This window comes from Canis lupus, chromosome 34, assembly GCF_011100685.1.
Source record: "Canis lupus familiaris isolate Mischka breed German Shepherd chromosome 34, alternate assembly UU_Cfam_GSD_1.0, whole genome shotgun sequence".
In the NCBI taxonomy this organism is placed as follows: domain Eukaryota; kingdom Metazoa; phylum Chordata; class Mammalia; order Carnivora; family Canidae; genus Canis; species Canis lupus.
The window spans coordinates 22,669,036-22,950,985 of record NC_049255.1 but is presented as its reverse complement, the minus strand read 5'-3'; the positions used below and the strand labels follow the sequence as shown (position 1 = coordinate 22,950,985).

At 37.3% G+C, this 281,950-nt stretch overlaps 1 protein-coding gene and 1 long non-coding RNA gene across 8 annotated transcripts; one reads left to right on the top strand and one right to left on the bottom strand.

Annotated features, from left to right (window-relative positions):
* Positions 1–138,077: 138,077 nt before the first annotated feature.
* On the bottom strand, positions 138,078–266,039 carry IL1RAP (interleukin 1 receptor accessory protein). 6 transcript variants are annotated; one of them, XR_005383906.1, is made up of 14 exons: positions 265,943–266,035; positions 219,011–219,075; positions 184,306–184,591; positions 180,694–180,880; positions 169,011–169,176; positions 167,297–167,368; positions 165,035–165,161; positions 162,292–162,440; positions 154,523–154,666; positions 153,077–153,220; positions 143,530–144,108; positions 143,162–143,244; positions 140,681–140,753; positions 138,078–138,393 (listed from the first exon to the last, which is right to left on the bottom strand). XR_005383906.1 is itself a non-coding variant. In XM_038583694.1 (11 exons), exons 2-11 carry the CDS (start codon positions 219,072–219,074, stop codon positions 143,390–143,392), a joined length of 2,058 nt encoding a protein of 685 aa, XP_038439622.1. In that variant the 5' UTR covers position 219,075; positions 265,943–266,039; the 3' UTR covers positions 143,284–143,389. The 6 variants fall into 6 exon arrangements, 3 of the variants coding, with proteins under 3 accessions (XP_038439622.1, XP_038439623.1, XP_038439624.1); XR_005383905.1 differs by having other exon boundaries at positions 138,078–138,318; XR_005383907.1 differs by lacking the exon at positions 140,681–140,753 and having other exon boundaries at positions 138,078–138,318.
* LOC102151704 lies at positions 237,497–262,975 on the top strand. 2 transcript variants are annotated; one of them, XR_005383908.1, is made up of 3 exons: positions 237,497–237,759; positions 254,058–254,223; positions 262,640–262,975. It is a non-coding gene; the product is annotated as an uncharacterized LOC102151704 (long non-coding RNA). The 2 variants fall into 2 exon arrangements; XR_005383909.1 differs by lacking the exon at positions 262,640–262,975 and adding an exon at positions 255,465–255,632.
* Positions 266,040–281,950: the final 15,911 nt, after the last annotated feature.

Here is a 281,950-nt window from a genome sequence, read left to right as displayed (position 1 = left end):
CTTCCCTAAACCTATCTGTTAAACACTATGGTGAAAACATGGAAAAAAAGAATTCCATTTCTGAATTGCATCTTGGGTGATGTTACTTTTGAAGAAAAAATTTCTTTTAATGTTGAATGATTTTATTCTTTATTATGCAAAAATGCTGCTAAAGTGTGAATACAGATTAAATGAAAAATGTGACATTGAAACATACTTAGAAAGTTAAATAAAGTAATATATTCAGAGCTGTGTATGAGTTTTATATGCATTAAGTATAAAATATAAAATTACTTGCAAATTTTGAGGACTAGAAGATTTTACTCAAAAGTTTAAACAATGGTTTTCATATCTCTTTTCCAAGGAAGTTGCAAGTAATTCTTAGTCTTTGTACACTTATTTTTTTTGCAAGTACTTATTCATTTATCTTGAGAAAAATGAGATAAAATTATCATGCAGTAGCTTTTTCTTTTTTCATGCAGTAGCTTTAAAATTTATTTGGTGAGTTATGAAAGACCGTCTTCTGCTTGGGGGTTGTTTCTATAAAATAATTAACAGTATATTTGACTAAATGTTTGCATGAAAATTAAATGTACAGAAACTAAGAAATATCATAAGTCACTTTTGCTAAAGTGTTTGTTGAATAATACAGCATTTATTCAGTAATTTGCACTGCTTCTTTTTCATATGTTGCATTTGTATTTGTTCTTTATGTACCCTTTATGATTATTTTCATCTATTTCTACAAATCTAAGCTTTTACTTGGTGTGATTTCTCTTCATCCTGAAGAACTTTTTAAATTTAAAAAAAAATTTTAATTTTTTTTTACTTTTTAAAATTTTTGTGTGAATCTTAATGCAGCATATTCTCTAAGTTTTATGTGAGATGTTTATGTCTTTTATTTTTGAAAAGCATTTTTGCTGCACCTAAAGTTCTATTTTGATAGTTTCTTTTTCTTTCATCATTTTAAAGACTTTTTCACTGTCTTCTGACTTCCATTGTATCTGACGAGAACTTCTCATTCTCATGTTCCACTGTAGGAAAATCTTTTTTTTCTCTCGTTGCTTTTAAATGTTGCTTTTTAGCAGTTGATATGTGAAATACTGAGGTGTAGCTTTTTATGTTATAATAATGTACTCATTGTCCTGGGAGTTTTTGGAGCTTCCAAATCTGAAGATTGCTTGCTTGATTACATTTGAAAACTTTTATCCATTATTTCTTCAAATATTGTTCTATCTCAAGTTCTCTGCCCTCTTCTTATGGCATTCTATTAATACATATGCTTGAATCTTTATAGTTTCTAAAAGGTCATTTAGTCTTTGTCCATTTTCTTCTATAATTTGCATACTTCAGATTGGATGATTTCTATTGATTCATCTTTAAGTTCATTGTTACTTTCTTCCATTGGGTCCAATCTGCTTTAAGTCGTAATCAGTTATTTTTCAAAAAAAAATCACAAATATTGTATTTATCATTTCTAGATTTTCCATTTGTTTCTTTTGTACTGTTCTCAAATCTCTCCTGAAAGACTTCATTCATTTCTTCATTCACCCTACCTATATTTTCCTGTAGATTCTTCAATATATTTATCAGGTTATTTCAAAGCTCTTATCTAATAATTCCAACATATGGATTGTCTGCTATTCTCTTTTAATTTCCTGACCATTCTCATGTTATGGATCATATTCTCCTGTTTATTCACAACTTTTGTGACTTCTATGTTGATATTGTGTGCAAAAGAAAAGACAGGTGTAGAATATACATATCTCTCCAAAAGGTAGTGAACTTTCCTCTCTTAGGTAGTTAGACTAAGACTGATCAGTTTATTATTTAAAGCAGAAGCTGAACTGTTTATGAGAGTACTGTGACTTTAATCCCTCTACCAGGACTTGGAATTAGATCTCCAGACATTAAGGAAGTTCCCTCTTTTCAGCCCAGCCCTCAACTCCTTATGTCACAAAAAGGCCAATATTTTTTATGCTATTAGAAATTTCCTTAGTTGTAACTTTAGTTCGATTCATTTCAACTTTGTCTTTCGTTGCTTTAAAATTTTGCTTTCTTCTGTTGTGAACAATCTGTTTTTAATCATATTCAATGAATTATTTGAAAATTTGCTCAGGACTGTGAATAAATACTGCAAGATGGTAAGTTTCAAAAATGAAAGACCTTGAGAGTATGAAACTATACAAACGCTAGAGTTTCAGAATTCAATGCCTTGATGAGAATTTGGAAATTGCAAGACAGCAGCACTAGAAAGTAAAAGATATGAAAACCCTTCACTGTCACTGAAAGAGCATGAAATCTCCAGATAAATAAGAACAAAAATGTTCTTTAAATTCATTGAAAAGCAATGGACTCAAATATTTCAAAAATATAACAATAAATTCAAGAGGGATGATCTCAAGAAATAGAAGAGTGCTTTCATACCTGGTGTCAGGCTGGAGCTAAGAGGTTAGGCAAAGAAGCTAATTTGCCACAGAATAGTGTTGTAGATGAAGGGAAATCAGCCAAACTTTTGATTTGGCTATTCTCTGATATGCCAGAATTTATTCTGGAATAAATTTATTTATTTATTTATTTATTTATTTATTTATTTATTATTTTATTTATTTATTTATAAATAAATTTATTTATTTATAAATAAATTTATAGAATTTATTCTGGAAGAGCCCCCAGAGCAAAGATAACCCTTTCTTCTAAATTCTTCTCTTACATAGGGAATTTGTTAAGGAAACAGGCTAAAGGTGGAATGGGAAAGAAAGCATCATGCAATCTTTCAATCTTGTTGCAAAATCCTGGAGTCTTGAAAACTTGCAATCTCAAGGCCCTGTAGATTCTTTCAGTCTCCAGTCTCAGTGTCCTATTCTTATAGATTTGCAGTTTTGAGGTCTCACAATCTCAAGTTTTAGAATTATTAAGGTCTAGGGCAGCCCAGGTGGCTCAGTGGTTAAGCACTGCCTTCAGCCCAGGGTGTGATCCTGGAGACCCGGGATTGAGTCCCATGTGGGGCTCCCTGCATGAAGCCTCCTTCTCCCTCTGCCTGTGTCTCTGCCTCTCTCTCTCTCTCTCTCTCTCTCTCTCTCTTTCTCTCTGTCATGAATAAGTAAATAAAATCTTTAAAAAAAAAGAAATATTAAGGTCTAAAGTTCTCAAAGCCTTACAATTTTGAGATCTTGCAGTCTTGTTTTACCATAGATCCTACTGGGGGAAGAGTCCTGGAGTCATCTCAAATTGAACTCATCTCAAATAATTTTATTTCATTGCATAGAGAATATACCCCCCCCCAAATTTCTGATATGATAATTTACTAAGTTATGCCTTGTGACCAACCATCTAACTATTCAAAACCTATATCTAGAATGTGAACTGGTGCAGCCACTCTGGAAAACTGTGTGGAGGTTCCTCAAAGAGTTAAAAATAGACCTGCCCTACGACCCAGCAATTGCACTGTTGGGGATTTACCCCAAAGATTCAGATGCAATGAAACGCCGGAACACCTGCACCCCGATGTTTCTAGCAGCAATGTCCACAATAGCCAAACTGTGGAAGGAGCCTCGGTGTCCATCGAAAGATGAATGGGTAAAGAAGATGTGGTTTATGTATACAATGGAATATTCCTCAGCCATCAGAAACGACAAATACCCACCATTTGCTTCAACGTGGATGGAACTGGAGGGTATTATGCTGAGTGAAGTAAGTCAATCGGAGAAGGACAAACAGCGTATGTTCTCATTCATTTGGGGAATATAAATAATAGTGAAAGGGAATATAAGGGAAGGGAGAAGAAATATGTGGGAAATCTCAGAAAGGGAGACAGAACATAAAGACTCCTAACTCTGGGAAACGAACTAGGGGTGGTGGAAGGGGAGGAGGGCGGGGGGTGGGGGTGAGTGGGTGACGGGCACTGAGGGAGACACTTGACGGGATGAGCACTGGGTGTTATTCTGTATGTTGGTAAATTGAACACCAATAAAAAATTATTTTATTAAAAAAAAACCTATATCTTTCTACACACATACTCACAAATGTGATATGTCTGTATCTTAAGTTTAAAACAATATAACTCTTAAATCAATATTAATAATTATATTCCTCTATATCCTCATCCACACATCCTTTAGTATATGTCATTCTACATATTCTCACTTGTGATATAATCCACTTCCATGTTTTTATTTATCAAACATATATATATAAAGATTTCATGTATTTATTCATGAGAAACACAGACAGGCAGGGACACAGGCAGAGGGAGAAGCAGACTCCCTGCAGGGAGCCTAATGTGAGACTCAATCCCAGGACCCCGGGATCAGGACCTGAGCCAAAGGCAGGTGGTCAACCACTGAACCACCCAGGCATATCCCAAACACATATCTTTAAACCACATCCCTTTCTTAAGCTTCATACTTACTTGTTTACTTAATCTGTCTACTTGAGTGTCACAAATACTTCAGATATTAAAAATGCAAAACTGAATTCTTCTACTATCTCCCCATTCCACCTAAAACTCACCCTTTTTTCTTTCTCATCATAGAGAATGGAATCATCCAGTTTCCCAGGACTAAATCCTGGACATTATCATAATTGACTCTTTTATCTCTCTTATCCTTACATCCAAATAATTACAGGGAACTATGATTTTTTTACCCTGTAAAGATACTTTGATGCCATCTACTTCTCTTTAATCTTTCTACCGCTAATAAGTCTCAGTGGAACATTGAGGGACTCTTGATGGAGGCTAATTATTTGTTGTACATCCAGACAGATATTCTTTATATATTTGTTCAATAATTATGTGGAAAAGTGGAGAGTAGAGAAATAGGACCACTGGAGCTAGAGCTTTGCCTTTCTTTTGTTTTCTTAAACTATCATCTCTGACTACAAACTCACATACAGGTCAGCAAAACAAAATCTTAGCAGATAATAAGATTTGCCACCTAAAATGGCACATTGTCTTTCATCCATAGTCACTTGAATTTGCTGCTTTAGGATCTCTATCATCGTCGTAATTTTACCTAAAACATACTACTTTCTCCCAGAGAGAGGCTTTGATAATTATAAATTTCTATATTTTCTCAAATTTCCAAAAATGTTTTGTTACCCTGGTGATACTTTATTTGCCTCTTTAGGTTGGCACCCCCTCCCCCCAAAAAGCTTTCTTGTTGGCCCAGCCCTTTATCCCTGTCTCCCCATGATCCTGGCAGCAGCTACAGCATTTCACATGAAGTTTCACAACAGCTCCCTAACTGGTCTCTCTTCCAGTATGGCATCATGCTTCTTTCTACCACCTAGCACACCTACACAAACACAGTTTAGTTTCCATACTTCAGCCAGTATGACTGGGAAACACACATTTGATTATATCACTCTCATGCGTAATTTTTATAATGATTTTCTTTTTCTCAAACAAAAACAAAAGACCTACCAGATCCTAAATTTCCAACCTTATCTTTTAACATTCTCCATTGCACTATTTTCCAGGCAAAATGAACTTTTTTCTAAGTTACTAATATAACCAATCACTCATATATACTATATTATCTGGCCTTTTTCAAATGTGGTTTTCTTGTCCTGGAACATTCCTAAGAAATAGCAATTCTTTACTCATCATTCAGATACAAAATGAGACTTCATCTTTTTTGAGAAGTTTCTCTTAACTTCTAAAACCATCTCCCAACCCAATCTTCCCACTATCGTATACTTACCACATCATATATTAATCAGTTAACTGCCTCTTATTTCTTGTTGTAGATCATCAGCTCTGTGACCAAGATCCTAACAGGTACTCAATAAATATATTTTTCAAAAACATGAGTGAACATGTGTATAGAAAACTCTATCCCTAGGCCATGGCATGGTTCACTGATCAATTATTTTAAAACATTAAATAAACATTTATTGAACAATAACCAAGTGCTAGAAATGCTGAGATAAAACAGAGTCCTTTGAGCTATCACTGCTGTCAGAGGTAATTCCAAGAAAATCTGAGGTAGATCTGGTTCTTGAATAATAGAAATACAGGTTTTCTAAGGAGGAACAGAATATAGGAATGGGGAAGAATAAGAGGAAGAGAACACAGTTCTCATATTAGGAAATAATTGGACATTTATTTAACATTTCAAGAGCTAGGTTGATGTCAACGGCTTGCAAACATTGTCCGGTGTTAGTGAACAACTATCCAATGGGGTGAATAGAATTTCTGTTTGACTTGACACACAGCACTATTCTAATAGATAAAAGCTAAATAGGAGTTGTTTCAAATGACTTATATGAAGGTTAACTTACATTTTTGTGCCCCTTTTTCTATATCACAGTAATGACTGTGCCTCTTTGCTGTATTAGCTATTCAACATTTTCCCCAGACAGTACTTTTCTCATTCATCTTTTCCCCCTTGAGTTCCCAAGCAGGATGTTTGCTAATGCACAGCGCCATCTTCTGGCAGTAATTTGGAACCAACAGCAGATTTGCACAAAGATTGAGTCTTGTTTCCTGTGGAAAGACTTGTTTAGCCCTTGGTATGGGTAGATTTTTGCTGACTTAATGATATTAGGAAAAGCAAGCAAAACCCACTGTGGAAAAACCATCCCTTTTATTAGAGATGTAACTGTATGACTTGGATTATAGAGAAGGTGATGCCTTTGCTTTTGTGTATGCCATTACAAAATACATAATGAGTTATAATATATGCATTTGCAATATATGGTCAACAAATACTGAATGTTGATAGTACTCCTACTCTGACATCAGGAATAATATAAAATGTACTTGAGTCTGAGGAAAAAGCACTCACATGGAGTCAAAAAAATCTGTATTTCAGCTGTGTGAATTTGAACAAGTGCTTTCTTTTTTTGTGAGTCTCTGGTTCCTTATTCAATTTCTTCCAACTGTCTTAGGGTACTGTTCTGGGAATATAGTGTGATTGAAATTGATGTGAAAAATGTTAGTTAAAAGATAAACACATGAAGTGACATATTTAATAGTCATGGTTAGTTATTGACATTGGATTACAGCTTCAGGACACAATTCAGTCTGAGCTTTGATACCATTTCAAACAGAGATCACAGCTATAAAATCTTATGGAATAGAGAAAAATGGAGCATAAAGATTATTAATAAGTTTCCTTGTGGTTTGATGAAAAACAGACAATCCATCTCTCCAAGGATAATATTCTCATTCCCTTGACTGCTACATTCAACAAGGATGGGTGGCGATTCAGTTAAGGAGCCTATCCTCTCCTGGAAAAAGATGGCTTCATCACAGAGTAGTCAAAAATCCTATGTGAGGGTCCACACATGGTCAGTACAGCTTTATCTTCTGCCTTTACCCTATGTCCATACAGATAGGACCCACAGGATACACTAGGGACAGCTCTTCATTTCATCCCTAGGCCACAACTGCACACACTGTTTTTAAGAATTACCTGTTAATGCACATTTTGTCCTTTTAAAAATGAAGGTTTGGGCAGGATTTATGCTTAGGGCTCTAGAGAATAATGAGTCTAGGTATTTTCTTTTACAGATGAGAAAACTGATAACCACAGTAGAAACAACAAAAAGTTCCTCCTGACACCACAAAGATGCTGGATAGGTAGGTACCCAGATACATTAAACTACCAAACGGTATTTTCTTTGTTTTGGTTTTAGAAGTACCAGGTATTGTCCTAGCTTTGTAGATCGTTTTATATATACTCCAAAAATGATTTTGATTATTGACTGTTAACATTATAAAATGATAGCATCTGATGACCAAATACCTACCTCTTGGCTTACAAACACAGAGCACAAACATGGATCAGAAGTTCTGTCAGTGGTGCAATATCCAGTGAAGTACTTGGATATCCATGGGAAAGAGGCAGCAGAGAAAGGTAAGCTGAGCTACATGAAATAAAGAAAGGCCAGTAAGGCTGAAAATGGAGTCTAGAGACAGGCGAATGAATGTTGGCCACCCACATAGATGTTTGCTATCATGAAAGTCAAGGAAGAGATAATCCAGTTAATGACCAAGTGTGTCAGCAGGCAGTGGCCAGGGGTCTGGGCCCAGGAATGCAATGGAACTCTTAGTTGTTAGGCAGCAAAACCAGAACCATGATGGCAGAAGTCAAAACAAACAACCCGGGACGCCTGGGTGGCTCAGCAGTTGAGCGTCTGCCTTCAACTCAGGGCACGATCTTGGACGCCGGGATGGAGTCTCGCATCGGGCTCCCTGCATGGAGCCTGCTTCTCCCTCTTCCTATGTCTCTGCCTCTCTCTCTCTCTCTCTGTCTCTCATGAATAAATAAATAAAATCTTCTCCATGAAGGACCGGGGATCTTGGCTGCTTATCAGAGGTGGAGTCATCTCCTCTTAATCTCTGCAAACTACCCCCACACAGTCTGCAGGACCCCTGAATTTGATTCTGAACTAGGAGCAACTCTTACAATCTCTGGCTCCAGACAGTGATGATCACAGTGGTTGCTAACCCTGACATACTTGACCTATTTGAGGGCAGAGCTGGAATTTTATTGATCAAGATCTAGAAGAAAGCTAGGGTCCTCAGGGATCAGGGGCAGAGAAGACCTTTATAGGTTCAGCAGCAGCCTTCTTCACTCAGGGCTCAACCCTCAATGGGCCAAACCATCATTGGACTGATTCCAGCTGGGGAAACAGATTGTGGTACTTTGGGGAATGATCTCATATGTCTCTGGAAGTTCTTCTTTTCTCCTTCCCTTTCCCCTTCCCCTTCCCCTTCCCCTTCCCCTTCCCCTTCCCCTTCTTCTTCTTCTTCTTCTTCTTCTTCTTCTTCTTCTTCTTCTTCTTCTTCTTCTTCTTCTTCTTCTTCTTCTTCTTTCTTCTTCAATTCTCTGTAATCATCTCTGTTTCTGAGTCTAAAGGCTGTAGAAGCCAAGCAGCAGACCAAGAAACAAGCTAGTAACTTACACATGCATTCAGGTTTGAGCATCCTGAATGCCACAATTCCACAATGTGCAATGTGCAAATTCTGGAAAAGAAACCTCTTTCTTTCAGGTGTTCTTAATCTTATTCAACTTAGAAAAGGTATTCAATGGAGGCATCTAAATTTCACCTACAGGAAATAAGGAAAGCACATGATTGCTAGACACAGAAGAGCCCACTGCAAAGCATGAGCTTGAGCAGAGCCAAACACAGGGAGTCCTGGTCCTTCCTATCCTAGACAAAATGAAGACAATTACTTTTAAAGGTCAGTATGAGTGACACTCAGTCTGCATGGTTAGTTATTAACATTGGCAGCACGCTCAGGGCCCCACAGAGCATAGTGGATTTCTACTGTTGTTTAAATTACAACCTTGGGCCCTGTGTCAGACGGCAAGCCAAGGAGGATGGGGGCATCATAATAAGTAAAAGGAGGCTTGAAGCATGGCACAAAATTCCTCTGTTTCAGCTACTCATTTTGGAGACTTTGTTTAATGTTTAATGGGTATGGGTATAACTGATCATGTTAAGTCTTTATTTGCACAGATTTTAAAAGTGATGACTCAGCTGCCTGTCTGTTGACCCTGCTGGGGTAAATATTCCTGGTCAGTGACCTGGGAGCAGACTAACTCACTCACAATAGAAACTTTCTTCTTTAGATTGTTAAATGGCTTCTTAGGAAAACATGAAAATTTGAGCCTGATCTGGAATCACTCACTGTTATTAAGGATAATGTTGGGCTTGAAGTCAGGCAAGCATCCCAAGAAGAATCTAGGAGGAAACCTACTACTTTTTTTTTAGAATAACCTTTGGGCACTGTTAATTTTAAATTCTATTATACTCAAAAGACATTTATAAGAACCTATTCTCAAGATAAGCTGTAAGAATTAAACAACAAAACTGATGCGAGGAGTGCCTAGCAAAGCACTCAGAATACTGTGGCTAATATATATGTTAAAATACATATCTTTAAGGTAACACCTTTTTAAGTAGAAATTTTAGAAAATTCAAGTAGCATCACAGATAATAAAATCACCACCAATCTCATGTCACAAAGATAATCCCTCTTAACATTCTCAGCCATTTTTCCTCACGTAGTTATTATCATGAGAGAGATATAAATTATATTTTCCAATTGCTTCTTGGATGCTTCTCCAGCTATCCCTGAGAGACTTGGTGAAAAGACTACTGAATCAAAGTTGGAAGACTCAGATTTTAGTCTAATTCTGCAGTGAACTAGCTTCTGACCTTGAGGGATTCTCTGAAGACCCCATAGTCTTCATCTTCACCTCTATAAATGTGCAGCTAGAGCAAGACAATCATTCATGGCCCTCTCCACTAAAAATGAACATTAGAAATAAAGTCTTATTTTCCTCTTTTTCTCTGTTTCAATATTTTCACCCTGGCATGCACAGATATAGAAAGGATTAAAACAGCTAACGTCAGAATTATGATTTCAAAAAACAAGAAGTAAAATTAATCTCATACACTTACATTTTTGATTAATGATCATGGATATATAGTTGTAAATATAGGTACACACGCACACACACACACACACACACATTCTTGATAGTACTAGTCACCATTAGGTTAAAAAGATACTCAAATACAGACCTGACAATGTTTCAGCAATTAGTGAAGCTAAATCTAATTGGTCTCTTAAATTGTCTGTGAAAAATTGATGAGTTGTGCCTGCTTGGGCTCTGGGCTAAGGTCTAAATATCCTTGAGGAGACAGGAAAAAAAGAATAAGTGATTTACAGATAAGACCGGTAGGTTGGCACCAGGAGCTTTTGTTTTCTTAGGTCCAGTCCCTGGGAGAGGAGTGTGCCTCAGCAGGCACAAAGTGCTCCCCAAACAATGTTAGACACACGCCAAGTTGAAGCCCAGCCAGATTCCAGCTACCTCACTGAATTCCTGCTAGCCACCCATGGGCACACACAAAAGGCAGGTCCAGGTTACCACAGCCTCTCAGGTAAGGACCAAAGCTGCTATTTGTCATCATTAAATGAATGGGCCATTCTTCTTCCTCCTGTCCTCGAATCAATGGCAGTGAAACTTGCCTGGAAAAAAAGCGGGACAAAGAACAGCTCAAAATTAAGAGTGAACTCCCTTATCTCAACTGCTTCTACATCAGGAAACATGGCCAGGTTCTACTGCTTATTCTCTATGTCATCTTGAGTTATGTATTTTTCTAAATAGCTATACAAATATTAATGTCTGAATATGAAAGTAATGGTTATCTTTGTAGATAGTTTAGAAAAGCTAAAGTGTCTAAGAAAGAAATTAAGAAGCTTTCATAATCCATAACCCGGCCAAGACCATGATATCATTTTGGTGTATATTATTCTGATCATTTTTATGTGTGTGATGTAAGTATATGTAGCTTGAACACCAAGTGAGGTGTGGAGAATCACTGTTTCCATAATTTGTAACACACTTCACATTGTATTTCATAATTTTTTTCATTCAATAATACATCTATAGTCACTCAGAAATTGTAAAATTAAAAAATAATATCTTTCAGAGTTGGTATAAGTATTAAATAAATAAATGTGGAAGTTTCTACAATGGTACTTGACAAAGATAATCATTAATATTATGCTAATTTCTAATAATTAGAATCTAATCAACATGAAATTGTTTTTCCGTTTAAAATTTTCAAATCTATATCTGCAAAGAGGAGGAGGGAGAAGAGTTTTGCTGAGGATCAAAGGACTAAAACTCAGTGGCCTTAGAGTGGTTGATATTTTCTCTGATCCAGTCCTCAAGAGTAGGCCAGATTATAGCTGAGCAGAGTCCATTGGCAGAGAAATCATTAAATACTAACACAGCATGGGATGCCTGGGTGGCTCAGCGGTTGAGCATCTGCCTTCGGCCCAGGGCGTGATCTTGGGGTCCCGGGATTGAGTGCCACATCGGGCTCCCTGCATGGAGCCTGCTTCTCCCTCTGCCTATGTCTCTGCCTCTCTCTCTCTCCTTGTGTCTCTCATGAATAAATAAATAAAATCTTTTTTAAAAAATACTAACACAGCTCGTTCTGTTGTCTGGAAGCTTTAGTCATTAGGAAATTCTAATGTCAGGATCAAATTGTATCCTTATTTCAGCCCAGTGATCCTAGATCAGAGTATTTAACAATATTTTTAAAAATCTAATTTTCTTTGTTCAAGACTGTGCAGAAAATGTAGGACAGTAAGGCTCAGAACTGAAGTTATAGTCCTCTGTGTTCTGTCTAATAGAAAGGACTCTTATGCTCTGAATACTTTGCTTATATTTATGCAGCCTGATAGCTGAAAATTGTTGACTCAAATTAGATTTCTTGTTAATTAGAAGGTTAGAGTCTTCTGAAAACGACATCAACCTTGTGAACAATACTGTGTAAAGTGTTAAGTAACATGATTAGGTCCATGGTAGCAGAGGAAGAAAGAACATCTTGCAAAAGCCCACGATTAGTATAAGGTATCAGGCTACATAGATGTGTGAGCCTCTACATCACATGAAAGTTGTTCTAACAGGCTCAGAGTTGAGCATGTTACTCATTACTCTATTACTCAGTAATTATTTTCTATGTGTACTAAGCACTGTAACTAGAGCTTTTAATATATGCAATGCTATTTAATTACTTTCATTTAATTATCATAGTAATCATGCATTTTAAAGATGAGGTAAAATGAGACAATTGATATCCGTGTACTTAAACTTTAAATAACTTTGCCAAGACTACATAGCTAAAAAGCAGGAGCGCGGAGTCTTCAAAGTTCAGAGGTAATTATACTGTATCATAGCTGTAATTCTTCCATTTAAATTTAAATTTAATTCTTCCATTTAAATTTAAAGCCAATGTTGCATATATGCTATCATCCTTTCTATTTACACACACAGATAACTCTTTAGGATATACACAAAACATCAAAATGACAGGTATTTTCTCATCCTGACGATTGCCTTGACTTTGTAGGTCATTTCCTTGCCTGCAATAGCTCCTTTAAATGCATCCAATACACTCTGACAAGACTGATCTTTCCAAATCACAGGTCTGATCATAACTATTTTCTGTTTAAACAAACAAACAAATAAACTCATTGGATCCTTTTTACTTTTAGAAAAAAAATCTAGGGACACTTGAGTGGCTCAGTGGTTGAGCATCAGCCTTTGGCTCAGGTCGTGATCCCAGGGTCCTGGCTCCCCAGCAGAGAGCCTGGTTCTCCCTCTGCCTATGTCTCTGCCTCTCTTTCTCCCTGAATGAATAAATAATAAAATCATAAAAAAGAAAGAAAGAAAAGAGAAAAAAATATTCCATTGATTAGAATTCGACTCTGTAGTTCTTTAGTCCGGCCCTACTAGGCTTGCATTGTCCATCATGGACAGTCCTCAGTCCCCACTTATGTCACTACATCTCTCCCTTCTGTCTATGTGTGTGTGTGTTACAGGGGGCAATGGTCCTTTTTGTATGTAATGGGATTATTTCTAATTTTTATTCATATATACTGTTTCACTATTGCTACCTTATCCAATTTCCTCTATTTTTTGCCTTCTCTGAAATGATTAAATATTGAAAAATATTTTTCCTCTATTTTTGTTTGTCAATTACATCTCTTTTTTTTGTCAATTACATCTTGTACACTTCCTGTTTTGAAGTTTTCCCTAGAGAGTACAGCATACATTCTTAACGAAGTCTAATATTGATAGATTATTTTAACTTCTTCTGCCTTATAACCAGGACCTTCAAGCCCCTTTTTTCTATTTCTCCCAACTGCATTGTATACTATTATTTTAATTCTCCATTTATTTAAGTCTAACCAGATATTACATTTGCTGTTTTATATAGTCACTATTATGTTTGCTGTTTTATTTTATTTTATTTGTTTGCTGTTTTAAATAGCTAAATATTATCATGTTTACAGTAAATTTTGTTTTTACTGATTTAAACACTTTTTAGAATTATTTTAGGTGGGCTCAAATGAGAAAATCTGACAATACTAGACCAGCAATCCTCTGTGGAAACCATTCCCTAGAATAGAGTTAATTTTAAACCTTTAAGAAAGAACACGCCTCCAGTGGACCCAGTTACAACATTTTATTGGGTAAGTAGTTGAGGCTATAGCTCCTAATGTAACCACATGGAGCAAAATCATGACCAGTATCTCAATAGTTTGATATACCCTTCAATGTAAGATATGCCTTTAGCAAAGGGAGCTGTTGTAGAAGACGATATTCTCACCTGAACACATAGTCACAGGAAGGTTATGTTCCCTCACTCTTTCTCCAACCTGGCATCTGCTGGCCCACGGGCCCCTTCAGTAACTTTCTATTCTCTCACCAGACCATGAGGAACCTTGCAGGTGCTATTCTGTGAACCCCTATGTTCCTACCCTAGGTTCATCTACTTGTCCTCTCCCTTCCTAATACTGATCTCTTCACATTATTCTTCTTACTGTGGGCCAACAGGTTTTAGATTATCTGATACTTTTCTATATACTTTTGAATTCTTCCTATCTAGCTGCAAGGGAAGTAGTGTGGGAAGGCAATGATCCTGACATTTGGCCTCCTCCATCTAGCTCTGTCTCCATTTTTTTCATATCCCATGAGGGCAGAAATGTCAAGCTATATATGTCTTTCTTTTGACATATTTTTTTTTTATTTCTGTATATCTTTTTTCTTCCTAGGACACCAAGTCTCCAGGTTCAACATTAATAGTAAAATGGGTATCCTATTTACTGTTGAGATCTATAAGTATCTCTGAGTCCGGAAATAGGCTTATATGGGACAAAACCATTGCTTTAGGAGATCAAAAGAACGTGCCTCAATTATAGTGCTTGCATTTAAATTATTCGAAAGACACAAAATGAACTGAAACTTCATGTATGTATCCTGGTCAATAATACTATAAAAAATGATAGAGAAGATGAGTCCTGTATTATTATATAGTTCACTAGAATCAAAGTTCACTTTCAAAATCTCTTGAAGATTTTCAGAATTATTGGCATTTCAATACCTAAATTTGTTTTCAATTCCAGGTTGAAGTTAAATACCTTAGAAATGTTTTAAAAAATCATGATGTGTTAAAAATGACATTAACTATTGGGTACCTTCCCTATTTACCACTTTCCCTTTCATATAATCTATTCAGCTATTGGCTGCTAGCATACAATGAGCGCTTGATAGTGTTTATTTCAAATTCTTTAAAAGGATATTTATCTAGCAAAATAATAAATGTCCCATAAAATATTGGGCATCAAACTTAATATATAAGCACTGCCTTAAATTCCCTTCATGGTGTCATCTAATGTCCAAAGAGTGAATTAAACATGCAAGTATATTTATAAAATTTGGTGTGCTCATAACATTTTAGTTATAAATTATTGAATTTGGCTACAAAATTCTGACAACTATCAGTAGTTTCTAAATTTATTAGTTATCTCAAAGCTAGCACTGCCAACTCCAGTTGTAGATTAAATGTTCATTAAGACAAGTTTCCATCAATATCTTCTATATCAGGAGTCTGACCAATACGATAGAGAGGAAGGATGGGGCAGGCTGCATGATTGAGTATGATGTTGTTCATACAACATTCTAGTAAGTACTCCAAAAATTACCCCCCCAAAGATATTGTTTTTACTACACTATTAGGAGGAATCAACATGATTTTACATGATGATATAAGATACAATCACAAGACACAAGACCTTTATATAAAGGTGAAATTTATTTTATTTTTTTAATAAATTTATTTTTTATTGGTGTACAATTTACCAACATACAAAATTACACCCAGTGCTCATCCCATCAAGTGCCCCTCTCAGTGCCTGTCACCCATTCACCCCCACCCCCCGCCCTCCTCCCCTTCCACCACCCCTAGAAATCTCACAGAGGAAGACATAGACATGGCCAACAAGCACATGAGAAAATGCTCTGCATCACTTGCCATCAGGGAAATACAAATCAAAACCACAATGAGATACCACCTCACACCAGTGAGAATGGGGAAAATTAACAAGGCAGGAAACCACAAATGTTGGAGAGGATGCGGAGAAAAGGGAACCCTCTTACACTGTTGGTGGGAATGTGAACTGGTGCAGCCACTCTGGAAAACTGTGTGGAGGTTCCTCAAAGAGTTAAAAATAGACCTGCCCTACGACCCAGCAATTGCACTGCTGGGGATTTACCCCAAAGATTCAGATGCAGTGAAACGCCGGGACACCTGCACCCCGATGTTTCTAGCAGCAATGTCCACAATAGCCAAACTGTGGAAGGAGCCTCGGTGTTCAATGAAAGATGAATGGAGAAAGAAGCTGTGGTCTATGTATACAATGGAATATTCCTCAGCTATTAGAAACAACAAATACCCACGATTTGCTTCAACGTGGATGGAACTGGAGGGTATTATGCTGAGTGAAATAAGTCAATCGGAGAAGGACAAACATTATATGTTCTCATTCAATTGGGGAATATAAATAATAGTGAAAGGGAATATAAGGGAAGGGAGAAGAAATGTGTGGGAAATATCAGAAAGGGAGACAGAACATAAAGACTCCTAACTCTAGGTGAAATTTATTTTAGTGTTAAATCTAGATGTTTTATACCCGACAAAAGAAGCATAACATTTTGTAGCTTCTTCCTTTACTGCACCAAAGCAGCTAACTTATAGACTCTTAGCAGATTTAGAGGCAAATAGGTTCTTATAGCATTTAGTGGAATAATATTTTAAAACACTAAGATTTTGAAATTTCCTGTTGATTTGCACTCAAAAGCCATTCATTCATGGTCCCCTTTTCAATTGTTTTCCTCTATTTTAAAATCTATAAAATAAAAAAAATCCATTTCCTTTGCTTCTTTGAAGTTAAGCATGACCATGTAACACTCTTGGACAAAGACGCAAGAAGTTGTTTCTGGACTAGTTTCTAAGAAAGGTGTTTTTATAATTTTTTGTTTTATGTTTTAAATTCATACAAAATTGTTAGGATGTTTGTGTCAGTCCACCTCTCAGCTTTTCTGCCTTTTTTTTCCCTAGATAGTAGGTGTGATGCTGGGAATGTCACAACCATACTGTGATCATGAAATGAAGGCCATAGACTACTGATGGTGGATCAGGACAGTCTAGATCCCTGATGATAACTTGAGCAGCTGTTTCAGTGATGAATCCTTTCTTCTGAAATTCTTGATCCTTGAAAAAAAAATCTTCTATTATAGCCATTGCTACTTATTGTTGTTGTCATTTTCTTCTAATATAATTGTGACTGATCTACTGACGCCACCATTCAGGTATCAGTAACAACTGTCTTCCTCTTCATAGTGAGACATATCAAAGGTTCTCAAACATTTTTTGTTCACAGAACTTATTGATGTGTTTGTGACTTCTTCATAATGCCCTAGACAAAGAAATATCTAGAACCCCCACCTATTGAAGTAGTTAGAGCCAAACAATTTAACAATTGTAATTCATGTGGTATCTACATTTCCCTCAAATATGTAAAATGAATCTATATGCCCCTGTGAATGGGCAGCAGTGTCCCAGAACACACAGGTACATGATTTGGGAACCATGTTCTGTTTTGCCTTGCTAAAGCAGGAAAGTGAACTTGGACCTTTTAAGCCCCATTGGCTAGAGTGGGGATTGGGTGCAATAGGGAACAAAGAAACATTTTAGGATAAGAAATGGATCTATATCTTCACTATAGTGTTACTTATTCAAGTTTTTAGAGATAATAAAATTCATAATATTGTACACATAGATTACTGAATATATTACATGAAAATATACTAATGATGGTAGCTAGGACTGATTGTCAAAGGAGGTGATAGTACCCAAAATGTCAATGCATACCAATCTGCAATGTGCTCCAAGTACAATCAGTAAATATGAAAGTAAGAATATGCACCAGAGCCAAAGACCTCACCAGCAAGAGGTCCTGAAGGTCCAAGTGAGTGCTTAGATTGTGTATAAGGGCTATGTGGATGTTTTGTCTCTTGATTCAGGTACTACTAATGTATGCACAGTACACCTTGGAGCCATGGAATCTGTGATGAGTCTTGATTTATATTCTGTTGACCACATCAGCATATTCTTGATATGTAACCAAACCCAGTGGTGACTCTCTGGGGATTTCAACAAGAACAGGCAAAAATTATTAACCTACTGTTACTGATTAAACAATGCTGATAAACTGGTACAAACCATCCTTAAACTTCTTGGACATCTGGTTATAAAATGATGGTATTAATTCATATATTCCATGCCTTGATCACAATTCAGTGTTATACAAGTACTTCACTAACACAGCTCAGGCCAATTCTGGGTCTGCTGGAATTGACTCTTACAACAACTGAATTAACCAAAAATAAACAAACAAAAAAACAAAGAAAAGACTGTGAACTGTAAATAACTATACAAACACAATGAGTTATAAAAGGTAATTCTTGTTTTGCACTGTTCCATGGTAATGGAGGACAATGACACCATACTGATATTCACAAGTTTCAGTTAATGTAGCATCAAGCAAAGACTACCTATAGTATGATTATAAAATCATTAAAATTATTTCTATAAGCCATGCAACAAAATCAATTACATTAATTGACTATATATTATAGTAATGTGAAAGGGTTAGTTAAAATTACCATGTTCAGTTATAGCTTGATCTTTGACTTAATTATAAATTGATTCCTTTTGTAGAGCAGGGAACATACAGAGTAAGTTGATCAATTACTCTTAAATATTAATTTCATCCTCTGTAACATATTTGCTATCTACAAGATAACAATCTTATCATGACTGAGAAAGAAAATGCATGTAGAGCACTGGGCGTATGGAGGCATTCAATAAATATTCATTACAAGGATGGCTTCACAAACACACAAACTATGCAGTCACATAGGGCCCAAAGCTCAATGTGGTCCAATATTTGATTTATTGTTCTGTAATCACTATCTTGAAAATCTAAATAATCTATGAACTTTGAATTTGTATCTTGTAAGTGATGTCCTAAGGCAACAATGAACTATAAAGAATACACATGCACTCTTTTCCATTGACAGGGGGTGTTGGTGATGCTGTGTGAGCACAGAATTCTGGTGGACTCAAGATACATGGGAATTTAGCAAGGCCAAAGTATGTACAAGATAAATGTGCTATGTCTTCAAATGAGTAAAAGTGATACTGACAACCCCCCAAAATCTTGCTTTGTAATCAAACCAAAACTTGATTTGAATGAATAAAGAAGTTAAGACAGGTTGTTGTGTTTTAAGACACATAGATGACCAAGAACCCCACCATATTTTTCTTACTTATGTTACTACCCTGTACTAGCCAATTGCCCTAAAAATAATGAAATAAAAGGAAAAAGAAACATTGTTAACACATAGTTCTTTTCAGTTTCAGTCCTTCCCTACTCAACAGTAAGCTAGAAGTAGAGTGTGTTGACAGGATGTGCAAGAACCAAGAAGCTATATAAAAGTACTTGAGTTAGTTTTGTGCAGCATTTCATTGTCCTAGCAAGAAAGAAATATTTGCACATGCACAAACTACAAATTACAAATTGTGTAATTTCAATGAATTCTACATACAATTCTAAATGATTATATATTGGCATTAAAATTGAAATTGTAGGGATCCCTGGGTGGCGCAGCGGTTTAGCGCCTGCCTTTGGCCTGGGGCGCGATCCTGGAGACCCGGGATCGAATCCCACGTCAGGCTCCCGGTGCATGGAGCCTGCTTCTCCCTCTGCCTGTGTCTCTGCCTCTCTCTCTCACTGTGTGCCTATCATAAATAATTAAAAATTTCAAAAAAATTGAAATTGTATGTACAGTAAAATACATACTAAAAATATAAAATTTTAATTTTCTTTACTTAGAATGACATAATATCAAAATTTTTTTAATTTTATTTATTTATTCATGAGATACACACACAGATTGAGGCAGAGACATAGGCAGAGGAAGAAGCAGGCTCCATGCAGGGAGCCTAATGTTGGACTCGATCCTGGGACTCCAGGATCATGCCCTGGGCCAAAGGCAGGCACTAAACCGCTGAGCCACCCAGGCATCCCAATATCAAATTTTTTAAAATATATATGACAAGTCAAGAAAAAAGCTGTGGAAGAAAGGAAAAATGTCAGTACTTTTGATAACACTTTCTCCCTGCTTTTTGAAAACACATTTTCATTTTGCACTCAGCACTATAAATTATGTAGCAGCCCCTGGGTAACTAATATTATTGCAGCAAGTATTCATGATAAAATACCTACCTCATGATGTGGGTGACAAATACTTGGATTCTTATAAATATACAGATCAAAAGGGCATCATTCATTCAATCCACATATCTTTTATTTATTTCTTAAAGGGAATCAAAAAATAGAATATAGAAAGAAATAGTGAATATCAACCCAACTAAAAATCTGAAAGAGAAGATTGCATTAGTAATTGTCAATAGCTTATTTTGTAACAAACCTGAAAAGTGGGTACTGGCTTGCAAGTACATTCTGGGAAATGGAAAGATTGGTGATTTCAGGTTTCCTTGGTGATAGGTCTTTCTTTTCAGATACATTGTCTTTGTAAAGGCAGAGTTGAAAGGTTTGAGTGCTATTTCCTCATTCTGTTGGCTTCAACTTTTTCATGGTACTAATATTTTGGAGGTCAGATGTGAAATGATAGTAAGGCAACATTCCAGAGAGTCTGAAAAAAACAGTGAAAACATGATTGAAGATATCACTTAACATATGTCCAGTATACAGACAGGTAAGAATTAAAATATCATATTTTTTGCTCAGTCTTTTTTTAGGAAAAAAAGAATATTCTGAGTATGAGTTTTTTTTTTATCTTTATAAAACACAAATTAATCCAGTGTGGATAAGTTTTTCTTTTCTTTACATGGCAAAAATCTTAATTATTGTATTCTCTTCAATGCAGGTATTAGAATCATTAATTTTTCTAATAGAAAATTAAGTTTTTCTTGGGAGGCCTGGGTGGCTCAGCGGTTGAGCATCTGCCTCTGGCCCAGGGCATGATCCTGGAGTCCCGGGATCAGACCCTGGGTTGACGGCGGCGCTAAACCTGGGATCGAGTCCCATGTCAGGCTCCCTGCGTGGAGCCTGCTTTTCTCTCTGCCTGTGTTTCTGCCTCTCTCTCTGTCTGTGTCTCTCATAAATATAAATAAAAATCTTAAAAAAAGAAAAAAAACACAAAAGAAAATTAAGTTTTTCTCTTTTAATGAGTCACTGAAGCTTAATTTCTATGTCACTTTTTGTCATATGTAGGTATATATGAGTACAGGTATATATACATATATACATGTCTGTATTTATGTATATATGCAGACATAGCTGAGCATTTGGGCCAGAAAACAGAAAACATAGACATAGTCTGGGAAAATGTTACTGTCAACATTGTGGCCTTGGAATGACCATCTAAGACCTTGAAACAGGAGGATAAGTTCAGAGAAGGAGATAGCCTAATACAATATGTGACTGCCAAATGAATGGAACTCTTAAAAGGTGTTCATATGAAGATACAGAATATACAGGCTTTTAAGAACTAGCTGAAATGATCAGTCAAAAGCAAAAGTGACTCAACTTCCAAGAAACCTAATTACTTAACACCTAAGAAGAAATTTAATATGAATTCTTACCAGTCTGAACTCATTTTTTAATGTCATGAAATTCTTTTATCAATAGCACTGATTTTTCTTTCAACCACAAAGCTAGAATCCTCTAAAAAGATGAGGAAAAATTAGCACTATTCCACTTTCCTAGTTTTATAGATGTATTTTCAGACAAAAACTACTTAAAGTCAATTGTGTCTTCTTTAAGTATTGTCTAAAGCAATGGTATGATTTTCCAATTTACACCATTTGAGCAAAAACACCTAATGGCATAACTAAGAGTGTGTTGACATCACATATTTTTTTTTTCTTCCTTCCTCTCTTCCTTTCATCCTTCCTTCCTCCTCCTCTCCTTTTCTTCTAGCCTTCTTTCTTCCTTTATTTGAACATGGGGGTGCAGATAGTGATTTCATTTCGTTAAGATATATATCCAGAAGTGGAATTGTGGGATCATATGGTAGTTCTATTTTTAAGTTCTTCTGGCGGACAATATATAATTTTTTTTTTTTTGCTGCAATTTGAGAGCTGCCACCACCTACTTCCACCAATTGCACCACCGTTTGCTATCACATAGAATTGGGTGCCAGCTATTATCTATAGAACCCATCTGGGGTACCACCAGAGGCACTGAATACTATATCAACTCCATCCAAATGCTTGGGACATTGTCATCATCAGCTAATACATAAGCATAGAAGCATAGAAGGCACTTTCCATTCCATTCAGGAAATGGGAGAATTCCTTTTACATCCCCCCCTCCCCATTTTTTTAAACTCTAAATCAAATAAAGAGACAGAAAAAAAAAAGACACACAGAAAGACAGACACAAAAGGAAAGCCATGGAAGATGAACATAGAGATTGGAGTGATGCATCTACAAGGCAAGGAACACCAAGGATTGTTGAAGTTATGACAAGTGAGGCAAGAGGCATGGAACAGATTTTCCCCTAGAGGCTCCAGAAGGAACCAATCCTGCCAGCACCTTGATTTTGGACTTCTGAACTCCATAATTATAAGAGAATAAGTATCTGTTGTTTTAAGCCATGAAGTTTGTGGTAATTAGTTATGGCAGCCTAGAAAACTAATACATTTGGTATGTTACACTTGCTAAGCTTTTTCTTCCTTTTTTTTTTTTTTTAAGATTTTGCTTATTTATTCATGAGAGACACAGAGAGAGGCAAAGACATAGGCAGAGGGAGAAGCAGGCTCCCTGCAGGGATGTGAGACTCAATCCCAGGACCCTGGGATCACGACCTGAGCCAAAGACAGATGCTCTACCACTGCACCACCCAAGTGTCCTGCTAAGCTTTTTCAAGACAATTATTTTCATTGACTCACAAGAGTGACTTAAGTACACTGTTGTCTTGATGTTACAAGTAAAAAAAAAAAAAAAAAAAAGAGCCGAATCCAGTGGTGTGTTGACATTCCTAAAATAGGATAGTCATAATTTGGAGACCTAATCCATTGCAGTTTCCTAGGTATCCATGATCATTCATTCACTCAGCAAATATTTCCAACTCCATCTTTTGTTCCAGATATTGGGCTTTGACTGGGAAGAGATAAGGCTAATGAGGATAGACTCCTTGCTGTCAACTTGCTTGCAGTCCACATCATGACATACAGAAAATAATGTAAGCTTTGTAGAGCAGTGTAAAGTCATGAAGAAGATATTTACCAGTTAGTATGGAGCAGCAGTGGGGGGTGAGACAGGGTAGCAATGTGAGCTGTGGCCTCAGGATACCAGGATTAAGTCAAAGAAATAGAAAGAAAAAAAAAAAAACCTGAACTAATTTAGGTTTAACAATGATTATTATTTGTAAAATGCTTTTAAGTCTTTAAAATACTTTCACACAATGATCTTATATTAAGTAAGTGTCAGTGTAAATAAGTGACTTACTCAAAGATAAGGAGGCTGGGATGTAGTAAATTGGCAGAGCTATAAATTGAGCTTTGTCCATTTCCTTATATTACCATATCGTATCAAACATATTTTCTTTCCCATATTAATATCATTAGAACATTCATCTCACACTCTTCCATATTAGCACTAATGGTAATTATACATAAATAGTTATGTACTTTATTTCTGCAGTAGGATCTAATTCATAAGCACATTATTACATTTGGTTATCATGTTTCTTTAGTTTTTCTTTATATAGTATAATTCCTCGGTCTTCCTTTTTTCTTTTCTTTCATTGGCTTGACATATTTTTAAGTATGTATTTTGTAGAGTGTCTTCAATTTGGGCTTGTCTGATATTTACTCATGAACATGATTAGATTCATGTGCATTTTGGCAAAGATACTATAAATGCAATACTTTATACATCTCAGTGCATCCTATCAGGAAACACCTCATAATCAGCACACCTAGTATCACCTAGATATTGGTTCCTAAAAACTATTCTCCACTAAAATGAACCAGGTCTCCTTGGAGATATGCCTAATTTCAGCGCTGCGTCTGGAAATATTCAGAATAACTCTGGAACAATTTGTTACGCCAGAAGGTAAGGAAGTTCTTCAATAACCATGATTACAAGCCAAAAGAACACAAAATCCAGTTTTAACAAGCTTTTAATGGACAAATCTATGAAAATTAGAGGATTTAAGCAATAATAATAATGAACTATTGATTAAAATAAGAATCCATGAGTCCATTACAAATAAATAAATGAAACAAATGTTTTTTTAAAAATGATACATACAGAAAAAACTTTTTAAATAAAATTTACAAAGCCTAATAATCTGTCAGGTTTATTTGCGACTTTTACATAGCAACTACTGCAGAGACTAGCACACAGTAAGTACTCACAACATAACTATTCACTATATAAATGATTGAATGAATAAATGTATGAACAGATAAGCAGTAGATTCTTGCTGTGATTTTATTTTTGGAAAACAGCGTGACCTTCACCAAAATACCTTGTATTTTTTTTTTTAAGATTTTATTCATTTATTCATGAGAGACACACAGAGAGAGAAGCAGAGACAGACGCAGAGGGAGAAGCAGGCTCCATGCAGGGAGCCCAATGTGAGACTCGATCCCGGGACTCCAGGATCATGCCCTGAGCCAAAGGCAGACTCTCAACTGCTGAACCACTCAGGCCGCCCAATATCTTGCATTTTTAAGGTCAAAGTTGTCCATGTATAAAATAATGGCTGATGATAATCTTAACATTTGAAAAGAGGATTCCTTCTGGATTTTTGAATGTATAAACCAGTATGAGTTTCTCCTGAAGGTACTTCCTGGTATGCCAAAGGGTTCCCTGGGACTTTCTGTTATTACAGTAAGATATTCAAGACACAAAGTAACATTGAGCAGTACTTCCTGCAATGTTTATTTAGGCATAATAGAGGTACACCTGTTTCTGTGATTCATTATTACACTTTTTGTTACATGGAAAATCTGCTTGTACTTACATATTTTACACTGATTGTTACAATTCTGAATTTGTGTAAGTTTGACCAAACGTCATATTTCATTACTTTCTTCATGCAAAAAGCTGGACTATAATTAAAGTCAATTATAATTACAGGTATTGTACAAGTGGGGACATTGAATGGCTTATAAAATATATTCATCTGAGGAAGTTTTCTGCTCACTTTCTAATTATGCAACATGCTACACTGAAAGTCATTTTTAAAAACTCAACATATTTTGTAAAAATTCTATCTCTCTTTATATCTCATCCAATATCAGAGAGTGGAAGGGTGAACCATAATATGGGTCATTACAACAGGGAAAACTAGTAAGTTATGTTTCCAAGGAAACCAACAACAACAAAAAAAATCATGGTTGGAGAGATGATACATATCACTAGTAAGGAATCTTTGGGTAGCAAAGGCCAAAAACCAAATTTAATCAAACTTAAACCAAAATAAAAGTTTATTGTAAGAGTAGTGAGGTGTCTCATAGAATTCACTGAATAGAATGCAGCTGGTATCTGAGTCTTAGAAAGAGTCAAATCCAAGGAATTGAGTATTATAAATATTTTGCACCTTGAGAATTCTGACTGTGCCTCTTTCTCTGTCTTCTACTTGTCTCTGGTATTTAAAATAGGAAACATGATTGCTGCATGCAATTTCTGAACTTTAAATCTTACAACCACCAGGTGTCTACCCCTCTGGCAGAATGTGACTTGGGGAACATAGACATACATATAAAATGCTAACTTTCTGTAACCACTTGGATGGAGGAGAAGAGTAGGGAACTGTCCAAAAAAATGTGCTCAGTATACTAGCAATTATTGAGGGCACATAATTCCAGGTGCTTGATGTCCCAGTTATTATCCGCATTATCAGATGAAGAAATAAAAGCTTTGAGAAAGGTTATTAACTGCTCATGGAACTTAGTGAGCGGTTGGAACCATCACTTGAATTCATATTTATTTGACTGTAAACAAATCTTTATGTCTTTCTTCAAGTTAAATAAAAATCAGTCATGTTTTTGGGATACCTGGGTAGCTCAGTCAGTTAAGTGTCTGACTCTTGATTTCAGCTAAGGTCTTGATCTTCAGGTCATGATTTCGAGCCCCAGAGTCATATCAGATCCATGCTCAGCAGGAAGTGTGCTTGAGATTCTCTCTCTCCCTCTCCACCAGCCACTCCCTATCCAATGAATAAATAAATCTTTTTTTAAAAATCAGTCATATTTTCATTAATAGACAAGTTAATAAAGGACTAATAAACATTTAGAAAATAGATAAATAAGAGATTATAAAGAGCATGGAAATTGAGTTGTTTTCTGTTTAAATACTTATATTGGACTTCAAGCTCTGGCCATAGTAAAATAACAGGGACTAGATTTAACTGTCACACTGAAAAAGAAAAAAAGAAAGAAAAAAATAAAACTTGGTAAAAATATATAAAATACAATTTTTAAACATTAGACAACAGACACCACAGAATTATGGTCTTTGAGAAAAAGGAAACAAATAAAAGTCAGCAGTATGTCAACAGACTTCCAGATCATAGAGCAGGGATAGAGTATTAGAATTCTCCAGAGGAGGGATGGATGTCTGGGTGGCTCAGTGGTTGAGCATATGCCTTTGACTCAGGGCGTCACCCCAGGGTCCTGGAATCAAGTCTTGCATCAGGGTCCTTACAGGGAGCCTGCTTCTCCTTCTGCCTGTGTCTCTCCCTTTCTCTGTGTCTCCCATGAATAAATATAAAATCTTTTTTTTTTTAAGAAAAAAAGGAATTTTCCAGAGGAATGGAACCAACAGTATGTTCATTGCCAGGGGTTGGCAGGGGGAAGGTAAATAAGCAGAGTACAGAATCTAACCTCTAGCAATGAGTAATCTTTCCACTGCATCCATAGTTTTGCCAGAATATCATATAGTATGAACCTTTCAGATTGGCTTCTTCCACCTAACAATACGCATTTGTGGTTCTTCCATTTCTTTTCATGGCTTATAATGGTGGATACATGTCATTTTACATTTGCTCAGACCTGTAGCATGTGAACCACCAAAATGAGCCCTAAGGAAAACTATGAACTTGGAGTGATTGTATGTGTCAATGAGGGCTCATCAATTGTAACAATTACACTACTCTGATAAGTGATGTTGATAATGAAGAAGGCTATGTATGTATGGGAGCAAGGAGCATGCAGAAAATTTCTGCAGCTTCTATTCAATTTTGCTATGAACCTTAATTCTTTATATAATTCTTATTAATTCTTTATATATATAATGTCTATGAAAAATAATATTTTTAAAAGTTAATCTTACCCAAAAACACCCTCACGGAAACATCCAGAGAAATATTTCATCACATATCTGGGTACTAACCCAGCCATGTTGACACATAAAATTAACCATCACAAAAGGAAGTACCAGGAAAGGTATCACTGATTTGAGAAGACACCCATTAGAATTGAGAAGTTCGGATTAACTGGAATTTGCAGGGCAGAATTATAAATAAAAAAGGATTTACTCAGAAAAAGCTCTAGAAATCTAATTAGGTTCCCTGTGATTCTTACAGTGATATGCATGTCTTGGGTGAATCTCCACAATGCTGAAAAACAGAGGTTGGAGAAGCTGTGAGCAGATATTTCCAAGAGCCTTCACAGGACAGAAATTGTCCAGATTTCCACCATCCAGATTGAAGCATCTTGTTGATCACTTGGGACATTCATTAAGGACCCTATAGGGTTGGTCCTTCTGAATTATTAGAGCAGTATCGCTGAATTTTTCTCTTTTTTTTTTCTTAAAAGATTTTATTTATTTATTCATGAGAGACAGAGAGAGAGGGGCAGAGACATAGGCAAAGGGAAAAGCAGGATCCCTGTGGGGAGCCTGGGGACTTGATCCCAGGACACTGAGATCAGGACCTGAACCAAAGGCAGACGCCCAACCACTGAGCCACGCAGGTGCCCCAGCTGAATTTTTCTTATAGCAAAGGTTACTCTATAACGGTCATGACAAAATTTAAGATCAAATCTATTAAATTTAATATCAAGATCCTATGAAAACCAATCCATTCCTTTTTTAAGAAAACAGCAAAATCCAGACTTCTTTCTATTTCTAAAGATGGTTCCAGGGGCAAGGGGAAGGGGAGGAAGAGCTTAATGGGCCGGTAGTTTTATTTTAGGGAGATTAAAATAGTTTGGAACTACATGGAGGTGGTAGTTGCACAGCATTGAAATGTACTAAGGGCCACTGAATTGTATACATTAAAATGATTAGTTTTACATTATGTGAATTCAGCATCAAAAAAAAAAAAAAAGTAAAGTGGAAGAAGGAGGAAGAGAAGGAAGCTAGACTGACCACATTATTATCAGATAAAGTGGACTTTGGACCAGAGAAAATTACAGTGAATAAAGATGGTCATTTTGTAGTGATAAATGAATTAATTTATCAAGAAGAAATAATTAAAACTGTTATCAGAACGAAAATAAGATATGCTGTTTCACTCTGGAAAACAAACCCAAGATCAATGGATGTTACAGGAAGGCAGATTAATGTGAAGAAGAACATTAACAGTAAATAGTTTCAACCAATGATTTAAAGGTAATATGGCTATAAGAAAGACTGGCCTCAGGCCTGAGTTCCAATCCCAGTTCTCCTAATCAGTAGTAATTTACTTAACTGCTCTAATCATCAGTTTCTTACCAGTAAAATAGTAATCATAAAACTTTCTTCCCATTGATATAAGAATTACATGAAATCGTGTATGTAAAGGAGTACAGAACCTAGAGTAGATGTTAAATAAATATAATAATAAAGAAGTACTGGAAGGTACTGGTATAAGTGAGAAAGTACAATACATTTCACTAGGGGAATAACAATTAAAAGGGAGGGAGAACACAAGCAATGGTGTGGTTTTATACCAAAAGCACTGTTGGAGCTGAATCTTGCAGATTGTCAGGAGTTTCCTTCTTTTGCAATAATAGTGTATAATATGTCCCATAGTATCTTATACTAAATGAAGCTAGCATATTTGAAACCCAAATTAAAAAATCAAAACTAAAAAAGTTTAATTTGAGAATTTTTGTTTTCTGGTGATATATTTGCTATGTCCCAAATACTGTTAGAATATTTAAGAAACTACTCTTTAACTGTAAATGTTTTTATTGAAGGAGTAAGAGGAACTGGAATTAATTAATATAGACTGAGTAAAATACAATTTTTAGTTTTTTCCTGTGCAGTTGCTCTTCAGTTTTGGGATAACAGTTTTGGGGTAACTTTGACTCTCTCTATATTTAGGAATATCCTTATATAGAGGGACTATCTTTATAGGATATGGAAATACAGAGTATTGAGGCCAGGAAACAGGTTGTAGTCAAATACGGTAACAGAGAATATCTCATTGAGAAGATGATATTTAAGCAACAACTTGAAGGAAAAGAGAAAGTTACAGCTTTATATAACTTGGAGAAGAGGGTTTCAAGGAGAGAGAGAGCTAAAGCAGAGGGTCTAAGTCAGTAGCATACCTGGAACATTAAAGTGCAGCAAGAAGGCTTTTGAGGCTCCACAGTGAACAAGGAGGAAGAGTAGTAACAGATGAGGTCAGAGGGAAAAATATGGAAAAATATTCAGATTTTATGTGGTTATTTAGGCAATCAAAGAACATTGGCCTTTATTTTGAGTGAAATTGAAATAGGGGACCCACTGCAGGAAGCAGGCCAGTGATAATTCCCGAGAACATTTTATAATGATCACTCTGGCTGCTATGTTGAAAATGGACTGTATTTTAACAAACATAGATGTGGAGAAAATAGTTAATGGTTATTGCAATAATCTAGGCAAAAGATTATGTTCACTAGGATCAGCTTGATAGTAGGACAAGTGGAAAGAAGTGGTCAGCTACCAACACATGTTGAATGTAGAGGCAATGGGATCTCCTTACAGAATGAGTATAGGATATGAGACAAAGATAAGAATCAACAACATCTCCAAAGTTTTCTGCTCGACCAAATGAAGAGATGGAGTTGTTGTCAATTAAGGTAGGAAAAGACGAAGCTAGAGCACATTTAGGACATAGGATGAATCACCTGAATATGTCAAGCATGAAATACTATTACCCAAGAGGAGATGTTAAAGACAGTTGCATACACAAAGTTGAGCTTGGGAAACGCCCGTGGTGATCATCAGCACTAAGATAGTATTCGAATCTGTGAAACAAGATGAGATCATCAAGGGAGTTAGTGAAGATAGAGAAGAGGACCAAGGACTACACCTTCAGTTTCTTCCACATTAGTTAATATGGAAAAGAGTAAACATCAGCTGATGAGACTGAGAAAGAATCACCTATGAGTTAGGAGAAGAACCGAGATATTGAGATGTGAACATTATCAGGGAATGTATAGTTAACATTCTCTTTGGGAACTTTAACATACCCTCTTGCCATTTCAGGAAGATTTTCATTATTAGCAGAGAGCTGTGGTTTGTTTTACAAAAAAGAGCAAGAACTACGAAGGCCAAAGACCTGGCTTAAAATAAAAGAAATTCACCTCTAACCAACTATATAAGGCTGGTCAAGTTATTTATAAATCTTTAACCTTCCATTTTACATCTGCAAAATATAATAAACATGTAAAATGTGTGCAAATAATAAATTTTATTTTTATCAATTGACTAAAATCACCTATCTTTTTCCGTTCTCCTGCCTACAGTAAATAATTCTAATAATTTATCATATTTCAGTGTGTTTGCAATAGTAGAAAACATCATATGGTTATTATGCTCTTTAATTTGTCACTACATGTTTAACTTCTAGAGCAACTATGTTTTCTCTTTTTTATTTATCAGAAGAAATATTTTTTAAAAGATTTTATTTATTTATTTGAGAGAAAGAGCAAGAGAGCATAAGAGGGTAAGGGAGAAGAGGCTCCTCGCTGAGCAGGGAGCCCAATATGGATGGGGCTCAATCCCAGGACCCTGGGATCATGACCTGATCTTAAGGCAGACACTTAACTGAATAAGCCATGCAGGTGTCCTATATCTTGCTTTTTAACCCAAAGACTTACATTTTGAGTTCTTACCTGTTCTGGCATCTTATAGTTTATATAGTTAGTAACAGGCCTTTCTCTTTTGTTTCAAGTGAAAATTAACTTATTGTTGTGAAACAATCACAAGACGTAGATTTCTAAATACCCCAAAGTATCCTGTAAATCACTGATTTTTAATAGTCTTAGAAGAGAACTTCCCAAGGAGTAAAAACAAAACACCAGTGGAATGAGATCTTCCTTTTATATCCTGCAGTGTTTTGGTGTGGTCTTGTTTAACATACAATTAGTGGAATTCTGTATCTTAAAAATGTAGTAGTCAAACTAACTCCTTCCCTTCTTCTCTCTCTCAGCCTCCAGGTACCATATAAACAAAGTCAAGATATCTGTCCTTCAAATCTCACATGTTGGAGCTTTACCATTCTTTAATGACTGACAGACTCTACTCTTTCTATTAAAAAATTTCTCAACTCCATTAATTGGAAATCCCTGATTCTCATCATTTTGTAATTACTCTTGTACATTGATTTTCTTGAAAAATTTATTAGCTACCAAGAATAGATACCAAGTTCTATGCATATACATTTACCTCAAATCATTTAGACTTGTCAGTTACTCAAAAACATGCATTGACTCAACAATAGCAGAGTTTTAAGTTCCGTGGAATATTCACCAAAAAAGAATATATTCTGGACCATAAAACAAACCTTGACAAATTTCAGATACTGGTAAGTTTTAGAGTATGTTCTCTGAACATAATAGAATCACACTAGAAATAAGTAACAGAAAGACCACTGGAAAATCTTTACACTTAGAAATGCTTAATAATCCATGGGTCAAGGAAGAAGTCTCAAAGGAAATAAAAAATATAGAGAAAGGAATAAAATGAAAATACAACATATCAAATATATGACATGCAACTAAAGCCTCAAATCATTGATCTGTTTCTACTTCAAAAAAAGAAAATAAACACCCAAAGTGAAAAAGGAAGAAAATTATAAAGATGCAAACAGAAATCAATAGAATTGAAAACAGAAAACCAGTAAAGAAAACCAATGGAACAAGCCACTGGTTCCTTGGGAGAGGGGCGAGAATACAATAAAATTGATAAAGCTATACTCAGACTGGCAAAGAAAAAAAAATCAAGCAAAGACATAAATTATCAATATCAAGAATGAGACCAAAAAAAGCAAAAAACAAAAACAAAAAACAAATACAACAAAAAAAGAATGAGGCAGGGCACTTGGGTGGCTCAGTCAGTTATGTGACTGCCTTCAGCTCAGGTCATGATCCCAGGGTTCTGGGATGGATCCCCCATTAGGCTCTTTACTCAGTGGATAACCTGATTCTCCCTCTCTTCCCTATTCATACTCTCTCTGTTTCTCATAAATAAATAAATAAATAAATAAATAAATAAATAAATAAATAAATAAATAAAATCTTAATAAAAAGAATGAGGCAAGAGACGTCACTATAGGTCTTGTAGCATTAGAAAGATAATAAGAAAACACTACATACAGTTCTGCATTCATAAATTCAATTTAGAAAAAATGAATAAGTTTATCAAAAACCACAAACTACTAATGCCCAATAAAGATGAAATGGTCAACTTACATAGTCCCTTTACCTTCACCAAAGTTGAATGTGTAATTTACACATTTCAAGAAACAAAAAAGACAGAACTAGATGTTTTACTGAAGAATTCTACCAAATATAAAATATTACATCAATTTTACACAATCTTTTTCAGAATATAAAAGAGGAGAGAACGTTTTTCAACACATTGTATGAGGCTCAGATTACCAAGGCACCCAAAACAGGCAAGAATAGTACAAAATAAAAAGGAAAGAAAGAAGTAAAAAGTAAAACAAAACAAAAACAAAGTACACACCAATAACTCTCATGAGGTCAGGCCTAAAAATTGTCAGCAAAATATCAGAAAATTGAATCCAGCAATGTATAAAAAGAATCATCCATCATTACCAAATAGAATGTATTCCAGGTATGGAAGACTGGTGAAGCATTTGAAAAATCAATCAATTTAAAACACCATATCAACAAAACAAAACAAAAACCTGATGACTATATTAATTGACACAGAAAAAAACTTTTTAAAATATTCAACATTAATTCATAATAAAAAGTATAAGCACGTTCGTAATACAGTGGAATTGCCTCAACCTGAAAAAGAGTATCTACCAAAACTTCCGTTATCATCATACCTAAGGGTGAAAGACTGAATATTTGACCTTTAAGTTTGGGAATAAGAGCTGCCCTGGGTGGCTCAGTCTGGTTAAACATTGGACTCTTGGATTCAGCTTAGGTCCTGATCTCATGGCTCCTGAGATGGAGCCCTATGTTGGGCTCTGCACTCAGTGGGTTTGCTTGGGTATCTTCTCTCTCTCTGCCCCTTCCCCCGACCCCTCTCTCAAATAAATAAATCTTTAAAAAAAAGATTGAAAAGAAGGCAGAGATGCTTGCTCTCACTACTTTTATGAAACTGGAAGTTCTAATCAGTGCAATAGGGTGAGAAAAAGAAAAGGCAAACATATTGGAAATGAAGAAATAAAACTGTCCCTGTTTACATATGTTACTAATGCATTGAAAATCTGAAAGGCTACTATATATATAATTTTAAAAACCCACATGGAAATCAAAATTTAAAACACTATACCATTTACAATTACTCCAAGATGAAATTCTTAGGTATCATGTGATAAAACATATAGAGGACTGTATCCTAAAAATTATGAAATATTGATGAAAGAAATCAAATAAAAACTTCATGGATTCATGATTCGTTGACTCGCATTCATAGATTGAAACAGTCACCATTGTAAAGATGTCGGTTCTCTCTAAATTGTTTACAGGTTTAATGAAATCCTGTTAAAATGTGTGTGTGTGTGTGTGTGTGTGTGTGTGTGTGTGTGTGTGTGTGAAGACATACTTGATGATTAGGCACTTTATATATTGTACCTGTACACAGAGATTGACATTTTATATGTATTTAAAGACATAAATTTCCACAATTTAATTCTGTTAATGTCATTAAATTTCCCCCATTACTATGTCTTAAAAATTATTTAATTAACTTTTTGCTAGGTTGAAAATGTTAATGAAATATCATTTGGGATTAAGAAGCCTGTAGATTTTGACTGATTTCCAATTTACTTACTGTATTTTAAAAAAATGTTATATGACAATATTTTAAATGCATAGATTTTGAGATTCAACTTTTTATTTAGCAATAGTTTAATAAATGAAATGGTAGACAGTGGTGAACCTTGAGCAAATCTCCGATTTTATTCCCAACTTCTGATTGTAAATATTGAGGTCATCTTCAAGTGTTTTTTTTTTTTTTTTTCCATGAATGGTAAAACCATTTGTTTTTAAGTGTTTGGAATTACATCTTTCTCTTTTGATTTTCAAACCTCACAGTGATTAAGGAATTTGGATCTTTAAGATAAAGTCCAAAAATCTGCCAGGTGCATTAAATAAAATCTAAATCTGATTTTCTTTGGACTACATCTTTCTACTCAAGTAAGGATTTACTTTATTTATTGTTTTCTCTTTACCTGTGTTTGGTGGAATTGAAACTATTATCAGCTTCTTGGCTTGATAGAAGGAATGGCTCACATTTATCTAATTCAAATTATTTTTTGTAAATGGTCTCAAAGTGAGGTTATCAGACACTGAAGCAACATAGAAAAGCTACTATCATAATAAATTTATGTGCATTCCTTATCCTCTTTAAAGATCTGTGAGGTGCTTGCCTTACCTATGAGACATAGTTTTCAGACTCATATTCTATTCTACGTGTCAGTATCAGGGGATACTCTCACATTCAAACCAGTTCAAGCAAAAAAAAAAAAAAAATTAACTTATTTCACATAACTGAAAAGTCCAAGGACCAGCTTAGGGTCTTAGGAAGATTGAATCAAAAATTGAATCAGAAATACAAGAATTCTATTTCTGCCCCTTAATTCTGTTCTCTTGTGAGGCTTCCACCACAAAGCAGCTCCTTAAAGCCTCATACATACATTCTATACACTGTAAGCCTAATGGAAAGAGTGCACCTCCCTCCAATAAATCCAGTTAGATTTCATAAACTGATGATAAACCTGGTGTGAGTCAATTATTGATTCTTAGTTCGTTTACCACAGGTGGGATACATGGTGTTTGATTGGATGTCTACCTAAATTTACCGGAGTGTGTGGCATTGGATTTTTTTCTTAATGGAAATTGAGACTCTATTACTAGAAAATAGGAAATACATACTGGGCTGGCATAAATGAGATATCCATTGCAGCTTTGCAAACAATACATACCCAACATAAAGACCTTACATGGAATGATCAAAGCAGGGAGGCCTGGGTGGCTCAGTGGTTGAGTGTCTGCCTTGGGCTGAGGGTGTGATCCCGGGTCCTAGGATCGAGTCCCACATCCGGCTCCCTACAGAGACCCGGCTTCTCCCTCTGCCTAAATCTCTGCCTCTCTCTGTGTGTCTCTCATGAATAAATAAATAATCTTACAAAAGAAATAATCAAAACAATTAAATAATAAAAGTACAGAATGAACAAATAATGCCGTGGAGTTGGAGTTATGGTTCTGCCACTTTCAAACCCTGTGGACTTGAGTAAATGACATGAGCTCTGCGAAACTTTCTGAAGGAATAAACAAAATGCTTATAATTCACTAAAGGGATAAAAGAGAAAAATCCAAAAGCATTTTAAAGATAAAATTAATAAAACTGCTCAGCAGGTGTGTTGGAACTTGACCAATATAATAAAATTAACCATAATTTAATATTTTACAAACAATTCAAGACTGAACTTAAAAAAACACATACCATCTAAAATACTATCAAAATTATAAAGCATTTTAAAAAATTATAAAGCATTTAAGAATAATGCCCCATAAAATATGTATAAGATCTCCATATGAAAGAAATATAAAACATTTAAATTATAACTTAATTTATATAGCATAAGATTACCATTTTTCTGAGTATAGTTCTATAACTTCTAACAAATGCACATAGTCACGCAACCCCTAACACAATCAAGATAGCATTTGCATTATTCCCTCAAATTCCCACATGCTCTTTCATTACCCATTTACTTTCCCCACATCCAGTCCCTGGCTACCACCATTTTTTGTTTGTTTAGAAGATTTTTTAAAAATTTTTAAAGATTTTATTTATTCATAAAGACACAGAGAGAGAGGCAGAGACACAGGCAGGGGGAGAAGCAGGCTCCATGTAGGGAGCCCTACATGGGACTCGACCCTGGGTCTTCAGGATCACACCCTGAGCTGATGGTGGCGCTAAACGGCTGATCCACCCGGGCTGACCATGTTTGTTTGTTTTTAATATCTTTATAGTCTTGGATTTTCCAGAACATGATATCAATAGAATAATATAATTTGTAGGATTTTTTTTTATCAGCCTCTTCTACTTAGCATCATGTATTTGCATTCATCCCTGATGTTGCATGCATCAAATCCCTTGATCTTATTGCTGAATAAAATCCCATTCCATAGTGTTCCAGTTAGTTTTTCCATTACTTTTCCATTTACTTGATTGACAGTTGATTGACAGTTGATTGACATTTGAGTTGTTTCTAGTTTTGGGCAATTACCAATAACACTGCAATAAACTTTCCCACACACAATTTTGTTGTTGTTGTTTTGTAAACATATATTTCATTTCTTTTGGGTAAATATCTTGGGTCAAATCAGAAGTGTTTAATTTTATAAGAAATTACCAAACCAATTTCTGAAATATTTGTACCATTTTGAATTCCCACTATTAATGTCTAAACATTCCAACTCCTTCACATTCTTGCCAGTATTTGGTATTCTCAATTGTTTCTATTTTTTTAGTTTTATAATTTTTAATATTTATAATTTTTTAAAAGTTTATAATTTTAAGTTTGATATTTATGTTCATCACTCACTTCAAATTAAACTTTGCATGGTACAAGGTGAAACTGAGAGGCGTTGCATAAGAATGTCCAAGAGTTTCAGCCCTATTTGCTTAAATGACTATCCTTTCCTCATTGAACTGTGTTGGTGTTCCTAATGAAATTCAGTTAAACATATATGTGTTAAGTCCATCTCTGGGTTCTTTTTTTTTAAGATTTTATTTATTTATTCATGTGAATCAGAGAGAGAGAGAGAGAGAGAGAGAGGCAGAGACACAGGAAGAGGGAGAAGCACGCTCCATGCAGGGAGCCTGATGTGGGACTCGATCCTGGGACTCTAGGATCACGCCCTGGGTCAAAGGCAGGTGCTAAACCACCTAGCCACCCAAGGATCCCCTCTGGGTTCATTATTATTTTATGGGTCTATCTGTAAGCCAATATCACACTGTGGTAGATTTAAAAAGATAAAGATAGTAATGATATAAAAATATGTCTACAACAATTATAATTATACAAACATTTATATTATTTTATTTAATATTTATATAGTTTATAATGTTCATATAATTATACATATCATACATATGCCAAGAATAATATTTTTGGCATATGTATGATACATGGAGGATTTATAATTGTATTTTTACCGGGCCACAAAGAAATTCTTTTAATAACTTTCAAACCCTTGATAGCAGACAAAGATATTCTATGATCAGTTTTCAAAAATAAGAAAAATTGAAACTTAGAGGGCTAAAAATTTGAATTAGGAACAAAACCAACATAGATTAAGCCTAAAATACATAGATGAAAAAACATAGTAAAGATAAAATCATAAATTAATAAAATATAATTATATAATATTTCTTAGACTAAGTATTGCAAAGAATCAAAAAAAAATGTGTGCAGCTAATTTTATGAGGCTGATAAAACCATAATATCATATTCTATAAAGATGTAATAAAAATGCAATGACATTGGATGGAAGAATTTCAAATATAGTAAATTTATCATGGTGGTTACTCTGGGAGAGACAAGAGGGGTAAACAATACTGGGCTGGAAGACAAAAGAGATTTTGAATTTATCTGTAGTGATCTCTTACTTTACTTTAAAAATATGTGTGTGTTTGTGTGTGCATGAAACACTGATATTTATAATATCATTCTAAGCATTTTCTGTGATTTTAAATATTTTGAAATAAAACAGTAATTTCCTGTTTTTTTACGATCAAAATAAGCCAGTAAGTGCAAAATGTGTCATAACATTGTAAAGCACTAAGTACTAGTAAGACATATAACCCTTATTTAAACAGTTTTAGGCAAGATCATATACCCATTTCCCATGAAGTATTGAGAAATAAATGCACTTCCAAAACTTTTTGATGTTTTCGCTATTTATCATGTAATTGATAATTGTTAAATGAATAACCAGTGACCAACTTACAAGTGCCCAGAAAATATGACAATAACAAAGTAAGGGACCAGACGGAGGTGGGAGTGGGAATGTGGAGGTATGCATGCTTTGCCAATGTTCCACTCCAGGCTTAGCTCGCTGTCGACACTCAGTAAATGTTAAACAACAACAATAATAACGGGTACCATCTGCATGCCAAATTTAGAGTGGTAGAAACATCCAGGATTGACAGCCCTAAAGGCCAGACTTCCCTTACTGATTATTCCCAACATGTACAGCATTTTCTTAGCTCAGTTAATAGCATAAATAGTCTCTCACTTGTGAAAAAGACACAGTTATCTTTAACTCTACCCTCTCCATCATCACTAAGGAACTCTTCCAGAAACGTACCTGTCTCCAGTCTGTCTCTTCTAACCCATACTAACGACTTCTTATCAGTTGTTTACATTTTTTAAAAAGTCTAGTTAAATTAATTACTTGCTTAAAAAACCTCTGATCATGCTTTATTGCCTAAGAGAAGAAAATTTTAATATTTTAATTTGTATATAAGACTTCTTAATGTATTGCTTCAACACATATTTCCAATGAAATAAAATGATACACCACTTGAAAACCTCCTGCAGCCTGTGTGGAACACACATGAAGCTAATTGACATTTCCCAAATAAAATTTCCTAGCCTTTGTAAGTGCTCACATTTTCCTCATCATGAAATGATCTTCTCCTTATCTCTCTGCTGTTGGATTCCTACTCATTCTTTAAAGCTCAGTTTAAAGTCTCCTCTGTGAAGACATCACTGATCCGACCAGGAGAATCTAATTTTTCTCTTTCATATCTTTTTTAACACATCATTTGTGTCTTTTACATTGTATTATAGTCTATGTTACCTTAACAATTTTAATTAAAATTTATTAAACACTAGGCATCAGGCATTCTTTTAAGTCATTTTTGTTATCACATTAATGTTACTATAATATTATATATAAACTCATATAATCTTCACTACAACCCCAGGAAGAGTATTATTAGCCATTCTATATGAGAGAACTAAGGTATAGAGAAATCAACTAATTTGACCAGAGCTAGTGACATAGCTGGGATTTGAACCTGAGTACCTGCTCCTAACCACTGGACTAGTGCTGAGCTACCAGTCTTGCTACCAGATTCTGAGTTACTTGAGAGCAAGTGATTGCCTGTCATCAGTTCACCAATTTCTACCTTGATCCTATTCCCCACCCCACATAAACATCCGATTCCTCGTAGCACCTCACAGAGCTTCATAGAGCCAGTAAATAAGCTAAGGTGTGGAAAGTAAAAAGAAAAAAGAAGCTTCAACTATCATTTGAAGACAATATTATTATTATTATTATTATTATTATTATTATTATTATTATTATTATTGTAGTAGTCCCCCCTTACTCAAAGGGGTTATGTTCTATGGCCCCCAATGGATGCCTTGAAACTATAGATAGTATCAAACTCAATATACACTGTTTTTTTTAACATATACACTATGTTAAAGTTTAGTTCATAAATTAGGCACAGTAGGAGATTAACAATAGTAACTAATGATAAAACAATTATAACAATATACCAAGATAAAAATTATGTGAATGTGGCCTTTCTCTCTCTCAAAATAACTTAATGTACTGTACCTACACTTCTCCTTGTGATGATGTGAGATGATACAATGCCTATGTGATGACAGGAAGTGAGGTGAGTGACAAGTACTGTGATGTAGCATTAGGCTACTATTGACCTTTTGATGATACTTCCAGACCGCAGTTGACCATGGATAACTAACGCAGTAGAAAGTAAATCTGTGGATAAGAAGAAACTACTGTGTCCCATTAATGTTATCTCAACAACAACAAAAAATTAAAACATCTCTCATGTCTTCTATCCTTTCCCCTCCAAGGAATGGAGACCAAATAGGCTGTGAAGTTCCTTAGTTCTAGGTTATCTTCCCCTCTAGGAGTAATTAATAACTATTTTGTGTTTCATGCCCTCAAACTGGAGGTGTATCTCTGAAAACATTTTCAACATACATAAGCAGTGTTTTGGAAGGCTTAGGCCTTTGAGGGGATTAGATAAAACCATCCACCAGGAAACCCTAGACTGTACAAAAGGAAAAGGTCATAGACTGAATGTTTGTGTCCAACCCTCCAAAATACATTAAAGTCCTAACCTCCAATGTGATGGTGTCAGCCTTTGGGAGGTAATTAGGACATAAAGGTGGAGACCTCATGAATGTGATTATTGCGCACAGGAGAGGGGTTCCTGAGTGGCTCAGTCAGTTAAGCATCTGCCTGCAGCTCAGGTCATGGTCTTGGGGTCCTGGGACTGGACTGAGCCTTGATTTGGGTTCCTTGCTTGTTGGGGTACCTGCTTCTCCCTCTCTCCTCCCTGCTTGTGCTCTCTAATTCGCTATCTCTCTGTGTGCCAAATAAATAAATAAAATCTTTTAAAAATCTTAAAAATAAAAGAAGAGACAGAAGACTTCATTCCCTCTCTCTTGCGCTGCACCATATGGAGAGATGGCCATCTGCAAACCCGGAAGCGAGCCCTCACCAGACACTGGATCTGCCAGCACCTTGATCTTGGACTTCCCAGCTCCAGAACTGTGAGAAATAAATGTTTATTTTTCAAACTACCCAGTCCATGGTGATTTGCTATAGAAGTTGGAATTAACTAAAAAAGATGGTAACCCTGGAATCTGGCAAGGTATGTTCTCCTTGGAAATAGATGGAAAATAGCCATATGGGTTCCTTCAAAGTCTATGCTCAAAGGACTTCAGCACTGGGAAAGTTGAGAACCTCACTATTCTCTGAAGACATCAACCATCAAGGTCTTCCACAACACAGTGACTGAGAAACCAAAGAAAACAATACTGATGGAAACAACCAGATTCTTAAGACTTCTCTGCATAAACACACTTGTTAGGACCATGTAAGTTCCAAAGGGGATATCAAAAATTGATAATCAAGTTATTGCCAATCTTAACAAGTTGGGAGTATATATGAAATTATCATTTGATTTACAAAAATAAGGAAATGTTGAACATTTAAAACCCATTAGAGTTAATGAGTCAATTGATTAATCAAAACACAGTTTGGAAGCCATTTATAAATTACTTAAAGGTTTATAGAGAATAGAAAACATTTTTGTCTTATTTGGGGTTTTTTGTTTTTTTTTATTAATCTGGAAATCTATTGGTAGAGAAATAACAATGACCATATGGTTGAAATCCATCAAAACACTGATGAAATTACATAATTTTATATAATAAGAAATTATAAAAAATAAATTGAATATCTTTTCTAAAAGAGTCAACCAAATGCAAAAAATGAAGGATTTACAACTTATTTTTAAATATCTGTACTTGACTAAATCCTAATCTTATTAATTCTTCCTACAGGAATAACATCACAGGAGTAAAAAGCTATATATTGAAAGATGTCTAGCATAGCATTATTTATAAAGTAAGTCAAAAAGTTGGTAACCAAAATTATATAATTCATTCAAATCAGGACATGATTTAGAGAGAAAAGTGGCACTAAAAATAAATAAGTATTTATTGATCTGTAACAGTCATGTGTTAGGATTATCCCTAGAAAACTAGAAACTATGGTTAGAGAAACAATTAATTTAGTTAGGTAAATTATATTCTACTTATTTGAAGCAATGGCTATGGAGACTATGCTTAAAATTCATATTCAATTCAACTCAGTAAAATCAATTTTACGTAGTGAATATATAGCAGTGAAAAAGACAAATACTATTCTTTTCCTTAGGGAGCTAAAATTATATTGGCTTATAAAACTATATCTATAGTGTGATTTCACCATGTAAACATTGCTCGCATATGTACTAATGATTAAAGATTTAAAAAGGAAAAGAAGACCTGGTGTCTGACTTTTAAGGTAGTGAGTAAAATTTTAGGTGACTTTTTTCACTTTTTATTTGTGTTAGTTCTACAATATTGTTTAGGCAATATCATTTAGAAAAAAATAAATGATGACTAACGATTATTCAAACCATTGGCATTAAGTTTTTTGAGCTCTATTATGTAACAGGTATCATGGTAAATGCTTTACTAATAGTTCCTTCTATAATACTTACAATAACTGCATATGATATGAGATTTAGAGAAATTAAATCATTTGTCTAAGATCAAATATACAATAAATGTCTAAATCCAGTGTCAAGTGCCTGATTTCAAAAGCTCTGCTCTTAGTCATATTGCTCACCCACTGGAGAAGGCACCATCTTCCTGTGGATGTTCTACACCTAACTTAATATCCTGTTGGTTCCATGCTAACATTAAATACTCAAAATAACAACCCTAAATCTGGCTATGACCCAATGCAAAGTCTCCCAGGAGACTGCTGGCCCCGTATCAGAGATCCCAGATGGGAAATCCATACAACCCTCCTTCCTAGGCCTACTTTGGCAGCATGTATTTCAATCCCATATGGAAATGACAAGTGAACAAAACCAAACTGAACAACTCATATAGGCAGGATTGATTCAAGTTATGTCATTTTAAATTAAATTTTTACAAAGTTAAAATCAGGAGATAGATAATTGATTAGATCTTTTCGTATTGTCTCTTAACTATAAAATGTAGCCCTCTAAATCATAGTGACTAACTGGAAAAATAAATACAATTTTGCAATACATTTTATCCCTTTGATGAGCCTCTTTTATGGGTTTTCTCTTAGGGCTTTCTGTCTTCCTCATGTTTTCTACTCCTATTTCACCTAACCATATTTTATACACTAGGCACTCATCATTTAATAAGAGAGCAAAGGTTTCTTGCCTCTCAATAATGGAGTAAACCCAAATGTCAACACAGATAAGATCTTCTACTTATAACTTAACCTTAGCTGAAGAGGGTAGGTTCACTCTTGCCCAGTCCTGCTGCCCATACTGTAAGATTCCCAAGGATGCAGTAATAATATCAGTGCTAAGTAAATGCTCTGTCTTCTACAAATGAAAACGACATACTTTTTAGAGTAGAAGTATTCTAGGCTAAATCATTATTCCATCAGTCAGCTAGCTGTGTAAGTTTGGACAATTCCTATAATCTCTCTGACTTATAATGTCAGTGAGTAAGGGAACTAAAGGTAAAGACAGTTTAGTGGTTAAAGGTCAGTTTATAAATGAATTTGTCTCTTAAACGTCAATATCTCAGATTTTATACTGCAGGATAAATAATATTTCTGTGGGAGGCTTTGTTTTTCTCCTACAAGCCTTGACATTAATGGCTATGTCTAAGTGATATGCTGTGTCTCTGAAGACGATGAGAAAGTTTTTATTTTACTACCATGAGCTTTTTCTGCCTGTGTCTGTGGTATATATTCTTTTTTGTTGATTGCTCATTTTGAAACTGAATGATCCTTCTCTGCTTCAAAGAAGTCTCAGTTTGGAGTTCAAATTTTATCAAAAGAAAAATATATGACGGTTGAACAGAAACTTAAATATATAATATAAACTGAAATTAAAAATCTCTTCACCTCATTAGGCTTCATCCAAAATGCAGGATGTCCCACTAGTCTTAGTGCAGTTCCATGCAATCATTTCATGTACATATAACAGGTCATGTGTGAGTGCATACTGAGAATGGAAGCCAAAAATGACTAAGTAGAAAATGAAAGAGGTTATCATTCACATTTTCAGAGAATTCCTGCAAGGCGACCTTTAAGAGAAATTTCTAAATGTATGTAAAAGTTGTACTATTGTTTTAAAAAATAATTTAAAGTAATCCTTCCTCCCTTGTACCCCATATTGTTACAGAAAAGGTTAGAAGCATCTTATAATAAAGGATACATTACACAGTGAAGCTAAATATTAAAATAATTTGGAGAAAGGGGCTGCTGAGGCTAGGGAAAGAATACAGGTATGGAAAAAATTAACAATAGTTACTATAATTAAGCATTAAATTGAACTCATAAACATTTTTATGGGGAAGACAGAATTACATTGGTGTCAGAATTTCCATTGAAATGATAATGTCAGACTCTTTCTTTTTGCTTCAGGAAAATTAATGACTTTCTCTGGGTTGTAATTGTTGAAGAAAAATCCCTATCCTGCTCTGTGAGGAAGAAATTCAGCTGATTTCACTAAAGGGGAAGGGAGGAAAGAGACATGTATTTGGGCAGTGAGAGACAGAGACAGCCAGACGTGGAGGAAGAGTTGGGTGTCCCAAGCAGAGTTATGGAAGTGTCAGAGCACTTACAGGTAACAGGAGCTTGTGGAGAGAACTGGCTGGATAACTGGGGGAAGGTAGGCCAACCCACTTGCAGGATGCCTTTTCAATACCACTCCTTCAGAGTTCCAATAATTGTTCCTCTGGGCTTAGCTTTGGAGGGGGGATAAAAACCTCCACCAAAGATTAGCATTCACAGTAGCATTTTATAGGGCAAGAAGCACACCATAGCGACAGCAGTAGCAAAAGGACTATACAGTTTCTCATTATCTTGACACCAAGTAAGTTTGAGAGGCACCATAGTAAGTAATACTGGATATTCTCCTTGGTTGGGAGATAGGGTCTCATGCTAGGATTAAGTTAACCTAGGGGAAAAAAAATGTAAATGTGATTCTCACACACAAGTTTTGTAGAATAAATTCATACATACTACATGTAAAACAAGTTATATCATCACAAGATTTTCCTACTGAAAAAGCCGCATATGTCATCTACCAAAATGTTAAATCTCTGCCATCTGCAGATCTGTTTAAATACTTTTAAAACAAGCTGCTTTAAAAAATTTACAAAGTAAAAGCTTTAAGTAGAAATCTTATTTTCAAAGATAAAGTATTTTCTGTTTGAATATTCAGCAAAAGTATGTGATGTCTTGTAGGGAAAAGATTGAGGAGAATATAGACATTAATGTAAATATCAACAGCTTTTTCAGGTGGTATAAGGATAATCTTTGCTGCATGGAAAGGTATTTGCATAACCACCTACCCACCCAACTATGGGGATAAATCCCATCTTACTTTCAGTTAAACAAATTCTCAGATCACTTTTCTTCAAATTTTATGCAGATGCCAAGACTGTTTGGTGCTAGACATCTAAATGGAAAAGATATGAATTCCAAAATCTTTCAGCTAGTACTTTTGTATAATTTATCATAAATATTAATTATATCTGTTCAGCAGGGAAAGTGGAAGTAAAAAGATTAATGATTAATTTTTGCACAAACCTAATAATTCCAGATTTTGGCCAATAGTGAGGAGATGTAAATATTTAAGAAAACACGTGTGCTACATGTGATATATTCACCTAAACATTATTTACACATTTTTATTATATAATTAGGAACAAATCCCACAATCAATAGTTGTACTTTTGAGACCTGTAAAAGATTACTCTTTTTTTTTTTTTTTTTTTTAAGATAACTCTTTATGTACTTCTTCACAGTTTCTTGGCCTCATTTGTCTTTTGTTTATATTGTCTGCTGTGGGTACCAGCTTTGCATGAATTATGAATTATGTTCCATCTCTCTATGTCATACATCTCTTGTTTCCTGTCCTATGATTCTCCTGTTGCCTGAAAGGCTTGGGAAGCGATGGTACCCAACTAAGCATCCATGAAATACAACTGTGGATTACCCATTCTTGGGTGAAATACTGACGAATGGGAAACAGGAACTAGGGGATTCCTGGGTGGCTCAGAGGTTTAGCACCTGCCTTTGGCCCGGGGCGTAATCCTGGAGTCCAGGGATCCAGTCCCACATCGGGCTCTCTGCATGGAGCCTGCTTCTCCCTCTGCCTGTGTCTCTGCCTCTCTCTCTCTCTCTCTCTCTGTGTGTGTGTCTCTTATGAATAAATGAATAAAATCTGAAAAAAAAAAAAGAGGAAACAGGAACTAGTGAGTAATTCTCCTCCCCCACCATCCCTAAGATAGGCTGTCTAGGGATAAAGTTTATACAGCCTACTGGTGGCTGGGATGTCAGCAGTCAGTTGCACTTGGCATCAGCCAAATCAATAACATGTCCTGGTAACTGGCATTTTCTTCTTTCTGCTTCATTCACCTTTCCCCTCACACCTGCTCTCTGGTATTGCACTTCCCCATAACACAGTCTCAAATAAACACTTTAGTTCAGTCTCTGCTTTCTATGGAACCCAGGCTACAAGACTTTTTATATATTTCTCTGTCAATTTAGTATTCGATTTTTTGTTTTACTAAAATATAAAATGTATTTTAAATTTATCCTTAATTTTTTAAAAAAAGCTGCATAGTCACATTACATTGTAAATTAAATGATAAATTATAATTTAGAAGAAATGCATAATCTCTTTTTATTGTCATCATATTCATATATAATTATGATGTGGATTTCTAAAAAATGAGGATTGTTTTAAAAAGTGTGTATGTTTTATAAAAGCATTCAGTGCAAAAAAAAAAAAAAACCAGCAAAACCTAAGATAAAAGGAAAAATGAGTAGACAGGTGAGTACTTGTATTAGGTGTTTTGGGGAGACCCAGTCCAAAATGGTGCAAAAGGAGGCTCCTGAACTAACCTCCAGCCCTGGACACATGAAATCTATAATTGCATATGGAGCAATTCCCTTTGAAAGAAATCCAGAAACTAGCAAAATGACTTCTATATATCCATCAAACAGGAAACTACTCAAAACAAAATAAAAAGGAAAGCCTGAGACACATTGTATCCATAGACCCCTCTCATACCATGGCAACATACAATCAGGAGAGAATACATAATTCCCAGCTTCTCTCTGAGGGCAAAAGATTTGGAGCCAACATCAAGTATCCCAAATTTTAAGACTTCTGTCTTGGATTTGGGCCCCCCAAACACTAGCTTTGAACATTAATAGGGCTTTCATACACAAGACCCACAAGACTATATAGCAAAGAAAGACTTCTTAGTCGCATGAAGACTCACTATGGCTATCTCCCCAGTGCTCAGTGCAGATGTTGCAGAAAGAAACTCCAGCTCCCACTCTTTTCCTGAAAGAGGCTTCATTTGAACACTTTAAAAGCCACTGCCAAAAATAAATAAATAAATAAATAAAAGCCACTGCCTGAGGATCAGGCTTCTAATTTAGCACATATCTAGGGGTTGACTGGGATCCTTCCTGGAAACCAGCAAAGGCAGCAGGCACCATCTCCATGTTATTCCTTTGGCCTGTTCCAGGTCACTGGTGTCACCCAGGAAGAAGCTCATGCATATGACTAACACTCTGGCTTATGGGGCTGCTACCCGGAGCATATATATGTTGAATACCTGGCCGTGGTGGTCAGTAGAATTTGTGTTTGTGGGTCCCACAAGGCAGTGGAAGCAAGAAGGAAAAAATGAAAAATAGTAAAAATATCTTAGGAGGCTTATGGAACACTATCAAATCAACAAATATTTGCCTTATTGGGGTCCAAGAAGGAGAAGAGACAGCAAGGGACAGAAAGCTTATTCAAAGAAATAATGGCTGAAAATTTCCTTACCCTAAAAGAAGAAACAGATGTCCAAATTCAGGAAGCCCAGAGAGATCCAAGTAAAGTGAATCTAAGGAGACCCACACCATGGCACATTATAATTAAATTGTCAAAAGTTAAAAAACAAAGAGAGAATCTTAAAACCAAAAGAAAAACAACTTGTTACATGCAAGTGAATAGAATGGCTATTCTTGTCTAAAAAGACAAGAAATAACAAGTGTTGGCAAGGAAATGGAGAAAAGAGAACCTTCATGTGGCATTAGTAAGAGTGTGAAATGGTGCAGCCACTATGGAAAACACTATGGTGTTTTCTGAAAAATTAAAAATAGAACTACCATACAATCCATCAATTCTATTTCTCAGTATATATCCACAGGAAATGAAAATAGTATATCAAAGAGATATTTGTACTCCCATATTCATTGCAGCATTATTCATAATAGCCAAGACATGGAAACTACATATTATTCATCAACAGACGAATAGATAAAGAAGATATGGTGTGTATACACACATACACATATGATGGTACAATGGTATACACATAATGTGTGTATGTATTAGATTATTATTCAGCCATGAGAAATAAGGAAATTTGGCCATTTGAAACAACATGGATGGAACTTGAAGGCATTATGCTAAGTGAAATAAGACAGAGAAAGACAAATACTGCATGGTGCCATTCGTATATATACTTTAAATCATATGCCTGTGTGTAGGGTTTTGTTGTTACTGTTGTTTGGTGCAGCTTGGTGTTCTCTGAGCTTTCCTGATTTGTGGTCTGACACCAATCTTGGGGAAATTCTTATTCATTATTATTTCAGATATTTCTTCTTTTCTTTTTTTTTTCCTTACGGTATTCCTATGTTTGTTATACCTTTTGCAGTTGTCCCATAGTCCTTGAATATTCCATCAAGTCTTTGTTCTTTAATTTTTTTGTTTGTTTGTTTGCTTTTTTCAGGATGCTAATAATATATTTTCTAACTCAGAGATTCCTTCCTCAGCTGGGTCTAGTCTGCTAATAAGCCAAAGACATTCTTCATTTCTGATTCAGTATGTTTTAACTCTGGTATTACTTATTTTTTGATGTTTTCTTAGGATTTCCATCCCTCAGCTTACATTTCCCATATGTTGTCTCATGCTATCTTCTTTATCCATTGGAGTCCTCAGCATATTCATCATTGTTATGTTAAATTCCCGTTCTGATAATTTCAACATCCCTGCCATTTCAGTTCTGATGTTTGCCGTCTCTCCAAATGATGTTGTTTTTACATTCTAATATACCTTGTAAGTTTTTCTCGACAGCCAGATATGACGTACTTAAGAAAAGGAACTGTTGTAAATAGGCCTTCAGTAATAACGGTGGGAAGGTCTGAGGAGAGGGAAAAAGTTTTATTGCCTTATTATTAAATCTCAGTCCTGTAGTAAGCCTTCCGCACTGTGAAGTTCACAAATGTTTCTGTTTTTCCCTCCTTTGGGTAGGCCATAATAGCTAGAATGGACTGAGTGGTATTTCCCTTTCACAGTCAGATTCTGATAGTACACCAATTAACCAGTTTAGTCTCTGGTTAACTGGTTTCCTCTGCTGGCAGGTCTTGTTAAGTAGAATGAATTTTTTTTTTTTTTTTTTTTTGTTTGAGAGAGAGAGAACAAGCAGGAGGGAAGAGTAAACAGATACTCCACTAAGCAGGGAGGCTGATGTGGGACTCGATCCCAGGTTGTTGGCATCATGACCTAAGCCCAAGGCAGACACTTAAGTGACTGAGCCACCCAAGTACCCAGTGGAAGAGGTGTTCTGATATGTTTCAGAATGGTTCCTTTCCCCTACTCCCTGCTGAAAACCCAAAAGAGATTTTTCTACCATATTTACTGTGGTAATGTGATCAAGCTCCTGGAGATAAATCTCACAATACTTTGAGAAGTTCCCTATAACACAACCCCCACGCCCCCTGAATTACCTGAATTACCCCTCCCCCCCAATTCAGAATTGTCAGTAATGAGCCTCCAGAAATTTGGCAATTATAGTGCAGGTTTCCCCACCCTGGCACTGGTTCCCAAAGTGCTTTCCTCTTGAAAGTCTGTTCCAGTATGATTCTCTGTATTCTCAGGTGGGTATCTCCAATTTTATGGGCAGCAGTATGCCCTGTGTCCTCCATTTTCTTATGGTTTCAAGAAATATCATTGATTTTTTAGTCCATTCAGCTTTTTATTTGCTGAAATAGAATGATAACTTCCAAGGTCCTCACATGTGGAAGCAGAGACCAGAAGTCTAGCTTTGCAGTTTCTTACAAAACTAAACATACTCTTACGGTATAATCCAGCAGTTGGGCTCTTTGGTATTTAACTGGTTCAAGATCTATGTCCACACAAAAAACTACACACAGATGTTTACAGAAGATTTATTCATAATTGCCAAAACTTGCAACCAAGATGTCCTTCAGTAGGTAAATGGATGAACTGTGGAACATCCAAACAATTGGACTGTTATTCAGTATTTTAAAAAGACAAGAGCTAGCAATCCATGAAAAGACACAGAGAAGTTTAAAATGCATATTACTAAGCCAAATAAACCAATCTGAAAAGGCTGTTTGATTTCAACTATAAGACATTCTGGAAAAGGCAAAACTATGGAGACAGCAGAAAGATCTGCAGTGGCCAGAGATTAGGAGGAAAGGAGAGATGAATAGGTGGTGGATAAAGGATTTTTAGGGCTGTGGAATTACTCCGAATAATGCTATAATGGCGAGTATTTGTCATTATGTGTTTGTGAGAACCCGTAGAATGCACAATACCAACAGTAAAATCTAAATAAAATATGGACTTTTAATGATAATAATGTGTCAATTACATTAATTGATTGTAATTAATGGACCACTCCAGTAAGAGCAGGTTGATGGTGGCAAGGCTATGCATATGTTGGGAGTAGTAAATATATAGGAATTCACTGTACTTCCTACTGAATTTTACTGTGAAACTAAAACTGCTCTTTTTAGAAAGTCTATTTTTTAAAAAAGAAAGAGAAGGATGACTCCGAAGGTGAAGCCAGAAACCACAGGATATTATTTCCAGGATTTGCGACCTCATGGAGTTGATATGATTTGCTTTCAAAATTTCTTAGGAGCCATCATTTCTTCTTCCTTTCATTTTCTTCCTCTTAGAATGGGAAAATCTGTGACTGTTGTCCTATGCTCGTGCCACTAATGTATTTTGAGAGCAGATAACTTGTTTTCTAGTTTCACATATCCACAAATGGAAAGAAATGTTGTACACATAAATCATATACAGAATCTCAACGATACCTGACTTAGAATATCTTTTGTGTGTGGGATGTGCACAAATATTCAGGGGCCATGTGGAAGACTATGATGCCCTGAATAAGATTCCACTAAGCCCACACTCTAATCACCAGGACCCATGAATATTATTTTATATGACAAAGAGACTTTCCAGATATAATGTAATTAATGATCTTGAGATAAAGAAAATATCCTGGATTATCTCTATGGGCCCTATATAATAGCAAGGATCCTTATGAGAAAGATACAGGAGGAATCTGAACCACAGAGGAGATCATATGATAATGGAAGTAGAAATTGGAGTAATGAATTTTGAAGATGAAAGAAGGGGAACACCTGGGTGGATCAGCAGTTAAGCATGTCTGCTTTGGCTCAGGGCGTAATCCTGGAGTACCAGGATTGAGTCCCACAAGGGGCTCCCTGCATGGATCCTGCTTCTCTCTCTGCCTATGTCTCTGCCTCTCTCTTTTTGTGTCTCTCATGAATAAATAAGCAAGATCTTTAAAAAAAAAAATGAAGATGGGAAAAGGGAACTGTGATGGAAAATTTTATATGTCACCTTGGCTAGGCTACTGTGCCCAGATGAGTGGTCACATACCAGTCCAGATGTTGCTGGAAAGGTATTCCTTAGATGTGATTAAGATTTATATCAGTTAGACTTTGAGTAAAGCAGATCACCTTCCATAATTGAGGTAGGCCTCATCCAATCAGTTGAAGGTCTAAGAAACAAGCCCAAGACCTGAAAGGGAGAAGGAATTATGCCTCTAGATGGCCTTCAAACATAACATGACATCATTACATTGGGGTTTCAGCCTGGGATTTCAGCCTTCCAACCTGCTCTGAAAGTTTCAAGTTTGTCAGCCATCAGAATTCCATGAGCCAATTCTTTAGAATAAATCTCCTTTTATGTCTCTCCAAATATAGATATAGATAGATAAGGTAGATATAGATCTCTAGATCTTCCTTGACTTATGATGGGGTTATATCCCAATAAACATATAATAAGCTGAAAATATTGTAAGTTGAAAATATATTTAATACATCTAGCTTATTGAATAGCATAGCTTAGCCTAGTCTATTTTAAATGTGCTCAGAACACTCACATGAGACTACAGTCAGGCAAAATCATCTAATGCAAAGCCTATTTAATAATAAAATGTTGAATATTTCATGTAATTTATTGAATACTATACTGTAAGTAAAATACAAAATGGTTATAAGTGTCATAGTTGTTTATGATCAAGTGGCTGAATGGGAGCTGTAGCTTGATGCTGTAGCCCAGCAACACAAGGAAATGTTGTGCTTCATATGGCTAGCCCAGGAAAAGATCAAGATTCAAAATCTAAAGTATGGTTTCTACTGAATGCATATCACACACCACTATAGAGTTGAAAAATCATAAGTCAAATCATCGTTAGTCAGAGACCAATGATGTACATGTATGATATATACATACACACTGAATTTGTTTCTCTGTAGAACTATAATAAAGAGACATAAACCAAAAATATAGGTGGCCTCTAGAAGCTGGAAAAGACAAAGAAACATGTTCTCCTCTAAAGCTTCTGGAAGAAAGTGGAGTTGGCTGTGTTGATACACTGAATCTAGCCACAGTGAATCTAATTTTGTATTTCTGGTCACCAGAGCTGTAAAAGAATACATTTGTGTTATTATAAGCCACCAGTTTTGTAATTTGTTATAGCAGCCATGGGAAACTAATACTTATCTCCAAAGTAAAATACTCTTATTCTAACACATGTTCTTTTAGATAATACCTCCTCCCTTGTTTACATGACAAGTGTAACTGACTCACTTACATCTGACTTCACATTTTTTCAGCCCTACTTTTTACTCATTTTTATAGTGTCAAACTACCGTGTGCAAGTGTTATCCACCACAGCTCACATCAGCTATATGGAATAGCTTCACTTTTCTTCTTGATCTTCTCTATCACTGCAGTGTGGGAGAATGGCCAGAAAATTGTCAGCGATTCTGACATGGAGAAAATCTCAAATTCTGAGAGGGTTAAATCTTTTGTGGCTACTTGTAGCCAATGAGCAATGGGAGCCAGAGGATACTTCCTTTTTCTGAAATTCAGGGGTAATACACCAACACTTTCTACATGGTTCCTCCAAGGTATCTCATAAGACTGATATCTAGTTTCCCTCTGTGGTGATTGGTTTGACAATTTACTCTTAGACTGGCCTTTCTCCCCTTTTATACCCTACCCACTCCCCTTCCTATTTCATGGGATCATTTTCAAAAATAAATTATCTGCATGGAGACCTATATCTCACACTTGCTTTTTCAGCAAACTGGCTTAAGTTGGTTTGTAACAGAAAAGACCCTGGAGATCACACCTTCAGAACAGTTTTGTAAAGCTCGAACACTCACCAGTAAGCTAGCTGTAAGGATTGTGCTGTGGGTGGGAAGTGAGCCAGTGATAACCCTTGCTTATACTCACTAAAGATTTCACCAACAATAGATTGTAATAGGGTGCAGGTAGAAGGTGAATCTTCAACTTCTGAGGTACTTTTAAAAGTTCACCTTTAAATTATATAGGACAAAAGTAATTCTAAAGATGGCAACTTTGCCGACTCTTATTTACAGCTTCAAAAGCTTTAAAAACTAAAATGAAAGATTCAGGTAATTGTAGTTTGAAAATAAGAAAGCCTCCATGGCAACATTTAAAAAGACCCTAATCTCCTGCAGCTATAAGGCAGAGGTCCAAGATTTAATTATAAAGGTAGCACAATTATGACTAATTCTATAAACTTGATAGGTCTTTTATGCCAAAGACAAGGTGCTAATAGAAAAAAAAATGAGATCTGAGGTCTGCAATGGGGACATTTAATTGAATGAGCTGAGGACCTTGAACTTCAAGATTCTTCTGAGTTCTCAGGCCCACCAGAAACAGTCTCCTTCTCCCTTAAAACAGAAAAGATGTTTCATCCCCTGGAGTTTCTGCAAGGACACCAGAGGTAGTTGCCACATAAGACCTTGGGTTTGTCCTTTTGTTTTTTAAATCAGAAACGTCCATGTCCCTCTTTGTCGCTTTCATAATACTAAAGTCAATCTGAGCCAGAGAATAAAGCCCTCATTTCAGGAGGAGAGAGACAAGGGAGAGAAAGAGACAGAGACAGAATCATCAAGCAAATAAGATAAAATGCTAATTGATGAATCTGAGTAAAGTTTATATGCATGTTCTTTGTAATGTTTTAATTTTTGGAACTCTCAAGTTTGAAATTTTTTCAAAAAAAAATTTAAATAATATATTTTCCAAACTGCACTCAAAAGAAATGAGTAAAAATACGGCTTTTCCTCAAGAAACCCCTAAATGCTGTATCTCTAAGGAAAGCAACATTTCAACAAATATTCTTTGATTTCAAAATGTTATGGGAGTTCAAAATCTTTTTAAGTTCATACTCAACATCCCCCATTACATTTCAGGAATAAGTCTTAGATGATTAGTTGGATGAGTAGCTTTTTTATATCTAATAAAACCACTTTCATTAGACATGTGCCAGAGCAGGAGATTGTGAAATTGGTATGAGCTGGTTCAAAAGTAATCCTAGCCCTTGCTTGCATTCCAAACAAGCAACATCAAAAATTAAACCTAAGGAGCAAGTTGTTCCTTAAGTCTTTGACTTCTTTGACCCTCAGAAATAGCTGAATTATATGGGAACAAAATAGTACCCATAAATTTAATTTTCTAAAACTTTAAAATGTAAGATGCTTTTAAATGTCCAAAATGAATCACCTTCCTAACTTTAGCTAAAAAATACTAAGAATGTATCTTGCTTTTCTTTTTTGGTTTATGCTATATGACAAGGAAAGCAATTTTTAAAAATCTGAGATTGTTTTAACTGAGGAAATATTTTCAACCCTCTTCTATAATTATATTCCAAGTTACAAATGGTAAAATACTTCAACTAGTATATAATATCATCTTAATTGAACCATATATGGCTCTTTGTTTCTCTTATCTGACCACTGTTTGTCTACTTCTTCACTGTAAAATCAGCATTCTACTTCCACTGTGAAAGAAAAAATGGTATTTTAAGCCTCTTTTTGTGGGAGAAATCTACATACTGTTGCATGAGAGGTGAAGACATATTTCCTTTGGAGACATGTTAATTCCTAGAGCTCTTTCTCCTTTCTTTTACTTTTCAGAGGCAGCAACTTAAAACCTAAATGCTTAATCAAATCAGGTTCCATATTAGGTGAGCAATACCAGCAAATTAAGACTTCTAAGATGTGCTAAAAATATCAGGTGATTCCATACCCCAATTACATTAGTCCTTTAGATCATATTTTCAATCCCTAAGTTTTATTTTAACCCACTAACTTACATGGAAATAAATTGTGGCCAAGGCAGGGGAAGAAACTTGTCCAAAGCAGAGTTAGAATTAGCATCCAGGTATCCTGTCTTGATCTAATATTATATGCATCACATCTAGAAAACTGTTTTTGTTTATTCTGAATTTGCCCTCCTCATGACTTCAGGCTGAATGGAAGTAGCTCTGATTCCTTGGGCTGATGATGACACTGGATAATCGTTTATGTATTAGTTTTAACGAGAAACAGGATTGTTCCCATGTGAAATCTAACTGGATCTGCACAGTTCAGATTAGTTATAACTTTCTGGTGGTTGATGTTTGACCTAAACTCAAAATTTTAATAAATATTGTTTTCACTATTAAAAATGGATGTTTTGGTATTTCAAGAATGAAATAAACCATTTTCTCCCATCAGGGAAATACAAATCAAAACCACAATAAGATACCACCTCACACCAGTGAGAATGGGGAAAATTAACAAGGCAGGAAACCACAAATGTTGGAGAGGATGCGGAGAAAGGGGAACCCTCTTACACTGTTGGTGGGAATGTGAACTGGTGCAGCCACTCTGGAAAACTATGTGGAGGTTCCTCAAAGAGTTAAAAATAGACCTGCCCTACGACCCAGCAATTGCACTGTTGGGAATTTACCCCAAAGATACAGATGCAATGAAACGCAGGGACACCCGCACCCCGATGTTTATAGCAGCAATGGCCACAATAGCCAAACTGTGGAAGGAGCCTCAGTGTCCATTGAAAGATGAGTGGATAAAGAAGATGTGGTTTATGTATACAATGGAATATTACTCAGCTATTAGAAATGACAAATACCCACCATTTGCTTCAACGTGGATGGAACTGGAGGGTATTATGCTGAGTGAAGTAAGTCAGTCGGAGAAGGACAAACGTTATATGGTCTCATTCATGTGGGGAATATAAATAATAGTGAAAGGGAATATAAGGGAAGGGAGAAGAAATGTGTGGGAAATATCAGAAAGGGAGACAGAACCTAAAGACTTCTAACTCTGGGAAACGAACTAGGGGTGGTGGAAGGGGAGGAGGGCGGGGGGTGGGAGTGAATGGGTGACGGGCACTGGGGGTTATTCTGTATGTTGGTAAATTGAACACCAATAAAAAATAAATTAAAAAAACATTTTCTAAATTATTACTATTATCAATCTATTTGGTAGCTGAAAGTTGAATGCTTCTACCTCCATAGAACCCAGCTTTGGGTTGAATCCAACACAAAAAAATGGCACCAGAGAATGAATGTAGAGCAAGATGGAAGAAAAAATTTTCAGCACTCACCTCTAACACAGAAACATTGATTTGGATAACAACCAAGAGAATGATTTTATGGAAGCTGGGAAGTCCAGTGGAGAGGCCCCAGCACCCTATTAAAGTCAATAATATCTAAAAATAGATGCATTGAAGAGAATAAGACAAGTTTCACTTTACCTGTGTCATTCTTCCCCCAAAGCAGCAGGTACCAAGAAAGACTTTTTTTTTAGCCAATGATTTTTCTCATGGAGGAAAGTAGAGAACATAGGGAGTGAGTACCTGGCTTCTCTAGCTATGTGGGAGACTGCTCAAGGAACCATTCCTGTATTGCTTCACCCAGAACACTTAAGGCATCAGCATACCTGAAGAGTCTGAGGGTCGTTAGGAACAGAGAAAGGGGACAAGGACTCCCAACAGCCAGGGTAAACTCAACAGAGGCAGATGGTTTCTACTAACTGCCTGGCAGGCTCTACCAAGATAGCTACCACAACCTCATAGGATGCATTACCTGTGGACCCCCAAACTAGTCCACATGCAATCCCAGGACTCTGAGCACCCTCTTGCTGTTGCATGCTCCTATAGATGACACAGAGAAGCCTCTGTAGATTATACATGAGCATAAACAGTGGGCTCAATTCTACTGAATTGGGAGAAGGTGTGTTACTCCAAACATTTTGGAGCTCTGCCCTAGAGAAAATAAATGGGAAGCGGTCATAACCAGTCTGGCTTGGTAGAGTTGAAAAAATACTTCCTTCCCAAAGGGGAAAACAGTAGAGTAGGCGCATTTATAGAAAAGAGCTAAGACTACAAAATCTCTACCTGTGGTGAAGATCTTCCCCTCCTGAAGGCAGTCAGTATAAGACTGGGGGAAGTGGCTATTTCTTCAAAGGCTACAAAATATCAAAGTCAACAACCTGAGACTTCAAGGAACATGGAATAAGAAACAAGGAAAGAGGACACCATCAAAAGAACACAGAGTTACAAGTAACCAACCCCAAAGAAGTGGAGATCTATGTATTGCCTCATAACGAACCAAAGCAATAGTTTTAGGTTAGCTCAGAAAACTACAAAGAACACAGATAAACAACACAACAAAATCAGAAAAACAATACATGAACAAAGAAGTTCAACAAAAAGAAATCATAAAAAAGAACCAAACAAATTGTGGAACTGAAGAATACAACGAATGAGAAAAAAATTGCTATAGTGTCAATAACAGTCTCTATCAAGGAAAAAAATGGTGAACAGTGAGCATTTTTTTTTACAGTGTGCATTTTTAAGAGGGAAGTTTATCATGAGAAATGCCTACACTAAGAAAAAAAGATCTCAAATAAACAGCCTAACTGTATACCTCAAGGAACAATGAAAAGAAGAAACTAAGCCCAAAGTTAGCAGAAAGAAGGAACTAAAAAAAAAATGTGAGCCAGAAACAAATGAAATAAAGATTAGAGAAACAATAGAAAATAACTAAGTTGGGGTTTTTTTGTTTGTTTGTTTGTTTGTTTGTTTTGGAAAAGATAAAGGAAATTGACAACTCTAGCTAGCTGAACTGAGGAAAAGAGAGAAAAATTCAAATAAAAGTATTAATGAAAATGGAGACATTACATCTGATAGCACAGAAATTCAAAGAATTATATAAACTACTGTAAATAATCATACAAATCAAACAAATTGGATAATCTAGAAGAAATGGATAAATTTCTAGAAACCTACAACCTATTAAGACCGAATGATAAAAAAAACAGAAAATCTTAACCAATAACAAGAAGACTGAATCAGTGATCTAAACCTAGCAGCAAAGGGCCCAGGACCAGGTCTTCACTTGTGAATTGTATCAAACGTTGAAAAAAAGAATTAACACTAATTTGTCTTAAGCTCTTCCAAAAAATTGAAAGGAGAGAACACTTTTAGATTGAAACGTCATGCTCTGATTTTGTATTCTTCCAAAGAGGATTTATGTTTGCTTCATGCCAGGTGACTCAGAATTTTCAACCTGGGATCCTTTATAATAAAAATCTGAGCTTAAGTTTTGTTGGTCCATATATGTGTGCAATTCTTAGTCACATAACCATGTGAGAGCCAACTTATGTTTGTGAATTTTTCAGATTTTTTTTCTCAAAATTCAAGATCCACAAAAGCAAGTTTTTTTCCCCTCTTTCTTTAAAGCTATGATCATTTGTAGTCCTAACCTTATACTGATGTACCCTATTTGAGTGTCAACCTAAGCAGCCTTTAGAATTCATGTCATGTCTCCATCACTCCATGAAATCCTCAAAATGGTAGATGAAGTATCTCTGGATCAAAATTATCTCCTGAGATTTCTTACCTCTTTTGATTCTTGCCTTTGGTTTGGGCTTTTGATAATGTCTTACCTTATTGCAAGACTACTTAAAATTTGTATTTTAAAAACCATTGTTTATTTTATTTTATTGGGAGGATAATTAAGTGTATATCTATTAAGTCCTAACTAAAAGAACAAATTGTTCTAACCCCAGATTAACTGAAAGTTAAACTATTCACTGATTTAACAAAGATTTATTGGCTTTTCACATCCTACCACATACTGTTCAAGGTAACAGCAATTCAGAAGTGAATAAAAACAAGTACCAAACTTCATGACTCTTAGAGACTAATGGAAGAGAAATGGACTGTAAGTAAATAAATATGTAAGTAGGCGTGGAAGTTTACCTTTCTGGGTAATTTATATCTTGGTCTAATGCAAATTTTGTATGGATCCTGATAGAAGAAGAGACAGTAAAATGGTGAGGGAGCCAAGTGTGGTAGCTTTCTTAAAAAAGAAAAAATAAATAAAAGGTGAGTTGAAGTTAGTGGCAGAGGGAAGTTATAACTTTTATTTACCTGAATGATAACTTCAATTTACAAAATTCCATCTCCTTGTTTTACAAATACAAAAAAATATCCAAAAGTTGACATGATTTGTTCTAATTTTCTTTTCTAATTCAGCTGCCAAAAATTGCTGTTAACTTTCAGGAAATAAAGACTTTTGTTCTCCACCAACTGAATCTTATGTTTCTACAATACACCAGCACTTGACAGATAGTGAGTCTTTTCAAAATTATGAAAATATCAACAGCCCTTATTGATCATATTCTTAAATTATTCATAACATTTTCTACATGAGTTTTGATGGATGAAATTCATTTCTTAAAGCTATTTTAACTTTCTGTCTACTGCTTCCTTATCCAAATACCTTAACTTAATTTCCTGCTTTTTAAAAAAAGATAAAAAAAAAAAAAAAAAAGATATAATACAGTTATATATATATTACTCTCCAAATGTCTATTTAAATTTATCTGTATTTTCAGTAAGATATTTTATAAAGTATAACTTAATCGCATTTGTTAACTCTAACTTAAGGTATAAATGGAAATAAAATTTGTATTTAAAATCTATATTTATTTAGTTTTAAATGCTGTTAAGTCAGAGTAGCCACCAAAGAGCTGGTTTTACTTTTTATATAAAATTTAAAAGATTAAAAAACCTCACATTCACTTGCTTTATTGATTCAATATTTAATTACTGAGCTAGTACTAGAAAATCAGACAATGTGTCTTGTTTCAAGCAGCTTACATGCTAATGCAGGTGATAGATAATCATGATGTAATTAATAATACAAGTACCATAATAGTAACATATAAAATCATTTAGTGAGGATGAGGTCAACTCAGTGGGTGGTGGGTTGTATGAATAGTTTCATGATGCTTCATAGTGTATGTGACCATTGCACTGAGACTTTAAAACAATAAGTAATAAAGATTTTCTAAGTATTTGGAAAATAATATCACACTGATGAGTCAGAAGAGACAATCATTGTAGAGAGCTTTGAATGCCACACTAAGGACTTTTAGTTTATTCTGTGTAGAAAGGGTGGTGAGATTTAATGATATGTCAGACAGAATAGATACCATGTGCAAAATGAGGAAGTTACAAATGTTTACAAATTTGTAGACACCAAGTTCTACATGAATAGACACTGAGGTAATTAGAGAGTAGATTTCTATGTGTGTGAGTCTTGAAAAATAAACACAAGTTAATTTAAAGAGGGAATTGTATGACTCTAAGAGTATGGAGTTTGTCCTGCAGAAATTGTGAGTCAAACAAAGTGGGATTGACATAATAGTCATTACTTTTAGCTGAATGCATGTGATGTGCCAAGATACCCTCCCTCTGCTCATTTGATTTCAGTATGACTGTGATTGAATAATTTATGTTACTTCCTACACTCCTGATCACGAATATGTCTCAAATACTCCCTGCTCTGTCATGTTCAGACCCAACCTTAAAGTACAGGGGAATTTGTTGAGGGAAACCATTATCAAATAGATCATAGGAATGGGTAAATCAATGCCCCCAGGATTTTTATCCACATTAAGGGCAATTCTGAAGTACATTCAGCATAGGCTCTTATTTGGGCCCAGAAGAATTTTTTTTTTTTAAGATTTATTTATTTATTCATGAGAGACACAGATTGAGAGAGAGAGGCAGAGACACAGGCAGGGGAAGAAGCAGGCTCCTCACAGGGCACCTGATGCAGGACTTGATTCCAAATCCTGGGATCATGACCTGAGCCGAAGGCAGGCACCCAACTGCTGAGCCACCCAGGTGTCCCTAGGCTCAGAAGAATTAAGCCCTGATTCCGCACAATGGTAACCAACTTTCCCCTTCCTTTGTCTCACTTTTCCCACTCCATTTCTGAACCTGGGATTTAAGATGCTTGCTTTGATGTTTGCCTGGAGATTATATGAAGATCTTATCTGAGGTGGATATCGTGCAAGATGCTGCTTTTCCTTCTTAAAATCTGTCCCAGTCTTTCCTAATTGCCTGTAGACCAATAACTAGGATCAGATTTCAGCATAGACTGAGCAGGAAATATATTCTCTGCTTGGAAAGTGGATAGCTTTATTTCAAAACTGTTTTTAAGTTCTAGCTAATCTGTATGAGAGGGAACTAAGACAACATATGAGGCCCCTGAGAATGGTGGGCCAGGAGGGAAGGGTTGCATATAAGGCAGCATGAGAGAATATTTATTAATATAGAACATTCCCATGACTCAAGATTTAACGTCACAGCAAGGACATTCAGAGGTGGTTCTTTGCTGGAATGGTTCTTTAGATCTTGGACACAATAAACATGACAATTAGTACTTGAACAAGAACTGTTTTATCAGAATGTTGTAAAAGGGATCAGAAGGTCTGGCAAGATGGACAAGTTAGATTGGATTTAATTTGTGAGACTAGAGAACCAACCACTTCCTTGTGTAACTTGAGAAGACCCAGATGACACTGTCTACACTAAGACAGTAAGGGATGCCTATGTGCGGGGACTCCTGGCGAGAATGTCAGTGCTGATTGTTCTCATTAAACCAGTGTTGACATTAGGAGATGGTGATGGACATGGGATCTTTAGTTTCAATAGGGATGATTGGATGTGGGAATATAGGAAAGGCCAGAGGATGGCATTTAATCATCAGAGGCAACCTGTAAATACATATAAGGTTGGCATGACAATAAGGCTATCTAGAATATTAGGGATCTGAGATGATGACCAGTGACTATAGTGATTCCAAGGATGAGACATGGGCTATAACTGTATAACCAGAAAAAGTTCAATGGTGAGCAGAAAGCTTATGTCAGCAATTGCAAAAGAAAATAGTAATCCTTTATCCAGTTTCTTTATATTAGACAATTCTTAGACCCAGAATCTATCCATTGAAAAAGAGGTAGAATCTTGTGGAGAAAGAACTCTACAATCCTACCCCATGTATATAATATCAATACCTTCTTCATTTTTGTCCAAAGAAACCAATAGTCATTTACAAAAATAAAACAATTCATTCAAAAAAAGGGAATACCCAGATCTTTCTATAACAATTTCAGAAGCCAAACTGATCTAAACCATGGATTCTTGGGACTCCGGGGTGGCTCAGTGGTTGAGCGTCTGCCTTTGGCTCAGAGTGTGATCCCAGGGTCCCAGGATCGAGTCCCACATCAGGCTCCCTGCAAGGAGCTTGCTTCTCCCTCCGCCTGTGTCTCTGCCTCTCTCCCTCTTTCTCTGTGTCTCTCATTAATAAATAAAATCTTTAAAAAATAAAAATAAATAAATCATGGGTTCTGAAATGCACTCTGCCTCCACCCCCTTATTAGGATAGACATATGGAAGACAGGTGATAAATGGAATTATGATCCAAATACATCTCATTATGGGTGTAAAAAGACACAGAGAGTATGGACACGTTTTTTGGTCATTTCCCTAATCTCAGTGCATAATTGAGATGAATATATTTAGTAGACAAAACCCTCATATTGATTATCTTGAATGTGGAATAAATATCATGCCATATTTAAAAAATATGGTAAATCATCATTCTCATGACTGCATTATTTCAGTTCCTAGTTTCCTAGGCATTTTTTTGGCAGATGTTAAATTGTAACTATAATGTAAGTTATCCTTTGGGGATGCAGCCTTTATTTAAATAAAGGGCTCATTTTAAAGTTAATAGTTTCAGTTGATGTTTTGGATTTGCTTCATGTTGTTAAATGCTTTAGTATAAGTTGGAAAAGCCAACTTTACATTCTTTTGCTTGTGAGCAGAATAAATTCTCCAAGAAGGATGACTGACCTAACTCCGCTTTTGTGCCTTTATTTGTCGAGGAAGTTTAAAGTGCTGTGAGATTGATTAAATCAAATAAATAGGTTGGGGTTGACACTTTGGGTAATTTGTTCATTTCTCTTTGTTTAGTCCCTTTTCTAAGTACTGCCAATCCTGTTGCCATGCAGACAAACCTGACCGTTCGCTGGTAAATTATCACTTTTTGGAAACTGAGCTAACACTAGTTCCTTATTTTAAAAAAATGAAAGTTAAATCTAATGTAAATACCTAACAGCCCACTCCTATTTGTGTTTCGGTTGGGTGGTTTAAATGGCTTATGAATTTTGTTTTCCTCACATACAAAATCAGCTTATTTTCTTGGCTTCCAACTGAAAACTAAAAACTATTCTTTTGAACACAAATAGAACAATTTTAAGTCTCTTGCCACAGATTTTAGGAAAACACTCATTTTTATAATTACCATTAACCCATACATTTTCAAGCATTTCTGTGCATGGCACAGCGAGTAAAACAAAACTCGTATCAGCTTTCTTCAGCACAATTTAGGCATCTGTTGAACTCCTACTAGACTCCAGGACCTATGCTGGGAAAGAGGGATACACCTCTTTATCTAGGGAAAGAGAATAAACCTAGTTTCTTCCATGAAATTGCTTACAAAGTAAGGGAGAAAAGAAAGAAGCATAATTTATTACCGCTCAAAACAAAAGCTAGGTGTCACAAGAAAGAGATTAAGTGCCATAAAGTTTCCTGCATTAGAATGAGCAGCTTTTATTAAGGAAGATTTTGTGAGCTCACTTGAACAAGTTTGAATGAAGAAAAAAACAAATGAGGAAGAGGAATTGAGGCCCAATAATAGATAAGTAATCTTCTTTCTAAGTGAATCAAATGCAGTAATGAATTTTAAAAGGCATATGTTTTAGTCTACTGTAAGGTGAATATTACCCTTTACAGCAATTATTTTTATAACTAAATTAGGTCATCCATAAAGGTTTGATTTTTCAGGGACACTGGAAGCATATATCACTGTAAAATCTCCAGGGAAGCTTGACCTGATACTGCATATAATTGAGACATTCCTGCTTCCTTCAGGGAGTAAATCGGTTGATTTTCAACTATTTTATTCACCTCTAATTTAAGTGTCCTCTTTCTAAATGGTAATTTGACCCAGAACATCTCTGAAATGTCTGAGACATTTAGCAATTCCTCTAGGGGCCGTTACACCTGTGAGTCATGATGAATTCAGAAGGTAGAGCAAGTTAATGACTTTTAGAAGAAAAAAAAAAATGTATTTGATGTGGTAAGATTCACTTCCAGGAAATCACTTAGCATAAAATCTAAAGGTCGGGAGGATGGAAGGTAGCAACCTGATTACCCACCACCGTTTCCTTTAGTGTTAAATAAAGGAACATTTTTGAATGCTTATCAAAAGAGACACTCTGACAAACTAACATCATAAAGGCAGCACGATACTGTTGGAAGGGGCCTGAGGTAGGAAGTAGGAGACCTGGCACTCTCTACAGCTCTGCCTTACCACACATTCGACCCTCTCATACTTTCAAAAGTGAGAATTAAGATGCAGCCCAGGTCAGAGTTTATAGGCTTGGAAAGTTTGGAAGCTACTCTATAGTTGTGAACTGGGCAAAGCCAGATCACAAATTGAATTGCATTAGCAGTGAAGCTAAGAAAATCAGAGTAGATCACTTGGCCACAAACCAGTGTCCAAGAATGTAGTGTTAAAAGGAACAGAGTGTATTAATAAGTAACACAGTTTTAGGCTTTGCATTGAATTTGAGGCTCTGCTTGAACTACCCACTGTGTTTGCAAAGTCATAGACCTACAGACTACTGGGAATTTAAGTGAATGAGACTATAAAGTTTTTAAAATCTAGAATGACTGTTGTGATTCTAATGATACCAGGTTGATTATATTTAAATAGAAGCCTAGAAAATTGATTCAGAAAGGGGAAATATTAGTGTTGAATAAAGATTTTAAAAACATCTGGTTGACACATTTGTCTTATACAGGGAGAAACTGAGGCCCTACAGACATTTGTCTAAGGGTGTATGGAGAGAGAAAGAGAGAAAGAGAGAAAGAGAGAGAGGTTGCATTTTCAAAATATATCACAGGGAATTAAGAGTTAAGAATAAGAATTGAGAATTAAAGTAGATCATCCTCTGCAGGAAAATAAGGCTTAGTCATGCCATGTGGCATAGCTGTCCCAGGGAATTATAACTGAACTGTCTAGAACAGACTGTCTTCCCCACAAATTCCTTGGACAGGTATCATCCTCCACTTTCCCTTCTAATGGTTGGTTGGCCTTACCTCTGTAGTAAATATTCTCTGAGTTTTCAATCAAACTTCAATGAGAATTTTATAAATTTCAGCTACAAAGAAGTATCAAAGATATGAAAATATTCAAAGTACACTCTTCATGACAAACACAGGCCGTGTCATCTGCATGTGTACCTTTTGATAATAATTTAAAAAGACAGTAAAGATAACAATCAGAATAATGTTTAGCCTTAGATAATGGAAATTATTTCATATCTATATTATTTCTTCCTTTAAAAATTAACTGCATATTATAAATTTAGTCTGAAAGTACAGTGTTCTACAAGTATCGTGTGTGTGTGCGTGTGCACATGTGTGTGTGCATGTATTGAAAAAATAAAGAGCTCAGAGTGTTTCTGAGAAAAGCAACTGTTCTCAGCATTGGATTCCATGAGGTCCTCTGCTACCCTCAGCTGAGCCTCTCTTCAGGAGACTCAGTCTGTTCAGTAGCCAGAATAGCAGAAATTACTAGAAGAAGACTTAACCAGTGATACATACACCTGACAAATTCAAAAGGTCTAGAAAAACATTTAGCTGCAGAAAAAAAAAAAAACAAAAAAAACAAAAAAAAAAAAACAAAGGCTAGCTCTCTGGTTTGAATATTATTGAGTAGAAATATTTGTCTTCCTGGTTTGAAATTGAATATGTAAATTTATTGTAAATTGTGAAGTGTTAGGTAAATTCCAGGGATGGTTAATGTATTAGCTTTTCCAAAGTTATCCGTGTTTTAGAAAGAATTCCCATAGTTGTAATGGCCTCACTTTAAAGATTCACAAATATTAGGTCCAGAGGCAAGACTAGTGGAGCAAAATTCTTAGAACTGGACTCCAAGTAGTAGTCTGAAAAGTGAACTTCACCATATAGACCAAAAAGATACTAATTTTATTTTTTTTAAGATTTTGTTTATTTATTTGAGAGAGAGAAAGCATGAGAGAGAGCTCACAAGCAGGAGGGGAGGGGTAGAGAAAGAAACAGGCTCCCTGCTGAGCAGGATGTGAGACTGGATTCCAAGACCCTGGGATCATGACCTGAGCTGGAGGAAAATAGTTAATGGACTGAGGCCCCCGAAAAATACTAACTTTAGAAGGGTAATTCAAGAAAGCTTCATAAACATGGTGTGAAGATTGATTTGCAGCCTGATTAGGATTTTATCAGGCATATCAATAAGGGAGGACCTCTCAAAAGAAAATAAGAACATGTGGCAAGATGAAGGTTGTTTGAAGAGATGTCCTATATACTTGAGGTAGATTTGGGAGCATCGTTGCAGATAGTCCTGAAGATAGAAGTTGAGGCAAAAAGAAGTAATAAGCTCATTTGCTGATATGTTTGGATTCTATCTTATAAGCATTGGGATGCCAAAAGAGGTTGTTGAGCACAGGAAAAAGAGACCAAATCTGCTCTTTAGGAAGATAGCTTTGGTGAAAGAGCAGAAGACAGAGAGGGGAAAACGTATTTCATTCAATGTAATGTTCTTTTCAGAGGTCCTGAAATGATCTTTTTTTTTTCTAAGCAAATTGATCAAAGTGAAAATATAATATAATCGCTCAGTTTCTGTGCTCTTTGGTACAAGTCTTTTTGGATTTGGATGTGAAGACTGTGAAGAGCAAGCAAATGACCTTGAATTTTATAGTTTGGAAACAAGTGGTTTCCACAACATTATTCAAGACTGAGACAACTTGACTGATGATTTTCAACAAGCAAATTTGTACTACTCCATTTTCTGGGTTTTTAAAATCAATTATTTATTTATTTTTATTTATTTATTTATTCCTGTTAAATTCTAAGTACCAACAGACATGTAGGACTATAGGTATTTCTCTACCCTTAGCTGACTTTTAACCCACTTACAATGATGTATGTAGATACAGTGACACAAGAAAAATGCAATGAGATTATGGGGTCAGGATAAAGTACAATGTAGCCCAAGGAGAAAGGCATTGATTTTCACTACTTATACACTGGGTCGGTGTCTCTGCAGTTAAACTGTGAGTGGCTTGTAGTCAGGAACTGGGTGTTATTCAGCTTCCAATTATTTTTGTATATTTTTTTTATTGTTCGATTTGTCAACATATAGTATAACACCCAGTGCTCATCCTGTCAAGTAACCTTCCAATTTTTGAACCTAGCCCAGTGTCTGACCTCTAGCTGCCATCCAGACAATGTTTATTGATTAGAATTATTTGCAAATAGATTAACAGAAAAGCTTGTTGTACACAAAACTTCAGTTCAGAATACTTGTTGATCCCAATTGATTTTCTTATAGTCTAATAGAGAAGTAGGGGAGTGAAAACTAATTGTTTTGAAAGAATATTGGTAATTAAAATTAATATCTGGTCAAGAATAATTCAGAAGAAATGTATTTTTTAAGATTTTATTTATTTGACAGAGAGAGAGAGCACAAGTAGGTGGAGAGGCAGGCAGAGGGAGAGAGAGAGGCAGGCTCCCCATTGAGCAGGGAGCCTGACATGTGGGGCTCAATCCCAGGACCCCAGGATCATGACCTGAGCTGAAGGCAGACGCTTAACTGACTGAGCCACCAAGGTTCCCAGAAGAAATGTATTTTTACATAGATATATCTTCTGTGAAAGGAAGAGTTGGCTTTACTAGGCACAATTCTAGGGCCTTTTCAAATGTTTGAATCCTAGTTTTGTGGAGCAGAGCCTTGCCTACCATTTGTTTTTGCTTCACAGGTGATCCTAATATATGTTTTACCCAGTTGAAAACTAATATTCAATGTAATAAGTTGCTAGGTGAGACAAAATCATTTTCCCATTAAAACAAACAAACAAAATGCAAAGATAAGACTCACTGTCTACCTATCTGGCCAATTATTATCTAGGACATGTCTCTTTAAATTCTGATGATTCTTCCCCTTGTTCCCCGCATGTTCACGTTAGATAAGTAATCACATAGAGTTTTTCATATAAAGGCAAACTCCCTACCTCATCATGCCATCTGTAATTTTTAAAGATTTAATTAGCTCATATGAAAAATACTCCAAAGAACTTGATGAGATTAAAACATTTTATTTTTTGAAATGAGATCCTCAGTAAAATGAGATAATTTTGTTTACCAGTCAGTAGCTGGATTTTTTTCTTTTATATCTTTTACTTCTCTGTAAATTTTCCTCTGCCCCTATTTTTTTGCAGTGAATCATAGCTCATAAATACACACCACAGACCCCAGGGTGTGTACCTGTCAGCATTGCTTACTCCTGTTAATGCACCTTACTGGTTCTAACCACAAACCCTAGAGTAGCCACATACCAATGGCTATTTCTCAGGTTAACTCCAAAAGAAAATTGGAAATAATTAGTTCTTCCTTAATGAATATCTTCAATATCCCTAGTTATTTTTGAATGCTTTGCTTCTCAAAGGACTTGAAAATGAAGTCACACATTTCAGTTGTGAAGGTTGCTCATGAAGACAGGCTGCTGCCAAATCCCTATATTATGATGATGTGACTGTTGGGCTTTCCAGATAGGCAATAGACTCATGCTCTCTGGTTGTACATGGTTCAGAAGTATTGGGATTTGAACAAGCTGGGCTATGAAAATACCAATCCTGGAGTATTTTTTTTTTGTAAAGATTTTATTTATTTATTCATGAGAAACACAGAGAGAGAGGGGCAGAGACATAGGCAGAGAGACACAGGCTCCATGCAGGGAGCCTGACGCGGAACTCAATCCCAGGACTCCAGGATCACGCCCAGGGCTAAAGGGAGACACTTAACCACTGAGCCACCCAGATGTCCCTAGTACTGGGGTTCTATTGCTCAACTTTAATTCTTGAAATTGTGGAATTTCTGAGCAGGTATGGAAACATCTAGTATAACACTTCAGATTCTGAGCTAAGCTCCTGTTTAAAACCATGAGCTAGATTCTCCTTTTGGAGGGAAAACAGTTTTCCATTCAAACTAAAAAGGGAACTCTCTTCCCATATGTACCAATATTTCTTCTCTATTTTTCCCATCCCAATAAGTATGTATTTGATCTGAATTATTCTTAATGTCCTTTGCATGGAAAAAGGAACTGCTCTACCTAGACCACATCACAACATCCTCAAGAAAAGATGGAGGTAAAAAAAAAAAAAAATTTTCCCACAATGTAGTAAGCCAGACTCTTAGAAAAAAATGATTTCATCAGTTTATAAAAATTAGAGTTTGATCATTCTGGAAATATGATATCAACATTATCAAAATTACTATTATCATTATAATGATAGTGGGAGCAGTTACAACAGTATTAATAATTTTTTACAGAGCAAATAAGCTGTTTTCAGGTGAATGATTCCTTTCAGGTGAATGATTTCAGGTGAATATTAAGGCAAATCTTAGTTGAAGGTTCAAGTTTAAGAATAAGCTCATACAGTTTTAAAGCTACTTTAGTTTCAGAACTGCTGGTATTTTACTTAGAACACTATGTATCTATTTAAGGACAAACATCTAAAGGAGTAACTGCATCTCCCTCAAATCTTTAGTTCATTCTCTGCAAAGTGTCATCATTATCATCCCTCAAATTTGAAAATAATTATTAACATGGGACATCTGGGTGGCTCAGCAGTTGAGCATCTGTCTTTGGCTCAGGGCATGATCCTGGTCCGGGGATCCATTCTGCACTGGGCTCCCTGCAAGGAGCCTGATTCTCTCTTGGTCTATGTTTCTGTAGAAACAAAAACATTCTTTTTCTCTCTGTCTCGAATGAATGAATGAATGAATGAATGAATGAATGAATATTTAGTAAGGTGTAAGTATTTTAGATAAATGTTCATTTAACATTTATGATGATTCTATTAGGTGGGTATTATGACCCTTATTTTATACATGGGGAGCTTATGTTCAAAGATAACATGTCACTTACCCATCATAACACAGAATTAAGCAGTAGAGATGGGAGTAAGGCACCCAATTTCTGATTTGAGTGACTTTATTAAGAATAACTTATCCAAAGTAAATAAAATTGTACAACAGGAAAATAGGTAAATAGCATCAATCCAAATCACCCATTTTGACCTGGTTAACTGTCTGACACCCAAGCTGCCAAGACCATTTATTGTACAGTCAACTAGATATCTCCTGAGACTCTAGAGCTCTTTACAACACAAAAGGCTATTTCACCTTTAGATTGTTTTCTTTTCAAACTTGAAGTTTTGATTCCAGGGAGAGGAACTCTTAGATAGCAAGGTAATATCCTAGAATGAAAGAAAAGTAACAGACTTGGGACCAAAAGTAGAAGCAAGAATGTAAAATTTTGTTTTCAGGAATCAGAGTATGCTATTGTTGGGAGACTGTTATATAGATATTTTTTACTCAAGGTCACACAGAAAGCTGTTAAGAGAGTTCAGGACTTCTTTTTTTTTTTTTTTTTTTTTTTTTTTTTTTTTTTTTTTTTTAGAGTTCAGGACTTCTAATCAGATATTCTGACTCAATAGTGTTGCTTCCACCATCCTATTATATAAATGCAATCTCCATATTACACCGACCCATAGCCTCCTAACTCTAAGAACTAGATTTAAAATGCCCTTGTTGGGCAGCCCAGGTGGCTCAGTGGTTTAGCGCTGCCTTCAGCCCAGGGTGTGATCCTGGAGACCCAGGATCAAGTCCCACATTGGGCTCCCTGCATGGAGCCTGCTTCTCCCTCTGCCTGTGTCTCTGCCTCTCTGTGTGTGTGTGTCTCTCATGAATAAATAAATAAAATCTTCAAAAAAAAAAAAATAAAGTGCCCTTGTTCAGTTCAAACTAAGATGAGAAAATAAACCCTCCTAGGAAAATCACTACTGAAATTACAATTATTTTTGGTCATTTGCGTTTACAAGAGTGAACTTATATCTTCTGTTTTTATGAGAAGTCATCCTAAAATTACTAGCTCTTTCACCACATGATTACTAGTGCAAATACATCATTTATTCAAAATGCCAATGCTTAAAAGCCATCTTTAAGAGAAAGGACTACATGTGATCTTGCAAATGATAAACTGTGTTAGCTGACAATCACTTTAGTAATTGTGTCCATCATCATATTTGCATTTTTCTAATTAGTTTCAGTTGTTTTCATGAAGTTATATCTCTAGTTTAATGCATCATTATTATCAGTCAGTAAATACTAAGCTTGTATTCCACTATATGTTTAGAACGCATTAATTTTAAAAGAATAGCTTTCTACTGGAGCACTAATCTCAGTCCTTTAACTATTACCAAACTCACACATTTGGCAAGGAGGAGGCATTGTGAGGAGTTTGGAATAGGGACTGTGAAAAGTTGGAATTCATAGATCTCCCCCTCAAATAGCTTAAAATGGTGTTGAATAAAGTGACATAATAATAAAGAGCCCCACATATAGTAGTAAATGGCAATACATGTCATCATAACATATGGCAGTACAGATGAGTGGTATGAACTGTAGGAGTCCATAAAAGGAAGAGGTTGCTGTTAACCAAAGAGAGAAAGACTGAGAATATGCCAATTCCTTTAGTAAAAACAAAGTCTCTACATTTAGCAATATTTTATCTGTAATACTGAATTTAAGATTTAAGTGAGGGCTTGAACTTGGGCAGCAGACTGCTAGTTCAGTCTCATTTCGAGTAACATCTAAAGTCTTATTAGCCGTAAATTTAGCAAAACTTTTAAGATCTTATTTTCTTAAAAAAATCTACTCTCCTATCTACTTTTCTCTCAATATTATTTTGTGTCTTCAGAAAGGAATAACATTTCCTTCACTACAGTGCATCTTGTTTATAGAGAATATGTGAGGACCATGAAGTATATGAATTGAAGCTTAGATTTATTATCATTCATTCCTTCATGTCACACCATCACTTTCTCACCTACAAAAGCAAAGAGCTGAGTTCTTTAAAATTGGCATCACTCTCCAAAGAGGTTTGTTCTCTCCACTGTCCAGCCATCAGTTCAGCCATTTGTGTCTTCTTCTTTGAGAGGGGGAAACATTCAGCAATAGTTTACCTAATGATAATGGTTCTTTAAGAAACTCAAGGAATGTATTGAATGACAGACCCCTTGTCTCATTCCATAGTCAAAGTTACAGAAGCCATAGTGGAGAGATCTTTAATGACTCCGGAAAGATCCTGGGAGAAGTTATTCTGGTATTAGTTGGGTTAGTACATTCCTTAACTAAAATATAAGCAGTTTCACTCCCCCAAAAGTAAAATTTCAGGGACAAAGATTATCTCTGTATACTCCCCTCCTATATGCATATGCAACTAAAGCAATGGGGCATTGTTGCACTAAGCATAACGGCTGTGTATTTATTAAACGAGAGAAAGTAGAATAAAATACAGCAGTGAAGAACATAGACTTTGTAAACAAGGCCCATTACTGCCACTAACAGTCATTACCCACTGAGAATTAACTGTTAGAGAGGCAGAGGTGTGCAATGCAGCAGTAAGAGGATGGCTTGAGAACCTGAAAACAGCATTTCATCCCCAGTTCTACCTTTTATTAGCTGAGATTTTGAGTGATTACTTAACCTTTCTATGCTTCTATTTCATCCAAAAGTTTGAGCTAATAATAATATCTATTTGGGGGGTTAATGAGATTAACAAGTTAACAAGTTAATGAGATTGTGCTCTTAAAACTAGGGTCTAATAAATAATAAACATTGGATAAGAGTTTGTTAGGATTATTATTATTATCCTGATTAGTTTATGTAAACCCTCCATTTTTCTCATTTATAAAATAGAAAGATAAATAATACACCTACCTCATAAGATTGATATTATCATTAAAGAAAATTTTGTAGGTAGAATATTTAATGTTGTGCCAACATATAGTATATACACATATTTTATCTATTAGTATTAGTATTGTTATTATATAGAGAGTTGATTTTATCAAAATATGCTATTTCACAATCTGACTGGTTGCCTGATGCTTATGTCTGGTTAAAGACTATGCACACCAATCAGCTTGTGATTCGCTAAATATCATTAGCTTCTTTCTGTAACTAAATCTGGGTTGTGGTCATTAGAGCTCCTTCTGGTGATTCTCTCTTCTGAGTTGGAACATCTGAGATGTCTTTTCAGGAGATTAAGCGTTCTTTAATAGCATAACTGGGAAGAAAAAAATTACATTAGTCTCAAAAGATTGTCCTCACAAGTGTCACCTCTCCTTTTGAAGAAATGATTCCCTTGGGTGACAAATTCACCAAGAAAAGTTTAATGAAACCATTGTTTTATAGTGGAAATAGGAATAGAAATAATCTAGCAGGAAGGAAAATGTAACAACTTGATTCCTATGAAATGCTGTTTGGGTAAATGCACAGGGAAAATTCTATTTTCCCTTCATATAGTCTTTTGGCCCTGGGAAAAGATATTTCTGGCAGTAGTCTTTTGATGACTGCTACTGTTTCAGCCATCAACCTTTAGCAGCAGACTTGGTCTGTGCACAAACAAAATGGGACAGGAAGCAAAATACAATCTTAGGAGCCATTTTTTTTTAATAATAAATTTATTTTTTATTGGTGTTCAATTTGTCAACATACAGAATAACACCTAGTGCTCATCCCGTCAAGTGTCCACCTCAGTGCCCACCACCCAGTCACCCCCACCCCCTACCCACCTCCCCTTCCACCACCCCTAGTTCGTTTCTCAGAGTTAGGAGTCTTTCATGTTCTGTCTCCCTTTCTGATATTTCCCACTCATTTTTTCTCCTTTCCCCTTTATTCCCTTTCACTATTTTTTTATATTCCCCAAATGAATGAGACCATATAATGTTTGTCCTTCTCCGATTGACTTATTTCACTCAACATAATATAGGGGTCATTTTCTGATGCGAAGGCCAAAGGGCATTCTTGGTAGTGGTAAGAGCCATATCCAGCCTTAGGTAGAAAATATTCAAATTCAGTTTAACAGAAGAAAGAGCTAATAGTACAAATTTGTCCATCTTGTCTGAAGACATGACTCTTGTGTATACAACAAATAGCAAGAACAAGAAGGAAGCAATATATTTGTTCTGAAAGGATTTTTGCCACTTCATTGGAGCTTCTGATGGATGCTTCATCAAAGCTTTCTGATTGATGAGGTCAGAAAAAGACACATAAGGAGTGAGTTTAGAATGTTCTAATGGATGTTATTACATGGTTAAATGTATGCTTAATTCATTCAGAGATTCTTAAACAACAATAAGTCATCAGAGATCCTCTGCTTTTCAAGTCTATGTAAATGTATTAATTGCTCTAATAGTATCTATTGACTGAAAAAGTCTGTAAAGCATTCTATTAAGAATATAGATTAGGCTTTGACTCTTCATAGAAACACTTCCTCATATGTTCCATTGACACTTAATAAAGTTTTAAACTAAAATGTAACCATTTCTCCAACCTAAGAGAAATGTGCTGATATTTTCAGCAATTTGGCTCTAGGTTAACTAGAAACATATGTAAATATCAAATATGGCTTTTCCAGGTAATAAATTCATACCAGTACAGTGACTAGTAGTGGCTTAACAGGTGGAAAATTTGTCTGCATAGAGTTAATAACAGATTGAGATTGACCAAAGCGTTGAGCTTCATGTAACACACTTTGTTAGGTTGAATAAAACAAATACTAATCTTTTATATTAATTTACCTGGGACTACGAATTCAGTTAGTTACTAAAGCATACTTAGATCCAATTTCCTTTCCACTTCATGGTAGAAATCAGGACACCAGCTTTTAATTATTTTTATTTTTAATGATTTTATTGACTTATTTGAGAGAGAACAAGAGCAATCACAGAGGGAAAATAAGAGGGAAAGCAACTCACTACTGAGCAGGGAGCCTGGTGTGGGACTTCATCCCAAGACCCTGGGATCATGATCCGAGCCAAAGGTAGACATTTAACCATCTGAGCCACCTAGGTACTCCTGCAGGAGACCAGATTTTTATCTTATTCTTTTAAAAAGATTTTATTTATTTATTTGAGAGAGAGCACATGAGAGAGAGAGAGAGAAAGAGAACACAAGCAGAGGGAAGGGGAAGAGGTAAAGGGAGAAGCAGACACTTAGCTGATTGAGCCAAGATTAACTTTTTAAATGCTGGAGTCAAATTGTGATATTATTGCAGCAATCTTTAGAGGATTTTCTTAGGAAGTTGAGCATATTCTAGCATCAAACCCTCAGGTGGAAGAATTAAGTAGATTCAACCCCAGAATTTTAATACGCATCATAAGCAGAATGAAAATTTACCTTTTTCTTTCCTTGAGGCAACTCTGGGAAATTAAGGCAACTAAATACTAATCTTAAACTGCTACTGCCAACCTCATACACAGAGCTTCCCCATGTGTTCCAATATGACACATTAAAAGATGAACTATTGCGCAGCCCGGGTAGCTCAGCGGTTTAGCGCGGCCTTCAGCCCAGGGCCTGATCCTGAAGACCTGGGATGGAGTCCCACTTCAGGCTCCCTGCATGGAACCTGCTTCTCCCTCTGCCTGTGTCTCTGCCTCTCTCTCTCTCATGAATAAATAAATAAATAAAAATTTTTAAAAATAAAAATAAATAAAAGATGAACTATTTGCTCTTTTTAAATTGTCTTCTCTTGGTAATATAGCTAATACTGAGTATTCAAATGATTATTTCAAAATAATATTGCATGTTGACCATAGAGACCTCAGTCTTTTCCCCCTACTTTCTAACATATGGCATGGAAGAAAATTTGAATTAATACCGCAGCAATGTTTACCATATTTCACAACAAAAGGACTCAGATGGCCAAACATTATAAGGAATGCCTTAGCTCCCCCAAAGAATGTTCTTCCAACCACAAAGATGTATACAAATACAGAGTTGTATCTCATGATAGAGCAATAAATAAATCTGAGATCAAGGAATTATTTGTATAATTCTCTAAGTATTCAGGCAAAAAGTCATAAATCTGTAGCATGCTAAGTTTCTTTACTGTAAATGCTCACTTACCTCCTTATTAACTCCATTTAAAAATCTCAGGGATCGACAATCACAGGCTGAGGAAGACCATCCAACTGAATGTCAAGCATTATTCATCACTATAGAGCTGAGGAGAAACCACCGTTTGAATGTCTTTGGAGAAGAAAATACTGATGTTCTATCTTTCTAGCAGTGTAAATGATAAGAGAAACAAAACATAGGGATGTCCCCAAAGAGAAACAAAACATAGGGAGGCACATTTCAGATGACTGACGCTTCTTAGATAAAATGGAATGAATTAGATGTGAAGCCTATTTTAACTATAAAATGTCATAAGTTAAAAATCAAAAAGATTACTTAGTTATTGCTATTGAACCAGCCCATTTCTTACCGGGAACTCCTTAAAAATTTTTTTTGAGGGAAGGAATAATTACACAGTTATGTTGAATTTCCATAACATTGTAGGAGGCCTTGGTGCACAGTTAGGGTTGGTAAATATTTGAGATTAAACAATGCTGTTTGTCTCCATGATCTATCCTTTAATACATTAAGTGACCATAATAGGTACCTAATTACTTAGGTGTGTGTGTGTGTGTGTGTGTGTGTGAATAAATAATGATAAAATAAATCACTACTGCCTTTCCATTCCATGTGCATCTGTATACATTCTGTGCCATGCACTGTGGTTGTCTCGGGTACTCAGAAGATAAAACTAATCCCCAAGATAGATCTTCCTTAGTTGTCAAAGGCTGCTGCAAGTACTTTGTCCTTCATACATAACTGTTGTAGGCTTACCCTTTCTAGTCATTGAAATATGACAAAACCCCTGCTTGGTCTTCATCATAAGAGGGCCTGAGCCTTTTTAGGAGGGATGGGGGTTGGGGATCCAGTAAATACTGAAGAGTAAGTAGTTCTACCATTCCCTCTATATGCAGGTTGGGTTAAAGAAATGCAAAACGATATAAGAGGACCAAGCGTCCACAAGCACTCTGAGGTAAGTGAAACATCACGCTTCATTTACTCTGGGAGGAGAGCAAACACCGGAGCTCATGCTTGACTTCTCAGGTATGACAGAGTGTTCTTTCATGGATTTGTTGACTTTCTCGTTGGAGAGTGTAAAAGAGCAGAAGCTTCAGATGACAAGATGACCTCTCCCCTACAGGCCCCTTCAGGAAAGCCCTCTTCACTGGGGGAGGCCAAGAGGACAGTCTTGGGAAAGACGTTGTTATGCATTTTTACCTTTGTCCAATAGGATGTGTCAGCTTTGAAATGTTTCATTGAGAAAAGATCAAAATACTTCACTGAGACATATTCATAAAAATAATGTATCTTTATTGGCCTAATATGTAATAAACATATACTGTGCATCTATTATGTATGTGGCATGATGCTTTTAATTGCATATAATCACTATCTTAACAACAATCCCATTGATTGATTAGGATACAGGATGAAGAAAATGAGGCTTAGGGAGAAGAAATAACTTGTCCTACATTACATATCTAGGAAGTGATAGATATGCTTTCCATTAAATAGCTATTGAAGTAGTCTTTCGTAGATGGTGACCCTGCCCACTTCTTACTCCAGTCCTTTCTAGTATACACACACACACACACACACGAGCGCTCTTTGTTCATTACTACTAGAATGAGCATATTAAGCCAAGATGTGGCTATGCCCTTATAACTGTTAAAAACAAAGCATGTTTAGTGACGCACACTGCCACTCTCCTGTTAAATGACCATCAAAACTTCCTCCTGCTCAGATAGAAAGTATTCTGTTTAACGGTTACGGTGATTCGTAATCTAGCTCCAACCCCAAACCTCTCATTTTCATGTATTTCATCCCTCCACCAAACCCATTCCCCCAAGATATCTTCAGTAGTTTCTCCTTAAGAATTTCCTCACATGGTTTTCTCATTTTGAAGTACTTTTCACTCAACTCTACAACTGGCCTACAAAACATTTATCTTTTAGGACTCAATTCACATTTGCCTTCTTTTAAGACATTAGAGGACTGAGGAAAGATTCAAATACCTATTCAAATATCTTCCTTACATGCTAACAGACAAAGATAAAACTGTGAAATGAACACTATAAAGTCAGTGGTGATGATCACAGTAGACAAAACGAACAAAAACACTAAGATATATCTGTGTACAGAAAGTAAAAGAAATGAACAAATAAATTCTGATTTGAAATGGTTTTCTATCCATGTAAAAAATGTATGTTGTCTACCTAATCATATATATATATGTATATGTATGTGTATGATATACATATATCATAATAGTGTTTAAATAAAGTGTGTTCTTTTCAAAGTTCCATCACTAAAAAAAAAAAAAGTTCCATCACTGCAGATCTTTTAGTGATTACTTCTCTTTATTTCTCCTCCTCAAAAGTTAATCTATAGTTCACTAAAGGCTGAAATATCAGAGTATTTAGAGCTCATCTTTTCTCTCACATCAACTAGTTAAGGCACTCTGACCACTCACTAAAACTCTTTCTAAATAAGTGAAATTGGGGGCACCTGGGTGGCTCAGTGGTTGGGCATCTGCCTTAGGCTCAGGTTGTGATCCCAGGATCCTGGGATCAAGTGTCGCATTGGGCTCATGGCAGGGAGCCTGCTTCTCCCTCCACCTATGTCCTGCCTCTCTCTCTGCATCCCTCATAAATAAATAAATAATCTTTAAAAAATAAAAATAAATAGGTGAAATTGTATAACTTGTGTATATGTCTCACAAAGATTTTCATGGGAATCAAATTGTTTAATTTATTCAACATGCTTTTACAGCATAGTTACATGTGCCAAGCATTGTGCTTAGAAGAAAAAAATATGATTGAGATATTTTGTACAATATTTAAGCTCTCACAATACAAATAACAGTAGATGTGAAAGTCTTTTGAAAACTTTAAGATGCTTTACATGTATAAGGAATTATCGTCACTAAAGGTGTTTAAGGAATATTATAGTACCAAAATTAACCTTTGAGATTAATGTCATAACAACTTCCATACACTTGTCAACAACCTGTCCTTTAGGGAGGCTTCTGTAAAAAAGACCATTGCTATTGGTCTCATTTGGCATGGCTTTCTAAGTTTTTATATTTACTTAGTCCTGGTTTCAATAGTGAGATTTCTCCGAAAGGTATAATCAGTAACATATTACTAGTGGTCAAGGTCAAGGCCATTTAGTTTTATAAAATATTAAAATCAGTATTATCGTTTTTTATACTTTCCCAAAGTACTCTGGAGAAATAGTTAAAATGTGATGAATCTAGTCCACCACGATTCTCCTTGAGGATAACTTCCCACGTTTGGTACTGGGAGAAGACGATACTAGACCAGAATGAGGAAACACTACCCTCTGACTGTCCATAAATTTGTCAGTCACTATACATTGAAACTTGAACTTTCTTCACTAGTGCTTTTATCCAGACTTCAGTGTTGGCATCATCGCTGAGGCAACAAGCTAATCAATAATAGTGTTTCCGTCCTAGTCATTACTTGAATATTGGTTTATGGTTACCTAGGAGTCTACCCCTATGCACATTTACGGGCAGTTGCATATTTAGAAAATACTTTTTTTCTTTCCACTCTTTTGAGGATGCTTCAGTTTTAGGCCTCTTCACAGTAATCATTATAAGACTCATCCCTTGGACATTTAATTACTATATCTCCATTTTCTGTATTTTTGTTTTCTGTGGTACTTCTAGAACACCACTTCTCTCACAGCAACTGGTATATACTCAGTAAACCTAGTTTAACTTTAATGTAGATTTAAAATCAAACATAATTTTTTAGAAGATTGCATTTATTTATTTTAGAGAGAGAGAGACAGAAAGAGAGAGAGAGAGTGCAGGGGGAGGAACAGGAGAAGGGACAAGCAAACTCTGCAGAGCCCAACATGGGGGTTCAATCCCATGACCCTGAGATCATGACCTGAGCTGAAATCAAGAGTTAGACACTTAACTGACTGAGCCACTCAGGTGCCCCAATGTAAAAAAACAAAAAACAAAAAACAAAAAACTTATAAAAGTAAATCTGACCTATTCAAGGATGTTATCTTGCTAAAATTAAAAATTATATGTCTTAGGATTTAAATTTTTGAAAACTTTTACAGAGATTTTTAGCAATATTTGAAAATCATTTGATGCCCAAGTGTTAGAACAGAGTGTCATAGAATATTGAGCCACAAGTTTCTACAGGAGTTGCTCCAGTTCACATTATTCATCTCAGAGATAGGGGAAGCACAGAGAGACAATCTCATTTGAGTGAGGTGACCAATCAACTTGGTGACAAAGCCCAAGCCTTCTGATGCTCACTGTCCCAATTCACTTCACTCTCTCACACCAACTGGGCTGTTTAAATCTCACTTTGTAAATTCATAAGAGCACCCTCCCATCTGATAATATGCTTCTGACATTTGTAGTTGGAATAAGAAGCAAATACATGCAATGAAAGTTGTGACTGTTCAGATTCTCTAGATTTTTCTCCTGATCGTCTAGATGTTACGTGCAGAAAGCCTGAAACATTACAAGAAACATAAAGGGCCTAACTAACATGGGGCATATACCAGACCTCTTGAAGACCTGATTTAGGATGCATGCTGAATGAGAATTATGTGATAACCACTTGTTGGCAGCAATAGGAAGAGCATTTAGGGCAGAGAACAGCATAAGCAAAACCCCAAAGCAGGAAGTCTCTAGGTACGTTCAAGGATTTGAAATGAAACCATAACAGCTAGAGCATACTGAGTGAAATAAAAACAAAGGTTGGAGAAATAAATAGTGATAAGCCCCTTCAGGTCTTGTAGACCACGTTAAGGATTCATTTTTTAGGTTGTTATGGAACATTTTTTAAACGTTTTAAGCAGAAAAGGCCATGACACAAGTTTTAGGAAATATCTTTTTTAGGTTCAATATATATTATGTGTTAAAAACAGACAAGAATGCATGCGAGGTGATAAGGTAAACAGATACTATGATAATCCAGGAAAATATGAGAGATTTTTGACAAAAAGGTGGCAGTAGAGTTGGAGATAAATGCATCAATTGGAGTTTAGCTGGAATGTAGAACTAACATATGGGGAACACACATCTCTGCTTAAAAGGATTAAAAATGTCCAAAGTTATGTAACCAACTAATAATGTTTTTCACTTCAAACTGCCTTTTGTATTGATTCCTTCTTCATCTGTATATATATATATATATATATATATATATATATATATATATATATGTCAGATCCTCATAAGGTAGCAGAGAAGCTGTTTTCTAAGCTTGCACTGCTCTCTGGTCCACACATCTTTAGTATAATGTCTATGAAATCAGTCTCCTTTGTGTTTGAATCTTGACTTATCCATTCAACAGTTCTGAGAACATGGACAATTCACAAAACCCCTGTTAAGTTCACTTCCAAGGGGATAAGATTAATACTTTCCACTTACCTCCCCTGTCTTAGTTTGCTTGAGGCCTAATAAGATGATGAGACATACTGTTTAAAAGCATTTTGATCACACCTGCTCGCCTCCCCTCAAAATGAAAATACACCAAAAATAAGTTTTAAGGCATTAAAGACACAATGACACTATTGAAGAAGTCTTCCCTTCCAAATTGACCAGAGTAAGGAGCGAGACTAACATCATGCCAAGAGTCCAGGTAAATCACCTTGCAGGTAATAAGCCCCATCCAAACACTCAGGGAATCCAATCCACTTTGGGATTCCCGTTTTCAAACATGAACACACAACCACCAGGGATAAGCATATATCTGAGGAAGATCTCTAACAAAAGAAACAAGAACAAACAAACAAAAAACTTGAAAGGAATAGAGCCTATGTGAAGAGAAGTAACTTTAGGAAAAACTTTAATTTTCATGGTCAGAGGTATCATAAAAAAAGCAGAAATTAAAAACATGAAATAGCAGAAATGAGGAGCTCAAGAGAAAAGTTAAACAGATTTAGGAAAATAGAGAAGAAACCATTTAAAAATGATACAATGAGTTCAGGATGTCCAACATATAAGTGAGAGGGGTTCCAGGAAGAAGGAAAAGGAAGGAGAGAGGAGCAGATAGTGCTTATAAGATAAGTTGGGAAATTTGTCCAGAAATAAGGACTATGAATTGATATAAAATGGAAGAAAATAAATCCATTTTAAAGAAATTGGAGAAATATAAGAACTCAGGATACAAAAAGAAAAATTTTACAAGCTTCCAGAGAAGAGAAAAATGAAGCTTCATATTATGCATAAAATTGGGATTCAGAATGGCTTGGGACTTCTCAACAAACAACACTGGCAGCAAGAAGAAAATTGGACAATGTCTTTACATTCTTAGTTAAGTAATGAAAAAATCTAAATTTTCAATCCAGCCTAATTAAATATTAAATCTGAAGATAATATAGAAACATTTTAGTTCCCCCCCCCCAAAAAAAAAATCCCGCGAACCATTCTCAGAAAGCTTCTGACTTGGTCTTCCACTTCAATATAGGACTCAAGTGATCCAACGCAGAAGGCAGATACATGCAATTGTATCTTCTCAGGAAGACAATTTCACAAAAGACATAAAAAACAACCAGCCCTGATTTAAGCAACATGGCCTGGGGAACAGACACATTAACGGCTGTCATCACAAGATTCCTTCTGCTCTGGTGAACCTCTATCAGATTCTTATCAACGTGGACCATGTGTTGATGCACTGTCTATTCTCACTTCCAGGCACTGACGGCAACTGAGGACATTCACCCTAATTCCTGAGAACTGGAAGTTGGCCATGACAAGCTCAGAAAAAAAGATCAAACATCTCACTTCCCACCATATCCAGTATCCAGCTTATTTTACAGAGCTGCCAGATGCCAGACTATGGAATTTATCTCTATTTCCCCAAGGTTCATGCATTGTCTTTTCCAATGAATTCACCAAAAGAAACTTTTATGATCTCAAGAGAAAGCTCAAAACCAAACTATGATCGAGACTCCACTCAAGCTATCTTCTGCTGGGATTATCATTCTTATGACAATATAGCTCTTTTTATAAATGTTGTGCTTCTTAATTTCGACATGTGGACACTTTCATATTTATATGAAAACAATTTAAAAACAGGGAAAAATCACTGAGAAAAGGAGGTGAGATATGAAGTATTCAACATAAGCTCTTAATAAATCATGAGTACAATTGCTATAATTTTATGTAGTCCTTCCATCCCCTGGTATCAGGTTTTTTTGTTTTGTTTTGTTTTGTTTTTTTGTTTTTTTCTGAAATTCAGTTCGGGGGAAAAACTTCTCAAATAGTCATATAATGACCTCATTGTTTAGCATTTGTACAGAAAATGTCCTTTTCTTACTACTAAGGGACACGATGCAAACTTCCGTAAAATGTTAACAATGACAAAAAAAATCTCAGTCATATTAATGTTCATAAATAAATTTTAGATTGATTCTAATAAAAATATTTAATGAATAACTTACATAAAGATTTTAGTCCACATTCAAATAATTATGTTCATTTAGGATATACATAGATATCAATTAGACAAAAGATGGGTACCTGGATGGCTAGGTGGGGTAAGCATCCAACTCTTGATTTCAGCTCAGGCCATGATCTCAAGGTGGGAAGATCAAGTCCCACATTGGATTCAGCATGCAGTCTGCTTGAAATTCTCTCCCTCTTCCTTTCTGTTTATGCTCTCTCTAAATAAACAAATAAATACTATCTTGAAGAAAAAAAAAAAAAAACTAGGCAAAAGATGTAGTACAAAAGCTATCCCAGCAGTCAAGAGATTTTGAATCTCATTCTGAATCTGTCACTACCTAAGTCATCAAGCTTGGTAAGGTCACTTCCCTCAGGGCAGCAGATTTCTTGTCTGTAAGATTAGAACATTGGATGTCTTGTTGGATTGTACCTTGACTAAGGCTGGGAATGACATTTCCCCAGAATCTCTTTCTCTTTATAGTTTAAGGCTAGAGTAGACAGGAGGGACTTGCTTGAGATTTGGAAGGTCAGAGTGTAGCAGGTGTCATTACATTTAGAAGGTCATCTCGATCTGGCATGGTCCTGAGCAGATGCAGAAGTGTCCAGTAGGCCTCGGCCTCCACTCTGCTTACACCTCACCTTCCCCACTTGGCAACCCCGTATCCCATGCCCACTGGTATGGATTTGGCTGCGGTCTTACAGAGCCCTAACTTCGTGAGAGGTGAAGATTTCCATTTAACCCCTTAAAAGCTTCCCCAAATTGTGATCCTAATTCACAGACTAGAAGTGTTTGATATCCTGAATTTCTAAGAAAGCTTATGTTTGTCCACAGAAGCTTTTTCAAGTAATACTTAGAGTAGCACTGGTTCCCTGAGAAATGTGCTGATGAGTTCTACGGCCCCTTCCAAATCTGATTTTCTAGGGTTCTCAGTATGATATTCTATGATCTATGTATATCTCAGTAAATATTAGGAGCAGATTCAAATCTCCTTCTCTATTTGTAGCAGACAACAGGGAAGTTAAGCTCTGTTGTAAATTTGTATGTGACTTCCCAGAACACCTACAGAGTATTGAGTTCTCAGATTTCAAATATATAAGCAATAAAAGGACTTACAGTGACTGCATATGGATTAGGTAGACACACAGGCTCACCTCCACATAATAGTATATATTTAGAGCATAAGTGCTTAAAAAAGAAATTAAATAAGAAATAACAAATGCTCCTATTCATGCTTCTTAAGTATACAAAGATAAAACAGAGACAAAAGATTTGTTCAATGACCAAGACCACAGCTGAGTCCTACCCCCAGCCCCTTCCCGTTAGCCCTCAATTGTTGCAAAAGTATTTCACTTGTATGTAAAGAACAATATCTCAGAAACTATTCTAAGACAATAAATCATGAGAGCTGGTTTGTTCACATTTTTTTCTTTTCTTTTCATTCTTGAGGTAAACCTCCCACAGAGAAAGTTATACCAAGCAAGAGATTCAGCAAAATGAATGAAAGTATATTTATGTCACTCATGGATTACTTTTCTGTGGCACAGTTCCAATCAATAGCCCTGAAGGAAAAACAAAAAACAAAAAAACAAAAAACAAAAAGCAAAAAAAGTGTGTGTGTGTGTGTGTATTTGTGTAGTGTATGGTTCCTTAACTTCATAATTGCAGCTGTTCAAACATTTATCATTTTATGTTACAAAATAAGGAATTTACTGAAGCACAGAGAAGCAGTATAGTTTTCCATCAGTTTAGCATTGGTCTCGGGATTTAAGCAAAATAAATTAAGAATGCACATGGCTTTCACATAAACTAGTTTGGCGTCTTAAAATCAATTCCAAAATTATTCTACCTTTGCTCCCTCCTGCTGAAAGCATTACCAATTCATCTTTGCTTCCCACATTAATTATAAAAGTTAATATTGGCATATTATGTTACAGTTTAGAAAATGCTTTTGTGTACACAAAATAGATCATCCAGGTGTAATAGGAAAATACTCTGGCTTTGGAGTCCAAGGATCCTTACTATCTGTGCAGCTGAGTGGATGGGACAGAGGTGGGGACTCACTGCTGTTTTGTAAAGCTTAGATAAGATCATGGATGTGAAGGTGATTTGTGAAAGATCTGGAATGAAATAAATAAAGAGAATTAAATCAATTTACATTACATAGATGAGGAACAGCTACTAAACGATTCACCCAGAATTATATAGAGGTGTATGAGGACCAGAAATCCAAAGTCTACACTACTAATATAATATTCTTTCCACTCCATTTCACTGCCTCTCATTTGTTAGTTTTGTTTAAAAACAAAAATTGTTCTTGTTTGTTTGTTTTAGTAGGGACTACATCATTTCATGTAGAAATTTAACAGGAAGCAACATATTTTAAAGATTCAAATGGAGATTGCTATCCAAACATTTTTTAAAAAGATTTCATTTATTTATTTAACACAGAGAGAGAGCACACCTAGCAAAGGGAACAGAAGGCAGAGGGAGAGGGAGAAGCAGGATCCCCCCACTGAGAAGGGAACCTGATGTGGGGCTCAATCCCAGGACCCTGGTATCATGACCCTGAGCCAAAGGCAGACAGTTAACCGACTGGGTCACCCAGGTGTCCCACAATCCAAACTTTCTGAGTTTAAATCTGAGCTCTTTCACTACCTTTGTGCCTGAGTACACTAATTAACCTCTCTGTGCCTCAATGTCGTCATCCTCAGAAACAGGATAAAATTAGCATCAATATCATAGGACTGTTTTAAAGATTCTAAGATTTAGCTCTTGTAGAGCCCTGAGAATAGTGCTTAGTACATAAGAAGCATACAGTAAATGTTAGCAATTTTTCTGCAAACAATCCTGTAGATGTACTATGTTGATGCAATCTATTATACCAGACTAATCATCAATAGTCACAGCAATATGACTGGTATCCTGGTATCCTGAAGAGCACTGGGGATGAGGGAAGGAAAACACATGCAGGATGATGCTGACTTCATTATCAGAGCCAGAGAAGAATTTCTAAGATGTTCTAGTTTCAAAATGAGCAACACCATTCATTGCCAGAAAATCCAGAATTCATGGAACAACCATAACTGAATAAAAGTATGCATTACTAAAAAAAAAAAAAAAGTATGCATTACTTATTTGCTATTTTTTCAGCAAAGTAGTAGGATTCTTGAAAGAGCTAGCAATGACTAGAAATTGTAAAGATAAATAATACTGAGAGTTATTTACCAGCTCAAATAGGAGTCCATTGATAGTAAATGCTGTATACCAGAAGCACAAATCCTGGAATATTAGGGTGGGAAGTGAATTTAGGCTTGCGTTGCTCAAACCAACCCTCATCCCATCTAATAAATACATTTCTTTTCCAGTATCACCTATAAGTAATCTTCCAGGCGCCATTTAACATTTCAAAGGACAGGAAAATTCTCACCTTTCAAGGAAACTGTCTTACTACCTGATACTAACAGATTTTTAGAAAATTTCTCTTTGAACATAATTTTGTTTCATACTAACTTTTATCAACAGAAATTCATTCTGGTCCAAAGAGTATAATAATATTTTATAAACAAGAAGACTGCATATTTTATAAACAGACTACAAAACTTAGGTTATTATTAGTAAGCATTCTAAAATAAGTTGTATTGGGGTGTCATAAGATGGTCCTGACCATTGTGGCCCTAAATATAGTAATCTGAAGCTTCTTATCATCGTCTTGTGCTTTTCCCAGTAGACATGACGCATATTTGCCCATATTTTTGATCAAATATCACATGTCCAATTTACAGCTTTCATAAATGAATATAGTTTGAATAGACATTTATTTCCTCCTGATCAAATTCATTTGTTGATTACATATTTGTTCCTGTTTTATCTCATTCTGATTTGCATTTCCAGTACTGTTGGAGGGGATTATCAAGATGACATGACCAGTAGTTGACCCATCAGCTGGACCCAGCAATCAGAGGCTCCTTACCCTCTCTCCTATCCTTGGAATGTATACTCTGCCCATTGTTTCCATAACTGGAGCCATTTCAAGGGTGGAACCTCGAGAGAATAATGTATTGTTGAGACTATCTGGACTGCATATGACTGAACCATGTTAAAGCTTCTATATAAACTTTTAAGATTCTAGCAGGTTGGTGCAGAGACTTATTTGTCTTGTGACCACCCAAGACAAGCCTTATATGTAAGTGTTCTCGCTTATTAAAACTGCCACTTACTAGTCTAGAGTGGTCTTCCTTTTCCTTTGGTTTCTCCTTGCCCTCAGTGGATGGGGGCCAGTTTTAGATTTCACCCAGGGAGCTTCTAAAGTTGCAAGTCATTCAGGAGACCTTAGAAATAGGTCTTGGGAAAGAGGCATCTATAGGGGAAACTCCAGGTTGGACACTAACAGCTGTGTGGGGAAGAATGGCTTGTATGTCAGATGCTTGGGGTTGTTGTATGAATATGAGACACCCCCCCAAATGCTGGCTGGTCTAATGTATTTGACTGAGGAATTGTTCATAGCAGTAAAGAAGGGAAACACATGGCTGCCACAGTAGGATGGCCTCTAAAGTAGGCCGCATGATTGGCTACTGATGTCCAACTAGAGATGGAAGCTTGAGTTAGAAAGTTGGAAGATGAGCTGAGGTTATAGAAGGAAGTGTCTACCATTTTGCTAGCTTCCAGGCTGGCAGACAAGGTAGGTGGTTGAAGAGCAGGATGATATGTAGGAGACTTTAGCATGACAATTTTCATGGCTAGGAGTGGGTGAACCGCCAAGGATTAAGACTTGGGGACTTGTGACAAAACCTGATTGGGATACTAAAGGGTGGAATCCTTGGGAAAGTGGGGAGAGCCAAAAGGAGTGTGTTGTGGTGGTTGACAGTGAAAGAGACAAAGCTTCCTGTGCCTATGCCATCTGACCTGTTACGCTAAGGAAAAATTTAAATAGTAATTACCCAAGGCTTCTGATAATAGAGAAATATACCCCAAAAGTCTTAGGAGAAAATCTTGCATTCTTTCTCTGTCCCTTGAAAATGTAAATCATAGCATGTCTTTGAAATGCAAATAACCCAGGAGATAACTAAAACCCTACCCACAGAGACCAAGGAAAATAAAAGGGGGAAAGAGGCTTCTAGAATACTGGCAGCTTAGAAGCTCCCTTGCCCAAAATGTAGTCTACAGCCTCCAGAAACTACTTGTCAAGGACAAATACAAATGTTAAAAGTCTTCTCCACAAAACTTAAAAAAAGTTTTACCCATGAGAGCCGGTAACTTTAACTTGACATAATTTGGATTCAATAGGTGTTTATAAACTAGTGAGTTTTGCATTGCTGTGCATGATTCATGAATAAAACTTTGGAATGGAAGATATAAGATCTCTGTGTCTGTTCCTATGTTTAAGTATGTCTATGGACGTATGTTACATATGTGTAATTCTACCACCAGTAGTATTGCCAAAATTTGTAAAAGAGGTCTACTTAATTAGTTTAAAATAAGTGTTCCTAAAACTCTCAGAAATATAGAAAGTAAAGCAAATGCTTTTCAAAGTCAACTAGTTTAAGTTTGTTGGCATAATTAAAATAGGTAAGTCTTCAAATTATCGGCATTAGAATTAATGCAGGCATACAACTTTTATTCTATCTGGGTTTACCAGTCAAATAAATTCATGTTATCTCTGCTACAAAATATACCAGCAAGAAAAGTAAGTTAAGTTGATGGCTACCTCTTTAATGTCTCATGAAATTTTCATGAGTAATCTAAACATAATTGTTAAGACCAAGTAAATCAAATAGATGTAAATGGATACAGAAAGTTGGGGAGAAAGAAAATTCTTACCTTGCGTGATGAAGCTGTCTTAAAAGTGGATGAATTTGTGATAGGATTTTTTGAAAAAATAATATTTAATATCAATTGTGTACTTATGTAAAACTGAAACTTAATTTTCCTTCAACTGCTAGAAGAACAAGTTTTCTTAGAGTATTGATCACTGCTGCTAAGAGATTACAAAAGAGGTTTTTTGTTTGTTTGTTTGTCTGTTTGTTCAATTTTTAAGTAATCTGCCTAGAAAACAAAGTTTGTGTTTTATCAAAATAATTTCCCGTGACTCATGCTGTTTTTACTAGGTCTTTGGTTACTTTAGAAAATTGAATCTTCTTAATTTTAAGAGCTAAGTTTTGTTGGTAACTATGAAATCTTTTGTATTTTCCTTAAAATCTTTTATTGTTATTTTAGTTAGAGAATTAAGTGTTGCTTCATAAAGATCTGTGATTCTATTTAGCCAACTTTTTGACAAATTCTCCAAAAATCAAGTTCTCAATGAAATATTTTTGCCTTTCTTCAAGTGTGATTTGTTCCTCTTTTTGTAAAGTTGAAAGCATAGTTGATTTATCTCAGATGATTCTTATTTCCTAATTGAGATATTTATGGAAAATATTTACCATCTAAATACTGTTTTGACCTCTTCCGTCCTATTTCCATATATAGTGCCATCATACACTCAGCAAATCATCAGTAGGTCTCAGAGAGATCACCAGCATGACTGTTGTGCAATGTAATTAGCTGCGGTATCAGTTTCCAATTCCTTTTTAAACATACTTTCTCTTTTTAGTTGCATTTAAAAAAATACTTTCCAAGTAGATGGTCTCATTTTGCTGTTAATTTTTACTATTATCACATTATGGTCAATTTTATTCTTCACGTTTTTGGAATTCACTGAAAGTTTTTAAATACTTTTAGCGGGTCACAGAAACTCTGCATTCCTTTTGTTGGCTGTCTTCTAAGCTTAGAAGTTCAGTCATGAGCTATGTGGATTCTGTGATTTTGCCCCACCGGTTTCTTGCTTCTGTTATTTTCAAAAAAGCCCATTCATTTCTCTGAATGTAGTATCCTCCAAAATTTCTACGAGGGCATTAATTATACCTCGCATTCTTCTGGTTCCTAAATTAAGAATTGGAGTTTGATTATTTGATTTTTTGATGTACGTGTTGAAAAGCCTGCTTGACAAATTTGGGGGGCAGATGAAGGTTGTCTCACTCCACTGGAAACCTTCATTGCCATGAATGTAAAGGCAGATCTGAGATCTGAGAGGAGGTGGCATTCTCTCCTTCCATTGCCCTGTCTGTACTTGCAAACTGGAGGCACTGCAGCTATCTGGCATCCAACAGGGGGAGAAGCCATGGAGACAAAGGCAATGATGTCAAAATGAAAAGATGAAAGGGCTTTAGTCCTTGATATTATTGTTGAGGCAATGAGTAAGCAACGCTGAAGATGTCCTACCTATGGACTTCTCATGGTATGAGTTAACATATTTTTTGAATTTGGTATCCACCATGAGTTAGGCACTCTATAATTATAGCCAACATTATCCAAATCCATATACCACCTCCTATAATTAATTTTCCAAAAATTAATCAGAGCAGTCTTTATTTATTTAATATTTTATTTATTTAAGATTTTATTTATTTATTCACAAGAGACAGAGAGAGAGGGAGACAGAGACATAGACTGAGGGAGAAGCAGGGAACCCAATGTGGGACTGGATTCTGTGTCTCCAGGATCACACCCTCAGCCGCTGAGCCACCCAGGCGTCCCCAAACAATCTTTTAACATCACCTATCACATTGCGCTACTTCACTGCCTATGTCTCTCCAACAGCTCCTCACCTCACCCTATTTAGAATAACACCCAAACTCCAGTCTGCCTTCAAAACCTTAAGTGATCTGACTTCTGTTTCCCTCTATAGCCTACTTTCTTACCTTCAATCCTCTTGCCTTCTTTTGGATCCTCAAATATGGTAGGATTATTCCTGTCTTGGGGCCTCTGCATGAGCTCTTCTCTCTCCCAGGAATGTTTCACCCTGATCTTTAAACAGCTGGTTCCTTCTTGTTCAGCTCTCAACTGAAATACCAGCTTTTCAAAGAGCTCTTTCATAATTACCCAAATGAGAGCAGCCAACTCAGTAATTTTTCTATCACATTAACTTCTCTTAATTATTTGCATTGCACTTATTGCAATCTGATAAATTTCTTCTTTTAAAAAAATTGCCTGATTTGCCTTTCAATAGTGTAAGCTTTTTGAGAACAAGGACATTTAACATCATGTTCACTGCATTGTTTCCATTACCCAGAAGAGTATATAGCACTTAATACGTCCTCAGTAAATAGTTGTTGAAAAAGTGAATGAATCTACTCTCCAGAAATTCTTCACTGCTCTGATCACTGGTGATACTTTTTCCAGTTATACAAAATGCTATGCATGTATTTTTCTCTCTGTTACATTATTTAAACAGGATTTGGGAGGGAGAGTTAGATAAATACATATACTCAGCAGCATTTTATTTATTTATTTTATTAAAGATTTTATTTATTCATGAGAGATACACACAGAGAGAGAGAGGCAGAGACACAGGCAGAGGGAGAAGCAGGCTCCATGCAGGGAGCTGGTTGTGGGACTCATCCAGGATCAGGCCCTGGACTGAAGGTGGTGCCAAACCACTGAGCCACCCAGGCTGCCCCTCAGCAGCATTTTATAGAAATCAGACAAATTCCCTGAATGTGATCATAATTGCCTTTGAATGTTTTAATGATATGAACACCGTTAATCCTAAAGTAATATGAATTTTTTATATTTCCCAAATTATTATAATCTCAATTTCTGAATAGAAGCAGAGACCAGAAAGGAGCTTCATACATGAGGCATACATATAGAATGCGTCTGTTTCATCCTTACTATTTTAGAGATATTAATTTGCATTGAATAAATATAAAAATAAGCAGACTCTAAAACCCAAGTATAAACTAGAAGAAAAATATCTTAGTAAGAATGCAACCTGCTCCCCACATCTTGTGACCTGAGACATGAGAATATGTTCAGTGATTTCCAGACTCTGTATATTATAGATCATAATATTTTTCAAATAGGAATTTTTTTTATTTTGCCTTATTAAGGTATGTGTGAATACTATCACTATTATTATAAAATAGAGGACATTATGACATCCAATATTACAAAGGATATATCTCAGAAAAAAGCACACTTCTTTAAATGAATACCTTAAGCTGTGTGACCACTTACTTTGGTGTTCTTATTACTCTCATTTTACAATGGACCAGTGGAAAACTTAGTGTTCGACACTAGTTCTAAGACTAGCAAGACTTTCCTGGGACTTCATCTGAAGATGTGAACTTAAGGTTCAAGTCCACACTGTGTGACCATGAATAAATTATTTAGTCTACTAGAGACCCAGTTTCTTTATCTTTTTTTAAAGATATTTATTTATTTATTTTTATTTTTTTATTCATGAGATATACAGAGAGAGAGGCAGAGACACAGGCAGAGGGAGAAGCGGGCTCCATGCAAGGAGCCCCATGTGGGACTTGATCACGCCCTGGGCCAAAGGTGGTGCTAAACCGCTGAGCCACCCAGGCTACCCTCTTTATCTTTTTCTATTTATCTAGGGTGGAGAAGTTTAAGGCCCAATTGAAATAATCATCCTTGAAAATATTTTGTAAGCTATAAAAGTTTTTATAACTTATAGATTTGATGTAAGTGGAGATATAGAGGGGCATGGGGACTCCAATCTTTTTCACCTGAGGAGCTGGAAGTTGCTCTAAACTTGGACAGGAATGAAATTTTGGAGGAAAGATCAGCAGTTTAGTTTTGGACATAAGTTCGAGGTATTTATTAGCCACTCAAGTGAACATGTCAAGTTGGCATTTGGATATAAGAAATTGGAGTATATGAGAGAAGAATAGCCTAGAGATATAAATTTGATAGTTGCTAGCCTATAGGTGGTTTTATTTATTTTATTTTATATTTTATTTATTCTTTTATTTTTAAGATTCCACTTATTTATTCATGACAGACACAAAGAGAGAGACAGAGATATAGAAAGAGGGAGAAGCAGGCTCCCCATGAGGAACTTGAAGCAGGACTCGATCCCAGGACCCCGGGATCATGACCCAAGCCAAAGGCAGACACTCAACCACTGAGCCACCCAGGTGTCCTTATAGGTGGTTTTAAAAGTCATAAGCTGACGGAGAACATCAAGGGAATGAGGCAGACACAGAAGGAAATAAGTCCCATGTCTATCCCCCGGGGCATGCTACAGTTCTGACATCAGGGAGAAAGGGAAAGTAAAAGCCACGGAGGACGAACAGTCTTGGATGTGAGAGACAATACAAGGGAGCAAAGTGCTGAGACTCAACTGGACATTTCTGCAGATACGTTAGGTCAGAACACCTGCTTGATGCCCTTTGCAATTCAGGAAAATGATCTCAATACTCATTCAGCCAAACCAAATGTGAAACCAGTACTTGCCACTGAGTTGCCAAGAATAGAGGTTAAAATGCGAAGTTGCTTATGTAGACAGTCCACACATATGCACATTAACATGCATTCAAAAAAGTGCCCCCTGCAGTCCTGAACTCTGAGCATTCCAACTCGGGTCATGAGAGGGCAGACTTGCAGTTTAACAAAGTGCAGGCAATCACAGAGGTACAGCTTCAAGGTGCTCAGAGGAAGCATCAGTGGCCCATGAGCAGAATCAGTGGATGCGCTAAATGACTACTTAGGGATTTGGAAATTGAATTCATGCTTTGCCAGTGGTCTAATTGGATAGTATGTAGGTCTAATGAATCAAGCCTCAAGTAGCTTAGCAATGTGTCACACTTTAAATCAACTTAATAAGGACTTTGCAGATGTGTTCAAATGTTACGAGGTAATATTTTGCCTTCCTAAAAGAACTTTTCCTATTTGAAAAAGATCTGCATGTGCCATCTTTTAATAGTGAAACCACCCATCATCATTAAAACAGATTCTGAATTTCAGAAACTCCGTTTATGCCAAAATGTTGGGTAACACAGTGATGATATAATTTAAGGCACATGCAGCCATAAAGCTGCAAGTCAATTACAACATCTATGTTAAGAGTGAATGGGTGGAGAATAAAATCTAGGGCAAACACCCACCACATTTTAAGAACTTTTTTTTTTTAGACTTCATTCTTGGTTCCAACAAAATCTTACCTTGAGACAGTGAGTTGCATCTTAGTTTGCCCTCGTGCTGTCTGACCCTACTGACCTATCTCACCTCAGTCCTTTCCCCAAACTAAGGACTTACTGTTTACCTCCCTCATGACTGACGGGCAATGCCCTCCAGTGGCCATTGTGGAAAAAGAGCCTGAAAAGAATGCCCCAATTCTACAAAGGCCGGTGAGAATAGGAAGCACTGCCGGCTAGTGACTCAGAAACTGTTGCCAGTGTGTTTCAGCTGGAGCCAGTTTTCTTTTCTTTCTTTCTTTCTTTCTTTCTTTCTTTATTTTATTTATTTTTTTTTTTTGTCTAGTTTGGCAGTCTATCTCCCTGGATATTCTTTCCAAACACTCTTTGTTCCTGGCTATTATTTCTAAACATATACACGTGTGTCTTCTATCAACATGATCTTGATACAGATTATATATTTAGGAAGAATTTATGGCATAAGGGGCAAGTGAAGGCAGACAGTGTGAGTGCTATTTTAAGCTCATATAGATCTTAGAGCAAAGCAGAAGATTATTTGAAGAATTTGTTATTCCTGGAGAATAAAGGCAAAAACAGTATTCACAACATTCTTTTCCTAAAATATGTTGCCTAGTGACCAAATGGAATCAATTGTCAATTGATCTGGTGGGAATCTCAATAGATGGTCTGTTTGACTACCCTTTATGAGGAAGAATAACGATGAGTTTGTGAAGCTCTATCTACCAGGGGGAAAGGAGTCTGTGGCAAGAAGAAATCGAGACGGGGGTGTGTGTGTGGGGGGGGTTTCTTTCCAAAGATGGGAAAGAATTATGTTAGAGAGAATAAGAAAGTAATAAAAAGGTTTGATTTAGTTTTTTTAAAACGATGATAATTTCCTTTGAAAGAAAGGAATAAGATAGAAACTTCATAATCATAATAAAAATGCATGTATGTCCAAACATTTTATACTATAATTACTATATAGTAATGTGTTTAATCCTCCCAATAAATCCTATGAGGAAACAAGTATTAATATTGTTACCCTTTTACATCTGAAAAAAAAAATGAATCAAAAAAAGTTAAGAAATTTGACCAGAGTAAAAGATAGTACTGATCTAGAATCCATTCTCTTAAGAAAGGATATTATGAAAAAATATAATAGGAAAGAGAATGTAAAAGTTTGGAAATAAGCAATAAGGACATTTTTTAAAAAAAATTGATGTACCCATATATCTTAATCCTCTCAGGCTGCCATAACAAAATACTGTGAAACCAAGTGGCTTAAACAACAGAAATATATTTTCTCACAGTTCTGGAAGCTTGCAGTCCCAGATTAAGGTGATGACTGACTGCATTTCTGGTGAGAGCTCTCTTCCCAGTTTGTAGACTGCCACTTTATCACTGTGGACTCACATGACCTTTCTTCTGTGAGCATGTGGAAAGAGAAAGGGGGAGGGCGAGAGGAGAGGCTGCAGAAAAGAGTGTTTTGTCCTCTTCTTACAAGAATATCAGTTCTCTGGGATTAGGACCTCATCCTATGGCCTCATTTAGTCTTAATTACCCCCTAATGGCTCCATCACTAAATACAGTCACACTGGGGATTAAGCCTTCAATACATAAACTTGGGGGGACACAATTCAGCCCATAGTACCATATTTTATCCTATTTAAATGAAATGAGAAGTTAAAAAAGATAACAAAAATATTCTTTTGGGGAGAAAATGTACAAAAATGTTTATTGTAGCATCAGTCATAGTGGTGAAATAAAATAAATCAAAACTGAAAAACAAAGAGGATGCTCCCAGGGCAATAAGTGAACAAATGTGGTGCACCCATACTGTGGACTATTAGGTAGCCGTTAAAAAGGATGAATTAGAGCTAGTTGATGTAAAGGGTCAAAGTTGAATAAACAAGAAGAAGATATGTGTACATAAAATAGTCATAGTTTTTTTTTTTTAATTTTTATTTATTTGTGATAGTCACAGAGAGAGAGAGAGAATGAGGCAGAGACACAGGCAGAGGGAGAAGCAGGCTCCATGCACCGGGAGCCCGATGTGGGATTCAATCCCGGGTCTCCAGGATCGCGCCCTGGGCCAAAGGCAGGCGCCAAACCGCTGCGCCACCCAGGGATCCCACTGTTTTATATAAAACAGTGACAAAAATAATCCTATGTATATCCCAATAGGTTTTTAAATTGGGCTGTAATTGAGCATATAGTATTACATTCCTTTCAGATATACAGCATAATTCAATAATTATTGCTAAATGATCATCCCAATAAGTCTAGTGAATATCTACTCATTAAAGAAAATATTTTTAATGCAATTTGGACAATATATTTAAATTTTCCCCAGCCTAAGTGGCATAATCCCAGATTCATGGTGATACAAATCCAACATTCAATAGAAGAGCAGATTAGATTCCTAAGAGTAATTAGCAAAGAAAAAATGACCAAGCCTTAGATCACATCTTCAGAAACTAGGCTTTTGGAAACAGGTCTGTTGAATAATTCCTAAGAAGGTCCCAAGATGCTAAATTAAACTAGAACTTAATCTGAGAAGAATATCTTAGATTTACTTTCCCCAAATTTAAATTCCTCCTTTCCATCTCTTCATAAATCACTTTCCAGTGAAAGCTGTCCTTTGTGTTTCCTCCACAAACAGATACTGAGCCTGATAGTTAAGTTATCCCAGGAAGCACAGAAGTGTGTGGAAGTAGGAGATGAAATAATGTCAACTAAAGGCACATGGGAAAGCCAGTTACCCCTGGGTAAGTAGAGTGAAAACCTGCCAAGAAACTCTAGAACTCGAGGAGGAGGAGCTCATGAGCGTGGCTGGGAGAGAAAGGAAATGGGAGTATTATGTCTGGTGCTCACATGTTATTGGTTGAGAGATGTTTTGGGGATGGGAACTATGGCATTTCCACTCTTCCCTAAATATAGATCCAGTATGCTCTCACAGCAGGAAAAAAAAAAATCTACAGGCAAGCAGTAGCATGTGTTCACAATAAATTTGAGGAAAAACCTTCTCTAAATTATTGTTCATCACCACATGATATATCCAATTTATTTCTAAGTCTTGTTCCTTTGGTGTCCTTAAAATCTCTTGAATCTAGCCATGTCTTAACCTTCACACTCCTACCTGACCATCTCTCTCCCGGACTGTGGCCCATGTTTCCAACAGGCTTCCTTTCCTTCAGTTTATTCTACACATGACAGCTTGACTGATATTTACAAAATATAAATATGGCCATGACATTTTCTTGCTTAAAACACTGTGATGCTTCTGTAATGCCATTTGAATGTAAAGTTTGAGGTTGTTAGCATACTTTGGACTTCTTAACATGATCCACAAGGTGTATTTCAAGTGCCTACTCTCTACACACATACAGACACACTCACTCCACTTCATATTATTGCCCCTGAGTGTCCATGATGTTTAACAGACCTATTCTTAGCCTAGGAAGTGAATCTCTGTAATCCATCTCATGCTTCTCATCACTCAGGAAAATCCAAAAGAGATGGAGAACACAAATATATTATTCCTCTAAATGATCTTACCTTAAAGTGATATAAACAATCTCAGCATCCCAATCCCTTTGCATAGTACCATTATTTCTCATGACACTAGGAATCTGTCCCACAATTTCTCTGTTGCTTTGGACTCCAGCGCAAGGATGACTTTACAATTCATTTATTCCTTTATGTGATTCTATTTTGCAGAATCTTTTCAGGCAAGCTTACGGGGGGGTTGTTATATTTTGAGAGGCAGTCCCTGGTTTGGAAAAATATTTAAAATTAATTTACAGAAAAAACTACGAGCTGGAATTGAGAAGGTGGTAGATTAGTTACTTCTCAAACACAAAATGCCAGCCTCTGACTCTCTTTCTTGTTTAGACCTACAATGCCTCTTAAAGACTGTATGCAGGGGGGCCTTATATATGGCTGAAGCATAGAACAGTCCTGTTGTAACAAAAAGATTTCCTTCTAACAGGAGCAAATTTCTGAGATTGAGGCTTTTGGCTTGGGCAAGCACCAAAAGGTAAAAATTGACCCACATGTACCAACAAAAGGGACACTAATTAAGTGAAAAGACCCAAATCTAACTCCGTAACAGTAAGATAGGGATTAGTAGTAGAGGAATGCCCTTTCTCCTGTACCAACTCTGAAAAATGCATATTTTACATGATCTAGTTCCTGTTTATTTCTGAAAATTCATCTCTTACTATGCCCCTTTCTCCCAACCTACTTTTTTTCTCTCTCTCTTTTTTTAATGTTTCAGGCACACTGATGGACTCCTAATTCTCTAGAACTTTCCACTGGCTTCTCTGTTGCCTGGTGAGATGTTTCCTCCTCCATCAGGATTGTTTACTCATTCTCTATGTTTTACTTTAGATATTATCATTTTCAGGGAGGTTTCCTGAACTTTCTAAGTCTGGGCTTTGCCTTCTCCTTTGTCCTCTCATGACTCCTTGAAAAACCTTTAACTTTATTTAAAAAATATCTATTAATTATGATTTTAGAATTGCCTGCTTACTTACCTATTTCAACCACCAGATAGAAAAATTCCTGATAATGAGGATTCTCTTTTCTTTTCATTTAAATCTGAAGTGCCTAGCAAAATGCCTGGCACAGAAGTTGTTATACTATGAACTATAAAGCTAGAAATAAGTTAAGATATTATATTATATAAGCAAAGTAGAGTTGATATGGCTATTTTCCTTTACCTTCACCACCTTCTTTGTCTTCCCTAATTTCACATCAGGCACCAGCCGTGGTTTTATAGTCTGTCCTCAATTAACAGTTTAAGTCAATCTAAATGGTTTGGTTTCTCAGGTTAAATAATTCAGCAGACTCATGCATGCATCTCACCTTCTCTCACTCTGATCCAGATTAGATACGGATTTTACTTGGTCTTCAAGGAAGAAAGACATAGGTAAGTACAACTGCAGGAGGGCAGTAACATGGTCTGAAGTTCAGTGGACAATTCTGTAGGCTCAAGGACATGAAGTTTGCACCCTCCACTACTGCCACTCTGCTGGTTACAGTGACTCAATGGCCAAACCTCATGAACCGTATTCCAAAAATGTCACCAGAATCTGAGCTCTTTCCACTTTACTGCTACTGCCCCAGTTGAAGTCATTTTCTTATCATCTTTTACCGACAAGCCTTTGGTCACAGATTCCCTCTGTCATCCAGTCCCTCTGTCCTCCCTGTTCCCCATTCCTCATTTCCCATATCTCAGATTTATCAATTAGAAGCTAACATCATCACTTCATTTCAAAATTTGTGTTAGATCATTTTTGCTTACTGAAAATAAAGATATAGAAGACATTTCACAATTTGCTTCAAGAACAAATAAATGTTAATTAATTAATAACATTTATTGTTTCTAATTATTTCTGTACTGACTGCTCCTCAGGCACCAAAAATTCTTGGAATTCCTAGCTAGTGTCATGAAAATTAATTTTTGAAACTGCCTTTTTCTGTAATGTATTTTGCTGTTACACCAAAAACCGGTGTATTTTTCTAGGAGTAATCAGGTTGCAGAAAGTTATCATTCAATTTCAGAATTAATTTTTATTTAGGATGTGCAAGTAGGTCCACACCTATGTGAAAAAGATGTTGCCTCAAGAACTATTATGTAGTCTTACATTTCAGGCATTCACCACCAGGAGGAGCTAGAGAAAACAATTTTCCTCTGTTTTCTACACACAACCTGTATCAGAAATATGATGTGTTTTTTCTGTTTTGAATCCTTCATTTTGACTGTCCCTTGGTAATTACAGTAGATTCATCTCAGTAAAGATGGTAACCTGTCAGATTTGGGGGATTCCTTCAATTTTCTCAGTTTTCCACAAGTCCTCCTCCTACAACTCTGGAAGGCTACAATTTGAAACTATTTATGTCAGAAATTTAAGCTAAGGCTTTCTTCCCTGTTATGATAAGACAAAAAACCCACAAATATTCAAGGAGTGATAACTGCTTTGTCAAAGACTTTAATCTAAATTTTCTCTACTGGTGGTTAGGGCCAGCCCCGTCCATAACTTACCCATGCAAATTAGTGGTTTTGACTGGGAAAAAGCTAGCATGGATTTATTTCTTGGCCAGGCTGGTATCCAGGACCAGAGCAAATAAAAGGGAAGTCTAAGCCTAAGTGGTGGGAGAATTCTGGGACGTGAAATTCATGATGCCTCATATAATTTCCACGTAAGAAAGCTGAAGTAGGCCATACACAGCCTTTCAGAAGGAGAAACTGGAGTGTAAGTGGAATAGGAAGGACAGTGCATGAAGGTGATCCTGGGAAATGGGGAAATTTGCCACTAAATTACTTATTCCACAGATTATAAGCCTGATCAGCTAAAAGATATAGGGGTCAGGAGGATGGTAGTCTCATATTCATGCATACCAAAAATGTAAGTGATCTTAGAAATCAGGTGATGCAGTGATTTTAAAATAGGCTATGAGATTATGACTTCACAGAGTTTGCTAAAGAGGTCAAGGTAGTGGAGAGAGGATTGAGTGCCTGGGGCTCTGGTACTTTGTCCAATTCAAACTAAGTTGATTTTATTTGTTTAATTTGTTTCCATTAAAGATTTCCTTTTGAGGGGAAAAGCATTATATACATAATATTTGTTACATATTATGTATAATTATCATTATATATACATATAATTATCATTACATATATATGTGATATATATATTATATCAATAGTGTATATATATATATCTATACTATTGATGATTTTTGAAAGAAGAGTTTGCAGAAGGAAAAAGACCAGAGGAAGCGTTCCAAACTTCAGCGTTGGCCCACTCTTACCAAGGATACCTTGCTAATGCCCAATTTATATTTTTACAATGTTGTAGTTGTTAAAAATATTTTATTTATTTATTTATTTGAGAAGGAGAGAGAGAGAGAGAGAGAGAGGGAGGGAGGGAGAGAGAGAGAGAGCACACAAGCAGGGGAGGGGAAGAGGAAGAGGGAGAAGCAGACTCCGCCCAACACTTGGGATTTGATCCCAGGATCCTGGAATCATGACCTTGAGCCCAAGGCAGACACTTAACTGACTGAGCCACCCAGGTGCCCCAGGACTCCAGAGTACTTTAAAAAGATTTCACATTCACTATCTTATTTAAAACCCATAACTCTTTGTTGGTATGTATCCTAATTTACCTACTCTTTTTTTCGAGTTTGTTAAAGTATGATTGACAAACAACAATTATACATACTAGAGATGTACATTGTGTTTTGATATGTGTATATATTGTGAAATGATCACTATAATCAGACTAACATACCCATCACTTCACATAGTTACTCTTTGCATGTGTGTGTGGTGAGAACACTTGATTTACTGTGTTAGCAAATTTCGAGCAGAAGGCATACTATTATTATAGTCATTGTGCTATATATCAGATCTTCATAATTTACTTACTTTACAACTAAACTTTGTACCCTTTGATCAACATTTGATATGAATTATCTTTTTATATATCTATTGGCCATTTGCATGTATTCTTTGGAAAAAGAATTTTTCTTGTATTTAGGTTATTTGCTCATTTTTCAATTGTTTTTTTTTGGGGGGGGGGGGGTTGTTTGTTTTTATTTTTTTGTTACTGAATTGTTTGAGTTCCTTATATAATTTGGATATTGGCCGCCTTTCAGATGTATACGTTGGAAATATTTTCTAATATTCCATAGTTTACCTTTTCATTTGGTGATTACTTCTTTTGCTGTCCAGAACCTTTATGTCTGATATAGGCTAACTTGTTTGTTTTTCCTTCAGTTGCCTGGGCTCTTGGTATCAGATCAAAAAAAGTTATTGCCAAGACCTATATCAAGGAGGTTTTCCCCCTTTGTTTTCTACTAGGAGTTTTATCCAAATAGGATCAATTTTATGTATGATATAAGGATCCAATTTCACTCTTTAACATATGGATTTTTCACAAAACCTTCTATTGAAAAGACTAACTTTCCCTCATTATGAATTCTTAGCTCCGTTGTCGAATATTATTTGATAGTGTATGCATCGATTTATTTCTAGGCTCTCTATTATATTCCATTGGTCTATGTACATATCTGGGGTGTTTTTTTTACACCTGTATCATACTATTTTGATTACTATAACTATGTAAATAATTTGAAATTAGGAAGAGTGATGCCTGTCTGCTTTACTCCACCTACTCAAAATTGCCTTTTCTATTGAAAATCTTTTGTGTTTCCATATGGTTCTTAGGATTTTTTTTAAACTTGTTTCAGTGAAAAATGGCATTGGAATTTTGATAGGGATTGCACTGAATCTGTAAAGTGCTTTTTAACACTTTACATTTTAACAATATTAACTCTTCTAGTCTATATTCCGGGAATATTTTTCCATTTACTTGTATTGTCTTCTGTTTTTTCCCCATCAATGTCTCATAGTTTTTAGTGTACAGATCTTTTCACCTCCTTGGTTAAATGTGTTCCTGAGTATTTTACTCTTTTTAATGATATTGTAAATGGGATTGTTTTTTGGGCAGTCCATTGCTAGTGTGTAGAAAGGCAATTGATTTTTTCATGTTGATTTTCTATCCTACATTTTTTCTGAATTTATTTATTAACCTTAACAGTTTATTGATGGATTCCTTAGGGTTTTATTTATACAAGATCATATTATTTACAAACAGAGGCAAGTATACATTGTTCTGTTTTGGAAGTCTTTTATTTTCTTGCCTTTTCTTGCCTCATTGCTCTGGTCAGGACTTCCAGTACTATGCTGAATAAAAGTGGTGAGAGTGGGCACCTTTGTCTTATTCTTGATCTTAGAGAAAAAGATTTTAGCTTCTCACAAATGAATAAAATGTTAGCTTTGGGCTTGTTATATGTGGCCTTTATTATGTTTGAATACATTCCTTTATACCTAATTTTTGAGAGTGTTTCCTATAAAAGCATATTGAATCTTGTCAAACACTTCTGTCCCTACTGAAATGATCATATGATTTATAACACTTCATTTTTAATACATGTGTGTCACACTTACTGATTCAGTCTCATTACTCATTATTGGTCTGTTCAGATTTTGTGTTTTTTTCATGATTCAGTCCTGGTTGGTTGTATGTTTCTAGGAATTTATCCATTTATTCTAAGTTACCAATTTGTTGGTGTATAATTTTTTATAGTAATCTCTTATGATTCTTTGTATTTCTGTAATATCAGCTGCAATGTCTCTTATTTACTTTATTATTCTCTCATTTTTTCCCCCTGGTTAGTCTAGCTAACAGTTTATAAACTTTATCTTTTCAAGGAACCAATTCTTAGTTTCATCAATCTTTTCTGTTGTTATTCCATCTCTATTGCATTTATTTTGAATCTGGTCTGTGTTATTTTTTTTTCTGCTACTAATTTTAGGCTTAGTTTGCTCCTCTTTTTCTAGTTCCATAAAGTATGATTTTAGGTTGTTTGCTTCTTTTTCTTAAAGTAGGAGTTTATTGCTATAAAATTCCTTTTTAACACTGCTATTGCTGTGTATCATAAATTTTAGTAGGCTTTGTTTCAACTTTCATTTGTTTATTTCTTCTTTGACTAATTGGTTGTTTTGGGGTTGTGTTGGTGATTTCCACATATTTGTGCAATTTTCATTTTTTATTTCTATTGTTGATTTCTAGATTCATAACACTGTGGTCAGAAAAGATGCTTACATGGTTTCAAGATTTTTTAATCTATCCAATCTTGTTTGGTGGTTCAATATGATCTATCCTGGAGAATGTACTGTGTGCACTTGAGAAGAATATATATTCTGCTGTTGTTGGATGGAAAGTCCTGTATATGTTCCTTAGGTCCATTTGGTCCAAAGTGTAGGTCTAAAATGTCAAATCCGGGAGAGCCCAGGTGGCTCAGTGGTTTAGCGCTGCCTTCAGCCCAGGGCATGATCCTGGAGACCTGGGATTGAGTCCCACTACAGGCTCCCTGCATTAGAGCCTGCTTCTCCCTCTGCCTGTGCCTCTGCCTCTCTCTCTCTGTGTCTCTCATAAATAAATAAATAAATAAATAAATAAATAAATAAATAAATAAATAAATAAAATCTTTAAAAAAATAACAAATAAAATGTCAAACCCAGTGTTTCCTTGTTAATTTTCCATATGTATGATTTATCCATTATTGAAATTGTGGTATTGAACTCCCCTACTATCGTACTACTATTTTCCCTTCAGTTCTATTAATATTTGCTTTATATATTTAGGTGCTCTGATGTTCGGGGCATATATATTTACAATTGTTATATTCCTTTAATGAATTGATCCCTTTATAATTATATAATTACCTTCTTTGTCTTATCTTCCTTGTCTCTCATGACAGTTTTCGCACTAAAGTTGTGTCTGGTATAATTATATCCACTACTGCTCTCTTTTGGGTAGGATTTCCATGGAACATCTTTTCCCTATGTGCGTCCTTAAAGTTTAAGTGAGTTTCCTGTAGTTAGTATATAATTGAGTCTTGCTATGTTACCCATTTAACCACTTCCTGACTTTTGATTAGAAAGTTTAACCCATTTACATCTTAGGGACACCTGGGTGGCTCAATCGGTTAAGCTCTGCCTTAGGCTCAGGTTATGATCCCAGGACCCTGGAATCAAGCCTGGCATGGGCATCGGGTCTCCCTGCTCTGCGGGGAGCCTGCTTCTCCCTCTCCCACTGCTCCTCCCCCTGCTTGTGCTCTCTCTTGTTCATGTTCTCTCTCAAATGAATAAACAAAATATATTTTTTAAAATGATTATTGGTAGGTAAGGACTTCCTATTGTTATTCTGTTGTTTACTGGCTGTTTTGTGGTTCTTTTGTTTCCTTTTGCTTCTCTTGCTATTTTCTTTTGTGATTTGATCATTTCTCTAATGTTATGTTTTATTACTTTCTCTTTATCTTATGTGTACTTACTATAATTTTTTGCTTTGTGATTACCATGAGGCATAATAATATATCTTATAATTGTCTGTGTTAAGCTGATAACAACTTAACTTTCATTGCATACAAAAATTTATCCTTTTACTCCACCATTTTATGTTTTTTGTCACAGTTTACATATTTTTATCTTATGCATCCATTAACAAATTATTAGCTACAGTTTTTCTTAATACATTGTCACTATTCTTTGTACCAGAGTTAAATGATTTTTTAAAAGATTTTATTTATTTATTCATGACAGACCGGGAAAAAGAGAGAGAGGCAGAGACATAGGCAGTGGAAGAAGCAGGCTCCATGCAAGGAGCTTCACTTGGGACTTGATCCCGGGACTCCAGGATCATGCCCTGAGCCAAAGGTAGATGTTCAACCTCTGAGCCACCCAGGTGTCCCCAGAGTTAAGTGATTGACACACCACAATTTTAGTATTAGAGTATTCTAAATTTGACTATATACTAACCTTTATCAGTGAGTTTTTTTACTTTCATATTTACATGTTATTAATTAGTTTCTTTTTGTTTCAATTTGAAAAGCTCCCTTTAGCATTTTGTATAAGGCAAGTCTAGTGGTGATGAGTTCTTTCAGATTTGTCTGGGAATGCCTTTGTCTCTCCTTCACATCTGAAGGACAGCTTTATTGGGTATACTATTCTTGAGTGGGTTACAGTGTTGTTTTGTGGTTGTGTTGTTTCGTTGTTGTTTTGTTGTTTGAATACATCATTCATTCTCTCTCTTGGCTTGTATGGTTTCTGTCGATGAATTTGCTGATAGTCTTATTGGGGGTTCCCTAGCATGTGTTGATTCTTTTGCTCCTTTCAAAATTCTTTCTTTGTCTTTGATTTTTGACAGCTAAATTATAATGTGACTTGGTGACGTTTTCTTTGGGTTGAACCTGACTGGGGACCCTTAGGCTCCTTAGGCCTGGATATCTATGTCTCTCCCCAGTTTGGGAAGTTTTTAGCCACCATTTCTTAAATCTGCTCCTCTTTTTCTTTCTTTTCTTTTTGGCATTCCTCTGGTGTGCATTTCATCTTGATGGTGTTCTATAACTACTACATTACTAGAGGTGAACCAGAAATTCAAGGCTAATTCTCTATCATTAAATTGTACTTTTTCTTCCATTATTTCATAGAAAAAAAAAAAAACTACTACATTACTACTGTAGTGGTGGCTCTCACGTCCCAGGTGTACACACTCATGGAACAGCTATGAAGTCAACATCTAGAGCATGAATTGTGCAGAGTGAGTGTAATTTAATTCCAGAGCCAGGATCTGGACTATGGGTATGCATGGAGTGACCATAGCTCTGGAGTCCAGGAAGTATTGGGGTTGGGGTTAAGGGCATCCCAGTCCCATGGTAGGCAACAGTGACTTCTTTTTGGGGCCACAATAGCATCCCCTTCTTGGGGTTGGGGTATGGAGTCTGTGGCTATTGCTTATCTCCATTGTGAAGGCTTCAAGGAGTCCATGCTGTTAAAGGAGCAGTTGAGGTACTCTATGGCAAAGACAGCTGGGTCCCCACAGAGGAGACTTTCTGCTGCCTTCTTTGTTCCTAGCCATCTCTGGATGTCTTAGTTATGCTGATCTCCGCAGCAATCCTTTCTTTGTGGTTACTCTTTGTTTCTTGTCTTGTTCTGTTTGCTTCACTATGTTCTACAGGTTTTTAATTGGACCTCCCAAGGCTATCTGCACTTGTAAGTAGGTGTCTATGGTTTTGTTTTGTTTTTTTTTCTTGTGGGTAGACAAATACTGGTATCACCTACTCCACTGTCTTGCTATCATCACTGCTATCTTATTTTCCTCTATCTTATTTTTTGTAATTATTAGACTTGCCCTATCACTCTTACTAGTTTTTAAGTCCTTCATTAATTTATATATTTTCTGCTTATTCCTAGCACAGTTCCTTGCTCGTAGACCTCATGAACATTTGTAGAATATGAAATGTGCTGGGCCTATAGTAGGCACTCAAAAAATGTTTGCATATAATTGGTTTAGATGAAGCATTATGATGTACAGCAAAGCATGTCCTTTAGCCTTCAGCAGCAAGAGTCATTTCTTTTAATCTCCTAAAGCTGGCTTAGCTAATATACCTGCTCTAAATGTTCACTTGCATATTGGAATAGGGAGTCTATTCCTGGAACAAACTAAATTCATAGGCTCCGTGAGGGCAATAGCTTTGCCTAGAGCACCTCACTGACATTTATTCACAGAAGGAAACCACCCTAGCATCAGAATGAGCTGAGCAAACTGTAGGTGTTGCAAATTAGGACTCCAGTTGGGAAACCCACACATCACACACCAACAAAAAACCCTTCAGCTAGTCTTAAGCTAAATGCACAGATGTGTGGGGGGGATTCCTTAAATAGCAGGGGTGGGTTGTAAGTTTAGACTATGATATCTCAACTGTGTGCTATGGGGGTGTGGAGAGGAAAAGAAAATTAAAGCAGAATTGCTGGACATCTTAAGTTAGAGTATGATAGTAGAAATAACTAGATACTGAATATTTCGAAAATATTATACTTCCCATGATTTAACTTTTATTTAGATAGGTAGATAGATATGTGCGCACGCGCGCACACACACACACACACCCTATATTACAACATTTATTTATGAAATAAATACACACTAGATTTATTTGGATTTCCAATGCAAAAGAAAGGAGCCACAAAAGTACAAGCAATTGGAAGTTAAAACAGTGTTGCTTTTTTTTTCTTTAAAAGGATTTAAATTTAAATTTAAAAGGAAAACTTGATGTATAATACTTTTTTTTTTCTTTAAAAGGATTTAAACTTAAATTTAAAAGGAAAACTTGATGTATAATACTTTATCTGGGACTCAAGACATATATGAAGAAAGCAAAATCCTCCCTTCTCTCTGTTTCTCCCTGTACCCCAAATGCATAATTGGTCCTGCTTGTCACTGCACTCTAAGGCATTGCAAAATTAGACTCCTTGGTTCTCAGGGGAGTAAATACTAACTAGGGCAATAGTAAGGATTCTCATGACTTCAAACTGCATCTACTGCTTCTTTTGGCTCCTTTTGTCAGTGAATCAATAGGTAAAGTAAAAAAAAAAAAATGATGTAATAGGGATGCAATAATCCAAGATTATGAGAAGTAATGGTTCCTGTCACCTAATGTAAGCAGGAAGTTGTATATTTGGAACCACCTTTTTCCTTCTATAACCCAGTAATAATTACGGCATGACAGCAGCAACCACAGCCAAAGAAGGAAAGTAAGGGCTCAGGCTAGGCAAGTAACTCAGACTAGCCAACATGCTAGCCAAGGATAAGGAAACCCTAGAATGAATAGTTGGAGAGGAGGAAACCGGTGATGCATATTAATTACAACTTCACTATTATATCAGGGACTGGAGTATATGTTTCAGTAAGTATCTTGCCTTAAATATTATCAACTAAGTGGCATTAAGTAGAGCTTAGAAGTTACCACTCTACCCCAATAACAAGGAAAAGGATGGACAGATTGAAAAATCAACAATTCTTCTTAGATCCAAAAGAGAGGCAAAGACACAGGGAAACCTACTGCCCTAAATAATGGAGAGATTGACAGGTGTATACAGGGAATTGCAGCTCAGCAGAGCAGAGGCTGATAAATGCAGACGGCCCACAGAACCAATGCCATCATGGGAGACTTGAACTGTAATTGATGAGTTGCTGAAGGCTCTGACAGCCCTGAGTTGTCTCAGTACAGACTACCCATGAGAGTGAAGAACTCCAGGGGGCCACAGTTAGGGGGTCAACACAATATTGTGAGATTTACCTGCAGGAGTTTGATCTGGTTCTCATAGTATATATAGGAGAAACCCCTCTGGCGCTTCCAGCAGGGGGGAAGAGGAAAAGGAACCATTTTGAAATATGCCAGAGCACTCTGTTCTTCTTAAGATGACCTGCATTTGGGGGGAATTAGTAAAACAGAGCTTAACCTGCTGGAGTATTATCAGAATCTAACTGACCTGGGAAGAGAAATGACTAACTCAAGTCCACTCTAGCCTGTGTTCCATTTAAGGGAAAGGAGAAAATGAAGAAACACTTGTAGAGTCACACTTATAACCAGGTAGCTAAACGAATGAGACCTCATCATAAGACTGTCCAACACTTTCACTCCTCCTACACTTAACCATCAGTTTACTAAGTTCCTTTTGCTTAGTACATCATGTTAGTCTATTAAGAAAAAAGTTGCAAGGCATGACTAAAGGCAAAAGAAACAATTTAAAGAGACAAAGCAAACATCAGAAGCAGACATGGAAAGGATGTTGGAATTCTTAGACCAGGAATTTTTAATGACTGTTTAATATGCGAAGGGCTCTAATGGACAAAATAGGCAGTATGCAAAAACAGATCTAAGGTGTCAGCAGAAATGGAAATCCAAAGAAATAAATAAAAATAAATGCTAGAGATTAAGAAAAAATCATGAATAGAAATGAAGAATGCCTTTGATGGAGCTATTAGTGGACTGGACATGGCTAAAGAAAGAATCTCTGAGCAGAAAGATATATCAATAAATAAACCTAAAACTGTCCTCAAAAAATAAAGTTTTTAAAAAGGTATCGTATGTGTGTGTTTGATCTATATCCATGTTTCCTTTCTGGAAAATAAACTGCTATGAGGTACAGAAAAATTGAAGAAAGAGGTGCATGCAAGTGTCACCTTTGCTGACAATAGCTTCCATATAACCAAACCCTGTAGATATTTTGCAGTCTTTAATTTACTTGCTTCTGAGGAGAAAACTTTTGGGCAGAAATATTGTCCATTGGCCTTTGGAATACCACATTCGTTAGTTGTTTTGGTTTTGTTTTTGTTTTCCTACCTTTATGACCCTTTCATCTTACTCTTCCTTGTTCTTTCTTTCTTTACTCAATATGTAAAAGGTATATTTAAATACAACTTAGACTGAAGTAGTCTTTCTTTTTTTTTTCCAACTCCAAACTTACATTTTAAGTGATCTAATTTTTACCCATGGATTCAGTTATCACTGAATAAGATGATTCATAGTACATTAACCCAGAGCTTTCTTCTGTACTCCAGAATCTCAATCTAGCTGCCAACTTGGTATTTCTACTTGGATATATCAAAGCTATCCCAAGCTCATCATCTCTAACATTGAACTAATGATTCTTTCTACCAAGTTAAAACAAAACCACAATAACTCAAAGCAAACAAACAAAAAATCCCAAGCCCTCTTTTACCAATGTTTAAGAGTGTTACTTATCTTGAAGAAATGTAATGGTGCTCATTCAGTTATGTAAAATAAATAAAGTTCATCCTTACATTAATTAATTTTCTTCTTGTGTGCCAGACATAGTTTCAAAGAATTACATCATTAAATAAAAACAGATACAGATTCCTGTTCATATGAAGGGAGATACTTTTCTCCTTTCTACATCCATATCTATTAGGTCCTAACCCTTTACCACCTAATCATTCTTTAAATCTGTGTTCTTTGTTTCAATATAAGTACTAGACAGTTTAAGCTACCATCAATTCTCATTTGTACCATTACTAAAATAGCCATGACTGGTCTCCTTCCTCTATTTTTATTCCTTTCCCTAAGCACTCTCCTTCTTGTGGCCAGAATAAACTACACAAAATAGTAATCTCATCATCTCTTTTCTTTGTTCAAAAATTCTTTCACAGTTCTCCATTACACTCAAGCTGAAAATCAAAATACTTAACACAGTTTATAATGTTCTGCATCATCTGGCCACTATTATTATCTGCAATCAGGGATGCCTGGGTGGCTCAGTGGTTAAGCATCTGCCTTTGGCTCAGAGTGTGATCCCAGAGCCCCAGGAGTCTCACATCAGGTTCCCTGAAGGGAGCCTGCTTCTCCCTCTGCCTATGTCTCTGTCTCTCTCTGTGAGTCTCTCATGAATAAATAAATAAAATCTTTTTAAAAATAATATCTGCAGCCAAAATATTTCTTTACTTTTTATGCTCTTGCCACACTGGCATTTTCTTATGTATCCTTGAAAACGACATTCCTTTCCACCAAGGCTTTTTCATGTTCCATTCCTCCTGTTGGGAAAGCAGGTCAACTCCATTCCCATCCCTCTTCTACAAGTTAACTCATCGTAATTCATAACTGAAGTTAATTGCAGCAAGGTTAAGAAAGTGGTCTCTGAATTCCTATACTAGTAATATTTAATTTCATAAGAATATGAAAGTACTCTTTCCTCTTATGAAGTACTTGAAGCAATTATAATCATATTATATCTTAACAAATCAAAATAAGAATAAAGGGAAATCCACTTTCAGTACTGATAGAGTAGATTGTATCAATCTGTCCCCCTAACAGAAAACGATTATAAACATGGGACAAAATAAGAAAAAAAAATAGCATCGATGAATGACAAAAAATAGGCAAACTGGAGGGGAGCTTAAAAGAAGGGTGAACTTTGCACTAATGAATCTTTTTGTCTGAGGAAATTCTCCAGTTTGCACACCATACTGCAGTTGGAAATGGAGCATAAAGCCACTATTTGAAGAGAAAGGGAAGAGAGATTGATGCTCTGTCCTGGCTGAAAAGGGGAATTGGAGAGTCCTAGGAAAGAAGGATCCAGAGAGGGATAACTACAAAATCCACATATACTCCAGCCAAGTCCTTGACTGACCCTTGAGTTACATTCAGGACAGAATCCAGACAGCCAAAATGAAAGCAATAGTCAAAAGGATGAAAGAACTAAGCAGAGATCTCAAAGACAGGAGAAAAGAGTTTGAATTTTGACACAAGAACTTGTACTTTTGATGCTAGAACAAAAATCATCATGTTTCATTGAAATATAAGAGCATTCAGTGTCACTACAACATATTAAAAATATTCAATATAACATAAAAAGTAACGAGACATGAAGAAACAAAAAATGTGATCACTAGTTTAAAAAAACAATACAGACTACAAGATGATCCAGTGTCAGAATTAATAAACAAGACTTTCAAGATATTATAAATATGTTCAAGTATTTAAAGGAAAATACAGCTGTAATGAATGAACAAATGGTGAATATTGGCAGAGAAATGGAAACTTAAAAGAAAAACTAAATGGAAATTCTAGACCTAACATTTACAGTATCTGAAATGAAAATTCACTCTTGAATTTTTGAACTCAAGAGCAGATTGGAGGTGGCAAGTAAGTAAACATGAAGATGAATCAATTAAAAAATTCCTAGTTTGAAGAACAAAGAGAAAAAAATAATAGAAAAAAAGGAACAGAATTTCAGTGATCTGTAAGACAATTATCAAAAATAGTGTAACAAACATGGAATTGGAATCTCATAAAGAATAATTGAATAGAAAATATTGTGAAATAATTATAACAGAAAATTCCTAGGTTTGATTAAAAATATAAGTCCAAGATAAATCATTTAATCAACTCAAAAGAAGTTAGCAAACCTCAATGATGATAGAAACAAAGAAAACACACATAGTTATCTCATAGTCGAACTACTATAAATCACAGATAAGGAGAGAACTTTGAATGTAGACAAGGAAAAAAACAAAAACAAAAAAACAAAAAGAAAGAAAGAATAAATGAAATAAAGAATAACAACCTACTGCATACAGCAGAACAAAGCAAATATAGCTGACTTCTTATCAAAAACATTGGAAATTGGAAGAGAAAACTTTCTGGAATGATGGAGACATTCTAAGTCTTGATAATGGGGGTGATTTTACAAGTATATAAATATATAGGGTGCCTGGGTGACTGAGTTGGTGAGGTATCAGACTCTTGGTTTCAGCTCAGGTCATAATCTCAGGGCCCTGGGATCAAGTCCCACATTGGGCTTCACTCTCAGTGTAGAGTCTGCTTGCCTTTCTCTCACCCTCTCTTCTGCTCCCCCTACTCACACACACTCTTTCTCAAATATGTAAGTAAAATATTTTTTAAAAGAACATATATGTGTGTATATATGTGTATATATAAAAAATTTCAGTGTATTACGAAGTAAATTTTAATTTATGTAGATTATGTTAAAATAAACTTATTAAAATATATAAAAACATATTCCACAGAGAATAACAGGAGTAGAAATGACTGCTGACTTCTCATCTGAAGTCTTTAAAGTGTTACATTTGAACAAGACAAAATTATTTTTGTTGGATTCTATAATCAGTAAAAATATCTCTCAAAATAAAAACATTTTCAGACAAACAAAATCAGAGAGAATTTGTTTCCAGCTGACCTGCACTATAAAAACTTTTCAAAATGCTAACAAATTATTCAGGCTTAAAAAAAAAAAACAGATGGAACTCTTTATCAGCAGGAGGAAATGAAGAACATGAGAATAGATAAATATCTGGGTAAATATAAAAAGACTTTTTTAAAAAGTATCCTCTTTTCACAGGTAGTTTTAAATTTGAAATACTGTTAACTATAATAAATAATATATTATTATTACAAAGAAGTAATATGATATATATAATATGTAGAAGTAATATATGAAACAACCACAAATACAATCTTCAAACAAACAAAAAGCCCACCAAAGATGACATTTTAGAGTCTTCCTTTTGAATACTTTAACTAAACCAGTCACAGATGTATGTATCTTGAATCAGACAGAGATACATTATTAAACCCCTATTTGGTCTTCAAATCACCACTCTGATATACTTACTTCTGAATAAACCCCTCTTACCATGTCCAGTAGGAATTAACTATTTTTCCCATGCACCTACTTCATCTTCTATCCTTTTATCTGTTACTCTGTATTGTAATTCCCTTTTTTCCCATTTATCAATTTAACCAATTAATATGTTAGTTGAAAGTAATGTTCATGCTTTATACATCTTCAAATTCACCATAGCAGGTTTAGTGTCTGCTGGAATGAACATTTATTAAATAAGTTGAATCAAATGAGAGGAAGCAAAATTAAATAAAATTCATATATTGTACCAATATTGATCTTTTCTCAAATCTACTATTCGGATTTCTTAGACCTATACATATATGTGTATATTTAAATTTTTAATTTTTTTAAAGTTTCTATTTAAATTCCAGTTAGTTAACATACAATATAATATTAGTTTCAGATATAGAATTTAGTGATTCAACACTTACATACAACACCCAGTGCTCATCACAAGTACCCTCCTAAAGCCCCATCATTTATTTAACTCATTCCCTCACCTGCCTCCCCTCTGGTAACTATCAATTTGTTCTCTATAGTTAAGAGTCTGTTCTTGATTTTCTTCTCTTCCCCACCTCCCATGTTCATTTGTTTTGTTTTTTAAATCCCATATATGAGTGAAATCATATGGTATTCAATTCTCTGACTTATTTCACTTAGCCTGACACTCTCTAGCTCCATCCACATTGTTGCAAATGGAAAGATTTCATTTTGTTTTATGGCTAAGTAAGATAGATAGATGATAGATAGATAGATAGATAGATAGATAGATAGATAGATAGATAGATAGATTCATCACTCAATGGACATTTGAGCTTCTTCCATAATTTTCCTATTGTTAATAATGCTACTAATGAACATCAAGGTGCATGTATCCCTTCGGATGTTTTATGCCCTTTGGGTAAATACCTAGTAGTACAACTACTGGATCATAATGTAGTTCTATTTTTAACTTTTGGTGGAACCTCCATTTTCTACGGTGGCTGCACCAGTTTGCATTCCCACCAACAGTATTTCCCCTTTCTCCTCATCCTCACCAATACCTGTTGTTTCCTGTGTCATTAATTTTAGACATTCTGGCTGGTGTGAGGTGATATCTCATTGTTGTTTTGATTTGTACCTCCCTAGTGATGAGTGATGTGAGCATCTTTTCACGTGTCAGCCATCTGTATGTCTTCTTTGGGAAAAAAAAGTCTATTCATGTCTTCTGCCCATTCTTAAACTGGATGATGATGATTATTATGATGATGATGATTTTATGTTGAGTTTGGTAAGTTCTTTACATATTTTGGATACTAACCCATTATCAGATATGTCATTTGCAAATATCTTCTCACATTCTGTAGGTTGTCTTTTAGTTTTGTTGATTGTTTTTTTCACTGTGCGGAGAAGCTTTTTTATTTTTATGAAGTCCCAAAAGTTCATTTTTGCTTTTGTTTCCCTTGCTTTCAGAGGCATATCTAGCAAGAGTTGCCTTGGCCAAAGTCAAAGAGATTGCTGCCTGCATTTTCCTGTAGGATTTTAAGGGTTTCCTATCTCACATTTAGGTCTGTCATCCATTTTGAGTTTATCTTTGTGTATGATTTAAGAAAGTGGTCCGGTTTTATTCTTTTTTGTGTTGCTGTCCAGTTTTCCCAACACCATTTGTTGAAGACATTGTCTTTTTCCCATTGGATATTCTTTCCTGCTTTGTTGAGTATTAATTGACCATAGAGTTGCAAGCTTACTCCTGGGTTTTCTATTCTCCTCTATTGATCTATTTGTGTATTTTTTGTGCCAATACAATACTGTCCTGATCACTACAGCTTTGTAATACAACTTGAAGTCTGGAATTGTGATGCCCCAAGCTTTGCTTTGCTTTTTCAAGATTGCTTTGGCTATTCAGTCTTTTGTGGTTCCATACAAATTTTAGGATTGTTTGTTCTAAATCTGTGAAAAATGATGTCAGTATTTTGATAAGGATTGCATTAAATATGTAGATTGCTTTGGGTAACATGCACATTTTAATGATCTTTATTCTTCTAATCCATGGAGCATGGAATGTTTTTCCATTTCTTTGTGTCATCTTCAATTTCTTATATCAGTGATTTTTTTTTATTTATTTATTTATTTATTTATTTATTTATTTATTTATTTATTTATTTATTTATAAATTTGCTTAAAAAAATTTTTTGTTGGAGTTCAATTTGCCAAGATATAGCATAACACCCAGTGCTCATCCCACCAAGTGCCCCCCTCATTGCCCATCACCTAGTCACCCCAAACCCCTGCCCACTTCCCCTTCCACTACCCTTTGTTCATTTCCCAGTTAGGTGTCTCTCATGTTTTGTCACCCTCACTGATATTTTCACTCATTTTCTCTCCTTTCCCTTTATTCTCTTGCACTAATTTTTATATTCCCCAAATTATATCAGTGTTTTAGTTTCCAGAAAATAGATATTTCACTTTGGTTTGGGTTTATTCCTATACACAGTTCTTGGTGCAATTGTAAATGGGATTCATTGATTTCTCTTTCTGCTGCTTCATCCTTGGTGTATAGAAATGCAACAGATTTCTGTATGTTGATTTTGTGTTCTATGATTTTACTGAATTCATGTATCAAGCTCTAGCAATTTTTTGGTGAAGGCTTTTGAGTTTTCCATATAGAGTATCAAATCATCTGCAAATAGTGAAAGTTTGGCTTCTTGCTGATTTGGATGAATTTTATTTCTTTGTGTTGTCTGATATGGGAGATAGGATTTTCAGTACTATGTTAAATAACAGTAGTGAGAGTGGACATTCCTGTCTTGTTCCTGACCCATAGAGGAAAAGCTCTCAGTTTTTCCCCATTGAGAATATTAGCTGCAGGTTTTTTTGTATAATGACCTTTATTTTGTTGATGTGTGTTCACTCTATTCCTACTTTGTTGAGGGTTTTTATCATGAATGGATGTTGTACTTTGTTGAATGCTTTGTATGCATCTATTGAAATAATCATAAGGTTCTTATCATTTCTTTATTAATATGGTGTATCATGTTGATTGATTTGGAAATATTGAACCACTCTTACAGCCCAGAAATAAATCCCACTTGATAATGGTGAATGATTCTTTTAATGTACTGTTGGATTTGATTTGCTAGTATTTTATTGACAATTTTTGCATCCATGATGATCAGGCATATTGGCCTTCAGTTCTGTTTTTTAATTTGGTTTTGGTATCAGGGTCATTCTGGCCTCATAAAATGAATTTGGAAGTTTTCCCTGCATTTCTATTTTTTGGAACAGTTTGAGAAAAAGAAGTATTGACTCTTCTTTAAATATTTGGTAGAATTTGCCTATGAAAACATCTGGTCCTGGACTTTTGTTTATTAGAAGTTGTTTTTTTTTATTACTGATTTAATTTCTTTGCTGGTTATCAGTTTGTTCAAATTTTCTATTCCTCCTCTTTTAGTTTTCATAATTAATTTGTTTCTAGGAATTTATCCATTCTTTTATGTTGTCTAATTTGTTGATCTAAAGTTTTTCATTATATTGTTTTATGTTGTTTGCATTTCTGTGTGTTGATTGCTATTTTACCTCTCTTCTTTGTGATTTAATTATTTGAATCCTTTCTTTTTCTTGATAAGTCTAGCTGGAGGTTTATGAATTTTATTGACTTTTTTTCAAAAACTGGGCTCTGGTTTTCATTAATCTGTTTAATGTTGTTTGTCTGATTGTTTAGTTTCTATATCACATATTTCAGCTCTAACCTTTATTATTTCTTATTTCCCTTTTCCTGCTGGCTTTAGGCTTAGTTTGTTGTTCTTTTTCTATTTCCTTTAAGGGTAAGTTTAGGTTGTTCATTTGAGATTTTCTTGCTTGTAGAGATAGGCTTGTATTGCTCTATAATTCCCTCTTAGGATTGCTTTTGCTGCATCCCAACAGTTTTGGACCATCATATTTTCATTTGTTTCTGTGTATTTTTTTAATTTCTTCTTTGACTTCCACATTGACCCATTCATTATTTAGTAGCATGTTTTTTTTAACCTCCATGTACTTGTGGTCTTTCCAGATTTTTTCTTGTGGTCAGCTTCAAGTTTCATAGCATTGTGGTCAGAAAATATGCATGGTATGATCTCAATCTTTTTGTATTTGTTGAGGCCTGGTTTTGTATCCAGGATGTGATCTATTCTGGAGAATGTAGCATTTGTTCATTTGAAAGAATGTATTCTGCTGTTTTAGGATGAAATGTCCTGAATATATCAGTTAAGTCTACCTGGTTCAGTGTGTCATTCAAAGCCATTGTTTCCTTAATGACTTTCTGCTTAGATGATCTCTTCATTGTTATAAGTGGGTTGTTAAAGTCTCTACTGTTATTTTATTATTCTCAGTTTCTTTATGTTTGTTATCAATTATTTTTCAAAAAACTAGCTCCTGGTTTCACTGAAATTTGAGTGCTCCCATATTAGGGGTATAAATATTTATAATTGGATAGATTTTTTATTATGATATATAATGCCCTTCTTCATCTCTTGTTATGGTCTTGATTTAAAATCTAATTTGTCTGATGTAAATATTGCTATTCCAGTTTTCTTTTCATGTCCACTTGCTTAATAAATGTTTCTCCATCCCCTCATTTTCAATCTGCAGGTATCTTTAGGTTTAAAATGTCTCTTGCAGCAGCTGGGTGGCTAAGTTGGTTAGGTGTCTGACTCTTGATTTCAGTTCAGGTCATGATCTCAGGATCATGAGATTGAGCCTTTTTCAGACTCTGAATTGGGCATGGAACCTGCTTAAGATTCTCTCTCTCAGGGCACCTGGGTCGCACAGTTGGCCAGGCATCCAATTTTTGGTTTCAGCTCAGGTTGTGTTCTCATGGGTTGTGAGATTAAACTCTGTGTCAGGCTCTATGCTCGGCATGGAGTTGGCTTGGATTTCTCTCTCCCTCTCCCTCTGCTTCTCTCCCCTACTCTCTCTCTAAAAAAAAGAAAGAAAGAAAGAAAGAAAGAAAGAAAGATAGAAAGAAAGAAAATGAAAAAGTAAACAAATAAAATGAGTTTAAAATGAGTCTTATATTCCCCATATGAGTGAAACTATAAAATGATTGTCCTCCGATTGACTTACTTCACTCAGCGTAATACCCTACAGTTCCATCCACATCAAAGCAAATGGTGGGTATTTGTCCTTTCTGATGGTTGAGTAATATTCCGTTGTATACATAGACCACAGCTTCTTCATCCATTCATCTGTCGATGGACATCGAGGCTCCTTCCACAGTTTGGCTATTGTGGACATTGCTGCTATGAACGTTAGGGTGCAGGTGTCCCGGCGTTTCACTGCATCTCTATCTTTGGGGTAAATACCTAGCAGTGCAATTGCTGGGTCATAGGGTAGGTCTATTTTTAACTTTGTCACTTTTGGTCTTTCCTTTCCACTCAAAGAGTCCCCTTTCATATTTCTTACAGGGTTGCTTTAGTGATCATGAACTCCTTAAGTTTTGTCTGGAAAACTTTTTATCTCTCCTTTTATTCTGAATGACAGCCTTGTTGGATAGAGTATTCTTGGCTGCAGATTTTTCCTATTCAACATGTTGAATATATCATGCCACTCTCTTCTGGCTTAACAAATTTTTGTTGAAAGATCTGCAGCTAGACTTACAGGTCCTTCCTGGTAAGTTAGGGACTTCTTTTTGTCTTGCTGCTTTTAGGATTTTCTCTTTATCAGTATATTTTGCAAATTTGATGGCAATATGTTTTTGTATTGGCCTGGATTTGTTGATTTTAATGGAATTCTCTGTGTCTCCTAATCTAGATGTCTGTTTCCTTCCCTAGATTAGGGAGGTTTTCAGCTATTAGTTCCTCAAATAAATTTTCTGTCCCCCTTTATCTCTTCTTATTCTGGAACTCCTATAATACAAATGCTATTATGTCTGATGAAGTCAGTGAGTTCCCTAAATCTACTCTCATGTTCTGTAATTCTTCTTTCTGTCCTTTGTCCATTTTCCATTATTTATTTTTTGTTTCATTTTTTCATTCCCCTGCTTTTCCCATCCTTGTGTTCATTGCATCCAGTCTATTTCAAATCTCACTTATTGTATTTTTCACTTCTGACTGTTTTTTTTTTAACTCTTTTATCTCTGTGGTAAGGGCTTCCCTGAAGTCTTTCATTCTTTTCTCAAGCCCAGCAAATATCGTTGTAATTGTTGCTTTAAATTCTCCATCAGGCATATTACTTTTATCTGTTTTGATTCGATCTCTGGCCATTTCATCTGGGATGAATTTCCCCATCGTGACATTTTGTCTAAGTCTCTGTCATCTTCTCTGTGTTAGAAGAGCCTGTTCTGCTCCCTGCTCTTGAAGAGTAATGGCTTTATGAAGAAGCAGTCATATAGTGTCCAGTACCTGGCCCATCGGGGTGTGTGTCTAGCTGTGCTGAGTGTGCTCTGCTGCTCTATCCTTCAGCGGTCTGCAGAGACCTCCTTGCCCGCGGTGAGGAGTGTTTGGACCTTGGTCAGAGGGTGGCAGGTTTTAACTAGGTATGTCTTGGTCTGCTTGTTAAAAGAGACTTGATACTACTTCAAATGAAGCCTTGCAGAACTCTCTGGTTGGGAGACATGGTACAGGGCAGGGGCTTTGCTTGGTCTTCTGGGGAAGGAGCCCGCCATGCTGGCACTGAGGCCAACTTAACCTAGAAGGGCAGGACCTGCAGAGCGCAGGAGTGTGGGACCCTGTGTAGGCATGTCTGGGAGTCTGTGTGGGTGCTGTGCTCCTTAGGGCATGGAGGTAGCTCTGAGTTTATGCTGAAGGGCAAGGAAGGAAAGGGCCCCAGCCAGCTCCTTTGTCCCACAGAGGGGTCTCTGTGCTTGCAGCTCCTTGGGAAGCACTCTGAGAAGAGCCAACAACCTCCTGCTGTGTGTCCCAGGCATTTTTCAGACCCCTGTTTTCCTGCTCTCCTCCTCAGGGTTGCCTGCCACCTTCTCTCCAGGAGCAGCGCAGTGTCCTCTGGGCTCTATCCCAGCCAAGCCTGCTGACTTTTAAAACTCCAGGCTTTAAGGATGCGGTGTTGGCAAGGGCCTGTGCTGACAGGGGCCCAAGGGTCTCACCACACAGGGACTAAGGCAGGCCAGAGCATAGGGGTGTGGGACCTGCAGCAGCAGGCTACCAGCCATTGTGGGGGAGCTGCGCTCAGCAGGCGTCTCTGAGCCTGCGCTGGGGGGTGGCAGAGGGAAATGGCACTCACCATGTCCTTCTCCCCAGAGAGGCATCTCTGTGAATGCACCTCTCAGTGTCACACCCCAGGAGAAGTGAACAGTCTCCCCATTGTGCACCCCATGCGTTCTTCAGATCTCTGCCTCTACACCATCTGCCATCTGCCCCTGGATTGTTTGTCTGTCTTCTCTCACCCGGGAGCACAGTGCCCTCAGGGCTCTATCCCAGCCAAGCCCCCCAAACCTTTAAAACCCCAGGCTTCAAGAGGCACAGGTTGCAAACAATTGCAAAAATCACCCCCTCATTTTCCCAGTCAATGACTTAGAGGAAGTGTTCTCCTTGAGTGTTCCCCTGTGCTCCCTTCTCTTCTCCTCTCTCCACTTTCAGGGCTCCCTACCATCACCCATCTGTTTCTCCTCAAACCATGTCTCCACATGTCCTACCTTCCTCCTGTGGCCTCTTCTCTCCCTCTAGCTGTGGAGTTGGTTCCATCAGTCATCAGGTGGATTTCCTGAATATTCAGAATGATTTGATAGCTATCTAGTTGTGATGGACTGAGCAGAGGAGCCTGGGGCCTTCCTACTAAGCTGCCATCTTAGCTCCAGGCAAATTTTTTAAATTAAAAGCAATAGAGAATCCCCTAAGCTACTTTAAGTAAAGTGGGTTCATTTTAATGTGTCACTAAATGATGAAGCTACTCCAGGGACCTTGAATATTTGTTGCTGTTTCTTGGAAACCCCAGGTATGGAATTATCTATTGACGTTCAGCAGAAACAGGAGTTCATGACCTTCACTTCAGTGATCTATTAATATGATTTACAACTTCTGATGAAAAATGGAGGCATTTAAAAAAATTAAAGCATGTACGTGGTATTTAAAAATAGCCAAATACCACTCAGACTTGACAACTGATAACATTATAATATTTGCTTCAAGTTTTGTTATTTTTTCTAAAAGAAACAGAATGCTGCAGGTAGATTGAACTCCCTTTGTTCATATTTCTCTTCCTTCTTTACAGAAGCAACTGCTGATGTGAATTTAGAGTGCATGATGTTCTGGTATAGATAAGTATATTCATAATCAATATATATTTATTTTAGTTTGAAGTTTTTTGAAGAGATTATGTTTTATCAATTACTAGTATATTTGAACTTATTTTTACCATTTTAATTTGTGTTATCTCTTTATCATGCTTTTTTTTTTGCTATCTCCCTTCCTTGCCCTCTGTTGGACTGACAGCATTGTCTTTTCTCTGAACTACCAATATTTTCCTCTCTGTACCAATTTACTACTTTTAAAGTCATATGCTTATACTATTTTAGTAGCTTCATTGTATTTTAATGTCTAAATATTGTTTCATGTTCTAAAATATTAAACTGAACATTTCTCTCTCCTAAACAAGAAAAAGATATGTCTACCTTAACAAGCATCTTAATTACTCCCCTCCAATCTCCCATGTTATTTATTATTTTAATTCCACCTCCTTTTTTTACATATGCAAAACTATAGTTATTTAAAAATTAATATTTAATCCTTTTGTTTATTTATTAATATATTTATTTGATTCTCTGCTCATATTGCTCTTGCATGCTACTTCCTCTGGGTTTACTTTCTTTCCTGCTTAAGTATATTTTCTATTTATAAATTCCATAGAGAGTACTTTCACTTAGCATTTATTTCTTTTTGAAAATGTGTTTATTTCATCCATGGGTTTGAATTATGGTTTAGCCTGTATATAATTTTTGGGTGACACTTTTATTTTTCCCTCAGAATTTTGATAATATTATTCCAAAAGTCAGCTAGCCTCAATTTTTTGCTGATAAAAAGTTCACTGACAGTCAAAACTACTTATTTTTATATCATAATTTTGTGTTCTTTTTTCTTCTCATTGGGTTATTTTAATCACTTTGAGCACTGTTAACACATACACACTAATTTTATTTTTTTTATTTATTTTTTTTTAAAGTTTTTTTTTTTATTTATTTATGATAGTCACAGAGAGAGAGAGAGAGGCAGAGACATAGGCAGAGGGAGAAGCAGGCTCCATGCACCGGAAGCCTGATGTGGGATTCGATCTTGGGTCTCCAGGATCACGCCCTGAGCCAAAGGCAGGCGCCAAACCGCTGCGCCACCCAGGGATCCCTACACACTAATTTTAAAATATATTTCTTATATTTATTTTTCTTGTGATCCCTTACATATACATTTTCCCATTTGTAAGTCTGTGGTCTGCCTTTCTACTTTTCATATCTAAGCAAGAAGATCTTCAGTGGTCACCTTCCCAGGGAATCTTATGCAAATTCATAATTTTGGAAGTCCCTCTATGGGACAGATTTATCATTGCCTTGGCCTAGGCCTTCTGGGTAAGCTGGTTCCAACTATACATTATACATATATAATTTTATTATTTTATATTTTTATATTATTTTTATTTTATTATTATAATTATATATATAAAACTATATATAATTTTTTTTTATTTGAGGTTCCTCTAAGTATTTCAAGTGGTATAAATTTGGGCTGCATAGGAGTATGGGACTAAGATCTCAAACTTTTACTGGTGACTTGATTTATGCCTAGGATTTCAGAAGCCTTTGCTCAGTGGGCAGAGATTTCAGAGATTTTAGGACTCTATGCATATACAAAGTAACACTTTTTTTGTCTTCTGGCTTATACTATGAGCCCAGCTACAGTTCTCACTGTGTTGGTTAATTTTTGCATGCAACATTAAAAATTCACTAATATGTATATTCTTACTTAATAACATGGCTTCAATTCTTGATTATTGCTATGGCTCTGGGATTATTTTTCATTTATGGCATCTAGATATTTCCCTTTTTTCATTATAGCCTATCCAATTGTTTTAAATTTATTTAAAATATATTAGCCAGTATTACTATGTGTTCAGAGTAAGATCAAGAGCTCATGCTCTATTTAGCCCACCCTTTTACTTGAAGTCTGGCTCTACTATTCCCTCAGTCTGTCTCTTTTTGAGTGTCTATCCTATTCAATAGCCATAGTCTCTGTGAGCAGATACTTTATGTTAACAGCCAGTTTATGGATTTGCTGCTCTTGAGGGAGTCTAGGTGTACTCACTCCAAGAACAACTTAACATCACCTTCTTTAGTAGGGATGGTATGTTGGGACTTGGGAAGATGTTACTTAGGCCCAGGTAGGCACCGTCAATAACATATTTCATATACTCTGTAATGTAAGATGCAGGTTTATGAAATGAATAACAGATTGGATATCTCTTAAGAAATAAGAGTATTACATAATAGATACGCTAAATTATTTGTGAATCCATCAATGAATGAATGGCCTGTGCTTTAATTTAAGTTCTGCCTCCATTTGACCTGAGCATACCTTCTCTGTCTCTCAATTTCCTCGACTTTAAAATAATGAGAATAAACTTGGTTCTGCCTACTTTACAGGTTGTTACAGATCAGAATCACAGATAGGTAGTGTATGTGGAAAAATTTTTAAACTGTAAAACATTATAGAAATATGACTTATTGTTACTGCTATCATCATAATGGAAAGTTATATTGTGATTCACAAGGTCATTTATGTAGTCTTATTATAATCTGTGATCTGTAATGACAAAATAATAAAGCTTATTCATCATCAAGCCATTTTTGGTTATATTTCATTTTATAATATGTCAATGGTGCCAAAAATATAAACAGTCATTTAAGTCATTTAAGTCATTGTTTTAAAATGTTATGAAGCAGACTGATTTGTTAAGAAAACTTAGTCTTTGGAGCCAGGTTTATCCGGTTTCCAAATACTCATTCTGCAACTTCATAGCTATTTGATCCTGAGCATGTTAATTTTTCTGAATCTTGGTTATCTAATTTTTGAAATGGAGGTAATTATACCAGTTTCTTGTATTCAGAAATCCTACCACCCTTTATCTCACTCTCATTCCAGTCAGTCTCCTGCTACCTTCCAACACAACCCTTTATAGCATATTTCAAGGTCAGCAAGATTGAAAAGGACTGTATCATTGGAAGAAATATTTCAGTTTTTAAGGAAAACATTCTCCATAAATGCATCTATTGACAAAGTATACAGCTGTGGCTTTTTTCATACAGTTCAATCAGTGTAAGCCATCAGAAATGTACTTCAAGAGACCGTCGCTGTCTATGGTTAATTGAACTTGATGGCCAATCACTAAGGCCCATTTTGTGCAATTAATGCAATTCCCTGAATAGTTTCCAATGTAGATATCTAGGCTAGGATTTTTCAGATGAAAGTGTATGTAATAAAACAATGTAGTATGTTAAAGATATGACTGTGATTCTGCTGTACTCCAGAGAAAAAGGTTGCATTATTTTTATGTTTTCTCTTATAACTCCTTGAAAGATAATGTGTTTCACAAGAATAACTAACATGATATGTCTTTGATCTACTTTTCAAAACTGGCAAGTAATTATGCAGTGCTTTTGGAGAAGTTCTCTCTGCCTTTTTTGGGTCTAACCTTTCTCTGTTCTGTTCTGGGTTGCTGAATAACAATAATTGATTAATTAATTGACTTATAGCTCTGAATAAAAATTTGAAATTCCCGAATAAAATATATTGAAACTCTTCCTAAGGGTAAGCAGTTTAATAAAATGTAATAGGAAGCAGACTTCCTTTGAGACAGTTTGATTTTAAACTTTCCTTTGTTTCTCTCAAGGGCAAGTTTTATCTTCAGACTATGTGACTTGTGTTGAATACAGGCACTGTCATAATTGAGTGAACCTTTAATTGTAGACTTTGGGTGGCTTTCAAAAGGAAGAAGAATTTCCTCTTAATTATCTTTGGCTAATTATCTCTGCATTAATGGCCTGACTGCTGTTATTCATCATACTTGAAGTATAAATAGAGGATTAGAGCTGAGGGGAGAGTCCTAGACAAGAGCTTTTCTCCTCATGTCAAAGACACAGTTCGTGTTATGGGTCCCTGAAGGCCCAGCAATTTTCAGGAGCTTGGGCTTTGATTAATGGACACGGGACTTCTGACCCTCCATTATATTAAATGATTGTATTAGTTATTTCTTTTATTTATAAATGAAAGATACTCTAACCATCTTCCAGAAAAAAAACAAAGTATTAGTTCATATGATTATAAAGTCCAGAGAGAAAATGCTTTATATATTGCTGGGTTCAGGAATGCAAAATAGATCTTCAGGAAGCTATTCTCTCTTCATTGGTTGGCTCCTCTTTTTCCCCTCTATTGGTGTCATCTAGCAGATGACAGCCTAGTAGCTTCTATTCTCCCAGTAACCTCATCAAAAGATCATTTTCCTTTTTGAAAGTTCCAGTAGTAGTCCAGCTCAATTTATTTGGACTGATTTGGACCAAATGCCTTTTATAAACTAATTATTGGAGGTAGAAAAATACTACTGACTGGGTGGGCTTAAATTACATGCCTTCTTCCTTATTTAATCCTACCCAGAAAACATGAATTGAGAGAAGGAAGAACTGAATGCCAATCAATCAATCAATCAATCAATCAGAATGCCACTACTCTGAGAAGGGGAAATGGATACTGGGTTGAAAAAAAAAAAGTCTTGGTATGTATTTGTTATTAATATCTGTGTTTTGTCTCAAATAATGAACAAAAGTTCATAAAATTAACAAGTGGTTCTGGAAGGTAGAGTAGTGAGCATTTGGGTCAAAAAGGGTAGCAAAGACATAGGGATGGGTAGATAGGATAATAGTTTGGAGAAATGGGACTAGGTTGTTGTGGCTAAATCTCATAGCAATCACATCCATACAGGATCACTTCTGGCAGGGGAAGGACACTTGTGACACTAGGCATTCCAAGGACAAAACATTTAAAAGTTATACTGAGCAAATTCAACATGGAATAGAAAAGTGAATGATCAGTAAGAACTGAGGACAGCTAGATCATTACTCCCAAATGGCTTATAAAGCAGTATCATGTGTAAGATCTTGGAGAGTATAGAGAAACTAAGGAAACAGCAGTAATCATCTTTCAAGGAACTGTTAATTGGTTACTATAAAATATATAGACAAATCACTATATACAGGAGAGACTATTTTCATCCCTTATACTTCCATTAACGTGGGTCAAGAGAGAGCCCTAGGACTGTGCTCCTGGAGAAACCAGTGAATCTATCTAAGCCCACCATTCCCAGCCTCACAACTTTTTCTCCCTAGAGAATATTGGGACCAATCCTATCATACTTTGTCCTGAGTTGCTTCAGCTATGACTACAAAACACTTGACACTCTCTCGTCATTTCCAAATCATTAAACTCTCCTCCTAATAGGTCTCTTTATGTCCCCCCCAACTTGATCCAACCTCCCATCCATCTGTCTGTTTAGATCCATCAGATGAATTGTATTATCAGTGACCCATGAACCCAAGGTCCCAGAGAAGTCTTCATCTCCTCCATTATAATTCAAATGTGTTTTTGTTTTTCCCTATTTCTGACCTCATCTCTTTCCTCTCTCCAAGCACTCTACCACTTTCACCAAGTTCTCTGGAAGTCATGGTCAATCATCAGTAGAATTTTTTATATTCTCTATCTCTTCTCTGTAAATTAGTAAATTAGCCATTCTTCTTATTTTAGTAGAAGTCGGTTTGCCTTGAGAATACTCTGTTCTTTAACCAGCTCAAGTAGTGCTTCTGTTCTTTCCACATCCCCTATATACTGGTCTGGCTGTGAAATAAGTGTCCTCTTTTCTCTTTGTTTTGCTTCTGGGTCCTTTTCCCTCTGTCCTTTATAATATTCTCCAGCTTTAAATTCCAGTATACCACCCAGATTGTCTCTTGAATGCAGTCATATATCAAATTGTCATCCCTCCCACTTACTTTGTGATTTAACACCTGGATCACTATCACTCTCTCAGTAGTACTGCCTTAATTCTCGGTGATTAAAATATTCCCATAGGTTATATTTCCAATACTTCAGCCTCTCAATTTCTTGAGCTTCTTCCCTCCAGGTGTCCTGCCTTCAATCTTTCTCACTGTCACTATCTGACCTTCAATGTTATGAGGCTAAATAATTTTAATTTATCCACAATCTCAGATTTAAGTACCCTCTCTCTCTCACTTCCTATCTTTCCAGCTCAGTTGGCCTATAACCCTTATTCTAATAATCATTTGACTTTAACAAGACCTCCACTATTGATTTTACCACTTTTCAGTATTCCCAAACTCCCTCAGGTCTTCAATTCACTCCTCATGTGGCTTAAATTCCATAATCAACATAACCATGCTTTTGCAGGTATTTGCAATCCTATTCTAGGTAAATCTGTCTCTCTACATTCACATGTGTAGTCAAATGTGGTAGAGAAAAGCATATAACCATGCTGACTGATCTCCTGTCAATTTCATGACCACCATCCTCAAATAGACCCTTACTGCTCCTCAGAAATAATACTACATTGCCCAGGACCATTCACTTTCTTACATTCCTAGAAGACTATTTCATACCTGGTTCTTTGGTCTCAAATACCCAATACCCAACACCTACTCTCTCATTCTCACTTTAAGCTGATTTTCTTATTTACCATTTAAATGTTTTTTTTTAATTTTTATTTATTTATGATAGTCACAGAGAGAGAGAGAGAGAGAGAGAGACAGAGAGAGAGAGAGACAGAGAGGCAGAGACATAGGCAGAGGGAGAAGCAGGCCCCATGCACCGGGAGCCTGACATGGGATTCGATCCCGGGTCTCCAGGATTGCACCCTGGGCTAAATGCAGGCGCTAAACCACTGCGCCACCCAGGGATCTCATCTTACTTACCATTTAAAAAGCAATAGAAGAGAACCAGAAAAGACAGCCCCAAATTCCCAGCATTATATCTTCTCCCATACCGGCATCACCCATTGCTCTGAACTCTGTGTCTTTTAAAGAAACTTTTCATTTGTGCACTAGATTCAATTCACACAGGGTCATTCTTCCAGGAATTTTCTCCTCCCTATATTGCATTTATTATTTTCCCACTCTACCTATAAGTCCATGTGCAGCTAAATAAGGATGATGATAACACATAAGTATGCTGAATGGTCTCATATCAAACTCAAGGCTACTAATTCTGAAGTGAACACTTATTGTCATCATTCTCATGACTTTTGAAGAAACAAAAACAAACTACTTCTTGGTGCCACATACACCTCAAAAAGCCATCTCATTCTGGTCTTCTTACAAATTATTTTTAAATTATTTTACTAGGCAGCTGGGTGGCTCAGTGGTTTAGTGCTGCCTTCAGCCCAGGGTGTGATCCTGGGGTCCTGGGATCGAGTCCCACATCAGGCTCCCTGCGTGGAGCCTGCTCTTCCCTCTGCCTGTGTCTCTTCCTCTCTCTCTCTCTGTCTCTCATGAATAAATAAATAAAATCTTTTAAAATAAATAAATAAATTATTTTACTTTCTGTGCCCAGTTATCTTTCTCCTCTGTCTTTTTTTTTTTTTAGATTTTATTTATTCATGAGAGAGAGAGAGAGATTGAGAGAGAGAGAGAGAGAGAGAGAGGCAGAGACACAGGCAGAGGGAGAAGCAGGCTCCATGCAGGGAGCCTGATGTGGGATTCAATGCCGGGACTCCAGGATCATGCCCTAGACCAAAGGCAGGCGCTAAACTGCTAAGCCACCCAGGGCTCCCCTCCCTTCTGTCTTGAACCTACTTCAAGCAGGATCTGCTCCCACCACTCCACAAAGTTCCTCTTGTCAAGCTAACCAATGACCTCTCTTGTTGCTAAATGCGTAGTCAGTTCTCGGTGCTCATCTCATTTGACCCAGCCATGGCACTTGTCATATTGACCATTTCCTTCACTTTAAAACATTTTCTTCACTTGACTTCCAGAGTTTTACATTTTTCCTGGCTTTCTTTTTTTTCAGACTCCTCATTGCTTCCTTATCATCTTGGACTTCCATTACTGACGTGCCTCAGGGATACTCCTTGGACCTTTTCTTTACTTAAGACATCCACTTTTTTCCTAATGGCTCCTGATGCTTTCAAAATGCATATATCCTGACCAGTCCTTTCTCTTGAATGGCAGTTTCCTGGCACTAGGTTGTCTACTAAACAAGATCACTTTGAAGTCTAAAGCATCTTGAACTTAAAAAAAAAAAATCTCTACTATACCCCCTTAGTCAACACTGCCACTCCTCCTTTACAGTTGCTTGGGCCAGACTATGAATTTGTCTTTATCTTATACTTTCAAACCCTTTATCTAATTGTCAAAAGTTCCTATAATGTTAACTTTTAAGAAAAAAATTTATTTTTATTTGAGAGAGAGAACAAGTTGGAGGAAGGGCAGAGGGAGAGAATCTCAAGTAGACTCCCCACTGAACACAGAGCCTGCGTGGGGCTCCATCTCATGACCCATGAGATCATGACCTGAGACAAAACCGAGAGTTAGAAGCTCAACCAACTGAGCCACCCAGGTGCCCCCTGTAAGCTTAACTTAAAAAAAACAAAAACAAAAACAAAAACAAAAACAAAAAAAACAAAAAACAAAAACAAAACATAATTTGTAACCACTTTTCATCACTCCCTTGGGCCATGCTAATCCAGATCCCCATAATGTCTGTCTCACTTTGTTTACTATAGTAGCCTCTCATCTATGATCATGTTTCCCTAGTTTATTCTTCACAAATGAATCAATGTTTTGATAAGATTAAAGGTATATCACGTCCCCCTCTCCTCAGAACCCTCCAAGTGATCCCAAATCTGAATATCTTTTGTGTGCTCCCTAGATCCTTTCTGTCTTTCCTTACCTTGTTTTATGCCCAAAGAGACTGAATATTTTAGATTGTGTGTACAAGATGTCTTCATCTTTGGGTTCTGGTTGGATTGAGCAATTAAAGTCACTAGCCAGATGTGGCTGGGCAGGAGAGTGAGGCCTAGGTCTTCCTATGCTCCTATATGATCAACAAGTGTTGACTATTTCCCTCTATTAAAAGTTACAGGTGCTGCCTAGTACCTCACTCTATATAGACACCCTTGGTTCCTCATAACCATTCCTTCCCTTGCCACTTTAGGGCTGCTCACTGCTACTAGTACTGGCTGCTATAAGATTCTATGTTAGGCTTCTTAAATCTTGTCCATACAATAATAAGGGGACAGTTTATTAAACTATCATTAAATTTCCCAGTTTTTGTATGCCATCTGTTCCTGCTGGGACTATGGATGATACATTTGCCATTATACTCAGAGTAAACTGAAAGTTTCTTACCACGGTCTACAAGTATATACATTATTGTCACCTTGCTACAGTGATTTCATTTTTTATTCTCTCACATGCTTCTTATATTCCAATCACAGGACTCCTCGTTTCTTTTCTCTTCTTTCCTTTTTTTCTTTTTTTTTTTAACATATTATACATTTTACAGTTGCTATTAAGTCTGTTCACTCTTCCACAGTGCTTAGGCCTTCACTCAAAAGCCATTTTTACCTTGAGACTTTCTATGAATACTATTTATTTTTTATAATAAATTTATTTTTTATTGGTGTTCAATTTGCCAACATACAGAATAACAGCCACTGCTCATCCCGTCAAGTGCCCCTCCTCAGTGCCCGTCACCCATTCACCCCCACCCCCCGCCCTCCTCCCCTTCCACCACCCCTAGTTTGTTTACCCAGAGTTAGGAGTCTTTATGTTCTGTCTCCCTTTCTGATATTTCCCACACTTCTTCTCCCTTCCCTTATATTCACTTTCACTATTATATGAATACTATTTAAAATTGAAAATTCCCTCTCAACACTTCCTATCCCATGTCTCTGCTTAATCTGAATCTGTACAATTTATCACTGTATAATATGCTGTGGATTTTACTTATTCCTTTTCTGTCACCTGTCACTAGAATGTAAGCTTGAGAAGAGAAAGCAATTTGATCTGTTTTATTCATTGATATATTTTGAGTTTTAGAGTGGCTCAGAGCACAAAATAGATGCTTAATTAATATTGTTGAGTGAGTAAATAAACAACCCAAAAGAAATGTTATGGGAGATTTAGTAAGAGAGAAAATATTTTCTGCTGGTGGTATCAGAAAAATGGAATTCAGATTGCACCTTGAGAGTGGACATGTGAGATAAGAAGAAGAGATTCCCTGAACAGGAACAACCAGAGCAAGGTCACACTGATGGAAAAGCATTCAAGAAACAGTAAATCTTTTAGTTGGGTTGTATGTTGATTGCATATGCAATCAGAAAAAGTAAGTTGCTGAAGATAGGCTGAGGCCAGAGAATAGAGTGTAAAACAAACCAAAACAAATTTTGGATGAAACAAACCAAAACATATTTTGTCTTATAGGAAATTAGGAGTCTTTGAGACTTGAAATGTCACAGTCAGAGTTGTATCCTAGAGAGACTGATTTGATGGTAGTATACACAAGTTTGGAGAGGGGAGATTGATGACATTCAAATAAACTAAAAAGCCACTAAGAGAAGTGATGAAACCTAACCACAGCAGTGGTAAGGAGTGTAGAGAGGAAGGCTGTCACATAGATTGTGGAGAGTATATTGAGCCATAGAGGAAAATAATATATTATGCAGAGCGCTTGGAAGAACTGATGCCATAATTACCAACTGACCCTGAATCAACATAGCACTTTATTTCATTTTTCTAATATCATGTAGATTTTAAAACGATAAATATGTTTAATGTTTTTCTCCTTCAATTCATGAGCCAGAAATACTCTATAGTATAATGTAGGTAGAGAGTGTTTATCACAGTTTAGTGTTCTGTCGTTTTGAGCCTATTTAATAGCAACATCACAAACAGAACATCTGCCAATGAGCCTGGTACTGATTCCAGCCTCAGCTGTTATTGTAGATTGAGTGTTAGCAGGGGTGGGAGTCATTAATGGGTGGGTGGCAACCAGGCAAGGCACAGCACAGCTGGGGCTCTCTCCACCCGTACTAGGTCATGGATCATCAGTCTTGAAACAATGCCAAGGGCCAAATTTAGTGATGCTGGATGTAGTGTTGGGAGCCCCAGGATTCCAATATTGGAATTCATTTTATAGGTGATGAACAAAAGCCTACAATGGTGCCTTTTGTATAACAATGCGTCTATAATGGAGGGGAATGAAGAAAGAAAGGGGAGAAGCTCTGTTACTTTGTTTCCAATGATAGTGGTCATGCTAATTAATTTGATCAAGGAAACATGAATGGAAAACTGTTATGTGCTTGTCATCATGCTAAGCGCTCAAATTGGAGATTCAATATATAGCATTAGTCCATGGGAGCTTACAGTATAGCAGGTGAAAGAGAGATATAGAAATTTATCATTCAATAACAGAAATGTTCTGAACAACACAAGTATAAAGGAAGGAGCATCCAACACTGCCTGAGAACGTTTCATAGGTCTGAAAATGCTGAACGAGCATTTACGTGTAGGGGAGAAGAGTGGGTATTCCACATAGAAGTAATATTAGCAAAGGCACATGGAACATAAAAGTACATGGCATATCCAGGAAATAGTGTTTAGAGTATATGTAGTTTAAATTCATAGAATTCTTGGGGAGAAGAGAAGGGAGGAATTTTGAAAAGATTTTTGGAAGTAGAATCAACATTTGGCAGGCAATTGACTCAGGATGAGCAGAGAGGAGAGATCTCTGAGATTTGGTTTCACTTTGTGTAACCTAACTAAGTTTTTATGTACTCATGAAGAATCAAATTTCTTAGACATCTGACTTCAGATTACTTGAGAGAATGATGGTTATACCCTATAACACAAGGAAAGTCTTGCTTTCTTATTATTACACTGACTCCTAGAATATCAGAGATGGAAGGACATACAATGATGCTTGAAATGCAATGATGGGAAGAACATTGCATAGTTCAGTGCTTAGCTCAAAGTCTCATAGCAAAAGAAAAAAATATAGAGAGAGTTTGAATTAGAACTCAGATTTCCTCTTCTTGCTGCTGTTTCTATACTGTGTAATTTCAAAATTAGGGTTTATTTATTTATTTATTTATTTTGCATCATGAAATAAATGGACATATATCATGGGTAAAAAATAAGGGTATAAAGCTTTTAGGAAGACAAAGGGTAATATTTCTTTAGTCTCATTTACGAAGTAGTGACCTTGAGACTTAAGATTAAAATTGGTTTAGAGAAATTGGAGGCACCAGAATTGAACTATGAGCAGGCTTCTGGTAAACTTGATGTATCTTTTCGTAGCCCAAGCCCCAGACAGTGATGGACAGGAGATAAGGGAGGAGAACAGAAGTTAGCTGGTTAGCTTTGCAAGAGAGAAATGCATTAAAGGAACTAAGTCTTAAAAAATAAGAACTAAGTCTAAACTACAGAAGCATTCTTTATGACTCCTTGGGAAGAGCCCTTGCACTTTTTAAATATTCTTTCAATTTTCACTAAACCTTGGAGGCTGATGTGTGTGATACGGGAGAAAGACAGGGTTCTTTCAGTATTACTCAGTGATCAAAGAAGCATAGAATGATAATATCCTATAGACTTGTGGGTCCAATTCCACTCATTTTAGGGGCTCAGAAGTCTGAAGCTCAAGGAGAAATGCTTTGATTTCTTATATATAACCATTTCAGTTCAGAGCTAAAGTGAGAAGCTGGTTTGCTTTTTTTTTTTTTTTTTTCTTCTTCAGAAAAAGCAATTACCTCTTCATTTTTCCTCTTGCAGCGGCTGCTTTTTGGAATAAACAGTCACTTTCAATCTCTTCGGAGGTTAAAATAAAAGTTGTTTCAATACTCAAATCCAAGACCAAGAATGTAGCTAACCAGCTTTGCTCATCTCCTCTCCTTGCAGCTTTTCAGAGCCTGCTGCCTCTTTGTGGACTGGAACAGAATGAGAGAAAGGGGAGGATGGGAGGGAGGAGGAGGAGTTGGAGAGAGACAGGGACAGAAATGGAGAAAAGAAATGGTAAAGTAAGAGAGCCAGAAATACCGGGGGAGAAACAGAGACAGAGGTAAACAGGACTATCGATGGTTGAATTCTTTCCCACTCTACATCTTCTACCAGGAAAAAGTAATGTCCTAGCCAGAACAAGACAGCTGTCATTTGAGTTGTGGCACCTCTACAGCTAGTCAGCTTACCATGCTAGGAGCAAAGTTAGGAAGCCTGAGGACCCATCACTTTCCCTTTCTGGACTTTAATTTATTCAACTGAAAAATCAGTGGCTGTCTACATTATAGTGCTGCCTCTAAAATATGTCCCCCGATTTTTTGATATTCCTTCCTTCAAGAGGTAGAGCCGAATTTCTTTCTTCTTGATTTTGGAAGGGACTTAGGGACTCGTATCTAACCAATAGAATATTGCACAAGTGATGATATGTCACTTTGGAGACTAGGTATTGAAGGGACTGTGGTTTTCTCCTTTCTTTCTCTCCTTGGAATCTCTTGCTTTGGGGTAAGCCAGCTGATGTGTCACTAGGATCTCAACCACCATATGAAGAGGTTCGTATGAATAGGCACTTAGGCTTCCTACCAAAACTAATGTGCCTACATTCGGAAGTGGATCTTCCAGGCCTGGTCAAATTTTCAGAGGGACATAGCCCTGGTCAACAGTTTGACAGCCACCTTGTGAGTAGCTCTGAGTAAGAAACACCCAGCTAAGCCTCTCCCGAATTCTTGACCCAGACTCACAGAAAATGTCAGATAATCAATATTTGTTGTCTTAATCTACAACAGTGTAAAACAGTGTCGTAATCTACAACAGTGTAAAATCTATGGCAGTGTAAAACAGATGCAGTTTCCAAAAACTGTTTACTTGTTCAGAGTCTTTTTTTGTAGTCTTCAACATTTAGAGTTGTGTGAAATTGTATTGTTTACTCTTTAATTTATAGGTATGAAAGATAGACTATGTGCTCTGGAAAGTAGCCCAGTATATAACAGGTTAGGGAATTTCTCTTGAGCCTCTTTCTTTTCCTCAGCTTTCTTTTATACCATCATCACCATAATCATCATCATCATCATGTCACTACCAAGCATGTAATTTCCAGATGTTAAAAGTTCACATTATATGATTTTACACTTTTAACAGTCTAATGAGGTAGATATTATACTATACCCATATAATATAGGAGACAATTAAGATTTTGAGAGCAAAAGTGTCTGAAAATCACAGAGTAAAGAGAACTGGCACTCCAGTTCAGGTCTCTTGATTCCATGATATCAAAAGCCCTTATCATAGAAACCCCCATTCAGCTTTATTCTTCAAACCCTGACACTTACTCCACATTTCAGCTGTCCAATCTGATATTTGGGAATTGTTACAGATCTCCCTTCTCTTTTACATTACAGTATTGAGGTTTATAAATGAGTGAATGGCATCCCTTATTCTCCTTTATTTCTTTTGGTTCTTCGAAGTCATTTAATTGTCTTTGCCAATAGCTAAGTTGTTGTACCTTGAACACTTTGTCGTATTGTAGATGACTAATGACAAAGATGTAATAAATACTAGCGTTCCAGCCTTTTTTGGCTATCCAGTTGATTAACTACATTGATTATTTCTATAACTTTATAATCTGCAGTTTATTTTTCTCATATTTTATGTAATTTCATAGCAAAATATGAAAATGAAGGACTAAAATTCCAGTTTTTGGCAGTGAGTTTTAAGGTTTGCTCTTTAAGAAAAGAACTATTGTCTAAAAGATCAAGAGTTACTTTTACCTTTTTTCTTCTAAATTTATAATATGTCATCACTGATTTTTCACTGAAACATTTGCAAATATTATAAAGCTACTTAAGTCAGTTATGCTTTAGAAGAGTATACATCTAAATCATTTTGGGAGATTTAGTAGTGTGAGATAGGCCTGAAATATGTGCAATTTTTTATAAGAACCACTTGCCTCAGGTGTTTTGAAACATGATATCGAATTATAAATTAACTGCAAGCATGTAGCATAGTTTTTGACAATAGAAAAGTAATAAGTTGTTAAGGTTGGCTTTGTGTCATAAATGAAAAATAAAGAAATACATATCACCTTTGATCTTGTTTTGTTTTTTTCAGTAAAACAATAGAGTATTAAAATTCCTATCACCTAAAGTAGGATAAAAATAGCTGATCTTGAGTGGTGTTATACTATATGTTGGCTAATAGAACTCCAATAAAAAAAATACAAAAAAATAAATAAAAAATAGCTCATGATCTGAATTCAGAGTTGGAATCTTTCTGCTTTCTTTCTATGAGCCCATTTCAAAGAGCCAATTTTTCGTCTCTAAATATTATTAAGTGCTTTGTATTATCCAAGAGAAAAACCTCATAAATTATTCTCTAAAGAATTTTGAGTATGTCAACAATCTCCTCACTATACTAGGCAATCTAACTTTTTCTCTGTTTAGTATCATAACTTGTTAGTATGCATCCAGGCTCCGTAAGCATCAATCTTCACCCACCAAAGAGAGATTTCTTCATGACCAAATGATACTTCACAACATTAGACATGTCATAAAAATTCAAATCTTTAATACAGAGGATCCAAATTGTAGAGACAGAAGAAGCATAGATAGCAACTGATTTCATAATATCCACAACAGCATTTGTCTCTTCCTTCATCTGAGCTCTAGCATGTTCAGTGCGAATTCCTCATTTAGCTCTTCAGATAAATGGATCAAGGGAGGCTTTCTAATGACTGTGTTACATGCTCTGCTGTGTTCTAAATGTCTTCAATCCTTCTGAGGCTCCCTGGATATTCAAAAATGAAATGGCTCATTGACAGATGGTTTGAGCATCACATTTTTAGAGAATTACCTAAAGCCACTGAATGGAAAATAACCAAATACAGAAACTTGTTAATTTTTAAGAATGCTTTTCCTCAACCAGGAGTTGTAATTAATATGCACACCTTCAACAAATTCCCTCTGGGAAAATTAGGGACAAGCCCTATTCAATTCTGTACATTATTTATTCATAACTATCTATTTGACACCTTGGCAGGTGTATTGGCAGGAAGATCCTTCCATTTCTTCTTTATCAAAATATGTAACATACCTCCATTTGTACTTCTCTTGCCTCTTCAAGCAATCTCAATATCACATTATTAGGCAAAGACAATGCTATATGTTCACCAGGTTCCATGTCATTTTTCTCTTCCCAGGAACACAGGAAAGATGCATTTTCCCACCTTCTCTATGACTAGATCAGTACTCACCGCTAATTTTGTCCAATCAATTCTAAGTGAGAGTAATAAGTGCCATATTTAGGCTGAAGTTTAGAAGCCAAACATTTCAGATGGCAAAACTACAACAATGTAAATCCCTATCTGGACACAGAGCATAAACAAAATGTTTTATTATATAAAGCTACTGAAATGTTGGGGTTATTTGTTAGCAGAGCATAGCTTATCTGAATCTGATTAATACATGTGATGACTACAGCAATCCTACCAGATTCCAAATGTCAGTGTCGGATGCTTCATATATTCGTAACACACTGTACCAATAACTCCTCTATATAATTGTCTCCTGTGCCAAGGCAACTCAAGGGGTAAACATGCCCTATATTTTCATCTATTGCCTGCAAACACTTTGTTAAAAGGATGATTTGTTGTTCTCCTTGGCTGGAGAAAATCAGAGCTTACAAGGGTAAAAGAGGCGTTAGAGATAAAAATTAATGGTTCTTAAACTTTTTGTGCATCAGAATTATCTGGAAAGTTTATTCCAAGTGCAAATCTGCTTCACTCGAGGTATCTTCATTTAGTTATTCTTAGATAGGTCAAGAAATATGCATTTAACATGAACCCAAAATGGTTCCAGTATGGATGCATCAAGGAACAAACATTGAGAAGCCCTGGACCACTAATAAAGCTTTTCTCCTCTTATAACCTGAATAATAATATAGAAAATATGGGAAGGGTTTGAAAACATTCTTACAAGTAGTAGTTGACCCATGGAGTACCTTATCTGAAATGTCAAGGGAACAATATCAAAAAGCAGACTCCTAGACAACACCCAGTACCCAGTAAATCAGCTCCTCTGGGGGAGGAACTTCTCCCAGGATCTCTGCTATAAGATGCCCCTTGCAAACAATTTTTAGGCACAAAAAAAGCTGAAACAATTGCTGTAGGGACAGATTGTCCTTCTCTGTTCTTATATCTTTATAAACAGGCCAATTTATTATTGATGGCTTTTTCACACACATTAGTTTTTACCAATCACTTCAACCTTTTAAACTGGAAGTGAATACATTATTATTTGAGCTTTTACTAGTTACAAGAGACGGTAACTAGAACTCACAGTATAAGTCATAACTGCTGAGAGATTAAATTTGCTTTTCAAGGTAAATGGTGGATACATTTTTATTTTCCATTAAGACAAGTACAAATAATTTCTTTTGAGAGAAAAATTATAACCTGATCATAAAGTCTGGAAGACACAAAAAATGGGTCTACTTTTAAAATTCTTAAACACATGTTATAATATTAAAAAATGAAATTATATAAAATCATAATATGACAATGCCAGATGACACATCAGATATTTGATATGACATTTAGTTAGCTGCTTGTGGGTTTACATTAACTGACTTGTTGATTTGAATGTATAAAGGTCCAAATTAAATAGTTACAATTGGAAATACTTCCACATGAATCCTATAGGAATAGTTCCAGAATTGGCACTGGATCAGGTGTTAGAAGCCTAGATTAGAGGCCCAACCATATTGCTAATTGGTTGAGTGTCTTTAAGAAAGTCACTTAACCTGGGTAGTATGTTCCTGCTATGTACTGCTTTTGTGCATTTTTTGTGAGAGTTAAAAATAAAGATAAGGAAAGAAGTGCTACATATGAAATCAGTTTGTGACTCATAAATCATTATGCAAATGTAAGTTTATACAACCATGAGCATGATTTCACTATGGGAATAGTATTGGCCAACACTTATCAAGCACTTATAATATGCCAGGCACTGTGCTATGCACTTACATGCATTATATCATTTAATGCCCACAAAACCCAGTGAGGTTAATAATATTATCTCCACTTTAGCTAGTAGGAGATTAAGGCTCAGAGAGCCCACAAACACGTAATTAAGAGAGAAGCAATACTCACATTCATCTCTACTTGATTTAAAACTCCTGCTCCTAAATAGGCAATATTTCTATGTAAATGATATCCATTTAACCTGCAATCATATCATATCAATTATGAATATGCATGACCCATGAGGAAATTTTCTTAACATTTGCCTTACTGAAATATATGACACTGAATATTACACTCAAGCATAGCATTTTGGGTCAGAGACTAATAACATAACTGCCTAGCCTTTCTTCATACAGTAAAAATATGGTGCATTATCTTTCTGACCCCTGTGTAGCTAATGCCAAAATCTATGACTTTATATTGCTTACACTATCCTTATATTGTTATGGAAATTGAAACTGACCAAAACTAACTTAGTTTTTGAGAACACAGTTATCTATAACTACTCATTCATAAGAACTCATGTTTAATTTCCATGCCTTTGCCACTCATGCCATTATTGCCTTTATTTTTTTTTCACACGCAAAAATAATTGATAAATGACAAAAGCAATTTCTCAATTTTTCTAATGGTATTTTATAGTTGGGACACTGAGCTAATAAGGAATAAGACTGATTATGGGTAAACACATTCGCTTTTTAGAATTTGGAACAGCATATATTACTCCCTTTTAATAGGTTGGGAGAGAAACTGCTGTCTGTCTTCCAAATGAAGATTCTTGAACATACGTTAAGGATGGATTAATGTCCTCAAGAAGAAATGCAATATAGAATATGGATTGTGCTCAATTATTTTCTGCTAGATATTCAGGTAGGGTGGCCTGTCATTTCTTAATTACAAGTTCCATGATAAGTCACAGTTACTCTGGGGTGTCCTTATTCCCACCTCTTTTTCTTTCAACAGGAAAAGGATGTAATTGTTTCAACAGAGAAGGGATTTTCTGCTTTTCTCTCCAAGTGGAGTAGTGGAATGAAATGTCTTTCTCTACCCATCCTTCACTATTAGTGACTGAGAAAAGCTGACACTCATTGGGCCATCGCTCACTAACAGTGAGCACTAATGTATTGAAGGTGACTGCTCATGTCTGGTAAGGTCTTCTGCTCTTTTCGTTCTGCTCCTGTTCAGGGGTAGCAGATTGTGCTTCTAATTTTCTTGCAGTAACCTCACCAGACAGGGAGCCTGTACTCTTCCATCAGAGTAGATGGAAGGCACATTATTTTCTAGCTTTTTATCCTCTGATGAAATGGTAGGTCATATCAGCCTTATTTTGAGGATTCAAAATCCTATGGGGATTTGATGTGGGGAGGGAACAGAAGTCTCCCATTATGTCCTTAGGTCCAGCGCATGTTCTTCAATCTCAGCATTGCCAGGGGCACTTGAATCCCCACTCAGGTATATATTCTTTTGGTGAATACTTTAGTTCTGAAATTACAAACTAGTGGCCCTCGGGGTTACTACATGTTCATGTGTTTTGGTTGGTTCTTCTTTCTTTCTTTTATTTTAACTCTAAGACAATCCATAATTGAACGACTACATACAAATATTAATTTTTAGATTATTTTGAAAAGCTGGACAATCCACCAACATTGGGCCTGAGTGACAACTATCATGATGGAGCTGAGAAGTTGCTACCTTTTTAAGAAATATTCAATTACCCACAGGCCCAATCATGTCTAGTATTTCCCTCACTGGAAGATCAAATGCCATGTGCCTTTATGATTGTGTTAAAAGATTTCAAGTAAAGAAATATGTATCTATACCTATGTCCTTATACACATCGGTCTTAGATGGACAGCATGTGTATTATCCTTATATCTAGCCTCTTTCTCCCTCTCTCTTTTTTTTTTCCACTTTCTTATTCTTGTAGTCACTTGGACTGATTGTCCCTTCTCAGAATCTTGAATGAGATGAAGAAATACATACACCAAATGCTACACTGAATCCTTAACAATATGAGATTTTTGAGTAAACTTCCATTCTATTGGAAACATTTTTCTCACTCTATTTCTATCCTTTCCCAGATCTCCCCTCCATACACATTAGAAAGAAACTAAAGATACACTTCAAACTTTCCTAGTACCAAAACTAAGTCTTGATTTCCTGAAATGGAATATTCTTCTGATGTGAATTCAAAAGCCATAAAAAGAAGAGGGAAGAGAGACAGGTAAAAATTTGTTAGTACAAGTGAAATCACATAAAAATATAACTTTATTGATGCTAACAACTTTAGGCAGTTTATAGAACACTAGTTTACAGTGAGACGGAACACCATGTATCCTTGTTAGTGTGTTTGGTCCTTCCCGGGAAAATGTGCTGTAGGCTTTTAGTAGAGATTAGTCCCACAGCTTTCACCAGAATCAACTCATTTCCACAATGCTCTCTTGGAATACACATACCCTATAAGTATCATAGCCCAAGTACATCTGACTGACTTCTAGTGTGAGGTTGATCAACAAATTCAAAAGAAACACACTTAAATTCTTTGCTCAGTTTGAAACCATTGGGCAAGATAGAGGATCAGACTTTAGGCAACTTTCACATACTGACCTTCTAGGGCTCAAGAAGAGTGTGCTCTTCTGAGGCCGTTAGAGGCAATAATTCTGGATTCAGGTCCTCAGGTCTTTTGTCTCCTAGAAATAAATAGTTTTTAAAAATCAATAAAGGGGACACAGTCTGGTAGTCCATTAGATGATAAAAATGTCAATTACTCCCATAGGTTCATGACACAAAGAAGGCTGGTATACATACATAGCAGCCACCACCCACCACATGGTATTATAGGATATAGAAGTCATTGTTATTGGATAAATCCGTGAAATGGTGAAGAGCAAGGGCTGAGATCTGGGAGGCAGGGGGTTCCAATCTGGTGCCATTTTGAATCCATTGAGTTTCTGATTCTTGGGGAACGGGCTTACAGAGGTGTGTTTCCCACTGGGGCTGGGTATGTATCTCTGCCCGACTCTTGCTCCTAAGGTGACTCTCTCCTTCACAGTAGGTAACACAGCAGCGACAGGCTGCAGAGGGCTTCCCTCTGTGCTTGGACATTGTATCTGGAGCTGCAGAGGTGCCTGCAACTCTCTCTGTGCCCTGGAGTTCTGGGGGCTCTTTCAAACGACTTCTCCTCCTTTGAACATGGTCCAGACTGATGTCAGACTGGGAAGAACAGCTTTCATTCCAGCCAGAGCTGGCACTCAGACTTCTCAGGGGAAGAGCCAACCTCAAGGCCTTCCAGAATTTAGAGCCAGAATGTTTGGACTTTTCTCCTTTCCAGCTCACAAAAGACACAGATTCCTTCAGCTGTAGAATGCTTGGGTGTGGATGCTCAAGGGGGCGGTACTCAACCACAATGAGCTTGGTGGAAATGGAGTTCTGGCACATGATGCCCAGTTTAAACTCCAGCATGCTGATGCTTTTTTCTGTCACATAGTCTGGGCTCAGGACAACAATCATCCTTCGGCTTCTCTGAATGAAGTCAAAAACTGCTTCCACTGTATCTACAGGAAAATGGAAAGATAGGACAATGCCTAGTGAAAACTTACATGTACTGTAGTTCATCATTGTCCATGCTACAAAGGAGAGGCAATAAATAAACACTTAAGAATAAAGTACCTCAGTGTCAAATAATCTACCCAGTTAATGAATCTCATTTATGCCACTCCTATCAATGATTGCTAAACTTCTGCTACCTTCAAGGATGAGGAATTCACCACCTCTAAAAGCAGCTAATTTCAGCTGTTTGTAAATTTTTTTTTTTGAAATATTCTTCCCTGCCACTTTTATCTGGTGGTCTTAGATCTGATATCTTCAAATATTTAAAATATTTCACAACTATTTTAACCTCACTGTATTTTCTTCTCATCTTTAGACTTAGATCAACTTCAGAATTTTTATCTTTTTCCTCAAAAGACATGGTATCAAGTCTCTTCTCCCACTTTTATCATTTTCCCCTATCATGTACCTCCTAAGAGTAGAATTTTGAACAGGACTGAACGCGACGCTCCAGACATAGTCTGATCAGCAAAGAGCAATAGGGAATTACCAGCTCCTAAGAACCACACAGATTTATCTCTTGATTCTTAGAATTTTGAACACAACATCAGATAATTCATAGTATTGATCCTGTTATCAACTAAAATCTTCTTCCTTTTTTCATGTATATGTATGAAGAATTAGACTAAAAATCAATTAAAGGGGTAACAACATAGACAATGGTCAGGAATTCATTAGCTAAAGACTTCTGACAAAGCATTAACTTTCTATAGTAACTGATGTGGATTTGGACAGAGATTCCACTGGAAGGTCTCTGGGATAAATACAGTGCTTAGCTCATCGTGAGATTTAAGGGCTTAAACAATGTGATTTTTCTGAAGGAAAGGATTTCCAAATGTGTAAAACACAGCCATTGACAATTCTGAAAACAGGTGCTGCAGACAGGCCATAAGGTTGAGTATCTACTCTTTTGGGGCCAGGGATGAAACAGTGATGGAGAGACTTTATAGCCTGTGAAGACAAGCTGAAAGTTTGCAATGAATTTGATCATTATGAATTTGACAAAGAATAAAGGAGCTGTGCTCCTTACTAGATTAGTTCTTTCCAATTAGTAAATTTAACATGAATTTGAAGAGTAATTGGAAGAGACATATGCTCAATTTTTAAGACCTTTTAACTAGTTTTGTCAAGAGTGTAAAGTAACTTTAGAGAGTTTTCATTTTGATCTTAGAGGTTAAATCTAAACTTTTATTTATCTTCGAAGCCTGTGTGTGTGTGTGTGTGTGTGTGTGTGTGTGTGTTGGAAACTGCTTTGTCCCAGTTCTTCTGAGAATTTGTGTAGCTGCCTTTCACAAACCTGAGAATGTAAAAGTAAAAAATCTACTGCTTCTCCCGTCTCATGAGAAATACAATATAATCTTAAGGCAACATTGATAGATTTCAGCAAAAAGAACTTTGTGTGCTCAAATTCTGTGTGCATGCATGTGTGTGTGTTGTGTGTTTTACTTCAAAATAATCACATTAGGAAAATGTACACTCTCTCCAATGGGGATATCACTGTTGAAAATAAAATGCTGTCCTAGGTCCTCTAAAGAAAGACTCAATGGCTTTTTTTTTTTTTTTAATTTTGGTACCCCATCCTGAAAATGCAAAATTTGCATTTGAAATAGGACAAAGCTAAAGAAACAGATATGAATGGTAGAATTCAATGATATTGAGGAATGGCTGGAGAAGATGCTTATCAGATGGGAGATGGTCTATACCTGAGGGTCTTCACACAGTACTTTGAAGGAAGCTGCCTTCTTTATGGCATATTTTAATATTTTTCATATTGTAAAAACTGCAGTTGAAGATGTGAATTGGTATTTTTTAATGCTGAATATTATTCAGAGAGGGAGTCATAAATTAGATTATTATTCTGTTGGGGTCAAAAAAGTAAGGTATGGCTATAGACTGATGAGACCAAATTTTTTTGTGTGGTACTAAGTTATTTTTGAAGTCATGTTTTCTGATCTAGATTTCATCAATACTCTAGAATACTCCTACCTTTAGAAGTCATAATCTCCCTGGAATTCACCTAGAAGAAAACTAGGACTATAATTTTGTTCTATAGCTAGGTTATTGGTGTATGCAACAGCAGCAAACCTCTCTCAATCTCTCTTTTTCTTAAACATGAAGTGTAGTAAAAAGGGGGGGGGCAGAGAGGAGGCACCAAATTTGAAAGATGAATCTGAATTCAATATTAGTGTATCCACTTATCTATATTTTTATCTTAATATCTTTAAATCTGAGTTCATCCATCTATAAAGTACACATAATAAGAGCAAACTTAGAGTATGGTTAAAAATTTAAAATACCTCTATGTAAATGTCTATACACAGTAGACATTTGAATTAATGACTCTGGTTAAATTATTACTATTCAATGTCTAGTGAACATAATATTAAACTAATGTAGGGCTAATGGTAATTGAATTTGAATCAATTCTTCATGGTAACCTTAGAGAATCACCTTAAAATGTGGATTTATAAGTGAATAATACTTTTTAAAAATTCTGTTTCTTTACTTTAGAATAGGTGTGAATAAAAAAATACTACTGCAACATTTAATCTCCTCACCCATTGTTCTCTCACTCCTGCTCTGTTATTCTTTCTCTGTCTCTACACACACACACACACACACACACACACGCACACATGTGAACTCACACACACACACACACACACACACACAACCATGCATGGTATACTAGAACAATTCATTTTATTTAAATAACTCTTTTATTCACATGTAAAGAAAATGTTCTTGATATAAAGTTCTCATTTCTCTCAGATTTCTCTCAGAAAGAGAAATTTAACTAATATAACTTCTAACATTTTTATGTGTATCATTAATACTTCTTACTCTCATTTCTTATGCCCAAACATGAAAATAAAGACATAAAACACATGCACAAAATAAAATTCAAATCTGAAAATAAATGGTTTATTTTTAAAATAAACAAATTTACAAATCAAATGGAAAATGAAATACAAAACTTTATGAATAAAATAAAAAATAATAAGATAATCTTAAAATATTAAAACCTATGGGAAAAAAATGGATAATTAGCAAGTGGAGTGATGTTTTTGCTTCCCAACACAGTGGAGTACTTGTTTATTAGAATCCTAGGGAATCACCTAAGTTACAATACAGAAGATAATTAAATAAATTTTATATGATTATGTAATTAGACACTTTATATGTCATGGTTCTTTGTTAACTTGGGTGCAGAAGATCTTTATATCATATATCTAAAACCATTAAGATTGTTTTTAATTTAGAGACATAGTTTTTTAGCATTATAGAGCAATTTCTCCTTGCTCTCAAAATTTTATTTACCCATCTCCCTCAAAAATTTTGTATCAGGCATCCTTTGAGATATAAAACAAACAAAAAACCTTGAAACAAAATTATCTGAGAATGAGACATATTTGGATATGAGATGTTTTAGATTTTAGCATTTGGAAAAGTTCAATATCAAATACTAGTATATAAATAGGAAAAGGAATATCAAGAAATTTCTAGGGGTACCCAAAGCGTTTAGGACAAATATCGAATCCAAAAGTGCAAAAAGAATGCCGCATTGGCAAACGAATGGACCCTTGTGGGGGAGACTGTCCCCCATTACCTAACATTCATGCAATTGATATTCCAAGCTTATCTGGAGTCAGCTCTCCTCTGGTCTTGAGGATGAAGAGCTAACAGGAGGAGTAATTGTGGTTTGTAATAAAGAAAAGCATTAGTGAGAAAAAAATAGATCGAAGAATGACTCCATATCATAGCTTTATAGTAAAGAATTCATGAAGCTTTTTTTCTTCAATTTAAAATATAACTTCAGTATACAGAAATGATTTATTATGGACTTTAACACTGCTGAAGGACACTTAAATGCAGAAGATACTTTTAGAATTACTTATTAACATTCATAATGCTGTGATAAGGGTTCTCTTAAATTATGAATTATGGTGTTTCGTAGGATACTCAGGTTTATTTATAAGTATTTTATTTTCCTTTTTCTCTTACTCAACAGTCCAAATAGAGATTTATCTCCCTGGTAGTTGAACACTAAGATTATCATAGTTTAGTTTCTATGAGTGTGTGCTTGTGACATTATAGATGATCAATTAATGCCAGAGGACTGGTACTGCTCAGCAGTGACCATAGGAGCTCTGTGTCCAACAGAATCCACTGCACCCAGATCAAATGCAGCAGCAATAAGTTATTTATATTAATTTAGGGAAGGCGAGAACCAGCAACTACTACTCTGTGAGCTGTGAATTTACAAATAATGTACAGAAAACATTGACACAAAAGAATCACAGTAAAAACATAACTTAAAAGCTGGATAAGAGTTCCAGTGGTTTGTAATATTTTGTGTCAATAGCTATTTAAAGTCACATGCATGTGTACATAAATGTGTGTGCATATATACATATATACATACATACATATATACACATACACATATCCAATTCATGTGTATATATATACAATGTAGATATATGTACATATTTAATCCATGTGTACATATATGTATATATGTTATGTGTGCATATATGTATCTATGTGTGTATATATATGTATGTATACACGTACTATAGATATTCAATACTTTGTAAACTCTGGACTTAGTTTTCACTTTTCCAAGTCTTAAGAACAGTACAATTTTATTTAAAACAAAGTGAAACAAGTTTCATGGAAGAGACTTTTCAGACTGACTTGTTTGGAGTGAGTGTATTAACTGTACCCACGAATAAAATATTGGAAATACTGGGTGGTCCAGTTAATTCTCTTAGAATATTAATGCTAAAAGCAACTCACAAGGTCACTGAGTCTAACTTCCACACTTTACAATGGAGAGATAGAAGCAAGTGAGGAGAAATCACTTTCCTAATATTCACATTAGCAAGGCTGAGACAAATAGTTGAACACCCTGTTCTGTGCTTTTTCTCACAAGCCAGAAAATGCCTTAAAAGCATTTTGCTGTTATTTTACTCTCTCTTAGCACCATTAGAAGCTTCCTGTCAGACCAAACCAAGTGTGGAACCATCTGCAAACTCTAAATGGTTGATACAGGGTACAGGAGATAGGGAAGATGAAGTGACAAATATGGGTCGACCTGCAGATATCCAGTTTACTGAAATAAAAAAAAATATGGTAGGTTTTTCAAATTGAGAAATATGACATTAATGACCAAGATGGAGGGCACGAGGGATTTAGCAGGAAAAAATGCATGTAAGCCCTTTAAAACCATCATAAGGAACACTTTCCAGTTATACTGCTTCGTGGTGTCCTATGTGGGTGTCAACCTGGCTGTGAATGCACACTGCACAGCAGAATGAGCAAAAGAGCCTGTTATCATCAGCTCAAATACATTTGGGCACTGATTACCTTTTTAACTTTTGAGTGAAAATACAAAGAAAATGACTTGGAGACTCATAATGACCTTGCTAACAGATGAGTTATCTTTAGGGGTCTTGAAATTCACAGCAAAAGTCTGCCAAACAGTGTTAAGATCAAAAAAAAAAAAAAAAAAAAGAGAGAGAGGAAGCGGGATTAGAGATGTGGGAGCAGGGACAGAGGATGCAGAAAGGGGAAATTTGCATCAACCGAGTCTTTGCCTGTGAAGAACATAGTGATGTCAGATGGTCTGATGGTGACAGACTGATGGCACCACCATTCTAAACCTTAGTATTGCCTGAGGAAGCAGAACAACCAGTTATACAGTCATTCTGGATTTATCCCTATGGGGAGGCTTCAACAGCATTCTTTTCTGTCTGTGAACCAATAAATTGGGAATCAAGAAAAGGAATTCCTTTCTGGAGTGCCCTTGGTTCCTTTGACCCCTTTCGTTGTCCCTCATACATTTTTCAAGGATGAATAGGAGAGACCCTGCTCGCCACTTCTAGACCACCTGGAACTTTTCTTCACTGGCATGGCCACCTGCAGCTGCTTCCAGAACCTGCCCTGTGGATACTTGGATTTCTCCCCTTTCCATTTAATGACCGTGAGCACCGTCTTAGCCCTCTTCAGCTCTTTCACCTTCGTCTCCTTCACCGCTTTGTACTGTACTAAAATGACGTTGATGCTGCCCCGAGAGGCCATGTTTTCTAGGCCAGCCTTGAGCTCCAGGAGGGCTTGGGTTCCCTGGAGCACGTAGTTGGGGCTTAGGACAACCAGGAGGCGTCTGCTTTTCTGAATGAAGCTCAAGGTCTCATCTGTGACAACTGAGAAAGAAAACACCATGGGGATTAGTGTTGGCCAAGAACTCCCCAAAAGCCTGGGGCTTGAGGAGCAAGTGTAGGGAACTTAGGGTAACAGCTTACAAATTGAGTTGAAACTGTTATCAAGAACATTTGCAACATCTTAATCCTTAGACCCACTCATTCTGTCCAATAAACGCCATGTTCCTTCAAGATACTGAAAACTATATACACATTTCCACCCCCAAAAAATTCCAAACAGGCCCAAAGCCGAGTATAATGAGAAATAGATGGGTTGTACAGATATCAATTTCTTCAAAATGCATGGCACACTGCAGTTCAGCCAAATAAGCTCCTGAGACATTTGTCCCCAACAGTACCCATGTATTCACTCTCTAAAGCCAGTGGCTATTCAAAAAGATAATCACTATAGAGTCAAAACCATGGAAATTCATTTCTCGCTAACATAGGAAAGCAAGAGTAGGAACATTCATTTTTCTGAAAGTTCCTCTCCATTGCCAGACTCCTACCCAACTCAGACTGGTATCACTGTGTCCTTAGAATAGGAATTTTAAAAAGTCTAGACAACTGAATGGCATTTTGGCTGGTATCAGATTCTCAGCTCAACTTCCTATTCTGCTCTCTGCTCTAGAGCCTAAATTAGTCCCTAGATCTTTCTCCTTAGACTCCTATCATTACTATGAAGACATGTGTTTCAGTAGCTGGTAGCTGATGTGTCTGCCTTCACTAATAGGCAAATGCTTTCTTCAGCTCCAAAAAGAAGAAGAAGAAATGGGGAAAATGGAAATTCAGTGAAATTTAATTCTCTTGTCAAGGGCTCTGATTAGTTCCTGTCACCAAACTCTTGGGAATAATCCATCTCCTCAAGGTTACTTATCTAGGACTGTATAATCCTTTAACTGGGGTTCAGAGAGAAGCCAACTCCAGGGAATGCAAAGCTATTTCATGGCTTCTGACACGCCCCTAAGCAGCCATTTTGCCCCTTCATCTTCACAGGTACAGAGGCAAATTAAAATTCCATGTGCAGCCTGGAGGAGAATCCAGGAATAAGTAATTATCTACTCCATGCAGCGTTGCTGGAGGCAGATGATGTGTAAGCATGGAAAGAGACCCACAGGCACAGAGGATGAAGAGCAACAGGGAGAATGCAGATAGCAAGGATCGACCATCAGAAGCAAGATGCAAGAGTAATTACGGAGAACTTGGATTCTTCAGAGAATTACAAACCCCTATTGAAGGGTCATTGTTGTTATGCTATATGTCTTTCTTTTTTTTTTTTTTAATTTTTATTTATTTATGATAGTCACAGAGAGAGAGAGAGAGGCAGAGACAAAGGCAGAGGGAGAAGCAGGCTCCATGCACCGGGAGCCCGATGTGGGATTCGATCCCGGGTCTCCAGGATCGCGCCCTGGGCCAAAGGCAGGCGCCAAACCGCTGCGCCACCCAGGGATCCCACTTTTTTTTTTTTTTTTTAATTTTGCTATATGTCTTTCTATAACTTTTTACACCATAATAAATATTTGTTGAATGGAGGAATGAACGGATAAATGGATGAGTAAGTGACTTAGGTTTTAAGCATTAAAATAAGTGGAATGTGTCCCTTCGTTGTATAATCAATTTCCTGGCAAAATGATACTGAAAGAGATATCCACTGTAGATCACTGGCATGATGGGACTCTAGGTAATGACTAAGGAGATAAAATAAGTGGTCCAGCTAATTTGAAATGAGGATAAACATTTAAGTATATTTTGTATCTCCATTATCCATATAATATTGTTTAAACACCTGAAATGATTCACATAAACAGGATTGGAGGTGAGGAAAATTAGTTTGTTGTGGTGAGGATTAAATACATTACATGCATTTCAACAGTAAGAAGTTTGGCAGGGGGTTTAGGAGTGCTTCTATGTATTTATTAAAACAGACTCAGTTGGATCATCACTTTGTATGTTACTGGGTGGATCTGAGAATTTGAGATGTACTTTTATTTGAAATCCATTCAGCAATTCAAGTTTCTTTCTTTTTTTTTTTTTAACCTACTAGAATATAGTGGCCTTTAAAAAAATTTTTTAAGCTACATCTCAAATGTACAAGCTGGAAAGGAAGAAACAGACCCAAGAAAAAGGAGTGATTTAAATAGCGTTGGCTTGCCAGAAAACAAATGTGTGGAAAGGAAAATTAGCAAATGCCACAGGGAAATTTTCTAATTATTATCAATGAATACGATAAAGAAAGATTCCATGCACTCACTTCACAAACTCATTCTTAGTAAAATCAAGTAAGCTTCAGTCTTTGTAAAAGTGTTGTTTAAACTCAAAGTTTGTAAAAAAAAAAAAAATAATTTCTAGGGAAATTAATGCAGATTAGCTTAAACCTTCTAAAAATCTAAATGTATGTAAAGGAGAACATTTAAAAATGAGGCATTTAATAGAATTATAATCCACTCTGCATCCACACTTTTCTGATGTTGAGTTCTTAAAGCTTACAAAGGGGAACACTTTTAATGCCATAAACGGCACCTCAATAACCTACAACTCACCATGTAATTTTATTCCTAAATAAGCCTCTATTACATCAAACAACTGGACGTTAAATATCCAAAGATGCCAGCACAGAACTCTGTCATGACTCTATTACATGACCCCAAACTAAGGATTCCTTTTGCCACTCAGGGTGGCATCATTTGTACTCATGTGAAATACCTACTTCCCCCAGGTAGACTGTCACGGTCAAAGATGCACAGCTTGTATCCAAATTCATTCTCCAAAACTCCACGGAGGGTCAGTAACACAAACTCTTCTTCCTCAGCGTTCCTTGCGTAAGATACATAAATATCATATTCCTTTCCATCTAGCAAAAGGAAGAGAGATCCAATGTAAATTGGAAAAGTTTCACAATAGTATTGCATTTTTTTCTTAAATCAAACTTTTGCATACTAGACATTTTCACTTTTTTACATGTATGAATTATCTGACAGATTTCAGGGTGGTTTCCCACTTGTGACAGGGCTCCAGGCAAAATGACTATTTTAAGGTGTAATTGTAAATTTTATCTGATGTGTCTTCTACTCTCACATCACTAAGTATAGTTTTTACAGCTAAGAATAAATGAGGTTTGGCTCATTCAACTATGAATTAACCCAATCAGGGCTCAAATAGTCGATCGTAGGTGCTAGCAATTAATACCATACAGAGAATTTCTAGTTTCTGTCCTACTTTGTCACTACTAATATATTAGAATTATAAACTGAGCAAAATTTTAGAAAGTGTCTAAATTATTTGTACCTGAAAATAACTCCAATTAAAAATATACTTAAATTCAATAAACTCACCTTTCCCAAAGTTGCCTAATTATAAACAGCACCTCTCAGTAAAAATATAGGTTATTTGTCTTTTCCACAAAACTACTGAATGAAAATCTTTTCAGGATTAGTCTAAAAATCAGTACGTTTCATTGTTCCTTTCTTGTCACCATGCAATTTTGCACTAGTATGGTGCTTCTAAAACTTTAATGTGTACTTGAATCATTCGGGAATATTATTTAAATGTAGATCCTGCTCGGAGTACAGGTTAAGCTTAAGATTTTCCTTTGAACAAGCTCCCATGTGAGGCTGATGTGGCTGGTGCATGGACCACCCTTAAGTACAAAGACTGTGGGCTGTCCAGTCACAGTTTATATAGAGCTATCAAACACTTGAAATGCAGCTGGTCTGAATGGAGAAGTGCTGTAAATTTAAAATATAACACATGCTAAATTATGAGATTTTGATTACCAAGATATAAGACCAAAACATCACCATTAGCTTTTAAATATTTGTTGTATGCTAAAATAATAATATTTTGAATACATTGGGTTCAATAATATATTTAACATTAATTTTCACTTTCTCTTTACTTTTCCTACTGTGACCACTAGAAGATTTTAAATTACGTATGTGGCTTGCATTATACATCTATTTGGATGGGCTAATCTAGACCAAACACATATTGGGCCAAGAAAGCAAAATAATATACATTAAAAGGATTTGGAATAGTAAGGGCTGAATCAAAAAATAGTTTGATTAGATCTTTCAGTTATTCTCGCTTTTATCAAGCTAACGTGTTTTCTGAAAATGACAGTAGAAAGTACTTACATCAAACTTTCATTACTCACCTAAAATGGTTTCATCTGTTCCAAAATGAGCCCGGTAAAATAAGACCATCTCCAGCCAGTAAACGTGGTAAACAACAATGAGAATCACTACCAGCAGGACTGTAGCTCCAAAACCACATGCTAATTCCACTGTGTATCTTGGAGCTATCAATGGAGTGAACAACAGAGAAACAATTGATTTCTACGTGGTGATCACAGTGATCCATCATCCCGCAAATAGCTGATAAGCCAAGCAGCTGAGCCATGCACCTGACTTCTATGTGTGAACAAGCAGAGAGATAACATGATAGGGCTTAAGCACTGTGTTTTAATACCTGTGTCATATTTTATCTTTTTGTTGCCAGCACCTGATGTGGGTATTTTTAACTATCAGATGACTTGAATAGAGTTTGGTGTTATATAAATTAATACATATTAATTTAATTTAATTTAATTTATTTTTTTTAATTAAAAAAATAAAAAGAAAAAAATAAAAAGAAAAAAAAAGGATAATAGAAAAAATAAATAAATAAATAAATACATATTAATGGTATATAAATCATATATTAGTTGTATACACATTTTTGCACCGGAAAGGATTTAGAAGGTCATCTCATTCAACTCATGATCTGATATGTGAATCTCCTCAAAAATATTTTTGAAAACTGTAATTCCATCTTCTGTTTACCTATCTCTTGGGATGGAATCCTTACTACCACCTAGACCAGACCATGATACTGATAGAATTTTAATTGTTGGAGCATTTGGATTGAGTGAAAATCTCAATGTGTTTCCATTAGTTTTAATTCCATCCTCTTATCAGTGCCATGTGGAAAAATTTAATCACCTTTCCTATAAACTTAGGGAAAAGCCTCAAAAATCTTATTTTCTTTGGGCAGAGAGAGAGGGTTTCCACCAAATGCTGAGTATGCTTGGCTTTGAAAGTATCTCTCGGTTTATAGTTCTAGTATACACATTCTGAAATGTAATATCCAGGTATGGACAGATTTCCATATTATCTGCTTACTTTTATATTAAAGGCATTTTATCAGTTTCTTTGGAACTATGAGAAATAGGAAGAGGCAATTTCTGACTTCCTAAAAACTAGATAGGTATTAACTCAGACCTATAAACAAGGTCTGTCATGACCAAACCACTAACCACTGTACTGTCTCATTTACCACTACCTTTCCCACAAAAAACATCAGGAAGGTTTCACTTCATATCTTTGTTCTTACTTGACTTCTGGCAAGAATAGTTTTTTCTCTTTCTTTAGTGTTCAAGTCCATGCTCAAGTGTCATTATTTTGTATAAGCTTTTCTAGAATGAAACTCCTCTTGCAATCTGGCATCTGCCTGGCAGAAATTCCTACTCTTCTCATTGTTTATAATTCTATTACAGCATTTATATTATACTGTAATTTGTCTAGAAGCCTGCTTCTCCATTCTCTCTTCCTCCCCCCCTAAACTATACATCTATAGTCTTCATTTGTGTCTTCTTCATCCATCCTACCCCTAGGATACGTAGTATCTCAATGAACATTTCCAGATATAACATCATCTACTCCTGGAATATTTAAAAGAAATCTAGTACTCTACTATGTATCAACAATTTCATTTGTTTGCACTATTAGCTTGTGATAATGAAGCATAAGTGTTTGAAGAAGGAATAGAATATTTGGATCTGAAGCAAAAGTGGCTTAAATTATGTATTAGTTGATCTGGCAATTACTTATTAACATTTTTATTTGCCAGAAGCTGTTGGGGATACAATAGTAGATAAGATCAAGAGGGTTTCTGCCCTCTTAGGGTTAGTATTCTAATGCAAGGAAATAAATAATAAGACAACTAATGTTAGGTAGCGATCAGTGCTATAAAGGAAATAGGGCAGGGTGATATGATGGGGTACTGAGAGGCTGGGCTGGGGCACAAGAGGTATATCAGGTCAGGTAGTGAGAAAAGGCTTTTTGATCACTTGAACATTATGTTAAGTGCTTGCCAAGGTGAGGCACAGAGGAATTTTGTTCAAAGTTGGGTTTGTTATCCAGGGTCTCACTCCAAAGTCCAGAGATCTTTGCAGAGCTCTGCCGTGAAGTTTAATTATTGATCATACGCTAGTAGAAAAATCCCTTTTAAAGCAGGTATCTCTCCTAAGGGAAAAATGGTAAACAGCCTGGAGCTGAGCCTAAAGTTCTCTAATTAAAGGGCAGATCTTTGAGTTTCAAGTTCATTACCCTAAACTCGGGATGCTAATGCTATCTCAGAGATAGCCTGGAACTCCTCAATGTAGAATTATTACCAGGTATTCTCATGCTTGTTCCATGAATAGTGGTGTTTAAAACAAGAAAACTTCATCATCAAATGTCAAAAGCTATGTCAGTGCAATTGTTAAGAATTTACTAAGATCAATTTAGGTAGCTGGCATGAAAATTGCTGTGTCCTCGGTATTTCTGAGCACATGTTATGTTAACAGTACACTGGGGTAATTCCCACTGCCATCTTCATTATTTGCTCAGTTATTTTGGCTCCTTCTGGCTGGACATTTTGTAATAGGGAGGGGAAAAAAGGGGTCAGTGGATGCACTTACCTGAAATGGGTTTTAAAAAAATACCAATAGGTATCTTGCCTAATGATCAAAAGATCAATTACTCTCATAAATTTCCCTCTGCCACATTCATTTTACTACTGCCTATTTTTATTTTTAGTGTGAATTTTTACTTTGGTTTTGGGTCATTTAATTGCATATGTCATATTTATAGATTGTATTTTGTGGGGCCATCTTGATGATATCAAGTAGTTCCTGATACTATTTAACTAATTGAACTCTTAAGATAAATAATCCACAAGCCTGAATTTTTAAATGGCTTGAACCACATGCAGGAAATGTTCTAAAAAGCTTTCATATAAAGCTTTGCTGGCTTACAGGGAAAGGATGACCCTCGGCTCACATTTTCTGTCTGCCCCAGCTGGAACCTCTGATGTTTTGGCATAAAGATTTTAATCTGATGCAATCCCAGACCAAAGGGTTTCCAATCAGGAAGGGGTGATGCAATTTGACCAAATTGCATTCCTAAACTGCTTCTCTCTTTGATCTCACTTATAATTGATTTAGGATATAGCCAATTTTAGTCACTTGCTCTGCTGTTATTCCCTGAATCAGAATTTCCTCCACTTCTTTTGCAGTTTGACAGTAATAACAGGCTCCAAGGTCCAGGTTTCCAGCTAACCACCCTGAGTTAAACCCGTCCAGTACTTTAGCCCCAGTCTGTTTCCTGATTTCAAGTTGTTGATCTATAATCTTGTTAAGTTCTTGGGAACTTAACTTATTCTCTTTCTCTTCATTAGTTGGAGCCTTGCTATCCACTAGGTCTCTGAGCCCAACACCAGCTGCTTGGACTTCCAAATACTGCCTGCCACAGACCCTGTGTCTATTCTTCACTAAATTGCTGAGACTTCTTGATAATTTTCACATGAACCATGTGATGACCATTTCTCTGTATTACACACCATTAGAATGTTTTATTTAGGTGATAGTAAACCAGAGACCTATAACTGAATTAACCTGCAGACCTGCTTTGTATGACTATCATAGTGCTAAGATCTGTGCATTTTGCCCTTCAGCTTTTGGCCTTAGAGAAGTAATTGATGTTGAAGTGGCTTTCTTTCCAGAATATGTAAAATGACAGTTTTTCTAAGATGGACAACTGGCAGTTGATCTATGTGTGATCTGTGTGAGAAAGGACACAGAAAGTTGAGCCCTGTCATTACCCTGTTTTTTTTTTTTTTTTTTTTTTTGCCTGAAGGCACTTTCAGACTGTGGCATAGAATAGGAAAGACCAAAAATACAGCCATCACAGTCAGCTAAGGACACAGAAATCACAGTTCAGAACTATTGAATTGGGGTGAATTTACAGGCCTGGGTAAATAAGAAAGAAAACTGTGTGGAAAAAGAGCTCTATAAATCTCTGAGGGGTGACCTTGAGTCTTTGGAAAAATATAAAGCTTTGCATAGGTCGGATGAGACTTGACAAGATCAGAAATCAAAGGCATAATGCTTGGAAAGGAAGGTGGAAAAATATATTTATATATGGGTGACACAATCGAATGTCTAGAAAATCCTAAGGAACCTAACAAACAAAACAAGCAAAAACTTTATTTAAGCAGTGAATTGGGAAGAGTCAAAGACCAATATCAAATACAAAAATTAACTAATTCATTTCTATTTTCTAACAATGAGCAATTGAAAGTGGAAATTTAAAAATACCATTATAATAGCAACAAAAACAAATCTCTAGGGATATATTTAATGTGTACAAGACCTGTATACATAAAACAACAAACAAAAAAGCTGAGAAAAATCAATGAGAACTAAATGAATTCAGAGATATATCATGTTCATGGATTGGAAAATTCAATATCGTTAAGATTTCAATTCTTCCCAAATAGGTTTATAAATTTAACATGATACCAATCTAATCCTAGCAGATTCTTATTGAGAAATTAACAAGCCAATACTAAAATCTGTATGAAAGAATAATGTGATCCTCAGAATAGTCAGATTAACCTTTGAAGAGAAAAAAACAAAAAAAAGGAGGAAGACAATAGTTTCTGACTTCCTGACTTATTTTAAAGCTGTCCGTCAAGACAAAGTAGTATGTATTGGACTACAAACAGATGAACAGATTGACAGAACAGGGAATAGGGAATGGAGAATAGACTCATGCTCATAGAGTTAATTTTTTTTGGCTAAGTTGTCAAAAAGAAATCAATAAAAAGGGAGAGATTTTTCAATATGAGACTAGAACAACTGATTTCTATATGGAAAACAAAACAAAACACCAAGCCATACCTCACAGTATAAAAATATTTAAAATTAATCACAGGCCTAAATATAAAAGAAAAAGCTAAGATTTTTAACAATCAAAGATTGCTAATACAGGATTTAGAAATATAGAAGAAATTGATAAAATGGATTTCATCAAATATTTTAAAATTCTGCTCATCAAAAATAATGCATAGTGATTAAAACATTCACAAAGTTATATCACACACACACACACACACACACACACCCATTAACAAACAACCCAACAACAAAATGGGCTGAAGATTTTAATGGATACTTCACAAAAGGAAAAACTATTAATTAGTGGTCGGTCAGTAAGTCTGTAAAAAAGTACTCAACATCATTAGTTTTTGAAAATGCAAATTTAAAAAATATAGTGTGATACTACTACCTACTTACTAGAATGGCTAAAATTGAAAAGTCTGACAACCCCAAAAGTTGGTAAGGATGTAGAGCACCTGGTATTTATATGCATTGCTAGTGGAAGTACAAAATGGTGCAGCCTCTTTGGAGATAAGTTTGGCAGTTTCTCATAAAGTTCACCACACAACTTGCCTTAGTCCCTATATCCTTCCTATTATAGAACAACTGCATGTTTATCACATTTACATTAGCTGCCTATTATCCTTTAATACTCTGTTTTAACTGACTAAACAAAATTGTGTTGTCCGAAGACCTATCCCAATGTCCAAAGACCTATCCCAGTGAATTTTTCTTATTTTGAGTACTTCCTGTCTTCTTTTTGATGAAAGACATAGCATGCTTTGTCAATGAATCCAGAAAAGGACACATACATATAATGTATGAATGTGAACACAAATATTACCTCTGGATTTCAACATTACCTGGCCCAGAATGGAAGCCAAGTAACAAAACCACAACCCACGGGATGTACACAGACCAGACTGGAGTCTATATGATATTGATGTAATTTCAGCATAGATCATCCAGTCTAGTGGATGCACCTTACATTCCTGATGCCATTCGTACTTAACCATTCAGAGCATGGCCTTCTGTGAAAGGGAGCTACTCACATAGCTCTGGTAGGCAGACTTCTGCATCGCTCTGAGACTAAACATGATTTTAATTGATTATTTAATCCTATCTATCCGACAATAAGTAATTAATGTCATCCTCTCTACTACTTTCCCAAAATACATGCTTCAAAACACGAGTCCTACAAAATGCTCCATTCTTCAGAAATCTGCAGTCAAATATATTTCAAAGAAAACCCTGTCTCTTATATTCCAACTCCCTGCAGATATTCATACCAAATGTTAATAATGTGAAAGACTCTAAGAGGACCTTAACTAAAATAACTTGCTTGATTTTGTTTAATCTAGCCTTTAATGATATTTTATTTATTGTAAAAGCCTTTTTCAAATAGTACCTGTGAAAATTTTGTGGAAATAAGTAGACTTAATATTTGTTGAGCACTTAATATATATGTATATAGGCCAGTAATTTGTGCTGAGTGCCTTAAACAACCCTATGAGACAGCAGTATCATTTGTCTATTTCAAATATAAAGAAATTGAAGCTCAGAGAGGTTAAGGGTTTTTTTTCTTTTTTCTTTTTTTTTTTTTTTTTTTTTTCAAGATTCATCGAGTTAGGATGCACAGAAACCAGGATTCCAACACAGGTCATCTGAGTCTAGAGTACAAATAATGAACTGCAGTACTATAAATAGTCCAAGTAGTATTCTTAGTAACTAACTTTGGGAAACTGCCTTATATTACTTGATTGAGTCTTGTTGCTTTACACTGGCTTCTGAGGAGCAGAAACAATGAACTATCCAGAACCAATCCACTAAGACTTCTTAAGTGGCATATAGACTTCAGGACTCTGCTTTTTACTTTCTAAATTGTAATGAAATGTTAAGGTGAAGCCTGTTTTTGCAGTAGCTTTGAAAAAAAAAAAAAAAAGGTTCAAATCCCACTGCAAAATGTAATAGCTATGAGTTAATTTCTTTTTTTTCCTTACTTTTGCTATAAATAATATAGGCTCTGACACTAGGATCCATGATGATTCTGAATGACGTGACTGCGTGTGTGATAAATCATCATTATCTTTCTCTAAGTCATTGAAACACATTCTTGAAAGGATTAATTGTCTGGGGTTCTGTGTTAGGTGAGAGACCCAAAGATAATTTTAGACACAGTCTGTTTCAGTAGCAATAGCTCACACAAGAGAGCTTTATCGTTTTTATTTATTGTAGAAAAAATTAGTAATATCAACATGGAAATCCTTTTACATTATTTTAAGTCACAGTTTAAATAATTTTCATTTTAGCAATTGTGGCTAGCGGTATATTATAAATCTGTTTGAATACTGGTACAAAGTATTTAAAATGATTATTTTAAAATGATATTTTTGAGAAGAAATATTTTATATTTTACTCAACTACTTGACTATAATTAGATGGTTGCTATTTATAATGCTTCATTATTATAGATAATGCTTCTAAGAATAGTGATGGGTACATAATTCTCTTTCTGTTATTTGTTCAGGAAAAATTCCAAAAGTATTAAGTCATATAGTATGGCCATTTTTATGACCCTTGAACTCTGCCATCAATGATTTCTAAAAGAGTCTTTACAATCCACCAATTATATATGACTCTACCAGTTTTATTATATCTTTGGTAGCTTTAAATGTTTTATTTTTCATTTTTCATGACTGTACTGATGTAAAATTATGCCTCATTTTCATAATCATATAAGTTTTTTGGCCATATTTGGGCACTAAGTTACTAAAAGCATAAGAAACAATATTTTGAGTGTCTTTACATAGCTGGAAATTTGCCCTTAAGGTTTTCAGTTCATCTTTGATTCATTACTATGTGCCAGATGTGCTAGGTGCTGGAGCACTCTCTTCTCATTTTCCTTATTCACCACAATGTTACATTTGGAGTTCACAGATTCATCTGCTGAGTGCATCCATTACCTTTCTGCTTCACCTTGGCTGCTTTGTCAACCTCTCCTTTGGCATTTCTAGCATGACAGACATAGTTGCGCTTGAGATCCTCAGCAGAAACTTTTTTGATGTTCAAAATCTGAGTTCTCATTTCATCTTCAGTTGCAGTCAAACTTACACTAGAAATAGGGGAAAGAAAATCAAAGCATGAGTGAGACCACAGGGCCATGCCCTGTGTGTGAATCAGACAAGGAGACAACCACAGAGCCCCCAAGTGAGGGTGGCCAGAATGTCCATGAGCTGTGTTGCCTGAGATCCAATGGTTACAAAGGTAGGAAAGCTTCTAGATTCCAGTATCATGTTTTACCTTCTATACCACATGCAATTCCAGTATCTAGATCAAATCCCATTGCTGGCAACATATGGCAGATCTCTCCTCAAAGCAAAATGTCTCCTGCCCTCACACTTCTGAAACAGTATTCTGTATCAGTGTAGAGAGAAGCTTCTGAGGCCAGATCTATCTGGGTTTTGATCCAAGCTTTGCCACTTACTGGCTGTATACTTTAGGCACAGTAATTAATCTGTTCCTCCTTTGAAAGAGAGGTAAATAGCAATGCCTACACAGTGCATTACACGTATTGACTTACTCAAGTACTCTGACAATTAAGTCAGTGTGTAAGTATTAGAACAATGCTTAATAAATATTCATATATTGGGGTGCCTGAGTGGCTCAGTCGGTTAAGTGTCTTCCTTTGGCTCAGGTCATGATCCCAAGGTCCTAGGATCAAGCCCCATGTTGGGTTCCCTGCTCAGTATGGGGCCTGCTTCTCCCTCTCTCTCTGCAGCTCCCCCTGCTTGTTCTCTCTCCCTCTCTCTCTCTCTATCTCAAATAAAGAAATAAAAAATAAAATCTTTAAAAAATATTCATAATATTCATCTCTCAAATAAAGAAATAAACTATTTCAAAAATATTCATAATATTCATATAAGCTAATTTGCCAACCTCAGCAACAATTCATGCATTTCAGAGATTCCCAAAGCTTGGATTTTGAACATAGGTAGAATATTCCAGTGAAAAGGCTAAAACTCCATAGGTTAAATCCTAACATTATAAAAAGAAGAAACTTCTCAAAGCAAGTAAGCTTTGTGAAGATAAATACATCCAAATCTCAGCATGTCAGAGATCAAGTGCTTTGGGTACAAGATCAAGATTTGAAATCCCTTGGAACCACTTGCTCCAAAGAGAAAACAAAATCTCCCTCCTATAAGTGGACATCCAGGTTCTCCTTCCAATAAGGCTTACCATTAGTCATGAGAACTTGGTCAAGGGTTGTGATGGGTTTAGCCTAAAGTGAATGGCATGGCCCTACTCTGAACACTGAGTTGTGCTGCAGTAGTAGCAAGGATGAACAGCATGGCTTTCATTACCATTCATTCATTCTTCTTATGATAGAAATGTTCAGAATTCCTGAAGTGATAAATAACTCTCCCTTTGTCCTCCAGCCACATCTTTAATCAATTCCTTCTGAAAAAAAAAAAAAAAAAAAAAAAAAAAAAAAACCTCTCCAATTTCAGGAGGCTCCTTCTCTACCTTTACATATGTTCTGCTTCTCTAACTTCCAGCCATTGCACATGATGTTCCTTTTACCAGGAACATTCTATTTCTTTACCTAGTTTATTTCTACTCATCCTTTAAATCTTCAGATACTGTACCATCTAAGAAGCACTGCCTAATCCCCTAAAACTGACTGTATTCCTCAACTAACGCTTCTGATAACATCCAATACTCTCCAGTCACAGCATTTATTACAATATATTGAAATTTCTGTTCTATCATTCTTATTCTGATAAAAATCTACTCAGTTAGGAACAAGGTGTCTTGCATAGCACCTGATGCAACGTAGACATAACTTCTGCACAAAGTCTGAATTTACTATTAGGAACAGCATATCTTTTGAATTCTAGAAGTTCAAGTGGCCAAAGACCTATTAGCACATCATCTTAAGGCTTAAGTTCTTAGAGCTACTTTCTGATGTGGTTGGTCAGCTGCTAACTTTTATTATTGCCATGAACCAATTGCACTTGGTTGTCTTGCACTTGTAGACTTCATTTCCAGAAGAACCTTTTGTCTTCAAAGACCCACATTTTCCTCTTGGTGAACCCAAATCCCTTCAAAAAAAGTTATATTTATTTAGAAATAAAATGACCCAGCCTGTTATTTAAAGAGTGAGCTATATTACCACCTCATCCACTTTAAAAATAAAATTTAAAGAATGTGAATATATTTAGTCAATATTTATAAAAATAATAATTATCAATTATAATGTGATGTGCATGCTGTGGGAGTTAAGAATGAAGGAGAAGATAGGGAATATATGCTTATTGCAAGACAAGACACTAGTATAATTTATCTGAGGCATAAATACAGAGGTCTAGACTCCAGACTGGAGAAAGAAAATAACAGGGTGACATTGAACAGATTTCATGTATTCAGAGCCCTGTGTTGTGGTCTTCCATTCATGTGGGCTATGCATCATCCCACCTACTTCCAAGTGGAAATTATGAATATGTGATCATCACAAGATGTCTGAGTCTGGAAATGCAAGTCCAGCAATCCTTCTTTGGGATGCAGCCACTAAAGACTTGAAAATCTTACTGATTTTTGGTAATGATGGGCCAAAGTCACACTGTTTACTTTCAGTGATTAGTATACATCAGAGGGCGTTCAATTGATGGACAAGCGTTGATCACCCCTTGTCTGAGCCAATGGTACCTTTCATTAACAGTTACATCAATACTGGTGTCATCTGGCTTTTTTCCGTCAATGGTCCACCAAACCTCATTGCGAGCGTCCTTCAGGAAAGTAAAATAGACTGTACAGGGGATGAGTAGCTCCTCTCCTAAAAAAAACAAGTTAACCCATCAGTGTGTAACCTTCACATGGCTACACTGGTTCCATGCTGTGACTAATCAGAAGCTATACAAGGACTTAAAACTACTTCTGAGTAATTTTCAAGTGGCCTACCATAGTAATGTGCCATACTTCACTGCAAATAAATGAAGAAAAGAAGTACAGCAGCTTTATACAAAATTTCCAGAATGATCATCTTTTTATAAAATCCATATATGCTGTACCATGACAGTATTTGTTCAAAGAAGCTCTGACAACCTCCTTTTTAGCCCTAACCTTCCACAGGCTATTCTTCTGTTATTTCCCTCACAAACAGTGACTAAGGAGGGACTCTCCAGATCTTGGGTTCTTGGCCCAGAAAAGATGGGGCCATGTTCCACACTGCAGGCCAGATCTTGAAATGCTCAGGTTATCAAAGTGTAGTCAATAAGTTTAAAGATAATATATATACAACACACATATGTTTAAGTACAATATATACAGCAAATATTTATATATTTATAAATACTAATACTTATGAATAATAAATGTGTGCTTTCTGAATTGGAACAAGAGGTCAGGGGGATCTCCGGGCAGAAAATGATAATAAGAAGAGCAGCAGCTCCTTTACCAAAAACTTTATATAATTCACTGTGCTAAATATTTATCACTTACTAGTGGTTTTACAGAATCTTAACAAAATACTATGGGGTCTTTTTTAAATCCATGTTTTATAGACATGAAAACTAATGCTTAAAGACCTTAAATGTCATTCGTAGATGAAACTGTTAATAAGTGGCAGACCAGAATTTGACCCAGATTGACTTTCATTCCAGTTTGCCCTGGACAGCCCTGTTCTATGCTTTCTTTTTTTATTTTTTTTAATTTAAATTCAATTTGCCAACATATAGTGCTCATATAGTGCCAACACCCAGTGCTCATCTATCTCATCCTGTGCCCTCCTTATATGCTTGCTTTCTTAGGTATTGGTATCAACAGCTTTCATTCTCAGCAAGTGTGCAGGTGGAGAGGCCAAATTATATTGTCATCCAAATTTGGACTCAAGTTTGTCTCACTGCGTGGTCCTACTCTGTCCCCTCTTCTAATGCATAGGGCTTACACTTTCCCTTTCAGTTTCTGTATTAATATGCAGGAAGGTAAGCAGAACATAGATTCTGTAACCATATGGTAGGTAGATAAAATATAATAGATCAATAGTAAGGGTTTACCCCAATAGCAGGAAGAATGTTCATATTACTATAGAAAGCCACTATGAATTCTTGGAAATGTGGTTGGAAATTTGGGGTTGGCAGACCTTTCTGTGTATTCTTCATTTTTGTGTGTGAGATTTTTTTGTTGTTGTTTTCTTTTTTGTTGTTTTTTTGTTTGTTTGTTTTAGCAGGCAGCTCACTATCTGCAACCTTATCTTAGTTGTAGGAGGGCACCATTGTTCTCTACCTACATTTTGATCACGATTTCTGTTATCTTTAGTATATTTGAAAAATATGTTCTTTTACACCTTCCATTGGGTTTGGAGTGAATTTATTGTAAAGGATACAATACAGAAAATCCTTAAATTTTCTATGGTTTTCAGTTTAACTGTGGGAGGTGAATAACAAATGATGTTTTATTCAGTTGGTCACAAATGATTTTTGTCCAGAATGGAAAATTATGAAAATGAAAAAATAAAAGGAGACCCAGAAAGTCATAGGAAACATCCGCTGGCACGCTGATCAGGGTGTACTAGTTCGACCAGTTGTTACCCATTAAATTCATAGTCTTGTCTCTGTGCTCCCACCCTGGCCCCTCAGCAATGGAAGCTTAGAGGATGCCTTGTGTTCATGTTGCAATCTTGGCAAACCCAAGCCATGTGCAAACTAATGTGTACATCAGACAGAAATCACTAATCAGGAGAGGGGAGCCATTGCAGGGGAAGAAAGGAGCAGCTGCGGAGAGAGAAGCTGAGCATCCCAGAGCTGCCTCAGAGATCCATAGAGGAGCTAATCCCCAGAGCTGCCTTGGTTTCTGAAGACATTTCAGTTTCAATTTATGTGTTTCCTTTATTCGCATTCATAAAGGAATAAAATATTTGTTCCTTGTCATTAAGAGAATCTAACTGAAATTAAAAGGCACAGCTCTAATTACCCGGTTCTTTCTCGTAGACCACAAGATCATTGGGTGAATAGATCTGAGGAGGCAATGCATCTTTTGGAGAGCCTGTTTTTGGGAGGAAGAAACAAAAAGGAAATGATGGTAAATCACATAGCCCTCATTTCTCATAACCTACTTCCAAGAGCTGCTCTTTTGTAAAGTTTTGCCCAACTTCCTGGCATAGTTTGTTAATTCTTCCCGCACAGACCCACAGCTCAGTGTAGAGTCATTTACGACACTTCATTCATTTAAACAAGCAAAGAGACAAGCATAAGGTAGTAAGTAGCCTCCATGTTTCAGGACAGAGATTTAGCCAGTGTTTTTGCTTCCCAAAGCTTACATGAAATACCCTTTCCACACTATAAAATAAATTGCTTTCCTGTCTTACTCAATTGTTCCTTTTCTACATATTTCTCCAGAACATGCCCAGAGTGGCTAGTATGGGACCTGGTTAAAGGAGTAAATATTAAATGAATGAATAAGTAAATGGAAAATTAAAAATCACAACTCTGAGGCCAGCACCTAAGTCTACCCAATGCCTGTAGCAGTTGACCATTCACAGGATCGCTGCTCTTTATAACATTCTATATTTCTAAATTGAAAGAAAAATATCCTGAAGGGGTTTTATAGAGTAGTATTTAAATATAGAGGCTTCAAAGATTTAAGGACCAGGGCTCTTTTCCTTACTTGGTCATTGACTAACCATATGACTCTGTTTTTTTTGCTTAATCTTTGAGAAGCTAATTTGCCTCACCTCTAAAATGAGGATAATTAAACTCACCGCACAGGTTCATTACAAGGATTAAATTAAGTCATGCATATTAAATTAAGTAATGCATATTAAAGCATCCTACTGGTATATAATAAGTACTCAGTACTTCACAGCTTTATAAACAAACTTGGGTTGCTTAAAAGTTGGATAAAAACCCTACCCCATGTCAACGTCTGTCAACTTCTCTATCTATAAATCAAGGTGACCAAGCATTCCTGTTCCCAACTTTCCAAAAAGGGATACATTTAAGTATCTGTATCATAAATGATTGCCAAGAGGAATTTAAGATTAGGTTATCATTCATGTCAAGTTCCAAATTTAGCCTGGTTTTTCTACTGAATTAGTTCCCAGCTCAGCATTATTCCAAAAGTATGCAGAGGAAGAGGAGGGGTGATTACAAAATTTTTCAATTTGAATTTTATTTGCACTATTATGTTAGAGCCCCTAAAAATTATGCTGAATCTGGTGTCAGACTAGCATAGAAAGGCCTGAACCAAGAAGCAGAAATCTGGGATTTGGAATCACTTATTCCACTAAGTCACAGAGCATTTCTAAGATCTATAAAATCTCTAAGATTTATAAAATCCATATATGCTGTACCATGCTGTATGCTGTACCATGTTAGATACGCTTAGCACTAGAGTGCAGATAAGGAGACTCAGACCCTTATCAAAGTCATATTAGATGCCTCTGACACTCTTTTCACTCTCCAAACTGCCTGTCTTCATTCACATATTGGTTCATTCAGTCAGCCAATAGTTACTGAATCCCTACTGTGGATGTAGAATTGCTGTGGCTCTAGGGATAGTGCAGTGAACAAAAATGATAAACCTCTTTTCTCATAAAATTCACACACTTCTTTGTAATGAACTATCAAGAGCCAGAACAGAATTGTCACATTTTTGTTGTGTGCACTTAATATAAAATCATGCTTACCTACCACCTTTACAGTTAGAGTCCTAGTCAGATGGAAGATACGCCCATTTTCTGGATATGTAACAACGCACGTGTAATCTCCATTGTTTGAAACCAAGGCTATAAGAAAACTCAAGTTCATGCCTTCAGGTATCACATTATTAAAGTTTTTTATTTTCTTACAGCCCTAGAAGAAGTAAAAGAAAAGATGTTCAGTATTTATCTACATGTATAGAAAATATACAAATGTGTGTGTGTATACACATTGCATCACCACCTATGCCATCAATGTGGGCCTGGTTGTGCTCAGCTTCCGGAAGGTCCAGGAGCCGCAGGGCAAGGTCAAGGGGCACTGAGCCCTCACCCAAGCCAGGCTGACCTCATGCTCTGCCAAGGGGGCCATGTCTGGGTCCTTAGAAGAGTCTGCAACCTAACACCACCATACTCCCACACAAGACAATGGACCAAATGTGCCACACTCTTTCCTCCACCCTAGTGCTTCTGGCTCTGTCCCCAAGGGCTGGTTTCCAAAGTTCTTGCCATCGCCCAAGGAGGGAAGGTTCTGAGCAATAAAATTTCTTAAATAAAAAAAAAAAAAAGATGTTCAGTATTTAGCTACATGTATAGAAAATACACAAATGTGTGTGTGTATACACATTGCATCACCACCTATGCCATCAATGTGGGCCTGGTTGTGCTCAGCTTCCGGGAGGTATACACACACACACACACACACACACAATCTAATTTTGCACAGCACATACAAATAGCTATGCTGGTTGTACCTTTTACAAACTAGTTAGTCAAGTATTTGACAATGTTTCTGCAAAGAATGAACGTAAAGTCTCATTATGCTTTCTGCAAAAGGAAAACAGGATTTCTGAACTGAGATATGAATTTAAAAGCACAAACTTCCTGTCTCAAGATTCAGTATTTGAATTCTGGAAATACTGTGTTCATAATGAAACAAAGTTAAAGTTTTGAAAAACAATTAAGGCGACTTAAGGAAGTTCATGTGCTGCTATTTAAGAAACACTTATTTTTCATTTTTCCACATTCGTTCACTAATTATATTAATTTGTGATGCCAACCACTCTGACAATTGTCTCACCTTAGGTGTCTGGTTTCAGTATTGATTGCTCTGTTGAATCAGTCTATCTACCACTGCTGAACTTCTTTGGGTTTTCCTTCTACTTATCCTCCTCTTTTTTATTATCAAATATTATACACTTCAGAATCTAAAACTAAAAGATATTTTATGAGTCTTACACCAAGAGTTAAATATATTTTTAATCCAAGTTATATTTTTATATACTTCTGCTGATTTATAAAATTTTGAGATTGTCTTATTCAACATAAGCAGAATCCTATTCTGACTCTCTGAGCCCCACTAATATCAACTGCGATAAAATTATATGTGGAACGTTTACTTTTAGAAAAACTTTGTTTTTCTTTAAGAAATCAATAATTAATCTGTGACAAAACAGACTGGGTCATGTCTTAGGTTTTTTAGATCTTGAAAATTCAGGGAGGCTATTATTGGCTTGTACTTTGGATTTACTGTATTTATATATTTAACTTTGATTCCTGAATACAGAAGGTTTTTCTTACTTCAATTCCTGGAGCATGTGTTTTGAAATACGACAGTTACACTGAACAGCATATTTTGCAATTCTCTGTCATAGGAACATGTCTTTTAAAAATTTCACTACACATTTGACTCACACAGATGATTTTCAAGAGGAAGTTGTTATATGCTCAGTTATTTTCTGAATGCAATTTATCCTGTTTTGATAAGCAGTGTTTCTAGACACTTGCCACATCAGCAAAATATTTCAATGCTCTTAGATTATCACAAAGTGTAAGGCCACAGAGACCTGTACTCTTAGAATGAATTTATGTCAGATTTGGTTTAAATTGAATTTAGACTATCTATAAAACTCTATTTGATTTATGTGGCACCTTTCATTTAAACAGTTCAAAGCTATTTTCTTCTCTCATTTGTTAGCTTAGCTGTTCTTATATCCCCATGAAGTAGACAGATCAGACTAAATATGCTCTAGTTTTACAGGTGGAAAAAAATAATGAGAAAGACAGATAAAGAGGTATTTTAGATAACACAGAACAAAGCTAAAACTCAGTTTTCCAGACAAATGAACAAAGGTTTTTCACAAGCTTCTTAACTAAGAATAAACGCCTCTCTTTGAGAGTAGTTGGGCTGGAAAAAATACTGACACAGGTATTTACATGTACTCCATTATCCCATCTGGCCCATATTCCAACTTCACGAGTTTGGAACACCCTTATGCCCATTTTATAGATGAGGCTATAAAGACCTAGAATGGTTATGTGATTGCCAATGTCATAGAGCTAAGTAGTATCAGAGCTAAAATTTAAATTTGGATCTAGCAGTTTTGAGGCCTTTGCTTTTAATCCTACCTAACAGTGTCTCCCTACCCTATCCTGTGGTCCTGCGTATATGCCATACCTGGGCCAGTCCCAGTGTTAATAGTGTGCTATGGCTCCATTATTTATATGAGGTCAATTCCCCCAGTTAGTGATAAACTGGAAAAGCATACTGTTCAGGATAAGAACTTAATAATTAGTACTGAACTTGTCAACAGCACTTCTTAAGAATGTACTAAAAGAAACTTATTTTTTTGACTTATCAAGCATCATTTATGTAAAAACTATTTAAAACACATTTGTTTTAGGATTCAAAATATGTGCTACAAATATGAAGAAATGCTTTTTTTTTTAAAGATTTTATTTGAAAGAGAGAGACAAAGAGCACGAGTAGAGGGAGGGTCAGAGGAGAAGTGACTCCCCACTGAGCAGGGAGCCTGACACAGGGCTCCATCCCAGGATGCCAGGATCATGACCTGAGCCAAAGGCAGACACTCAACCAACTGAGCCACCCAGGTGCCCCACACAGTATGTTTTTATTTTTTTTTTCACAGTATGTTTTTAGACACAATAAAGTATTCCTAAAGTAAATACTGCAGATTTCAAAATCATTGAACTGGAATCCAGAAAAAAAAAAAAAAAAGATACAAACAAAAATCTAGATACCCAAAGAGGAAAAGCAAGTTCACAAATACGAGAAATGGTTAACATAAGTTGATGTCCACTGTGAAGCAAACACTTGTCTGGCTAGAAAACAAGTCATCCGTTTAGTTGACCAATCAGTTCCTCATTTTGAATTCAAAAGAGGGAAGGAAGTTAGACAGGAGAACAACTTTTCCAATGCATAGTGGTAGCCATGGCAGCCTACCACAAAATATAGGAGGTAAAGAACAGCACAAGAAATGACTTTGAGATCTTTGAGAGGAAATAAACCATGTGCTGAAGTGTGGGGTATAAGTGGGGGGGAATGTCGTGACCAAAAAAGGACACATATTTCCATTCAGTAAACTACCACTTTTAAAGAACTGCACAAGGGCACAAAAATGGAAAAGGTACAGTTACTGACCCAGAGGCACGTAGTCTAGGGGAGAATTGCAACAAATGCTGTAAAAAGCATATTGGGGTGAGGGAGTAGGGGAAAATATTAAGCAGAAACCATTCCGCAAAACTTCCTGAAGAAAGAAGATGTGGGCTGGATTCTTAAAGGGCAGCTAGACTATAACAAGGTGTGTGGGAGGAGGGGAGATGTGGGAGAGTGACATTCCAGGGACTAATGTAAAAAAAAAAAAAATCTCTTACCCTCTAATAGCATTTTTGCCCTCTGCGTTAGTCCTTAACCAACTTTATTATGGTGTTCTCTTTTCATGCTTATTTCTTCCTTTAGAAAACTTACTTCTAGCAGCAAGTGGGAGGTGGCCAGGTACTTGCTGTCCATGTGGACAGTGCCTAATACTTGGCACATGGTAAACACTCAATACATTTGTGTTGTGTGGTCAGAAATATGAATGAGAGAGAAAGACACAAGGCATGGAGTTGAAAGCTCAAATGGTACTCATGATAACAAGAGGATGACTATAAGGAATGTAAGACATGGGGTGGGGGAGTGGTAGGATGGGTAGGGAAATGGAGTGAGGATACAAAGAGTTTTGAGGTATAACATTAGAAGAGTTAGGAACATCAATTGCCATTTTTGCACCCAAGATTAGGCAGCTATGAAATGCATGATTCTTGTTCACAAAATCTTACAGGAATTCTATCCACCAGTCACTTTCAGTGAATAGACCTGTGTCATCCAATGTTTACTCAACAAATACTTACAAAATCCCTCCCATGGGACAAGTACTGTGTTAGGAGCTGGGCATACAGCAGACAGATAAAACAGAAATGGCCCGAATTCCTACGGAATTTCCCAGTCCAGTCCAATTCACTAAATGATTGAATCAATCCCTAAACACAAAGTATACTGGCTCTGTTTTGTGCTGCATGCTTGTTATTCAAGGGTTAGAAAGAGAGAGTCACTACCCAGTACAGAAGAGAGAAATGCAATTATTATAGTAACAAACATGAGGTCTAATTCAAGTGCTATCAAAATATAGAGTGGGTGACTCATTCAGCCTAAGTCAGCTTCAAGGTTTCACAGATATTTGAACAGGGTTTAAGTTTAAAGGATGTAACTTAACTCCTCAGAAGCCCTGAAACTATATGTAAAATGCTGTGTGTATATACATACATACATCTATATAATTAAGTGTATATGGCTCAGAAAGAAAATATGATATATACTTCCTTTATTTTTTTAAAGATTTTATTTATTTATCATGAGACACAGAGAGAGAGAGAGAGAGAGGTAGAGACACAGGCAGAGGGAGAAGCAGGCTCCATGCAGGGAGCCCAATGCGGGACCTGATCCCAGGACTCCAGGATCACGGCCTGGGCCAAAGGCGGGCACTAAACCGCTGAGCTACCTGGAGAGCCCCACATACTTCCTTAATACCAAAAGGTTAAGAATCACTACATAGGGACTACAGAGATAGGAAAGAGATAATCAAACTAAGATGTCGGATCAGATTGAAACAAGCACTCACCTTAATATTAAGTTTATTACCTAGACCTTGGACGAACTTAACAATATGTGCCATGCCAACCAGAAGGCCGAGGCTGGCGCTCTTTCAGAAATGTGCTTTCCTGAGAGCCCTTTGTCAGAAAAAGCCAAGGTTTCTCAATTTTCTGAGCGATGTATAAACAATATCTGGCCACTTCTGATTAACCTCACACTGAAAATCAGAGGTGGAGATAACATTCCAATTTTAATGATCACACTGAGTACAAGGAAAACCAGCTTTTTGCAAGGTGAGATCCAGAATGGTATCTATCCTGCTAAATAGCAGTTGACAGAATTTCAACAGCTGCTATAAAGGTAATTTCCAAAACATCCACTAAAGTGGTTCCTCTGATCCTCAGTAAGGAGAAAAGTTGCCTTTGTTTTACAAGTGTCTTTAGAGAAAAATATTCAAATATCCAATTAAAACAATGAGGACAAGGAATGATCCAGTAGCATGAAAGTTAGGATGGCCTGCCATATTTTAAGCTTTGGTCTCTGAGTAAATCCAATAAAAATAGTAACAACGACGGGATCACACTTACCTGTGTCTTTATACCTATGTATTCGGAAGTCACTATGTGAATAAGCAGGCAGCCTTCAAATTGAACATGTGTTGTGTTCCAGAAGTTCTTTTATAAGCTGGCTATTTGAAATTCAGTCAATCACTTTCGAACCATGTTTGGTTTTCCAGGCTAGTAACAAAACCTGGCTCATTGACAAACATTTAGTGAACATCAATTTAACTCACAGGATTGTTGAATTAGAGAACTATGAATTCTGGGCCCAGACCGAAGAACACCCTGCCACACAGAGGAGAGCAGGAAAGAAGACATGTAGAGAAGAAAAATTCAATCCTGCCCTATTTCCCCTGCAACTCTGAAAGAGAAACTTCTGTTTTTCTGTTCCCATCAATCCCAGTTTTCTGAGCCCCCTCTGATTTACCGAGTGCTCTATCCACAGGTTTCCTTATGGTCCACGGTCTCCCTTGTGACCTAATTTGTGCGCAAAGATGCCTCTGCCCTTTAAAGCACCTCACGTTCCAGAAATAAGAAGGACTGGAGGACCCTCTCTGTGCCATTTCTGGAGAGTTTAAGCTTTGGAATCTAACAAAAGTGGCTTGAAATCCCAGATTCTCCCATCATTGGCTGATTGTTTCCAGTAAACTATACAAAATAATGTAAAACTAGTCTCTTGACATAAATAGCATAGGGTTAAATCTTGGATCCCAACTCTGGGACCAACTCTGGCAAAATCTCTCAACTGCTCTGTATTTGGGCTTTCTTAATGATAAAATGGAGAAAATAATACAGCCTACTTCATGTTGAGAGTATTAAAATAATCAAACATTTGGAAGAATTCTTGTGCTCAGTAAATGTCAGCTATTATTGTTTACCTCTCTGAGCCTCTGGTTCCTAATGATATTGACCCTGAAGGATTGTGGTGAGTATTACATACAACATATAAAGTACCCAGTACAATGTATTTTACTACAAAAATGCAAGAAATGTTAGTTTCCTCTTCCTTCATTCAATTCATAAGTTTTCGCTTTCCGACAACAGGAAAACAAATTTGCTGGAACTGATTAATGTGTCTTAACTCTCACAGTTATTACTAAAAGAGACTACTTTCCCAATGTTAAGGTAGGGAAATCAGATGATAACAACTGAAGGAGAACTATTGTAGGAGGGCCAAGATACCCAGGCAGATGCAGGGGGTGAGTGCAGAAGGTAGGGAATAGAAAGCACTGTCAGCATTGCGATACAGTGAAGAACCCCTGCCAAGAACCCTGATTTTGTTCCCAAGATTGCAGAACTCTCCGGATTAAAGGGATCAGTCGATTACTCAATGATGGAGAAATAAAAAGCAGCATAGCACACATCATCAATAGCAACCTCTTCATAATCAAAATAGGAAGGATGTCTGATTATTAGTTGTCCTTTTTAGTCACCTGCACATTGTTGGGTATCCACCATGGCAATGGTTTCACTGCTATGACTTTTTTCCTTGATCTTCTTTCTAGGCTTCTTGCCTTCATTCACCCCATGAACATTCTCTCTAGATTTTGACCTTAGCCCTTTTCCTTTATCATTTTATTCTATCTTCTTTTTTTCTTTCTTTTTTCTTTTTTTCTCTATCTTCTTCTTAAGGGATTCAACTGTCAGATAGATGCATCTGACTCTGTGTCTCCAGCTTTGATTTTTTTTTCTAAGCTTCAGACCCATACACATGAGGCCATGATCTACAGGTCACTGCTACCTAGCTATCTCACAGACACTCCTAACACCATATGATATTATCTAAATCCATTACATGCCCCCAAACCTGTTCCTTCTCTGCTGTTTCATATCTTGGTTAATAGCACCAACATTCATCCAATCAGGAAAACCAAAAATCCGGAAATCATTGAAGATATAGAGATGGGTATGCCATAACTTCACCCTCAAGAAGTAGTCAATCTCATAGGGTACATGCATGTGAGATTTTCCCCTGTTCTTAGAACCAACAATTAACTCTCTTTGGCCCTCTTGTAGAACTAAGAATTCTACTTTTTGATAAGAATGAGAATTCATATTTATAAACTTGTCTAATCTTTTGGGAACCATGGAGGGTAGGACATATATCTCATTCATCACTGTGTTCCCCTAACCCCCCTGACATATATGGCATTGAATACAACTGATCTTCAGCAGCTGTTGAATGTATACATGGATAACTGTATACATAAAACAATATCCTAAAACAATAAAGGATGTGAAAAGTGGCATAAAAAATAAAGGATGTGAAAAGAGATAGGCATAAATAAGTAGCTGTGGGATTATAGGAAAAGATTTAGGAAAAGATTATTTGTAGCTGGACAGATGGTAGACTAAAGATGGTAGTTCTACAGAAAGAAGAGGGGCATTCCAGGTAGGTAATGTATCAAGAAAAAAGGAAGGAAAATTACAGAATATTTAAGGAAATCAAATTATTATTTTTTCAAACCATTGAATGTTCAAAGTATAGAAAAACTGAACAAGGTGAGAGATGAGAACTCAATAGCAGGTAAATAGAAAAATATATTTTTTAAATTGGAAAATACATTACACTTATTGATGTTAAAATTATTCTTTTAATCATTTTTTTTTTGCTTTTTACTATGGAACATTACAATCAAAGAATATACAATGATCATCTGTACCTGTACCTAGCCTCAAAAGTATAAATTCAGGCTATGTCTAGTTTCATCTACACCCACTCATTGTACCCCAAGATTATTGCGAAGCAAATCATAAATATTATAGAAACTCACTTGTAAATATTTCTACGTGTATCTCCAATGACAAGTATATCTATTGTACTGTTATCACAATTTAAAAAGTAATAATAACTCATTGTATTACCAATATTCTGTGTTCAGAGTTCCTTGATTTTCTCATAACTTGTTTTATAGTTTGAATAAAACACAATCTAATTAAGGTCCATATATTGCAACTTGTTCTATATCTTAAATCAGTCTCTCTCTCTCTCTCTCTCTCATTCTCTTTATCTCCTCCTTCCCTCCCTTTTTCTTAGTCATTTTATGTAATCCTTCCCTCCCTTTTTCTTAGTCATTTTATTATTACATATGACATATACAAAAAACATTCAAATGTATACACGAGTTCACATATTATAAAGCAGATACCTTCATAAGCACCTTCAGGTCCAGGAATAGCACATTACTAGCCACCCCTGAAGGCTTCTGCATGGCCCATGTCAGTTAAGCTCTTTCACTACCCCCTTCAAAGTAGCCACTATCTATACTTTCACAGTAAAATCAATTTCTTACTTTGATTTATGATCTTATCGCCTACATGTGCATCCTTAGACACCATAGTCTCATGCATTGTTTAAATGCGTCTTACATGTTTCTCTTAATTTACACATTCCCACATCATGTCTTTCTTTTTCCTGTAATTTACCTGTTGAATAACCCAGTACATTTGGCCTATAGAATTTTCCAGTCTGGATTTTGCCGACTGCAAACTCATGGTATAGATCAATACATTCCTCTGTTCTCTATATACCCTGCAAAATGGCAGCAGGATCCAAAGGTTTTATCAGACTCAGGTTTAATTCATTTGGCACAATTATAAGTGATATTTTATTCTTTCATAAGAAGGACTATGTCTAGCTCTTTCCTTTCTTATGATGGTACAGATATTGGTGCTCCATGCTTAGATTTATTAATTCATTAAGGGCTGCAAAACGATTATATACTTTTATAAAAACACACTTCTCCACACTATTTCATTACCCAGTGCACATTTCTTATAGGAGAGACAGACTAAATATTTGATTTTTCCCCATTACCAGTTTTCAAGATAACAAATTGATTTCCTATCATCCACCAAATGTGACCAATTACTCTGAAATATCACTATGAACTTACGGATTTAAATTTCATTCATAAAATTCGACCCATAGTGATTAACAGCCTTACTGAAGTTCAAATTGTTCTGTTATTGGCCAATGGAAAACTCCAAAGTTGGCTCCTAAGTCATTTCATTAAAGACAAACTGTTGGATGCGAACATTTTAAACTATGATTATGAATTGCCTATTTCTTCTTTTAAATCTGTCAACTTTTGCTTCATGAATTTGGACACATTGCTGTCAGGCACGTATACTTGTACTATTTTTATGACTTCTTGATGAATTGGCCCTTTTAAAAAGTCCTCTTTATCACTGGTAATACTCACTGTCTACAGTCTACTTTATGTATTACTAGTATAGCCATTGTAACCTTCTTATTTTTATTCATCGTTTATTTTCTAATTCAAATTCTTTCCCTCTTCCACTTTCCTTCATCTTCAGGCATTATTTATCATATTCATTGGCTGTTCTGTCCCTCTTAGCTTGAGCTTCCTTTCTGAAGTGATTTGTTTCCTTCTTTCCAACTTTCTAATCTCTGGACTTTCTTTTATTTTTTAAAGATTTATTTATTTATTTATTTATTTATTTATTTATTTATTTATTATTCATTCGTTCATTCATTCATTCATTCATTCATTCATTCATTCATAAGAGACACAGAGAGAGAGGCAGAGACAGGCAGAGGGAGAAGCAGCCTCCCTGCAGGGAGCCCAATGTGGGACTCCAACCCAGGACCCCAGGATCACTCTGTGAGCCAAAGGCAGATGCTCAACCACTGAGCCACCCAGGCATCCCTAATTTCTGGATTTTTTGAATTCTTATTTATCTATGTTATTCTTTCTCATCTCATTTCATAATATCTCTTAGCTCATTTTTGAAATAGTAAGTCACATTATGTCCTTCTGCATGCTTTTTCTTTTTTGGAAGAAATGTGATTCTGCTTATTTTCCTTTTTCTTATAAAGTTGAATGGGTTTTTACAATTGTTCTTTTTTTTTTTTTTAGATTTTATTTTTCTTTATTTAAAGTGAGAGAGCACCTGAAGCAGGGGAGGGGCAGAGGGAGAATGCCAAGCAGGTTCTGCACTGAGCATGGAGCCTGACCTGGGGCTCGATCTCATGACCCAGAGATCATGACCTGAGCCAAAATCAAGAGTTGGACTCTTAACTAACTGAGCCCCCAGGTGCCCCTAACCGTGTTTATTTTTTGTTGTTCATTTTTAGGTAAAACTCTTTTTCTGAGCTTTAGAATTTGGCAGGGTTTTCTAACTTCACAGAGATCCCTCTTCCAAATTTCGGAGCCTATTCTGCTCTTCCATGTTTAGCTGCTCCTTCTCTTTCCTTCCTCTATATTGTCCTGATCCTGTTTACTTTCGATCACACTCCTAGCCACTTGTTCTCAGTTGGGTGGCATTTTTTCAGAGTTCTGAGGCATTAGAACAATCTCAGGCCCTTCAGAATTTCTTACTATGGGCCTCTTGGACTCACCCTCTATTAGAGAGCAAAACTTTCCCTGATTTCAGCTGCTGTTCTCACATTGGCCCACCATACTTTACAGTGAATACCACTGGTTCCTTATTTTCTAGTCTGCCAGAGACCACATTACTTCCATCTGCCTCCTTTCCTACATGCTGGTTCTATATGTGGTTTGTTTTGCTCACTTCGTTGAAAGTGATTCTTGTGGGCAATTCATCACTGAGTTTTGCTCCACATGTTGTCCAGGAATTTTAGCTTTGGCATAAGTGGATTTTTGAGGATATTAAAAAACAAGGCTGCTGCCACAGGTGCCACCTCCCAACACTTTTTGATTAAACACTTTCCAAAGTCCCTCAGATGTGGAAGAGACCACAGACAGACCAAGCCCACAAATGAAAATAAATACAAGAACACATACAAATAACAGAATCCAGTGTTGACTAATCCAGGGGTTGATATTCACCAGACAAGTGAGCACCTTCTGACCTGCTCAGCAGTGAGTAGAAGTGCACAAGCATTTCTCAAGTGGTATCTCATAGGAAGTTAATAGAAATGTGGTAGTTCTAGTTGTCCAGGGAATATAATTTAGGAAATGGTGAAGTGAGGGAAAGTATCCTCTACCACTTCCTTTAAAATGGCCCAAAAATAAATAAATAAATAAATAAATAAATAAATAAATAAATCACAAAGTGAAGAAATGGAAAAAGTATTGCATAAAGTTATTAATGAAGAAATAAAAAATCTGACCAGAAAAATCTGTTTCAACATTAACTCAACAAAGAAATGTTGCCATTTTAGAGATAATAAGATGCTCTTGAGTTTCCTTACCATGTACCAAGTGATAGTTGGTTTGACAGTGGGAGGAAAGAATCCATCTACATTTGGACATGTGATCTTCTGAACACCGTACTCTATATACAGTCTATGCAGTGGGAGTTTCATGGAGGAATTGAAGCAGCTGTCTTTCTGAACCACTTCCAGAGGAAATGCAACTTTGCTGCAATATGTAGTGTTCCTGAAAAGAGAAATATGCAATAAGTGGGCAATCTCCTTTGCATTTGATGTGATGCAGCCATCATAATAAAATGAGCTAAGTGAAATAATGTTATGTATTGAGACTTCATTTACACATCAGTTCACATAAGAATTAAATGTGTTATGGAAGTATCTCCTATACCAATTTGATATTACAAAATAAAAACAGACACAATAAACTACTCTTTATATGCGAAAATATTCACATTTTAGGATGACTGGGGAATTGTATTTACGTTTGAATGTCCACGCAGGTCCTTTCCTTTAGTCTGCCTGGGGAGGAGAGGGGCTTTTCCACTCCCATTACTCCACCTTTCACACAGAGCCTTTCGAGGTCATCCTCTACGCGCCCATTTCTAAATTAGGCCTCCCATTCTCTGAGCACCTCGGACATTTCCTTGATTGAATTTATCATACTTCAAACAGGGGCATGACCATGTGTGCTTTCTATTGTTCCTTGCTTGTAGTACAGTGTCTAAACTGTCAGTAGGCACTGAATAAATGTGTCTTAAATGAATGGAATGGATATAAAATATGTGTCTACATATAGAAAAACAATAAAGGAAATACAGATAATAAAATTAACTGATTTCTTAAGGTGATGGGTAAATGGGTCATTCACTGTCCACCCTTTTTTTTAATTTCTATTTAAGAGGCTAAACATATATTAATTACTCATTAACTAATTAATTGAGACTAAATACAATGAAGTGTGTGTGTGTGGGGGTAGCATTTCCCTCCACAAGATGGGAAGAGGGGATATTTAAAGATGGCTTATGACAATGGTAATAAGATGAGAAGGGAGAATGACAGCCATAATCATTCCCTAAAAGTAGCAAAAGGTCTACCAGGTGGAAGCAGTATTCTACAGGTGGCAATTATATAGGGGGTAATTTTCAGCTTCAGGAGATATATTCTCTGTCTTAAAAAAATAATGAAAGTCAGTGGCACTGACTTTCCCAGCTTCAAAAGTAAAATCTTGGTATTATTTTAAGTGAAGTATTGAGGGAAGAATACAAGTGATACAATTTGGGAGGCAGAAACTTAGTTTAAGGCCTCTAAAGACATCAGGCCTTTGATTTTACACAGTTCAGTTTAAGGCCATGCTCCACTTAGGAATTGCCTCAGGGCAATGGGAAACTCCTGGTGGCCCCATGAGAGAAGTTCACTTCTGGATTTTCTTTAGGGACAAAGAAGATAGGCAGACAGGGACACTGAAGAGATGGCCATCTGGAAATTGACAAACAGCATTAAAGGAATACTCAGGCCTTCACAGCCATGCTGCTCCTGGAACGTAAAAGAAGGTTAGAAAAGTTTGAGGAAGAGCTCTAGACAAGTAGGAAACAGAAGTAGAGATGAAACATTGAAATGCAGAGAACAAGATCATCCGGAAACCTACTGGTGACCCCTTCCCAGCTATTTCCTGTTGTTCACCTGTTGAATGTTAACAGATTAACAACTGCCAAAGATGAAAAGGAGCTCAAGGAGCATTTAGACTGATTTTCTCACTGGGTGGATACAGGTGCCAAAGCTCTCAGACATAGACCAACATGCCTAAGGTCACCAGCTGAGTAGTGTCAGGGCTGGGATGATGGCCTAGTTTCCGTGTCTAATCATTCAATGTCCTTTCTACTATAATCTGCCCTAACCTTTCCTACAAAGCTGTCTTGGGACATAAATAGTGGACAAGGCTCTTTGGAAGCCTAACATTAGTCTAGCATCTACTCCAATAAAACTAAAGAGTCAGGTGAAAACCTCAAAAGGGCCTTCAGAGGTTCTGAGGGACTCCCAAGGCCACAATGATGAAAATGCTTTCTGTGACAAAGAGGTCCTTTTTCACTTAATCGTAACATAGCTTAAATGTATCAAAATGTAGGCACATTTCTCCATCAGAGCATAGTTAGTATCCAGAGGAGACATCGGGCATTCAGAAGATGGTATGGGATTATCTAGTATTATGTTATTCTATGCTATTGTATTGTTATATATTCAGCCCCATTGTTTTTTTTTTTCTAAGATTTTATTAATTTATTCATGAGAGACTCAGAGAGAGGCAGAGGGCTTCCTGTGGGGAGCCTGATGTAGGACTAAATCCCAGGATCCCTAGATCATGACCTGAGCCAAAGGCAGATCCTCAACCACTGAGCCACCCGAGTGCCCCCATTCAGCCCTATTGTTATGGGCTGAATTGTGTCCCCCAAATTCATATGTTGAATACCTAACCTTCAGTAATTCAGAATGTGACCATATGGAGATATTCTTGAAAGAGGTAATTGAGGTAAAATGAGTATGGTGGGCCCTAATCCAATATGACTGATGTGCTTATTAGAAGAGGAGATGAGGACAGAGATGAAGCAGGGGAGACCACGTGAAGACATAAAAAGAAGACGGCCATCCACAAACCAAGGAGAAATAAATGAGAACAACTTTGCTGACACTGTGATCTTGGAATTCTAGCTTCCAGAGCTGAGGTAACACAAATTTCTGTTATTTAAGCCACCAGTCTGTGGTATTTTGTTTTAGTAGCCCTAGCAAACCATTGTACCTATTAAATAGTAGGACACTGTATAAAAAAAAAACAAAACCCACAATCCATAAGCTATATTTTTTTTTATGGGAATTTAAAAAAAACAAAGTAAGTCCTGGAAGTTAAAAGGGGACTTTGGGGAAAAAGGAGCCAAAGATCTAAGCCTTGAAATGATTATTCTTCAGAGGGAGCTGTTTTTTTTAAGTTTTTTTTTTCAGAGTAAAAACAATATTAATCTGTGGTAATACAAGACTAAGTAAAGGTATATTATAGAGTAGAATGCAAAATCTGCATGAACTTTCAAGATTAAACCAAGTGGATTTGAAATAAATTTTGCAGGATTAGCGGGATACTTTGGATTATATTCTTAGATTCCCAGTGATAAGGTGTTTATTTGCTTTGTAGGGGAATTTTGGTGAAAAGGTTTGAAAGGTATTGTTCTAAAAACGCTTTAGATATATCCCAAATTCTTTCTTCCGTAAGGCATCCCAAGGCTTTATTCTGTGCCAAGGACTTTGAAAGGTGGTTCTGCTCTCCACCTTGCTCACTGTCTAGGGAAATTCTTGCCTCCAGGTGGGGCAGAAAGGCAGACAGGTTCTAATATGAGAGAAAAGGAACAAATAAACAAGGCTCCACCATTAGATAACCTCGGTATATGTCTGGGTTTGAAAAGGAACCCACTAATAGAAAAGTTCTCAGGAGCACAACCATTTTCTCTGCACACCTCTTTCAGGAAACCTCTGCTAAGCCACTGAGGTAAAGTGTAACTCTTTCTAGATGTTTCCTTCCCTTCCCCAGTTACACAACAGATGCATCATCCAGATAAAAGCCCAGGAACTAAAGGGAAAAGGGAAAGTCACCACCAAGAATCAGGCTACCTTAACATGCAGGTATAGTTGCCCGTGTCATTGAGGAGGGTGGGTCGGAACCAGAGCACATCTTTCTCCTTACTAATGCGGTTGTCAGGGAGGCGGAAGTTAATTGGCTCCTCCAGGTCCCGGTCCTGCCTCGTCCAATACCAGATCAGAGTAAGGCCAGCTGAATGGGCTGTGCTGTAGTTGTATTTCAAGAAGTGTTCAAAGAGTGGGCACTTGATGCGAGCTGGCTCATCTTCAAACACTTGGATCTGCCTCATGGTATCTAGTCCCCAGTCATCGCAGCGTTCTGGAATAATCAAAAAGAAAGAAAAAGCCACGAGTCATCTCATCTTAAAAATCTGCAGGGAACACACCTTTTCAGAACATCCAATCTTTTCCAGGATCTCCCTTGTCTGGTCATGTTCAGTAACCTCTCTGTAATAACCGCATGGAATAGCAACCTGTGCTATGAAGAAATGATTTCTCCATCTTCCTACATCATCTTTTGATTACCTCTTGGGTAATGATTTGATCTGATAGCTTGATCCTATTGTATCCTATACAGCATGGGGAAGAATCTCACCTGAAAGAGAAGTCATGTGCTCTTTCCCTCCTCTGGAAGCAGAGGAGGTTCTAAGGAGAAAATTATAACTGAAAAGACAAGCTTCCAAGATTCTCCATCCTCCCCAGGTCTCCTGATTTGGGGGCTAGATCTGCCCAGGCACAGACATCATCACTGATTCATGAGCAAAACTATGTATGAACTAAATAAAATGAAGTTTGTCACTAAAGTTTATGGCTGTTTGTTAAGGCAACATATTTGTGGCAGCAGATAATTGAGAGAACAACTAAATTTGTGGCTACTTTAATTTTGATAAAAGCAAAGAATTTAAAGCTTTATGACTTGCAGAAGGATGTGTAAGCAATAAATCCCAAGTAAGTAACAGTTTTCTGAGAAATTTAACAGACTGGCTTTTCCAAGACTCAACAAATTGCTATTATTTATAATTGCTCTGCTTTTATTTAGAAACACGTTTTATTTTATTTATTTATTTGTTTGTTTGTTTATTTATTTATTTAGAAACACATTTTAAAATCCAATACGCAAAGAAAGAATTGGGAAGATAAGATGTTGTTCACACCAATACAAACATGATAGCAATTTTTTAAATAAAACATCTATCTTACCAGCTTCTTCAAATACATTTTCATTAAAGCTACAAAGTTGCAGAATCAGCTCATTCAGTTTGTAGGAAATTACAACCACAGTTTTTCAGATACATATGTCAGACTGAATATATGCAACCATTTTCACTCCTTTCTGAAACTCCACTAAAACTAAAATAATTTTTCAAGACATAACCCCAAGTAACAGCAAGAACAGGTGAGAAGACAGTGACAACATCAAAATTGACAAGCTGTAATGAGCTCAGCCCATTCAAACAGATAAATCCTAAACCAGCAGGTGAAAGATAGCTAGAGAACACCAATGTGCAATTCAGAGTACTGGGAAGACCCAGAAAGAACTGCCAGCCCCAAGATGAGGAATCACTAGTGCTATTCACCCAATATCTCCGGGTTCTCTTCCCAGGCAGAGCGTAAGAATGTACTCTTCTGCTCCTCAGAAGGAGAGGCCATGTGACTGACTTTGGCCAATAGGTTCTAGTGAGTGTCACGTGTTGATTATTTTAAGAGCTAGAGCATATTTTATCACACTCCTTTTTCTTCTGCCCTGGCAAATACAAAAGCACAAAGACTATGCCTCCTACAGCAATAGAAAAAACAAAAAACAAAAAAACAGAAGAGAACCATCAATTAAATAAGTCAATGAAAATAGACTTACACCACAAAAATGTTTTCTAAAATTGTGGAAAAGGGCAAGATCCTAAAAACTATAAGGCAGTACGAAAGGAGACACAAAAAATGATCACATACAAAAGATAGGAATCGGAATGGTTCTGGAAGTTGCCAAAACAAGACCAGAAACTAGCAGATAATGAAGCAATGTAGGTGAAGGGAATGATTTCCAACCTTGAAGCTAAACCCATGGAAACAATCAAGTGTGAAGGTGGCATCCTCAGACACATTAAGACTCAGTAATTTTCCTTCCCACATGCTCTTCATCAGGAGGCTTCTGAGGGATTTGTTGTTACAAAAATGAGAGGAAAAAAAAGCAAACTACAGGATCAAGGAAGAGAGGATCTAATTCAAGAGAGAGGGCAAGGAAATCCCCAGAATAACAATGAAGGAGATCCCAGGCTAACAGCTCTGCAGCAGGGTTTGGCGGTGAACCAGTGTAAGTAGAAGGGAATGGAAATCTCCAATTAAAAAAAATAATAATTGTAACTAATAAATTATCTGGTGAAATTAGCACTGTGGATAATTATGCTAAAAAGCAATTGTAAAGTACAAAAACACTTACCCAAAGATCCAAATCAAAGTAAGCATCTGAAGGCAAGGCAATTAATAACTTCCAAAAATAAGGAAGTAAACATAATCATAATTCATTAATATGTGAAGGCATATTAATTAATTGATTATTGATTCAACAAAATACTGTAACATTAGTATGTAGAGAGCAACAGATAGGGAAAGGCAAGGGGATGGCCATGTAAGACAGAAAAAGTCTCATTTACTAGAATTAAAAAGTAAACAAAATAATGCCCAGGGTTGACTAAATGAAAAATAACAATATACACAAATTGATTAGCAAAATATAGATAGGAAATGCCAGAAGAAATAAATAAAATACTTAAAAGTGGTGGCTCCTGAAGATGAGAGCTAATAGGTGTGACCAAAGTTCAGGCAGAAAGAATTATCTTTGTATATGCCTTTTAGTATATTGGTGTTAAAAAAAAAATCTCTGTGAATGATCTGCTGTGAATATCATTAAAATAATAATTAGGGAGAGAAAAAGGAAGGTAGGAAAGGAAGGGGGGCACATCTGGCACGCAACACAATTGGCAAAGCCATTCTCAGTGTTTAACCATCCTAATTGTATTTACTTTCTGTTAGAAAAAAAAGTCTCCATTTCATTTTTTAATTCCAAAATTTGTATCAATATGCTTTGGCATGACGGTCATTTCACTTTTGAATTATAATGTGATTGCCTAAAAGAAAAGGAAAACAAGAGGCATTTGGGCAGCTGAGGTGTCTGCAACTTCACCATTTTGTTGGTTATCTGAATCAAAGATGCTACCGCCTTCTGCATTGCATAAAAATATTCTTCTTGCTGTTCCTAAAGGTGCCTCTCTCATGAGCTCTGCACTGTTTGTCCAAATTTGGATGATGGTCAAGGTAAGGCAATTAAATGAAAATGATCCTTCTCCCTGCAGCCCTATTCTCTAATATATCTCAATTTGGATCGCCCCAACTTGGGCCAGGCGACAGCAGTGTCACGCCATGGTTCTCTTAACAGGAACACTGGTAAACTGAAGAGAAAGAGGAAGCCCTTCTGTGGGTTAATGGTACTTTGATTAAAGGAGACTTCCTGACACCAATATTACAAATTGTCACTTTGTTTGGTCCCTGGAGGTCTTTACAGTCCTGGGAATGATTCATAGTAAGAGAGATGATAAGTGACAGGTCAATTTTTCTTGTGTAAAAGTAGGAGAACGCACAGTTGAAAAGGGGGATGAACAGAGAGCCAGTGTGACATCTCAACCACAAGCTAGTGTGACATCTCACCAATTTAGGAAGGATGAAATGGAACTTTGGTGACCACGAGGGCAGGTGTGGCTGAGACTGGCTAAGCGTCCATGAACCCTGGTCTCCCTTGGCCCATGTGGAGACTGCATACACATCCTTAGCAACTGAACTGGGCCATTTGATTTGGTTCTGGCCAATGAATGAGGCCAGAAATGGTTTAATGTGAAGCACCCAGCATAATCTCTGAGCTTTCTCCTGGCCTTGCATGGAGACCCTGAGGGCCAGAAAAGCTTGAATAGGGTAGCCTCACAAGAGGAAAGGAGCCTGGATCCCTGCCACCACTTGGAGCAGGTTAAGTGAAAAATCAACTTCTCTGGTGTTAAATCACTGAGATTTGGGGGACACATCGTTATAGTAACTAGCATTTCCAATCTTGACTATTAAAAGAAGGTAGAATTTTCTTTTCATAACATAACTCGATAGACCAAGCACAGACACATTTTAAAATAGCATTTGTTAAACGCCCTTACATACTCAAGATTAAATACAGATCAATTACCAGGATTTTTGGCTGATTCCTGAGACTTAACATCATTTCAATAAATTTAAATGCAATTCATCTTAAAATGAAAAAGAAATCATTACACCTGCGAGGTATCTCCCTTACAGCATGTTCCATGGGCCAAATAAACATATGTATAAAGTGAACCAGCCTCTTCTACAATAGGGCTTGAAAACACACATACCAATATTCCTAAACATTAGCCAGAAAAGGTATTATTATTATTATTATTATTATTATTATTTTTAAGTTTTTTCTTTGGGGTATTTGCCCATTTGAAATTTGTTTCTGTGAGTTTTTAAGTCTCCCTCGCCAGCCACCTGAGGGTGTTTTGTCAGAGCTTTTTAAATTAGTCAATGAACAAATAAAAATAAAATCTATGGCAACAGGCTGGAGTGTCATGTAATACCAAATTAATTATATGATTCACCACAGGCCTCAGCCGAAGAAAAGACTGGGGAAAAGGCTGTTATGCAAATAGATTTGTCTCTAATAACAGCAAAGGGAATTCAGCAAATTATTGGCACAGGGAATTACCTTTTTGTTTGGAGTGTCCCTTCTTATCCAGTTTACTCCACAGTGGAAGTCCTCTCTAAATTGGCCCCTCTACATGCGGAGCCACAAAATCATCATTTCCCTCAGCCAAAGGATTTCTTAAGGCTGAGGCTTGGTGGTACAGAGGACTAATGGAATGTGCACAGCCTCCCAAAGCCAAGTCACTGGAAAATCCAACCCACGCTCCTGACAGCAATTAGCATTTATATAGCAGGGTATACATTTTAACTAATTAATCTCACAACACCCTCTTGGGCTTTCATGCCCATTCCCACATTACATGCCAGGAAACGGAGACAGAGAGATTAATTGACTTACTTTTGCCTGAGTGGTAGCACAAATAAAAGCTGCCTGAACATAGATCTAGGATGCTTGTCCCAAATCTACGCTCATACATTCAAAGCAAGATATTTCCCACAGGAAAGCTATTCGTATATTTGTATGTATTAAATATTCATTCAGAACCTGCCGTGAGCAAGGCACTGTGCCCGGTGCTGGGATAGAGAGACATGGAGACATAAAAACTCAGGGAGCTCAGGTATAGAAAAGAAAGAGGAAAAAGATTTAAATATTGGAAGACCTGAGGCAGAATTACGTCCCATATGTAACTATATGCCACGGACCCCTTATTTGACGTATCACCTTGGACAAAATGCTTCTCCTCTCAGACTCAGTTTCTGCATGTATGACATGCCTGCCTTAGAGTGTTGAATGAGGATTAAAGGGCCCAGTAGAATGAAAGGAGCTCAGTACATATTAGGCTAAGATTGCATAATAAATCTGAATAGGTCCTTGCTTGTCAAGAAGTTGACAATCTTGAAAAAAAACAAAGACTAAGTGAAAATACCTGGTGGAATGAATCAACTATTATAATAAGCTTCTAAGTACGAGCATAGCAGTTATATGATTATATTACATTGCATTAGGTAGGGATGGAAATGGTAGTCCTGAGATCAGATTGTGATCAAAGCAATGCTTTTTTATCCTCAACTGTAACTCATTGCATTTTAAAAACTGCCCCATCAGTACATTCTAAGTAATCTTATCTAGGTCTGAGGGCAAAGGCTAAGTAGAATGGAAAGGCTGGTTTTATAATCCATTCTTATAGTTTTTGCTTAATGTTGTTTTTCTAGTGGTATGCGTGGCTTCCCAGGAAACGTCAGCCTGGGACAGTGATCCAGGGAGAATCCAAGGTGTGAGCAATGTTGAATGACCAGCATGATGACAAAGAGTAAGTCAACAAGGTAAGTGTGGGCAAGTATCTGAGGCAAGATCTAGGAGTGCCAGACCCTGAAACATTAGCAGGAACCCCGATAGAAGAGGCATGTGGCACCGAGCACAGAGCATTACCGTGGAGGATAACAGAGGTGATCAAAGGCGGGCTTTGATACCTTATGGCTTTGTTGATTCATTTAAAAACTACAGATTGAGTACCCTGCCATGTGGCAAGTGCTAAAGTAGATGCTCAGAATATGCTAGTGAACAAAGCACAGGTCTCGTGGAGCTCACCTTCTAACACAGGAAGGCTGACAATAAATAGCTAACACAGCAAGTAAATAGATAGTATACCAGAAGATAAGTCAATGGAACAAAGAAGCACATAAAACACGGTAAGAGGGATCAGGAATGAGGGAGGGGGAAGATGGAAGAAGGAGGAGCATGCAATTTGAAAGAGGGTTGTCAGGCTAAGTCCCTCACCCATTATGAACCTCAGCTTCCCAAACCAGAAATCCAAGCTCATACTACAGAGTAGTTATGAAAAATGAATGAGCCTAAAGCATAAAGTACTATAGCAACTGTGAAGTTCTATACACCTATTAGTCACAATTAATCTGTGGAATGCCATTTTCTTGCCTAGGAGGAGACTGCTAGACATGTCCCATTTAGCACGTCTGCACACTCCCTTTCTTCAAAAGTATGAGAATTTTCCTCCAGGTACATAGCCGTTCAGAATAAAGGCTGCCTTTCCCAAGCTTTCCTCTCAATGGGACGTGCTCAGGTGACAAAGTTCTGACCAATGGCATGTGTTTGAAATTTCATGCAATAAATTCCACAAACTGTTCTTGAGAGGTGCTGGTGTCTTCCTTTGTTTCCTATGCTCCTCCTACCATCTCATTTCTCTCATCCTACTACTTGGAACGTGGATGCTACATCACGGGCCATAAGAACAGGGCCCACACCCAACAAATGGTGGAATGGCAAAGTGAAAGGAGTAACATAAGGTGCTGCCTTACTAGGCCTGAATTCTCTAGCTCTAGATTTTACATGAGAAATAAACTTCTATATATCCTTGCTACTCCGAGTGTGGTCCCCAAGCCACCAGCACCATCAGCCTCCTGAGAGCTCGTCAGAACTGCAAATCTGCCCCACCCAGATTAGCTGAATCAGAATCTACAGTTTAACAAGATCCTCAGCTTCGTCCTAAGCATATTAACATTAGCTATGTATTAGTTTAAACCACTGTTGTTTTGTGTCTCCTTATTCAGAACTGGAAATCATACTAAAGGATAACAATGTCTTGTTTCATCTGTTAAAGTTGGCAGGTCGTTGAACAATTTTTGAGGTATCTATACCCTGTAAGTCTATGTCTCTTTGATTCTTTACATTTAAAATATATATAATGAGTGGGAAATATCAGAAAGGGAGACAGAACATGAGAGACTCCTAACTCTGGGAAATGAACTAGGGGGGGTGGAAGGGGAGGTGGGCGGGGGGTGGGGGTGCTTGGTGACGGGCACTGAGGCGGGCACTTGATGGGATGAGCACTGGGTGTTATTCTATATGTTGGAAAATTGAACACCAATAAAAAATAAATTTATAAAAAAATAAATAAAATATATATTCTTTTCTCTCTTTTTTAAAGATCATATTTATTCATTCATGAGAGACACACAGAGAGAGGCAGAGACACAGGAAGAAGGAGAAGCAGGTTCGCTGCAGGGAGCCTAATGCGGAACTCGATCCCAGGACCCCGGGGTCACGACCTGAGCCAAAGGCAGACACTCAACCTCTGAGCCATTCAGGTGTCCTCATATATTCTTTACTTGTCCTTCAATGGAAAAATATTTAAAATACCAGGCTATTTTTCTAGCAATGTTCTATAGTAAACAACCAGTTTTTTTAAAAATCTACCAACTACATTTCCTAGAGTATGCTATAAGTAGAAAAATATACCATTAAAACATAATTTTTATTGAAGGGAGAGCTACTCAAGCAAAAGTCTGGAAAATGTTTCCAAAATTCTGTGGTTGTCAACTAAGCTATCAAAAGAAGAGAAAGAAGTTAGGGGTGGGGGAGGAAGAGTTGGAGGGCTGTGAGCATCCATCAGACATCCTCACGTCGCTTGTGCTGTTCAACAACACAGGGCTAATAACTCGGCAGATGGTTTTCCTGGACCAGATAATTAGACATACCTCACTCCCACCGAAAAAGGGAGTTTTCCTGATTGAGTAATTTGAAGGAAATAAGAAATAGCCCTGAGCAGATAATGAGATTTGCCAGATAAGGAAAGAATGCCAAATTCAGAAAGCTGGTTGACGGGGGGCCCAGAGTGGGGGATCCACAAGAAACAGCTTCAATTTTGCAGGTGTCATTAGAGTTCGTTCCTAGAACATGTTTTATTTCCAACTGTGTGTTGCTCCTCTCTGCAGCACTGGACATTCATCTTCACACTGTCCTAAAGACTGCTACTTGCTATCAATTACAAGGGATGGGTCTGGCCGGCTTAAAAAAATATATAAAAAATTATATATATATTATATATATAATATATATGGAGAAAATAATTAACCAGGCAAATGGGAAAATAAATAAAATAATGAAAAGGAAGAGATAAAAAAGGAAAATGAACTCTCACTGATGCAAAAACCAAATCTATGACGTTTAAGTTCCAAACACACATGGTTGTAGGCGATACTTAAGAGTTACAAAACCAAATTATCTAAAGGATGTCTGAGAGTTGGAATATTCCAGAGCCTAATTATCGTTGCAGGGCCAGTACACCTGGATCTCTGATCTGTTGGGTTTTCATGCAATCTCTGTCATGTGGAGATTCCTCTCTGAGTTCGGGAACAGGAGTACCATGAAAAGTTTGCCTCCTGGCAGAGGATGTGAGGAAAAACCCCAGGGCCTCCAGAGAATTTTCCAGCCCCTAGATCGAGAGGAACTAAGAAAGGTCTGCAGGCTCTTTCTTGTCTCCATGAAGTCAGTTCACAACTGGTTTTCGAAGCTCCAATAAAAAGACCCTTAATCATGGTGTGTTAATGTCCAAGAAGGGTCCAACAGCCCCCCCTTCCTGCTGCTGTGCACTATGAGGAAGAACATGAAGTAGCATCATCTAATAGCCACCTACAAAAGGCTCTGCTTCTCTCATCAAAGTTGCAGCAGGGGTTAGCAGGCTAAAAAGTGGATTCTGGGTGTGCCACCTCTGTACCATGGTTCCATTATTTTCTTTTAAAAAAATTCACTGTAATGAGCATCATCATGCGGCTAAAGGGAATGATTTTCTTTGCAGGGCTGTTGTGAAAATAAATAAACTGGCTTATGTCAAGAGTGGCACAGTACACTGGGGAAACTCTAAGCAGTCATTAGCTAGTTGTTGTTGTTGTTTTTTAATGCCCCCCCACCAAGAAATCTTTTCTAATCTATTATTAAGATGTAAAGATCCAATTACCATTCTCATATAATAATCAAGCAGCTTTTGCCTATTTTCATTATTACATAATATTAATTCAGGGCCCTATGAGTGCTAGCGGCTATAAACAAAATGTAGGGAAAAACATGGTCTCTGCCTTCAGATTTCCATTCACAAAACAGATCATTGGCATTGGAAGTAAAGGTATCCCACACGTTATCAAAGAATCCCAGAACATTCGGATCTTAGATCTGGCATAGTGTCCATTGGCAATAGAATAGCTCGTAATAGCCCATACCACAGATGAGTGAATGAAGCTAAAAATAAAAACAGGTCGGGATCCCTGGGTGGCGCAGCGGTTTAGCGCCTGCCTTTGACCCAGGGCGCGATCCTGGAGACCCAGGATCGAATCCCAGGTCGGGCTCCCGGTGCATGGAGCCTGCTTCTCCCTCTGCCTGTGTCTCTGCCTCTCTCTCTCTCTGTGACTATCATAAGTAAATAAATAAAAAAAAAAAAGAAAATAAAAACAGGTCTATGACATGGGCCAACAATCTATGATAGAGATGGGGAGGACCAAACCAAGTCTCTTCTATTCTGAAATGACTTTCCGTTGGTACAAAGTAGCTAGTCTCTGGAGTCTGACAATCCTAGTTCAAATCCTTGTCCTGTCACTTCCTAGCCACGTGAGTGCTTGCAAGTAAGTTAAATGTTCCCATGTGTCAAGAAGGCTGATTTGATGATTAGAGACAGTGCTTTTAAAGTATTTAGCAGAGAGCTGTTCAGTGGTCCTCACTATTATTAATATAACATTCCTTTCTTAATTTCAAACTGAGTATGGCCAATTTCAAACTGAATGTGCCCCCCAAAATGTTAACATTTAACCTATGGGGGCTTACCACTAACAGTGTTCAAGGGCATTAGACTATGAGGCAATTTTAAAAATATTTAGAACAACCCTTTCATTTTACAAACAGGGCAACTAAGCCCAGAGAGCTAACTTGATAAATGACATTGAGCTCACGAGTGGCAAGTACAGAATCACTTCTTTTCAATCCAAATGTCATGTCCTTTTCTACTACATCATCTGGGTAAAATATATATTCCAAATACATATCTGCAGAAACACTCCCAGTCGGATCGGGAATATGAATAGTACAGTATTATATTCCTCTTCAAAGCAGAGGATCAAATAGGCAAAAAAAAAAAATAAATAAATAAATAAATAAAGCCAAACCTCAGAATACTGGAGCAAATAATATTAATAGTGGACCATAGAAGATAACTTTGCATGCATTCTGTGTGATCAAGCCACACAGTTATTCTCTTCCTCCCTCTCATTCTACAGGTAAAAACGCTAATATGTGGATCTTGTCCTTGAGGTTGAAAACAAAGGAGGTGGTTATATGGACCATACTTTAGGCACCCAGAAAGAAGGATCCTGTTTCTTAAAGTGTAATATGTAATTTATAATAAAACACAAAGCCAATGAAAGCTCCTACCACATAGAAGTGTTGGCAGGGGTAAAAAATAAAAGTCATACACTAAAATACCACATGCTCAAGTGCACAGTATGAACTTGATAAATTTTATCCACAACTATTATGTTTTTACTGATGAGGGAATTAAGACCTAGAAAAATAAACAGCAAGGAAAATGAATTCTTATTCATTTCTTATTCATTCAGGTGTTTTTGTTTGTGGGTTTTAATTGCATTTTACCAGAGACAGGGACAGAAATCACAAAATTAAGATTTGAGTCCTAAAATGCAGAAGGTGTGGACTGACTTAATTAGTGAAGATAGCTAGCGCAATCACTTTTCCCCTCAATCACGTGATGGAAATATAAAGCCCTCTAGGTACTCAATGGGTCTTTGCACCCTCCATCCCCACATCTGACTTCTCAACTGGAGGTTCAGGAAGGCTTGTTCAGTGAAAGGACATGAAGGGATGTACTCAATTAGGAGCTATACGGTTCCTCTGCTTCAAGACTTGCAGCCGTATTCTACACACAACTACAAAGCCACAGGAAAAGCACATCTTGTGAGCCTTGCCAGCAACCTCCCCAGCAATTCTCAGGAAAATTGCCTGGAGTAAAAGGGCGTTTGAGATCTTCATCACTTGCCAGGAAGAGACACAGGCTACAATCCTGCCACTGCATTTAAGAGAAGCATCACCTGTGAAATGCCAGTACAGTCTCATTCAATATTAATAATGTGTCAAGCATGTAGATTTTTCTTGAGGGCTGGTAGTGACAAGCAGAAGACAAAAAATTCTGAGAGGAAATCAGGTGAAGCAAACATCAGAAGCCAAGAGCATAAGCAATGGGGTTTGGGGAGATGTCTGGCCGTGAACGATGAAGAATCCACAAGGGAGGAGTTCTGAGTGGCTGGGTTTTCAGTGGCAACTCAGCTAACGAACAGTGTCAGTTCCTAAGGGGAGGAACAGGTCCTGGGAAGACAAAGGCCAAGATATGACCATGGTTCCCATTTCTAAATATTTAAGTGTCCTATAGTACACTTTGTACCTTAGAAAACTGCTACACATTGGAACTGGAAGGAGGCCTTCTGAATCACCCAGCAACATGACACATCATACAGATTAGACTCTGAGCCCAGAGGGGTGAAGGAGAGCCTGAGGGAAAGCAGCAGAGGTGGGATGAAACCTTCTTGGTTCCTAGTTATTTGCCCTGTGTCACATGTAACTTTTTGTCTGTACAACCAACTATGAAAGAGAGTTTCACTGCACTCACATCAGTCCGCTTCTCTTTTCCCCCAGTATGTCACAGGTTGAATTTTAATTTTTTAATTTTTAATTTTTAAAAAGATTTTGTTTATTTATTCATGAGACACACACACACACACACACACACACACACACACAGAGGCAGACATAGGCAGAGGGAGAAGCAGACTCCCTGTGGTGAGCCCCATGTGGGACTCGATCCCAGGATCCTAGGATCACAGCCTGAGCCAAAGACAGATGCTTAACCACTGAGACATTCAGGTGCCCCAGAGGTTGAATTTTTATACCTATATTTACATTCAATTTGTTTGTTTTTAAGTACAATTAATACACAATCAACTCACTATAATCTTAAAGTTAAAGACATTTGCTTCTACTATATTTAGTGTTGAAGAGAAAGGGGAAACCTCAGATGAACTTTTCTGAACTCCAGAGCTCTTACAGTTTAGGAAGCAAAACAGGAGAAGAAACTTTTCACATATGGAGTAAAAGCAGTTTAAGGAAATCAAAATGTAGAATGGCTTCTATACTATCCTTCCAATTGTTAGCCCTCTTTCCTCTGACACACATGTTCCCTCTCCATACTTGCCCACAGGCGCCATACACCACTGGTCTGCCATTGGAAAAAAAAAAAAAGCAAAACAATTACTAGAAAGTAGAAAAATGACAGTAAGAGAAATTGGTTCAAAATCAGGAAAGGGGTCTACTGTCACTGCCACAATGCACAATGGCTTTTAGGAGCTTCATGGTACAAGTAAAGCTGTCCAGGTCTATATATCTCTGAAAGTACATGTTTATTCAGGTATAAATCCCAAGGCAAAACTGTTCAGTCCAGAATGTTCATCTCTAGGCATTTTCAGCCTCCCAATGCTATAGTTCCCTGCCTTTTGGAGAAATTGAGAATTAAGGTGGCTGATAAGAAACGCAGCTTATTGTTTCCATACTCTGAGAGGCAAGAAAATGTTCCAAACTCATCACTTAAAAATCATTGCCTTCTTCACTCTATGATATCCCATCCAAGATTACAAATCCATAACTGTTTTTTTAAGATTTTATTTATTTAAACAGAGAGAGAGAAAGAGAGAGAGAACACAAATAGGGGGAGTAGCAGAGGGAAGGAGAAGCAAGCTCTATGCTAAGCAAGGAGCCCAACATGGAGCTCGACCCCAGGACCCTGGGATCATGACCTGAGCTGAAGGCAGACGTTTAATGACTGAGCCATCAAGGCACACCACAAATCCATAACTGTTAACAGAACCCACAATAATTTATATTTTACCTGGCAGTTTTAGACACATTATATTCTTTGATCACAGAAGGAGGCATTGTTGCCTCCATTTTGGAGTTTGGAAAGAGAGGCTCAGGAATGATTTGAGAAAGTCATGGTGCTAGTGGGCAGCAGAGCTCTCTGAATCCAGAACCAGTAACCCTCCCAGAGTCAGTCCTTTCTTCATTAACCCTCTTAGGCTCTCTGGTATGATGCTTAGTCCTTTGGTTTCCAGTTTAGAAACCTTATATATAATCTCTTCCCTCAATTCTTCCCACTTACATTGATTCTTTATGCTAACAAATGTCTCAAACCATGTTCTTTCCTTCTGTCTTATACCAAACTAGCTACTGAGCTTCTCTTTGAATATAGGGATGCAATTTCAGAAAGATCTCTTTAAACCTCCCTGACACTAACTATAGTTCCTGAGGTACATTTTGCAGTATCCTCCATAGAGAATAATAAGATAGGGTCAGGAGACCTAAATTCTTGTTCTACGTCTGTCAGTGTGACCACCATTAGTAGTAGTAGTACCACACCCACCACCTAATAGGCAATGCTTCCTATATGCCAGGTATTAAGTAATATATTTTTATGATCTCTTTCAATTCTCATAACCACTCTTTCAGATAGTTTTATTATTGTCCCCATTTAATAAATGAGGATTGTGAGTCTTAGGTAAGAGAAAGAATATCTACATGACTACACAGAGTTAAATTAATTAAACAAGGAGACCATTAGACTGAGGTGGTTTTAATGCCTTAGCAGACTACCTAAGCAAACCAAAGTCTAAGCCTATAATGCCTCAAGGTCAAAAAATCAAAACACCAGGAAATTGATCACAGTCAACTAGACTTTCTCAGCTAATGCAACTGCTTCAGCTGTAGTCAACCGAACAATTTTCTTGCTTTGCTCCTGCCTCTTCTCTATAAAAGTCTTGCCCCCAGTTCCTGTTGGTGGAGTGCTCTCAACCACTTCCAGTTTGGTGCTGCCTTTTTCAAATTGATATTTGCTCAAATAAATTCAACATTTTTAATATGTCTAAGTTTATCTTTTAACCATAGGAAGTATGTGAGAGAGGATTCTCACACAGGTCTGCCTCATTCCAGAGTCTAAAATTTAACCCTGACTGTAACCAAGTAATTTCTCTTTTCTTGTGCCCAGAATTTTCATGTATAATATGTAAGAAGGTAAAAAAAACAATGATCTCTAATCTCTACAGGATAATGGGCTTATAATAATAGTGAATTTCAGGAATGTTTCCTAGCCTGAATCTTAAAATTGTAAAATCAAGGCAGTTTTTCAGGGAAAACACTGGAGTTGCGGTGGGTGGGCACTAGTTAATATAAAGTGGAACAAACTGGGTCTCTTTAATGAGGAGCATAAAATCCTTGATTAGCAGTTCCCAGCATCAGAAGGCACATGTCACAGCCAAGAGGCAATGGGGCAGATCACATCTGTCTGAATTAGAGTGTCATTATCTAGTCATGTTTCCAATGGAGGCTCTGAAGCTATCTTCAACACTCAACTTTCCCTCACAACACCCACTTTCAAAAAGCAGAGAAGTCAAAAATGTCAGCTTGTCCTCGAAGGCAGCTCCCTCAGGCATTAGCTGCCTCTGTCTTATTAAGTATAGTCAGGCATGACTCAGCTCCTCCATCAACTGTCTGCGAAGGAGAACATTTCACGCTGGTAGAAAATCACCTTAAGCAGAAATATGAAAGCATTTAAGGTACCCAATTAGAGCTGCATTGCTTATTACTCAAAATCAAATCATCCTTTTCTTATCCTCGACAGGAGAGCCTAATCACCACCAGTAGGGAAACAAAACTACATTTGCTTAGAACACATAAGATGACCCCGTCACCTCCAGTTACAACGATCAGCCACTCAGACATCTCTTCTGTCTGGGTCACAAAGAAAGGTGACCTGTGGGTTATGGTGTGTCCTTCAATCAATCAACCCTCTGTGAGAACCTACTACACACAACAGTGTATACTGTGCGGTTTCCATGGGAAGGACAAAGAGACAAGGAAGACGTGGTCTCCCATCTCAAAGATCTCACCATCTAGAGAGGGCGCACAGACATTCACAATGCAAACAAAATAAAGTAAATGTTAAAAAGAAAAAAGATGTAGCATGTCACAAGAGGCCGGAAGGAGTTCTTATTTCAGACTATGAGAGGTGGGAAGTTCAAGGAAATCTTCACAGAAGAGGTGGCATCTGAATTAAGCCTGAAAAATGAAAAGAATGTGTGCTGACAGATACAAGGGATAGAACCAGGCTGATAGAACAAGGTTGGCAAAGGCACAGAGTGTGCGGGGGCTGTGAGGAACCCGTCAGTCAGCTGGGGCTGGATTACAGGGTGTGTGATGTCAGAGCAGAGCCTAAGAGTGGGACACTAGGGTTAATATTCGGGGAAGGGTTCATACTTTATCTTGGTGGCAATCGGGAATCACTGGTGGTCCTGGAAGAATGAAGGGACACATATTAATTACAACTAGGGCAGAGATAAAGACGGATTGGTAAATATATTTGTACCCTGAGGCTGTCTGATGGGTCATACACGTGTGCAATTCCACATGAGTTGAGAATGGAATTTCTCTATCTACTTGTTATCTCTGCCTTTACTTGTACAAACCACAAATGAAGACAAAAGAGACCATTACAGCAACCTGGGCAGGAGGGAGTAGGGAGGCAGTGAAGCTGATCACTTCCACGGGGGTCCTTTGGCTCTACAGTTGCTGGAGTGAGTTGAGGACTGTGATTTATCAAGGTGAGAAAGACATTGCTGTTCCCTCTCCATCTCCCAACCCCCATCATCAACACTGATAATACATGGGGTTATAGAGGGGGTCAGCCACTTTATTAGAGTTTCCAAAATTTAATTATCCAGAACCTTTATTGTTTCTCTCTTGAGCCTATCCTCAAAGTATTTTAATAACCAGAAACTTCAATGAATGCCAGTGCTCTGTAGTGCAGCATACTATGTATACATCCATTATGGCACACAGAACACCGATCCACAGTTACAGATGTTTCAATGCCTGGATTCTCCTTCCAACTACCTAGGACTTCTCATTAACAGGACAATTGTCCTTTTCATCATTATGGCCCCATTGTGCCCAAAAAAGTCAAAAAACTCTGTAAACATTCTGAGCAGAGAAGAGAATAGTGGTAGATCTGATGATGGCTCTGGGAACAGGATTTTTAAACTACTTGAAAAATTAAAGGTTAGCAAAGATAAGCCGCAAATGAGAAGAAAGTATTTTTAAATTACATATCTGATAAAGGACTTATACCCAGGTTAAATAAAAATAAATATCTTCTCCTTCAAAAAGAAGATAATTTGAAAAGGGACAAAAGATTTCAATAAATATTTTATCAAAGAAGATATACAGAGATCAAATAAGCCTATAAAAACATATCCCAAATCATTAGTTGCAAATTAAAAATTACACAAAATACCATTCCATACTTACTAGAATGGTTAATATTTTAAAAATGGAAAATATCATGTTGTGGCGAGGATACACAGCAGCTGAAACTCTCACTCATTGCTGATGGGAATGCACAATGAAATACAAGCACTTTGCAAAACAGCTTAACATTTTCGTATTAAGTTAAACATCCACTAACAGTACGACCTACCAATATTAGTTCTAGGTATTTACCCAAGAGAAATGAAAACTCATGTCCAGGCATAAAAGGCCTATACACAGATGTTTATAGCAGACTTAATCATAATTGACAAAACTTTAAAGCAGCCAAACGAACTTTAGCTAGTGAATGAATAAACAAACTGTGATATATCTATACAACGGAATACCACTCAGTGACCAGAAATGAACTTCTGATACACTAGATAATATGAACACATCTCAAATACATTATGCTAAGTGAAAGAACTCCAGTACCGTATGATTCCATCTAAATGACATTCTGGATAAGGCATGATTGTAGGAACATAAGAAAGATCAGTGATTGGGAGGGGCTTGGAGTTTGGGAAGGTTGACTGTTCAGTAGAAGCATGAGAGAAATTTGGGAACTTTTGTATATCTCAAGTACAGCAGTTTTATGCAGCTGTAAGCATTTGCCCAAATTCAGAGGCTCCATACACCAAAAACTGAATTATACCATATGTAAATTAAAAGAGTAAATTTAAAAAATAAATTCTAAAGAGCTAAGAGTTGTGTAGAATAAAAAATGGATCTAAATAATTCCAGCCTCTTGAGCAGAGATTGGCTTTACTTGCAATGTCTGGGTGGGGGTGGGAGGGGGTAAGCATTTGGTTACGGACTTATTCTGCACTGCCTTCACCCAACCATTTCCAAGGAGTCGAATCACAGAAATCCTCCAAGACCCAACTCTATCACTACTGCTCTAGATATGACTGGCTTTCTCTTGCAACACTACTTCCTATCTTTCATAACTGTTATTTGAAGTTATGGCTCATCTCCTGCTAGATTGTGAGCTTAAAGATAGTGCTTGGATCCTGATTACCCAGCACAGTGTCCCAGCATACAGTGTGGTGGATATTTGTTTCAGATTGGGTACAATGAGGTAGCTCAGTGTAAAAGCAGAGACCAGTAACTGCGTACAGATAAAAGTCTACACTTCCTCAGAACTCCTGGACATACCTGGGAGTTCTCCACATCATGTTCACCCACAACAAATAATATCATAGCTGATGTAAAGACTGACATTTTAGCCAATTATTACATCTATTCATTCACTCCCTGGGTATTTAACTGAGCACCTAGTAAGTGCAAAGTCTTCTGCAAGGCACTAAAGATATAGAGGTGAATACAACTGTGCCTGTCCCAGTGGAGCTTTCATTCCAGGAAAGATGACAGAAATTAAATAACTAATTGACTAAGTCATTAAGTAAATAATTACAAATTGATAACTTAGATGCTATTGTAACAGGTACAATGAAAAAGAAGTACAGGGTAATATGAAAGAATATATAACAGGGAGATATATATCTCTCTGATGAACTGACTTTTGCACTGAGTGCTGTAGAATGTGAGGGACAAAGTTGAGAGTTGACTGTGTGATGGCCTTTGAAGTAGAAAGGCAACACTCTATGTGAATGTCTGAAAGTATCTCAGGAGACTTCATTGCCAGGTTCAAGAAAATGGAACACAAAGAGGTTATAGGGAGCAAGAGTGGAGAAGGAACAGACAGTTTGAAAGCAACTGCAGAAAAGTCAAGGCTTGGATGAAGATGATACTTAGAGAGAAGTGGACAAAGCTACATAAAAGAAAAGCTAAAATGGACTGATAAGTGCAAAAAAAAAGAAAAAAGAAAAAAGGAAAAAGGAAGAAAGGAAGGAAAGAAGGAGAAGAAAGAAAGAAGAAAGAAGAAAGAAGAAAGAAAAGAAAGAAAAAGAAAGAAAGAAAGAAAGAAAGAAAGAAAGAAAGAAAGAAAGAAAGAAAAAGAAAGAAGAAAGAAAGAAAGAAAGAAAGAAAGAAAGAAAGAAAGAAAGAAAGAAAAAGAAAGAAAGAAGAAAGAAAGAAAGAAAAAAGAATTTGTTCAGAGGCTCTTGAACCTCAAATTTAAGTATCAATTATGGAACCTTAGAGGGCTAGGCTCAGAAAGAACTAGACAATTTTACAGATGAGGAAACAAGATTCAGGAAGGTTAAGTAACTTATCCAAGGTCACCCTGTAAAGTAGCAACAGAACTAAATCACAATATCAAGCTACTTTATGTTCCTTGTGTTATTTCTTATTTATATTTTTTGAAGTCCAAATCCAATCTCTACTTTATTCTGAAAAGAAACTAGAGATTATTATTCTTAATTTTTATTTTTTTTAATTTTTATTTATTTATGATAATCAGAGAGAGAGAGAGAGAGAGAGAGGCAGAGACACAGGCAGAGGGAGAAGCAGGCTCCATGCACCGGGAGCCTGACGTGGGATTCAATCCCGGGTCTCCAGGATCGCGCCCTGGGCCAAAGGCAGGCGCCAAACCGCTGCGCCACCCAGGGATCCCCTATTATTCTTAATTTTTAAAGCAAGCACTGTGATGGTGGTGCCATCCACGGGGTATAGTCAATTAACAGAGACCCTAAGACATTTAGATTGAGATACAGGATATTGTAAATAGTATAAAGATAGGAACAGGACTGATTTTGTTCACCATTATATCCTAATGCTTAGCAAGTGCCTGGCTCATCAAAATATCTCAATAAATCCCTGCTCAAAATAATGAATAAATACATTTTCTTTGCAATTATATTGAACAATACAAATCTCAACTGATTTACAGTCATCAAAGTCAAAATGAGTGGCAGAGAATCATGGGAGCTTAGACTAATTGTGAAGCAATTGGTTTTGAAGAATATGCTACTACTTGCCTTTGAATTCTTGGAAGGTTGATAAGTAAATAAACATCTGGAAAAAATGAAAACCCTTCTGGGCAAGAGTTTAATTACATTTGGAAATGTGTATTCTTGTGGGCCAACACCCAGCTTTGAATGCAAAAATCTCAATCCTAATCTAATACAGAGAACTAATTGGTGCCTATCCCTACACCAAGTGTCAAGTGCATAGTGTCAGTTTTAACATTCATCAACTGAGTTTCTGCTTACTTACTTGCTTTTGCTGATTACAGAAAACCTTTGAAGTATGTTATCTCACTGTATCTCCATAACAACTTTGTGATATTATCATCTTCATTTTATAGATAAGGACAGAGAATCACATGAAGCCAAGATTTGACTTGAGTCCAGAATTTTTTTCTCTGCATTATATGTTGTGAATTATTCAGGGCATTTTCAGACCCAGGACATTTTCTGAGCTCCCATAACAATAAAATTTAAATTCATTACACTGACAAAAAAGAAAATACTCAGCCGCTCCTCTCCTGGATAAGAGACTAATGGGCTGAGTCTTAGGAAGACCTCTGAATTCACCATGATGTTTTTGAGGTAATGCATTTTATCTTAAGGAGCCATTCTAATGGTGGCTGTACTATTGCACCCAACCTGAGACACATCTGCTATTCAAAACTTCAAAAAGGCTTTTACAATGTTAGATAGTTTGGCAGTATTTCAAAATGTTAAACATAGAATTACCATATGACTCAGCAATTCTCCTTCTAGGTATATACACAAGAGAAATGAAAACACATGCCCATACAAAAACGTGTACACAAATGTCCACAGCATTATTTATAATAACACTAAAAATGAAAACAATCTAAATGTCCATCAGTGATGAATGGATACACAATGGCATGTTATTTATCAATAAAAAATAATGAAGTACTACTACACACTACAACATGGATGTATGTTGAAAACTTAAGTGAAAACATTATGCTAAGCCAGTTACAAAAATCCACATACATGGACGCCTGGGTGGCTCAGAGGTTAAGTGCCTGCCTTCAGCTCAGGTCATGATCCTGGGATCGGATCTAGTCCCGTATTAGGCTTCCCACAGGGAGTCTGCTTCTCCCTCTGCCTGTGTCTCTGCCTCTCTCTCTTTCTGTGTCTCTCATGAATAAATTAATAAAATGTTTTTTAAAAATCCACATACAATATAATTCCATTTCTATGAAATGCCCAGAGTAGGCAAATCTATAGAGAATAGAAAGGAGCCTAGTGGTTGCCTGAGGCTGAAGTAATTGGGAGAAGGGATGGGGATTGGCAGCTAATGGATACGTTTTCTTCCTTGGGTGATGAATATGTTCTTAACTTAGGCTTAGGATGTAGTGATGGCCAGGCTAACATGACTGATTTCTCTTTTTTTTTTTTTTAATTTTATTTATTTTTTTATTTATGACAAAAAATAAATATGACTGGTTTCTGTTGCTCTCAACAAGTGGAGTCTTTAGAAAAAATATAAAATAAATGATGGCCTTAGTAGTGAAAGGGTTTGGAAACCCTATGTCTCCTAGGGAAAAGAATAGCGGGTTTGGGACTAGAAGACAAAGGCTGGAGAGTACTGGCTCCTCTGTCACTGTCTGCATGGCTCCATAGCTAAGTCTCCTAACTTCTCCAAGTCTCTGTTCCTTACCTGTGAAACAGAAATACGATACACTTTATTGCTATTCTGATGATCAATAATGCAAGCATTTTGAAACTATAAAACACTATAATATAAATTGCATTCACCACTATAATGCTTAGTTGATACAGTGATAATGTGAACTGTATCTGGTACATACTGTAAGCCTGGAACTACATGTGTTCATTTCATGGAGAAATGAAGAAAGCTGATAGGTGGAGGAAGCCATACTCATTTGTTTAACACATGTATAATCATGTCCACAGATGTTGAAATATTGACACGATGCTGAGTATACTCAGTAGTACTGATATCTTAAAAAAAAAAAACAGAAACAGAAAACTGCCTGTAATCAACAGAAATGTTTAAATGAGCTGATGAACTAGACAAGAATTAGTGTATATAGATATTTTGGGGGATTATCTAGCATAAGCAAACTTTGAAGCAAAGAAGTGGGGCGTCAATGATTTCAACTTCCAGTTTGGGTGCTTTTAAATGTTTGTTTTCTTTTTTTAAAAAGATTTTCATTTATTTATTTATTGACTAGAGACGCAAAGAGAGAGGCAGAAACATTGGCAGAGGGAAAAGCAGGCTCCCTGTGGAGAGCCCGATGTGGGACTGGATCCTAGGACCCCGGGACCATGCCCTGAGCCAAAGGCAGACGTTCGACCACTGAGCCACCCAGGCATCCCAAATGTTTACTGTCTTGAAATTCCATACCTAGCATAAATATCAGCCGTCATTATGATGCAGAAATTCAACAGTAATATCTCTTTTCCCTTACCAATCTCCAAACTTAGTAGCCTACCAAGGTCATTTCATGAACATTGAAATCATCACTGTGCTGGTGAGGTTATTAACAACCCAGTTTACAGGTAGAAACAAAGCGCTAATTTACCAACAGTATCTTGCAATTGTTCCTTATTCACCATCCTGAGAACTCCAATGGTTTAGGCCTTTGTTCTTCCTTCTAAAAATTAAGTTACTCTTTGTTTCTAATTATAAATATAATCAGATTGTAATATATTCAAATAATACATAAGATTATTTTAAGAGGGTGCAAATAAATTCAAACAAAATTCCATCTTTTAAAGATAATCACTGATAAGCCTTGGGTATATTCTCCCAAAGGTTTGCTACATATATGCACACATATATATATATACATATGCGCATGGTTGTGTGTAGATAAACCTTCTGGTGGGTGGGAGGGACCTGCTTTGTACAGTCTGCTTACCAACTGCCATGGGGCAAATACTCTTTATCAAGGTCAATTTCAAACTACAACAATTTACCAAAGGGTTCACAAAATTCCTAAAAACTGAACAAGTGGCTCTCATGAGCCAGCTGGTATGACCCTGCTCCAGGAAACAAGTGCCACAGTTTTTAAAGTTTGCAGACTACTCCTGCTGTATGGTACCTGTTTTTAAACAGAGATAATCTGTTATAAACTAACTTCCATATCGATAAATACAAAATTATACTTTTACTGTCACAACCGTATTCCCATGTTATTGATATAACAAATTATTGACGTATCCTCTACCAATGGATATTTTATAGTGTTTCCAATATTACCTACTTTAACAACTGTATGAAAAATAAAGTTGTGAATACATCTTGATGCACTTCGCTGCTTATTTCCATAGGATATATGTGTAGAAGTCTCATTACAAGGCCAAAGAGAGGCACTTTGGTGTTTCTAGAACAAATAGCCACAGTATCCTCCACAATGCCTGTTCCAAGTGCACTCTTGCCCACAGGGCGTACAAACAACACATCTGGTTGTTACCTCCCCACATCCTGACCAGTGCCAGGTAGGATTTGTTTTCTTTAACCACTGTCAAGGTAATGAGTGAAAAATGCTATCTAATTGTTGTTTTAATTCCATCTATCTTCTTATTCATGATCCTGAGCTTCTTTTTACGATGATCAATTTACTTTTACATTTTTTGAACTGCCTGAACTTCAAGTTAAAAATCTTTGCTCATTTTTCATAGAGTCTACTTCGTATTGGAAGGTTTTTTTGGTGTGTGTTCAAAAGCTCCTTAATGACATTAACCCTTTGCTATATCCTATATTTTCCAATTTTCCATTCATCCTTTAACTTATAATATTTTAATGCTACACTAATTTTGTCAATCTTTATGTAGTCAAACATGTCAAACCTTTACTGGCCCCCACCTTTGATGATCTACCTGGAAAGTCATTCTCTACTTCAACATTATGAAAAAGTCTGCATATATTTTCTTCTAGTACTTTTAGGATTTCACTTGTTTTTCACATTTAAATATTTCTTTCAACTGAGATTTGTTTGGGGTAGGAAAAATGTAAGAATGTAACTTTATTTTTAAGGAAATTATCCAAATGTTCTAGCATTTAAATATATCTTTTCCACTAACTCTGGATGCTACCTTGGGCAGCTGCCAGCTGCAGAGCTGGCTTCCTTTCTTTTCTGGATTCCCGGTTTCACTTCAATTTTGTCCTCTGAGGATTTCTTACCAACTCAGCAATTCAATTTAAAAAACATTTATTTTTAAATGCGGCATTTACAGCATAAGGGTTCTTTAGGAGACCTTGTCCACCATACTGAGAGTAACTGAAATCTTCTCCAATCTATTTCTCACATAGAAGCTAGCATGAACATGCAAAAACTAGATAATGTCAGGGACCAGCTCAAATCCTTTCAATGACTTTTTGTCACAGCCAAGGAAAATGTCACAAACCCCTTTATATGCACTGGATCCTGCCTCCCCTTTCCTCCTCTGCTCATGTCCCTTTCTTCCTAGCTTTGTAACTGCAGCAACACTGGCATCATGATCCTCAGAGCTCAGGGTCTTCACAGATACCATCCCACTGCTTTCTCTTTGCTTTGCATAATGGTTCTTTTTCATCCTTCAATTCTCAGGAGAATGTCATCTGCTCAATTGGATGTTCCCTAACCACCTAAGAAAGGGAGCACCATCCTGTTACTTTCCATCAGTGTAATGCCCTACTGATAATCTTCATAGAACAGTTTTTAAAAATGCGTTTATTTACTTATTTTCTTTTGTCCCACATTCTCCCCAGGACTCTAAGTTCCATGAGAGCAGAGATCATTTCTGTCTTATTTACTAATAAATGTAGGCAAGCACAATGCCTAGCACATATCCGTACACTGTGAATGAATGAATGCAAAGTGTCTTACTCATCTTTACATTCCTGTGGTACAAAGCTTTGCATATAACAGGCACCCAGGAGACATCTACTGGGCTAGGTTTCACATCTAATCATGAAAAAGCAGGGGGATCCCTGGGTGGCTCAGCAGTTTAGCACCTGCCTTCAGCCCAGGGTGTGATCCTGGGCCCTGGATCAAGTCCTGCATTGGGCTCCCTGCATGGAGCCTGCTTCTCCCTCTGCCTGTGTCTCTGCTTCTCTCTCTTGCTCTCTCTCTCTCTCTCGAATAAATAAATAAAATCTTAAAAGAAAAAGAAACTTTTCTAAATGTACATTATGTAGACCTGTTCTTTTTAAATCACAAAGGTGCATTCTCAAAATAAGAGGGGGATGCCTACCATTCTTCTGTGATTATTGTATGCTTTAAAATGGATAACTAACCTATGAAAACTATTGATTTCCCTGGGATCGGAAGGGATTTGTTCATTAAACCTGAAAAAAGAATTTCAGCCATTCAATTCTGGAGAGTTTGCAGTGAGTGAAATAATATATCTATGTATGGATTGGTGAGAATGCCCTCAGCCCAATCTTCTATGCAGTTGCTGAATCCAGGTGACAGTTATTCTGGCTACTTTGTTGCCACACACACACACACACACACACACACACACACACAAAACGACATTTTCTGAAAAAGATAAAACATTCCAACTCCATCAGGAAAAAAATGGAACTTGGAGTGAAATCATCATCAAATTTCAAAATTCACACCCAATCACTGCCAAAGTCTAGCAGGAAAAAAAATCTGGTATTTTTAGACTAAAAAGAATTTTCTAGAGCTTTATACTGCTGGGTACCAAAAAACTCTCTGAGCCACATGTAAACATCATTTACTAAGTCCCTAAACACCCAGGAAGAAGGACAAAGCCTCTTCCAGTTGGGTAAAAAAGAAAAGATAGGATGTTACATTTAGTAGCTTTGAGTTAGCCACATGGGAAGCCAAATGAATAATGCCAAAGCAATCTTGCAGCAAACTAAAGTTAATGGCTTCCCACTCCACTCAAACCCACTAAATCTGCAATGAACTACTATTCCTTCATCCACCCGTAATCTTATTTAGAACTGCTTTGTCCTTTAGAAAAATTTTTATAACCTTGGAAAAATGTATATAATCTGAATATATGTAATGCAAATGCACTGTGTATGTTTCAGGAAGCTTAGGGCAAATAAATTTAAAATAGTTTCTGCGACATGAAAAATCACATCCTATGTTTGGTTTTTTAAATTGGCTGAATGTTTCTTTTCAAATGTGTGTGTTCCATATCGTCAATTATTGACAGACAGCTGTGGCTGGCATATTTAAAAAGCAAAGAGTTATAAATGTAAAGAATTTTAGCAGCAACAGAGTATAGCACAAATAGCATGCGTGGGTTTTAAAGTCAAACAGGTATACAAGGTGTACCAGTTAATAGCTATAGTAAGTTACTAAGTTAATTTAACTTTTTAAATTCACTTTTCTGAATCTGGAGTTCCTTACTGGTAAAAAAATGAAAATGCCTATTTCTATCTAATGGAGCTGTTCAAAAATTTATGTAAAATACATATATATATAAAATCATTCCCTGGTTCAATTAATGTTAATTTAAATTTCCCTCACCCTCATCTTCATTCTCTTCTATTACACACACACATTCCAGTAGATAGTTATTACCAATTTACAGACAATTAGCATAAAAGAGATTTAAAGCCATGCTTAGCTTGACATGATCTTCCTTTAGGGATAAAAAAAAAATTCAATAGTATGTATGCTTCATGACTATTTCAGTCATCAATTATCACTGCATTGTAGATGAGAGAAAGAACTCTTTTAATAACAGGATATTTAGACTAATAAAGGTGAGATATCTAAGAGTTTGCTTTAATCAAGCAAACCGGAACAAAGACCCTGCCTTCATGTTTTTCCTGAAATCCTCCTAAGTATTTCGCTAAGAACACTGCATGCAGTGGGTACTACTCCTCCAACACTTTCACTTACTAACCGTTCTATTTACAATTTCCATGATTTAATTATTCTCCAAAGCCACACCTTCCTCCTAGACCTGAATACAAGCTGGGTTGCCACTGAGCCTGAAGCAGTTTCTGCTGCTAGGAAAGATGTGTTACGGCTCAGTGTCAATTGTAAACAACAGCAGATTGTCTCTGCCTTAGACCCTAAGAATGCAGAGTGCAAAGAGGGATACAGAGTCCGACATTCCTGCCTGCTGTCTCTTCTTCATTTTCGTGAAGGCCACGCACAGCTCTTTGCTCCCACCACATCTGCTGTATACTTCCTTCAAAACAACAGTATTGTGCAAAATACTTAGTCGACACAACATTATCCCTGGGCATGTTGATGGCTGGAGAAGACTATAGGACATCTCTATATTATTTAAGTCTTCTATTTGCTCTCATCATTTTAACACACTAGGAAGGAGAGAGAATGTAAAAAAAAAATAATAATGAAACATTCAAACCTAGAAAAAATGAAACATTCAAAAAGAATGCCATCCAATATAAAGCTTGGGCAGGGGAGACCAAGGGGGAGTATTTAAGTACTAAAAATTTGGGTTTTTTTTAATAATATGAAAGATATATATACCTGGTTTTGTATCAAATCCAGGGAGCCCATCTATGGGAAGACTACCTCTTATCTCTATCTCTCTCTTTGTATCTCTAACTCTCTCTCCTCCTCCTCTTCCTTCTCTCCCTCTCTCTCTCTCCTTTCTCTCAGCCTTTCTGTCTCTATCGGTATCTCTATCTGCATCTATTCTCTCTCTCCCTTTCTCTTCCTTTTCTCTCCCCCTCCCTGCTCCTTCTCTTCATCGTCCTCTACCCTGAGTGGACAGTAAAAGTGCTGAAGAGGCGTTTAGAATCAAGCCATAAGATGTCAAAAAGTCTTGCATAAGAGAAGTTCAATTTTCCCTAGGGAACAAGACAGATCAAAAAGTCCAAATCAAATTAGAAAATATGAGGATAAAATTAATGCTTTCTCTCTGAAAAGCAAAAATTAGTTCATCAAGCAATTGGGGGGCAGTATGAACTCCCAAAAGACCTAGAGAACAAAGTTAACTCAGGCACATCAATTTAAGCTATTAGGAATAATGTGTTTAAATAGCAAACAAGTCCATGGTGAATGACTAAAGGTTTCTCCCCAAAGTAAAAAAAGACAAACAAAGTTATAGTAAATAATGGTTAATAATGGTTGAGATCCACTTGGAAACAAAAATTTGTAGATCTGTGTTTGCTTTAACAATAATATAGTCCTATAATTCAACTATGCTTGTACCTGTATGCAAGTTTAAGTAATGAGAAATCAAAACTCCACAATATAATGTTAAGAAAATCATATTTACATAGAAAACCATTAGGGACTGATGGAGGCACTCTCTTTCAGTTCCTTCCCTTTTGAGTATCTATGTTTATGGTATAGACCCCACAAGTTCCACTGAGTAGCATAGTCAGCCAATACTTTTCACTTGTTCCCTTTTGCTGGCATGACAAGCTCAAACTTTAAGGTGACCCAAATGTTTGGTTATATAAGTTCAGGAAAAATGCAAACATTTTTGCATTGTACACCTTGGTGTACATATCAAAGTGCATACTCCTGCCTACATCACGGGGCACTTCAAAAAATATGAAAGTATCTCAAAAGGAAAAAAAAAAAAACACAATGGGCTGCTAAACAAAGAGCCTTAAACTACTACTAGTCCAGACTCTGCAGACAGGGATGTGATACTTATTTCTCAATAATGTATAGTTATACCAAAAGTTTTGATTTTGACAGCAGAAAGAGAAATAAAATTCATGAAAACAACACAACCCAGCCACAACTAGATTATTGAAGGTGTGATTATTTTATCTGTTCTCTCACATTTTCTCAGTCATCTTGTATTATCAGTGTTCCTACTGCCTCTAAAGCAGAAAGACAAAAGAAGGCAATTCTGTATATCAGCTTTTACAGGTTTCAATAATAGGTACTTGAAATTATTGACTGAGGTTTTCAAATTATTTGTAAAATGGGCCCATTTTCTCTCTGTTCCTCAAAAATAAATAATGAGAGACACTGGCTCTTAGTGGATTTAAAAATAAAGCAACCATTGTTTTTATCTTGAGAATGGATATATATATTATTTTCTAAAGAAGTTAATTAGCTAAAGAGAAAAGATATTTTTAAAACAGTGGAATAAAAATGGGTGAGAATTGGCCCAGGACTAAGTCACTGATCATCAAGACAGTTGATCTGGTTTTACAAAGCTCATCTCAATAAGGCAGAAACAAATGATCTGAGGTGGGGGTGGGGGAAATGCAGAAACAAAGGTGATTTAAACCTGAACAAATTCTCAAAAACCAGATATTGTCACTTATAACCCTATACATGAAATGTATTCCCTGAAAAAAGCCTGGTTTCTTTTAACTAACACAGCCATGTGAAGGAAGAATCAGGTCATTTTTCTAAACATAGAATTATCACTGTGATACAAGAAGCTGTTCAGGAGAGTTTATATATGCAAAGTCAGCATCAAGCCAATACATTATGGTACTCAAACCTCTTTTCAATCAGGCTATAGAATATCCACCATTGAGGAGCATAAGTAACTTAAAAATAAGCATCATGTGTTTTAACATACAAAAAAAAAAAAAGAAAAAGAAAAAGAAACAAAGAGAGAAGATATCTGCTCCCAAGGGGAAGCATTTAAAGGACCCTAGGGTAAATGTTATAATTCCAATGACCTTTAGATCTCAGAATAAAATGAAACTGTATTCTTCAGACATTCTTGTTGGACTAAATTGCATAGAAATGAAGTGTGTTCAGGGTGACCAGTCATGGACAACAAAGACAGCCCTGAATGTCACAAGCATACCTAAGTTTGGAGTTTTTAAAAAGTATATTCAAATAATATGAGGCCACGAGGGCTGGCAACAAAGTGAATCCAAACCAGAACTGAAACATTGTATTGGAAATATTATAAGCCCTTACAAGAGCAAGACAAAAGGAAAAAAGAAAAAAGAACTAACCACCTATATCTAAAATATATTAAACACAAATATCCTCTTTACCTACAGGGATTCCTGTCTTCCACAGACTGTCCCCAGCCTACCCTTCCAGCTTGGGCTCTAAATACCATGATCCCTGATCGCACTGCACTGTTCTTTACCAAATAAGGATACATTTTCTCCTAGAAAAGAGCAAGTGTTCTTTGATCGAGATGTGTTCTCCAGTATCTCCCTACATAGTTAGTAACTTTCTCTGCTCTATTACAGCATTCTGTTTGGTATTTATTTTCTCATCTTTCTATCAGACTCAACTGGAAGACATTGACATAAGAGCCTTCCTTTATTTACCCTGGATTCTGTAATATAAAGTCAAATGCGTGATCTTTAAATGAAAGATCTTTAAACACTTGCCATTAGAAAATGCTTATTTAAATCACAGGAAGGGTGTATGCTATGTGCATCCATGACATATGATAATGACCATAATGCTCTTTAATAAAAAAAGCAAGAAGGTAAAATTGGCCAAAGCTTTGTTATGTTGGTTGGCTGGTTGGTTGGATTGACAGGTAAGGTCACAGTGAGCAAGGAGTGATTAAATGATTTCTTTAATATCATTAAACATTCACAAAGTGCAACAGTCAAAACTTACAGCAGTGTCTCTCAATTCTTTTAAGCCAGTGTTTTTATTTATTTATTTAGTTAGTCAGTTAGTTACTATAGTGTTATTCAGCCTCAATAAACCAGAAGATTATTTCTACCCTCTGCAAATTCTTCAAAATTAATGGAAATGAAATCATGGGATTTTACTAGTAGCAGAACAAAGTCGTAAGAAGGCAATGTAGTTGAAAAGAAAGAGCTCTGCTTTTGCAGTTGAGGCAGTCTTCAAATCCTAGCTCTATCAGACATGCCACCATGAGCACTGTTAACTTAGGTCACCCCCTGGCTCTTCTTTTCCTGAACTATAAAATGTGTGTAAGAATCTCTACCCCCACCCAAACCCCAGCCTCCAGTGTCTTCTGTGACATTAATGATAATGTGTGTGAAATCTAGCCCTGCACCTGGCACATTGTCAACTATTTGTTGACTTTGAAATAAAAGACTATATTCAAAGATCTGTGTATGTGTGTGTGTGTGTGTGTGTGTGCACGCACACTTGGGGAAGAAAACACATTGTTCCTCTTAACGTGGTCTCTCTAACAAATAATTTTGATATGGTGATATTTTTGTAAATTCACCACATTATATGTGGTACCATTCTCACCCTCTCCCCAACTTGGAACCACAAGTTGCAAATATTTATTTCTACCCTAAAGGCAGTTTTAACAGTTCAACTTCCTAACATGCTGCCAATGGAACATACCAAAGGAGAAATGTGTGACAAGTTAAGTTTGCTTTCAGAATCTTGCAAAGCAGAATTTCTTTGAGTTTAATATTGGAAATGTTCAATACCATAACATGCGAAAATGAGAATATTGAATTTTGAGTTTACATTACATTGATTTTCCTCCTGAAAAAAACACCTAACAGGGCAGGGGGTGTCAGGAGGAAAGATACCTCTTATCTAAAAACAAAAAACAAAAAACAAAAAAACAGAAATCTATTACTAAATGTTTCTTTAGCAGTTAGCAAAACCCATGACCCCTTGGACCTTTTTTTTTTTTTTTTAATTGTATCTGTCTTACTGGAGTCCAAGGAGAGTATATTTTGTTAAAATAGCATGAATCTTGAGAATGGAAGAACTAGCTGAAGTCACAGCTATGTTACGTATTAGCTGTGTGACTTTGCGTAATTCACTTAAACACTTGATCTTAATTTTCTTTTTCCAAAAATGGGATTACAAGCGCCTGGCCACTCCATAGTTTGGGTGTGAGAGTCAAATGTCATTGAAAATGTAAAATGCAAAGTGCTTTCTCAGGGAAGGAAGCTTTATTATTACCATTATAACTACCACTTTAATTCCTGAAAAGTAAATGCTTGTATTTAAGTATCTGCTTTTATGGCCATCTGAGATGAAAGTGTTGCTCCCACTTTCTTGAACAAATAAGGAAACCACAGTAGTGCTACAAGAAAGACTGTGTTCTGGAGTCAGAATTCTGTGCCTTGAGGTTCAGTTCACTCCACTTAAAACATACTGCATGGCGGGGGTTCGGGGGGGTGCCTAGGTGGCTCAGTTGGTTGAGTGTCTGACTCTTGATTTTGTCTCAGGCCATGATCTCAAAGTCATGAGATTGGGTTTTGCATTGGGGTCTGCACTCAGTGGGGAGTCTGCTTAAGATTCTCTCCCTCTCCCTCTATCCCTTCCCTCCAGCTCATTCTCCCACTCATGCACAGTTCTTTCTCTCTCAAATAAATTTAAAATTAAAAAAAAAAAAACTTCATGGAACTAAAGCTCTTATATTGATATGGCTTCTTTTTTAAATGTGGGACTTCCCTTAAAAGAAGGGTACATGTAGAAAGGCCCAGAACAACCAGACAAAACTCCTATTAATATCATATGCATGTACATTGCTTTAGGGTTTTCTGCCTATTTCTCCCTTGTTTGTCACATTGATCTCTGATTCCATTAAATGGGTACCTGGAACACAGAGAGAATCTCATGAAAGGCCAACGGTCTGCCAGCATCTACATTTTTCTAAGAAGTGATACCTTGATGCTCGAGAGGTTCACTGATTCCCTCAAAATGTGCAATGGTCCCTTTTGTCCCCTAGTAGCCCAGATTAGCCTTCCCTTTTATTTTTGTCAACAACACTTCCTTTTTGTTCCTCTTCCTCCAACTAGGAAGTGCATCACTGACACAGACACAATATACCTTTTCATAAGGAAGGCAAATGAGTATGTGCCAGATGGGCTGAGGGGATTACAACATGTTTCCTGCTCCCATGGTGACTCAATGGGGCTGGTATGAGAACTTATCTTATTCAAGAAGTCAGCCTCCCTGGCAGAATTATGAGTCACAGTTCCTGGGTAGAAAGCTCACTTTCCAATAGCATTTGGGGTGGGGGTAGGGGTCCTCCTTGGGCAGATTACAGTAAAGGTCATTCAGAAAAGAACACTTCCAGGAGTGCTGGGGAGACACCAGCACCCACAAACTTCTGGGATTGCCCTGATCTCTCAACAAGAGTAACATGGTGACCTCTTCCTTTTCCTTCAAGGGAAGGCAGGACATAAAACTACATTGATGAATTACTGGTATGAATCCAAACAAGTGCCATTATAAAATTGGCCGATTTTGGCAAAAAAGGGAAGTGAAGGGACTTTTTTCTATCCATATAACACATATATAATATATATATATATGTTATATATGTGTTATATATATAACATATATATATAGATACACACATACATACATAGATACATACATAGAGAGAGAGAGAGGGAGAGCACGTGTGCGTACCTACTAACTTACTGTGTGTCTATGTGCCAATCATTATTCCAAGTATTTGGGTAACAAAGAGGACAGGTCCATGTCCTTGGATAGTTTACAAGCAGAGAAATAGGGAAGGAGAAAGGGAAGAAGGAAAAGAGAAAGAGAAAGGAAGAAGGGAAAGGAGGACAGGGAGGTATAAGAGGAGAAAGAAGGAGAAAGGGAGGAGACAAGAAAAAGCTAATATAATATCAAGAAATGATGAATGTCATGAAGGAAACTACAGGTGGATACAGAGACATGTGATTGCGAGGGCTTTTTAAATTAAGGTGGTGAAGTAAGGACTCTGTAAGCAGATAACATTCAAGCATAGAACTGAATCAAATAAGAACTGATAGTAATCAGGGGTTATATTTAACATATTTAAAAATCAGGACATCACAGCCTCAAATGGGACACTCAATCAAGCAGGACAGATGCTGGTCCAAATAGCCGGTAGATCTGTGTATTAGTGCATCTGAAAACCAGCCCAGATCATGAGATGCTTTCCTTGTGAAAAGGGCCAACAAGGTTGGAAGTTATCTCTACTTCTCATAGCTTTGAGCTGTACTACTCTGTCCTAGTTATACCCTTCCTTTAGTGCTATTTTCAGTTTCCAATATAATGCTTCAAGTGGTATAGAAAACATACCCCAGAAAAGATCATCGGGATGAGAAAAGCTCAAATCCATGCCACGCAAAGAACAATTGACGGCAGACACTGGAAAACACTGTCATGGTTCTATGATCGCTATTTTAACATCTCCAAAGACCTCTCACACAGAAGAGGAATTAAAGTAATGATATTCAAACTATTAACCATGGTCTTCAGGGGAATTATACATGAAGCTTTTTCGAATGAAGATATCTAGGTTCCCTGAATTAAAATTAGAGAACCACTGGATTGAGCACATTCTAGTTAAATCAAGCAGTTGAACCGCAGAAATGTAGAAATGACAGAAATACATTTCAATTATATATACTAAAAACTTTCTTAGAACTTGGTCAGTCCAAACACATGTGGACTACTAATGAGATGATCACTAGTTCGAGTTACCCACTCTGGTTCTGAGCAGTAATTCTAGAGATGAGAGGAGCCCTGAAAAGATGACCTTTCAAATCCCTTTTGACTTTGATTTCATAGGATCCAGATCCATGACGACCAAGTTCGGTTACTCAAACTCAAACAAGCTTTGGCTAGATTCTCTTAAGAAGCAATATCCAAAGGAAAAAAATGAGCCTAATGATAGGTCCTTTTTTCCCTAGAGAGAAGCAGTATTATAGAAACATCATTTCTCATTTGTTCTCAAAAGATCTTAATAGACTGTTCGTCTCAATGCCTCCTTCACCCCTGGCTGAAGTTTGGAAAACAAAGTCATGCTACCATTGCTGTCATTTCTTTTCTCATAAGACCTAAGGCAAAGGGAGAGAAGCAGGATTCTAGTTGGCTTAGATGTGAGGGCGATGGAAAATCCCTGTATTTATAAATGACGACCACTGCCCCAAGTACATCGTGTCCCCTGAAGACTAGAGGTATGTATCATCATCAAAATTCTATGATTCCATCACATCTATGATTCTGTGATATCACAGAAGACGATGGATATAAATATTGTGTAGTCTTAACTCATTTTTTTCAGAAAGAGTTGGCACATTACCCTATAGATAGTTTGTATTTTAACAGGTTGTCAAAAGCTATTCACTTACCTGAGGCATCACTCTGCAGGATCCCATAGAAGTAGAGACTCATCACACACCACAGAAGTCCCATCCTGTCAACATAAATACAAAGTTAAGGGAGAGTACTTATCACTCTCAAGAGTTTAAGTAATAATTACTGCATATGCAAGCTGACTATAGACAAGGAACTGTTCTGACATGTTTATAATATTAACAAATTTAATTGCGGGACCCAAACAATAAGATCATTTTTTTAAAAGCATATTACAGATAAGGAAACTGAGACAAGTTTAAATAATATAACCAATATCCTTTGCCTACAAAGTGGTAGATTAATGATCAAGCTCCAGCAGTCTGACTCTAGAACTATCTCTTAATCATTCAACTACAAATTCCTCTTGATTTTTTTCACCAGGAGTCACATTTCTGGGAGATAAATTTGATTTTCTTCCTCTCCTTAGCATTCTTGTGGTCCATTCCCAATTGGAAATATTTTATGATCCAGACACTTCTCCTTCTTAGTGATGAATAGAAAGTTTAAATTCCTGGATACAGACTTGGTCTGTAGTCCACCACACTCTGAATTTATAGTAAAAGGAAATATCTAAACCCCATTCTCTGCTGTGCCTGCTCTCTGCTTCTCCCTGAAAGAGACAAATGATGGGGCTGGAGTCCAATTTCTGTGACCTTTAGCCTTTCTATCAGTAACCAGCTGAAACAGCCAACTAGCACGAATTGTACCCTTACATTTGGTTCTATGATCTCTAACACAGAAGGCCTAGAAATTTAACGACTCCGCGAAATATTTATTTCCCTACTACCCTAGACATATCTTCCCCCTGATAAAATCTTGATAGGGTTATAAATACTGAAACCTGGATATTACTGAAAAATTCCATATTCAAGACTGTCACTATTTTGAACACAGCAGCCACATAAGGGTGCTTACCAAGGGAGGCCTTGGTACTTGTCCGTATCCTGTTTCTAATAAGTGACAGAGATGGAATTTATACGCACATCTGGCCAACATTAGCCTATGGCACCAGTTTCACAACCACAGGGACCTACCAGTCTAAAAAGGTCAAAGAGGTATTTCATAAATAGGGTGGCCATATAACAGCATTTAAAATGAGATGCCTGTAAACGCGATGGCACTGAGACAAAAGGTATAAACTGGTACTGCCTAAGCAATTCAGAGTGTATGGGCCACTTTTAAGGACAATGGAAGTTTCACACACTTGTCACCTCTCTTGACCACACATTACCACAAATCTCTAGTTCTTATTGGGCTTCCTTCTTTAGCATGACTGTTCAAAAGTTACAAATGAGTTTATTATACCCTAAACAACCATTTTGCCTCTGAGATCAAATATTTCCTTTTTACCACCACCATTCTCTTTCCAATTCTTACACTGTTAACTTAAGGAATTCTTCTATCAGTCATTCATTTATTTTAATAAAACATTGCATTGCGTACTTTCTGTTCACAAGTCTCTTTGATATAATTGCAGGGCCCTCTGGTGAGCAAGAGGTAGGAACTCCTCTGAAGGCCATTCTCCCAGTAGAGGAGATAAACCAGTTCAACATCATCAACTATGAATAAGATGCATGCCTCATATATAAGATATGCAAAGACTTCTCAGACAGAAGCTATAACACTAAGCAGGTCTAGCAGAGACTTAAAATGGGTACCAAAATAATGACAATAAAAAGTAAACACTGAAAAACACAGAGCGGAACAGATAAAGTTTACTGAAGACTAGAAAAGAAAGAGATTGCTTCAACCATGGCAATCAAAGAAGACTAAGTACAAGAGGTAGCTTTTGAGCGAGCAAGAACTGAATTGAAGCAGAAGGAAAGTGGGGAAAAGAAGCTCAATGGGGGAATAATGTTCAAAGATAGGCAAAGCATGGAACATAAAAAGGAAATAGTCTGTAAATAATTCAGTTTGGCTCAAGCACAAGGTATTAGTAAAAGAACGATAGGAGACTTTGTTGGAAGGCAGGGAGTATTAGGATCAGAATAGGACAAGGCCTTGAATAGCAAAGGACTTGGAATTTAATTTAAGCAGAAAATAGGGACCCACTGACGGTTTCTGATTAGAAGACTGATGTGATCATCAAATTGTGCCTTCTGGAGATCATTCTTCTGGCATGTATCGGATGGATTGCCACTATAATTCTGTCTTGAAATCATTTTGTCTCCTGAGCTTGTCATCACAATACTTGTTTAACTCCTAGCTTTGTGTCATCTATAAACTAGATCAGCATGCCACCCATGTCCTCATCCAAGTCATTAATAAAAGTAATTAATAATTCTGCATTAATCATTGTCAGTGGAGAACAACTAGACATTTCATTGCAGATTCAGGGCACAAGAACTTCAGCCCCAATACTCAGCTATGCTAAAGCACTCTACCTCCCAAATTGCTTTCGGCTATTTAAAAAAAAAAAAAAAAGCAAAACTCACACCTCTAGATTTTCCCAATTTGCCTGTTTATAAGCTGCTGAATTCCTAGGACAACACTTAGAAGACATTCTAATTAGTGTGATCGAGAGCCTTAATTGATATTCCCCTGAGTAACTAGATTATGCCACAGGCAGCAAGGAGTCAGGTCATCAAGGTAAAGCCAATCTAAAGATAACCTGTGTGCAAACACATATCCAGGGTCAGTCTTGTCCTGTGATGAATTAGAATAAAGGAGACTGAAAAGGAAATGTGATTGTGCAGGCTGGTTTTGACAGACTTAAAGGTTCCAAGGTTAGTGGGAAGAGGTTGGCTGGTTCATTTAACATCATCTTGCATTCTCTCTCGGAATTTTATTATGGTGACTAGTAACAAATTTTTGGTTCTTTCTTCTTGAGGAGAGAGGGTGCTGGATATTTTCAGAGACAGACAACCTGTCAGAAAGCAAAGGAATACCTGCCTAGTAACACATGGTTTCTCATGGTCTGAATTATAACCCAGCTTTAGATTATTGCCATGGTGTTTAACAGACTCTGTCCTTGCTTCAGATGATCTCAACTTACAAAAATAAATTCCAAGTCAGCCTTTTCTGCACAACCCATTTTACCTACTGTATAATCATTTTCATACACTTCCTCTTAGGTATTAGTACTTCTCTCATATTTAATTCCATTGTTTCCTGGCATGTCAACACAGATGTCTATTCTACCTGGAAGAGTTTTAAACATACACTCATTTCTATGTAATCCATAACAATATTAATGATGGTGCTAATGTGTGGTCACCACTTTAACATCGACCCCTGAATATGAATCATTCTGTTGTCTGCACTCTCCAGGTTTAATAAGCTTCAGGATCTCCTTCCCTATGAGTCAGCTCTGACCAATGATTCTCTCACCGGTCCAGCAGGTGACAGGCTGAAACTAGGTCTGCTGCCCCAAAGCTGGTATTATCTGTGAGTCACATCTGCCTTCCTTCTGCACAGTGGCATTTCAGCAGGCCACAGGGCTGGATTTCTCCCTCAGTTTCCTGGTTCCTCATATAGTCCATACCCACATCCCAGGTACTCTCTGATGCCCACCAATCTTGTTGGGGCTTCAACCTTCAACCTAGTGCTTTTCAGCACTCTTTTTCCAGAAGCCTGAATTTTGTCCCCTGAATTTTGTAAGGTCTTGCTCCAAGCTGGATAAGCCTCCTATAACCACAAAGCTGTTCTTACCTGCTCCATTCCTGGTTGACAGATTTCTTTTGCTATGACCCAGGCCCTGAAAACATGGCCTTCAACACCAAGCCACAACCCCTAAATGGTCACCTCCATGCCAGGTCAGCCCTACAGCCATTCACCTCCTTGAGCCCTGATCCATCTAGACCCTAACTTATGATAAAGTGAGTAACTGTATCTGACTTACTTCTCTAACTTACTAATAAAGTTTGAGCTGATCGTGCATGTATGCTCACCTAAAATATGACAAACAAGCCTTTAAAGGACATAGGACAAATTATGAATTATATCATTTTACAGAAAGGGAGAGATGGCATTTATTAAGAAATCAAAGTTATTTTCATCAACAATCTTTCATATAGCTTATAGTTTTTTAACCATAAATAGACCCTCATAAAGAACACTTTAGAAAACTATATTTGTCAGTAATCAAAAGTGTCGGCAAAGTGAATGGAAAACTCTAATTCTGAGTGAAATAAAGTAAGCATAATCTACTCTGTTTCTCTAAATGAATGCAGCTATAAACCTGGGCAGAATGCATAAAAGAATTATAGGAGGACTCCAAAAGTGAATAATAGCATATTCCTTTCAAGTACATATAGGACATTAACCAAGATCAGCTATATCATGTACCATAAATCAAACCTTAATGAATTTAAAAGAATTCATGTTCAAAGAATTTGAACATATATTCCCTAACCATAGAATTAAACTAGAAACCAACAAAAGAAAAATAACAGGATAATATTCAAACACATAGAATTTAAGGAATATACAGCTGACCCTTGAACAATGTAGGATTAGACATGGCAACCATCCACACAGTTCAAAATCCATGCATAACTTTGGCTTCCCAAAAACTTGACTACTAATAGTTTGCTATTGACTGGAAGCCTTAGCAATAATATCAACAGTGAATTAATACATATTTTGTATGTTATATGTATTATATACTATATTCTTACAATAAAGTAAGCTAGATAAAAGAAAATGTTATTAAGAAAGTCATAAGGAAAACATTTAAAGTACTATACTGCATTTATTGAAAATAACCTATGTATATGTAGACCTACACAATTCAAACCCATGCTGTTTAAGGGTCAATTGTGTGTCTAAATAATTCATGGGTCAAAACAGATGACTATTAGAAAATATTTTAAACTGAACAAAAATAAAAATACAACATACCAAAATGTGTGGGATGCAGTTAAAGTAGTGCTTAAGGATAATTTGTAGGATTACAAGGTTTATATTAGAAAAGAAGAAAAATTTCAAGTCCATGATCTAATCTTCTACCTTAAGAACCTAGAATAAGAAGAGAAAATTTTAAAAAGGAAGCAAAATGAAGGAAATACTGAAGAGTAGAGATCAAAAATGTTAAAAGAGGAAAAAATGAAGCCAAAAGTTACTTCTTAGAAAAGAACAACAATAACAACAACATGAACAACAACAGCAAAATTGTTAAACTTCTAGCCAGGTGAACCAAGAAGGGAAATAAAAGACACATATATCACTAATATCAGAAATGAAAGAGGGTACATCCCTACTGATTGCATGGGCATTAAAATGGTGATAAAGGAATACTAAATACTCTAGGCACATAAACTACACAATTTAAATGAAATGCACCAATATCTCAAAACCCACAAAACTACCAAAGCTCATCTAAAATGAAATGGACAGTCTCATTGGTCTTTTAATTATTTATAAAAATTAAATTTGCAATTAGAAAACATACAAAAAAAGAGATTCCCAAGCTCCAGTCATATGGCCTCACTGCCTCACTGGTGAATTCTATCAAACATTTAAAGAATAAATAACATCAATTCTACATAAAATCTTTTGGAAAGTAAAAGACCAAATAGTTACCAATTCTTTTTGTGACACATTACTCTGATCCCAAACTCTGCCACAGATAGCACAAGAAAACAAATGTGTAGATATCCCACAGCCAATCAGAGTCTATCCCAGGTGTGCAAGGCTGGATTCAGTATTTGAAAGGGCTAAAGAAGCAAAACCACATGATTATATCAATGGATGCAAGAAGATTTAACAAAATTCAGTATCTTCATGATAAAAGCTTTAGCAAACTAAGAATAGAAGGGAACCAATAAAGAGCATCTACAAAAAAACTACAGTTAACATCACATCTAATATTGAAAACTGAATATGTTTCTACTCAGATCAGAGCAAGGCTCTGACAGTACTAGGAATGAACTATCCAACATCATACTAAAAGCCTTAACTAGGACATTAAGGCTATTCACAGATGATGCAATTTCCGACATAGAAAATCCTAAAGAATCTATTACAGAAAAAGAACTAAGTAAGTAAAGTCTACATAGTCAACACATAAAAATTAAATATATTACTATATGTTAGCAATAACAACGGCAAACAAAACTTTTTAAAAAGACTTATTACAATAACAAACCAATGCTGAGTTAAAAAACTAACCAACATGTAAAAGATCTGTATGCTGAAATACACAAAACTTTGATAAAAGAAATCAAAGATAACCTAAATAAATAGAAGTATGTGGTTAGCAAAATGGCCCTATGACCTAAATCCCTGGGACTTGTTTTGTTACCCCACTAACCCAAAGAAACTGTGCAAATATAATCAAGGTTGTGGACCTCAAAACATCAAGATTATATTAGATTAACCACATGGGCTCAATATAATCACATCAACCCTTAAAAGCAAAGAAGTTATTCTGATTAAAGTGAAAAAGATGCAAGAGATAGCTAACTCAAGGAAGTGTGAAGCAAGAAAAGAACTTGATAGGCCTTTGTTGTTAAAGCTAAACGTAGCAACCTGTCAAGGAATGCAGGTGATCTTCAGGAGTTGAGAGAGACCATCAGCTGACAGCCTGATAGCCAGGAGGAGAATAGGAACCTAGCGCCTACAACATAGGAAATAAAATGCTGCCGACAACTTCAGGATGTGCTGAAAGAGGAATCCTCTTACACTGTCAGTGGGAATGTAAACTGGTGCAGCCACTCTGGAAAATACCTTGGAGGTTCCTCGAAAAGCTAAAAATAGAACTATCCTACAATCCCACAAATAATTTCAAAGAATACAAAAATACTAATGCAAAAAATACATGCACCCCAATGTTTACAGCAGCATTATTTATAATAGCCAAATTATGGAAATGACCCAAGTGTCCATCAACTGATGAATGTGATGAATGGATAAAGAAGATGTGGGGGATATATATGTATATTATATATATTATAATACATAATGGAACATCTAATATATTATAAATGGAATATATCATAATATATAATTGAATATTATTCAGTCACAAAGAAGAATGAAATATTTTTCAGATAAAGAGATAAAAAAGATGTAGGGGATATATTTATAAATAAATATTATTATAATACATATAATGGAATATATACTATATTATATATTGAATATACTAATATATAATGGAACATTACTCAGCCATAAAAAAGCATGGAATCTTGTCATTTACAACAAATGGATGGAGCTAGAGAGTATTATGCTAAGTGAAATAACTCATTCAGAGGTAAATACCATATGATTTCACTCATATGTAGAGTTTAAGAAATAAAACAAATGAGAAAAGGGGAAAGAAGAGAAAGAGAAGTAAATCAAGAAACAGACTCTTGACTATAGAGAACAAACTGATGGTTACCAGAAGGGAGGTGGGTGGAGAGATGGGTTAAGTAGGTGATGGGGAATAAGGAGTGCACTTGCTGTGATGAGCACTGGGGATTGTAGGAAATTGTTGAATTACTATATTATATACCTGAAATTAATATTAGACGTATGTTAACTAACTGAATTTAAATAAAAACCTGAAAAGAATTCTGCCCAACTTTAGAAGTGTATTCTTCCCCTGAGCCTCCAACAAGGAACACAGCCTGGCTGACACTTTAATTTTAACCCTGTAAGACCCTAGGTAGAGAACATTGTACTTGAACTTCTGGCTCACAGAAACTGTGATATAATACATAGATGTAGTTTTAAGCATCTAAGTTTCTGGTAATTTATTACAGTTGTAATAGAAAATAATGCAAGAGACATACCATAGTCATAGTTTGAAAGACTCCACGTAGAATTCTCAATTCTCCCCCCAAATTAATTGACAGACTTAATGAAATTCCAATTAAAAAATTCTTAGCAAGATTTGTTTATAGATATAGACAAGCTGATTTTAAAGCTTATATGGAAAGAGAAATGCCTTCAATATTGAAAAAGAAGAATAAAGCTATAAGAATCACACTACAAACAACCCAACTTTTTTTTTTTAATTGAAGTATAGTTGTCAGAATATTATATTCGTTTCCGGTGTGCAACATGGTGATTTGACAATTATATATACGACCAAATGTTTGCCATGCTAAGTGTAGTTACATCTGTCACCATACAAAGTTATTACTATATTGACTATTTTCCTTATACTGCACTTTTCATTCCCATGACTTATTTTATAACTAGAAGTTTGTCCCTCTTAATCACCTTCACCTATTTCATCCACTCCCTTCTCTCCTCTATTAATCACCAGTCTGTTCTCTGTATTTATGTCTATTTCTGTTTTTGTTTGTTTTTTCAGATTCCAAATATAAGTGACATCATATGGTATCTGCCCTTTTCTGTCTGATTTATATCACTTAGCATAACACCCTCTAAGTCATCGATGTTGTCTTGAATGGTAAAATTTCAGTCTATGTATGAGGGTGTGTGCAGACTCCACATCTTCTTTATCCATCTTACCAACCCAATTTTAAAATATCAAAAGTCGTCTTACTGAAAAGGATATTCAGAAGGTAAATTAACACAGGAAAGAATGTTCAACATCATCAGCCATAAGGGAAATGAAAATTTAAAAGAACAAAATTAGATACCACTACACACCTTTCAGAATCACTAAAGTAAGAAATACTGGCAATGCTGAGTGCTGAAGAGAATACAGAGCACCTAAAGCTGTCCTACTGCTAGGACTGCAGAACAGCACAACCTTCCCGACAAACAACCTGGCAGCTTCTTAAAAGTTAAACATACACTTGCCATAGGGTCTAGCATCCTCACTCCTGGTTATTTACCCAAGAGAACTGGAAACACACGTTCCACGAAAACCTGTACATGAATGTTTACAGCAGCTCTGTTATTAATTGTTAAAAACTAGAAACAACTCAAATGTCCTGCAACAGGCAAATGGATCAACAAATTCTGGTACATCTGCAAAACGGACTACTTTTCAGCCACACAAAGGGACGAGCTATCCTTAACAACAACTTGGATGAATCTCAAAGGCATTGTGTTAAGGGAAAAAAGCCAGTCTCAATGGGTTACCAACTGTCCAATTCCATTTAAATGACATTCCCCAAAAGACATAACTAGAGTGACAGAGGTTAGATCAGGGGTTAGAAGATAGCGGGCAGGTGTTAACTCCAAAGGCATAGCACAAAGGTATCGTTCAGGGGATTGAAGACTTCTGTATCCCGACTGGGTCAGGGAATAAATGAGTCTATACATGAGTGATTATTCATAGTTGTATTTTTTTAAAAGTCAATTTTATTGTATGTTAATTAAAAATTTATTTTTTTAAGTGGCATGAGTCTTCCTTTTTAAAAGCTCCACAAATGATTTGTGAACCCTTTTAGACAGTTAAAATAAATGAAAGCTGTTTTAACCTAAATAGAGTTTCTATTTTCAACACTTACTTTGAAAATAACAATGTCCTGTTGTTAAGTACTGAATGTTCCAGAAAAGTCCAGCAGTAGAGGCACACAGGAAGATCAATGAAATGTCCCAACTTTCAGCATAGGAAGCCAGTGTTGCTAACCTTGATACAACAGCAAAGTCAAAGTTCTCGCTCCAGAAAACATTGGCGCCCTCCTCTTAGATATTGCCTTTCCCTTTGTTACTAAATAGCTTCAAAATGTTTGGAACTCTGAGAGGACATATATAATATGCCACCTGCCATCTTTAGAAGCTTGGAATAGAATGTGAGAAGATTGATTTCCTTTTGTTCTTTAATATCTTGAATAGCAACGTGCTCTGTGGGGTGAGAGAAGAAATATGTTCAAGTCTCATCCCTCACAAGAGAGAACTAGAACTAGGTTTTCAGTGAGATGAAGGTGAAAGAAACCTTAAGAAGAGCAATCCACTTGGAGTTCAAGTCTGATCTTGGACAGCCTGAGAGAGGAAGAGAGAAAGATTCAGAACAACCACTTACAAGTGATAAGCTGGTCACAGTCTTGATGAATAATTCAAGACTGACATGCTAGGTGTTCATGGACACTTCTTAACAGGGATAAGAAGACTGTTCCATTGTATCTTTTCCCTAGCAGGTGGAAAATTTAACAGTTAAGTATGCTGTACTTAGACTGAGGTAGGAGTTTTGCATGGTGGGGGTGATAGCAACTAACACCCACCTCACCGGTTTGTTGGGAGAAGCACACTCAGTAATTAGCACTGGATAGGCACATAAAAAGCTCTCAGCAAATGCTAATTATCATTAACTCTTATTAAATCAGATAATAAATGTGAAAAACTTGAGAAACTGTGGAGTAATAGACCACTGTGATTCTCGGGCAAAACTCTTTCTTGTACCAGGTCCAAGTTTAATGCTTTTTTCCCTAAATATTTCGGAAAAGAGAATCTTCTGATTGGCAGTGGTTGTAAATCCAGCCTCTGTAACTTAAGGAAAAGCCAAGATTGTCATGATGCACTCTACAATTAAACTTGAACTTGGAGAAATTATGGCCCAGGAGGTTCTCCTTCTCTAGTCTTCTAATACCTCATTTTTTTTTTAATGGATGTAAACACCTCTGCCACGACTATCTCACGAGGTGGTTCCAGAGGACCAGATGATGTGACACATAGACAGGATTTGTAATTATACAGGGCTGAGCTAATATAACGTGTTACAATTTGGGGTTTTGTTAACAACGTAGGCCAAAGTTTTCATTCTGCTTGTTTAAATTTGAAAGAATCTAAAGCAGTGGAGAACACAAAATCAAAAAGAATTATGTGTTAATATGTCATGTCTTTTGCTTGATTGAAGTTAAACAGTGGCTCCAACAATAGGGAGAGAAGGGTGTCTGGGGGGCACAGTCAGTTAAGCATCTGACTCTTGGTTTTGGCTCAGGTTGTGATCTCAGGTCCTGATCTCAGGTCCTGATCTCAGGGTTATGATCTCAGGGTTCTGGGATCAAGCCCCATGTTGGGCTCTGCGCTCAGTGAGGAGTCTTCCTAAGACTCTCCCTGCCCCTCCCCCTGCTCACTCTCACTCTCTCTCTTTCTCTCTCAAATAAATAAATCTTGGAAAAAAAAAAAAACAGGGAAAAGTTAAAGAAAAGTACAGGGTAACACTATAACCTTCTAAATAACCTTCTAAATCAAAAAAGCAACTTAAAATCCGACACAGAATACGACAGGGAATCATTTCAGGAAGTGTTAAGGCTGGGGCAAGGGGAAGAATATTTATGAGGAATGTACCTAAGATTCCTTCTAATTCACTCAATAAATATTTATCAAGCTCTGGACACAGTCTGAGGGTAGAAGAGACAAGGAAAATGCCACTGCCCTCCTGGAGCTTACAATCCTGAAACATAGAAACATCTAGAACCTATGCTGCTAGAACAGTGCTGCACCAGAGGTATTTTACAGCACGTGACAGAGAAGCAAGCAGCTCCCTGGGGAAATACGATGCCATCCCCGAAGTAGGGATTCAGGTGAAATTGTAAACATCACAGACACAAAACAGTCGGATCACCTCACAGGCTCAGATCCGGTAACATACAGGTTAGGGAATTCATCACTTTTCCCAGCATAGAACACCTTCTTAGCCATCTGAGGTTTTCTCCCCTTAAATTTCATATAAGAGCACTGCCGCTAATAACCTGTAATTCCAAGGGATGGTCTGAAGACAGGATGCTGCCTGTGAGGCTCTCAAGAGAAAGACACATCTACACACTGTTAGAGAGGCCACAGGTAACAAAACTGTGGCCAACTTTCCATTGATTTCTCCATAAAGACTGTAAGCTCTAGCTTCTGCTTCTACAGAATCAAATTTGGTTCAAATCGAGATTTATTGAGCTCCTATTTCATAGACTTTAATAGAAACTCTGCGGTATAGAGAAATAAACGTACAGTTCTTATAATCACAGATCTCACGGTTTGGGAGCAAAGTCAGACTTACAAGACTAAATAAAAAGAAGAAAAATAGAGACAAAAAGAAGTACATGATCGTGTATGATACAATCACAACACAGTACATGAGGAAAACTACCAAACTTTTATCATATCCCATAGTGAGCTTTCTGCCAAAGGACCATGTGGCCAAATGATTTTGAAAAGTGACATGTCACCAAGCTCTTTCTTGGAGATCCATAATACACATTAGCATTTTAAAGGCTCTGGGCATCTGCCAAGGAAGTATTGTGGTTGACTTGTTTCAACACAGCATTAACTGAAGCTATTTGACCATGAACCCCTTTTTTATGCATTATACACCTTAGGGTTCCAGTGGAAATACTGCTATAGATAGTAAAAAATCTAATCAGGGAAGGGAGAGCCCTAGCCCCAATTCCCAGATCAATCCTCAATCAATAAGATACAGACGCTTCTCAATGTCACCCAGCTTGGAACTAAACTGGCTACCCGGGAAAACAAGTGGGTCCAAACTTTCCTGCAGCTTTATTCTCACTCTGCAGACTTTCCTGGTTCTTTCCTCTCTTGTCAATGGCTAACAGTAAATCATGCCTTTTCTAAAAACTCTAGGCAGGTATCTATCTCTCGAGATAGAGCCCTGAGAAATTTCCAATCTGATCTGTTTTATTTAGGTTTTTTTTTCCTTTTCACCTTTTGTTTGGACAGGGCTCCAAGCTCATGTCCACAGTCCAATGCTGTTACACAGTAAATACGTATATGCATAGGGCAACTGCCAGGAACTAGAAACAACATCCTCTTAGGACACAGGCAACCTCTGTTCTAGTTTGCTGCTGGTCACTCTTTAACCGTGTGCCCCTTGGATAATTTACTATGGACTCTGGTATCCTTATCGATAAGATAGGATTACAAATATTTACTTCATAAGCTGCTGTAAGAATCAAATAAGATACTATTTATGGAAAACCTTCCTAACAGTGATGTGTGATGCAAATATGAGACATTGATGCTTTTATTTTACACACGTATTCATGCGCAAACTAGATTCCTTAGCAAGGTTCAAGGTCATCCAGAGGATGTTCTCTCCTCCAGGAGTGGGTCTAAACAAATGTCACTGTGAGTCCTGTGCCTCTCCAGATCCACTGCCTAAAAAGTGAATCTGCTTCAGATATTGGACTTGAATGAGTCTCAGCCACCCTTGGTCTCAGAACACAGTCAGCTGTCCTTTCACAAGAGCACTTCCCCATGTCTCTGCTTCCATCAGAAAAAAACGACTGGCTTGCTATCATCCATCAGACCAGAGCTTTGCCCACTCTTGCTCTCCTGTTCAGGGACCTGGAAGCTTCAGGAGCTTTGGTGATTCAAACAGACCCTGTAGCCCCTAGGGGCTCCTCATTGTCAATTATGCAGAGAAACAAGAGGGATGGGTCCTGGGTCTTCGTCTTGACTCTTGCATGAATGAGCTGTGTGACTTTGCCCATGAACTTTATTCCCTAGGTGACTCAGTTTCCACAATTAATTTTATGAAGAAGAGTTAAAATCACAAGTTAAATTAGAACTTTCACAGAAGATGTACCATGTAGCAGGCTGATATTGCTAACTGTGCGGAAGCACAGGGCCTTCAGGAAGCCTCTGCTTTCAGGCACTCTGCCTACTGGAGAACACAATCCATTAGACATCCTCTCCATCCCTACCCCCAGTCTTGTCCCTGAAATGCAGAGATAATATTCCAAGTCTTTCTGGGAACCCACATGAGCCAAAATTAGAGAGCCTTAATGAAAATATCATCTCTCTGGATCTAAAGTGTTAAAGAAAATCCCCTCATGAACTAACACTGTGAGTCTGTGTGAGTCTGTGTCCCCGTTGAGAAAATTCTATGGCTTCTTTCACTGATTTTTGGACACCAGGATCATCCTGACAGATGGCAATGTGCACCCACCAGTTCCATAGTCTGGGATATGACCTCAGTCCACCAGATCGCTCTGGATGGAGGGAAGGGGTGGAGGGCTCTGGCCACGGTTCTTACCATGTGCATTTGACATTTGGTGACTTTATTGCAAATAAAGTAAGACCGTACAATCTCCCCTTCATCAGAATGAGAAGGAGCTGGAATTTTATAGTGCTATTATCTACTGATCCATAAACCACTAAAAACTCAAGTGACCCTATTTTCAACAAGTATGCTACTTAGAAAAAACCAGTGCCCTCACGGAGAAGTGCTCAAGCAGTGCTTAATATGAGGTCTTAAAATGCTTTGACAGGAAAATTGAGCAGGAGGGCAGAACATATACTATAATATATAGAGAGAGACAGACAAAGAGACTGAGACAGAGATAGAGACAGAGAGATAGAGAGACAGAGAGATAGAGAGAAAGAGACAGAGAGACAAAGACAGGGAGACAGAGAGATAGAGACAGAGACACAGAGAGATACAGAGACAGAGAGAGACAGAGACAGAGAGACAGAGACAGAGAAACAGAGAGACAGAGAGAATGTATAAGCAGGTACTTTGTGGCTGCACCATTAGCTTTTCCAATACAAAGCCAATAAACGAGCACCTACTATGCTAGACTAAATGCTAAGGGATAAAAGAGATTTGAACATCCAGGAACTTACAAGCTAATAGGGATCTCTAACTCGCATGGTGCTAATCACAACCCTGTAACTTCAGTCTGTTGTTTTAGTTAGATGTTCCAATCCCCCCTGGTTCTGCCTCTTAGTGCCTGTAGAATATTGGTACAGGTCGCTTAATCTGTCTGTGCCTTAGTTTCCTCCACTGTAAACTGGGGAGGACTACCAGTACATACTTCACCTGTTTTATGACAGAATTATATGAGTTAACACATACAAAATTCCTAAAAGAATATTTGCTATTATTATTTCCTTAGCTGTTCAAAGCAATTTAGCTGTGTTTGCTCATACTCTAAAGTATACAAATCAGTCCAAGCAACATGCTCTGAAGAAAAAATTACTTGCATTTTAATGAGAAGGAGGCAAGAGGGATTGGGTGGGGTGAGAGACTCCTTGAATGAGATGGCATTACAGCCGGACTCTGGAGACAGGTAACACTCTGAAATGCAGCCTTGCATAGGAAGAAAGGCATTAGGGCAAAATTAAAGCAAAACAAGTCTTACTTTTTACCACTGTGCAGAGAACAGGAAGGAAAACTTGCTGAAAAATTCTAATTAGATGAATATTATCTTGCAGTTATGAAGTCCCTAAAACCACAGACTAAGAACGACTATTAGAAATAGAAACTTGATTCTGCACATCATTTCAAGGGCATACACTCCTTGGAACTACTAATCGTATCAATGCATGGTTACTGCATTCTACCCTAGGTAGCAGTACTGGTGATTAGAGGAGTTAATAGGACATTACCCAAGCAATGGAGCCATAAATGCGTGTTCGATTATGCCAACACTGCCAGTTGAAGAATGGAAGGTGTTCTCATTAGTACACACACACAAATATTTTTAAAACACTTTGCCATTCACAAAGCTTATGTATTCATGTATATAGTACTGTACATGTACAGATGAAACCCCTTTGATTTAAATATAAATATATATACATATGTACGTGTGTATATATATGTATTATTTAAGTGAATATATATATATTAGCATTCTAAAGGCTCTGAGAAGTCATATATATATATATATATATATATATATATATATATATATTCACTTAAACCTGTGAGGACTGCCAGGAGTTTGATATTTAACATCAGTCCCATTTTACAGAAAAAGTAATGATTTCCCCAAAGGTCCAAGATAATACATGGTGACACCAGTGTTCAAACTCAGATACCTTGACCCCAAATCTTATGATCTTTCTATTATATGCTCCCTCTCTTGCTTTTACTATTTTAAATGTTTGTGTCAGAGACATGGGACCAGAAATACTATTTTCTACTGGGGTCTGAATGTCTATCTCCTGCTTAGCAAATAATCTCAGCATTTGTCATGTCCTAAAGGAAATCCCATGTTGCTTCATGCCATTGATCTGTAGCTGTCTCCAACAAAAGGACTTGAATGCCTGCTGTGGCCCTGGGAATTTTAAATAAGAAGTCAATGAGAGATGCTGGTAAATGGTTCTGTAATTGTCTAGAGGCGGATAAAACCTTGGTGGAATAATAATCATATCAATATGCCGGCTACGTGAATGATCCTGCAGTGAATTACAACAGGGTACTTCAACTCCGAAGCCTAGGGTGGCACATCTGCATAATTAATCTCACTCTGCAATAACCCCGCGGGGTCAGCAAGATTGGCATTCTGCAGCAGAAATTAATGTCCTATTATTTCAGTCCCCTTCGGTGTTTCTTGAGATTCAGGAAAATAATATCAGATGTAGTAGCTCTGTTGACACAGATAAGGCTTTAAAGGATCACCAAGTGACCAAAAAATCCTCACATAAATCCTAGTAGGTAGACAGAGATTGAATTCAATATATAGTCATAATACACCTATTAAATTCAAGGCTCTTGATAGTTTTATTTTATTCTAGGATTCACCTAGACCTCCAAAGGCCATATATTGATCCATATTGTCCAGCTAGGGTATCTAGAGAATAATTTTAAGAAATCATATTTTGATATTATGTCCCCATTTTAGAGAAACATTAGGTGATTGATATTAAATGGAAAATTAGGTTACAAAGTTACCCTTTTTTTTTTTTTTTACCAGGACTTCTCAGAGCCTTTAGAATGCTAATAAAGCATGCTGAGCTAAATTACTTAGGAATCATTTACCATGATCCTCAAGTTTAATTGACTTTAACATTTTTTGTTTAAAATACCTGCAAGTCTTAGGATAAGATTCTTGGCACAATTTAGAAATGCAGACTGAAGTTCTTTCCAAAGAAAAGGGTGTTCATCTGTATAAGGCACCCGGCAATAGACCAAGCTTTGAGAAATTGCTATAAATTCTCTTATAGGGCATATTATTAAAAACTCCTAGTGAGGTATGGGTCATGAATTCTTAATTGGGGAAAAAAGTGGGAAATTCAAATCAATTTTCTAATTTACTAAGCTATCCCCATGGCAATTTGATGGAGAAGCAATAGCATAATGACTAGCTAAAATGAGACATAAGGCATGCTAGTGAATGAAAGAACAGCAATGCTATGCTCGACCAGTATAGCTAATTGGAGTTGATTATGATTTCACTTCTAGCATTTTGGATGCTTAAAGACCATCGTCAAATCAGAACATAAGACACCACGGATAAAGAGTCAGAAAACAGAGGGGAGCTCTTATTTCTCCAATTAGAAAAGGAGACAACACATAAAGGGACCAGGCAAGTAACCCTTTCACCTCTGTGACCTGCATATATGTTAGAAAAATTTAAAGTGTGATTATTTTTAATTGGTCTGCCTTTCTCTGAAAAAGAGAAAGAGAAAAATGCATATATCCATTAGACTGACCTAAAAACCAGGTGTGTTGGTTTGTTTGTTTTTTCATGTAAATACTTCCTTCCATCCACCAATGCTTGAAAAACAGACGAAAGTTGTTCTCCAAAGCCAAAAGAAGCAATGCTTACCACATCACAGACAAGAAGGCGGTAGAAGCCTTAGGTCAGTTTTGACTGCCATGAGGATATCTCTAATGGATGACTGATGACAAGGACCAAATCAATTTTCCCACACAGCACAACTAAATTCTATTTCCCTGATGTCCCTCTGTAAGGCATTCTGGATCCTCTAGAATCTGGTGCCACAACTTCTCATCCGACCCTCTTCAAAACCCTCCTCACAAAACCCAGACTCCAGCCACAGGCTCATACAGATGGTGCTATAAATCACCTTGCCTTCCTTCCCTTTTAGTCATTCCTCCTGTTTGGAATGACCTGCATTCCCCTCTTCACATGCACAAACCTGCCTACCCTTCACGACCTATTTGCAAAAGCATTTCCTGCATGAAATGTCCCTGCCTGTCTTAGCCTGATACAATTTATCCCTTCTCCCTACAACTTTGCCTTATGGTCCCAGTAATGTAATTCTCTACTCTGTACCACTATTAAGTGTATGTGTTTTGCCTCCTGAGATCCTTGAGAAGAGGGTCTACCTCTGATGAATGTTTCTCTCACAGAGGGTAGTGTGAAGCCTTGCACACAGAAAGTGCTCTTGGGACTGAAGGACTGTGGTCTCCTGAATACAGTAATTCTACAGGCTGTTTCTCAGTCTCGAAAAATACTATAACTCTGTCATTTGTTTTCCACACGTCTGGTCTCTCAACACTCATTTTTTTCTCCAGATCGTCTGTAGGGAGGTGTTTTCTCACTAAAATCTGTCAGACAATTTACAGGAATGCCTTGGGACTGTCATCTGCTCTACCAGTGTGGTTATGCCTTATGCTACGGATATTTGCATTTATCCTGTGCATGATGCCACTGACCAAGTGAGACCCCACAGAGCTCCTGCCCAAGAGTCCACATAGGAAACTAGCCTCGGAATATTATTCAATTTGGATTCATGATGTCTGACTCAACATTATTGCAGCTCATGATTTTTTTTGGTGACGGTGAAATGCCCTGAGCATGCTGCTGCTGGGCAAAAAAGAAATCCCCTTCTTCCTAACTGTACATGTTCCAGTGGATGACTGTATTTCTAACTGCCATTCCTAACTCCTTGGAAGCTCTGAGGAAGCACCTAGGTTAGAAAGGAAGAACCGGTAGGAGGAATAACAGACATTCTTTTGGCCACTCCCTATCACTCCCAAACCCTGAACTCTGGAGTGTTTACCCAAAGCATGATTTTTGGGTCAGAAGAGAAGTGTGAACAGGAACCGGAGGGAAACAGAGTGGAGAGGTAATTAGCCAAGCCAGGACCATATGTGGAGAGGAGAGAACCCCAGGAAAGTTAACTTTGAGAACCGTACTTCTTCATTCAACAGCTATTTTCCAAACCCTACTATATATACCAGGTACTTCTCTCAACCAGAATAAGTCATGCTTTCAGTGTGTGGCGCTTCTTCTCATGTCTTATTTTATTTGATACTCATGGCATTTATTCAGAAAGAAGTATAATTTTCCTGTTTTACAGATGAAGAAATTAGGTGCAAAAAAGTGAAGTGTCCTACTCAAGCTATCAGGGCAATCACATCGCAGAGTTGGTTTTAAATAAGGTTCTCTGATTGCAGCAGAATGCTGACCGATTCTTCTGCATCATCCTCTCCAACGCCCATGGCAGCCTATGAGTGAAATGGGGGAAGGAAGTGTTCAATATTTAGCTTGCTATGTTTCACAAAACAACCCAAAAGATCAATTAAAAACAATAAAGATTCACTGGAGCAAAGGTCATGGGCAATGCTGGGCCGCATTGGTAAAATCCCTGAATGATAAGCAAAAACTATGTCACTCGAAAAGTGTTTTTTCTTTCTTTCTTTCTTTTCTTTTCTTTTTTTTTTTTTTTTTTTTTTACTACTTTGCAAGTAATGGAGTGGCACAAATGAGGTGTTTCTGGGAACTGCACAGACGTAGATTATTTGTAATTAGTGTAGCATCACTTGTGTGAATGGGGGCACCACATTGAAAGGTTTTAGAGTTCTTTTTCCAAGTCAGTTTCCCAAGAAAACACCTTTGTGTTCCAAATCCTGGGCAAACAGAACTCTACTTATCGCTATAAGCAGGATATTGAAATTTCACGGGCAGTTTTTAATAGGTAGGTTAAAATGCTAATGATGGTGGTTGCCAGGGGCTGGAGGGCAGAGGATATAGGAAGTTAGTGTTTAAAGGGTATGGTTTCTGTTGAAACTTGGAATGATGAGAAAGTTCTGGAGATGGGTGGTGGAAACAGTTGCACCACAACAGGAATGTACTTACTGCCACAGAAGTGTGTATTTAGAAATGCATAAGATAGTAAATTTTATAAATATTTTACCACAATAAAAGTTAAAAATTAGAAAATGCTAATATATTTTCAAATCAGATTCCATTATGAAGGTATATAATTTGTGATACAAAGACAAAAGCAAACTTCAGTTGAATCTCTGATTGATCACCAACTCGGAAAAAAATGACTTTACTCCTGAACTGCGTAAGTTAAACATACTAAAATGTGTTCTCGCCTCTGTAAGAACAAATACAAATTAAAAATAAGAGACTTAATTCTCCTTGAAAATAGGGGAAGAGATCCCCCCAGCCATCCATCCCCACCCGCGCTTTTTGTCAGAGCATTTACTTTAGAAAACTAGAAATTTTAGGTATTTTCCCCCTTTCTTTGTGTATATAAATTCTTTTGAAGACTAGATAGGTCTTTTGCCACCTTTGTGACACAAAAATATCTTTCTCAAAGACCTGGGGGCTATTTCTTAGAAACGTAAACATCAAGATAGAGGCACTGCCTCTAGTTTCTGTTGGAGAGCAGATGCTTAACTTTGGTGGGGTACCTTGCTCTAAATTACAAAACTACTTCCTGTCAGATCCAGCAATCCCACTACTGGGAATTTATCAAAAACAGCTGAAATCAGGATCTCAAAGATATATCTTCACTCCTGTACTCATTGTAGCACTATTTACAATAGCCAAGACACAGAGAAAACCTAAATGCCCAACCACAAATGAATAGATAGAGAAAATGTGGTATATAAAGGCAAATCTCAGCCTTAAAAAGGAGGAAATTCTGGGATCACAGAAAAGAAGGAAATATGGGACAACATGGATGAACTTTGAGGATATTATGCTAAGTGAAGTAACCCAATCACAGAAAGACAAATGCTGCATGATTCTACTTCTAAGAGATGTCTGTAATATTCAACTTCACAGAATCAGTGTTGTAATGTGGCTGTAGGAGAAGGAAAATGTAAGCTATTAATCAATGGGCACAAGGTTTCAGTTAAGAAAGATGGATCCTAGAGATCTGCCAAATAACATTGTACCTACTGTCAACAATAATATACTGTACACACACAAATTGGTAAAAAGCGTAGATCTTATTTTAAGTACTCTTACCAGAATAAAATGCAATTTAAAAAAAATAAAGACATGAGAAATTTTTCATTTGGATAAAACCAATTAACAATTACCAAGGATGAACCACGCATGACAAATGATGATACCAAGTCCTCCTACTTGAATACAAGTTGTAGTTTATCTTGAAAACATGTATGCAATGAGCTGTTTGGCCATATGAAAGGAGATTTCTTTTGTTTTTGCTACCTCTTGGTAGTTTGCCTGTGATGTGCTTCATATTCTGGTTTAAAGCTTACCTAATAATAAAAGTGTTGTTTTTTTTTTTTTCTCTTTTACAATTGTGGAATGGATTTCTGGGTTGAGACATTTCTTTTTTTTTTTTTTTAAGATTGTATTTTTATTTACTCATGAGAGACACAGAGAGAGACAGAGACATAGGCAGAGGGAGAAGCAGGCTCCATGCAGGGAGCCCGATGAGGGACTCCCTGCATGAAGCCTGGATCCCAGGATCCCGGGATCACACCCTGAACTGAAGGCAGACGTTCAATCACTGAGACATCCAGGTTCCCCTGGGTTGAGATTTCATTCTTAATTATATTTCTCCAACTGTATATAAAACTCTAGCATCTATACTATAAAACTTATAATTTTCAGTACAATTAATTTTGGGGGGAAAAAAACTAAAGCACAGACACACATGAGAGAAAAGGCTGTCATTATTACAAACTGTCAGGAAAACTAAGAGAAATAGCCAAATGAGCTTATAGAAGAAAAGGAAAAGATATTTTAAAATAATGAGTATGATAGTTACAAAAGCCAATAATAGTGAAAGGGTACGTCCAGGACAGGAAGAAATTTCCTTACACAAGCTCATGAAAAAGTTTTGTAAAATTACTTCCAAAAAGAGAATTCTATGCCTTCAACAAAGACAAAAAAATGCAAAGACAAAAGGGAAGAAAGGCAAAGAGATCAGAAGGAGGGAGGGATGGAGGGAGAGAGAAAGGGAAAATGTGGATGTGGCTAACATAATCAGAACTCACAGAAACTCGTCCTTCAATTTCTAATGAACTTCTTTCCATGTCTGCACACCCTGGATTTCTCTAAACAAAAACTGTGTGAAATTTTGTTATATGTTTGGTAGTATTTATCCCCTTCTACCTTGTACTATGGATATTTCTGTATACGTTTCATGTGTTCTATTTCATTGTGAGCACCTTAAGGGCTTGAAGGCAAAACAAATTTTTCTTTTTTTATAATTCTTGTTTACATCCATTACAATGTCACATGGAGAGCACAGAACTAGGAAATATCTTCTAAATAAATTAATGAATATAAGTAGGAAGAAATATTCAAACAACTTCCATAATCTTCCTTAAAATGAATGAAACAAGCATTACACATTCAAGATTTATTTTTAATAAAAGGAAAAAATAGCAGGTGTTCACCGGGCTTGTTCTTATTTGGGTCAAATAATCACCTGCTTAGTTATTTACTTACTCTATTTTTATTTTGTTTATAATTATATTATTTATATGACTATATTTATTCTACTTTTACTTGATTGATCATGTTTGCTGACATTTTTATTTTATTTAATTATTTGTTTTAGCTTATATAACCATTTAATGTATTTACTTTTATTTATATTTATTGTAATTTTACTAATTATACTGAGCAGTTTTATGAAGGAGCAGGGACATCACCAGAATCACACAATACAGAAGTCTGATTATAGGAAAAATGAGTGAAATGAATAAGAAAACTATAAAACAAAGATGTGGAGACTTGAAGACCGGACAATAAGAAAAACAATAATGCCAGCAACATAGGCAAGATGGAGATGTAGGGGGAAAGAATCTGAAGAGAATCTGTAAGAGAATATAAAAGAAGCCCTTTTGAAATTGTGAAGCTCCTCGCTTTCCAAATTTTCAAAAAGCAAATATAATCAACTAAAACAATGTTATTTTCCTGAGATCAGATGCACCAAAATAGGATTCTAGACCTTACTCTGACCTTGTGATTAGGCTCCCAATTCTTAAATCAAATACACAATTATGCCAGTTGTACAGATTTTTTTTTTAACTCTATCAATAAAATGTCAATACAAAGTGTTTCTCTATGCCTTAGATATAATCCTTTGGACAGCGCAATCCCATGAGCTTCTGAAAGCTCAAATACACCATTATCATCGAGGCACTTTTCAAAGAAGTGAGATGGAGAAAACAGATTTGATCCCGAGGCAAGCCCTTTTGTGCCAGGGTCTGTAAAACCTGACCACAGCCCTGGCAGGCCTGGGACCATTTGAAAGATATCTTGCTGACAAGAATCATGAAAATGCCTTTTACTCAGGTATTTCCCTCACATATCCAAGCTCATTGAAAGCAGGCGCTTTCATTCAACAACACACACTGAAGGGTTTCTCCTGTGTGCAAAGCCATCCACCCTGCCCTGCAGACAAAAGATGAGAAAGACACAGTCTCTGATCACAAGACATGGTCTATCAGAATCCACTGACACAAAAGCAATCAAGTGAAAGGCAAAGTTAGATATCTGTTCTAAGGCAGCACTTCTTGAATAGTAATGTGCATAAGGATGATCTGGAGATCTTGGTAAAATGGAGATTCTGATTCACTATGTCTAGGACAAGGCTTGAGATTCTGAGTTTCTAGTCACCTCCAGAGGCTGTTGCTGCTGTGCCACAAATCACAGAATGAGAAGCAACAGTCTAATTGATAAAGTGCCAACAAAGGGCTATGGAAATGCTAAGTTAGAAGTGATTCCTTCTAGCTGATAGATTCAGAGAGGTTCCACAGAGAAGATTCTGCATGTAAACAGGCAGAGATTCAGATGTAATAGATGGGTGTGTCTGTGCAGGTAGGTGAAGACTGCAAGGACCACACAGAGGAGGGGGCGGAGTGTAGAGGAGAGGAAGCAAGGAGAGGAGAGCCAGAATTGCAAGAACAGAAAATAAATTGAGCAAAGTACTGAAAGCAGAAGGATGAATAAACTATTTAGAGAAAAGCAAGATATCTGGTAAGACTAGAGTGTAACCTACAAAGTGGGTGAAAAGGACTTATGGGAAATAGGTCTGGAATGATCAGTAAGGAAGAAATGATGGGAATTACATGGATTTGACTCTGAGAGGAGAGGACAGGATGTCTGACCACCAAGAAAGAAGGGAAGTAAAGTCCAGCTGTTAAGCAGAATAAAACATCCTAGGATGTAGGTCTGGTCTAAAGCTATTCATATTGCACATTTGGCCATTTATAACTACGTACCCAAATCTACTATTGTTGTTTAGTATAATTGCCTTTCTGCCAATCATAGCCTATTCTCAGCCAAATAACCTTTCTTCAAACAAAACTGTGCAGGACCGAAACAAAATATGGCCTGTCCCAAGCTTTTACAGTGTCTGCAAATGACAACCCTAAACTCAAGTAGTGGCTCGGTGGAATCAGAAAGCATTTATTTTATTCTCAAAACCTGATAATATCCAGAAATATTTCATAATGAAATATCTTGGAAAAAGAAGCTAAATGAGGTTCATCCCGGGTATCATATAAGCTGATGAATCACTGAACTCTACCTCTGAAACTAATAATACACTATATGTTAATTAATTGAAGTTAATTTTTTTTTTTTAAAGAGTATATAGGCAGCTAGCATGGAAAGGGACAGCACAGTCAACGCATGGTGGCACAGGACGGGGGGCTCACACGATGCCTAGAAAGTTCTAGTAAACTGCCAAACCCCTAATGGACAAGTTCATTGCCTCCTCTGCCAACATTATTAGTGATAAGAAAAAGAAAAGAAAAGGTATCTAAAATACCTAACGTAAAATATCTAATAAATCCTCTATCAGTATTTGTTTGTGTCTGTCCAAATCAGTAGAATCAGTAAATGTCATGAGGACTCTTTGGGACAGGATATGAGTCTCACTTAGCAAGAAATTCCATGTGAATTCTTTAAATAAGTCTGGAAGTAGTCAAAAACATAAAAACATTAAAAATCACCCATAGATACATAAATGAATAGATATGTGATAAAGCAGATGTTAAATAACATTAGTAGTAGAATCAAGGTATCGGTTATATGAGTGCTCACTGTAACAGATTTTCAACTTCGCTGCATGCTTTTAGATTTACATAATACAATGTTAGAGGAAAATTACTAATAATCCTATTATCAATCTTATTACCACCCTTATAAAAATTATAGTAGGTAAGAAGTGAAAACATTATGTTCCCCTCTCTGCTTTTTTCAGCATCCTTAATCCTACTCCGAACATAATTACATGTAACGCCTACATTTAGATTTTTACATTTTTTGTATATAATTTTCTCTTTATTTTTCTTTTTACAAAAAAAAATGAATCATGTATGGATCTACAAGTTGCTTCTTTAAAAAAAAAAAGATTTTATTTATTTATTCATGAGAGATACAGAAAGAAAGGCAGAGACATAGGCAGAAGAAGAACCAGGCTCCCTGTGGGGAGTCTGACGTGGGACTCAATCCCAGGACCTCAGGATCAAGAACCACTGAGCCACCCAGGTGCCCCAAGTTGCTTCTTTTATTTAGCAACATATCATTGACATGTATCTACATCAGTTCATATAATTATACTTCACTCCTTTTAATGGCTAAATACCATTCCATTAGCCAACTATTGCATAGTGTATTTAACCATAACCCTATTGATGACATTTTGATTATTTTCAGAACTTTGCTCTTTTCATATCACATTTAGGCTTGTGGTGATTTTAGTATAAATAGAAAAAAAAATCCATCGATCACTGGCATCTACAGAGAAGACCACAGTGAAAATCTGAAGTGGTTCTAGTGGCTAAGAAACATAACATCTAAAAAGGGATGGAAGCAAAATACACAGGATCAAAGGCATATGGTTACCTCAACAGTGGGTAACTCAGTTACTGGGCATTGTCAGTTATCAGCAAATACCCAGTAGCTAACAACTAGGCAAACTAATCCTCTAAATATTCACCAGAATGACTTCTGTACCAACTTAAAAAATTAATCAACTTCACTTCAAGTGCCCTCAGATCCTCATTCCAATAACTTGCTTTTCTGAGTCCTTATGCCAAAGCACAGAAGAAAAGTAAATTTGGATGGAAGGCAAAAGGCTTTTATAAGTAGGCATGTTGATGGCAGTGAGAAACTTGAGCTATTTAAAACAAACAAAAAAAGTCAAAAACAAAACAATAATAAACAGTGATATGGAGTCTGGGGCCATTTTGGGTTAGAGTCTTACATCTTTAAACAGGCCCTGAGGACATCACATGCACAGTAAAAAATAATTGATGTTCAAAAATCATGGCCCTGAATTATTAATTAAAGGTATAATTTCTCAGGATACTCGCTATAGGACAGCTGTGTGGTATGGAATATACTTTAGAAAGACATACTATTAAAAGAGTTGCAACAAGATCTTTGACGTCAGAAGACTGGGGAAGGCCTTGAGCTAATCACCAGACAGAACCACAAAACAAAAGCACAAAGATCACATGATTGATCCAAGGTCGTTGGAAATGATCAGAGCCTATGATCCAGGAGAGGTGGTGAATCTTCTGCCCCTGTGTTTGCGGCCACCCCACGACCACAAAATTGTCAATGAGGAACTGCAGCCTTAATTTTTCATAGTGCTCTACAACCCAGAAAGTACCTATCCTGGAATCTTTGCAGAGAACTGAGGTTTAATCTTAAAGAAATACTGTGATAGGAGATGTGAAAGTGAGTGGTCCTGCTGGAGAACAGAGAGTGAGTTATAAGGCACAGTTTTCCTTGGAGAAGTAGAACTTCTAGACCCCTTCTAGAGGGGAAAGAAAGGCAGTGTTCATTGGCAAGGAAGAGGGCTGCACAAAAGCAAACTTATGTCCAACAAATTAAGCATGGGAAAAACAAGTTGTATGTGTGCGTGTGTGTGTGCGTGCGTGCATCTCCTTGCTAGCATGTATTTACGGTCACCAAAGTATTGTTTAGGATCATTCAACTTTGAGAATCTAGCCTGATTCTTTCTCTACATAGTCATCCTTGCTAAATAAACAGAATAGGAGATGTATTCGAAAGAGAAATGCTCAAGGAATCAGGAGATGGCCATTCAAGGCTCTGTGTAACTCTGAACAAGGGCCTTAGGGTTGTTAGGGGTAAAGTGGGTGAAATGAATCTGAAGATCTCGAAGTTTCCTCGCAGCTATGACTCATGTTTCTAGTCAGGTCTTAGCAAATAGAAATGAGACACGTAGGGGAAATCCAAATACCATGCAGTGCGCAATAGAGACAAAATTTCACATATTTGCATCAAAGGCTTGTTGCAACAAAGGCTTTCTGAGCCCTGTTTAAAATAGAGGACTTCTTTCCTTAAGCTCTATCCTCCTCTTGGTTGGTTTTTAAATTCTTTCCCTCTTTTTCTATCTTCTTATCAAGATGACCTCTAGAAAAGCAGAAGCCTTGGAAGTCAGATGATAGTATTTGGACATTATTTGGGAAACAAGAATCAAGGAAGGAGCAGCGACTTTCGTGAGGTCAAGAGCTTACTTGTGAAAACGTGGGATTGCTTTTGATTCCCAGTTCACACTTCCCTCTGATAAAGCCATGTTGCCTCCCAACTCTGAAAAACTACTAGGAAATAGAACTGTCCCCCTAAAAATAATACACCATTCATATCCCCGGGAAAAGTCATGTCTAAACAGGCAGTGGTCCTGTGTCAGAGGAAGACAGCTACTCGGGCACAGGAAAAAAAGCCAGCTGCTAGGGAAGCTAAAGCCCCTGTTGTCTTCCCACGACTCTGTGAAGATTTATGGTGTACATGGGGAATCCTGGCCAAACTACCTCCAGGCACTGTTGGACCAGATCCCTAAAGGAGTCCTCGCAGCTATGAAGTTTTTAACATGTTTACCTGCTGGGCACCAGACAGCTGTGAGTTCCTGAAGCTTCCCTGTAAGGAATAAGACTTGGTACTTTGAGATATTCAAACATGAAAGATTTGAGCAAAATATACTTAGCTATAACATTTCATTAAAAAAAAAAAAAAGTTGGGATCCCTGGGTGGCGCAGCGGTTTGGCGCCTGCCTTTGGCCCAGGGCGCGATCCTGGAGACCCGGGATCGAATCCCACGTCGGGCTCCCGGTGCATGGAGCCTGCTTCTCCCTCGGCCTGTGTCTCTGCCTCTCTCTCTCTCTCTCTCTGTGACTATCATAAATAAATAAAAATTGAAAAAAAATATTAAAAAAAAAAAAAGTTGAACTGGGTTGGAGATTGGTAGTCTTTGTAAATCCCAAGTGGGGGAGAAAAATCTCTAGATTTAGTGGGAAAGCACTGCCTCTTCTTACATACAGCACTGGTTGTCTGACCTGGCTGCTAGTTTTGGTTAAGTCCCTTTTTATTCTTTTCAATTAAAGCTGTTAGTCAACTTCTGGGTACTTCCTATCATTGTACCACTCCTTCCTTCAAGAACCTGGGCAGGGGGATCCCTGGGTGGTTCAGTGGTTTGGCGCCTGCCTTTGGCCCAGGGCGCGATCCTAGAGACCCAGGATCGAGTCCCGCATCGGGCTCCCTGCGTGGATCCTGCTTCTCCCTCTGCCTGTGTCTCTGCCTCTCTCTATATATATGTCTATCATAAATAAATAAAAATAAATCTTAAAAATAAAAAAGAAACTGGGCAGTGTCTCAATTCGGACACTAAATCAGGAGGATTCAGTGTTTTGGTGGACAGTCCCAGCTTTGCGAAGATTAAGTAGTAAAGCCTAATAGAAAGAAAGAGAAGAAAGAAAAAGAAGAAAGAAAGAAAAGAAGAAGAAAGAAGAAAGAAAGAAAGAAGAAAGAAAGAAAGAAAGAAAGAAGAAATAAAGAAGAAAGAAAGAAAGAAGAGACGAAAGAGAGAGACAGATACTTAGAGAAAGAACATAGAACCACACTCTCGCCCGCCCTCAAGCGCACGCCCACCCCGACAAAATACCCGCCAGACCCTCCCCTACCATCCCTCCAAGCCCTCACCTCCTCCTCCCACCTCCCCGCCCGCCACTCCTCCCTCCCCTCCCTCCCTCCCTCCCCTCCCTCCCTCCCTCCCTCCCTCCCTCCCTAAAGAAGCCCGCCCCTACAATCCCACAAGAAAGCACCTAAGAAAAGAAAAAGAAAGCAATAAAGCAAGCAGCAGCCTGGGTTGCTCATGTGTTGAGCATCTGCCTTTGGCTCAGGGTGAGATCCTGGGGTCCTGGGATCAAGTCCTGCATTGGGCTCACTTGGGGACTCTACTTCTCCCTCTGCCTGTGTCTCTGTCTCTCTCTTTGGGTCTCTCATGAATAAATAAAATAGAAAAAAAAGAAAAGAGAAGAAAAGAAAAGAAAGAAAATAAAAGAAAAGAAAGGAAAGAAAAGAAGAAAAAAAAAAGAAAAGGAAAAGAACAGAAAAAAGAAACGAAAAAAGACAAGAAAAGAAATCAAGAAAATCCCATAAAGAAAAACCCGCAAAGAAAGAAAGGAAGAACCCTGACTCCCTTCCCTACTTCCCTTCCCTTCAATTTCCTTCTCTCCATCCCCTCCCCTAACGACAGCAAAGACAAGAACGAAACAGAAAATACAAAAAAGAAAAGACAGAAGAAAAGAAAAAAAAAGAAAGAAAAAAGGAAAGAAAATCGAGGGGGAGAAGAAAGGAGCTTTGCCCTCCTGATATCCTGGGCTGCAAGCGGCTCTCCTTTGAAATGACTAGAAGAAACTGCTCTCAAAGACACTTTCTCATATGCTGCCAGCTGCAGAGGGGCGATTTCTCAGGGGAGGCTTGTCTGGGCTGACTAGGACTGGTTTCGGGGTGTGTCTCCATGCCTCCAAGAGGCCTGCCCTGGGCAAGACTGCATTCATTAGTAATTTAAAAAAATTTAAAAATCCAGAGCTGGCAGCCAGCGGGAGGTTTTCCTACACGGATGTGGACCTCCCACGTGCTCCAGTCACAGACACCCCTGGGCCGGGAGAGGTCCCCGACGGATCGGTGCCAGGCCCAGACACAAGTCCTCCATTCTGACACGGAGTGCTGCCAAGCGGGGAAGAACCACATCCTTCCTCATCCTAAGGCCCCTGCTTAAATCGAGCGGTTGTTCGAAGGGGAAAAGCACAAGGGGGGAGGGAGGAGGCGACATCACTAGTTGGTGTTAATTATAACAAGGGGAAACCTTTATTCCCAATATGAAGTTTCTAAGTGAATTCAACACAGAATCTCAGGGCCGGAAAGGCCCTCGAATATCATTTGGATTCGAACTTTTTCCGAAATTCAAATATCCCTGTAACATCCTTGCCAAGTGGACGCGCAGTCCCTCTTTAAATATCTCTAGCGATGGTGAACTCATTACCAAGTCAGTTTTCATATGGCCTGAACTGTACTAAGTGTCTCCTTATGCTGAGCTGGGCTCCGATCCCCCGGAATTTGTACCTATTTGTCCTGGTTGAGGTCCCTGGTGCCCAATCGGAAGCCTCCCTCTCTCCTCCACAGACACCTGAGGACATTCACCCCAGCGGCTCTGGTGTCTGAAAGCAGCCTTGCCATATTTCCATAGACCTCACTTTGCAAAATGGGAGACTAGGGCTTTTGCAAAGCACTTGTTCCCTTCCTTGCTCCTCTAAACCTCAAAGGTAAGGAGAGGATACTGAGAAAATGAAAAGCTCATTAGAACAAGAAGATGGGAGTCAATGGATTAAGGTGCTTCCTGTACTATTTAGGCTTAAAAGGAAATTGAAAAAGGAAAAGAGGAAGCAATTGGATCAGGAGGTTAGCTCATCCAGGCAGGGTTTCCGGGGAACTGTCAGACCCATCAGTGTAGTAAGTGAACATCTGTCCCATATGGCTCACGTACCCCAAGGCAAACGGGACGGGGCCACGGGACAGAGGGCACATCCCCACACAGTGAAGCAAAGCGCCAAGTTTCAGCATGGGCTTTGGACTCCACAGACTGGACTCACCTCCTCTGGAGTTATGCCAGCTTCTTAATCACACCGACTCTCCGTTGCCTGATGGGCGGACGGGTCAGTAAAGCATCTCAGGGAATCAGGGATGAGGATTATGTGAGTTAATATCACAAAGCACGTGGCACACAGTAAACACTCAGATTTCTGACCTATTATTATTATTATTATTATTATTATTATTATTATTACTAGAAGTCTAGCCTTCAATTCCCCAGAACTTTTGCCTACACAGTGTAGCAATGCAGGAGGCAGAAAACCCATGTATCTGGTAGGGTGAAATGAGGTCAGTTGTCACGTGGGAGGCCAAAGGCAGGAGAAGCAGCATATTTTGGTGGAAAGTACACTGCACCAGAACTTAGAAGACCAGTTACAGAATCTTGGCTCACTGTAGACAAGACACATCCCTCTCTGTCGGATTGGCAGAGCCAGGGGCTTAGCCTTCTTGACCCAAACTTTCTAGTATTCTCAGAGAACCATTACAAGTACTCTGTGTAAAGACAAGTAGGAAGATTTGATTTCTGTATGCCTCCCCTGGACCATGTGTCCATATCAGTAACTGCAAAAATCCTTCACACCCCAAAGCACAGAACCTGACGCTGTCACCCCAATTTGGTGAGCCTTAAGGATCCCTTTAAGAGGACAAAGCACTTCAGAGGTGCACTGAGTAGAGGTTATAGGTTTTGTATTCAGTCGCTGTTGCCATCTCAGCAGATACAGCATTAGGCGTGTGTGTTTCAAATAAGTCAAGACAAGTGCATGAGTTCTGCTGTGTTTCAACAAGTAGGAAGCCAGGAAATGTGTTTTATAAACATTTGGGAGTATGTGCTTGGAAACGCTGATAGGAAAGACTTACAGAATGACCTAAGTCAAAGAAGTACGGATCTCCTGGGGGTGTTACAGTACCTGTTCACATACGCTTTGGTGATGAAGTCCTTCTTTACCCTGCGTTTGGTGTTCTGTGCTTCGATGGAAAGCCCAACCTCACTCCTCACCCCTGGGACTCCTGGGCTCTAGCCAATCTGCGTAACTAGCTCCCTGAAGCCTCCGATTGCTCTCACCTCTGTGAGCCTTTACGGTAGAGGTTGGCAAACTGTGGCCCATGGCCAAATCACTCCCCGCACGTCTGTTGTTGTATTGCTTGTAAGGTGAAAACACTTGTTACCTTTTAAACGATTGAAAAATAAATAAAAATAAAAAAAAATAAACGATTGAAGAATTTAAAAGAGTAATATTTTGTGACGTGAAAATTGTGCGACTTTCACACAAAATTGGGCAAGGGGTTGAGGAATCAGACAGCTGGAACTATAGCACTGGGGTTACAAAAAGACCTTAGAGGTAATGAAGTCTAAAAACTATGGGCAGATTTAGAACAGGGACACAGAAGAATCAGGAATGTGCCCCAAGAAGATTATCAGTCAGTGGTGCATAGAGTGAAATGGAGGGATGAGCCGTTTGAAAGGTTTCCATTGAATCTATGGAAGTGCGGTGAGTTCTCGAATCGAGAGCTAAGTGGTCACTCGATGATTATCACAATCTCTGAGCTTCAGTTTTGCCACTTAGGCCAATTTGGACCAAACTGACCTTGCAGAGTCGTTGAGATAAGGGACGTGTAAGTAATTTGCAAATTGTTAAGCACTTGGACAAACAGGACGGAGTACTCTTACGACTACTCACTAAAGCCAAAAAGCACCATCTTACTAAATTAAATAAGTGATGTCTATTTTTATAGGATCTTCCTCTCAAAATGATATTGACATGGTTGCATACGCCAGTTTCATTTCCGTCAATGTTCCAATTACATATGCACTTTTTCTTGCTTTTCACATACTGGAAGCAGAGTCATCAGGGAATTTTAAAGAACTGCTATCAAGGTATGCCATAAGGATATTACAGTCAACATATTAGCCATAGGTCAAATCACCTTGGCTTGCAATTGTACACGAACATTTTTAATTCTCAGGATGATCTCGAACAATCACTTACGATAGATTCTAAGTCACTTTCCAGGGTGAAAATAGAAGAATGAAAATTTTCTTGCCTGGATTATTATACTAGGATGCTCATTAATTGCCCCACCAATTCCTTTCCTAAGCTCCAGTGCTATGACAGCAAGCATCAGACCTGTCTTTTAAACAGACATAGATCTGATAGCGTCCCTCCCTTGCTCAAGCATATGCAATGCTTCTCCTTGCCGTACAGGTTTAAGTGCAAATTCCTCAAGAGAGTATTTAAGGTCCTCAAAAATAGGGCTTTGACTCAACTTTTTAAAGTATGATCTTCAACGACCCCGGTGCTCAAAAACCATCACCCAGTCAAACTGGGCTCTCCCCAACCAAGGCACGAGCTTCCCACCTTCACTTTATGTTTTCCTCCTTTTCCCTTTATCCAGAGCACCACTCATGGTTTTTAACTGTGTCAGTTTAGTTCACCTGGAATTATGTTTTCCAGAATCCCCTTCTCTGTATGGTTCTTAGTTAGGGGTAGCCACAGGGAAATGTGCATGCAATTTGGATGGGAGAAGTACAGCAGTATCCATTGCTTTGCGAGGGCCCCTCTAGGCCCTGGGTACTAGTGCCTCTCACATACCTAACTGTTGATCTGGTGGTTGACCTCCTAACAGGGGGGCAGCAGGCATGTGCCATCATGCCGTCAGCTCCTGGTAGATCTCTCTTCAACCTCTCCAAGTCCAAGGCCAGGCAGGTGCAGAGCTCTGTGGCTATGCCCACCAGCTCCCTCTGCAGGCCACCCACATCATCTAGATTAGGTACAGTGAGAGACAGTTAAGGGTTGCAGTTTGTCCTCATGGGCTCCAGGTTGCTCTCTCTTCCCCTTTACATCCAGCTTTTCTTCCTAACCACCTGCCTACCATGGGTGGCAACACTCTTCCACAGACTTCTTTGCCATCTTCTTCTCAGGGTCCTAAGCTAATGACATTTTCTCATCTCCCATTGTCCCCTTTTGAGGCTTTGATTGGGGCCAGCTTCAGCCCCCATTGTAGGTATAATCCTTATGATAAATCCCATATTCTATATCATCCACCCATTTCATTTAAGCTCCTTGGTTCGACCCTAACTCGCACACTGCTTTTTCCCCACTAGTCTATGTCAAAAACCTGCCATCAATTCAAGAGTCACTTCAAACACCATTTCCTCATAAACCTCTTCCTGAGTGACATGGTTGTCTCTTTAAACCATAAACCTATTTTTCCATATATCTTTTAAAGTTATGTTATATATTCTGACTCTCTTCCAAATATTATACACGTTGTATTGCAAACCCCTATGAATATCTTACCTTCAAAATGATCTATAAATTCTTATTCTTTGGGGGCTGTGTTTGTGCAACTATATTTTAACCTCCATATCTCACTAGTGTCTTGCCTGCAAAAGATTCTCAGCAAATGCTTATGGCCCAAAAGAGTAAATGAATTATCAGTGCTACCATTCCCTTTTCAGGATCACAGGTAACTAAATCCCCGTGCACTGTATATGGTATAGCCTCACTTGTATGGAGACTGCCCTGTAGCCACTTTACCTTTCCATTCCCTTCTCTCAGAGAAGAGACTATCTAATCTGAATGTAACTAACCCTGTTTATTTTTATCATACACTCAGTTCTAACAAAACTCATCAGCTTGCTCCCTAGTCTATAGTAAAGCGGAAATAGATAATTATATGGGGGAATGGAGAGAAAGCTGCTAGAGCAAGACATGCTGAAAGCAAGAAAAAAAATAGCAGACAATGAAAGAGAGAGAGGACAGAAAATTTGTGAAAATCAGATTACACAAATTTAAAAGTATATGGGTCTAGGGCCATTTAGTACATAGGTAAATGATCTCATCTCAATAAATTTTAAAGGAATTAGTCTGCTCCAATGAGCTGTCTTGAATCACCAAGATTAAGTAATGCCACATATCTTAGAATAATCGCCTTCTGAAATTATTTTTAAAACAAAAATTTTGAAAGAAAGTTACGTACTGAATTCAAGCTGTTTTTTAAATAATCTCGTAGCACCTCCCATTCTCAGGGGGGAAAATGGGTGTTTTTTTAAATTTTGTCATGCATTCATTCAACAAATATATAGTGAGTGTCAACTATGATTTAGGCACTGTCCTCATGTTTGTGTGTGTATGTAAGTATGTTGTGTATGTGGACCTTTCCGCCAAGGAAATCGTCAAACTTGGGAGATGTGGGATGATAAAAGCTACACCTTTTAAATATCTCACAAAGAAAAAACAAACAAAAAAAGGTCATTGTAAGTCAGCACCATATTGGTTTCTTACAAAGAAGCAAGCAAATGCAATCAACAAAAAAGGACTGAGTTCATTGTTACTGGTTTCTTCTAGGGCAAAATAAACTGTCAACTAGAATGAAGTTTCTTGCCTTCCCTACACAACCTTTGCCTCATTTCTCTGCCAAACATCTCTTAACTGCAGGGAAGGTCCCTGGAGACTCCAATGGTGCTGCAACCCTGCACAATTTGCTTTGGAAGAAAACTATGGCAAAACACAGGTAAGAAATATTTGATTTTTTCACAGCCTCCCTGATACACATATGGAGGCAACTATAACGCTCTTGAATTTTTTTCCTCCTGGTTTAAAACTAAATTTTAAAATTTATATAAGGTTGCAGTAGGATTGAGTGAGATAATAAAAATAAAGCATTCAGCACAGCTCCTGGCACACAAGAAGCACTGGATCAATATTAGTGATTATAACTAGCAAGAGGTCCTAAACTTTCAGCAAGCTCTATAAATTAGCCTCATTAAGTGTTATCTAGGGTAAAATTTCAGCATCTTCTGTTTTCCCTTTGCCACCCGGAATGTTCTGGAGCCATCACTGGAATACAAAATAACTTTCCAGCAAGTCAAGTCTTGCTGGGGAGAAGGATGGGCAGACTAAGAAGTACTGTCTGTAGGTATGTCTGGAAGAGAGACAGACAAGGCCGTCCTACAACATCTTTGCTCCCACATCATTCCACAGGACTGGCCCTTCTACCTGCAGAAGTTCTCTGCTGAGGATAAGGTACCAGAACAGGTCCTAGAACAAAATAAGTATCACTAATTATATGACTGGAACTTTGGCTCTGATTTTTTAAAGGAAGTTAATAAAATAAGCACAACTGAAAAACTGCCTGAGTATTTAAGTGTAAGCATGTTTGCAGAGGTTATTTTAGTTCAAAAAATAATAAAAATAGCTCAAATGGACTGAGCACTAATTACGTTCCAGGCCCTGTGCTAAGCGCTTTATGTACATACTTAATCCTAACAACGCTTCTATTCTCGTGCCAACAATACAGATGAGGACACAGGTTTAAAGATGTTAAGTAAATTTACCACATCCCAGAGGTAGTCAGTAGCATTACCCTACATACATTGTCTCAGTGTAAAATCCACATTTTTACCACTACATGCTATTGAAATGATACGACCTGAAAGAACGGGTCACGTGTTCATTCAATGATTCAATGCATTTATTGAACTATCCCTTCATATGAGTCACCATGAAGTGGGACGAATAGACATGAATAAAATATTCAGAGTCACTTACAATCAGAAAGCAGAATGGTATAGTGGTTACGTTTGCCCCAAATTCAGATACTGGCTCTACCGCTAACCAATTGTGACTTTGAGGCTCAAAGAGAAGTAATAGAGGATAAAGTTATTCTTTGGTTTCAATAAGCTAATATTTGTAAAGCACTTGCAAGATGCCCGGCACATGTTAGCAAGCTGTTTTTCATTTATATTATTACAGGCAACATGAGACTATATATGCGTAGCCCAGTAAAGACTTCATGGAGAAGATCTTATCTTGAAGAGTTCAGCGCCGTTTAGATTTGTAGAGTCAGAAAGAAGAAATTGATCTTACATGGAATTAAATTTGCCTTTCATATGCTCACTCCTCAATTCATCAGATTTCAGATGCTGGTACTGAAAATCTTGTAAGGAATTGGCTCTGGGTCCAATGTTTTGAGGGACTGATGACATAAAACACCTCCACAAGAATTGTAAAATTTCCAGCTGAATTGAATTGTGCAACAGTGCATACATTTTCATACATTTCCACATTGTATGTGGAAATAAGAATGATATCGTTTGAGGGGCGCCTGGGTGGTTCAGTCGGTTAAGCATCCGACTCTCGATTTTGGCTCACATCATGATCTCAGGATCCTGAGATCAAGCCCTGCGTCAGGCTCCCCACTCAGCAGGGAGTCTGCTGCAGATTCTCTCTCTCTCTCTCTCTCTCTCTCTCTCCCCCCCCCTTGGGCCCCTCCCCCCTGCTCTCTCTCTCCCTTTCTCCCTAAAAGATTTTATTTATTTATTTGAGAGAAAGACAGCATGAGAGAGAGAAAGAACACAAGCAGGGGAGGGGCAGAGGGAGAAGCAGGCTCCCCGCTGAACAAGGAGCCTGATGCGGGACTCGATCTCAGGACACTGGAAGACCCAGGGAGCATGACCTGAGCTGAAGGCAGACACTTAACCAACTGAGCCACCCAGGCGCCCCTCTCTTTCTCTCTCAATTTTTTTTTTTTTAAAGATGATATCATTTGAGAAACAGCAAAGGAATCTGGTTTTGCTTACTTTGCCTGTGTGTGTGTGTGTGTGTGTGTGTGTGTGTGTGTGTTTGCTTTGAGACATTCTAATGGAAAGGTCTATGAATGACAGATCAATGAAACGGAACTGTCTTTCTCCTCTGTTCATAGGACCCTATACGAGATCAAAGCAGTTTAACCACTCACCTTATACATAAATCCTTCCATCTTCCTTCACTCTCTGTTTAAGGCTCCAAATACGTCAAACCTGGTCACCACCCTACTTCAATCCTTTCGGTGATCTCCTGCTGCATTTTGCATAAAATCCCAACTCCTTCTCATGGCCTACAAGAAAGCCTCCTGTGGCCCCGGCTTATTTTAGGATCTTATTTCCACCACTGCTCTTCCTGTCACCTGGCCCCTGTCACCTCAACCATGATATCAGACCAGCATGGCTCCTTCACAGGCTTTTCCATTAATTCAAATGTCACCTTTTCTAGGGCAATTTTCAGCACAAACACACATATGCATATATATGTGTTTAAGTGTACATATGTGTGTATAGATGTCTGTGTACAAAACAAGTTTTTTTATTTCAATATTACATATATAATTTATTTTCTTGTCCAGTTCCATCTCTTTCTTTCTACCCCTTGAGAACAAATAATTATACTAACACCTATCTAGGAATTTATTTATTCATCATTTATTTATGATTAAGCAGATGCTGTTCGCTGGGCCTGTTCATGGGATATAGCAGGCAGCAGGGTCTCTGGTCTTGTGGGTGTTATGTTCTCATGGGAGGTGAACTAGACTTAAACAATCGATAGACTAAGTAAATTAATTAAATCATATGTGGAAGCTGACAAAGGGAAAGCAGAATGGGTCCGTGAGATGAGCACTGGGCATGGGTGGAGATGGGAGGCAGGATGCAGAGCAATTTTATATACAGCAATTCACTCAGCCTTCACTGAGAGGATATTTGAGCAAAAGCTTCATGAAGATGAAAGAGTTAGCTTTGCGGTTATTTGAGCAACTAGGGCAGAGAGGAAACAATGCAAACCATACCTGGCTTTACAAGGTATTTTAAAGACTGGCTTACACACTGAGTGAAATAGCGTGTGGTTTCTTGTGCCAGTCCACTGTTCTGGGAATTTCATTTGTATTAATGGACTTAGTCATCACAGCGATCCAATAAGTTATATATTGTGTTTACCTCATTTCACAAAAAGAAATTAAGTAGGTAACTTGCCCAGGATTATACAAATGGAGCCAGAATATGAACCTATGTAACAAAACTCCAGACCCCTACAATATACTGCCTCTTGGTCTAGAAAATTCTGATCCAATGATTCTGAGACTTCAGTGCAGAGGCCCTAGCTGCCTGCTTCCTTAACAAGCTGTCCAGATGTCTCCATGCACCACATGTACATGGTCCATGCACCACAATTTCTCAGCAGTCCGATTCATCTCCCACATGAAAACTTTCCAGATATTTTAAAGTAAACATCACGCTCACTTCCCATCCTTACCATCCCCACTGTTTGTCAAATTGGGAAAAATTTCCTTAGATCAGTGGAAGCATCTACTCAATAACACTCCCTCTCCATCTGTGTTTCATGTGAATTTCATCATCTGGATGAGGATTTGGGGTAAACAACAATGTTGAATGAGCAGAGGAATGAGTGTTTATTGAGGGCCCTTTGGGTGTCAGGTTTTAAGTGCTAGGGACTTATATATTTTATCTGACTTTAACCTCGGTAATATATACAAATATATAGATACAGGTACAGATATCGATATAGATGTGCATCTATCCAGGAGATAGCTAGACTATGCTAATTACCATTTCTCAGATGAGGAAACTAAGTCTGCACAGGCTAAGCAAGCAGTATCTAGGATTCAATGACTCTAAAGCCAGCCAACTTTTCACCACCCACTCTAACCATTCAATCCCCAACTCCTGCAATTGTTTCATTCCATAATTGGAAACCGAAGTCTGATCTTCCAGAAAAGTGCTATTTAGTGTGTATTTCCACTCTCCAGCATCCATCATTTCTGTAAGTTGAAAGAACTCCTATATTTATTCAATGAGAGCCAAGCTTCTTCCATGGGCACTAAATTAGCTCAAAAGAAGAAAGCAAAAAATATGCACTCATAATGCTAAAATTCAAATGAAAGCCAAATATTTTATCTCTTTATTTCTTTGTAGAAGATTATGGTGATTAATGGTGATACAGAGCTTGCTTTATATAAAAAGGCTCTCTTTTCATTTCCCAAACAATAAATGTCAGTGTGTATAACCCAGCCATCTATTTTCTCTTCCCACCCCCAAACCTGGATCCTGAAGGGAAAAAGGTTACAGGTCATGGGCATATAGCAGAATCACATCCTGAAGGACATGTCTGTGTGGACTCCCAGTGCAGCACTCAGTCATGAGTCTCACTGAGGACAAGGAAGCTGCTGGTATCTGGGACTTGGGCACCCCACACGCCATGCTGTGTGCCTGCCTCTGTGGGAAAGAACAGGGCAGCTCTTCTCTTAGCTTTTCATGGTATCTCCCCAGTCATTACAATACAGGCACAGATTCATAGACTACCTAAGACTACCTTAGACTACCTTATTCATAGACTACCGTATTCAAATTTGGCTCCTTGTCCAAATTTCTCATTTTAGAAGTGAGAAAAAGGACTCTGAGAAGGAAAAGCAATTAACCAGTAGTGAGGCTGTTGGACTGAATCATTAAAGGGGGAAAAACCCACATAAGTTGGAGTTAGAAAGCTGAGGTCCATGTCCCAGCTCCACGATTTGCTTGCTGTGTGGCCTTAGCAATATTTAGACTCTCAGACTCAGGAGGTCAATGGTATGAGCAACACGTGCCTTTAGTTACCTCAGGTTTTGTAAAAAAAAAAAAAAAAAAAAAAAAAAAAATGTGTGTGTGTGTGTGTGTGTGTGTATAACAATCATTTTGAGGGCTTAAAGTTCTACATAAACTAAAACCGTTATTATTTGAACCTAAGTCTTGTACTTTCTATTCCAATATCTGTTTGGGCATGCAACTGAATATCATCGCAGCCGTTAATCATAATAAAGGTTAAATTCCCCATGCACCAGGCCCTTAATAAATGTTATGGCATATGACTGACACCTGTCAAAAGCCTGATGAAATGGGTTTTATTATCCCCTTTTACAGATGATGAAAATAAAGCAGAGACAGAACAAAGACTTTGTCCAAAGTCACACGCAGGGAAGTTGGTCTCGTGCTAAAGCTTATGAATGTTACATAGCCACAATTTTAGGTTACCATAGCATCTAACCATAACTGGCTTAAGGAACTGTGTTATCTATGAAAAGACCGCTTTTCAGATATCAGTTTATAAAATGACAGGTTACGTTTTCTGTTGGCTTTAGCATTGGTTGGGAAACGAGGAAACCAGTGTAATCATAAGGACTTATGTGCCAGACAGGTAGAAACCAGAGGCTTCTCCTGGATATAGGCTAGATATAAAAGGTCACCTGTCTTTACTCCAATTATATCAAATAATGGCTGGCCAGATACACATTCTTCATCACTTTTAGAAATCTTGAGATCGAAGTTCATCACAGCTGCCCACTTCCCTGGAAACTTCCTACTTTCTTTCAGGTAATTAATTTATGACACTTGACACTGGCCTTGCCGTCAATATATGCAAGCAGCACTTCCTTCCCTGTGTTTGCTGCAAAACACCCTTCATTACTAGGATAAAAATGTCCTTTATCCATCATTGAGCCAGTGATGGCCAACCTTCTTAAAGTCTGTGACTCCTTAGCATTTTTCTGATTTGGTGACCATAACATTAATGGAAATGAAAGCTACCTTCCAAGCCTATAGAGACAGCCTCTGAGATAATTAATCATATAATTAAGTGTGAGAAAAACTAGAAGGCCAGTGCTGGGCCTACCTAACACAGTATGAAGCCATCATTCACTTAACTCTGCACTTTTTATAAATAAGGCACTGTTGCTATGTGCCTTGGCTACTTAGGTGCTATTCAGAGACTTGGATAAGAACACATAGGGACAAATTACTGGCCCAGAGTGAAAACAAGCCAATAAATTTTTAAAATCACAATAGAGAAAGAGAGAAGATGGTAGAAGCATTTCGAGGGGTCCCATGGCCTGGGAAGGATAGGATTCCAGCAGCAGGCGTAGGAAGGTAGAGGAGGAGAGGACAGGGCTGCCGAGGCGGTATGGTGTCAGGACACAGGGAGGGGACATTCCCGGATCTAGCTACACAAATCCTCCAACTTTATGGTGTTGGGTCTAGCAAATGTGGTACAGTAGACCAAACGCCTTTGCACTCAGGCACACACCAGTTCTAGTTCTTACTAACTGACTAACCTTGAGCCAGTCTGTAAGTCTCCCTGTGCCTTAGCTCTTTCATCTGTAAAAGGCAGACAATAATATATAACTGAGAGTTCGTTTTATGCTTAAGTGAAATGACAGGAGTGCACGCACCAATGAATGCTGATTTCCTTTGCCCTCCTCTTTTTGACCGGAAAATAGATCTCTTGGCATAAAACATTAGGGCATTTTCTCTTTATTCTCCTTTCCCCTTCTAGCCTCAAATTTCACAAAGAGATACGGAGACAGAATTTCAGAGCTGAATCTTTAAAAAAAAATTTTTTTATTTATCTATTTGAGAGAGAGAAAGAGCAAACATGAGCAGGGGTGGGGCGTGGGGGGAGGGAGACGCAGGCTCTCCCACTGAGCAGGGAGCCCAGTGCCATGGGGGGTTGCGGGCATGCGGGGCTGGATCCCAGGACCCTGAGATCATGACCTGAGCTGAAGGCAGAAGCTTAACTGACTGAGCCACCCAGGCATCTCAGTTGAAAGGAATCTTAAAAATAACATTGTATTGCAGCAGAAGAACTTTGGGGATCATCCGCTAGAGCTTCCTCACATTTGAGGCCCAGCACCAGAGACTTCTCAAGTCATAGGCAAGGGAAGACCCCAATCAGAATGGCAGGATGGAGATGGGGGGGGTGTCCTCACCCAAGCCCTCAGTCCTAGTCCAGAGGCCACACAATTTCAGGTCTTTCTCACCTTCTTAACCTCGCTGAGCTTCAGCTGCCTCCAAAAACACACAGGATCATTGCAAGGATTCAATGAGGTGATACCCATAAAGCACTCAGTACGATCCATGATGGAGTTCAGGAGAGAGTAGCTATTAAATTCTGATTTTCACAATTTAACAGACAAATAAACTGAAAGAACCAATGGCAGAAGAAATAATTTGTGTTTATTAAATGCCTCCCGTGAATAAGGTGCTGGGGTAGGGACCCCAGCTTCCGGGCAGGCGTTGGGGCCCTTGTGTCCTGGCTGAGGAGCCTGAGGCCCACCGCAGTACACTAACTTGCCTCGGGGACCTGTCAGACGCTACAGCTCCACGCTGCCTCTGGTGCCAGAGCTAAGGCACAATCAAGTCAGGCTACCAGGAGGTCTCCCCATCAAGGCCACAACCCCATCAGTGCACTCTCACTTCCTAAAAAAAAAAAGAAAACAAACAAACCCTGAGCCAATGAATAGCTAACCTGAATTACCACCACCACCCCCCCCAAATATCAGGTGTCAAATGTTCTGTAACTTTCCCATTCTTTGGGGGTTTTATTTCTCTCCCAGAACAATCTCCAAAATGGGCAAAGAGCACAGTAGGTGGCTCTCTGTAATATTTCACGGGCAAGGCGACAGTGACTCACCAGATCCTACATCTGTGTCACCAGCAGAAGCCTTGACAAAGTTGAGCAACAAATGAAACTGTGTGTGTGTTTGCAGATAACCTTTATTTTCTTTCTTTCCTCCTCTGCCTCCTCTGCTGATTTCCTCCAGCCACATTCTGCTGTTCTAACAGTGCCAGGTAAGACGACGCTAACTGGCTACCTTTTGGCAAAAGCAAACATATGCTTCCAAATGCCAAAAGCAAGGAGCAAAACGTTTCTCCCAGAAACTGCATTTGCAAGCCTGCCTGCTTGCTGCAGAGAAACCTGACGGCCTGTGGGGAGTCTCAACGGATAAATGGCCCCATTGCCTGGGCCAGAAACAGATCTGTTCATTTTCCTACAGAAGCCTGCAGCCATCAGTTCCCACAGGGAGGACTGAGGCTCCAGACCAGTGATCAGCACTGCCAGCAAGCGGCGAGTGGTCTTTTCTGCAAATGCTGCCTCTGTATACTGCTCTCTATTCCATCCTGCACCCACAGAATCAGGGGCAGAGAGAAGAACACTCTGGCCACTCATGATATTTGTTCCTCAATCTTCCTACTGCCCTGTGAATTAGCACAAGGATGACAGAAGGAAAAAAAAAACACTCAGAACAGGAAGAAATATGTAATATCATTCTGAACTTTATGTCTTCACAGGTCCCTTCATTTTAGGAGTGGAAGGTGCTCTACATCAAATGCAGAAGAGTAGGAAGATTGCCTTAGAGATCCGGGCTTTTGAACTTCCTCTCCGGAGAGCTGGCCTTGCTAACCTCCAAAGAGCCTGTTTATAGATTGTTCGCTCAGCAAGGAAATATGCTCTTCGGGACAGAAAGGATACCCTGCAGTCACCAGCCCAATAAAATCAACTTAACTAACATAAATTGTTAAAGAACTCATTGGAGAGGTGACGGGGTGTGACAGGAAAAGCCCTTAACTAGAAGTTACAAGGTGGGAACTGTACTCCCAGGGCTGAAACGTAATAACCATGTGACTCTGGGCAATCTCTCTCGTTTTTCTGAGTCTCACTTGTTCTCTTTCTCAGTAAAATGGAGATCAGCCAAGACAAGATCTTTAATGAGCACCTATTTACTACATACACTTTGCATTATTCCACTTAATTTTATCGTCATACAAATCCTTGGGGTAAGCATTTTCTTTACCATGTTAGAACTGGATAAAAACCAAAGCTCTGATTGGTGAAATAAATCACTCAGGATTACCTAGCTGCAGAGGCATTAGGGCTGAAGTTTGAATCTGACCACAAAACCTGAGCCCCTGCCACCATTAATATGCCTGCCATGTCTTTCTCCCAGAGCTACCCCAGTAGCAAGAAAGAGAATATATATGGAACATGCTTTGAAAATTTTAAAGTTCTCTACATATGTGTGTATGGCTTTTGTAACAATCTGGATAAGGAGGCAAGGTATGACTGGGTAGCCTTTCTTAAAAAGAACCAGAACCTAAAGAAATTACCTTCCAATCTCCCTTTCATCCCCTTGTTCTGACTTTTTTTTTTTTTTTTTTTTTTTTTTTTTTTTTTTTTTTTTAGCATTTTCCTTTTGCCCCACAAGTCCCCTATTCCTCAGGCACCCGTTCAGATATATCCCGGCCAGCTCATCACAATGCATGCACACGGTGCAGGCTGACGGAAGCAAGTGATCCCAGCCTCTGCAAACGCTGGTGCGGGAGGTACCTAGAGGGGCGCCACCAAGTGCCTCCCTCCCCTCAAGATGTATCACACCCCCTCCTATGCAGCATCAATACCCCCACGCAAATGGGACGGACTGGGAAGCAGGCAGCCAACTCTAAATGCTGCACACTCAATTCGGGGACTTACAGCACAGCCAAGAGACGGTAGTAAATAACTGTATGCAGTCAATCAGAATAAAATCAATTTTCATGAGCCTGGTGGGGATATATGAGGGGAGCGATTTCGTTTTAAAAGAACAATAATTAAGGAAGACTAGAGTAGGCATGTGTAGCATTTATGTTTAAATAAGGTAAGTTTGAATCCAGAAGGACTGAATTTAGCAACATCACAGCATAATCCCAAAGAAATACATGAGAATTGCGTTGCTCTTTTCCCCCACGAAAGGACACATAAAGTTGCTTGTCTGACATAAGACAGCAAGAATACAAGGCTTAGCGCAGTCTGTAGCAGAGACGGGACTTCCAACTTCTCTTGCCTTTCTACTTTTCACCAGATTCGAGACCCTCTTTGCTAGGAAAGAAGGATGCCTCAGATCAGAGCTTCCTGGACCTGAGGCTTGGCCTAAAAACAAAGGGTTTGGCATCACTGAGAAACAATAATTCTGTATTCCAACTCAAGCAGCCATGATCAAAGTCACAAGGAGACAACAGTCGGAAAACACTTTCTATAAAAGCTGTTCAAACTCCAAATAAGAAAAATAAAAAGCCACAACATTCCAGATTTAAAAAAAGAAAAAGAAGAAAGAAGGAAAGAAGAGAGAAAGAAGAAAGAAGAAAAGAAGAAAGAAAGAAGAAAACAAGACAAAAGAAAAAAAAAAAAAAAGAAAAGAAAGAAAGAAGAAAGAAAAGAAAAGAAAGAAAAGAGAAACAAAGAAGAAAAAGAAAAAGCAAGAAAGAAAGAAAGAACAGAAAGAACAAGAAAGAAAAAAAAGAAAGAAGAGGAAGAAGCTCGAGAGAGGACGGAGGAAGGAAAAGCTTCGCCGTCCTCGAGATTCTTCCTTGGAAGGGAGGGAGGGAGGGAGGGAGGGAAAGGAAAGGAAAAGTCACCTTAAGGTAGTATGAAATCATCTTTCTGAAAATCCACTGTCTCCAGGGTCAGTGTAGAACAGTATCTACAACAGTGACCATCAATCTCGAATTAACCAGATGCCAGGGCAGGCACTGCGCTAGACCTACCATTTGAAGGATCCCATTTCATCCCCCCAACTACCCCCAGGGGTCATTGTGATCCTCACAATCTGCAGGTAGCCGCGGGGGGCGGGGGGGCTACTGACCACCAGAGAGGTGGGCCAACCAGCCGGGCCAAGTTCACCAGCCGCTGCTCGGCGGAGCGGGAGCCCAGGCCCGGTGAACCGTCCTCCCGGGCCCAGGTCCGCGGCAGAGGCGCCTCCCGGGCGCGGTGGGTCTCTATTTCCTCCACCGGGGGTGGGTCTCTATGTCGCCACCGGGAGTGGAGGGAAGACACGCTAGCGACTGGCTCTTAAAGGAAACAGCAGAAGTTTGCTTTTTATGTTTGTGATTTCTGTCTTACGCTCGGCTTCCCTGCTGGCTCCCGGCACCCGGCGGGGGCAGGGGCCCGGGCTCCGCGAGGCCAGCATCGCGCACCGAGGGGCATCCTCTGGGCTCCGGGACCGCCAGCCTCCTCCCCCCGCGCGGGGGCCAGCGGCGAGCACCAACCCCAGGCCTCGGCCCCCGACGCCCCTCCCTCGCCAGCGCCCCCCGCCCCCCCGCCCCCCCACCCCCACCCCCACCCCCACCCCAGGAGCCGGGCAGACGCCCAGGGCAGGGGCATCTTCTGAGAAAGCAGGTCAGGGAGGCCGGAGCGGAGCCGCGAGCAGCCTTTCCCCGGCCGGCCAGGACCGCGGCAGGGAGCGGCAGGAGGCGCGCCGGGACACAGCGCCCGCTCCCACCCACGCCGCCTGCACAGCGCCCGGAGCAGCCCGCGCGGGCGGGCGGGCGGGCGGGGGTGCACCGGGTGCATCTCTTCAAGGGCTGGACGCGGGGTGCAGCCTGGCGCAGCCGTCCCCAAACCGCGGTCCCTAAACGCCCACAGGGCAAAGACGGGGCTCTGAGCTGGGTTCGAGTCCCGCGCGCAGCACTACTTCGCGGGGTGGCCCCTCCCGCTCGCTCTGTGCCTCGGTGTGTCCTCCCGGGAAAGAAGAGGGGGACGCGCCGGTCCGCAGGGGTCCTTCCACCCCGAGACCCCGTGGGTAGCGCTTCCTCCGAGCCCCAAGACCGCGAGACACTCACCTTCCCCGGGGGCAGAGCGGGCGCGGCGCAGCGGGGCGCGGGGGCAGGGTCGCCCGGCGCGGCTCCTCCCGCCCAGTCCGGCCCGAGCGCAGCCCGGGGACCCCGATCCGGCCGGTCGTCCCCCCCGACGAGCCTCTTACTTTCCGCCGCACTTTCTTTTTCCCCCTTTGGGGCTCCTCCCCCCGCGCGGCGCGATTGGCCGCCGCCGCGCTGCTCCGGCTCCACCCGCCGCCCGGGCTCCGGCCCCCCGCGCCCCGGGCTCCGCCGAGCTGCGGCCGCGGGGCGGCTCCGGGGGCGGCTCCGAGGGCAGCTCCGCCCGCGGCGAGGAGGGGCCGCGCGGGGCCCAGGCTGCCGGGGCGCCCCCTGCCACCGCCTGCGCCGGCCGGAGCGCGCCCTCGGGGGGCGGGGGGGCCGGGGCTGCCCGCGCGGGCGCCCCTTGCAAGATCCTGGTCTTGGGGGCCGGGTCGCTGCCCCCCGACCCCCCGCTCTGCGCACTCAGCGAGGCCCTGGCTCAATTGGGGCGACAGGATGTGCGCGCGCCCACCGCGTGCCCAGCGCAGAGCGCGGCAGGAGGAAAAGACTCGATTTTCCTTGTTCCGGAACTCTTGCTCCGCCACGAGTGACAGTCGTGGGACAGACACATGGTCATGACAGCAGGACCGAATCTGTATTTTCCACTGGGGGGCGGGGGATACCCAGTGCCTAGCACGGTGCCTGGCACAGAGTAGGCCCCCAGTACATGCGGAATGGATGAATGAATGAATGAATGAATGAATGAATGAATGAATGAATGAATGATAGTTATGGAAGGAAATCATCTCAAAAAATACTACTTCTCATTTATTCATTCCCATTTCTTCAGATTTTTTTTAAATATTTTATTTATTTATTCCTGAGAGAGAGAGAGGCAGAGACAGAAGCAGGCTCCACGCAGGGAGCCCGACGTGGGACTCGATCCTGGGACTCCAGGATCAGGCCCTGGGCTGAAGGCAGGTGCTAAACCGCTGAGCCACCCGGGCTGCCCCCGTTTCTCCAGATTTCTATCAGAGCCCTCAAGTGTTCTCTCTCACTCTAGATGATAGGTCTCTATAATCATCCTAACACGATTCATAAGGACTTTCACTGTTCTTTGTTCAAGAGCCTTCCGCTGGTGGTAATCCCTCGATTTCTTCCTGACTGGCAGGGCCCTGTCACCACCTGTCCCCATTTCTGACACCTCCTAACAAAGGCCGTCTACCACAGTTAGGTGTCTCTTCGCACAGGCCGTGCCCACCACCGCCATCTCCTTGATTTTTTCCCCCACATTTAGAGTTAGTTTCCCACCTAATTGAATCTTATTAATTTAACCAAGAAATCGAGATCCAGAGAAAGCAATTAAGGCGGAGGAGGAAAAAAAAAAAAGGTGCCGAATGAACTGGCAGGTGCAACCAGCAGGTGGCAGTCTCTACCAAAGAGGGCCAGAACTGTCAAACTCAGTGCCCCTGTCTTCAAGGAGCTTAACTCCCCAGAGCAAAATACCAGGATAACCCAAGCTGTAGAAACATTGTTGTTATTGCACTTACTGATATCCCTTATGAAAATTAACCCTGAGAAACGATTACTTGTCTCTGGATACCTGTCACACAATACATGCTCACAACATTGTTACTGAGCCCAAAAGCAAATAATCCAAAAGAATTCTTAAAATCATCTGTACGAAGCAAAAAATAAAACTGTTCTTTGATTTATTATTCATTCATTGAGCATATTCAGGGCATGGACTTTTGTTCTTACATAATACACTTCTCAAGCACTTATATAGGTGGTTACAATGTAGCGTATATCGGCTCATTTAATTCTCATGAACAATAGGGTACTATTATGATCTGCAATTTATCAATGAGATATAGAAATGTTGCATCTTGCCCATAGCTACGAGCCTGCAGGTGGAGAATGCAAGATGAAAACTGAAGCAGTCGGTCTTCTTATTATTAGCTGCTCCACTGTACAGTCTCATGTGCTTCCTAGAAGTCAAGACTGTGTGCCAGGCACATGCTGGTGATTCAGAATTGAACCACATATGGTCCTGGACTTTGAGGGATTACTCATAGCTTAATGAGAATAACAGACATATAGACAAATAATTTTGTCTAATGTATACATTGCATTATATGTTGTCATTTGAAGACAACATCAATGGTTGGGAATGAAAATGAGAAAGTAAGGTAAAAAAAAAAAGAAAGTAAGGCTGTATATTCACACAATTAAAGATCTGCTGTCAAATCAACATTTTATGAAAATATGTCTACAAAGAAAAAAGGCTTACGATTTAATTAATAACTTCACGTAAAAGTTATGGAAACATACGTCCGGTAATTGAAAGAAATGTGGAGAAGTGTTAAAGTGTTGGGATTGTGAGAGGTATAGGCATACTTTTAAAATTTGCTTTAATGTCAAAATGCTATTGTAACAGTTAAGAAAAAATGTTTTAGAACTCACATACTAGGTGTTCAATGAACTTCCCCCTAAAAGAATGAATGAATGAAGCTACGAACTCAGTGGCGTCAGTACCTAACGCTGTTGGATGTGTAGGAGATGCTCAATAAAATATTCTGAAATTGATTGTAGTACTTAGAAATGCATTACTCTCTTCTTCCCTCTGCTATTATCCCCCACCTCTTTTTTTCAGATTATCTCTACTCATATGCCTCAGAATATTGCTAGTCCCTTGAACCCAATCGAATTCAGAGTCTTGGCCCTAACATTTCAGAGTCCAGGTAGCTAATGACCTCCTCTTTGCCAAATTCAATGGTTAGTTCTCGGTCTTCATCTTACTTGACCTATCAGCAGCTTTAGATAGAGTTGATCAGTTTCTCCTTCAAATTTGTTCCTATCTGACTTCTGATTTTCCCTTGATTCATCTTTTGCTCCTTTCTGGACTCCTTTGTTGGATCCTTCACCTCTTCGTCACCTCTGAAGGTTAGAATGCCCCAAAGCTGATCCTCAGTGTGCTTATGTTCCTTCCCTAGGAGATCACATGCAGGCATATAGCAGTCTCAAACTTTTGTGTGACAATGACTAGAGAATTTAAACCTACAGTCTGAACCCCAGACTCTATTTACCCTATTGCTTCCTTTATATGTCTTCTCAGATGTTTCAAATACATTTCAAACTTGACATAAAAAAAAAAAAAGCACAAAAACTCAAACAACTATTTCCACCCCTCACAAAACTACCGCCTCTTACAGTCTTCCCTGCTTTGTAAGCAACACGTTTTACCCAGTTGCTCGGGCCAAAAAGCTGAATTCATCATTAATCCCCCACTTTTTCTCATAGCTCATCTGCAATCCAGCAGCAAATTTGCTATTTCCTCTACATTCAAAACACATCCCAAACCTGACCACTACTTCCTTTCTCCATCACAACCACCACAGTCCCACATCACTGTCCTCTCTCCCTTCACTGGCCCCATGCTTAAACTCATGCTTCCAGGACCTTTTCTCACCCTCCCGAGTGATTTATCGATGGAAATCAGGATAGATACAGGCTATGGATTGAGGGCAAGGACCATGGAGCCAGAACACCTGGGTTCAAGATCAAATTCTATAACATATTACTATAACTGGCCAACTTACTTAACTTCTTTGTGCCTCAGTTTCATCATCTGTATGATTGACTAATTAATTAATAATGTAATGTCTATATCAGAGGGTGGTTGTAAAATTAAATGAGTTAACTGGAAAAGAAACTGGCACACAAATATCAGTTATTATTTTGACTAGTGATAGCATGTCATCCTGTGCTCTCAAATATTCAATAAATGTCCATCATGATTGGAGAAATTTCCAGCGTGCTTACTGTAGCCTACAGGGCTCTACGTGATTTGGCACTGAATTCCTTCTCCAGATCCCTCACTGTGTGCTCCTCACTGCTGCCCACACACGCCAACACACTCCCATGCTGGGACCTCTGTACTTGCTGTTCCCTCTGCCTAGAATTCTCTTCCCCTGTGGCTTGTTCCCTTATTTCATTCACATCCCTGCTCAACTGTCACCTTCTCTCGAAACCCTTTCCTAACAACCATATGAATACTACTTTTCCTCTCTATCTTAATTTTGTTACATTTTAATTTGCTTATTGAATGTGGCCTTCACAGCAACTTAAGCTCCAGGAAGGAGATACAATGCTTCCCTAGCAAATAGACAGTGTCTGGACATAGTACTCATTTAATAAACATTTGCTGGACTATGAATCCAGTCCAAAACTCTCATGATTAAACTGAGACCCAGAGATACTGAAGTGACCAATTCCTTGCCCCTCTCCTTTGATTTACATTTTTGCAAGGCCAGAATAATTGGAAGAGAAGAAATACAACAAGAAATAGCTTTTCTTGGCTGGGAGCAGAGAAAGAAAGTACAGTATAGGGACATTTTACTTTAAGTTTTTGGATGGAAGGTGAAGAGCAGGACTGAGCCAAAAGGAAAAATGTGAACAAGGAAACAAGTAATGATGTCACCTTCCTTGTCCTTTCACATTCCCCCTTTTTGTACTGCTTAGCTCTTTTTCTCGTTGGTCCCCACCCAAGCCCTGTAGCTGTATTCTCGCTGTCCCCTTGCAGTGCTCGGCCATGCCTTTCCCATTGCCCTGGCAGTGCCCTGTCTTCTAAATCAGTTCTCCCTCTTGCTCCTGAGAGCGTCTGTCCCTGATATAAGCTGCTCTCCCCTCCGTTTGGTTTGCCTCAGTGTAGGTAAACAAGCGGTTGAACATAGTCATGTTAAGATGGAAATTACCATGAGCTCAGCCCTATCTTACCAGTGGTACGTGGTCATGTGCCCAAACACTATTGAAAGTCAAGTGGTTTGTAAGAGGACATTTGGCTGTGCGGTGGGAGACTTTCTTCATTCCTATCCCTCAACCAAGCAGGCTAGGTGACCTGCAGCCCTGGAAGGTGAGAGGGGAATTCCTGGCCCCTTCCACAACTCTCTTTGCAGAGCAGTAGACGTGAGCCCCAGGAACAGGTGACTACATGGAAGTGTCAACGTTAAACACAGCTGGACATTAGGTAAAGCAATGCGAATGGATTTTATTTGGTGACTACTGACAGTAGGTAACAGAACTAAGCTTCATTTCTGATTTATGCAGAGGAAATTTGGGTGTTTCCAAAGAGAATGAGGGAGTGAGGAGGGGAGAGGCTCAGGAGAGTCAGAGGGAAAAAAAATGTCAAGAGATTGGTCAATGTAAATACCATTGGGCCAGCTACAGTATCTGCTGGTCGGCAGTTATTGAAGTTAAGATCCTATCCTCCCACAGAGACTGGCCTTCTCGATGATTACATTTCAAAGGAGTGGCTCTCAGGCCCTTGAGAAAGATACTTCTGTGTTGTAAGAGATACATATTCACAATCGTGAGCCCTTTTTAGTAAATGCTCTAAGAAAAGGAGGTCAGAGGCCTATCATCAGATGTTGGCTAGAACAAATAGTAAATTTTCCTGGCAGCCTTGAGCTTTCTCAAGCAGGCATTTTAATGGGAGGCTGGGGTCATCACAGGGGCACAGGCTCATGCTGCTAAAAGCCATGCTAGTTTGGTCTCGTGTCTTAGCACAGAGATTTGGATGGAGTTGTTATGTGCTGAGAATTCTGCAGTGCTCAGAGGCCACTAAGATTCTTTCACAAGATACCCACAGTAGGAGAATCAGAACCCTCTTCTCCCAGTTGCTTCTCCTTTAAAACTGGCTTCTCCTCCGTTGGAATGCTTGTCTTGATGGTGAGGCTTCGCCTGCACCGTCTTGGGAGCATATCTAGATGAGTGACAGGGTGACGGGCAGAGACATGTTTTCCAAAAGCCAGCCTGAGTCTTCTTGGCCTATGGCCTAAAGCTCCTGGAGACTGTTAGAAAAGACCTAATTTTCTCTCCCTGCCTTTCTCCTTCCAAACAGAAGCTTTGAAGTAAAGGTCAGGATTTTAATAAAGTCTTGGAGGATGGTTATTATGCAATGTTGACACTTCACTACAGCAGGAAATGTAAAGACAAGAACTTTGCATGCAGAAAGGAGGAACTTACCTTTATGGTTCTCACTTGGCCTTGTAAGTAGTTAACAGCACATTTCCCAGCTTCCAGCCTCCAAAATCTAATCCAAATTGAAAGCATGCTCTTTATATAGATATCATCACCTATATTATCCCTTAAGCCAAACCACTGCAATATTCTTTAGAGCAGACTCAATCTAAGTCGTTCACCATCTGGTGAATAACAACCAATAAGTGCCAGGTAAAATCATGCTAATATTTGCTTGTTCATACAGCACTATGAGTGAGCTGTGCCACTTACCCTCTTTTTTTTTTTTTTTTTCAATAGGAACACTGAATAATCTCCTAGCAGGCAGGCACTTATATTATTCATCTCAAAGAAGAATTTTCAAATAGACATCTGGGATTCAGAGACGTTGTATGGGATTTTTTTTTCTCTGCCACCAGCATTAAGAAATTTTTTATCTTTTATTCATTCGTTTATTCAATCATGTGTTGAACATTTGCTCTCTACAGGCACTGTGGGTGAGGTTGTGGTAAGGGAGACATGGATCTTTCATTATAGAAGAAGACATCATGTCTACTTAGATTATACAAAGCAAGGTTGAACTAATATCTCTTCTTCAATGAGCAACTATTACTTGGCACGCCCTTCAAACATGCATTATTCTTAAACCTTACAATAGTTTGGAAAGGTAGACATAGTTTTCCGTATTTTTTGTCCTGAGAAAATAAAGTCAGAGAAGTTTACTTGCCTAAGGCCACATAGCTATGAAAGTTGAACCCGGTGGCAAGCCCCAGATTTACCACATGCTGAAGGTCGTACTTCTCCGCGCTACACTAAGGTCCACGAGAAAGTTCAAAAAAGTCCTTTTGGAGTACAGAGGAAGGAAAAATTGTTTCTGTTTGGAGGGGATCAAGGAAAAAAACAAAAGGTGCCAGTAGCAAGGACTGGCAAGACAGGTGGGATTAAGATTCATGGTGACAGAGAGGGATGGAATGAGCAGCCACAGGACCAGGGGACAACATTCATTTATTCATCCATCCAACTACTGTTCGATATGTAAATAAGAGAATTGCAATGTGAGGTGGTAAGTGCTTCTGGAAAGACAGGATGATGCTCATGTAAGCCCAGAGGGAGGGGTTTGCACATGGCACTGAGAGGTGGGAAAGGAGAACATGTGGGAGGTCGTGGGAGAAAAGGCTGGAAAACTATACTTTAATTAGATATTGGAAGAAAGGGGAAAATCTTATTGAAACTACCATTAGAGAGCAAGAACTGTAACTCCCTAGCCTTTATGCACCCAAACGGGGCTTGGCATAAAAAAATGTTTGAACAAACGCAAAATCTCCTGAATCCTGCTCAGAGCCAGGTGCTCTCTAGGCCAGGCGCTTTTCACAAACATTATATCATCGCTACAGCATTTCCACGAGATAGGTTTTTATTTTTTCCTATTCAAGTCATATGAAAAATTCTGAGGCCTAGTGAGGTAATAGAGCTCACTCAACATCATAGAGCTAAGAAGATATAAAGCTGAGATTTAAACTTTGACTCCAGAGCTTATCATTTTCCCCCCCACTCTCTGTCCTTCTCTAAATACCAGGCTAAGGCAGTGCTGTCTTGTCAGCGCTTTCATTATTATTGTAAATAAACATTTTGTGGAAATGTAACATGAATATGTAAATTTTCACTAATCATATGTGTAGAACATGATGAGTTTTCACAGAGTAAACACATTCGCGTGACTAGTATCCAGATCAAGGAAATCACATTACCACAGGTGACAGGCTTTGACTTCATATAACAGTGTCTTTATTTCTATTGCAGTAAAATATTCCCCCTGTATGTCTTTTTTCATGCACATACCATTCATGGGAACTCATGAGTTATTGAGCGATAACCTGCCTAGAAAATGAGTTAGTCAGTAAACAATAGCTCCTCTTTGGGGAGCAAGTGCATTCCCTAAAGTCAGAGGTTGCCTTTATTAAGCACAGCACCAGAGGCATACATTGGGATCACTGGGCCTGGGGCAAATCTGGCTGTGTCTAAATCCCAAGCAGGAAAAAGGGAAGCAGCCATGAGACTTCTCTATCTAATTTGAAAATTTATTTATAATTAGCATGCTGGTTTGTTGTATTCCTACAATTATAACTTGTGAAAGTTATAGTTGTCAGAGTGTTAGCCCAGATACAAAGAAATCCTGCAAAAGAAAAGGAAAAGTGGATGCTTCAGAGAGGCAAGAGGCATAATGGTACACTTAACTGGGGCAAGGTGACCTGGGTTGCCGTCTGGGTGTGTGACTGCTCGTTCTCTGCGCCACCTGACACAGTCACGTCTGTTCTCTGAGCTTCTGGTTCTTTACCTTTAAAATGCTCATGAACACCCAATATTGTACTAGAATAAGGGTCATCAGCCCTTACTATGCATGTAAACCTCCTGTGGCTTTTAGATTTTTAGTGGGTTTTTTTTTTTTTTTAAGCATGGTTTGCTTTGTCTTTAATAATTAGAGATGCCCAGTCCTTATGCTGACCTGTGGGTTGTAGTCATAGCATGAGATTAATCACCTCACTCCAGAAGTGATTCTAATAATTGATATTTGATTAGAGAATGGCTGGACTTCCTGGTCATATATTAGTTCATATATTTTATCCTATATTAGTTCAAACATAAATTTGGAAAAGTTCACAAAGAGTCACTTAATCTGACTCCGAAAGCCGTATATTTAAAATATATTTATCCAAGAGAATGACCCCAGGGTTTTTTATCACAAGAGATAATTAAATGTAAAATGCATTTAGTAAAATTTGCACATTTGTCATGGTTGAGTGTCACATAAAGTCCACAGAAGAAAGAACAATTAAGAGATTATTTGACTGTTTTGCATGTGCTTATTAATCTCAAATGAACTATCATATTATTTACTTATTTAAGATCTGCTTTGGAATTTAGAAAGGTTATCATGTGAAAATAAAGATGAAAACAACTCAGAAATTAAAACAGTTAGTAAATGTAAAGTCTTGTGTTCCACAGAAAATGCACAGTAAACTTAATAGATAGATTTCGAGTATGAAAGCTGAACAGCTCTATACACTCGCACTCAAGCTACAGAATACAAGATGACTTCCAGCTGGGAAAGCAGGGAAGAGGGTATTTGAGATGGGTCTTGAAAGATGGATAGGATTTGTCAAGAAGGGAGGGAGGTAGGAGGCACTTAGGTAGTAGATACAGCAGGGATACATGCATGGTGGCATGGACGTGCAGAGCGAAGAGAAAAGAAAGAAATGGTGGATATTTCTTGACTGTAGTCTCTATCCTGGGAGTAGATAGAGATAAGGTAAGAAAGACTAGTTGGAAACCAGTCATGGCAAATTTGGCTGTGTTAAAGCATCATCTTCTGAAACCATGCAAGCCCTTCAAACGTTGATGAGTAAGGAAGTGAGTTGCTTCAGACCGTGCAGGTGATAGGAGTTAGGTCACCTGGAATTCAGGATCTTCTGAGTTGTAGTCTGAAGATCATTCTCAGGGGCCCCAGCTACTAGAAAGGGGCCTGTGGGGTCACAAGAGAGTACCCATGCCCAATACACTACTCTTAAAGACCCAAAGACTTTTCTGTAACAGTCTCAGTGTTAAGAAGTAGTTTCCATGAAAGTGAAAGACAAAAATGACATTTATAATGATTCCCCCCCTGGTAGCTTCAGGGCTTTCTCCAGGGTAGAGGGCATCAGTTACTTATCAATGCAGATCAGTAGCATGCAGCAGGTTGGCATCAGGAAGGACAGAAGGGCATTGCATTAGAAACTGCAGAGGGAATTTAAAATTGACCAAATGCAATTACCAAAGTTGGATTTTGGCCAAGGTCTCGGGATTTAATATCACCACTCCTCCCAGGTCCTTGCAAGGACCCTCTGTGGTCAGAGACCTTAATTTTATTGTTCCTGTAAAATTCATGGGATAACATTTCTCAGCTTTCCTACCACCCCCAAACCAGGACTCTCTACTTTCTTTTCTTGGCCACAGTGCTTCCAATATGGCTTTGATTGCTGCTGCTGACACCAAGACACTTTCATTGCCCCTGAAGGCCATTTTATTTATTGGTGCTATGTTTCTAAAACATGCATTTCCTTCCACCAATATGTTCAGCTGGCCACGTAATAGCATAGGCTGACATTTTGGTCACCACTCAGGAGAGCGGCAGATTGTGTAAATTTCACAGCTCTGCATGTCAATTGTGAGGTACCTTGAAAAAATTTTGTACAGGTTGACTTTGCTTTAAAAAGTCATAGAAAATATACAATTGTAGAAAATAAAGCAAGAAGTAGAATTTAAATGTCAAGAAGGCTTAATTATTATGCATACACATACCTAACTTATTATAATGAAAACTAAAGCATAACTGAAATTGAAATAAAGGTATAGAGATAATATTGCAGAATATCTGAAAAGTCATGTGACAAACATCAAATGCCAATACTTAAATAGGAAAAATGTGATTGAACTATTCATTAAAAAGGAAATGTAGTTCCAAAAATATTTGGAACAGTATTGAACTTTGCTAGTTATCAAAGAAATGCAAATGTAAACAATAAAGAACATTTTTACACTCATTGTTGAAAAAAGACTTAAAACCAATTTTGCTAATGACATTTTGGGATTACTGGTACACTACTACATTTTCATGATGCTAAAATTAATAGACACAACTCTTTGAAGAAGTAATTTGACAATTAAAATTAAGATCTTAAAAACGCTATATTCTTCAACCCAGAAATTTCAATACTAGAAATTTACCTAAAGAAATAATTCAAAGAGGAAATTGTATCCACATAGACATTGATTATAAAATGCAATAGTTAGCTAAGGTTAATATCCAGAATATACATAGAATTTCTACAACTCAAAAAAAAAAAAAAAAAAAGAATTTCTACAACCCCATAACAAAAAAGCAGCTCAACTAAAAAATGAGTAAAGGGTTTGAACAGACATTTCTTTGAAGAAGATATACAAATGTCCAGCAATCACATGAGAATATGCTCAACATAACTCATCAGTAGGTAAACACAAATTAAATCCACAATGAAATATCTCATACAAAAAGAAAACAAAAAAGGAAGAAAAAAAGAAAATAGCAGATGTTAGCAAGGATGTGGTAAAATTGGAACCCTTGCGCACTGTTGGTGGAATGTAAAATGGCGCAACTTCTATGGACAAAAGTGTAATTTCTCCAAAAAATTTAAAAAATTGAATTACTATATGATCCTGCATCTCCACTTTTGGAATATACCCTCAAAAATTGAAAGCTAGGTCTTGGAGAGATATTTGTAAATCTTTCTCCATAGGACCATTATTTACAAGAGTCAAAATGTGGAAGCAACCCAAGTGTTCATTGACTGACAAATGGATAAACTAGAGGGGGTATAACATTCAATCATGTAATATTCACCTTGAAAAAAGAAGGACATTCTGACACGTGCTACAATGTAGATGAATTTTGAAGACCTCATTCTGTGAAATAAGTCATTCACAAAAAGACAAAATACTATATGATTCCACTTACATGAGGTCCCTAGAACAGTCAAATTCAAAGAGGCAGAATGTAGAATGGTGGTTACCAGGGGTTAGGAGTAGAAGGAATGAGGAGTTATTGTTTAATGTGCATAGCTTTGGGGTCTTGCAGTAGAAAGAAAAGGGTTCTGGATGCTGGTTGCATAAGAACATGAATGTACTTACTACTACCAAACTGTACATTTAAAAATGGTTAAGATAGTAAATTTAATGCTATGTGTATCTTAGCACAAATAAAAAAAAAATCAGTGGTAACCTGATCTTTCAGAAAGTAGGAAAATTATGGTCAATATTGACATGTCAATACAACCATTAGATGTTCTAGTTATACATATTATTAGAAATCTTATGATATTTAAATTTTAAACAATTCAAAACTCATAGACATGTGATAAAATAGAAAAATTAAAATAAGTAGAGTGTTAAGATTTGTAAGACTGTGTATGTATAAACTCTGTGATGTTTTATTTTTATTATTCAGTAATATTTGTGAAAGAGATGAAACTGGTACTACTTCTTCAAAAAGAGGGTTTTAATATCTTTCCTCTTATGAGAAAGAATAAAAAATAAAAGTTCTTTTCTTTTTTAAGTCTTTAAATTTTAATTCAAGTATAGTGAACTTACAGGTGTACAATATAGTGATCTGATGATTCTATACATCACTCAGTGCTCATCATGATGAGTGTGCTCCTAATCCCCTTCTCCTTTAGAAAAACTGTTCTTCCTCCCCTTGGAAAACTGCACACATAAGTAACTTGTACATAGAGAAGTCCCTTTAGGGGAGAAATCAAAAGATGTTTTTAGATTGGGATAAGAGCAATGAAATAACTGGAATTTCAACCATGAACTACAGAAAATAATAAGGATACAAAGAAACTGAGAATATTACTTAACATTTTGTTTTAGCATATTTAATTTGTGATTCATTTTTAATATTATTATTGTTTTATTGATTTTTTCTTTTATATGTATGGTATTATGAGATTAGTAAGCTTACTTTGTTTTTGTTCACATCTAATTCTGCAAAAGCAATTTGCTATTGAACTATATCTCCAATTTTGTAATTTACAACAACAGAAAAATATGATTTGGTAAATATTTTTATAATATGCAGTTTTTAAGGGATACCAATGTTAGCTTTATGTATTTATTTATTCAATAAGTGTACTTTAAAAAAATATTTTATTTATTTATTCATCAGAGACACAGAGAGAGAGAGAGGCAGAGACATAGGCAGAGGGAGAAGCAGGCTCCCTGTAGGGAGCCTGCTGCAGGACTCGATCCCAGATCCTGGGATCATGATCTGAGCCAAAGGCAGATGCTCAACCACTGAACCACCCAGGTGCCCCTAAACATACATTTTTTTTCTTCACAAAATAAGTTATAACTGATATTTAAAATTCACAAACATGATGGATGTTTCTAAATGCTATTTAACAGGCCACATATTTTCTAACTGCAAAAATGACTTAAGAGCTCTCATTCCCTTTGTGATAATAAAATGTTCTGTGAGCATCAGTGAAATCATATGAAACCACCATATATAAAACAATTAAGCTTTAAATGAAGAGTTCATTATGAAGCAGACTGCTGGAGAAGGGATAGAAAGATTGATAGCACAGAGCTACATGTCCCCAAGATGTAGCTCTGCTTAAGCACATGAAAGTGAAACCACAGAAAACACAAGAGGAACGGACACTCACAACAGGTCCTACCATACTTGACTGGACCTTCCTACTGTTTGCCCAAGACCCAGCTTGGGTTGGGTGTTCAACTTTCTGATTGGTGATAAATTCTTGAATGTTTTCTGACTTCTCTATGCCTAGAGATTAAAAATGCCCTTTATCTCAAAAGGTAAGTTACTGGTAGGGATAATGGTGAGGGATGATGCATTTAAATCACCTACCCTAGTGTCTGGTCCATTACATGTGAACAGAAAATGAAAGTTCCTGCCCCCACCTCTTGACTTAAAATGAATTTCTGATTTGTTTCTTATTCCCAAGGAACCACAGGTACCATAAGGGAACCATAGCTGATACTAATTCTTATTCTCCCCAAAGTCCAACACAATTCTCTACCCGTGATAGGCACTTGATATACATTTATTGATTAACACAAGCATTCAATAAATGCTTTTTTGTTTTTTTTGCTCGATCAACATTGCAGTAGGAAATGTATGGTTTTAAAATGCCTTCCTGATTTATTGTGAGAAGTCCAAAGTAGTAACTGGGGGAGCCAGCTCCTACCTGACTATTTAAGAAGAGGGAAAGATCCTTACTCGAATTGTTGTAATAATTACGATTCTTTGGATTTTTGCATTCCAATATACCAATTATCCTCTATAACCTTATCCTCAAAACAATATGTAAGAAAGCTAAGAAGCAGTAATTATTATTACCATTTTCACATGAGGCTCAAACTGGGTCACGTGATTTGCAAATATATAGGAAATGTCAGCAAAGGGGCCTGAACCCAGGTCTGCCATACCGTGTTCTCTCTACAACACTGCTTTGGTTTGTAACAGAACAAGACGTGTTCCAACACAAGCCCTCGTAACAGCCTTGCAGATTTGACTTTATGATTTGCCTATCTCCATGCAACACAGAACTCATCAGTTTCTTCATCACCTGGCTTCAGAGTGCTTAGCTCTCAGTCTACACCTAGTGTTGCATTGTGGTTTTTTTGACACAAGTTGACTTCCCCTTGAGAAAGACACAAAAAGATGATTTTTATTAAAATCATTGTAATCATCATTATTATTTCGTATGGACTGCTCACCAATGCTTTTCATATTCCATTCATATTAAATGATTATCATTTTTGAATTTTTTTTTTACCTTTGAAGACCCACAAGTCAGACCTAAGGTTCTGAAAAGAATCTTAGTGTAAAATAAGTGGGTAAAATTGTCTAGTCTGCGAATTAATTAGACAAAGTTGGCGTCTCCAGAGGGAGACTGTCAGCATCTTTCCTAGGCATTGTTGATGACAGCTGTCTGTCATGAGCATGAGTGCCATGCGATTTGGCTTCACAAGCTGGTCTTGCTAATATAACAACCTGAAATCTTGTCACTTAAGAAACTCTGGTGCATTAGGGAACATTAAATCATGTGGCTGCCTTTATTATCCCATTGGCATATCTTAATCTAAGATATGGGACAAAAATTGGAACTAATTGACAACACAATTCAGGGATACAGAAACAACATGCTATGATAAATGTTTCTTTCCTATGAGCCTTGCATCTCTTCTCATGCTTGAAGCCAATCAATCATTGTTTGCCATGCACCTACTACGTACGAAGTACTGTGCAAGGATTATGGAGAAAAGTATTCTAAATCTGACTCATTTTCTGCTCTCAACAATTTTTTAGAATCTCAGAGAAGGTAAGTATAGACAAACAAAACATCACAGAAAGAAGATGGGATAAAATTTTACATTTGTAAAATTAATATATTGTACTGGTACAACATAGTTTTAAATTATATTTTAAAAAGCTCTCAAAAAAATTGAGAAGTAGACAATTACAGAATGCAAAGGAATTTAGAAAAAATAATTAAAAAAAAATCACCCCGATTGCTTTCATCTGGCAAATTGTCTCCTCTATGAACATTCCTTGGTTTTAAACTATTCTCTTAATCCTTAACATCCCACACTCTCACTTTGTATCCTAAAATTTACTTCTTCCTAAATTAATCATCATCTAAAACATTAAGGTCTCTTTCCGCCTCTGCCATTCCTACTTTTGGTATTAGGGAGAAATGAGTTAGTTCTGCTCATTAAGTGGTTTTAAATATTATGTTTTATTTTCTGCTAATAGAAGTCGTGCCATCCACATAGTAAAATTTCAAAGGAAATAGGAAAGAGGGGATATCCAATTGTCTGGAATCAAGCACATGACTTCTGGCTTGGGACCATCTCTTACAAAGGACACTGGGGGAGAGACAACATCTGACAGCAAAACGTGCATCCTACTACTGAAAATTTTAAAGGTCAGACTGCAAGTGACCTGCTCTTATATGTGAATTTCACAGTGACTAAAGAACAAATGTTCTGAAGAGATTAGCTGGATAAAGTGACTATTATAAACTCACCATTTATGTATGTCAGGACAAATGGAGCAGCCTAAGAGCATTTTTTTTCTGAATTTCTTTGAGGTATGACAGAGAAAATTAATTTGAGACTAGAGAATAGGAAGGGAGAGTTATAAATTTGGAATTTGACAAATAAGGCATGCTTATACAATGTGCCAAGACTGAAATAAAAAATGAACTTATGAGAAAATCCCAAGTCCTTGGGAAGAAGTCTCTTTTCTTAAAAATTTTTGCCAGTCAGTCCTTTTTCTATTTTTTTTCTTTCCATCTTTTTGTTGTTATTCTTGTTTTATTGTGTTTCTAAAGTCTTGAGCCATAATCAGATCATCACCACTGTCATCATTATGGG

What these genes read in the sequence shown, in the direction of transcription:
- IL1RAP (XM_038583694.1), bottom strand. Translation starts at nt 219,074, where the DNA reads ATGGGACTTCTGTGGTGTGTGATGAGTCTCTACTTCTATGGGATCCTG. An exon ending in CAACTATCACTTGGTACATG is followed by an intron (nt 169,177 to 180,693) that starts GTAAGGAAACTC and finishes TACTTCTTCTAG; the next exon opens with GGCTGTAAGAAAATAAAAAA. An exon ending in AACAGATGAAACCATTTTAG is followed by an intron (nt 153,221 to 154,522) that starts GTGAGTAATGAA and finishes TCCTTTTGCTAG; the next exon opens with ATGGAAAGGAATATGATATT.